The sequence below is a fragment of the Lissotriton vulgaris genome, chromosome 9 (assembly GCF_964263255.1).
Source record: "Lissotriton vulgaris chromosome 9, aLisVul1.2, whole genome shotgun sequence".
Taxonomy (NCBI): domain Eukaryota; kingdom Metazoa; phylum Chordata; class Amphibia; order Caudata; family Salamandridae; genus Lissotriton; species Lissotriton vulgaris.
The window spans coordinates 543,648,426-543,936,783 of NC_141697.1; the positions used below are offsets into that span (position 1 = coordinate 543,648,426).

The window sequence follows — 288,358 nt, forward strand, 5'->3', positions numbered from 1 at the left end:
GGCATTTATATAGCGCACTACTTACCCGTAGGGTCCCAAGGCGCTTCGACCGCTGCGAAACCCTTCCTGGCTTCCCTGAGAGATGGTCCCTTAATGGGTATCTCCAGGGTGAGACCAGGCATCCCCGGCGGTCTGGTGGGGCCGTTAGTGAAGATGAGGCAAGCTAATGCCCAGAGTTGCCGAGTGTGATCGCTGATCAGAGTGGGCACCGAGGCGAGAGAATTATCGAGTCCGCTGACCCTGGTCCAGAAACCTGCCGGGCCGGGAATCGAACCCTGGTCCCGGGCCGTCCTCTGCTCTCGGGTCTGCCGCCTCTAACCAGTGAGCCACACTACTTCACTTACTATACAAGTACAGGGCACAATCGGCTTGCCTTTATGGGGCTGGGTTATGGGGCTACATAACAAAGAATGCCTTTATGGTACAAGAGAATTTGCAGAGATAGCGGGGACAGCTCATGAAAACCGAGACTGTTCGGGCAAATTCTGGGCGCTTGGTCACCCTAGTTATCAGGCTGAAGCACTCCTTGAATCCATCCGAAAGGTGCTATTCTGTTTTCAATTATATATAACCTCCTAAACAGCAACAAGCCTCCGTAGACTTACATCAGGTGACCTTCTTTGCAAACTGCTTTACAGTCCAACGTAAGTTTTTTCTGCATTCACTTTAATGGGTCACCACACTTCTTTCAAACGTATAATCTCAGTTTCTTTCAATGGTCAAATGAAATCATGACGAGCCAGAGAAACAAATATTGGAACAGTTGCGCGTAGGTACGTAAAGAAACCTAAGAAACGTAATTCCCCTTCTCCGATTGGCTGACCAGTAGCGAGGGGGCGTGGCAAACCGAAACCAAAGTCCTTCCTTTGCGCCCAACAACATGGCCCGAGTACAGGAAATAGCCAATGGCAACGCAGTCATCCTGCGCAGTAGGCCAATAGGCGCTACTGAAGCACCCAGATCTCGACGAATTTCTGGGTGTTCCAAAGTGGTGTCGCCACTATAAGGTGGTACCAGGCTATAAAGGGAACGGGCGAAGAGTGACCTAAAGTCACGTGTCTTTGCGCGCAGCGATCGAACGCTGTCACTGGCTAAGGGTGTGCGCGTGCTGACGGCGTCCTCTGCTCAGGTGAAGGGACTCTGCGCGAACTCGCGCATATCCGGCCCCAGAGCGCGGGAAAGAGGGAAGAGCACGGGAGCGCGCGTAGCTTGGGAGGAATGCAGGGAAGAGGGTGGGGGCACGTGCACTCAGGGAGGGGCGAAGAGGAGAGGTATGAAGCAGGGTTCGAGGTTCACAGAGGGTACAGCGGAGGATTTAGGATGGGACACGCACTCCTAGAGTTCATGATTTGGAGGCGAGAGGCCCTGGACTTTTCTTTAGGATATAGCCTACTTGGAGGTAGGGCCTGAAAGCTACGGAGGATATGGCCATGTTGAAGTGGAATAGTGATCGTTTAAAGGGGTCGTAAGGGTCAGCGTGTTGGTCCTGTAAAGCTTCGTTTTAGTAGTTAAGTAACTGGGTATTCTGGAGTATTCAAAGATAGACATCGGCTTAAAGGTGAAAGTGAAACATGAATGTCATGTCTTAGTTCGTTGGGGTAGAGGTGGCACAAGGGCGCTGTGTTGCGTGTAATGCGAGAATGTAGTGGGTTATTTGGTTGCGAAGGTTGTTGGAACCACCCCTTTGTATGTGGATCGTGATAAGAGGACAGCTTGTAAAGTTAAATGGGGACATTTTTAAAGTGAAATGGTCTCTGGGTAAAATGCGGAAATGTTAATCTTTCGTTCCCCTTCATTTCCAATAAACTGGTTTCTTATTTCGTGTCTCGAAATCGCCTGGGTGTTTATATATTTATAATATTGTAACAAATCATTTGTGTGGCTGGAACACTGTTAAATTTCTAAAATGCTGTGAGACCCCCTGAGGTCTTGGTGATATCCCTGTGAACTTTGCACGCTTCTCGGACATCATGCAGTGACCCCGGGATCACTCTTTTGAGTCTGCTGGCCGAATCTTCAGTTTTTCGAGACATTGCTTTCCTGTTTACATCTTATTACTCTTATTTTCCCGCCATTCAATAATCCAGATTTCTTTTATGTAGTGTTTTTTTTAAAAAAAAAGACTTCTTTTTCTTCCACCGTTTTCAGTTAATCACTAGCGTGGCTTTCTTAGTTTCTGCCCTTTTCGTTTAACTTTTAATCTGCCTCTATTTACAACTTGCTTCAGTTTATAAATTGTATTTATTTACCCAGTCATTTGACTTGTTGTTCCCTTTCACTCGTACAAAATTCCATGTTAGTTCTGTTTCCCTTTTTTCGTGCACATTTAATACATCCTCATCCCCTTTACACTGTTTCCACTGTCTGTACCACTAGCCCCAGCCCTCGTTATCTTGTAAATCGTTTTCACTCATTCGTCTTTCTCCTCGACTGTTCTCTCACATGGAGAATGTTTCGAATATCAATGTTTTATTGCATTTTTATTCGTAAATCGCGTCCCTTTTCGCTCACTGCCAATCTTTTTTTTTGTGTTTTTTTTTTGACCCATTTTTTGGCTCAACCGCTTGTTTCTTATCCCTCGCCTGCTTGCCTTCGATCTCGTCCATGTTTGTACCCTGTTTTAACTTTGTGCTGCGGCGAATGGATGCATCAGAAGCAGCGAATGGAATAATACACACTGCAAAGTGGCGGTGTGCCCGATTATTTCTCACCTGTAACTGGGACACGCCTGCTCATCTTGGCCCTTGAGGCACTGTTGCAAAAGGTCCTAACCTATGGCCCTGGTACTTCGGCTCACTTCATGTTTGCGAACGGATTCATGGTCTTTTATTCCCCCAGGCCTATACTAGCAGGTGGTCAGTTGACCTGGAAAACGGTTTACCATTTGGGCAATAGATAATTGGCGGCTTCATGAGTGTCCTTGTGCAGAGTTTTTTAAATGGACCCAAAACGTACTTGGTCATCGTACTATTTTATTTTTACAGTTCTTAATTAACTGCTCTATTACGAGCCCCACATCGGTCTTGGCGGTTGGCATGGAATTTTTGCCATACTCTGTTAGAAGTGCAACATTTGTGATAAATTCTTAAAGAGAACTCCTATTTGTTTTCCTCCAGGAAACACAATTGTGCTGCGTCCACCTTCCCCTAATTGGTGCATAGCAGTAAATTGCCACCCAATGACCCAGCCTAGTGTGCTTGGACGGACCATGACTGCAGTAGAGGCACAAAAGACAAGGTTTTGTGTTAGTGGAATTTATTGTTCGAGGACCCTAACCTTTCGCAACCTCTAAGTGGAATGTAATGAGCACAGGGCAGTCTGCGAAATTATTAAAGGATGTTCTTTTTGTAGCTTGTTAGACTGCATACTTTCTGTATGCATATGGATAGACTTTGGGACAAAGGGTTGAATTAAATGTTAACTGCACTTTTTATCCTGAATCCATTTAAAGTGGTCCTTATTTCTATGGTTCAGAATGAAGACCCATCTGTCATGGAGCATGAGGTTCGTAGTTTGTCGTGCTCTCCAATGCCTGGATGGTGGTGGCTTCATTTGAGGGTTTGACTTGCTTACTGTTTAGTCCTAGGTTGCTCCAATCCCCCCCCCATTAAACGGATTTCGCCTAGTATTCACGCCGGATTGATTAAATCAGTTTGACCCACTTGTAATTACTGTAGGTGCATTCTGTGGTTGGATCATGTGGTGTGCCTTTGCAGCCTGGAACTTGTCAGGCAAATCTGCCTTTGCTCAGTTCAATTAACTGTCCAGTTCATACGTAGCACCTTGCAAATAGAAACCCAACGAGTTAAAGCATTATTGCGCCACATTAGTGAGGTGCAGGTTGAATAACGAGGGTACTGTTTTATCGTGACCTATTTCGGGGCATACCTAATCTACCTCTGAGTTACTTAGGCCTCGCGAAAGTGGATTTAATTATGTGAAACTATGGAGTCCCTTGTAATAGCTCTTGATGCTTTTATATTTAGGAGTACAGGTAAGCCTTTTGTTTACTGATAAACCAGATCTCCACCCATTGAGTCCTTCAAATCTTTCAAGTAGTTTTTGTAAGAAATTGGATTATTTGGGGTGGTTTACTATCCTTCTCAAGGAATAATCATAACCCTTGTGGGGGAAAACCCACAGTCACTAAATTAACCTGCACTCTGCCCCTTGTTAGCTGTGCCACAAAGTAAAAAGACTTCATAGTATTTGAGAACCAAAGCAGCAATAAAGTAAAAATGCAAAAAAAAACGTCAAACCGAAATAGATAAATAAACAAAATAATACCAAATGACAAATCCAATAATGGGGACAGAGGGTGATTTTAAAGATCTAAGTAGGAATAGCAACAAGAATCATAAGTTGCCCATGAGTCAATGGTTGCGGTAGACCAGGCCCTAGGTCCAATATTGAGGCGGACTGCAAAGGTAAATGCTTTAATCAGGTTTTAATGTCTGACTAGTACTTTACGGCCCAATACAGCACAGCAGTACAATTTTAAAGCTCCTCAGGGAGGCACTTGCAGGGTGTCAGGCAGAGGCTTAATGGGTTGTAATCTAGGTTCAGTTGCCGCTGGGCATTTGCAGGAAAAGGCCCTTTGTAACTTAAACAGGACGCCAGCCTTATTACCCTTTGAATCCCACTTCTTTGTCCTGGGAGCAAAAGAGAAGGTCTGGTCCTTTCTTGGTGTTTCTCATCGTGTTCAGTTCTCTGATCTTCCGCAGGTTCAGGAAGTGTCCTGAAGTGATTGCCTGGAGATGCCACATTTCTAACTGACAGGGGCTGGTGGGTGGGAATGACTTCTGGGCACACCTTAACCAATAGGGTAAAAGTTCCTTGGGGGCGAGCCTACCGACTTAAGGCATGGTCAATGTGGTGGTAATCTTGGCTCACACTAAACGTGGGCTCTGAAAGCTGGGGGTGGGTGTGGGGAATGTAGTATAGTAGTCCTAGTGTCCTCCCACATATAACACTAAAATATAGTTTGGGGCAGCTATTGTGCTCCCAATAAACCCCTAAAACAGAACTCTGGTAGAACAAAGCAGGAGTTTCCTGCAGCCTGACAGTGAATGTACTAATTGTTGTGGCATCTGTTTTTTTTACACTTTGACATGAGTCCCAAGTGATATGTAAAACCTGTGCAGGCCAGTCCAGCAGGATTTGGCACTGCAGCAAGTTTTGACATTAATGTCCAAGGATGCTCACACCCCACCCTGCATATTCAGTCTGGTTCAGAGTGGTTCTGTTCCCATTCAGGTCAACCTATTGTTTGCCTCCTAGGAGCCATTTCACACCTATTCAAACGTTAATTACTAGCTGGCAGAAGTGGGAGTGCAAATGGACCTCCAGAGGCTTTAGGTAAGGAAAATGGGCCTCCAAAGACTTCAGGAAAGGAAAATAACTTTTTTAAAGTAACTTTTCATTAATATTTGAATAAATATTAAAATAGGTTTACTTTTCTAGATGTTCCCTAATCGATATTTGCATTATTAAATGTAATAATGTAACCCAGTATTTTCCCATGAAACTGCCTGCTCACCTACAGTGAAAATAAATTTAATTCCTACATGTCATGCCATTTTAAATGGCACATACCTTGCCTTATGGGTAATAAGCAGGGCTGAACTGGGAACAGCAACGGGCCCTTGCAGGTTGCTGCTCCACCGGCCGCAAAGAAGGGGTGGGGGGTTGCTAGCAAGCACCGCTCCCACTTTTTTTTTTTTTTTACAGGGGGCTGATATTGCAGCACTGCTGCAGAACTGGTCTCCTCTAAGAAAAGCTGCGACAAAATGCCCGGTGCCTGCTACAGCCAGTCCCGCCCTGGTAATAAGATCTACATTAGGATGACTTCTAAATATGTAAAAGGATTGTTTTGGCTTGTCAGAATACTCTTACCTAGTCAAGAGATCAGGGCTTGATCCATCACCGGTTTTTAGCTCACTGCACCATCCCAGCTCAGAACCTGGCTATATGCAAATTAGTCTGTTCCTGTCCCAGTTCATGATGGGAACAGGGCAAACCAAACTACCAAGCCAATTCTTATACTGGGAAGGAAACAAGCTTCCGGGGACCGGTTTCTGGCATTTCAGCCGTCGTCGGCCCGGCTTGCTTGAATCCTGATGGTGCAATGAGCAAGGGACTCACGTCTGAGTAAGCCGGGCCGATGACGGCTGAAATGCCAGAAACCGGTCCCCGGTAGCTTGTCTCCTTTCTGGTGAAGAATTGGCTTGGTAGTTTGGTCTGCCCTGTTCCCATCATGCACTGGGACAGGAACAGACTAATTTGCATGTAGCCAGGTTCTGAGCTGGGATGGTGCAGTGAGCTAAAAAACGGTGATGGATCAAGCCCTGATCTCTTAACTGGGTAGGAGTATTCTGCATCATTCAGAAACTCTGTCCATCACCTTTTCCAAAATTGCTGATGTCGCACTGTACTTGACTGATCCGGCTTCGCACCTTGATCCATTACTTAAGGAATTTATCCAGTTTGGTGGCATTTCTCGCATCTCTAACTGGGCTAAATCAGTTATTTTTTCTTTAACAAACGCCACTACCTGGGCTACCTCAGTTTCCCCTTCAATGGACGGCAAACCTGTGAAGTATCTGGGCGTATGGCTCAGTAGAAATGTGCAGGACATATGGGATATGAACTACAGGCGCGCCTTAACATGGTTGGAAGGGAAAGCCACTGAGTGGGCTAAGCTCCCGCTTTCCCTTGCAGGGAAAATAGCATTGGTCAAGATGGTGGATCTGCCGAAATTCCTTTATTTGTCAACATTCCTTTATTTGTCAACATTCCTATTCCCCTCACACAGGCCTTTTTTAAAAATCTCTCAGATCTTGTTGTTCTGGGCTGGAGGGCAGGCACGCATCTCGTTTGATCTATTGACCCCATGTGGCTGTGGAGACAGATGCTGGGGCTGCGTTCCCCTTGTAGGTCGCTTTATATCAGACTTGCAGGCGTCCTAGAGATGGCATAGACACAGTAGAGACCTTGTGGTGGGCGTGGAATAAGTTGCGGAAGAGAGCTGACAGTCTTATTCTCTATGCCCCGTCCATACCCCTGGCACACAACCCTATGCTGCCCAATATGGGCGACTGTATCAGCAAGGAGTTAACACAAAAAATGTGCCTCTGTAATTTTGCAGTCCTCTATCCAGGGGAGACGTTTTGGTCGCCCCCTGCCTCATTGGAGGGTCGGAATGTCTTTTCTGAACTATTCTTGTATTACAAACTTCGAGCTGTGTATAGGTCCCTGCATGCTACTTTCCCGAACTCCCCGCCAATCCTGAACGCATTGGAAAACGTGCTCAAATCGGAGTTACCTCGCAGACTCATTACCCGTATATAGAACCACATGCAAACGTCAGCCCCTCTGACACTGCCATGAGTGCTCCTGGCATGGAATGCAGAACTTTAACCTCCCTTCACGTAGGACCAGTGGGATTATTGCTGCTGCCAACTCATGGCTTTGTCCCCTACCTATAAACTTTGTCTAATTCACTTCAAGTTCTTGCATAGATTTTATAGGACACCCTCCAGTCTACATTGCATGGGGCTGAAAGATGATGAAAGCTGCTGGAGATGCAGTTTGGCTCCCGCTACTTTTTTTACATATGGCATGGAGTTGCCCATGGCTGACATTATACTGGTCGAAACATATTTACTGTGATTCACCAGATCATAGGTACACTTGGGGAACCTGACCCCATACAGGAGTTGCTGGGTTACGTAAGGGATACATCTGTCAAAGTTCATAAACTGCATGCACTGTTACTTCTATTTGCTAAGTGCCTGGTGGCCATCCACTGGGGACGTAAGGGGGTTCCCTCTAAAAATGATTGGTTCATGGAAATAACATTTGGGCATTCACAATTGACCACATTTTGGGAATTGATGCCTTGAGCATCCTGGCCCAGGGACATTTGGGACCCTTTTGTTGTGTGAGCCCAAGAGCATCAGGAGGCTGCTGGACACAACAATGGACTATGGGTCTTTATGAGCTGACACAGGGAGCCTGGGGGAGGTCGGTGACTGGGGGACAGCTGTTTCTTGGGAGGAAATAAGTAGTATTCTGTTGCTGAGTCTAACTGGCTGAGCGCAACCTAGAGGGCCTTGTAGTGGACTCTTTTTTCTTTAACTGCCCTTTGGCTCTTGGCAGCTGTTTCTCACAATAGGATGTATCTACTTTCTTTCATTTACTGAGCAGAGGATCGAACACGCATGTAATGACATTTGTAATTGGCAAGGTAGGCAGATGTAGAGATAACTATGTACCGATTAGTAACTGGCTTGTTTGTAGCATTGTTTTAAAATGTCAATAAATACAATTAAAACAAACTTCTAGGTAAGCCAAACATGACAGTTAGGGGTGTTCCAATTTCACAATGTTGAAAGGGGATTACAGGCACTTTTATCAGTGGTCCGCAGTGGTAAAGTACACAATGTTCTACAGTCAGCAAAATAGAAGATCCAGTGAAAGTAAAAAAATATGCTGTCACCCTGTAAAAAGGGCAAATTCCTTGCAGTTTTATTTTTGAAGGGTTAGTATGGACAACTTCTGCCGCAGCGGTTGTAATGCTAAAGACTGTCTTGAATGTAGCATCAGAAATTCCTTGTGTTTTTTAGGCTATCAGAAACATCTTGTGTAAATGGTTGAGACAGTCACGTTTCCTTTCATAACCATGCTGAATCAAAAAATTGCTAGCATTCGCGACAAGAATTTTCAATTCTATTAAGGACACTGGGGCGAGGATTATGCTTCTCAATCTTTACTGCATAAAACACAGCAGCCAATGAAAATGGATCTTTTCACAAATACAGTAAAGCCAACTTCATTTCACATGAGTATAGGCACGCCCCCATAGTCCATAAGAACCCCTTGCGTGCTCCCATCATCCTCTTTCTTTGAGGCGAAACAAGTCCAACGAATCTTGAACATTCACAACTCCTCCAACGTGGAAGAACATCTGCAGGTCAACATCCTGACATCCGATGTCGGTCAATCCGACTTCTTATCAGATCCTGAAATAAAGGAAATAACACCACCGTAATCACTGAATAATAGGGTGGGCAAGCTTATTACATACTGTACATTAAGCCGGGTGGGATAATCCTCGCCTCCGTGTCCTTAATAGAATTGAAAATTCTTGTCACGAATGCTAGCACATTTTTGATTCTATTACAGTACCGGAGGCTTCAGATTATGCTAGTTTAACGCTGATTAAATACCACTGAAGTAATATCTCCCGGCTTATCATAAAACGTTTTAAACGTTGATTCAGAAGACCAATCTGCACAACGCATTATATCTTGGATAGTTGAACCCAAACCATATGATTTTGACGCCATAGCGCCTCTCACTGAATGAGCACCAAAGATCTGTGCATCAACACCTGCTTCTTTCATAATGAAGCGAAGCCATCTGGCAATAGTGGCAGCCACCACCGGTTTAAAGGGCTTTTGGATCGCAATCAACAACTGAGTACAGCCCTGCGGCCGCAAGGCCTTGGTACATTCCTCGTAAGTCTTCAAACATTGGACCACACATAATTTTCTGGGAAAGAATTGTAAGAAATATGTTGAATGTTTTAGTACGACCTGTAATATGGAAAGAAACCCCTTCCCGGGTAAACACTCTACCTGTTACGTCGAGTGCTCTCACGTCCGAAGATCTTCTGCAAGATGACAAGCAAAGCAACATGGTCAATTTCTCCGACAATTGCTTTCTAGACAGAAGAGCATTGTTCGGCCATTTATTGAATAACAAGATCACTAAAGAAACGTCCCACAACCCGGTATACTTGGGTTTGGGAGGGTTAGCCACCCTGATTCCTTTCAATAACTTGAAAACTACCGGATGCATGCCTACCGGTTTCCTGTCTACCTGAGCATGACCCGCCGAGATAGCGGAACGAAAATTATAGAGCGAACGGTACGCTAAACCATTGGCAGCTTTCTCCGACAGAAAATTCAAAACTTGGGGTAACTCTGCCTCCACGGAATCCAGGTGTCGTCCCACGCACCAATCCACCCAGTTCTTCCAGGCCGCGGAATAACGTTTCCTGATGGAAGGAGCCCATGCCTGCTTGATGAACTCTGCAGTTTCGCTCGAAACTCCCGGCAACTGCCACTGTTCCTGGAAAGCTGCCATGCCATCAGCGATAGCCTGCCCTCCAACAGCAACGGATGCTGTTCCTGACGAGGGCCCTCCAACAACCACTTCGAGTCCGGTAGTAATCGTGGACGATCGCGGCTCCACTGTAACAACGTGGGAAACCACGCCTGCAACGTCCACCACGGAGTCACCATGACTATTTCCGCCCTCTGTCTGATCACTTGAGTCATCACCCTGGGGGATCAACAAGAACGGGGGAAAGGCATATTAAATCCCCTGAGACCATTCCTGCAGGAATGCATCGGTCGCTGTCGCTATCGGATCCGGTCTCCAGCTGAAGAACCGGGGAATCTGATAAGTCAATCTGGAGGCGAACAGGTCCGTCTGTAAGGGACCCCAAATCGCTTGTAGCCAATGAAATACTGGGGAAGCAGCTTCCAGTCGCTGTAATCCCTTAAATGTCTGGAATTCCAGTCTGCTGGCCTGACCTGGAATGTACTCCGCTATTACCGAGATTTGATTCTGGAGGCAATAGTGCCAAAAGTCTTTGGCTATTTGAACTAGGAGATGATCTTGTGCCGCTCAACTTGTTGATATACCTCACTGCGGACACGTTGTCCAAATGGAGGAGGATGCAACAAGTTGTCTGCTTCGGGGATAACGTGCGGATCGCAAACGACCCCACTAGCAGTTCTAAACAGTTTATGTGAAGTTCGAGCTCTTGCGTTGACCCTCTGCCACCTGTGGAAACCTCTCCACAGCGCGCGCCCCAACCCCATCTGCTGGCGTCTGACTCTATTATTACCTCTGGCTGTGATCCGAAGATCTCCCTGCCGTTCTAGGCGTCCACGTGGCCTAGCCACCACTGAAGCTCGGTGCGGACCTCCTCTGAAAGGGGAACAGAGTCCGTGTACGAGAGTCCCCTCTGAAGATGCTTGATCTTCAGTCTCTGGAGGGCCCTGCAATGCAGGGGCCATGGTAATATCGCCTGAATAGACGATGCCAATATCCCCGCTACTCTGGCCAGCGACCTCAGCGTGACCATTTGATTGTCCAGCAACTAAACAATCTCCTTTTTCAAATCCCTCAATTTCGCTTGGGGTAGACACAGTTGCGCTGTCTGGGAGTTGATCGTGAACCCCAGGAATTCTATTACCTGTGTCGGACCAACGCCGATTTCTTTAGATTTATCACAGACCTAAAGTCCTGGAGCAGCGACGTAGTCATGATCAAATGTTGCTGCAGGACGGACTGATCCTGAGCCATGATCAGAATATCGTCTAGATAAATGAACAGTCGCACTCCCCTTTCTCTGAGATAGGCTACCACTGGTTTCATCTCTTTGGTGAAGCACCAGGGAGCCGAGGGGAGACCGAAAGGAAGGGCCAAGTATTTGTAGCATCGGCCGTTCCAGAGAAACTGCAGGAACCTGTGGTGTGGAGGAAAAATCGGTATAGGAAGATATGCATCCTTGAGGTCCAGACGGACCAACCAATCTTTTTCTTGCAACAAATCTGCCAACAAATGAATACCTTCCATTTTGAAATGGTTGTACGTCAGATACTGGTTGAACTCTTTGAGGTTGAGCACTAACCTGTTGCCTCCCCCTTTCTTCTGGACAAGAAAGACATTGCTGGAGAAACCGCGAGGACCTCTTTGACATTGAGCAATCGCGCCCTTCTTCAGCAATTTTGCCACCTCTTCGTCTATGAAATTGAGATCTAGTTGGGGAAAAATGGAGAGGTGGCGGGGGGGGGGGGGACGCCTGCGCCGGGTGAGAGTAAAACTCCAGCTGAAACCCTTGAATGGTCTGCAGCACCCAAGCGTCCTGAGTCAAAGCTTGCCACTGTGGCAGACATTGCTGCGTGCGCCCCCCCCAATGGAAGTAGAGAGATATCTGTTACACTCACCGGAATTTTGGTTCGACTTGAAGATTGCTCTGTACCCCGACTGGAAACAGCCTTTGTTAAACCTCCTTCTGGATGGATAGAAGGTGCCACCGCGGGTGGAGTCCCACTCTCCACGCCCGCGACCAAAGTCTCCTCGTTGGGAGCCTTGCTGAAAACCTCGGCCTGATGAGCGACCCCCGCCTCGCCCGGCCCTGTTGAAAACCCCATGAGTGAGGGCGCGTTTGATTCCACTCTGTGCCTTATCCAAGGTGGTGAATGTCCCCACGTATTTAGTGACTTCTTTGACGAAACGGTCTCCGAACAAAAAGCCCCCGCTAGAGGGCCTGGTTCAGCTTCGGCAAGTTCAGTTAAGTTACTGTCCATCCTGAGCAACAAAGACTTGCTTGCGCCTCTCCGAAGAGATTGCGCAATTCGCATTTCCCACCAGGCAAATAGCGTGCTGAGCCTAGCCTGCCAAGATGTCCGGATCCACAGGAGTTGCCCCTTCCTTGGCCACCAGGGCCATCTCTAGAATTTTCGCCAGGGGCCCCACAACGTCAAGCATTTTATCTTGGCATCCCCGCCAAGCCCGGTCTAACCCCCGTTTGGGAACCTTCGAAAACCTCCTCAAAAAGGTTAACATGCTGGCATCTATCTCCGGAGTGTCCGCCACACCGTCCGGAATATCTGGACGCGACACTCTGACCGCAACCTGTTACGGATCTCTCTATTGAAGCTCTTCCTGAGGTTCTTGTGAAGGTATTCGGAAACTGCCTGCGGCGGGACCCAGTCCGAAGATCGATGGTGTACTATGTCCGAAGGGTCAAAGTTAAAGGTTCTGGCAACCTTGTCCTCTGCCGTTTTGGGTATAACCGTAGCCTTTTTGTGAGGTGGAGGTTGCTCCACCGAGGTGTCAGTGTCCGTGTTGGTATCCGTATTGGTGGTGGTGGTAGCAGTGTCCGTTGGAATCGGCCTTTTATTCTTCGCTTTACCACCAGTATAAGGCTGGTCTAATGCCCCTCTTGCTGGTAGGGAAGCCAAGGATTGTGCATGTGGCCATTGCGTTTGCTCGGCCGAACCTGTGGCTGAAGAAGAGGCTGCTTGCTTTCCTTTTTTCTTCTTATCATATCCGTGGCGTTTCGCAAAACCCTCCAGTTGTTTCCGTAAGGGGCGTAGGGCCACCGCAAGTGCCTGCAGCACTGTCTGAGGGACCTTCGTCTCTATGGCTCAATTCACAGAAGCTTGGACCGAGGCATCCAATGCTTCCACAATGTTGTCCTCCAAGACGGCGAGTGCAGGGTGACAGTGAGTGCAGGGTGACAGTGAGTGCAGGGTGACAGTGAGTGCAGGGTGACAGTGAGTGCAGGGTGACAGTGAGTGCAGGGTGACAGTGAGTGCAGGGTGACAGTGAGTGCAGGGTGACAGTGAGTGCAGGGTGACAGTGAGTGCAGGATGAGGGTGACAGTGAGTGGAGGGTGAGGGTGACAGTGAGTGGAGAGTGACAGCAGAGTGACAGTGAGTGCAGTCACTCAGCACCACCACAGCATCACTCGGCACCACCACAGTATCACTCGGCACCACCACAGCATCACTCGGCACCACCACAGCATCACTCGGCACCACCACAGCATCACTCGGCACCACCACAGCATCACTCGGCACCACCACAGCATCACTCGGCACCACCACAGCATCACTCGGCACCACCACAGCATCACTCGGCACCACCACAGCATCACTCGGCACCACCACAGCATCACTCAGCACCACTACAGCAGCACCACTCAGCACCACCACAGAATCACTCAGCACCACCACAGCACAAATATGTTCTCTCAATGTTTCAAGCTTTATTACAAATGTCACAAAAAGATGTTAATATTTCACTTCTGTTCTTGGATTTCGTTACAATAAAATACACTGAACATAATCTAGCCATTATAAATTACAATCACTTTTATTAAGTATTAAAAAAAATTAAAAGCCATTGTTATTTGTAATATCAATACATCTAAGTCACGTAAATACAAATGTTGCATTACAAATGCTATAGGTGTCACATTTGCGAAAGTTATAACTATTGGCATTGTAAATGACAAAGCTATTAATTTAGCTATTTTCAAAACCAACACATAAATAAAAATATTGTCATTTACAAGACCAATAGCTCAAACTTTAATAATGCGAGACCTATTGCATTGCAAATGCTTGTTTCCTATTGGGAGGAGGGTCCAGACTGATTTGCATATGCTTAGTCCAAACTGGAATGATGTGGTGAGCAAAAACAGATGGATTTAGTCCCAGAATTCTGACTGTGGGTGAGTGTTTGACATTACTCAGCGTTGGGTTCCTTTTTTTGTGTTGAAATACCACCAACATTTAGAAAGGTCACCCAAATTAGGAGTAGTCTTACTAAAAGTAGAAAAAAGGAATCCTAGTATATTCCATTGTTTTATGGAAAGCTGAGAAATGTTCATCCCATCAACTGATAAGCCTAGTTGATGATTTCTCCACTTTTCCCAACAAAATATCCCCATTCGTATTCTATTATGCCTAAGGGAAGATTATGGTGTCGTTATCAAATGACTAGTTATTATTGGATTCAGAAATCTTGAGGTATTTAAATAGGCAAAGAAGTTTTTGGTTTTCTTTTTTACATGGTTATTCATTCACTAGAAGATTACGCTTTTTAGGAACTACTTGCTTGTTGACTCAAATGGGGGTTCTCCATTAACATGATCATGTAACCAATACCATGTTTCGTTAAATAATTTAAAGGGTAAAGAAAGTTTTACTGGTCACACTTTAAAATTTGTTAATGGTGAGAATGTATGGAGAGACTTGGATATGTTTTTTTGACAGCCTTAACTTAGACTATGAAATAAGTTACACGCATGATTTTGATTGTATCTAACCTACACAGGATAGAAATAAAGGTGACCTTTCTCTTAGAAAAAAATGTGAATATTTTGCTCCTAATACAATCTAAAATAAACTGGAGACTATCTGGAACTTTAGCGACATCCCAAATATTTAATTTTAGCACTGTTGCCAACTAGATTAAATCAAACATACGTTTATTGTGGAAGAGGTTTGGAATATTTAAAAAAAAAAATGCTTGGTAACAGGTTGCTGGATTGGAGACATGACTTAATCAGCATTTTCTGAATATTATTTTTCTTGCTCGTTAACTCAAACCTTTATGAACATTATCTTGCCTCAAATTGAGCGATGATAAAGGGCAGCTCTGAAGTGTACCTCCTTGAAGAAGGCAATAAGGGGAAATAATTCAAGTAGCCAACTAGTTTCAGGGTCCATATAATTACCTCAATTCCCTGTGCTTGATGTTAGACTTGAAAATTGTATCTTTATAAATCTTGCACAATTGAAGGTAAGAGTTGTCAAATGTAAAACTGAAATGGTTTTACATTAGCTCGATAAAGAAAATGGGTCATAAAAATGGTTTTATATGTAATTGACTACTAATCATGTACAGCAGTTCAATCACCCTTCTGTGCTTCACAACAGAGGTTTGTGATAACCAACTAAAAGTAACTTGCCTCCCCTTGCCTCGCTGGCTTTTGGTGTGCCCTTAATTGTCCATTGTTACATTACCTGTGATTCATGCACCTAGGGCCTGAGGTATGCATGCTGTGCTTGAGGCTGCTGTGTGGTCACATAGTCCTGTAGACTGAAGGCTGCTGTGAAAGTCCTCTGACAAATGACACAGCAGTCTATTCTGAAGACTTGTGGTGTACTTTCAAGGCAGTTGGCGAGTATTCCAGATCAAAGGTAGTAACGTTTTTCAAATTATCAACATGTTTGGTTATAATTACTTCCTAGCACCTTGTACAAAATCTATCTAGGGAAACTCCATAAGTTAAGGGATGAATTGGTGTAGCAGACCTGAATCCAATTTGGTGTATTTATAGCCATTTGTGCTAGTCTGTGCCTTGTGTTCCTCTATGGATGAATCTGTTTTGCCCGGAGAATGGTGGGGCTTTGGGTTACTCCTTTTTAAATAAAGTTTCTCAAATTTCGTTTGAGTAATAAGGGAATAGTATTTTACTGTAAAGAAAGCCTTTGTTTTACTTACGGAAGTACCAGGTGCGCACATAGCAGGTTGAATTTTGCTGGAAAGTTGAAAAACGTTGATTTAAATTTGGTATTGGCCAAGGGGCTATGTGGTTTGTGAATGGTTGCTTATTTTGAGATGGAGCTAGGGGGCTACCTGCCTCTTGAATGCCAGCCAGCTAGTGCGCTGTGCAGTGTCTTTATAGTGATGGTCTAACGTGGATGTATTGGTGAAGTTACCACAACAGAACTAGTTGAGAGTAGTAGTAGTGGTGGTAGGTCTGGTGGTATTGGGTATGAGAGTATTCAGCTTCGGTTGTGACGATGAATGTCAAAGCGTTATCATTTACCTTGTTTTGCATGAGGTATTCCATCCAAATCTATAGGTGTCATTAAATGAGAATAATAATGACTTGCAAGCCAGCAGTACCGAGGCCCTAAGATTAAGCTTTTATTTCAATCCTGATATAAAACAGAGTTTTTAAAAACTTGCCTAAACTTGCTTAACACATAGTAAAATTGGTTAAAATCATAAATATTTTACTGGTGCAACTCGAACCTTGAACTTTTCAGTTCACTGGACCAATACTTGAATAGTTTACATATCTCACCAGTGATGTGAATCTAGAAGAGTATAACTGCTTAGGTTCTCGAAGTTTGCCCCTTTCAGAGTAAGTCTGGAGTTCAATCACTTAATGACTAGATTTTATCTACTGGTCAGAAGATTTGTCCGTTTATCAGGTCAACAGTGACTGCCTCTCAAGGGTTGTACTGAGTGACAGCTAGGCTTGCCTATGTAAAGGTGGGAGCTTTGGAGTTATTATTCGTTCATACTCTGCTTTAAGCTTGTTCTTTGCCTTTTGTGGACCGACACCATTCTACTTGTAGGTATCAGTTGTTGGATTCTAGTAGTTAAGAATGCTGGTTTAATCACCAAATGACTGGTATCTTGGCCGATTGGTCTAATTTTCTGCTAATTGCAGAGTAGATAAATCGGGGCCCACAAATGCTGTTTCTCGTTTCTTGTGAGTCCTGCTCAGCTTCCTTGTTAACCGTGACACCTAGCGGGTCATAAATGGTTTTGTTTGCCTCATCCTGCCTTGCTTTATGACAGCAGAGCTTTAAAGGGTACTGTGCATGATACTAAAGTATTGTGGACCGTGGTTGGAGTGTCAATTTTCCTTTCATAAATTGGGTCTTCATAGTTGTAAGATGCTGCTTTCAACACTCTTGGCATCAGATGTACTCCTGCAAGCTCGGTATGCCTGTATAATGTATAGAGCCTCATTTTTGAGGTGTGGTAGTTGATGTAAAGTTCAGTTAAGCACGGTTGTTCAGAGGAACATATTTTTCTTACACTAAATGTCCATCTTTGTTAACCTTCACTAACAGTGGGGCATTACGACTTTGTCCCCTTGCATTCCTTCATTATTTCTTCAGGCTTTATAACCCATACTTCAGACCCACAAAACAGCATCCAAAGACTTGGGTTGGCGCTTGGAGTCCAAGGCAGATTCTGTTTTTCTTAACCATCAACTACCTCTTCTCATTCCGCTTCTGTGAAATTTGGAAGTTGTGGCCTGTGGGAAGCCCATTAATATTAATCTGCTTAAGAGGAAAGTCCTCGACAGTTACCAGGTAATGGGCAGTAGCGCTTGTGGGTACTCCATTTACCACTGCTTCCAAGTGCCGCCAATACTGTTGCACTGCATTTGGCTGTCCAATCCAGTACAAGACCCGAAATAATAAAGCGAGACAGTTAACACTCACTATAGTGGAGTGAGATAGTAAAAGATGTGCAGTATGTCCAGTTGAGAAGCAGTGTTGAGTTTAATTTGTGGTCTTTGGCGTAACTTAAGTGGACTTCTTTGCATAGGTGTAAGGAGCAGTTAAAGATAAGATGAACAACTACAAGTTGCTGGTACACTTTGGAACCAACGGTGCTCTACATTTCCGCAACACTGGCGTTATTGGCAGTATTGTCCTATGGATTGTGTTGGTTTGCACTCTAATCTTGGGGGTTAGTTAAGCTTTACCTAGTGCAATAGTGTTTTCTTGCACATGATCAGATCTGTGCTAAAAAATACAGGATTCTGTTACTTGACATATCCTTGAAGCAGTTTGCTTCTGTAAAGGTAACCTGCCCAAAATATGTGGGTTGCTTCAAGTCTCAATCGCCCACAACCCAAAACTGGAGGAGGCTTCCACCCAAAGTTGCTGGGTGCCACTTAGCACTCTGTATTTCTGGATTCCTGTTCACTGGTCACGGTAGCTGTAGTGGACCGGGCTCAGTTCAGAGTCTGGTTGAAGACCCTAACTGTTTAATCGGGCCTTTACATTTCTTGCTGTGGATATTGTTGTAGGCCATTACCCTTTCCACACACTCATCAAGGCCAACCCTTATGCGCTATATTCTTATTTTGTTTGAACACAACGTATTGTTGTGGGCACCTGTTCGTTCAGGTTTACCCATTAGAACTCTTTGACTCCGTGTTTTATAGAGAAACTGGAAAAGGATCCAACTGCAGCAAAACCTACTACGCTTTCATCACCATAAGGATTGTGACATCAAATTGGGTGCCTGGCCATGCAAAGCGCCAAACATCCTAGCTACTCTTGGACTGGGTCCGACTTTCAAAGCATAATGGGTTGGAGAAGGGGAATACTCGCCCAAACTATTGCACATGCTTTGTTATACCTCTAAAACGTAGATTACTTTTTTTGTTGGTCCTTGGTTACCAGGGCCGGCCCTAGGGTTCATGGGGCCCTGGGCAGAATAGGAAAATGCGAGGCCCCTATAATTTGCATACGATTTAACTTAACAGGAAGTGACATCATAGGAAGTCATTTCAATTGGCCATTATTTATATTGATATTGATATTGTTTATAGAGCATGCCAATGTGGCCCTGCCATCTGCAGCTGTAACCATAAAAAAAGCTAAACAGGAATACATTTTGCACTACTGCCACTTGTGATGCATTTTTCCTGCCTTTAATGATGCTTGCACAGTTGTTCCATGTACTGCGCATGCTGTAGTTGAGTGAAGATTGAGCTTGTGCTGTCTGTGTTGAATGTGTTTTTGTGTATGAGGGAAGCACATTCTGCTGCTGCTTGTGTTGCATATGCTCTTTTTTTGTGAACCTTGCACTGCTGCTACCCGTGCTGCACACGCTCTGTATTGGACCTGAAACTTGCACGCCTGTGCCTCCATTGAAAAGGCTCACTGTCTTCCACATGCTTGTCCTGCTGTTGCCTGCGCTAAGCATGCTCTGTGTCTGAGAGAAAGAAGCTTGCCCTGCTGCTGCCTGTGCTGAACATGCTCCTTGTCTGAGAGAAGGACGCCTGCCCTAGTGCTGCCTGTGCTGAACATGATCTGTATCTGAAAGCAGGAAGCTTGCCCTGCTGCTGTCTATGCTGAAGATGCTCTGTATATGAGAGCAGGAAACTTGCACTGCTGCTGCCTGTGCTGAACATGCTCTGTATCTGAGAGCAGGAAGCTTGCCCTGCTGCTGCGTGCACTGAACATGCTCTGTATCTGAGAGCAGGAAGCTTGCACTGCTGCTGCCTGCGCTGAACATGCTCTGTATCTGAGAGCAGGAAACTTGCACTGCTGCTGCATGCAATGAACATGCTCTGTATCTGAGAGCAGGAAGCTTGCCCTGCTGCTGTCTATGCTGAAGATGCTCTGTATATGAGAGCAGGAAGCTTGCACTGCTGCTGCCTGTGCTGAACATGCTCTGTATCTGAGAGCAGGAAGCTTGCCCTGCTGCTGCATGCACTGAACATGCTCTGTATCTGAGAGCAGGAAGCTTGCACTGCTGCTGCCTGCGCTGAACATGCTCTGTATCTGAGAGCAGGAAGCTTGCCCTGCTGCTGTCTATGCTGAAGATGCTCTGTATATGAGAGCAGGAAGCTTGCACTGCTGCTGCCTGCTCTGAACATGTTCGGTATCTGAGAGCAGTAAGCTTGCACTCCTACTTGTATTGCACATGCTGCCCATCTGAGTGAAGCTTGCACTGCTGCCTATTGAGTTGCTTCAATTCATTATCTTCGAGGGATGTTGAGCTGCTGCCTTTAACTGTTTACCTCTAATATAGTCTTACAATGGTGTTCTATTGTTCCACTGGGTCTTCAATTTAGGGAAGCTTGTACTACTTAAGAATGCGCTGCAAATGCTCTATGCCTGATGGAAGCTTACACCGCTACTTCCCGGGTTGCACATGATGGATCTCAGGGAGACACTTACACAATTAATGGCTATGTCAATGTGTATTCTACATTGAGGAAGCTTGCACTTGAGCTCCTAGTGCTGCACATTAGCTGAATCTTGGGGGTAGAGTGGATTGCTAATTCTTTTAAGAGACATGATCAGTGCATTGACGGACGCTTGCACTGCTGGTGCCCATATTGACACGTTCTCTGCTGATGAATGTTTTGTACGTGGTCGGTGTCAGAGTGAATAAGCCTCGCTCCGGTGCTGCTAAGTTGCACTTGCACATAGTCTGGGTCTGAATCTTGCATGTATTTAACTTAATCTGGCTGGAGGGATGCTAGCACTGTTGCTGCCTATAGTGAGCATCTTTTGTTTGAGGGACACACAGCCACTCTCGATATTATTGGACGGTCTCACGGACCACCGGACGGAAGAATGCACTCCGCTGTGCGCTTTTCCCCAGGCAGGCCATCATCATTTCATTTATTATTCCCGCAAGCGGGGCCGGGGGCGGGGCCCCACTGAGTGAGAACACACTCTCGATATTATTGATGGACGGAAGCAGTGCGCAGCGCTTGTCCCCAGGTCATGCAATCGTCCTGTTTATTATTCCCGGGCCGCAACTGCGGGGCCGGCGGCGGGGGCCCCCCTGAGCGCGAGGCCCTGGGCAGCTGCCCATACCGCCCATGGCTAGGACAGGCCCTGTTGGTTACCTTGCGGCACTCCCCACTTTAATTTTATTTTTCCTCTTGAGGCATATGGGTTCATCTAAACCACCTGCTCCCGTCTCGAGGAAAGAGCTCAGCCAACTTGCATCAGAGCCTGTCACACTCCGATGATTTGACCTGTGTTGCAAGATGTTATGATCTACCGTATCTTTGGCAGACTATATCCTTGCATTAACAAATATTTATAAAGACCATGATGAACAGATCAACCTACTGAAGTCGAAGTAGAGTGTTGATCTGAAGAGTTTGTGGGCTAGGTGTGGGTTAAGCGCACTGTTCTCTGTACAGGTTGTGCATCGGGGGAAGGAGAGGTTCCTTGGTGGGGGTGCACGTATTGATGTCTGGGTGGGAGGGGGAGTTTAGTATCCACTAGACACACCCGTTACACTGTCTGCGGCTGATAGAAGTGGGCTAATGCAGCATGCACAGACTGTTGTGGCATTTGTCATGCTTTATAGTATTTAGTGCATTTTTTAGTTCCTTGGGTGATGTGACAATGCTGACGTAAAAACAAAGACCCTTTACTCTGAGAATAGCTGAGAACTTGACACAGTTTCCTGAGACGGAGACTGTCCATGGTAGTATAGCTCTCTGGCATAACAATTATCCTGGTAACCTCCAGAATCTCCCTTTTGCCTCCAGTTCGTTAACGGAAGCAAGAACAGGCAGTGGAAGGTTGCATGGCAACTGAAATCCCGCTCATAGTCCGTACCAGTCTCTTGCAGTCAATGTAAACTTGCCTGAATAACTGGTAACTCTCAAATCCATTGGACAAAGTATGCAAAGTGAGCATGTTCTTTAAAAGTGAGAGATCCTTTCCTCCCCAAATGAATGTGGTTTGAACACCATTTCTACTTTTAAGACTATACATGTTGTCCCTTGGCCTTTTCCCTGCAAATAGTTCTCATCCTTGCTGTGGTCCTGTCCCACTTGACTTCCTGCTATGCTATAAAAAAATTGATTTCCAGAACTACTTAAGAGTCTCTAGTATTTAAAAATTACATGATTATATCACACTGGCTTTGAATTTCCTTCATTGAATACCAGTTATTATGTCATTTATAGAGTGAACTACTATCCTTGATGTAAAGTTCAAAGCGGGAGGAAACTGGTTCTGTGTTATAACAAGTGCAAAAAAAATTGGACCTCTCACCTGGAGTCTTCGAATTTAGGGTAAAATCAATTGGTCAAACTGAAGCCGAAAGCAAGTAAATGAGCTGGTAGTGATCTTTTTGTACACAGGCTGGATTGGTACCATAAATGGCACTGTGACAAAGGCGAGCTCTTCAATTTGACACTTGATTAAAGGGAACCAATTACGTTTAAGTGCTATGAAATAGGTGCTCTTTGTGGAAGTCCTTGTAAGTCTAGGTGTTTTGAATAAGCTAGCTTTTGAGCTGGTTTCGGACCCCACAATAGCATGAGTGGCTATGAAGTGTATGCCAGCAGGAAGACACTAACTTGTCATCCAAGATTAAGGCCAGATTGCCCACTGTGGTCGCAGTAATATGGGAGGAGCATGGGTGAAGTTGACCACCTATCTTGAGACCAAGTTGAGGAGGGACCTCCTCATCTAAACTGAGCTTCGTAGGTATACTTATCCAAAGTTCTCAGCAGACTGGCATGCCCTGAAGTTAGTTTGTGAAGTAAGTCCTCATCCAGTCTCAGAATAATTTGTAATCGGCATACACTTGGACTTTAGAATAAAAGCATCTAATGGGTTTGCTAGTATGAGAACGTAGATGTTGAATAGTGTTTCAAACAGGAAACGAGACCCTGCGAGCAAGATTGTGACCTGTTAAGCTGAAGAGGGGATGACTGCTGCCTGGCCATAACCAAATAAGTATCTAATCTACCCACAGGCCTAACATATGACAAAAGCTTTTAGGTGAGATGGTAGGACCAACTGAAAGATGCTGTAAGAGGAAAGTGGTAACACGCCCATCTCAAATCATGCACAGCTAATCCATGACTTTTAGAAGGGCTGCTTTGGTTCAAGGATGAATGTTAACTTGCCTATATCATCTAATATGGCATTTGATTTACTAAGATACTTGTTCACCTATCAGCTGTTTCTCAATGAGGCAGCAAAGCGAGTGGCTTGACGTTGCTAGGTAAAGTGGCATTGGCTGTTAGTTTCTTGAGCTGAGATCCCCAGGGTTCATTACCAGCACCAGGGACCAGTAGCAGTGGAAAGGAGGCAATGAGAGCTGAAAGTGGCAACAGTTGTGTCAATTGAGTGGATTGTTTTAGTCAGACAAGGATCTAGTGGATAGCCAGACAAGTACCCAATATATCTTTAGCACTGACACGAGTAAATTAATCAAGTGTAGGCATCACATGATCTTTGGAGTCTGAGCCTTCAAGCTGACTAAGTGGCAATGTCTGATAAGAATTGACATGAATCTAATAAATGTTTAAAGACCAAGATGCTAGAATTGCATAACTATGGCAAAGGCGCAGTTTTACTGTTGCCAGATAGGTCTGTTCTTTAACAAACTAAAATATTTCGATGACCTCCTTGTTAGATGTGATACAGGCATATTAAAATTTGGAGCATACATGTTTCAAAGTCTTTCTTTGTTTAATGGCTTTTCTGTAGCTAGCTGAACATGCAAAATGTTAAGTCCCATTGCTAGCTTTTCTGTTATTTGTGTGAGAATTGTATTGCTCTAAGACTGTATACCATGGAGACCATCTCAGACAATTTGACTTAATAGGGCTTTCTGATCAGCGCATCCAATATCCAATATCCAATTGGTATTCATGTCAAAAGGTTTGATCGTCATAATCATAAGTGTTTCCTGTTGAAAATGCAGGAAATAAGATTAGGGAAGTATTTTAGAGTAATTTGTGTTTATGGTATTTTCTCGGATTAACGGACTAAATGGGAAAGTAGGGTGTACAAAGAGATGAGCTGTTCCTCAAGTGGAGGATGTACGTGTCACACTGTCTGGATACTGTTGGTCTCAGTGAGTCCTACAGTTGGGCATCCATTTTGTTCATCTTGAGTGAGGGAGACGAGCAGTCTAGTGCTCCGCCCCGCCCGCCCCTACCTGTATAAAATCGCTGGGCAAACACTTCCCCCGCTGATTGCTAGTGTGTGGATGCTCTTAGTCCTGAGGCGGAAGCCGGGACTTTCTTACTTATTCTCATCCCTATTGCTCCTGCTCTAATTTTAATTAAGAGTGTGTCTTATTGTGTTTTTAAAAAACTTGCCATTTTGCACGAAGCAGGGCTCGAACCCTGTTATACCACCCCTCTGGTCCCGCCATCTTGAGTTAGGGAGACGAGCTGGGCGAGCAGTCTAGTGCTCCGCCCGCCCGCCCCTGCCTGTATAATGACACCCTGGCCTAGGAAGCGCAGCGAACGAGCGCAGCGGGCGCGCACAGGCAAGCCCGTCTGCGCCCGTCCGCGCCGGACCCGCACCTAGGGCCGGAACCCCTGGTCAGATGGTTCTAAAACCCACCCCGCGGCAAGTTTGACTGTAGTACCTTAATGACAATGGGCGGCTACACAGATACAAAAGGCTGTGTCAACCTCCCGATGGAGCATGACCTGCCATTCCTTCCTCATCACTGTATCAACTGTAAGCAGACCCTTCCTAAGGTATTATGGCAACCCTTAACATCCCCCTCGACCTCGCATGCTACAACAGAGGAAACCAAGCCAGCCATTATTAAATGAATGTTACTTAACGCCAGATCTCTGGTAAAATATAGCACCGAATTGGCGGAGCTCATTCAGGACTCCGAGGTTCAGATTGCTTTCATAACCGAATCCTGGACAGACGCAGCGTCAGGCCCAGACATTGTCATTGCCACCCCCGACTATGTCTGTCTCACGCTGAACAGAGAAAGGAAGAAAGGCGGAGGGCTGGCTATTACATACCACAAATCCCTCAGAGGGATGGTGAAGCCTGGGGTAACCAATTTAGATGAAGCGCTTGTCTTCAACTTCATCCTCTCCGATCATCAAACCCTTAGAGGCTGCCTACTCTACAGACCGCCCGGGGCTAAAGCACCTTTCCTCTCTGCCTTGAGTAGTCTGTTAGAAGAAGCTTTTTGTGCAAGCTCCTTCACACTACTAGGGGATTTTAATTTTCATGTAGAGAACGGCTCAGACCCAGACACTCAGGATCTTCTGGAGCTGTTACATGGGGTGGAGCTAAAACAACTGGTCAGAGGCCCGACTCATAATGCAGGGCATACCCTGGATGGGATTTTTTCAAACCACCCCAACCTAGAGGTCACGGCAGTGCAACCGGTCTCTTGGTCGGACCACGCGGCAGTTCATTTTAATATTATTTTAGCCCCCCCTACCAGACCTAGTAAAGCTAGAATTCCCCCCAAAAGAATTAGGAAATGGAAAAACATAGAATGCAAGACTCTGGAGGACCTTCTGAAATCATCTTTAATGCCCACCTCAAGCAATGTGGAAGGAGCAGCTAAAGACTATACGAGCTGGCTAGATGCCGCTTGTCTGCAGCTTGCGCCACCAACCATCTATCATTCCACTCGCACAAGTCCCTCCCCCCCCTGGTTCTCAGAACAAATTAGAAACCATAAAACCTTTCTGTAAAAAATTAGATAGTGTGGCAGGAAAAACGAGGATAAAAAATTACTTAATGCAGAGCTTAGAGCCTATAAGGAAATGATCCGACAGGCTAAATGTGAGTTTTTTTGCTCAACGGATCAAAGAAGCAAATAACTCTTCTAAGGAATTATTCAATACAATTTCCTCTTTGGCTGCCCTCAAACCAGTAGACATAACACCCAGTCGCCAACTGTGTGAAGACCTAGCCAATTTCTTTTTGCGTAAGGTAGAGAAGATCTTCTATCCTCTGGACAGCCAAATCATGGTTAACGCGTCAGTCTCTACTCCTGAAATGCACCATGAGGCCAATAGGAAACCTGATACACTAGAAAATTTCTCCCCCATTAGTGAGGAGGAGGTATCAAATAGGATAATTCAGGCTCCCCTCACGACCCCTGCCCAGCTACGATTGCCAAACTGGCTCCTGCTGCTATTGCCTTGGGACTCACCCCCCTGCTCAATGTCATGCTGGACAGGGGGAATTTCCCCCGTGCTGGAAGCAATCTTCCATCCTGCCCCTGCTAAAAAAGCCCAACTTAGATATAGCCGACATGAACAACTTCCGTCCCATTGCCAGACTCCCCTCCATGATTTTGGCTGGGAGGGGTATACTAAACAAACAGCTTAGTACCTTCCTGGGATCTGGAGAAATGCTGGACTCCTCAACATGGATTCAGGGAGGGAAATAGCACAGAATTGGCGCTTAATAAATCAGCCGAAGACATTCGGAGGGTGCTGGATGCAGGAGGCAGAGCCGACGTGATCCTGCTGGATCTATCGGCAGCCTTCGATACGGTCCACCACAAATTATTGGTGGACCGATTGAGGGCCAGCGGGATTCAGGGAAAGGCAGTCGACATCTTGAAGGCCTTCCTATCTGGCAGGACTCAATCTGTGGCCTTGGGGGACTTCGAATCCGAAACACTTGAGCTCCCCTGCGGAGTCCCACAGGGTTCTTCTTTGAGCCAGACTCTTTTTAATGTTTGTCTCCACCCTGGCGCCAGTGATTAGATTCTTTGGATTTAATCTTTCTTCCTACGCTGATGGCACAGATTGTTGTCGCTGCGTCCGGGAGAACTGGATAGCACATCAGATCGGTTTAGATGCTGCATGCTGGAGGTGAGCAATTGGATGGCAGGAAACTGCCTAAAGCTCAACTCTGCAAAAACAGAAGTGCTGCTGTTTGAGTCAAAAGACAACTTCTGGTCCCCTCGTTGGTGGCCAGAGGAAATGGGGTCTCCCCCCTCCCCGGTGGCTAAGGTAAAAAAATCTAGTTGTCTTGATGGACAACTCTCTGTCCTTTAGGCCACAAATAAATGCCTTGTCCTCTGCTACTCACTATGTGCTTAAAACTATCCGAAAAGTTCTGCCATTTTTGCCGGTGGAACATAAGAAGACAGTAGTGACCGGATTGGTGATATCCAGGATGGACTACTGTAACGCTCTACTACTAATGCCCAGCAGGGACTTTTAGATAAAATCCAAATCCTGCAGAATGTAGCAGCGCGTCTGATTACGGGCACCCCCAAGTTCGCCCCAGTCTCTCAGGATCTGGTAAAGTTGCACTGGCAGCCAGTCCGCAAAAGAATTTTGTTTAACCCCTTCGATGCGGCCGCTTTTTTTACTGTGTGCGGCCGCCGGCCTAACACGGGCGGGCCATGACGAACCCCAGCCGTCATCAGCACACGAGCACCGTAGTGCATGACGGCTGGGGTTCGTCACCAGCATGGAAGGGGTTAAATCTCTCTGCATGACTTTTAAGGCACTGCACGGCCTGGGCCCCCTATGCATGATCCCTCTCTTTCAGTGGTACAAGCCAGTGCGAGCCCTAAGATCAGCCGAGCAGGGACTGGTCGTAGTTCCCAGATTAACCACTAGGCGTTTTCCCGCTGTGTGCTGGAAAATGCCATTTTAGTGGCACCATGACGAGCTCAGCTCGTCATCAGCACACGACCCCCGTGGGTGATGCTGAGCTCGTCATCAGCATTGAAGGGGTTAAGGAAAGTCCGTTGGGGAGGCAGAAGCTTATATCTGGGTGCCGCTAAGGCATGGAGTGCGCTGCCTGCTAGCCTCAGACTGATCCCCGATTTGTTGTTTAGAAAGGCACTCAAAACGTGGCTCTTTACATGTTAACTCCCCTGCTAGCGATCAGTTTAGCGCCAGGACACCTTCGGGTAACAGCGCGCTTTATAAATGTCTGAAATAAATAAATTGGATGTAATGCCCTCACACACCCTTTCAGGTGTCATGCTTCATCATCTGGGCTGCTCCTCGTTGGTTCGGCGGTGCAATACCCAACGGGCACACCTCAAAGAGGGGCACTTTACCGGAGATCTTCTATCCAGCAGCTGTTTTGTGAAGTGCGGTGTGGGGCCAACAGTGCGTAGATGTGCAAGAGAGTTAAAATAAAGCTGGGAGTACCAGTATCCAGTTTATTCTGGGGGTCTCCTGCTCTAGTTAAAATAAGAAAACTAGCCGGTACTCGATGAAATTCAAGGTTTCCTACATGAGTCTCAGTTGGTGTGTGATCGTGATGGTTGACATGTTTCTCGCGTTATTGTTCATTGACTCTCGATTCTTCAGGACCTTTGGAAAAAATCATATATTAGTAACTATCTACGTTAGAGGATCTATAGGAGTATCTGGTGCGCTACTCTAAAATCTCACAAAAAAGAAAATGTGCTTCCTGTGTTGGTGTACCTGTGTTGCGCTGGATCTACCTGGAAGGGAGACAGAAAAGCATGTCATAGCAGGTACTGGTTAGAGAGAATAGTGATGGTGACTTAGTACATTCCTTGAGACACGCTAGACAGTGTGCAGCTAGCGTTCTGATTAAAAACAGATAAAACTAGTGTGGACATATTTCCTCTGTGAGCAAAGGTGGAAAACATGCCCCTGTGGATAAACAGCAATGAAATGGATAATCAGATCAAAGGACTCCCCCATTGTGTTTAGTTTCCAGGCATCAACAGTACCTGGCGGACAGCACAACAGGTTCAAACTTCCATAGAGTATGGCTGTACATGGAGGGAATGTATTACTCAATGGATAGGCGCGAAGTTCGTGGTACTTGCTTAATTAATGCTATATGCTCTGTGGGGAAATCGTGAATCAAAACCCTCATGTATATTCATGGATTTTAAAATTTGCTTAAAAAGATCATTAATAAAGCCATGTTTGACAAGGTAATGTGAGGGTTCTGGCTGGTACATAGGGGTATTGGAACCGGAATGGTTTATACTACATTCGTGGCCCTGTCTTAATATGCGTTTGGTTTTGAAAGTACACAATGAAAAGCAATTGATTGGGCAAATATAAATGAATATTTAGCTATGTCCGAAGGTTTGACTTGACAAAAAAGGTCAACTGTGTCCTGCTTGATGTGTATGAAGATACTCAGTTGTCAGATCAGCTGTATAGCAGAAGTATAAGTAGGACATTTTCTTAGTTGAGGAGGTAGGATTCTCTACTCTGCCATTATCACCTATATTGAGCAGCCTAGAAGCTGAAAGGGCTAATGGTGAGATGAAATGTTAAGGTTGGTCCCACTATTGATCATGGCCATAGAAGGTGAAAAATAAACCGATAACTGGATAGCTGAGTGGGTGTGAAATTAAAAGCAAGAACGTTTTCTTTGCAGAAATCTGCGACACCCTAAAATGTTGATGATGGCCAATAGCGGTCTGTCCTATTTTTCCAGTCAACTTGGAGAAAGAGAAACAAATCGGGAAGGCAGTGGTGATATTTAGTGCACAAATGTTACTGAGTCACCTTTTATCTTGCAAGACTAGTTCTAGTTTAATATCTAGAGGGTCAGCGATTTCATGTGATGCAATGTGTTGTACCCAGACTACAATAGTGATTCAAAATTATTAGTTGGGCCACCACTGACCCCCTCCCCACCCTGACAGTTGTGTATCCATACGTTGAGATTAAATATTCTAATCTAGTGGATACTGTTAAAAATCAAATGTAAAAAACTGACCAACAGAACTGGCTCTAATCTGGTCTGACTGGCTTGCCTTTGGCACACTGCTTGTGTTTGCTGCGTGGACCCAGTGCTGGTCTTGTCAGTCTGCCACATGAGCAGAAAGGATCAGTGGGCTACAACAGAGCAGGCCTCACCAAAATCTGTGTGGTAACAAGTTGGTGTTATGCTGCAGAATACCTACCTCCTTACATCCAACAATGGGAACATTTTGGGCCTCATTACGATGTCTGTCGGGAAGGCTCTGAATGGCATTTCGTTTGACTGAATCCAGTGTCGGAAGCATGTTCCCGACCGACAAGGAAACATGACCGGCTGGGAAACATAACCGACTGATAACGATACAAGGTCGGTCAGTCATTCATAATTCGTTCTGACCGGCATTCGGAGATTCAAAGTCTGTCGGAGCCGAACTGTACATCTCTTCGGGCTGCGTTTCTGACCGGCCTATAACGATGTCTGATTATGACAGACGTTCCAACTTTGTTCTGTCTGACATGGATCAGCTGTCAAACTTACTTTAGGGGCCCGTAGCAGGCCCCCTTCACCCGGAGAGCTCTGGTTGGGATTTGTTAGGGGTACCCATGGGACCCCTCCAACCATGCACAGTGTGGCATGCACCCTGGGGTGCCTGCACAGGTTGCAAAGTATTCCGGAACCACTCCTCCTTTTTTTATTCTTTTAAAGGGAGCCTGTGTTGGTCAAAACACAGGATCTAATTGCAGTCAATGAGAGTCTGACCGAACGGTGTTCGGAACCATGGTAATCTGTCGGTCGGACTCCCCGAACCAGTCTGTCGGAAACCATTCTGGCAAGGAGTCTGTCAGAATGGTTTCTGACTGACCTCGTAATGAGGACCGAAGAGTTTCAGACCAAATGCTAACCGCAATTGGGTGAATGAAATCCCAACCAAATAGGCAAATCGCTCCTTGCCAGGAAGCCTGTAAACAAAACATTTATGACATGAACACAGACCATTTCAAATTAAAAGGATGTTCAGGCAACAGTTAAATTCTGTTAAATACTTTGCTCCAATATGCTAAAGAATACCACTTTAGATGCAGCAAAAGAGATTACATTTTAGTCCTCCTTTCTAGCCATCAGAGGGTCTCCATAACGTCTTAAAAGTGCTGTAGGATTAGGCTTTGTGGTGAAAAAGGTGCCTTTCATTTTAAGCCCAATAACCTTCCATTACCTAGCCATAATCAATGACCTAACATTTCTTCGTTTAGCAGAGATTTTCGCAGGGGTCAAAGGTGCTCTTACAAAGTCTACAACCTTGTGGCGTGTATATCTAGAATTGGTTGAACTAAACCATCTAAATAAAAAATTGAAATGTTTTACCACATTTCTGTTGCACACCATACAGCAGTGTAAATTGGTCACATCGCATTGTCACCCGTTGAGTCCCTATTGAGACTTAGTAAACTGTTTTCCATGCATCCTCCATGGTGATCCTCTCTAATCTGCTTTCACGCCCCACTCATCCTACTTCGACATCTTATAGAATGAGGGTTCCAAACGTGGTAGAGTAATTGCTAGAAAATATGGTTTCCTCCCAACTTGACCTGTACCCTCAACTCTTATTACCCCGGACCTTATTGACTGACTTAGGACAGCCTCTTCCTTATGTACCACCCGTTCATCCTTAATGCACATATTCCTACGTTGTTGCCACATTTTTTTCAGGGTTTGCTGTTGTCCCCACATCCTGGCTATATTATGTGGCAATATTAAATCCCAATGGGCAAAACGGCTCAGTCCTGGGAAGTTCCACGGCACCGGGGTTGCCCAGTATCACCAGTTGGGGGTTGCCAGGTATTTGTCCCCATGTTTGCCTCCATCTCCATACCCCCTCCCCTAGCAAAAACATATTTGCCCACACTAGGAAACTCCAATGATTGTGTAGAAAAATGTGCCCTTGTTGTGAAGTCTGCTCTTACAGTGCGATATACTTTTCTGACTTCGCCTTAGTCTGAATTGGATTACTACTTCTTGTGGGTGAATTAGGGCAGCCTTCCCAGTCTGTCTTCTTGCATTCCCAGGTCCTGTTACCATGTATCGAAGTCTATGGAGGTTGTCCAGTTTATTAGGATTACAGTAGGTCTGTGATGGTTTGTGTTATTTCTTTCAGAAACACCCTACTTTCGAATATACTTTGGTATCTCTGTCCAGTCTATTCTTATGCTACCAGGGCATGTTTAAGTTGCATGACTTTGTTTGGTATACACCAGTTCATATTCCTCCTGCAGTCTTTTCCAATGTTTCAACTCCCGCCAACCATGACTTCGCCCAACCTATGTTGTCCCAATGTTTAAGTGAGTTAATGACTTTTTTCACCCTCCTCGCCAGTATATTTGTTAGAATGTTACATTCCGTATTTAGGAGCGAGAGACCACCTGCAGTGTTTGTTTTTTGTCTTTGTGTATCACCGATATTATTGTTTGTCTAAGATTATTGTGAATTTGCCCCTAGAAGTGAAAGCTCATCCCGCCATATAAATGGTACATCTTCACCATCCTATAAATGTACTCTTGCCATGATAAGAAAATTAGATGGAAGTTAGATGGAATTGTTTTCACCAAACGACTTGCTCTTTTACAAACTTGTGATTTTATGAAAGATATATTTGTTTAATTATTGCTGCTATATCTGCTAAAAAGGATGCCTGCCAAATTTGGAATTATTTTTCAGATGTTTGTTTACTAATCACCGCTAAACAAAACGGATATGACAGACTGATCATGGATGCAGTAGATTAATGCGCTTTGGACTCATTTAGAGTCTGGGATGTCTTAAATACTGGATTTGTCAATAAAAAAAAAAATACCGCATTGCTATAAACAGCAAGTGTTTCAAAAGGAAGAAGTGTACCTTATGTGAAGAATGTAAAAAATCAAATGTACCTAGAAATACAAAAAAATCAAATGTACCTAGAAATACAATAAGTTTACGTATGATGTCCAGAATGGATTAATCATAAATATTTATTAAAACAAAATAAAAACATTGCAGTGGGAAGACTAACTAGTAAATATTTCAAACTCTGGCATATCAATGTGTCAAAAGAACACAATGGTTTGGTCACATACTGAAAGAACCAGTGCTCGCTTATAATAGTGAACCGTTTTTAGCAATTGAGTCAAGGTACCATAGTCGACTTTTTGATCCCCTAGTGAGATATAGGGATCATCATCAGGACATGCAAAGTTATGCCTGAGACAGTATTTGGGTTACACATGTTGTAACCCTATGCCAGCTAGGAGAAATTACAAACGGACAGGAGAGAAAAAAGGAGAATGTACATTAGTTGCCACAATTTAAGCAAGAGTGGTTCTTCCCTACTGCCAACCAAAGAGTCAGTGTCTCGTTCCAACCATACACGTAGCTACACACATTAGAAATCCTGTATTGATTTCTGTCAGAGTGAATCTATAAAAGCATCCTGAAAAGTTCTGATGGCACAAATCTAGAGGAAATTCGAGAATTGTGAGGGGGCAATGATGTGACAAATTGGGTGGAGGAGACTGTAGACTCCAAGGCAGGTGGCAGTGAGCAAAATATGACAAACTGACAATGAAGGAAGCCAATGGTTCAGAGAACGAACGTGCGTGGAATATGCTGAAGCGGGGCACAGTGGTAGCCTTGAGGGATGCGGCTGGTGGGGAGGGGGGTGCTACTTTGGCCCTGTGATGTAAGGAGGAAAATAAAATTGAATTAAGGAGTTGCTGGCGAGTAACTATTTCTGCCGAAAGACCATGCGATTACCTTTAAGTGGAATCTTCACTTAAAAAATTATGTGTAAAGAGATGTGGCGTGGAATTGCTAAAGGAGGGTGGGGGAGGGGGTGGGGGCACAGTGGTGACCTGGACATGGACAACGTCAGCAGGAAGTGGTCTCGGACTTCGTGGATGATGGCCCTGTATCATATGGAAGGAAATAATTAAAATAAAAAAATAAAGGGATTTAGGAAATAAGTTACAGGTGAGTAATAGTTCTGTGCAAAATTATTATATATTCTATTTGACGCAATCAATTAACTTGCTTCTGTCCTTTGGTATAGGTCCATCGTTAGTTCTCCTCGCAGGATTGCCACTCCAGACGTTCTTGTGAATTCGGCCTGTACAAGACAAAGGGATTTGATAAGTGGGATATGATTGGTATCTACCTCATCCAAGATATTTGGGAAAAAGACATTAAAACGTCAACCTCCCTACAGGAACAACATGAGCTGGCCGACTCGTAATATTTTCACTATGGACTAATTCGACATGCCTTAGCCATGGGTCGCCCCCCAGACACCCCCGCCCCCACCCAAGTCCTCTCCACTAGAAAGTAGAATAATAGATGGATACCTCCCCCTGAGAAGACTATCTCCCTGATCTACAATAAATTAATAACATGCACTGCTGCGACAAAAAGGGGTGGCGGACGGCATTGAACTGGACGACGAAGACTGGCTGAAGGCTGTGTCCTCTCCCAGAGTGGTGGCCATCCCAGCAAGTCTGCGACTGGTTCAACTCAAATGCCTACATAGAATATACATGACAGGGCCTAGACAGTGCTGATGGAAGGGCATCCACCGGGGACTGTCGTAGACTGTGTGGCCAGCTGGGCACGTTCCTGCATATCTGGGAATGCTCTCTCATCCGGTCCTACTGGAGGGAGATTCATGGAGTGGTGGGAGTGGTCTTGGGGATTCCCTAACTCCCAGCGGCGCGTAGATGTTTGCTCAACATATGGGAGCCAAAACGCAACCAAACAGTGTACCGCACTTGGATTCATGGTGGCTAAAAGGAACATAGCCCAGGCTTGGGGAATAGCTGCCCCTCCTACTCTGAAAGAATGGAATACCAGCATGGACTGGTGCATGTTTCGTGAAAAATCTGTCTGACTCGTGGCTGCCCAATCAAATGGTCCTGGATATGGGCGCCATGGAATATCTATAGAGGGAACATTTGCACCCCACCGCAACAACTAGCCCTCGATTACGTGCTTTCTCCTTGATTTGTTCTGATAGTGTAAAATGTGCATTATTATTGTCAAATTTGAAGATGCCTGACCATACTGTCTGTAACATATTTGCTGTTGACTGTTAATAAAAAGAATTAAAAAAAAAAATTGGCTTGTACATATCTTCAACTCACTATTGTACATTGCATTTTGAATTAGCTTTAACTTTATCGCTACATAATATTTAGATACTTTGTAACTTTTGAAACTGTGAAAGCTCATCAATCTACTTGAAAAACATATTTGATTTTTTTTATTTTAAATCCAAACGTTTACTGCTTTGTCCATGAGAAACTGTATTGTGCTTATTCGCTATTGGTAATGTCACTGTCTGCATGCATGTTATAAAAAAAAATCCAGCTGTATCTTGATGCTAATCTGTTTTAAGGTAAAAACATGAATTTTTATGATGCATTTTTTCTCGTTTCGTTAGTTTGACGGTTCATGGTGAGAACAGAGGTCAGAATTTAAATCTTGTTGCCTATGGAACTTATCTATTTATTCAGTTAAACAGAATTTGTATGACTAGCTTTACTTGTGTTTTTTTTTTATTTCAATGGACTTTATTATACTTTGTTATACTTTATATCCATACAAAAGAAGAAATGTACAATACACTTCTGAAAGGGAAACCAATCATGTGGCGGGGGAGAGAGAGAACAACTAATCTTGTAATGCAAAATTCCTCATGCATACTAGTATGTAGTGCAGTATGGGGGACACAGATATTTGAAGAATATTCTAGAACATGTTACCTAACTTACATATCCTGAGGCAGGCGAGAATATGCCATGATGGGTTTACTGGTCTGGTATCTCAAACAAAAGTGCACAATGCCAGAAACCCATGAATTGCAAACCGAAAGAGTTACAGGAAAGTTGAGTGAGATTGGTAACCTACTCAGTTAACAAGTGGCGCTCATCATTTTGACAGTCTCAGTCCGTCCCCACCGGGTAACTTGTTTAGATGACCAGCAGTCAGTAACTCTTTAATTTTTGACAACTTTTTGTTTTCGTTAATGGCAAGAGTGGTTTTCAATTATTTACTAAACCAGATACCCAAGTATTTGAGGGCGTCTGGTTGCCATTTCAAGCCCGAATTACCAATCGCTGATGCAGTGTAGGGAACATTGAGTGGGGAAAATGTAAGTTGTCTTGACAGATGACTTGAGACCGATGAATACCTCTCTAACTCATATATGTGTGGTTTGGTCTGACCAGCTTCCTCTGTAAATAGCACATAGGCATAAACAGCCATCCGCTATCTACCAGAGCTAAAAGGGATACCCTCAATGTTTTGATTACACCTGAATGTTTAACAGTGGCGAATGACTAGTGAAAAGAGGAGTGGGATGTGTGTGCAACCCTGACAAGTGCCTTGGGATAACAGAAGTAGGTGGGACAAGTGACAACTCTCTCTTTCGCAATAGGAGAGCACCTTAACCGGGTGAATAAAGTCCCCTGTTGGTATTTGTGAAAGGCTGAATGTAGAAACTTCCAGGAGTCCTCATCTTAGGCCTCCAGACCTGTCTCCTACTCCAAAAGCAAACTGATTGTCATTGAATTTGCCCTAGGAGGAACTTTCGAGACTTGAGGCGCAGTTGCCACAGCTGGCTAAACATGAGATCTGGTTGTGTGTCTGATACTTGCAGGATGGTATTCGGCTGTCAGACTCTAGCTAATGAGCGGCCATCTTGCGGTCCAGCTACGCTCCGCCAAACATCTTCCAGGTTATTCTCACAACATGTTCTCATTTGGGTGTGTGATCTGCTACCCAGGAATTTGTTTCGATATTCGAAGTCCCCATCCACCGGGAGGTTGAAATCTCCATCCAGAATCACTTTTAAGTTGTTGGGCATCTCAGATAGTTTGTCAAGGTTTTTCAACAATTCTACATTTGTCAATCTTTGCATAAATACTCACAATGAAAATTTCCCTATCATGTTTCTTAGCTCCAGTTCTAATCAATCTTTCTTGACGGTCATGTGAGTAAGACAGCACAGGGGTTTCAGATGTTTTAGATGGGCTAGTAATTACCCCATTTTTTTGGTGTCTTGCTGAGAGCATAAGCTCCTCTATCCATAAGCAGTAGAACTTCTCATCTTTGAGGTAGATGAGACTTGTTTCTTGTAGTGAGACATGTTTCTCCTCTATTGCGGCTAAATATAGCCACTGTGTGGTCCTGGGTGACTTTAACATTCACAGGGACAAGTCTTTGTACCCGGACCCCTCGAAACTGTATGAATCTTTGATGTTCTTAACTTGACTCCATTCCTATGTCTTCCCACGCATGACAAAGGGCACATACTGGATCAGGTTTTCTCCTCAAACCAGATTTACATGGATGTCCCACTAGCCTTAACTTGGTCAGACCACCATTTGGTCGAGTTTAAAATTCGTAGAGTTCATGTAAGGCCCCTACTCCTGGACACAGCCAGGGTCAGTTACAGTTTCAGACCATTCCATCTGATGACACCTCAGGCTATTCAGTGCGCTATGCGTCATCCGACTCCCTTAAGCGGATCTCTGGAACAGGATGTGCAGACCATAGAGGGTTGGTTACAGCAACAGGCCATTGAATTGAGCCAATTCCTACAAGCGGCTGAACTGACCTAATGGCCCTCTTTTATGAAATTAAAATGATCCAGGACTCCTTTGTAGTTGTCATTAGACTTGGAGGATGTCGAGGGATCCCCCTTAGCTGTGTGCTCCAGCTCCAGTGCCTCCCTTATGGAGTTCCCGGTGATCACCCTGGCGCTCATGAAATCTTTGAAATCTGGCTTGCCCTCTGATCCTGACTAGCGAAGGTCCTGTCTTCATTAGCGGAAGTGATCAACCCCTGTGTGAATCCTATCTTGAACACTGTTTTGCGGGAAGGGTTAATGCCACAATCTTGGAAACACGCTAAAATTCTCCCGCTACTTCAACCTACGGCAGATCCTGAGACAGCCTGTAATTATAGGCCCATTTCTCTCTTGCCTTTTTTTTTCGAAGGTTGCGGTAAAATTTGTTAATGTGGTCTTAATGAACTAATGACTTGCTGCATCCTAGCCAGTCCGGCTTTAGAGACAATTTCAGCACCGAAACGGCTGTGCTAGTAGTTGCGGAAACCATTAAAGCTACGTTGGAAAGAGGAGGTAATGCCATTCTGGTTTTACTGGACCTGTCTGCAGCCTTCGACACCGTGCCCCATACTAGATTACTGCAAAGACTCCGCAAATGCGGTATTGGTGGCACAGTGTTGAGTTGGTTTGCGTCCTGTCTTGCCAACTGCTCCCAAACCATCTGGTCTCCTCCTTTCTCGGCGGCGATTCCTCTTATGAATGTTGGGGGGCCCCAGGGCTCAATCCGGAGTCCACATTAATTAATTTGTATATGGCCCCTCCCTCAGGTAAATTTGGTGCTAAAATAGTGTCATATGCTTATGACACTCAGTTCTTGTTCACCTGCAAGAAGGGAGTTTAATTCAATGGCAACTTACTTAATACCGGTCTCAAGTCTTATCCTGGTTAAGTTATAACCACCTAAAATGGAAATCTGGGATTATATTCTTTGGCCCCGGGCCGTCGGAAGCTTGGCATGTATGGTGGCCTCAGGACATGTCCCCACCTGTGTCAGCCGTTTCCACTGTGAAAAATTTAGGAGTCAAGTTGGATTCAACCCTCTCCATGAAGGCCCAAGTTCATACGGTAGCTGAGGTCTCCTAAGGGCTGTTAAGAATGTTACAAAATGTTCTCCCCTTGCTCTCTATCCCTTACAGGAAGACAGTGGTTCAGACCTTGATAGTCTCCAGATTGGACTGTTGATTCCTTGTATCTCTGTCTCCCTGAATATCTCCTAGGCCGATTACAAAGTGATCCAGAACGCAGCAGCTAGAGCCATTTTTCTGACTGGACCTAGAACCCATACCACCCAGCTCCTGTCTTCACTATATTGGCTCCCGGTACGGAAAATAATTAAATTTAAAGCCCTGGTTCTGGTTTTTAAAGCCTTCCACAAGATTGGATCTCCTTACCTTTGGGATAGATTCCAACCTTATCTTCCTCAGCGCACCTTGATCTTCATCCCAAATCCTGATCATTACCCCTAAGGTACAATTTTCCCGGATAGGGGTTAGATCTTTTCATGCAGTTGCTTCGTGGCTGTGGAATAGCCTGCCTTTCTCCATTAGACAAACCTGCTTACTTTCAGGAAGAGTCTTAAAACGTGGATCTTCTAGCTATGATCCCGTTAGCAGTGGTTTGCCTTGTTTTTCGTTACATGGCTATATCTTTTTAAAACGCCGGGACACTCCATGGAGTAGCCACGTGCTTTATAAATGAGCTAACATAACAAGATTCTTAATTGGTGTGGTGATCGTGTTAGCTCGGTTATGAAGTTGCTGTGCTGAATAGTCAGCCAGGAATCTGGAAGAAAGCATTCACAGTATTAAAACTTTGCAGCCCAAATGGCTGTATGAGTGTGCATTGACCGGGGATCCAATGGTCCAGTTGATGTCCGGTTTCATGCACGTTGAAGTGATCGCGGTGGAACTACATTGCAACCATGTGGTGCAGAAGATTATCTAATGGGGTTGTATAGTAAAGCAGACTAGTCCTGATCATGTTGGGGAAAAAGGGAAGAATGGAGATAAGAACAGGTAGGGCAAAAAGAGGGGGCATTACTAACCAGCATCGGAAGTGCAAAAAGTAATCCCAAGAACATACCCCACCCGTAAGTGTGGGAATACCACATTTCTCCACCCTTTGTTATAATGGGACTGGGTAAACCATGCTTAGGCCAACCAAACACCATAGGTCCCACCACAACCCTTTAACATAGTGGAAATATATATAGCTCAGACGTGTGAATAGAAAGCATATAAGCAACTCTTGCAAGTCCCTCAAGAGCCTGCTGAGAATCTCCTTGTGTATAAATCCAAGTGAGACCTTTCTCTGAACGTAATGAGGTGTAAGGTAGTTCAAGCCAGGTGGATAGATGTTTGTGGTTTCTAGGACCGTTAACTAAGAGACCTTCCAGTACAAACCGGCTAACAAGTGCTTATCCACAGTTGTATCAATTGTTGAACATACTGTTTAATGTCAGAATTTTTCATGGGTCTCCATCTTTTGGTCACTTGAAGCCTGCACCCGTTGTGAATGATCAACTGAAAAATGCAGAGTACCGAATGCCATTACAAGAGCAGAAAATAGAACGGTTTCTAAAACTATCTCAATCCTCAATTTATCTTTCTTCAGGTTACCATATCTGATGGGGCATAAGTAGAGTGAAAAAATAGTAGGTCCATGGGATTTCTGAAAAGCATTGGTTTACCTTCAAACGCAATACAAAGCTTGGCTAGACCTACAAACGAGAAGGGAATGGATCGGGGTCTCTGTGGTTGACAGTGCTAGAAAACCTTTCCCTGTGGAGACTGTTTTCTTAAAGTAATACTGTGCAATCGTGATCTTGGCACCATTCATATGTGCTGAATTATAATTTTTTATCAATTGACAAAAAACAACCTAGGCAACCTATGCAATATAATCACAGACAAATGGCTACAAAGAGTTAAGAAAATATATGTTGCTTTATTCTCAGGTTATAAAAAGGTGCATAACAATAGACAATGGACATGAATTAAAATTTACTATCACATAAGTAAAGAATTAAACAAATTTATACATTGATAACAAAAATACACAAATTATTGGATTAAAAGAGAAAACATAGAAAGTGGCCGATAGGATAGAATTTTTTATCTTCTTATGAGATTGGATCCGTTCAACGTGATACTGCAGTGGTCTGAAAATAATTTTGTGGCATGTCCAAGGAATGTCAGAGTTGGTCAGCGGATTGACTGGGGCAATTTTGTGCTTTTTCTATTTCAAAGTCTTACTCAAATGTGAGCCCAAAAGAGTGGTAGCCAAGATTCTAGAAATTCAGCACAGTTCACATTCTGTTCCGCATTCTCAAGTAGGCCAAATATTCGCAGATCGCCCCTGCTTTTGCGATCCTCCAGCCCTGACTTCTTTGCAAGCTCCTTTATCTTGGGGGTTGCAGTGTCCCTTAGCTTTCTTTCTGACCTGTTTTGAGTCTTCCAGGTCCAGGACTGAACTTCTGTGATTCTACTTGCTAGCCCTGTAAAATTATGGATTGCCAGAATGTCGTGGTGCATAGCGTTGGTATTTGCGTTAGTTTCTAAGACCAAATCATGGATTGCATTCTGACACTGTATAATATCAATGTTAGAAGTTGTCTCTGTTTTAGGTTTAATCGGGAAATGTGGTAATGGCGGATCCATCTTGAGTCGTTTCATTCTAGCTTTAGCGTCCATGTGGTCTTTGGCATCTTTCCTCCTATGGTCAGCCATAGTAGTATGTCGCAGCTGTCTGTGAGGTAGGGAATTATTAGCGTGAGCCTATAGAGGGAGTACAGCTTTTTCAAGTCTGCGGTGTACTTTGTGTGACTAGGCAAAGGCCCTTTAATATGGCCTCAGCAGTATTCAGTTAATACCAGGGGAAGGAGAGTCCCTTGGAAACATCAAACCTGCTTGAGCTCTTTGCAAGGCTGAAGGTACAACTAATAAGGTGTAACGTTCCGGCAACTTGCTGAGTATTGGGAGTACAACCTGAAGAGGGTTACTCGAGCTGTGCAGCCTCCATGTCTATTGGAAGAGTATGTCCTCTGGTGTCTTAAGATTTGTGTATGTTGGTCTGCGAGTGGGAGTCGAGAACCAATGAGTGTGAAGGCATCTGGATTGGTGCAGTCAGCAGCCCACGCAACAGCAGTAGCTCTCCACTAACCAATTGCTCAGTCCAGGTATCTTTTGTGTAGAACAGTTGCTTGCCCACCAAAAGCTCAAAACCTCCTAGTGTGATCGCTCAGTCGACCCAGCAGGCCCTTCTCTGTCATTCCTTGACAATAGACTTGATGGCAGCTGCCATCCTGCTCCTGCCAGGTGTAAAGGACCAATTAAATATCCACTGGCTTGATGGAACACTGGATAGTGGTGGCAGCACCCTTGCTGAGTACCAGTATCTCTGGCCCCAAAAGCCTCATTTGCCTGCTCAGTTAAGACGTTCTGGGCTGGTGGTGTGAGTGGATGAAGCATGGAGCACTCCACTCACTCCCCACCCCCCCAAACCCTCCAGCTTTACTTGATTTAAGGAGTGTTTCATTACCTCGATATTTGACCATGGCTGTGGAACAATCTTTAAAGTTACTTTGTGCTTTTTTTGTTGGCTTTTTCTGTCTTCCTTAGGCAAGCAGCCACTTTTTAGGTCTCGCCTGACGTAGTGTTGTGCTGGTCGGTGAGACCCCAAATAAAAAGGGCTTCAAAAAAATGCTACCCAAAAAAATCGCTGGATACAGCTTGCAGTGCATGTGCGCTTGAACGCACCCAGTTTCCATCTTCTTTTCCAATTTCATTAAGCCTTCAAGCCGTCATGGCTCATTAGGTGCGTCCCATCCTATCGCAGCCGCTCTCCTGTAATTGTTATGCTTTCCCTCCCAACTCCTCCTCTCCTCTCCCCACTCTTCAACATTCCTTCTCGGTGTGAAGCGGTCATCTATTAACCATTCCTCTTTTCTGTTCCTCCTTATTTGTTTTCATTCTTTGTGTATGTTTATTGCGCGTTTTTCATTCGTTGGACGGAAGAACAGGAGTTATCTTTATTTCACTTCGCATGAGGGGAAATTCCATACTTTGGGGAACCAATGTTATTCTCCAATGATGCATGACATGCTTTGCACTCACTCGCCGGGTATCTGCTATGAAGACTTTCAGCACTTACATTGCATGTTTGTATATTTACTAAAAGAACAAACTGAGCCGTAACCGGAAATCTACAACAAAGAGGGCGTTTATTTACCTCTGGCTCCTTTTCAAAGGTTTCAGTGAGGCGGGGCTTTAACCAATGACTTCCTATCTCCTACTTGCAAATCTCCAAATCTGCACCCTGATCTGCCCTCCATTCTGCTAGAGTTTTTATTCTTTCACTACGCCGCACTTTTGGCTTCGAGGTAGGGTGGCCAGATTCTTAAAACGAAAAAAGCATTGGCATAGCCAGTAGGTCTCGCATTTGGGACCTTATGAGTGTTTAGCCATGCAACAGTTGGTGTTGTTGCACCAAGGATATTTTGCTGCATAACTAAATACTTATAAGGTCCCAAAAGCGAGACCTATTGGCTAAGCCAATGCTTGTTATTACATCTGCTTGATCAAGGACTTTTCTAAGGCTGAACTCCTATGTATTTTTTAATATTGATTATTCATGCATTATATTGTGAATTATTTCATGAATATAGTTAAGATCACCCGCCTAGTCCACATAACACTACTTGGCCATTCGTCAAATTACCTTGTCAGACCTTTTCCCCCATCAGCCAGAATTCTCTGGTTACACACGCTTCTGCAAACTACGCAGCAATAAAATAAATTTGATCTATTTGTGCATAGAGCTCATACTCCAGTACTCTCAGCAGTTCCACTGAAAATTAGGAAAACCCTACCTCTAATTTACAATGTCCTTTAAACCCACCTTCACCCTAGTTTTTGGTTTGTCAAACTATTTGCCTCCACCAGCACAAGCTCAAGCTCTTCAAGAAGTTTCCTGTTTATCGCCCGTACTGGTATTTATTGAGATCTTCAGGTATGGTTGGTTGGAGGTCTGATTTTTTTTTTTTTTTTTCCACCCTTCTCCCCATGTTACTTGAACATGTATATTTTACATTTAGTCCTCTCTGTACATTTATCCCATTCTTTTAACTGCCCATATCAATGACGTTTTTGATAGTGCATTACGTAAAGGTGTAGCAGATGCCATGTTTGAATTGTAGTAGCATACTTTGTTTTGTTACAAACAAAGTGTATTTTTCCTGAAAGATACAAGGACCTGCTGACCATTTTGTTTACTGCTTTCGTTTTTGCTTATGTAGTTAAAGGTATTAGTTTTAATATTTGTCTTACTGAACTTTGCGTTTGTGCAACCTCTAGAGAAAGTCCTATTTTGACTACAGAATGCTAAACTATGGAGTAAGTGATGTAGTTAACCACAAGGATTGTATTTGAGGCTGTAGTACCAGTTGCCCAGGTCTGTGTAGAAAATGCCTACACACAATTGAAGAAACCAGACCGAAATGACTGACCGAAAGACTGTTGCATAAAGGGTCTCATGTTAATTTCATAACATGCACATAACCTAGATGCATAGACGGAACATGCTAGCTGTCTGTTGCGCCAGGGAGTATTTGATTTCTTTCAACTTAACCTGGGCCCATCAATTCGTCCATTTGCTCAATCAGGTTGCCAACATGTGCTAGGAGAAAGTGCTTGGAAAGCTGTCTTTTTGTAATTACTTTATTCCATTAAGTTAAACTGTTTTATTAATCCGATCATCGAGGTACCTTTAAGAGTTTACAAGGAGAGAAGAAATTATCCTCCTAATTCATGCATCACTTAAAACTAGCCGTGCCCAAGAACCACTTGGCTTTCTCACCTGAATACAATGCCCAACCAGTGTTGCCACATAATACTGCGGGGTCTCATTACCTGCATAAACTAGTTCTGAATCTGGCAATGGTACCTCCATCATACATTCGCACACACAAAACTCATGTGCTTCCTGCTACCTGTACAAGGGTAACTTTGCGAAGTCTTCAAGGAGCCTGGTAGTGTTCATGGAAGAGTTTGCAGAGTCAACACATATGCTGGTGTTGGGTTTTGATGCGAACACATCCGATATGTAGATCTTTTTACATGGAATCTGAGGAGATAGGGAAAATTAAAATGCCTCTGTGATACTATGCAAAATATAGAATTGTTGAAAAGTTCAGTGTAACTTCCTTTTTGGCATAAGCTATTTGGAAGAGGTTCAAGCCTTTGCAAAAGAGCAAACTGTGCCTGTGATACTTGCAGGACTTGATCTTCAATCCACCAAGTTAGCAGGTGGAGTGTAATAAAGTGCTACATTGACCTGCTGTTTTTGTGGCTAATGGGTATATGGTCAGTCAATGCATGCTGTCTTCTGAGATCTAAGCCATCGCTTGTGTTGCCAACAGGCCAGTTATGGAGATGGTATGGCTCAACCTAGGTGAATGCATGTGTGGCTCAGTTGTGGACGGCATGGCTCATGGTTGGAGGGGTTGTGGGGGGGGGGGGGGTTATAATTTAAAAACAAAAAAACCTTACATTTAGGCTGGGTACTGCGTCTTCTCTGCTCCTACTCTCCTGCATCTGACAGGAGCAGGCAGCCAGGCTCCTGCCTCGAAGCCAATCACAATGCTGCAATGCAGCATTGTGATTGGTCTGAGCGCTGTGACACGGTGCTCAGCCAGGGGATGAAGGGGTGTGCATGTTGTCTGCAACCTGCATCAAGAAGATGAAAGTGCACATAACTGGTTTAGTGGCCCGAGAGGGCTGACCAAACAGTCATTGTGTACTCTGGAGTTGGCAAACTGCTCCTCCCCTGCTCTGTAATAGAGTAGTACCACTCACCCACAACCGAAACATAACTAAAAGTTATTACCATTTTGTTTTTGCTTCCCACACTGCGAGAAAGCACTTGGACGACGCTCCTCCGCCATAGCAGAGGAGCCACCACTGGTGTGGCTCCTATTCAAGTTGCTCTGTATTAAACTGAAAAATGCAGATGTTGTGCTCCTGGATTAAAAGGCAGGTGTTGTGCTCGTGGATTACCATTCCATGATTCTGTTTGTGGACTGCTGAGTGGGGCTGCATTTTGGGGAGAGGGGATATCTAGGTTTGATGGTGCTGTTTTGCCTGTCTTGCAGCCTCCGGAAGCATTCATTCTCTAAGTGTAGTCTTTTCATTGTATTCTTGTAATGCAGTCTTGGTGGCGAAGGCATGCTAAAGTGTCTTTAGGAAAAATTAATTGTAAATGAAATTATTCATGATGGGGGGGATTTGCAGAATTCACACAGTAGGTAAATGCCACTTGTGGGGGGCCATCAAACACTTAAGGACCTGAAAAGCATTCTCCAAGTTGCAACTTTTTTTTTCTTTGCATATGCTTACATTCCCAATTAGTCCAAATTAGGCATAATAGTCTGAACGCCACTTTTGATCAGATATCTCAGAAATGAATGCAGTTGAATGAAGCATCAAAGTGCCTCCACACTAGGCGAAGGACACAGAACATTTTACCCTTTACGGTTGCTACAGTGGATGATCTTGAATAACAGAGTTGGCCTATTTGTCATCATCTGGCTATGGCCTGTTTCATGGTTTGAAGCTGTGCATGAGCAGCACTGTGGTTAGCAAATCACAGGTTGGCTCTGCGTAATACTTTGGTTCAAAACAGTGCTCCTTTAAGATCTGATTTCTTAAGCTCTTCAAGATGTTGAGGTGGTCATTTTGGAAAGCCTGTGCTGCAGCTAGTTAAAAAGCACTGGTCCAGCTCTGCGAGTATGGTATATTTGCTGGATATCTTGTAGGCTGCAAATTTCTTGTGGTTGGATATCAGGGAACCAGAAGTAAATGTGGATGCCACCACCTTCAGGACTTTTCTGGCAAAAAAAGGTATCCAGGTATCTGAGCTTGTAGGTCCCCTTTGGAAGCAATTAAAACTAGCGGCAGCTTTTTTCTCTGCACAAAATGCACAATTTTTAATATGGCAAAGCTGTTAGACAGCGAACACTCTGCCAACATGTGTGTTGTGCTATGATCACAGAAATACCCCTTGTTGAAAAAAGTTTGGAACTGGAAGAGTAAGTGGTGGATCAAGGCTGGAGGCTAGATAGTCATGCAATATAACAATTATACTTTTATTTGTACTGTTTAGATAGTCATGATCTTGCGAGAAGGACGTTAGAATAGAGTGCTACATTTTAAGAGTATTGTTAGTTGTAGCCCTGAAAGGCTGAATTATCCATTACTGCTTAATGAGGTCCGGTTTATTCCAACCCAGTCCATAAAAGAAGCTACCAGAAATGGTAAGTCCTGTGCCCTGTATCAAAATTAAAGACCTTATTGTAGTCCTAAAATTTCCAAGATTATATGAACGTGTTGATGTAATCAAAGGACCTGTCTCTGTTAATCCCAGGTTGCCTAAATAGGTAAGCAATCACTTTGGAGATTAATGAAACAAAACATGGTACCATCATTGGAAGTAACTTTAGATAAAATTGAATATGGAAAAAGAAATGGAAAGTGCTCTACAGGGACAACTGCATGTGGTCCTTCGGAGTGCAAACACGTAGGAGGTGCCTGATAGAACATGAGGCAAAGATCCTAAAAGTGCAACCATGTTAGCCAAAGGTACAGAGCTGAGGCTTTACTGGTACTGTCACAAAATCAACCTTTAACAGTGAATACAGTGTTAGTGATTAGAGGGATTTTAATGCGGAGAGTACGGCAGAGGCCATCTAGACAACAGAGGTTGCCACTTGTCCATCAACTGCAGAGCATATCCTAAGTGTAGTCTGGGAGGGGGGGGGGGGGGGGGGATAACAGTTGGCCCCATGCAGTAGAACTGTACCATGTCTGCTTCTGCAGGTATACAAATGTGGCTTCATCATTTAGAAAACAACCCTAAAGACTTTATAAGCAGATAACGTATTTGAACAGTATAGAACTTTCGAATGAGTCACATGCCATTGCGTGTTCTGCTAATTGTACTTTATACGGGCTGTTGTTTGAACAATGTAAATCGAAGCGAGATTTAAACCCAAAAGAAAAAACTGTTTTTATAGTAGAGCACTCGCTATGTGGAGCTATTTATTTTAATTATTTTTTTTTTTCTTTGAACTAATAAGTGTCCAATCTGCGGTAATTGTGGATAGGAGCTGTTTTGAACTGGTGTTCTTATTGTTAAAACGACAAAACCTTAGAACTCCTGTTGAACCAATCTGGATATTTACCTGCAAGGAGCTTAGGAAATGCAAGTCACGCCAAGTCATTACGTGTCCAAGTGCAATCTTAACAGAAGGGCATACTGTACTATGCAGATCATGCATGCATCAGTATGCATATCATTGTATTATGTGATTTTTCTGAACTGTACTTAAGGCAAACAAGTTAGGGGAACACATGGTAACCAATATACCACTTGTACACGTCTTAGGAGCAAGCAGGTAAACTTGGTACTTGGTGTGCAAGAGTGCACACAGTATCTTGCTAACAACCCATCATGCTGACAAGACCTTATTCTACACATCATTGTAGTATACGTTTTCTGAACAATACACTTTTAGTGTAGGCAGAAGGTAAGCAAGCATAGGGTAACTGTATTCCATTTGTGCATCTGTACATACTAAGAGCAAGTTAGGGAAAGTGGGCAGATAAGCATACTAATGCACATAGTATCTTGCTGGCAATACATCCAGAAAGACCATTAGCTCTTATAGAATTTCTGAACAATGTGTTGCGTAGTTCAAATAGCATATTGTAACCATATTTTGTTAGCACATAGTTGAATCAAGTAAGGAAAAAGGTATGAGTTATGAATACATTTCAGTTAACAATTGTTTAGTGTGAAGTGGGTCTCAGATTTCTTTAATTGATGGGATGGTAATAAGACTAGTAAGTAAGTATTTTATTAGCACAGTTAATTAAAACCAATGCAATACAAAAGCGGAATATATAAAACAAAGATATAAAATGACATGTATTGAAAAATATAGCATGGACATTGCTGTTCTGTTCATACTGGTAATAAGGTGTATCATCCTTCCATTTTTCACGCAAGAGATACTTTGGCAGTGGCGATAGTTTTTATTTTAAAAGCGGTTAAAAATCGGTTCTGGGCATTTTTTTTCCACTGCCTTTATAAATTTTACCAGGCTGCAGCTCAGCTGGGGATCCTGAGATGAAAAACAGGTGAACTGCATTCCTTCGTGTGCGTATCCCGTATCAGATGAAATGACGCTTCAGCAGGAGCTTCCGCTCGTCTAGCATTTTCTCGCACGAGCATAGCAAGTGTAGCATGTCTTTTTGTGTAACGCCACATAGCCTGCATAGCGTGCCTGCTTTCTCTTTTAACCAATGTGGAAAATGCTGAATGCAGGGTTGCAGACCTAACTGGTACCTTAGGAAGCACATTTTGGTAGTTTTGGCGTAGCCCAAGCCGAGATAGCTCTGAGGAGCTATTGCCGAATACAAGTTTAGAATCATCCAAGCGTGCGTTCTTTTTGAGAAGTCAGCTTTGTCTTGAACCCATGACAGTTGTTTGACTTCTTGACCAGATTTTTGAGCGTTGTATGATTTGTGGGGGTGGTCCAGAGCTGTTTCAACCCAGTGTTTACAAGACTGTTTGCCAGATACTTGGCTGCTGGTGAGGTTGGATGCTGCTCTAGCTCCCACCATAGATAATTGTTCAGTGTTCCTTGTGCAGATTTCCTCACTTTATCCCATGTGCAAATATAGGCCCCCTGTCTTGCCAGGAGCTGTCGTTTGATACCAAACTCCAGCCTAATCTGCAATGGAGATGTTCGCTTGGGAAGACTGAAGATTATTCTATGTGCAGCTGTAATCGTGCGATCAAGTGTTGTTGAGTCTCTGCCTCGCTGCACCTCGCTCCCGTAGGTAATAGTTGGCAACAATTTGGTGCAAATAACTTGTATCAAAGGTTTTAGAGAAGGGCCAGATAGTTTATTGTTAAGTGCTTTTAGAGAGATGGCCAGTGCGAGTCCTTTTCCTCTGATGCTTGATCTTTGCACACTGAATCGACCACCATCCTCAATCTTCACGCCTAGGTATCTGTATGTCGACATATCTTTAATACGAGAGTTGTTCCAGAACCACAAAGTTTCTTTTTACTTTTGCTAATCGTCATCGTTTGGGTTTTCTCAAGGTTTATTGTTAGAACGTTTGACTTGGAGTAGCTCTGCGTCGTATTCACAAGGTTTTGCAGCCCTACCTTGGTCTTGCTTATAAGGACTATGGACATGGTAGTTGCAGCCCTCCTAATTTGGGAGCATGGGAGTTACAGTTGTTCAAGATTGGTATAAGATCACCTAGGTACAGGTTGAACAGAGTGGGGGCCAGGATGCAGCCCTGCTTGAGGCCCTTGTTTGTCTGTATGCGCCTCAACAGCAATGAGCCATCCCCCACCTTTATCTGTACCCAAGTCTCCGTATGCAGATTTAGCAGCAAGTCCAATAATGGTTTTGAGATCCCCCAGCCATTTAGTTTTGACCATAAGATGTTCCGGTTGATGTGGTCAAAAGCAGCTTTGTAATCTATGTAACAGAAGTGTAGGGGCATTTTTTTTGTTTCTGCCTTGTCTATTAGCATGCCCATGGTTAAGATGTTGGTCATCGTGCCCACTGATTTGACAAAGCCTGTCTGATTGCCCGGTATTCAAGATTTCTTTGTGGCCCATGCCTGTAGCTCCTCCAACAATATACCTGCGAAGTACTTTGCCTCATTATCAAATAGGGCTACTAGTCTGTAGTTTTGTGGGTGGGCCCTGTCACCTGCCTTATATATTGGGGAGATGATAGAACCTTTCCAGGAGCCTGGCAAGCTGTTGAGTCCGTTCGGTCCATCACCTGTTTTGTAATTGCCGCCATAAGTGCGCTGGGGATGCCCAGACGTGGGTCCCAGGCACTCCACACCACTGGAGTCAAGCTAGCCGGGCTGATGAGAGGTGTTACCTCGAAACCGGTCCGGTCCTCGGATGCTTGATTCCGTTCTGGGAAGGACATGGCTTTTGTAGTTCGGACTGGACTGTTCCCATGGGGCACAGGGTCAGAGCTGATTTGCATATCGTATTGTCTAACCCAGGGTGGTGTGGAGTGCAAAAAAACGATGGATTTGGGCCCAGATCTTTGGACTGGGGTGAATGTGTGACATTGATCCACATTCGGTCCATCACCTGTTTTGTTGGCAAGCTGTTGAAGTTCCTGATCTCCAGAAAAAGGGGTTCAAGTGCTGCTGCCCAGCTTTCCGCGTCTTGTTTATAAAGGATTGGCGGGATCCCATTAGGTCCCGGGCTCCTTCCCATCTGCCTTTTTTGATTTGGTGTTTGATGTTCTGTTGTAGTTTTGGGGGATTGGTTAGTTCATAACCGTCTTTGATGTTTTTGTGCAGTTGCGTTGGTGGCTTTGTGGTCTGTTGTAGTTTTAATCTTTGATAGGTCCTGATTATTGGGCAAGTCTTGATTGAAATGATTGCCAAGGAAGAATGCCCATGTTTCCTCTGATGTTAGATGAAACCCCGGTATTTGCTGTTCGTGTAAGGGAGTTAATAGTTTTCCAGAACCTTGCCCCGCCGTTCTGTTTGATGTCTGAATTGAGTCTTGCCCACAAATTGTCCTCCATTGTTTTGTTTGCTTCCCATTTCAGGTAGTAAGACTAGCATTCTGCATAAAGAAAGTTACACAATTTGTTGGTCTTAAACTGTGTTTTTACTCATTTCTATGCTGTATCTAGAGAAAGTAGTTTGTTTGCTGAATCTGATAGACATTTAGCCGCAGATTCTTTAACTTAGAATATCCCCAGGCATCAAACGGGGTCTGGAAAACTTTTTCCCCAGCTGTACCTCTGCACACCGGGGGCGGCGTCGCCTGGCTCCGTCTGGACATCTTCCACGGAAGTGACGTCAATGGAGCCATATAAGACCCCCTCGGCATGCTGATATCAGTTTTCTTCAGTGAAACTTTTCTGTGCCACAACCAACACTGGGAGTATAGGAACTGTGTGCCAAAAAAGAGACCAAAACCTTTGAAACAACAATGATAATAAACCATCCCACGTGGAAAACTATGCAACACTTGGATGGGCTGAAGAAAGAACAAGCACGCTCCCCAATAAAAATTCCACCAAGCAAAGAACGTGGAAAAAAGTTTTCAGGATCAAGTCCGACTCCTGGGGATATTCTAAGTTAAGTAATCTGTGGCTAGACTGTAAATCTACCAGATACATAGTTACCTAAGGTAACTGGTTCATATTTGTTATATGTGACCTAGATAACTTGAAAATTGATTTCTGCATCCTGGTTTAGGCCAGTCTTAACTGATTCTGTTTGCAAAGTTCATTGGCTTTCTGTCTGTGTTTAGTATTGGGTTACAACCCCTCCTTGGGTGTGTGGCGAGGTATGCTTATTTCCCAAGAACTTTAAATTATTGTGTTCATGTTCTCTGAATAGGTTCTAGAAGACGTTGTCTAGTATCAGACATATGAATTTTCCTTAGTGTTTTTGTATGCTGGTCTTTAATGCACTTATTGTGTTGCCTATATAACCCTTTTGAAAGGGGCATTTGATTTAATAAATGGTACTGTTGCAATTCAGTACTTGCTTTGAGTAACGACTATTGTCAACTGATCTCTTACCTTGTTCATGCCCAAATTACAAATGGAACAGTCCCTGCTTGTGAAAAAGCCCTATATGGATTCCTCGGTCATTATATCCGGCATTATGTTTATGATGCAAATGTGAGTGCGTAAGGATTTGTTTGAGATTGCATGCCCTCCCAAAGCCCATTCGTGGGTGATTTAGTTATATCTTCTTTAAGGGCAGGATGGCTTTCTAATAGGTGCCAATGTTTTTTGAGAATCTGCCTGATATTGGTATGGTCGTTATGGAAATTGGTTCTAAAGCAAATTGGTTCCTTCCCATTTGTCTTGGTGGTTTGTAGTAGAGTGGCACAATTGATTTTGTCAGATCGGTCATCCATCTCCTGAGGATTGTACCCCTTTTTAAGGCTGTTAATTATTGCCTGGCTGTAGCATTCATTAATACTGCAATTTCTTCGTGCTCTTAGCAGTTAGACTTTATGGATAATCCTAATGATGCTCTGTGTGGCAACTATCTGCACTGAGAATGAAGTTTGCCACTATCTTTCCTGTGCATTCTGGTCTGTATTATACTGCCTATATTGTGATCCAGAATTCAACCTCTAAGTTTGAAATGTTTGTAATTTTAATATTGGAATTAATTTCAGTGACCATTTTCCAATATTTGTCATCGTCCATCCCTGATCGTGAGGATATTATTGATGTAGCGATCACGCATCTGGAGATAGTTAAATTGTTCATTCCACAGCCAGGGTTTTCTACTTCACCAATAAAAATACATGTGCATGATGGAGTATATTTTGTTCACATCACTGCTCCCGGTTTTTAAATGTAGGATTCCTGATTAAAGCAAAAGACAGTGAGACAGAATTCCAACACATTCAAGATCATTTGGTTGTTTTCCAGAAGTGGGCCGGCCTTGTCGATTAATACTTGTCTGGTTGCTTATTTTCAGTTTGTGTTTGATAGATTTTTGTTGGCTAACCACATCCCTTGTGACCAAGGGGTAGTCCTTCAGCAAATCCAGGTGCTGGAATTTCTGAAATATAGTTGTTGTATCTCTGATGTAAGATGGCATGAGTTTCGTTTAGTAATTGTCCCCAAATTCAGCAGGGCCTGATTAGATTGAATTAATACCTGCAATAATAGGATGTCCCTTTGGTGAAAAGCCCTTCTTGTGGATTTTTAGTAGGAGACTGTGTAGCCACGGTAGGATGTGTTTTGTAAAGGGAAGTTTTTTTTCTTCTTCAGGGTACCGGTCTATAAACCAAAACGCAGCTTGCGCTCTGCTCACCTTAATCTGCTCATTATCCCTTCCTTTAAAAGGAAGAAGCAAGGAGGATGCTGTTTTTCCTTTCTGGCGGCTACTCTCTGGAACTCCTTCCCTATCTCACTCAGGAATTGTGACAATCTCTTGACCTTCATAAAGTCCCTCAAGATGTGGCTATTCAAGCAGACCTACGCTTAAGGAATATATCTGGCCACAGACATTAGCGCCATGAAACCTATGGGTGTACGTGCGCTCTATAAATAAATATTAACATAACATAGCAGGGTAGGGAGTCCTTCCTGACGCCCGAAGTTTAGTTTTTTTAGTTTTAGTTTTATCTGGATATTATCCATCAGATTGTTCTTGAGTTTTTCATTGCATTGTGGAAGCCTATCACCAATTAAAGGACCTGGATTGTATCTTCAGAGTGTAGAAACATGGTATTCAAATGCTTGTTAGCCTCAAATAATTATATATGTTGATCTTTTCTCTGTTGTGCTCATGTTTTGAGGTAGCTATTTCGTTTTCTGTGTATACTAGTGAAATTCTGCCTCCAGGTCCAGCGGAACTTCTGTTGAGAAAACGCCCATAGTATTCTTAGGTGGTAATTGTGGTTTTAAAAAAATAAATAAAGTGGTTTTAGGCCTGAACGTGCTTAGTGTCAGAAAATAAATGTATATACCGGTTGCTAACGCTGTGGTCATAATATCGGTCTTTATACTGTGAAGTTCCCTGGATTAGAGGGCTTTTACCTAGTCTGGGAGTATCGATAGCCATCGGATACACTTTGACAGAACTGGGACTTATTGGACATTGGATCAGAGCCAATAGCCCTTTTTTTTTTCTTCTCAGATTTGCCAGCTTGTATGGACCCTGAGCTTTCTTCAAATGTTGCCTAGTATAGGAATGAATGGCTTTGTATTGGTTGCTGCAATTGGGTTTCCCCCCACCCTCTCCTTTCTTCCAGAGTGGGACTGGCTGTAGGTTCTAATGGAAAGACCGGAGTGGCAGTACCTGTTGCCCTTCTTAGCCTGTGGTATAGGGAGTCATGTAAGGGAGAGCATGGCTTATGCCCAGTGAATTTTGAGATAAATTGCTTATTTTCATAGACTCCCCTATGTACTAAATCTTTGTGTGGACATTTGAGAAATCACTTTGGCTCATGCGTTACTGACAGTAGTGAATTTTGATAACCGAGGCTGTGAGGATGAGTTGAGATGCTCTTTGCCCATTTGTTTGCCTAACTCACACCAGGCACTGGAAGTGCATGCAACCGGTACCATCCTAAAAGTGAAGCACTGGGGTTCCAGTTGCCGTTTATAGCTGGCCACATCCACCCCCTCCGCTAGGTGATTTAATGAAGATCAGGTTAAACCAATAATGTGCAAAAATGATTGTGCGTATAGATAATATAGCTCTGGCGCCTCAAATTTCCCCAATTGGGATGGGAATGAGACAGGCCCTTTCAATGCTGCTTTACTATTTCCATGCCCATGTAAATCTAATAAACTGCACAAACCTGATGGGGGAGGCTTTAGGTAATGGTGTTAATATACAGGTAAGGTCAATTTCAGGACCAAAACCGTCTCTATTAGCCTTATTCTTCAAGCCCATGACAAGGGGGAGCTACCCATCTAGAAATCATTTCAGTCATTTTATGCTGGCCCTGTCTATAATCTCTTTTCAGGGCCATACTTCTATTTATCCGAGTACCAAAGTACTTGACCGTCACTACAAAGGAAATTCTGATGTGTATTTGTTGGTGCTGTCAGAGGGAAAGTCACCGACTTCCTCCAATTAATGAAAATTTGTGACACAGCTGAACGCTTATGTTTTCTTTAGCAATCCTATTCAGGCACTCGGTAGGGTCTCTTAAATACAGGGTCACATTGTCTGCTATATTTGAGGTCTACTGATACTGCTAGTCACTTATTCTGAGTAATATTGACAGAGCATCACCAATTAGTGGCTCCAGGACTAATGCAAATAGAATCAGATGGGAGGGGTTGGGCTTACCTCTCTTGTACCTCTGGTCGAAGCAGATCGTGGGTGACAACTAGCCATTTATACAGATTTTCACCGAGGAAGAGTAAACCAATCTATCCCGGTCTATGATGTCTGCGGCAGACCCATTCTTATTAGTGTGGTTAACTCCATACCAGAGAATCAAATGCTCTCGAAGCACTAAGGATTATCGACCACATTAAGATCAGGTTTTAGGTCCTGTATGAGCGTAAAAGTGTGCAGATTATGGGCAGTTGAACAGCTTGTAACTAACCCATACTGATCCGGTAGATCCATGTCCGGTAGTAAGTGACTGAGATGGTTTGCAAACAATTTGGCCAAAACGTTTGCTTCACAATTCAGGGGAGACGATGATGGATATGATTCACAATTAACGAGTTTTCTTGACTTTAACAGGGCAGCTGCTATTGCTTACTGTAGGAGGTAGTATCTGCTGCTGCCTAGTCTCGGTCTCTTGTATACTGAACAGATCTACTACTTTACTTCAATTAAGGACCCTCTAAAGCTGCAAGCCATTACATTATAATTTAGACTGCTTACTTACTAGTCTATTGGTACTAGTAACTTATAGTCATACATCTTGTCTCCTAACTATTAAAAATCCACCAACCTGGCCATGCTTTTCTGCTATGGGATCATACCCCATATGGTTGTTATTGTTTCATCCAGTATTGGTCTGGCAACGATCGAGATTCCTCCAATGTTTGGAGTTAATTTTCTTGTCCAGTCAAGTGCTTACAAAGTAATTTCAGGATACCACTACCTTTAGCTATACATATACCCCTTATTATAGACTTAAAGACCTCCCACACCACCCCCAAAAGACCAATGGTCTGAGCCTTTCCGACAATCATAATCGGCCCCTTAGTGTAAAGCATGCTGATAATGGCTAGATTAGAACTTGATCTCTGTTCAGAGCTCTTTGGGTATAGGAGTTCCAGGGAGCTACACCAATTCTGTAGGAACTGCCCTAGAGTGTCATTGGTTTAACTGGAGGACGTACTTTGCCTCGAGTGCAAGTCATTCAGCTATCCGTCAAGTTATTAAAAATTACACTTTACTGTTTTATCTTTCAATTGATGTCAATTCTCATGTTGTCCGTTTGATAGTTCTGGGATGTTCACAAATGAAAGTTCCCATTCACAGAAGTTTCAAAGCTGGAGCTCTGTGAATGGCCTCTTTGGGCTGGGATTTTTGCCTTCTACATCCAGCTGTACATGAATGGGACCGGTACAGCTTCTGGAATTAAAGGGGCTCTTTTGTTTTCTTATTAGAACATAAATGTCTATTTGCGAAGCGTTCTCAGTCTCTTGGCTATATATTTTAATTGACATACACATTTTTAAAGTAGAAGTACCTTACGAATTTACTACTTTCACTTTGAAACTTGTTATGTGAATCCCCCACTTGCACAGCTAATTTATGGTTTAATAGTATGAACGCATCCATGACATTACTGTCTTATAAGATTTTATAAAAAATGTATTACATGTGGTGAGCGGGTCTGGTGGAGTTGGGATCGGCAGTGGTCCATGTTTTGAGCTGTAGAGTAGAAATGTGTATTCGTATTTGGAGAGAGGATTGGGTTTTATTTTGTATCTGAGTCTCTGAGCAGTTCAAATGTTATCTCCCGATGTTGAAAGACAAATTCTTACATCCCTTTACATCTTTTTAGATCATCCCCAAAGGCTTTGCTGCACACAGCTCCGAATATGAGGCATACCCAGAACAGCATGCGGACACAGTCTGCGGTCCCGAGTGGGGTAAAGCCTGGAATTGTACGGCAGCAACAGCATGCACGGGTTGTTGGAGCGCGGATCTCGCGAATCCCTGAGAGAGGGGATGCCCCAGCTACCAAGCACAAGAGTGTGCGCCACGCCCACTTGAACTTGCAGCCAGAGGAGCGGCAGGCCTTCTTCATGCTCCTGGGTGAGTAATTTGCTTTGGAATTCAGTGTCCTCTTCCTTGCCCACCTGCATTACCTTGGTTGGGGGGTGGGGGCGGGGGGCATGTAAGATGTGTGTGCTGCCCTTTAGTTTAGATTGGATAGCCTGTTGGTAGGGACCTGTGCCTAGGCAGGGCTTTTGGAGCAAAACCGGATTACTTAACCATACCAGCAGGCTGGGATCCTTTGACCTGCTGAATGAAATTTGTTGTTCACTGGACAAGAATATCTGCTCCCTAGTAGTTTGACAAGGCCACTAAGCTCGTAGTGTAGTACACATGTTTTGTTTTATTTTTATAAATAATCGCAGCCCCTGAACGTTGTCCTGGCAGCCATGTGCATGCTTAAGGTGTCTATGAGTAAAACTGGTTGAGCCCAAGACTGATCTCACCAGTAGCAGGAGCTCAAGCGAGCAGTTTGGGGTTAACTACAGTCTAATCAGTGACTTGGTATGTTGGGTAGGATTTTCATAAATATGGGGCTACTGATTGCATTCAAAACTTTGTCTGCTTTGTAGCTCATAATGTGCTGCATGTTTGTGTCTGAAAGTGTTGCTGGCGGTGGGTAAATGATAACACTATAATTGCACCCATGTGACAAAACAACCTCATTGTAAGTAGTGTTCTGTGTCGGGTAACTTGGATTTTGTTTTTCTCCATTGCAGAAAATGACTTGATACAGGAGTTCCTGTCTATGGATGCCTGCCACAAGATTTCTGATAAGGTACTACTTTTTACATACTACGTCCTGTGCTTCTGAATGGATTGCTTTGAATGGTTAGTAACCCAGGAGTGATGCTCCGAATGAGCATGTCTCCTTCTTAATTCATGGTGGGGAGCTGTGAGGTACAGCCCTGCAAGTTTTGTTTGTCCTTAAAGATAAATATCTGGCAAGTGGAATAAGCCCCCTCCTCTTGAGGCACAAATCCTCACATCTTTATCCTGCTTGTTGCCCCTCCCCCGTTCACCAGTAACTAAAGGGTAGAGCAGAGTGGTAGCCACTAGGTAGGACTCTAGACGAGGTTTCATAATTTGGGATTACTTTTCTTGATTCGAATTGAGTGTATTAGAAAAGATTTTGCATATGCCAGTTTAAGAGCTAAAGTAACTGACTACATAAGCACTGACGTGTTCTCGAAGGTTATCCCAAGGGCAAGCTAGAAGGACGTAAGTGTGTGATGTGTTAATGTTCAAAATATTTTATTACATTTTTGATAAAAGAAGCTACAAAAAATCTCCAAAAAGGTACAAACGTTTATTCAATTAAACAATATGCAATTAGATAAACATTACAATGAGCATCAAATATTTTTCGAAGTACCTATTACGCAAAAATCATATCACTATAAAGTTAGATATAGAATTATATTGTCCTTTCCATTTCTTTTACTGAGCTGCGAAGTTAAAGTATTAAGCCTAACCATAGAAAGTTATGTAATGCTAACAACTCAAACCTAAATATTAATCAATTGGTTTCCCAATTTTTTGATAATTTGGAGTATTATGAATGATACCAGATAATGTCAAATTACCACCTCTTCTAGTAGAAATTATCCAAGCCCACCACGCATGAACTGATGAGGAATCTTTCGAATAGGTAGTAGTTGACTTTAAAGCTGCTGCTATTAAGACATCAACAAGTTTGTTGTTCAGCAGAGACATTTTAGTGGAGAGAGAGAGAGAGGGAATAGGATTTACAAATAACTTATCACAGCAAAGGTCTGTTTAGTAATGCTATGAGTGCTGGAGTCTTTTATGCAGACTAATATGTTCTCTCGGTGCAGCTAGTCGCCAACAATCTTGCAGTACTAACAGGTGTCGAACTGCCTTAAATATCCACGGTCCTGCCTGTCTGCATTCCTCACCTCATTGTGCTTGTAATTTTTGCTCACAATTATTACTGCTAGTTTGGAAACCTACTTTTGTAGTCCTGAGGATGGGTGATTGGCCCTTTCTGAAGAACCTTCCTGAATGGCGCCGGCCAGTTAGCAGTACTGATTGCAGGTTGTGTGGCTACCATTCTGAAAGAATGGAACACATAGTCTGTGCATGCCCTGCATTGCTTATGGCCAGACGGTTATTGCTGCGAAACCAATGTATTATGTTGGGAGTGCCAAGCAATAATGGCCGCTCCTAACCCAGACAACACCAACTAAACATTGGGCATACGAAATTCGTCCACAAAGCGTCAAAACTATTGGAATCCACAACCACATCCAAACCCTCCTCCTCTTAGCATGGCAGCAGAGTTAATAGACTCAACAATCAAATTGGAGACTACATCATTAGAAATACAGATCGATGCCCCCCACCAGAACATTATTAGCCCATAATGGTCCCCCTAATTTTTAGTAATTTTAAATCCACAGTTTTTAACATTTATCTTTTGTCATTTTTATCGTCTGATTTAGTCCGGTTTTAAATTGTAAATGTTTTTTTTAAACCAATCAATAGTGTCTTACTACTAGTTTGGGCCAATTGTAACCTACTTGTACTGAGTAGTTCCTACCTTAATGCTGTGGGCACATTCTAAGTTTCAGTGTGTATTTACATAGAGTTGTCTTTTTTCTCGAAGTCTCTGCTGTGCATCCTAGCACAGGTTTCGGGGTATCACCCCTAATCAGACTGGCTATGTCCCAGGATGCTTGTTTCCGGTCCAGGGATGACCTGGCTTGGCAGTTCAGGCTGGAATGTTTCAACAGGGAGCAGGGTCCAGACTGATTTGTTTAAACTAGGGTGGCATGATGAGCAAAAAAATGGATTTAACCCAGATCTGTGACTGGGGGTGGGTTTGATATGTTCAGCATTCCGCACATCTTAGTCTTTGCTTTCTTGGAGTATTCTAGAAAACACAATCACTTGTAGGTTTTCAATTGGAGTTAGCTTGCCATTTATTAACCAGTTTGCTGCCCCATTTACGCATCATGAAAGTGTGTAGACTGGCTCGCTTATGTATATATATACCAATCGAGAAATTGACAACGCCCGGTAACGTTTTCCTTTTGTCACCTGATAGGAAGCAACCTTCAGTACAGGGTGTTGGAGAGTGGGGGGGTGTATGTATGGTTGGGGAAATTACTGTTGCCTTTCTGGGTACTGTCAAACATCTTAAAGCAGCCCATTGCACTTTCAAACTGCTTCATTGTGTGTTCTTTCTGTGACTGGGACTGCAAGGTCAGTTAGAGAATCAAGCTGGTCCCAAAAAATTCAAACCAGAGCAGAGGCACATACCCACACTTTTGTAAGGGGACAGCTGGATACTAGGGAAATCTGCCAACCCCCGGCACTTCTGAACACTTATTGTGAGGACGACCCATTATTCTTACTTGGAATGCTCTGCTCAGTTCAAACATCAGTTAAAAACAATGTCCTCGTTTCTGTGACAAAAGTTCTGAAATGCGTGGGGTACAGAAAATCTCCCCATGTTTCCACATTTCTACCAATTAAAATTGTATCACACACATGGGTGGACCTTTCATAACTGACTGGTAAAGGCCAAATATGAATGTGCGAGACCAATGTGGTCTTCACATGGTAGTTTGTAGCTTTCCTGCCCCATGCAGAAGCCCCAACCATATTTGGGGTGCAGTTCTTATAAGATGTGTTTGCAACAGGCATGTATTTTGCCTTGAATTTTCTGTCAAAAGAAGTTGTGGGTCCTTTATTTTTTTTTTAACCTATCCTTTGACTTTTGCAGAGTATTTTGGGTAATGTGTTTAGGGTCCTGATGCCATATCGCCATGAATCAGCCTTTGTCTCTAGTTTTCAGAAATGTCTGGGGTTGGTAGGTTCCACTGGGTTCTGGATACCCTTGGCACAAATAACTTACCCAAGGAATCTCTTGATTCAGAAGCATTCCTTGGATTCTAGTTTGTTTATCCCTTGTAAAACCATAACATAAGACCTAGGAATGCATATTTGGCTCAAGCCTTTTAATGGGGTGGAGATAGTTACTGTCAGTCTTCCTCACACACATCCTACTATGTTTTTTTTGGGGGGGGGGAAGAGTGTGCAATTCTGAGTAATGTCTTGCTCGGCGCAATGTCCCCGGCCATTCGGGGCCAGTATGGTTTTACCCCAGCAATAGAAGACTTCATGATGGCCAATTATTAAAACCTAATTGGTTGTGCTATACTTTCAGAGTCCACGAGCGATAACTATGCCCTTATAGGATGGGTATCATAAACTGACATTTAATTTGCAGGTGCGTTCCAAAGGCACTCCACTTAATTTATTGCCTGTGTACACCCTGAAACCATAAACCCTTGTCTGGAGCACCCACACTAACCTCAACAACCATGTTTTTTGGGGTGGGGGAGGGTCATCCTTGGCAGGAGGCTGTTCCTACGTAAGGGAAAGTGAAGGAATTGCTATGGGGTGGGAGTTGCTAAAAATAGGACGCATCCTGTTCAGTGTTCTCCAGCCGGAGCTAGGAAGACATGGCTTGCACAAATAGATTCCCTAGCCTGTACATAATTAGGTAGCTAGTATTCTGCTTTGCCTTTACCTAGAGTTTGATCTCCTCAAATGTGATTCACCACAATTTCGCAATCTGGCTCTATTTTAGATAATAGATTGTGCATATTCCATTGCCTTCGAGAAACCATACACCTAATATTGCCAGACTCCCCACTTTCAGAAAGTTAGAGCAAGTTTACTTTGTGGGTAAATGTTTGTGAGCTCCCACTGTGCTTGGAGCTCTTGGGAGAGGATGGGGAACGCATGGTAGAATGCCTCTCCTCATTAACTCCATAGTTTTACAGTTTGACTTGGACCTTTGCTGTTCTCCTTATGAACACCACAGATTATTTTATCCTCATTATGCATTTTTCACATTGCCATCTTTTACCTGCTTGACACTTTGTAGCCGCTTTCTTTTCAGTTTTTTTTTTGCAGTAAATTATATATATTTTAAAAAAAATTGTAACATTCAGTTGTCTTTTGATTTTTAGTAGTTTCCAATTTCCTGAAGTACTCTAAAGGTAGTTTATGAAGCTAATTTGAGTCTTCAGTTTGCCTCCTGGCTGAAGTAGTATCTACGCAGTCTCTCCTACGGTCGCCCCCTCATTTTGTAACCTTGATGACCGTTTCCTGTTCTGGGCTTTCAAGTAGAGACTGAATGCATTCTAGGTGTTGTGTTTTCTGTGGAGTTAGACAGCCACACACAATACTAGTTAGTACCCCAGGACTGGGAACAATGTCCTTAATAATGTGGATTGAGGTGGTCCCCCTAGAGACGCCCTGACTATTCTTCTTGAGGAGATTAAAAAAAATCCATGTGTTACTGATTGCCTTGTGATGGTGCTTCCTCTGATAGAGCAGTTTTCTGTGATTCAAAGTGGGTGGTAATGTCCCTACATCTGGGACAGACTGACTAGATTGGCAAAACAATATTTTAAATGCTATATATTCATTTTGTGTACAGTATCTTCTAGCCATGGTGTTGACTTACTTCAAACGTGCTGCCTTGAGACCTGCTGACTACTCGAGGATGAATTTCTTCCTGGCATTGTAAGTACCTAAAGATTTTTGTATCTTCTTGGGAATTTGGGAACTCCAGGAGTGAGGTAGCAACTTGATAATGTTAACCCCGTGCTTGAAAAGCATAATTTGAATGCCTATCTAAACTGATCTCATAGGTAAGATTGCCTCTTTCCACACGTCCTTACGCAGAACCCTTTCCCCTTCCCCGCAAAGTCCTGGGGCGTACATGCCGTTTGAATGCTTCCACTATCTTGGAGGAACTGGAGCGTCCCAATTATTCAGGATAGGCTAGGTTTCTACTTAGTCTGAAGTTTCCCTGCCTTAACCCAAAATACTTGCTTTAGTTTCGTAATCACCTGTTTCCCATGTGGTAACTCATCCCCCTTCTGTTATCTTAGCTTCAGCTTGTAAAGCCCGCCTCCACTACTGCAACTTAGACATTGAGCCAGTACAATAAAAAGATTTTTGGAAACTGAACTGAGACCAATGATTATGCAACCTTTGAAGTGCTCAGAGGGCAGGTTTTAGTTATCTGGTAAAGCCACATATGATGTGAAGGGCTCAAGACATAAGTGACTGCACACCTAAGTGCCCTGATATCGCAATCTGGCCTTGCTGAGAGAAGTCTTGCAACTATATCCCAGTGATCATTGGAGGCTCAGGAAGATGTTGTGCCAAATTCAAAAAGTGAGATGTTTTTTTGGGAACTGTAGTCAGACTTGACTATTTGTGGAACGTATGGTGTCTTCGTCTGGTTGGGAAATAATTTAAAAAGCTTTAGTTACAAAGTGGCTGTCCATCCCACCGTTGTGTACTTACTTGTTGTGCTGTTCAATGAGCTAGAAACTCCTGTCACCTACCAGGCAGTCACATCTGAGGCCATAGCTCCACAATCTCGTACTCTGCTTCTTGAATAGGAGGTTTTTTTTGAAGGGGGAGGGGAGGATTGTTTCTGAATACTAGTTCAGCTTTTCTATGAAATTTACAAGCCTTTTTGTCAAGCCATAGTTGCTAAAATGAGAAATTGGGCAACAGCAGGAGGCCTGAAAACTGTACCAGCTCATTTAAGATTTTAGTAGTCGTAGAGGTTTTCTTTATTACTTAATGTGTTTGCTTAAAAAAATAGTAGAACTGAATATTTGAAGATGGAGTTCAATATTAAAGCCCTGTGAGTTTAATTCGGTTTTAGGTGAGCTGAAGTAGTTAAAGTTTCAGATTCTTGAAGCACATGCAGTTTAGACCATGGACTTGTCTGGTAGACACTGCGGATGGTCAGGTGTGCCGTGGGCTTTTTAAGGTTCTTTACTTTATGCTGACATAATTATTCCTTAGGTACAACAGTATTGTACTACTGCATGGATAGGCTGTGTAATGCACAAAAATCTTGCATGAATGCTCCACTTTGCTGGAGTCTCTCTGTAGGCTTAGGCATGTTCTAGCAGCCTTTGTTGTCCTGTTGAATCTATCACTAACGTATTTCTGATTATACTATTTCCTTACCTTAGAATATCCCCAGGCATCAGACTGGATCCGGAAAGCTTTCTTCAGCAGTACCCCTGCGCGTCGATGGGTGTCATCGTACGGCTCCACGTATGTCATTGGCGTCTTATTCGCTGAGATGACGTCACTGGAGCTACTTAGACGCACCCACGCGCTCTGATGTCAGTTCTTTCTTTTTCTGGGCCAGCAAGCGCAGATCCGGAAAGAGCGGTACCCTGTCAACTTGTTGATTAAAGTGTTTGTTTGATTAAATTGCAAGTAAATCTTAGTCCTGGTGCATAGGGATGCCCGGTTTCAAGCTTTGCGAGGCCTGTCCGCGCACTGTCGCTGACAGACCCACACCTTTGAGCGTCTCTGTTGGGGCGTGACCATGACACTGAGCCGTGTTCCCACTGCCGAGCCATGGCCCTGAAAACTTTGCGGAAGTGGTCCTGAAAGTGGCTGGAGGCCTGAGTCGGCCCCACGTCATTCCAGGTCCCTCTCTCGTGGGAGGTCGATGGCCCGGTTGCAGAGCAAGCACCATCATTCGAAGTCTTGGCACTCTGAGTCAGGTAAGGCGAAGCACAAAGAGTCAAAGAAGCGTTGTCGCTCGAAGTCCTCTTCTCGCCGGTCGCGGGACGCAGCTGAGGGGGCAGGTGGGCCCCGCCCCTGCGGCTCCGATGGAGCCTGAGCAGTTACCGTTGGCTTACCCATCCTGCACAGGTCCATTAACGTCCCCAGCCGAATTGCAAGAGTTCCTTCCCGCAATGGCACGTATCTTCGGCCCGTGCGACCCAGTCTGATCGCCTTCAGGCCCGCGGGCCCCACTGTTCCGCGACATCTCCGGCCCTCACGTCAAGACCCAGAGGCCTCCATATCTCTGGCCGGGGCTCCCTGTTCTTGCCGGTTGACCTAGTACAGCCCCCACTGGCATCGGCGTCTCCTACAGTGGCGCCGGCGTCTTCGTCTTTTCAGACGTCGGCACGGTGCTGGAGGGATGTCTTCTGACGCAGATCCCAACGCCAATAGGGAACTATTACCCTTTTATTCACCCACATCTTTGTACACTTGTGCAGGAAGGGGAGAATTGGGAAGTGGTTTGAAGACCCTCTCGCAGCATAGTGCTAGTCCGTCCCAGACTGAGAGGCAGAGGCCGATGGGCCGGATTACACTCCGGCGCCTGGTTCACCATTCCCTTCAGCTACTATGGAGGAGAGTGGTTCCTTTTCCATGGTGCTGCGTAGGGCGGCCGAGTTCTTGAACTCTAGCTCCTTACAGTGGCTGTCGGGACCAGCCTACTGACTGAAGTGCTTCGGCCAGCTTCTTCTACAGAACCGCTGTTGCCGTTTGAGGCACTTTCTGATGTACTTTTGGACACTTGGTCCCGGCCCAACACTGGGGCTTCTGTGGATAAGGGTGTGGGTCCACTCCATTGCCCCGCACCGGGTGACGTAGCCTTTCTCACCCAGCACCCCACACCTAAAAGTTTGGTGGCTTAGGCCTCAGTGTCCCCAAGTGCGTTTCCTTCTGCTCCACCAGACATTGAATCCAAGAAATTGGAGCAGTTTGGCAAGATTTATTCTTCAACAAGTTCAGGACTGCAGTCTGTGAACACTGCCTGTCTTTGGGCTGCTATTCCCATTCTGTATGGGATGCGGTTGAGCAGGTGCTACCTCAGTGTCAAGAGGAGGCTCGGATGGTTCTCTCCAGAGCTCTTATGGAGGGGAGAGTTGCGGCCAAGTTCGCTATATGTTGTGGTCTTGATACCGTTGATTCGCTGGGAAGGGTGATTACTACATCTGTGATGTTACGTTGTCATGCCCGGTTGAGGAAGACTGGCTTTTCTGCAGATGTCCAGAATACTTTGATGGACATGGCCTTCAGTGGCACCCGTCTCTTTGGTGATAAGGCGGATTCCACATTGGAGCGTTATAAGGACTACCGGGCCACGGCCAAGTCCTTATGCCTTTCGACTGCATGTACTCCTTCCATTTCCAACTTTCGTTCCTTTAGGCATGCACACATGTTCTTTTCAGAATAAACCTGTGCAACAACAGTACCAGTGCAGCCGCGGACGTGGGGCTCGCAAAGTTGGGTCACGGCGCCCACGTGCGGGTCAGTCCACCAACACCCCTGCGGCCAGTGCCTCCACACCTTCCTAGGTGTTTGAGGCCCACCAGATGCCAGTGGGAGGCAGGATTCGTCATCAGCTCCCCCACTGGCGCACCATTACATCAGACAGGTGGGTTCTGGAGATTGTTCGAAGGGGCTACCACCTCCCCTTAAAGTCTAGCCCCCAGCCATGCCACCGCTGTTCTGCCGCATGTCCGGGAATCATTTGGCACTTCTCCAACAGGAAGTTGCGGCCCTCTTGGCCAAGGGGGCAATCAAGCACATTCCAACGCCAGAAGTAGATCGTGGTTGTTACTCCCACTACTTCTTGGTTTCAAAGGACAAGGGCCTATGTCCTATCTTAGACCTTCGGAACATCAATCACTTCCTCCGAAAGCAGAAGTTCAAGATGCTCTCACTCTGGCTTAGGTCTTGTCTGCTCTTGACCCACAAGACTGGATGATGGCATTGGACCTGCAGGATGCTTATTTTCATATTCCCATCCTGCCAGCCCATCGTCGTTACCTACGAAACACGGTGGGCCAAGAGCATTTTCAGTTCACAGTGCTCCACTTTGGCCTTACCAGTGCCCCTCTGGTGTTATCGAAGGTGATGGTGGTGGTCTCAGCTCATCTGCGCAGATCTGGGGTGTGGGGTTTCAGTCTTCCCTATCTCAACGACTGGTTGTTCAAGGCGGGCTCGCAAGACAATCGTCTCCCACCTCCAGACTACGGCCGAACTCCTGCATTTACTGGGATTTTCCATCAACTTGCTGAAGTCGCACCGGATTCCCTCTCGGAAGCTCCTCTTCATCAGAGCGGTCCTGGACAAGGGGCAGTTTCGGGGTTATCCTCCTGAACAGCGAGTCTAGGACATTTAGGCTTTGATTCGATCTTTCAGCCCTTGTCCTGGGTTTTGGTCAGGAAGACCTTGAGGCTGACGGGACTCATGGCCTCCTGCATCCTGCTGACCACCCATGCCAGGTGGCATAAGCGGGCTCTGCATTGGGACCGGAAGTTTCAGTGTGCGCAGCATCCGGGAAACCTGTCAGATTACATCCAGATCTCAGAGGGCGCTGCACAACAATTGCAGTGGTGGCTCACGAATCGGCATTGGGTCAGCGGCAGATCACTCCCTTCCTTAACCGGAGCACACAGTAGTGACAAATGCGCCTCTCCAGGTTTGGGGAAGCCACATGGGAGAGGCGGAGATCAGAAGCCTCTGGTCTCTGGCAGAGTCCCTGCTCCATATCAACTATCTGGAGCTTCGGGCGATTCTTCTTGCCCTGAAGGCCTCCTCCCCTTTGTCAGGAGGAAGGTAGTGCAGGTGTTCACTGACAACACGAACGCCATGTGGTATTGCAACAAACAGGGTGGGGTGGGGTCGTGGACCCTATGTCAGGAGGCTCTGCGCTTCTGAGCATGGCTGGAACGTAATGGCATTTCCTTGACTGTTCAACACCTGGCAGGTTCTATGAACGCTAGGACGGACAAACTCCGCTGCTTGGTCTGATAGATCGCGAATGGTGTCTTCATTCTGAGGTGGCGCAAGGTCTCTTTCAAAATCTGTGAGAGCCTTGGTTAGATCTATTTGACACCGAAGAGAACACGCAATGTCAGTTCTGCTTGTTGGAATTTCCAAGGTGGCACTTGCTTGGCGACCCTTTTCGTCGCAAGTGGAGTTGCGGTCTGTTGTACGCCTTTTCGCCTATACCACTTTGGCCTGGTTGAGTCTGATCTTCAGAATTCTGGACAGAAGTCATCCTTGTGGCTTTGGACTGGGCTCGAAGAGTTTGGTATTCCAAGTTACTCAGTATGAGCCTGGATCCCCCGATCAGACTGCCTCTGCGGGAGGATCTACTGTCGCAGCAGCAGTGGACGGTTCTCCACCCGAACCTGCCCAGCCTCCACCTACATGCATGGAGATTGAGCGGCGACAGTTTATTCCATTTGATTTACCTTCAGAAGTCTGTGATGTCTTTCTAGCAGCCAAGCGTCCCTCCACTAAATCCGAATACGCCTGCAGGTGGAACAAATTTGTGGAATGGTGCACAGCCGAGACTGTGGATCCCCCTTTCTGTCCTTCTTTCTGAGGTCCTTTTTCTTCCTTCATTCTCTGGCAGGTCTCTGCTCCGGGCATTATCAAGGGCTACCTTTCGACCATTTCAGCCTTGCTGAGGCTACCAGATCAGCTTTCTCTTTTCATATCCCCTGTTGTACAGAGATTATTAAAAGGCATTACGCATATGTTCCCTCCTGTTCCTTTCATAATGCCTCAGCGGGACTTGAATCTTGTTTTGACCTTCCTCATGTGTGCGCCCTTTGAGCCGCTTCACAATTGTCCCTTACGTCTTCGACTTTGAAAACTGCCTTCCTGGTGGCTATCACCTCGGCCAGTGAGTAAGCTTCAGGCTCTTTCTTGTAAGCCTCCTGTTTTGTCGGTTCATCTGGACAAGGTGGTGCATCTTTGTTGGCTACTCGGGCGCAAAGAAAGGCTGGGCTGTTCACAAGAGGACTATCTCCCGCTGGTTCGTCTTGGGTATCAAGGCCTGTTATTCAATGGCTAAGAAGAACCTCTGGTGGCGCTGTGCTCCCATTCTATCGGGGCAACAGCAGCCAATACGGCATTGGAACGTGGTGTCCCCCTGCAGGACCTCCGTCAGGCTGGCACGTGGGCTTCACTGCAAACCTTTACAAAGCATTATTGCCTTGACAGTTCGGATGGACGGCTTTGGCCGTTCTGTTCTCCGTGACTTTCTGGTGTAATCTTATTTGCGGACCCACCACCAGGATTGCTATTGCTGGGATATCTATTCTAAGGTAAGGAATCTATCACGAAGTGTTTCTTTCAGATGCACAAATTACTACTTATGTAACGATATATCTGTAAGAGACATTAGTTAGTAATAGATTCCTTACCGCCCCACCCATTCTCCCATTCTGTGAACTGATTACTGGAGTTAAGGTCATCCTTTCGGGCCCTAGTTTCTGTGCACCAGTGGTCAGTATCTTACACTGCTCTGCCTTCCTGTCGCAGAAAGTTGTGTACAGAACTGACTTCAGCACGCGTCTAAGTAGCTCCATTGACGTCATCTCGGCGAATACGACGCACATGAAGCCATGCGAAGATGCTTATCTACGTGCAGGGGTACTGCTGACGAAAGCTTTCCGGATCCAGTCGGACGCCTGGGGATATTCTACTGTAAGGAAATTATCACAAACTAATGTCTCTTACAGATATATTGTTACACAATGTCCGAGGGAGTCTCCCCTGATCTCTGCTTAGTCATCTTGTTCTGCAGTTTGTCTAAGGATTCAAAACCCTTTTATTGCTTCAGGATATATACAGATTACTCTTTAACTAAATATTCGGTCTGTATTTTTTTACTTTTACTCTCACTTCGTCATGTCCGATAAAGAAAAGGCTCCATTCAGATGACCCTCCTAAGGACTGCATGTATTGCCTTTTATTCAGATCATAAGGCCAAAGAATGTAAGGTATGCCTTACCTTTTTCTAATAAAATCTGCAAGACCATGCGGGCGGCTGCTATTATGGCTACAGAAGCTTAAGGCAAGGAAGGATCCAGTATCTAACGACAGTGGGTAATCATCCTACTCCAGAGTCACATGAGGGGGAGAGCCCCCACCCCCATTCTCCCTCTTTTCTTGAGACCTAAGAAAGCCTCAGAATATACCACTCCTGAGTCTTACAGGTGCAGCCCATCTAAATCTCAGAGAAAGAGAAGGAACAATATACTTCCTCAAGGAACAGTGCAAACTAGGTCTGAGCAGTCTACACCACCCCTTCAAGTTTGGCATTCCTCAAAAACAACAAAAAATTGTTACACATGTAAAACCGCCGATAAGAGACTTGCCGTCAAGGAAAAATCCACAGCCTTGTTGACTGCAACTGTCGCTGGCTTTGTATCATGTGGTCTCTGCCTTCAGCTGGTTCCTCAATGACATTCTTGTCTATGACCCATCTGCCTAAACTGACGCTCAAGGTGATTCCGGCCTGGTCATCGAAGACTGTATCGCCATCTGAGGACGTCGGTGGAAGTGCCAACTTCTACAATTTCGATGTCCCGTATGTCGACTGACACCATTGTTTTGCTGTTGTTACTCACATCCTGGTCGATAGTCTTTTGCGCAGAAAAAGGGCATTTGACCCCTGAGCACACCTCTCCCAGAGAGGTGTTCCCACTGCTTCCATTCCAGCTGTTGGAGGAGGAAGACTCTGCAAAGGTCCTTTTGGGTATTGTTGGACTTGGCCCTTTTTGGCAAGTTTACCCCTTAACTTTTTGCTTTTTCTCTGACATGGTATTGGTGGTTTTAGGCCTCTGAGCACTTTAGTACTGTGGTCCAGTGTAAAGTGTGTGCGCTCTTTGTTACATTAGTCAGGTTGGTCTGCCCTCCCATAGGAATGCTTTGGGGATTCCCTGATCAGTGTGTCTCAGTGGTAGTTCCTGTTAGGAGAGGAGCAGTGCGGCCAAGTCTGGTATGTATGAAATTGTGTGAATAAATGGTGTGCACAGATTTATTGTGGTTATTTTAGAAAGGCCACTTTTAGAAGTTGGTATTACTGTGTGCTATGAGTGTACCTGCCTGATGTGAATTGCATGTCTGGCTTGTGAGGGACAGCAGCTGGGAGGTGTGTCTGGCTTCAGGAGGGGCAGGATGAGTTGGCCCTGGGCTGAATAGGACATCTTGGCTGAGAGTAGTGGGAGGGGTAATCCCCGGACTCTGAATAGGATGGTGCCTGCCCTAGTGAATGCTGGCTCCGCCCCCTGTGGTGTGTATGACCACCTAGCCCCCACCTGACAAAGGGAAAGAGGAGCTTGGTAAACAGTGCTCCAATTTCCCCCTGAACCTGTTGCATCTGGTTACCCCATGCCCTGCACTAACAAAGGATTGTGTGATATAAATATAGGGGCTGTGGCCCCATGCAAATGTTCAGTTCTGGTGTGCTGTTCCTGCTGGGGCATGCTGGTGCCCAGGGAGAGCTGCTATGAGAGCTTACCTCCCTGGGCCCTGCCCTGCATTGCTCCCTTAATCCCCAAGGACTTGATGGGACCAATTTCTTCTTCTTTTAGTAGCGTAGGACCTTCAGGACTTTGGGCAGCATTTGTGCGCACTGGGAGCACGTTATTTTGATTTCCCTTGGGGCGCTGGAGCCTTGCTGCCCTGGGCTGCACAGCGCTGCTCGAGGGAATACCCAGCGTAGGTATTCCCCCGTTATGCTTTAGATGCGGGTGCCCACCCCACTCATACTTATTTAAATGGCTGGAGACCACCCCGCTTTTAGTGTTTAAAAAAAGTGTGTGCCCACTCCGCTTTATATTCTAAATTAGGAGGGAGCCTACCCCTCATTATCAGTTCTTTATTTTTAACTGAGAGTGCCCGCCTCTGGTTCTGTGCCTGAGCCGCGGTCCACCCCGCATTCTATTATTCGGAATCCCTGCCTCGACCCGGGGAAAGCAGGCCGGCCCGGAAGTCAGGAAACTGCCTGACTGGAGGCAGGGCAGGCCGCGTCTCTCCTGGAAGCCGGTGGCGAAGAGGGAGTGCTGGATCAAAGCGGGGCTCCCATGACCTATGGGGAGCCTCGGTGTCAAAGAGGAAGTGCTACTTTCCAGAGCAGAAGTTGCAGCTGCGGCCGCCGATCGCAGGGCTCCCGTGATTGAGGAGAGAGCCCTGCGTCGTACTAGCCGAACCGGGTGAAAAAAAGCACCACTGAGGAGTCCGGTGTCTGGTGTTGGTGGGAAGGAGGTGCCGAGCAAGGCACCGCACCTATATTTGATTTTCCTGAGCGTACTCTCCATTGCCGGCCACTTCAACGCTTTGGGCAATTGTTAATGATGTCAAGTGCCCTGCTAGAAGGCAGCTGCAACGTGTGGGGCATGAGTTTTCTGGGCACAGTCTGTGTCGGTGCCCCCCACTTGAGATTCCGAGCTGCGCAGAAATTAGTGCCAGCTGCAACTTTTAGGCCCTTCTTTCTTTTGGGGGCATTCTTAGGGTGACAGGAGTTAGATTCACCCCTATGCCCCCATACTTTCACAGCTGCGCAGCACTTGGTGCCAGCTGCAACGTTTAGGTCTGCGCAATTGCGCACATGGGTTCTGCTGCCTTGGCAGCACCCTGGCTGCTGGACATGGGGCATTTGAGCCTCCTTTGAGAAGGCCAGGGGGACTGTTGGGTTCATAGGCCACCAGGCCCTAAAGCGATTTATGTGGTGTTAAAAAATTGGATATATGTCGTATGAGTTATGCACCCCGATTTATGCCTCTAGATGTGTTTTTATGATAGAGGTTTTGCATATTGTTATGTTCGAGTTATTCTCTACTGTGGTTTAGGTATGAGATTTGCCTACTATGGTTTATGCTAGTGAGATTATTTCCTAATGTGTGTTATGCTTAGGATGTTATGGTCTAATCTATTAAGGCTTACGAGGTTGGTGCAGAATATATTTCATACCTAATGTGATACTGTGCATAATATGATTAATGTTACAGGATGATGCAGAGTACAGTGTTTGCCAGTAAGTACTGGTTGGTTTCTATGTTAACTGTTCTACGTTTACTATTTTTACAAAGTAATGGTTTGATCAGTGGTCCAAGTGGCCCGGTCATGTGTAATACCCTGTAAATATTGCCCAGTGCAAGTTGGCACCATGTATATTGTGTAATTACTATTCTAATGTGTTTTATGATAATACAAAGGCTATTTTTGATGTAACCTTGGGTGGAGTTCCTTTTGTGGTGTGCCTAGTATGTTGTTGCTGTGTGTTTTGCACAAATGCTTTACGCATTGCCTCCGGGATAAGCCTGACTACTCGTGCAAAGCTACCAAGGGGGTGAGCAGGGGTTACCTTTGGCGTGCAACTCCCTTGTCCTGACTAGAGTGGTGGTCTCTGCCTGGCTTTGTAGCAAGCCTTAGCAAACCAAAGATACCATTTCGAACAGGTATACACACAACCCTTCAGAACACAGTGCCAAGTGAAGGAATAGGAGGGTCAGGATTACTCCCCTCTGGAGCAATATTATCAACAATAGCTGGAGGAAATAGTATTCCTGCCTTCCTCCCTAGTCACAGACTTAAAATGTATTCTTTCAGATTATAGGATGTTCTTTTCTCAAGCCTTCTGCACAGTGCCAGTCTCTCCACCAGGAAAATCTCTACCTATACCCCCATCTATTCTGCTACAAATTCCACTTTTCTTGCCTACTAGAGTTCTCCATATGCCCCAACCTACTCTTCATGAACCTTCAACGTCCGATGACCAGGAAGAGGGCGAGCTCTGTTACCACACCTCCCCCGAGAATGGAATGGTTATCTGATAACCACACCATAGTCACCTTAAACTCCAGTGGGTTCCACACCCGAAGACCTTGGAGGTTTCCATAACTTGCTGGAAAGAGCAGCATAGAGATTTGATTTACCTTTGCCCACCAAGCAGACCAATTTGCCTTCTTTATGATTTTAAAGAACCATTTCGGAAGAGCATAATAGCTAAGCCCATTGAAAGCAACATCTGGGAAGAGGGCTCAAGTCATGAAGACTACAGCCAGAGTAACTGTGTCCTGTTCCTCCCTCCCCAACTTAGAACAGCAAGGCCTGCTGGGTACCACTGTTTCAGCCACCGGGGAGGAGAGAGGGTTGCTTATGACTATTGCAGAGATACCCTTACTACAGAACTGGAGTTAGAGGTAAGAAACTACTCAATCTGTAGTGGGGATCTCTGTGTATAGTCAATCATCTGAAATAGAATAGCAAGCCTATCCCCAAGAAACGAACCCCAGCGGTGGATGAAACAGACAGACCCACTATTGTGCAAATAGATTCCTCAGTGAAGCCTGCCCAACCCAAGCATCTGCCCTGGCATCCGTATCCAGGCAGTAGTGTCTAGTAATGGTATGGACCGACTTCCAAGTGGCAGCCTTACAGATTTCTGCAATAGGGACATTATGGAGTAAAGTCACTGTAGCAGCTTTACCTCTGGTGTAGAGTGAGCCCTAGAAGTGCTCCGGGGTCCACGCACATTGGCGGGACTATTCAGATGATTATGACTATCACAGAGATACCCCTACTACAGAACTGGATTTACAGGTAAGACACCACTACTTACCAACAATATTGCTACTCTGCTTGTACATCTTGCTCACAGCAATCTTGTCCCAGTACTCCCAATACCAGCCACCACCACATTGATCTGCCCCAAGAGATAGAGCTGGGTTTCAAGGCAAGAACATGATCTGTTGCCAGTGACCACCTACAGGCTCCGGCTAGTCCTCCTTCATCAACCAAGTTAGGGAGCAAGATTTCTGCTTACCTCCATCGCCGGCAGGATATAACTACAGACCAATGGGTGCAAAACATTTGGCCATACTCTAGAATGTATTCAAACTCCAGCCTCCCCCCCCCCCCCTCCCCCCCAACACTCTACCGCAACACTGTTCCAAAGCATCCTAAGCTTCTCAAGTTAGAGGTCATTACAATGCTGAACAAAGGAACAATCAAACCAGTTTCCGCATCACAGCGAGGGAGGGGACTCTATTCCCGTTTTTTTTTTTGGTCTGCAAAAAGTTCAGGTCTAAAACGGGTTGCCATTATTTGGACTCTAAACACAGATTTCAAGAAAGTCCTTCCACATGGTGACTTAACAGATATTCTTTTGCTCTTAAATCAAAGGGATTATATGACAACCCTTGACCTTTAGGATGCTGATATCCATATCCCCATCCCATAAAGTTCCTACCATTTACAACACTCCAGTTCGGCGCAGTTCCTTTTTGCTTAAATCTGCCCCTCTCTTATTTACAAAGTGCTTGACACCGGTAGCAGCTTTCCTAAAAAAAAAACCTCAAGTGTTCTGTTGTATTCTCTCCACTTATGTTTTGCCCTTTCTCTTTAAGTTTAACATTCCATTTTCCTGATGTCATTTTCCACTGTGTTCTGCCCAGGCAGTTAGCTCTCTGCTTACTGATGGGATCACCAGCTTTTCTCTGTAGTGCATAATAAATGCCTTATAACCTTTTATTGGCCTCCTAACTTCCTTTACATCACATGGCGACGATGAGCAGGGTGAGCTAAACAACTACAGAGGGAGTGAAACTCTACTGGTGAGAAAGAACCACGCGAATAATTTTTTTTGTGGAGTACTTATTTAAAAGAAAAGTCTACTTGAAAAAGGAACTTAAAGAAATTCTCAAGTGAAGAAAATCACCAGGTAACTAGCGTGAAGATCTACCAAAATTTGATGATGAACAGTTATTAATACTCAAAGTAAAGTGCAACTACTGAAACCCAACCAGTGACTGAACCAAGGTTTACAACAAACCGGTGTGGATCAACTCAACTGAAAATACTAAATGAAATCACCTTATCCTAACAGGCGGTGAGTCAGACTTTTGCTATTTTACTTATTTTTAATGGAAAGACCTATGGGTGAATGATTAACTAACTCGGCGACTATATTTACACTTCGGAACAATCACTTGATTGGCCCTCCAAATCGTTTTCGGACTTGTGTTGCTTAATGCGCTATTTTTGTCCAAAAGCCAAGTTTAATTAACCTGTCGCATCATTCAAAATCAGCACGCATCTTTTGAAACTCTGCGCGAGCTGTCTAAGTGAATAAAAGAAGACTCACTCGAGAACGTCCTTCTCTGCCCGAACGGAGTCAGTCACTCGAAGGTAAACAATTCCATTCAGGAAGACGACTGAGCGTCAGGCAACGTCAGGCGGACATGAGGCAGCGGAAATGAGGTAATGACGTAACGTGAACGCCATCTTTGTTTTGCTCGCGTTACCAAGCAACCCCAGTAACGCGCTCCGACAATCAGAATCTGCAACGTGTGTGGAAAAAACATTGCGAGTTGAAAACAATATCGCGCAGTAAAAGGAATACTGCCTTGTTGGGTGCAAATTCAATATTTAAAAAAGCGAGGCGCAGGTGAAAGGAGCAGTTGCGGAGGAGCAGTTTTGCGCAAGTATTGAAGGACAAATACGGTAAGCTGCTTACACGCTGAACACTACTGTGTGCCACTCGATAGTTTTAAAAAAATTCCTGGTGCAACTAGACAACTAACTTCATTTTTATTGTATTTTTCTGCAAAGAAGCACAATATTTACTTGATGTGAATGATTAAGACATTGCGAAGAAGTGCTCAAATAGATTAGCTTTAAAAAAAAAAGAAAGAGTATCCACATACAGAGGGACAGTGCATATAAGCTATACTATCTTGTTTTCCTGTGAATAAAATGGAGAATCTCAATGTTATCGCACCTCCCATGTTCCTACAAACGACTGGAGATCCACCCATCGAGTGGGATGAATGGATAGACATGTTTGAGAACTATATAGAGGCATTAGATGGAAAGGATTTTAGCGCAACTAGGAAAAAAGCCCTTTTGCTAAGCGCTCTAGGTAAAGAAGGCCAACGTTCCTTTAAATATCTTCCAGTAGGATTGAATCAAGATGGGAGAGCAATTACCAACGTATATACTGAAGCGAAAGCTCGCATGAAGAAGCAGTATGCAAAAGAAGTAAATATTGTTATGGCCAGACATAAATTTTACACTCGACCCCAAAGGAGTGAGGAATCAGTAGACCAATTCGTAGCTAGGTTACGAGAACTGTCCATTAAGTGTAGTTTTGGAGAGATAAGAGACGAAATGATACGTGACCAGTTGATAGTACAATGTCGAAATAAAAAGATGCAGGAAAAATTGTGGGCTGCAAAAAATCCTACATTACAGATGGCCATTGATATAGCAAAAGTAGTTGAAGAATCGAATGCATGTATGAGAGAGATGGAAAAGAGAGATAATGGAAAGGAAAATGTACAAGGGAATGGTGTTTCTTGTGTCGATCAAGATGAAGTTGCTGCTGTGAGCAGGAAAGGCGTAGATTTGAGTGAAAGAGGTCCAAGGAAATTTAACAATGGATTTTCAGGAAGTGACAGGAATAGATTTCAGGGAAGGATGTGCAGTAGATGCGGGAGTACTTTTCATAATGCAGATTTTAGGAGATGCTTTGCTATTGATAAGGTCTGTAGAAAGTGTGGGAGGAAGGGACACTTCTCCAAGATGTGTAGGGGAGGAAATGCAGATAAAGTAGCTGTTGTGGAAAACAGAGAAATAGTGAGAGACATTGTTGGTGTTGAGGGTGCCAACAAAATATTGTGTTTGGGTGAGGATGGGGTCAGTGAAGGTGAGCCCGGTAGAAGGTTCAGGCCCAAAGCTCAATTTCTTATTGATAAGATAGAGACCCAGCTAATGGTCGACCCAGGGTCATTGTGGACGATTATTCCCAAGGATATGTATTTAGAAAATTGGAAAGAGGTGCAACTATTACCTAGTGATATCAGTCCCTGTGGTTACCAAGGTGAGAGCATAGATGTAATTGGGTTCATGGTATGTGTGATATCGTTTAAGGATCGTTCCACCAAAGGGAAGGTGTATATATCTAGATCAGGCCCAGCAATCTTGGGATGGGGGCAACAGTATGACCTTGGTATAATCATTAATCCTAGGGCAGCACAACAGGTGATGGTTGTGGATAGTATAACTACGGACTCTATTGTTGAAGGAATGCAGTGTTTGTTTGATGAGCACATTGGAGAGTTGAGAGGTTATGTGCATAAGATTGTATTGCGTGATGATGCCATGCCTATGCAACACAAGGTGAGGAAGGTCCCATTCATTGCACGGGAGGAAGTGAAAAAGATGTTGAAGGAAATGTTGGACCAGGGAGTGATAGAACAAATCGAAACATCACCCTGGATTTCTCCCGTGGTTATTACAACCAAATCTGATGGAAAATTTCGTTTCTGTGTGGACCTTCGCACCCTGAACCAGAACATTGTAGTAGATAACTTCCCGTTACCCAACATCAACGAGTTGGTCTTGTCATTAAAAGGGGGGAAGTACTTCTCCAAACTGGACCTTCGCAGCGCTTATCATCAGATAAAGTTACACCAAGACTCAAAAGCCTTGACAGCTTTTATAACGACCGAGGGGATTTACCAATTCACACGTATGCCCTTCGGACTTGCCTCTGCAGCCGGTGTGTTCCAGAGAATGATGGGTGCTGTACTGAAGGGAGTGAACAACGTGGTGTATTTCCAAGACGACGTTCTAATATTTGGTGAGACAGTAGAGGAACACAATATGATCTTAAAGACTGTTCTAGAAAGGATGGAACAAGCTGGATTGACTCTTAAGAAAGAGAAATGTAAATTTGCAGTGGAGGAAGTTGAATACCTTGGTTATACCCTATCTGTTGATGGTGTGAAACCCAAACGTGATTTATTAGACTCCATCAGGAATGCACCAGCTCCAAGTGACAAAGATCAGTTGAGGTCGTTTCTCGGCCTCATTGAATATTATGCCAAATTTGTAAGGGACTTTGCAAGGAAGACTGAAAATATTAAAGTGTTGTTGAGGAAAGGATGCAAGTTTGTGTGGGGTGTGGAGCAGGAAGAATGTTTCAGAAAAATCAAAGATGAGATTTGTGATGCAGGTATCCTTACACCATTTGACACCAACCGTAGGTCTGTCTTAACTGTGGATGCCAGTGCTGTGGGTGTTGGTGCTGTTTTGGCTCAAGTACATGAATCTGGAATCAAGACTGTGGCTTTCGCTTCAAGGACGCTCACAACAGCCGAGAGGAATTACTCTATTATTGAGCGTGAAGCTTTGGCTGCGGCGTGGGGTTGCGAGTATTACAGGATGTATTTGTGGGGGTTCAAGTTCACGCTCTTGACAGATCACAAACCCTTGGTTAAAATTTTGTCACCTGGTGGGGCCGGAAAGGGTTCCGCGAGGTTAGCTAGACTTGCTGCTAGGATCCAAGAATATCTGTATACAGTTGAGTACATCCCAGGTTGGAGGAACTGCCAAGCCGATGGTCTCTCTAGACTTCCACTACCTTGGGAGTCTGTAGACAAGTTGGGAGTTGAATCATTCAATTCCGAAGGGTCTGTAGCCGCTGTGGATGAAGTAATAGATATCTGTGCCGGGGCAATTGGCAAAGACCTGTGGAATACCTCCATGGCAAAGGATGTGGTGTTGAGAGAGGTGAAGGATTTGATTGTAAAGGGTCCGAGGAGAGAGAGTTGCCTATCCCCAGCAGTTCGCCCATATTTGAAAGTCCTTGATCAGCTTTCTGTCTTGGACAAAGATGGCTCCTTGATTTTAATGGAAGATAAGTTTATTCCTCCACAAGGCGTCAGGTTTGCTATATTTAAACTAGCCCATGAAGGCCATCTAGGACAGTCTCTCACTAAGAGGAGAGTAAGGGAGAATTTTTGGTGGCCCGGCATGGACTTGGAAATCTCTCAGTGTGTGGAAAAATGTACGGACTGCTTGGAGAGTGAAAAGAGGCTCAAAGTTGGCAGTCATTCCAGTTGCGGATCAATAAGTGACCCGGGGTGTCCATGGCATACTATATGTCTTGATTTCATTGGCCCGTTCCACCAGTTGAGCCAAGACATGAGGTTTGGTTTGGTGATTGTTGACGTTTTCTCTAAGTGGTTAGTGGTTAAGTTCATGAAGGAAATCACTACCAACAACACTATCACTGTGTTGAGTGACATTTTTAGAGTAGAAGGTTTTCCTACTAGGATTATCACCGACAATGGGACCCAGTTGACTTCCTTGGAGATGGCCAATTTCTTAAAAAAATGTGGAATTGCACATTCAAGGACCTCTCTTTACAATCCCCAGGGGAATGGTATAGTCGAGAGGGCGAACAGGATGGTTAAAGGTGCAATTCAGATGGCAATTTCGTCCAGAACAGATGTGAGAGAATTGGTAAACGACCTGGTCTGGGCCTACAGAACCACTGAGAATGGTGTGACTGGAACGATTCCCTTTAACATCATGAGGGGGCGTTCAGCTGGCACTAAGTTGGTTGCATCCTGGATGAAAGAGTTGATAAATGTGGGTCCTGATAATCCCAGCGTTGTGTCTGAACCGGATGGTAGCTGTAAGATTGCGGTGAATGATTGGGTGAAAGTCAAGCCTGGTCGAGTTGGGGTCGGGTTGACCAAGTTCAGAGGACCTTTCAAGGTTAGGTCTGTTCATCGAAGGTTTATAACTTTATTCAACGGCGAGAGTTGGAACTTAAGGCGTGTGGCTCTGTACAAAAAAGGCAGAGTGTAGCCGCGATGTTCCTTCTGAGGAGAACAATGTTGGTAGGGTTCAGAGGGTTAGAAGACCTCCGGGTTACTTGCATGATTTTGTTTGTAAATAAGTTTTCTCTTTGTAATGATGAGCATGTGCTTGTATTTTGTTTTTTTTTCTTCTGCTTCTTCCATACGAAGGGAAGAGGATATGTTGTATTCTCTCCACTTATGTTTTGCCCTTTCTCTTTAAGTTTAACATTCCATTTTCCTGATGTCATTTTCCACTGTGTTCTGCCCAGGCAGTTAGCTCTCTGCTTACTGATGGGATCACCAGCTTTTCTCTGTAGTGCATAATAAATGCCTTATAACCTTTTATTGGCCTCCTAACTTCCTTTACATCATGTTCCTGTATTTGGGCGATTCGGTAGTCCAGTCTCCATCCATTCTCATAGCACCGGCTTGTACAACGCAGTTCAACGACCTGGCCATGAATTCAAAGGTCAGTCTTTAATTCTTCAAAAATTATTGCTAGGAGTGACTTTTCAGACAGTACTCAACAAACATATCCTTCAATGGAGAGAACCTTGAAACTTACTCCCTTAGCACAACTGATGTTGGAAAAAAGGGTTTTCAGTTCACCTTTATGAATCCCTATTGGGATGATGTCATTCTGTATTCCCCATGTTTCATTCTGTATTCCCCATGTTTCATTCTGCCGTCTAAAGGTGCATCCGCTCCAGGAGCAAGTAGACAACCAGTGACTGCAGACAACTGGATCTTTCAGAGATCTACTTACCATCACTACGGCCATGATCATTGCCCTAGCATGGTAAATGCATCGAAAATATCTGTTCGAGGCATATGAGCTGCAGATTGAATACTGCAGATTGCACACTGTGCATAGATCATGTGCATAGATCACCACCTAGTGTTTTGCCCAGATGTTTGCAATTTGTTGTCCTGAAAAGTTCTTTGGAAGTCACGAGATAGGTGACTCCTCCTTAGGACCACATTGCGCATGGGCATCGGCTCCATCCCCAGATTGTTTTTTTTCTGCCATTAGGCTCGGATGTGTTTTATGCGCTCCAGTTTAGAACCGATTTTCCTTCGTCGCGCAATACTCACCCAGTTCGACGGTATTGTTTTGCGCTACATCGACGCGATTCTCTACCACTTCGAAGTCTTCGATTCCGGTCTTCGAAGTCCCTCGGGCCTACCTAGGCCTTGCTTTCTGGCTCATGGAAAGAACACCATTCAAGAAGTATCCTCAATGTGGATCGAACTTTCCCCACACCGACCTACATGAGGTGTGCAACCTTTGCCTTTCACCGAAGCACGAGGCAAAAGACTGTTGGGCGTGTGCCTAATTCCGCTCCAAGAAAACCATTCGGGACAGACTAGCTCGAAGAACTATGGCTCGCTAATCACCTTCGATCCCCGACGACATCTTTGAAGAGGGCGTCGACGTGCCAGAACACCAGCACGCCGAAGAGTATTGGATCCTCAGATGACAAAGACTGTCGAGGTCATCACTCCAGCTCAACGGGTCGTAAGTAAGACCGTCTATCCCAAACCTTCCTCAACACCCTCAAAGGCTTCGGTCACACCCTCACCTCCGGGCCCGGGTGCACACTGAGACACTGCTTCCCTCGCCTCGCCTTCGGGCCCGGCAAAGAAACGCACTAAGCCTTCAGGATGCTCTGGCTCGAGCCAGCTTATTCCCGGTGCCAATCCTATACCGACACCGAAGAAGCCATCTTCTGTAGTAGGGGATCTCTGTGTATAGTCATAATCTAGTGAATAGTCCCGCCAATGTGAGTGGACCCCGGCAATCAAACAATCTCTTAAGTTGTCAAAAGATGCAGAACTGCAAAGACACTTAAGAGAGAATTTAAAGACCAATAATGCAGCCTATATCCACAGTCTACACTGCCAGTACTTGAACTAGAAATCCCACCAAAAAAAACACACACACATCACAGCCTGCCCAGTTTCTTAATACAGAAACTTGCCTCTACCAGTAAAAGCCTCTGGAATGATAGAGAGGAAGGCATGGACAGACAAGCCCCAAAGGCTGCCATTATGTGGCTTCAAATAGGATACTGTGCCTTTAAGAGAACTTTAAAGAACTTCTCCCAGAATGCACAGCAGGTCCCTCTTCCTTATAGTTCTTTTTTACGGCTCCTGCTAACAAGACCCTGGTGCATTGAGCTCTCCCTTTTTCAAGGGTTTATTGGATTTTTGTGAACTTTTTGGTTAAAAGTGTTTTCAGTTGTTATATCTTGGTGTTTTCCTTCACTCCTGTGTATTTGTTCAGGCTTTTTAGGGCTCTAAAATGCCTGCTCTTTTCGACAAGTGCCCAGCATGTGGAAGGAAGAAGTCCAAGACTGATCCACACAACGTCTGCATTATCTGTCTCCCTGAAGCACATGTCCCTGAAGAATGTGACATCTGCCAGAACCTTTCAGCAAGACCCTGAGGGAAAGGCTGAAGATTAGGCTTCAAGGCCTAGAGGAGAGACGACTGCTGGCTGCAGGTGGGTCTGGGGGGAAGGCTCCCTCTGCCTCTGCTGAGGCCTCTGGGGGGCTCCCGAGAGGCAGGAAGACCAGCAAACGGTCCCGGTCTCTGTCGGCATCGATTGCGATGTAGAGGGATGAAGACGGTGTGTTCCCCATCTCCCCGGGTCGAGACGGCGTGAAGGATAGACGTCAAAGGGCCTGGGTAGGCCGCCGTCTAGACAAGTCGACGGCTTAGTCGTCGTCTACATCGACGGCTTCGTCGTCGTCTACATCGACATCGACGTCCGCGTCGCGCTATTGGCGTCTAAGGAGGAGAGACAGGCGTCGGCGCTCGCCGTCGAGGCGACACTGCCGGTCGCCGTCGATAAGACGGTCGGCATCGAGGGGATCCGATGACGACGGTGTGTTCCCCATCTCCCCGGGGCTCCGGGTCGAGACGGCGTGAAGGATCGACGTCGAAGGGCCTGGGTAGGCCGCCGTCTAGACCACCGTCGACTGCTTCGTCGTAGTCGACGTCCGCGTCGAGTTATCGGCGTCTAAGGAGGAGGCGACACCGCAGGTCGCTGTTGAGAAGACGGTCGGCGTCGAGGGGATCCTCGGCGTCTAGGACCTCAAGAAAGCGGTCGGCGTCTGAGTCGTCGTACGCTAATCGTCTAAGACTGAACGTTCGCCCGAGTCGCGGAGGCGACGTTCGACGCCGGAAAAGCAACGCTCCGCGTCGAGAAGAAAGAGATCGGCGTCTCTGAGTTGTTCCAACTCGCCTAAGTGACGCAGAAGGAGTTCTGGCGCCAGAAGTCACGCTGGGTCTGGTGGATGGCTCCGGAGATGGCGATCACCTACTGGAGGGGCTGGTTTGCAGTCCCCTCCCCCGAAGAAGTCACCGGGCTCGGTGTACTCTGTGGTATATACACCACCTCGGCCGAAGTCGTCCCCGCCTCCTGTACCTAAGGAGGATCCTCCCATCAACCCTCCGCTTCCACCACTTCCTCCCTCAGGACAACCACCGCTTCCGCCTCATGGGCCTGCTCCTCAGTCGGAGATACCTCCTGTTCCTCCGCCAAGGTCGGTGTCACTGCCCCCACTTCCTACACCGCCTAAGAGGACGCCGAAACCCCAGGATAGGCCACGGAAGACGCCTCCACGGAAACCTGCGTGGCGCCCACGAACTGGGAGGTCTCGTTCTCGTTCCAGGAGGAAGGAACGATAGCGCAACAGGTCATCCACGCGGTCGAGACTACGCCACAGGAGGCGCAGGTCTCGTTCTCATACGAGGTCCTCGGGGACCAGGGACTACTCTCCGACTTTGTCGGAGTCACTGGAGACAAGGGTTTCACCGGTTGATGATCTGGTGTCCTTTCACAATGTCCTGTTAAGAGGTGCAGCAAAATTGGGCATCTCGTTGATGGTGCCAACGCCCAAGACATAGGTAATCTTCGGGACGCTGCACCAGAAACATCTGTCTCGTCCATTATTGCCACTGGTACCGGGCCTGGAGGATCAGGCCATGGACCTTTTTCTCACCCCGGCGGTGACTAAGGCGGCCCCCTCGAGACTACAGAAAAAATACTGGGCTCCTGATTCTGATCCGGCTTTTCTAAGAGTGGAACCCCCTCCAGACTCTGTGATAGTGACGGCGGCTCGTAAACAGCATGCCACCACTCCGTCATTCACAGTCCCACCAGATAAAGAATCTAGATTCGGCTGGGAGGAAGGTTTGTGGGACGTCTGTGACCTCCATGAAGGCTGCGAGTGCCACAGCCTTGTTGGGGCGCTATGACTGTGCCCTCTGGGAATCACTCCAGCAGTTTGTGGAACACCTGCCTCGTGACAAGAGAAGATTTCCAGGAGGTGGTAAATGAGGGGATGTTGGTGGCGAATCAGTGCTGCAGCCGATTCTTCCCTCCTGGCGGCGCATTGATTCTCTAATAAAAGAGAGGGACCCCACACCAAAGGGATAGGGTACCAGAACTGACTATGTCAAAAGGAAATTCCCTTTGGGTTATTCAGTGAAAGGACAACAATTCTTACATACTACTAAACATATGTCATTCATTCATCGGGACCTACCAATTGGAGCAATGCAAAATACAACAAAACAGTTCTGTAAAAACAAATAGATTCAGTATGCACAGTTTATTCATATATATATGTATGTGTGTGTGTGTGTGTGTGTAAAACAGAAGTTAAAATTAAATAAAATTTGGGAACACAGACAATATAACAACGGAACAGTTCATATACACAATCTAAACCTAAGTAGTTCCTAAGACTAATAAGGGAGGTGCAAAATGAAGGTAAAGATTCCACAACAGTCAGAATAATCCTTGCTCAATGTATATTGCACTTCTCCCTTTGATTCAACGCGTTTCAACGGACATTTAAAATATAGCCTCCTTCCTCAGGAATATATTAGCTGTCTTCCCAAAATTAATTTCTTAAGAGGGCCACCCTTCTTTCAATAATAGTCAGTTGCAAGTAAGTCAATTGCAATTATGTGAATAGAGGCATCTTAATATCATTGCTTATCAGCAATATACAAAGGGCCGTCCTTCTTGCAGTAATAAACAGCAAGTAAGTCAGCCGCAGTTGGATGGATAAAGGAGTATCTAAATGTCCTTTGCTTATCAGCAATATGGATCCAATAATAGTGAAGATGTTTGACCAATGCTTACCGATAAAAATAGGACTTTTAAAGAACATAAAAATGTTTCTGCACGCGGTACATAAATAGCCACCCTTCCATCAGTTTAAAAAATCGTACTTCAATATATGGGTGCTTCATCCACTTTCCAACTTGTATGTTATTTGTGACTTCAGCTTCTTTAATGTAGCAGCATGAAGCATCCCACGTGCCGTCCCAAACGTCTTCAAAAGAGAAACCATGGGATTAACCAGCGACGACACGCCTGGCTCCGCCTCACATCGCTAAAACCTGACGCACAACAAAGGGTTGCCAATCTACCATTATCTGGCGAAACCCTATTTGGGAAACATCTGGATGACAAAATGGCCCGCATGAAGGTTGAGAATCTCCTCAGAGGGGTTCCATTCCACAAGGACATTCCCACGCAGACTGTCGTGACGGATGCTTCTCTACACCGTTGGGGGCGCACTCTGGAGACTTACAGATTCAAGGGATGTGGTCCCCGATGGAGGCCACGTATCGCATCAATTTCCTGGAACTCAGAGCTGTTCAATTGGCACTGAAGGCCTTTCATCCGTCCTTTCAGACCAACTCTCTGCTTGTACAGATGGACAATACAACCACAATGTATTACCTCAACAAGCAGGGGGGTTCGAGATCGCGCACTCTGTCGCAGGAGGCGCAGGCGATCTGGCACTGGCTTCTGGCCAGAGGACTGACGATAACTGCTACCCATCTGCCAGATGTGCAGAATGTGCAGGCGGATGCACTGAGCAGACGGATTCAGGAAAACCACGAATGGGTCATAAACGACGAAGTACTAGGAGAAGTCTTCGCAAGGTGGGGGACTCCAGACGTAGATCTGTTCGCCACCGCCGAAAACAGCAAATGCCGAAACTTCGCCTTCTAGGTACTACCAGCAGGGGACGCTGGGGAATGTGCTATCGACCAACTGGTCGAACAGCTTTCTGTACGCTTTTCCGCCCATTCCCCTGATTCAGGCGGTACTCATCAAACAGTTGTTTTACCTAAAAGCTAATAAGACCTTAGGGGATAAACCTAAGGCTCATTCCACCAGGGGCAAAGCTGCCACGACTGCTTTGCTCCGTAACGTTCCAATTGCAGAAATCTGCAAGGCGGCCACTTGGAAGTCGGTCCATACCTTTGCTTAGCATTACTGTCTGGACACTGATGCCAGGGCAGACGCTCAGGTTGGGCAGGCTTCGCTGCGAAATCTGTTCGCACAGTAGTGGTGTTAATTTTCTTCTCTCCACCGCCGCTTTGGTGTGGGGATGGGCTTGCCATTCTATTCACTAGATTATGACTATACACAGAGATCCCCTACTACAGAAGGAGTAGTTTCTGTCCTGTAACTCCAGTTCTGTAGTAGGGGTATCTCTGTTATAGTCATAAGCGCCCGCCCTCCTGGTGGAGAAAGATATTCATTTAAGGAATGCTACAGGTCTGGCGTGTTACACCTTCAAAAAGAACTGAAAGTAAGAGGGACCTGCTGTGCATTCTGGGATACTGGGAGAAGTTCTGGAAAGTTCTCTTAAAGGCACAGTATCCTATTTGAAGCCACATAATGGCAGCCTATGGGGCTTGTCTGTCCATGCCTTCCTCTCTATCATTCCAGAGGCTTTGGCTGGTAGAGGCAAGTTTCTCTATGAAGAAACTGGGCAGGCTGTGATGTGTGGTTTTTTTTTGGTCGAATTTCTAGTTGAAGTACTGGACAGTGTAGCCTGTGGATATAGGCTGCATTATTTGTCTTTAAATTCTCTCTTAAGTGTCTTTGCAGTTCTGCATTTTTTGACAATTTAAGAGATTATTTTTGATTGCCGGGGTCCACGCACATGGGCGGGACTAGCCGCCAACATCAACATCAATGGAGACCAGGAGCACAGCAGCCAGGGGGAGACGAGTCTGATTGTCAACTTGTCAAAGAAGATCCTTTCACCAACGGAAAAAAGAGTCCTAGAGAAAAGCCTTGGGTTCGTCCCCACCCCGACTCCAGACAGTTTCCAAGAAACTATTGAACTGAAACAATTCTTCAGGAAAATACGTCTTCGGGCGTTTTTTGAAAATCGACCTGAACTTCCCAGTTCAGACACTGGTCTGAAAAAACCATCTACCTTTACCCCAAATGACGGGATGGTCCCTCCGGAAGTCCTAACCTTCGAACGGGCAGTGCTGACTAGCATGCAAAATAAACCAAAGGTGAAACCCTTCCACAATTTAACAGCTGCAGAAAGAAAAGCATCCATCGACCTGGGCAGGGACGACTCTATTGTTATTAAACAAGCAGATAAAGGGGGAGCCACTGTTATACAAAATTTTGAGGACTATGACCGTGAATGCAGACGACAACTGTCAAATACTACTCATTACAGACCACTGATGGAGGATCCCACTAAACGGCTAATGACAACCATCACTAGCCTTGTCATTGAAGCCGAGACCAACGAATGGATCCGCAAGAAAGAAGCTGAATTCTTAGTAACAACGGACCCGGTGACTCCTTATTTCTACACCCTCCCCAAGATTCATAAGGGTACCACTCCTGTCCCGGGGAGACCGATTGTCTCTGGCATCGGATCACTGTTGGAACCTCTGTCCCAATTCTGTGACGCCTTCTTCCAACCATTGGTGAAGAAGATCCCGTCGTATTTACAAGATACTAGAGACGCCCTACGTTTGATCAATGACATCGATGGAAGGGAAGACATTGATCTACTCCTGACCTTAGACGTAGAGGCGTTATACACGAACATTCCGCAACAAGCCACACTAGAGGCTGTGGACTCACTGATGCGACAGGAAGAATGGATCTCCCCCCAGTCCCATTGCCTTCATCATGGAGCTTGCCCACATAGCCCTGACCGAGAACTTTTTTCAATACGAATCACAACTGTATCACCAGGTCAGCGGGACCTCGATGGGTTCGACTTTTGCCCCAAGCCTGGCCTGTATCTACATGGCCTCTTTTGAAAAGAACTACATCTATCCTCCAGAACAAAACCCCTTTCGAGATAACCTTACACTCTGGTGTCGATATATCGATGACCTTTTGATTTTCTGGAAAGGTGACCGCCCTAGCTGCGAGGCCTTTTGCCTATGGATCAACCAGCAGGACCCATTCTTAAAATTTACGGGCACTATCTCGGAGACATCTATACCCTTCCTAGACCTGACGATTCAATTGGATCCATCAACGATCAGCACTACCCTGTTCAAGAAGAAGACAGATAGAAACAGCCTGCTCCTGTATAATAGTCATCACACGAGAGCACTGAGGGATAACTTGCCCTTCGGGCAATTCCTCCGTATACGGAGAAATTGCAGTTCTGTTCAAGACTACAAACATGAAGCAAGCATCCTGCAACATAAGCTCCAAGATAGGGGATACCCTACACGACTCCTTAAGACATCATGCAAACGAGCACTTAACAACAACAGAGAGTCGCTGCTCGAAGTCCACACAAAAGAAAAGGATGATACGATCACATGTGTCACGTCCTACACAAAGCACTCGACGTTCATAAAAAAGATTGTGAATTCGCACTGGGGGATTCTCAATACAGCTGGCATGGAATTACCTCGCCCGCGATTTGCATTCAAGAGGACAGCGAATCTTAAAGACACCCTTATTCACACTCGCCCGAAAAAATCAAGCACCCGACCGGTCAATACTTTATGGGACCTTCCACCGGTCGTTGGACACTACCGATGTGGATCATGTGTAGTCTGCCCCCAAACAATCCAGGGCAAAACTATTGAACTGCCCAGGGACTTTACTTGGAACATCAATAGACACACCAATTGCAATAGCTCAAGGTGTATTTATGTCCTCATATGCCCCTGCAAGATGATCTACATTGGGATGACGATGCGCCCTGTGAAACTACGCATCATGGAGCACAATAGCAATATCCGATGTCAAAAGACCCACACAAGGCTGTATGAGCACTGCAGAGAACGTAATCACGTGGCTGAGAACTTGCTATGGACTGTCCTGGAATGCCATCCCTCAATAAATCAACAGGCCCTCTTCAAAATGGAACAAAGATGGGTACATCGCTTACACACTGATGAATATGGCCTGAATGATGCTGTGCCCTGGACTATGCTGTCCAGATAATACATTCCAGGGGTTCATCTTCCATTACCAGCTAAGCCCTAACTATTAACATTGTCTTACTTAAATCCCAACCTGTTCCAAGATGGCGCCCATTGTTACAAGCCAATACTAGCGTGGTTATCTTCGCTTTCCATGCCCCAGCGCGCCGCGTGTCCTAGCAACACCCGCTAGACACGCCCCCTCACGGCGCGCGCGCAACCCGCTATGTTTAGCGGCTGGTGCACGGACCGCTTGTACCGGCTTTCCTGCGGCTACACCGATGTGGGCGGGGTAGGTGACTACACGCTTGTACCAGGAACAAGTCCGGTAAGGCGCGTTTATCCTACGTGCAACTCACCCGAGGCATTGGATTGACGATCGTCATGAGTTTTTGGCGATTGGAACTCCATCTGATGGTAAGCTTTACCGCCCTTCAACCTTATGACGAGCGGTGATTCACTTTCTTTTCAGGTGCTAACCACGCAGCACTGACCCCACCAGGTCAGCCGGGGGGATCACCGACCAGGGACTGCGGGTAAGCTCCGCATATCCGCTAGAAACCCCTTGTTCACTGTTTACTATTCACTACCTACCTGGTTCATTCACTACGAGCGTCATCACTGAATGAGCGGTAGCTATGCCTTTCTGTAAATAATTAGTGCGTTTTAGTGGTACTTTTTCATAGTTTTATTGTTGGTGTGTAGACACACACCTACTGATGCCTGCATGACGCACACGTGTTACCCAGCATGGTGTTGCACACGATCTAGATGTGATCAAATACAATGCATGCCAAATGTGGATTTCCAATGGCATTTTCTGGCAGGACATATTTCATTTCATTCTGCCTTGTACCTCTCCTCACCCTCTCTGATTGTTATCGTTTCACAGGGGTTGTGACCCCCTCCAATACACAATCACTTGCATGCCATTATTTCATGCAACTACGTCTTTAGTAACAAATACACTATTGACTGTACCCTTCTTTTGTCTCCTCCTCTAGTCCCAGGGAGGGCCTCAATGAAGGGTTGATCCTGCGACACAAGTCAGGTCGTATACCCGATTCCTTAATTATTGAGGAATCCCATAGCAATTTTATGAGCATTTCTGGTCCTGATGAATTGCCTTTCCAGGCATGAAACATGTCGACCACACTTGGACTGAGGGTTGAATGAGGCTTGATTACCCTTATTGTCACGCCTTAATACCCCTCATCTTTTCACACATTTTAATGAGGCAGTGAGCCATGTTATTAAAGTTTTCCCTATTGGACTTTACTGACCTTTTTTTAAACCTCACTCACGCTCACTATTGCACTTCCTAGGTCCCTCACACACATGCACCCATTGGCAAAAGGAATAAAAGATCTCCGCTAAAGTGCAGCACCTTGTGCTGCCCGACGGGCATTGCATCGCCAGCCTGCCGTAGGAGCAGGAAGCCAATGATGACACTGGACATTCATCGGGTGGGATGACAACAGTCATCCAACCTTTGACTTGTGTGAGGCATCCTTGATTCCGAAAAGGGATTACCACATTCCCTGCTCTGTCACACCCCTTAAGAGAGAGGTTCGATTGAGTTACTTTAGTTAATCCCGTGGGGGAACTTTGTACTACTTTTGTTGTTTTCCACGTCATAGGACATGTACATTGGACCCCGGTAAAAATTGTCCACCCCCTGTTCCCCCTTTTTGATATAATAAATAATAGCTCCTCAGGGCAGACCATACCAAGCTGGCGGAGAAGGTCACTGAGCACAAGATAGCACTGGACGACCTCATCCCGCAACAAACGGCCAACTCCACGAAACTTGAAAATATGGAGCAGCAGATCAAAATGCTATGGGACAAAATGGACGATGCAAAAGGGCGGGCATGCCGCAACAACGTGCGCATCTTAGGTATTCCGGAACGGAGTGTGGGGAAGATCCCCACACAATTCGTGGAGGACTGGCTGAAAAAGATCGTCGGCCCCCAGAATCTCACTCCGATGTACAGTGTGGAGATAGCACACCGGATGCCGGCGAGACCACCAAGACCAGGGGCGCAGCAGCGCCCACTGATCGTGCGCCTACTGCATTATAAAGACCGAGACTCTGTACTGAGAGTGGCGAGAGAAAAAGCCCCACTGCGCTATAAAGACAAAAATCATCTTGGTGTACCCGGACTTCACCCCTGCGGTACAGAGAGCTAGATAATCATTCCTGGGGGTGAAACGCAAACTGCAGGACAGGAACCTGAAATTCGCTCTACTGTTTCCGGCCCGGCTTAAAATTTTATACGAAAACAAGTCCTACTTCTTTGACACGCCTGAGGAAGCAGCGGAGTGGATGGAGATAACCCTGATGCCCCCAAATACGCAGGACCCCTTTGAAGAAGATCAGGGAGAGGGACCTTCTCACCAGGAAGAGCGGAGCCAGACTGGAGAGACTGAGGAACGTGCGAATAGACCTACAGCCCCAGGAGGGTCACCACCGGCCCGATCTGGGAGGACGACTGGAATTGGTCAACTGACGACGGCCGCCCTGGTAGAGCACGATGCTCGGGATCACACAGCCACAGATAGCCGCTCCACGCTTACGGAGGTGTCGGGCTCGGCTGACAGCCTCCAACTGTTCCCTAAGATCACAGCACAAGAAGCGAATGAATACAGCAATGGAAGACTTCAGGTGGTAACGTATGAACTATATGTAAGGGGGGTGGGGGGTCTCATTTGCCGAGGGCACTTGTTGGGCAGTAATGTTTGGATCTGGAAGGGTTTTACTCTGGGACCTTGTAGTTGTCGGGTTGTTTTGGCACGGGATTCATGGTTGATTATGTGCACACACTCCATAGTGCAATTCTCACTGACTTTACCTGCTACTGACTGGAATGGGGACCCTTAAAGATTACAAAATGTGCACCTGGAGCGTTCGCGGTATGGGGTCTGTCCACAAAAGGCACAGAATATTAGCTCCACTCAACCGAAGGAATGTCAAAATTTGCCTGCCTTCAAGAGACCCATTTGACGAACGCAGAAAGTGGGAAGTTGCTCGAAAAATGGAAGGGACAATTGTTCGCTACCTCTTATTCAGCATTCTCGAGAGGGACAGCTGTATGGCTGAGGAACTCAGTCTCCTTTAAACTAGTGGAGCTGAGGTCGGATACGGAAGGCAGATATGTATTCATCCAAGGGTTGTTAAATGGCTCCCCTGTGGTGATAGGCAGTGTATATGTGCCGAACTCTGGCCAATCGGCCTTTCTAGTCAATATTAATGGAGTGCTAGCTGACTGGGCAGAATTTCATTGGCTAATAGGTGGGGACTTTAATGCAGTGCTGGATATCTCCTTAGACAGGTCCCACCCGCCCTTACAAGCAACCGAGAGCAGAAGACGGGCTGAAGCGCTGGCGCAGTGGGTAGAGGGATGGAACCTAGTAGATGCATGGCGAGGTAAACACCTCTTGGACAGGGAGTACACATGCTACTCACCACCCCATAAATTACATACCAGAATTGATCATGTTTTTTGCACTACAACACTGCTGGGGGCGGTAACGACAGCGGAGCACATGGGCAAGACTTTCTCGGACCACAATCCGGTGGAAGTCTCTGTCCAATGGGGTAGGATTCCAACACCCATACCAACATGGCGCCTCACACCAGACCTACTAGAGGATACGACCTTTCGCACTTGCAGATGCCATCACATCTTACTTTGCTGTGAATGATAAGTCTGCGAGCTCCCGTCAAATAGAATGGGACGCTTTTAAAGTATCGATTTAGGGGAGAGGCGATGAGCACGCGGGTGGGTATGAGACACAATGTGATGGATAGACTCCGGGAAGTGGAGGGGCGACTGGCCATGCGCGAAAGTGAGGCTGCCGGCACGAATGTGCCCTTTACACCACTGCAGGAAGCACACATCCAACACGCAGAACTGCTAGAGGAGTTGTGCATACTGGATTACAGAGAATACACAAGCCGTCAGCATGCACAGGCAGATAGGGCGGGACCCTTGCTGGCCCGATTGGTGAAGGATGAACCGGTACAACTGCCAATACTGGAGGTACTTGAACAAGGGGGGTCACTGGCAACGACACAGATAGGTGTTAACACAGCCTTTAGGGATTATTATGGAACGTTATATGGCCCACACACTTGAGGAATTCATGGAGGGATTAGAGATACCTAGACTAGCGGACCGACAAAAGAGCTAGCACGACCAATTATGTTGGCGGAATGCCAAGCCATACGAGTACTCCTGCGGAACAAGGCCCCGGGCACAGACTGCCTTTCTGTGGAATTCTATGGAGCCTTCATAGCCTTAGCTCCTCGAGGTGTACCGGGAGGCACTGAAGACACGGGACCTTCTGCAGTCCACACTTCAGGCCCTAATAGTGTCACTGTTGAAGCCGGGCAGGGACGGCTTGCATATGGCGAATTACAGGCCGCTGTCGCTCCTAAACACAGACTACAAAATATTAAGTAAAATCCATGCGACGAGACTGTCCCAATATATTCCGACGCTAATACACCCAGACCAATGCGGCTTCGTGCCGGGCAGGAGCACTGCCATGAACCTACGACGGCTCGGCCAACTTATGCTAGGAGACCCGGGACGGTTGAGCGCGGAGGGATGCATCTCACTAGATGTAAAACAGGCGTTTGACTTCATTAAATGGGACTACATGCTTGCAGCGCTTGAATACTTTGGAATACTGCCAGAGTATATTGACTGGGTACGGCTGCTTTACACCTGCCCAACGGCACGGGTCCGCACGAATAGGTGCATCTCTACGCAATTGGACATAGCGAAGGGTACAAGACGGGGATGCCCATTATCCCCGTTATTATTTGCGCTGGAGCCATTGCTATGCTAACTTCGCGGGTCCGCACAACACAGGGGCATACAGAGAGGCGGGGTGACCCATGTGGTGTCAGCGTATGCGGATGACATCATCCTCTACTTCGGAGACTTAGGGGGGGATTTGAGCCCTGTACCTAACATATTTGACCGCTTCCGCGCCATGTCGGGTTTTACGATTAGTGAACCCAAATCGTACGTGTAGGAGAGTAGGGTCTGCAATCCTATGGTCACCCCTGATTTTTGCTTTTTGCTTCACTGGTTTACGACTTCCCTGGCTGTGGGCCTGCTAATCAGACCCACAGCCTAGCTGTGCTCTCTAAAATTGACAACCATGTATCTTAGGTGCATAACCAATTGGATACTGAGTCACCTTATCAGTGCCTGTACAGTGTACCTTAGGTACCCAGGGTATAGGTGCACCCACGGCCTACCAGGGGCTGCAGCATGTATTATGCCACCCCTGGCTGGCCATCCAAATCTGACACAACTGGCTGATCAATCAGCTGGGGCAAGGTGGTGTAATCACCCTTTGCTTTGGATATAGTATCCCTATATCTAACCCTAAAATGGACACATATCCTCCTATCAGTCACTCCTATGGCAGGCCTTCTCAATCCTGAAGGCAGAGTGCTTGGAATTGTGTGAGATGGTGCTCTAGCATGAGCTGAGCCTGTCTGCAGCTTTCGGAACCATGCCCTTTAGCGGTTTCCATGATAACGCTATACCATATACTCTTAAGTGCATTATAATCCTCGCGGTTATTGCCAACTTTGGTATAACATTATCAAAACATGTCGAGTAAGGTGCCATACGAATTGGAATACTACCCCCTCGCCAGTTCTGGCGACGGGGGTAGCATTCCACCCTTCTAGAGAGAGACGACATGTATGTAACTGTGAACCCCGGTTAAAGTTAACTCGAGCCTCAACATCACAAAATGGATGCTGCCACCACAGACACAAGTCTGACCTCCTGCTGCTGGGAGTCCTTCCAGCGAGGGAGGCTTGGACAAAGGGTTTCCTGCCTTGGGAGGTGCTAGCACCACCCCAGACAGGATTTTGTGTATTCGGTAGGACAGGGCTGAAAGGAATGAGACATGCCTCGGGCACACAAGGTGTCCCTGTGCATACTCCGGTCTAAACCAGTTCCTGGGGCACTCCAGCCCCAGAGCTGGCGCAAGACCGGACAAAGGATAGGGGGTGTAAACACCCCCCCCTTCCTGGTCCCACCCAGAGGAGGGACCTAGTCGTAGTACAGCCCCCTTTAGCTGGATAAAGGTAGGAGCTGGTCCCATTCCAAATTGAATTATCCTGAACAACTTTACAAGAAGAAACTCTGAACTTCGACGTTCTGCTCCACAGAAGACTGAAGAAATCTCCCTTGTGGGCAAGGAGTGTCCACCCTGCACAAGCAGGCACCATCAGCGTCCAGCGGCTTCACTTTATCGTCTTCCTTCCTGGATCCAGACTTCAGAGCCCGACGAGACCCGGATTCCCAGTCCTCTCCGACCTCTACCTACATCTGCAGCTCAGATAAGATCCGTGGGTGCGACGAGACACGTGGGACCGGCCATCTTGAAAGAAGCAGCACTTCGCTCCAGCACGACTTCTGAGGTAACCTCGTCCAAGTGCTTTGGGGACTGAGAAGCCCCGACCCCGAGCAGCTCCTGCACCGAAGACCAGCCCTCCAGCATCCATGAGATCTGCGTGGGGCCCTTCTTCCTGTTTGCTGCTCGACGAGTTATCTGGTCACTTGCCGGCAGGCTAGTGACCTACTAGACAACGAAACCCGACTACTTCACTGCTGGTCTTGTTGCTCCAGACTGGCCATTGCTCCCTTCCAAAAGAGGAGTACCCCGGACCCTCCTGGTCCACTCCAGATGCCATTTCCACTCACCGCGTGGGTTGCCTTTGCGAAGGTTTGTTGACTCCGAATCCGAAGCCGACACCGCCGACAGCGAGAGCATGCGTGGGACAGCTCGTGCCTCCATCCTGGTCGTCGAAGACACCACCTGGCTGCAGAGACAAGCATCCACCTTCACCTGATCGCGACAACTACATCTGGTTCCACTCCTGGTTCCACTCCAGTCACTGGCTAGTGACTTTAAACATTGTCCCCTCTGCTTTCAGGTTCTTCTCTTCACTGATCCACCCTAGGATCACACCGGACATCTTCCTCCTGACCGCCTGCAGCATCTTTTCCTCCAGGCCCCATAGACTTCAACGCCGGAATCCGACACGACTTGGCACCTATGCACCCGCAGCCTGTGGGTGAGGTAACGCGAGCATTTCGGTGCTCAAGGGTAGCTTGACTCTCCTAGTGTCCAGTTCCACAGTCGTTTTAGTCCTACCTAGTCAGGGACGTCCGTATTCACCTTTTTCTTAAACTGTATTGTCCATAGACGTTGGTACGCATCTCGCGTATGAGTTCACACTCTGCACACGCGTTCCGTGGGACTCCTATTACCTACCTCAAGTTAGTATAGCGTGGTCCCAGCGATCCTACAGCCTCTGAACAGCTCCATTCCTATTATCGACTTTCACATTCCACTTACTTTGTATATGGTTTGTCGTGCCCCTAGGGCACCATTGTAATTTGTGCAACTTAAACGTATTTTTCCTAAGAGTTTGTCATGTGCTTAGCCCTCTGATCTCATAAAGAGTTCAGAGGTGTATGTTAGTTAATAAATACTTGTTTATTTTCATAACAACCTGTGTGGTGTCCTTTCACTTAGTATTCAAGGGGTTATATGTGGTAAAACAGCTGGCTTCACATGCCAAAAGAGTTTAGCCTAAGACTGCTTTGTCCATGCTACCATTAGGATAGCTGGTCTGTAAGATTGACTTACAACCAATCACCATAAGGGTTGTTTGGACTGATACAAGGTGATCACTAGAACTAGTGAACATCATAGATCAGGCCAACTTCTCACAGTACGGGTTTTTCTTCTCTGCCGCTAGAGCTGAAACCCATCTGCCCTTTGCACCTCACTCTTCAAGTGGCGGAGACCACCTTCCGCTATCTGGGAATACAGATTTACAGAGAGGCGAGGGATCTGTTGGATGGCAACCTGGGGAGGGCACTAACTGCGCTGAGGTCACAAGTGCAATTCTGGACTACGTTGCCGCTTTCGGTGGCGGGCAGGGTGACCATTTCCAAGATGGTGGTTCTGCCCCACCTTTTATACTACTTTACTGGATTGCCATTGTTGGTCCCTGCCTCCATATTCAAAACACTTAACACACTGTTGACAGAACTGATTTGGGGCTCCGGGAGGCGACTTATTAGATTAAATAATTTGCAGCTCCCCATGGACGCGGGCGGTATGCGGGTCCCAGACCTCCGGGCATATAACTTTGCCTGCCAATTGCAATGGCTGGCTTACTGGCTGGCAGGGCGCAACCTACATGAAATTGGCACGTCGGAAATGGAATGGAACAGGGGAGGTGTCCACACCCTGCTGCTCCCCAGGGCGGAAGTCCCGAGGTCAACGCCCCCTCTGCTCCGAATAGCGATCGATTACTGGAAAAGGGCGGCGAAATAGAAGTCTAGCACGTCAACCTATGCCCCTACGATACTACTACTAGGACTCCCAGTAGGACTGAGAACACTTTCGACTCCAATGCCACGGAATGGCATGATTCGGGCGTGACACGTGGGGGACCTATTTACAGATGGCAGGATTATGGCGTTCGAAGACTTCCGAAGTACGCACCACACGTCCGGAGGATCATTCCTACTGCACGCAGGGGTGAAACGCTATGTCACTCAGGTGTGGACTCAGGACAGGATAGAGCCACCCACAAACCCACTACTCACAATGCAGTACCTGATGGGGTCAGGAGGCCACTTGACCAGATGGATAACACACGGTATAAGGGAGGGCAGGGCTATCTCCTTACAACCTTTACGAGATAAGTGGGAACATATTGGGAGGCCGATCAGGGACAAGGAGTGGGACCGGATTCTAAAATACCCTAAGGTGTCGAGAAACCAGAAATTCAAATTCATACAGCTCATGATCTTACACAGGGCATACCTGACACCCCACCGCTTGCACACAATGTTACCCGACACATCTGATGCATGTCCCAGAAGTGGTGCGGAGGTTGCACGTATAGTACACATGTTATGGACCTGCCCCAAAATAGGGTTATTCTGGACTACAGTACTAGATGACCTGGCCAGGCTGGTCCCCACCAAACCGTACACCACACTGGAATACACCATACTAGGGTTGGGCCCTACAGACCGAAAAAAGAGCGTAGGCACACGATTCACTGGCTTAGCCCTGATCCTAGCGAAACGTACTATAACCATGAAGTGGAAGTCACCTAGGCCACCAGATCCCGAGGTATGGAGGTCGGAGGTGATGAGATGGGGGGGAAGGCTGAAAGCACTGCATTGCAATGCGAAAAACATAGGGGGCTTAGAAGAACCCCATATCCCTGGATTGGAACGAGTTATTGGGATCATTTGAGACAGGAGACGACATAGTCAGAACACACAATAGATATAATACAACAGGAGTGATGACCTACACAAGGTCTACGGTGCTCCTCAATGGATTTGGCCCGACCAAGATATGACCATTACAAGTAATTCCGGGTGCACGAGATGTGTCCAGTATAAGTGAAGAATTATGTATAACTCTAGTACGGTTGTAGCAGGGTCACGCTAAGCAATGTCCGTGAATAGAAGGAGCTCACAGCCATGGGTGAACAAAATGTAACCTATGTCAGTGCCATGGGGGGGGGAGGGGGGAGTTATGTTTGGAACGTTCCTAAATATAAAAATGAAAATGATTGCATCCTAAATACCACGACGATTATATGTGAATAGTACAATGCATGTAAAATACGAATATACTAAGCTGTCGACCATGACTCGAAATTATCCTGTTAATATAGATATTTTCAAAAAAAAAATCACGTCAATGGAACCAGGCTCAAGGTCACTTAAATGACCTAGTGTTGGTAGACGGTTGGACTCATCACTCTCTGCCGTGGTGGAACACCAAAAACCTTTCCAAGGGACGACCGTTCCTAGAGCCAGTTCCTCAGATAATCTTGACTGCGGACGAATCGCTCTCTGGCTGGGGAGCCCACCTACTGCAACACACCATGCAAGGCAGGTGAACACCGCAAAAAAAATTACTCCAAATCAATCCTCTGGAGTTACTAGCAATATTCCTAGCACTAAAAGCTTTCCAGAAGCAAGTAGCAAACAAAGCCGTTAGTCCGCACAGACAACATGACAGCAATGTACTACATACAGAAGCAGGGAGGCACACACTCCCCGCAACTCAACTAGCACAGGACATATGGAGGTGGGCTATACCTCAAAACCTATTCCTCCTAGCCCAGCATGTTCCAAGAGTACAAAATACTATAGAGGATCTGTTAAGTCGTCAAACGCAACATACCCACGAGTGGGAACTTCATATGCAAGTTATTCAACCATTCTTTCAGATGTGGGGACAACCTCAAATAGACTTATTTGCCACCCACGAAAAACGCATAATGCCCAAGCTTCGCCGCCAGATATCCACACCCACTGTCAAAAGGCAATGCGATATGGATGAATTGGTTAAACAGATTTCCGTACGCTTTTCCACCTCTACCACTCATGCCACTAGTAGTACGCAAACTACAGCAGCATTCTCTGACCTTCATCCTAGTTGCTCCAACGTGGGCCAGACAACCGTGGTACACCACACTGCTACAACTGTCTGTAGTACCGCACCAAAAACTGCACCTGTCTCCACACCTCTTAACACAGAACCGTGGAGAGAACAGACACCCAGACCCAGCTCAGCTCAACCTTGCGCTCTGGCTCCTGAAGTCCTAGAATTTGGATATCTGAACCTTCCTCCAGACTGCATGAACGTACTTAAAGAAGCTAGACGTCCAACCACTAGGGCATGTTACGTGGCCAAGTGGAAACTATTTGTGATATATTGTCACAACAATATTGATCCCCTAAATGTGTCTATTCAACACATCATAGGATACTTACTGCATCTCCAAAGATGTAACTTAGCTTATATGTCTATTAGACTACATCTTGCTGCAATAGCGGCATATTTGGAAGACAGACATCTATCTCTGTTCAGAGTGCCTGCCATTCAAGTCTTTATGGAAGGCCTTAAAAGAATAATTCCTCCCAGAGTACCACCTTCGCTTGTGTGGAATTAACATTGTTTTCACACGGTTAATGGGACCTCCCTTTGAACCTTTACACAGATGTGAATTACAATTTTTAACATGAAAAGTTTCTTTCCTAGTAGCTATTACTTCTCGGCGGAGAGTTGGGGAACTACAAGCACTAACCATCCAAGAACTCTTCTTGCAAATGCATCAAAATAAGGTAGTTCTACGTACTAATCCAAAATTCCTGCCCAAAGTAATTTCTCCATTTCATCTCAATCAATCTGTGGAACTGCCCGTTTTCTTTTTGCAACCACAGTCCGTAGCAGAAAGAGCTCTTCACACATTAGATGTCAAAAGAGCATTGCTATACTACACCTCACCACCACACAAAGGTAATCCCATTTCAAAATCTGGAATAGCTAGATGGACTGTCAAATGCATACAGATTTGTTACCACAAAGCTAAACGTACGTTATCTGTTCCTCCTAAAGCCCACTCTACAAGAAAAATAGGGGCTTCAATGGCATTTTTAGGGAATGTTCCCCTAGATGACATCTGCAGAGCAGCTACATGGGCTACACTGCACACATTCACAAAACACTTTTGTGTAGATGTGCAAACAAAACAACAAACGAACGTGGCCAGGCTGTTCTCAAAACATTATTCCAAACTACTGCAACAGATAGGGGTGGTTGCCGCTAAGAGTGGGTACTGCTTTACAATCTATGCACAGTTGCAATCTGCAGCTCATATGCCTCGAGAGCGGAGAAGGTATACTCGGGAAGGAAAATGCTACTTGCCAGTATGCATCTGTTCTTGGCATGTAGAGCTGCAGAGTTACACACGCCCACCCTCCTCCCCGGCTACCCTTGTCTGTTCCGGTATTATCTTAATTAGATACAAATTACATGGGCATCCTTCCTTTTTCTTGCAAAGCTCCATTTCCCTAATGGCGAAAAACAATCTGGGGATGGAGCCGATGCCCATGCGCAATGTGGTCCTAAGGAGGTGTCTCCTATCTCGTGACTTCCAAAGAATTTTTCAGGACACCAACAAACTGCAAACATACGGGCCCAACACTGGGTGGCGATCTATGCACAGTGTGCAACTCTGCAGCTCTACATGCCAAGAACAGATGCATACTGGTAAGTAGCATTTTCCTTCCTGAGTATACCTTCTCTGCTGGTCATAACTACAGACTCCTCCCTGGAAGGATGGAGAGCATACCTTCAAGACCTGCAGGTGGCAAAAGCCTAATCTCCATATCCATTTGTTGGCGCTCAGGGCAGTACATCTAGCATTACAGACTTTCCTTCCAAGAATAAGAAACTCTGCCATACTCCTCCGAATGGACCATAAAACCTTGATATGCTACATCAACAAGCAAGGCGGCAAAAGTGCATCTGAAAGAGACACGTTAGTGATAGATTCCTTACCTTAGAATATCCCCAGGCGTCAGACTGGATCCGGAAAGTTTTGCGTAGCAGTACCCTTGCGCGTCGGCAGGCGTCGTCTGCGGCTCCGCGTCCGTCGTGGGCGCCGTGATGACGTCGTCGGAGTACTTAGACGCCGCCTCCGCCTGCTGATGTCAGTTCTTCTTTTTTCCGCGCCAGCCAGCGCAGATCTGGAAAGAGCAGTTCCCTAGTCACTTTTTAACTAAACTTTTTGATCTTTTTGATCCATTCGAAGGCTTTACGACTCCGGTGCCGTTAGGGATGCCCGGCTTCAAGCATTGCGATGAGTGCGACCGTACCATGTCGGTCACGGATCCCCACCGCTTGTGCCTGATGAGTTTGGGCGTCGACCATGACGACGAGGCCTGCTCCGACTGTCGGGCCCTCTCGAGGAAGGCCAGGCGGGAGCGGTCTCGCAGGCGACTCGATCAGTCAGTCGGCCCCGCGCCGTGTGAGGTCCCGGTCACACGGGAGGTCGAGGGACTGGTCGTGGGGACGGAGCCGTCAGAGCTCAGGGAGTCGGCGCCACTCCTCTGGGTCCAAGTCGTCAGGTAAGAAGCATAAGAAGTCGAAGAGACATCATCGCTCTTCTGACTCCCCCCCCCCCCCCCCCCCCCCCCGACGCTTGCGCGACGCGTCCGGGGGTTCGGGTGACACCGCCCACGCGGCTCCTCGCGAGTCGCCGGCGCCGCGTTCGGCCCCATACCCCCTGGTCCCTGGGCTGAACACGACGCCGGAGGATATCGAGCGCTTCCTCATGGCCATGAGGTCCCTTTCTCCTACGGGTTCCGCGGCGCCTTCGGGCCCAGTGAACCCATCTGGGGGCCCTAGTGGGTCGGGGGCTACGACCCCGACGCTGTCGGGTGCTTCGGCCTCGACTCCGCCGGCGCCTTCGGGCCCGGCGCCGCAGGGCTCCACGATCCCGACGCTGCCCTCGGGCTCGGCGCCACAGGGTACAGCGGCCCCGGCGTCGTCGATGCCTCCGGGCCCGGCGCCGCTGGGCCCTCGTCGGGCGATGGATCGTCACCGGTGGACCTTTCGACCCCTACCCCCCACCCCCCCCGCTCCGGCGTCGGTCCGTGTGGTGTCCCCTCCGGCGCCGTCCGCGGGCGGCGCCGTCCCCGATGCCTCCTCTCACTGGGTTCAGACGTCGGGTCGACGCCTGCTGGCGCCGCTCTCGACGCCGTTCGGAGAATTTCAATTCTATGAACCCATCCCATTCGCTTATGACCCTGAATCTCAGGAGGTGGGGGACGAGGAGAATTGGGAGGGGTCTGAGGACCCTCTGACATGGGAATGTCAGTCTAACATGGACTGGACAGGAGACCTTGGGGAGGCCAGTGGCCTGGACACCTCTCCAGACACTGGATTCGTCTCTCCTCCTACTGTGGCTTCGGAGGAGGGCGAGACATATAGTGTGGTGTTGATGAGGGCTGCTAAGGCCTTGGGCCTTGAGCTCCCCGTCGCGGCCGTGAGGACTAACCTCCTCACTGAGGTCCTTAAGCCGCAGTCATGCTCCATGGAGTCTCTGCTGCCGTTTAATGAGGCCTTGACGGACGTTCTTTTGGGCACTTGGTCCAGGCCCGCTACAGGTTCGCCTGTAGATGGGAACGTGGCCGGACGCCACCGCCCGGCTCCGGGCGACCCATGTTTCCTGTCCATCCACCCCACCCCCGAGAGTCTGGTTATCCAGGCCTCTAACTCCCAGACCGCCTTCCCGACGGCTCCCCCCGATCGGGAATCAAAGAGGTACCAGGCCTATGGCAAGAAGGTTTTCTCGTCCCTTAGCTGTTGACTGCGGTCTTCCAACACCGCATGCCCCTTGGGCCGTTACACCCACTCTCTGTGGGAAACGGTGGCGGAGGTGCTGCCAGAGTGTCCGTTGGAGGTACGGGCCAAACTCGGCCAAGCCCTACTGGAAGGCCGGGACGCTGCGAAGTATTCAATCAGGTGTGGACTGGATACTACTGACTCGCTGGGCAGAGCGATGGCTACGACGGTGGCGATATGACGCCACGCCTGGCTGAGATTCGCCAACTTCTCGGCAGACGTCCAGAATACACTCATGGACATGCCGTTCGATGGCCGTCGCCTCTTTGGCGACCAGGCAGACCACGCGCTTGAGCGTTTTAAGGACTCCAGGTCTGCGGCCAAGTCCTTGGGCCTCTCGGCCCCGCGCCAGCAGGTGGGTGCCTTTCGCCCCTTTCGGGGCCAAGGAAGGGGCGTCCCCACACGTGCCGCCAGCCACTCGCCGCAAGCTGTCGTCCAGCGCGGCGGTGGCCGTGGGAACCGCCGTGGAGGCGGTCGGGGGAACAAGCGGATCCAGTCCACACCTGCCCCCGCAGCATCCGCCTCTAAACCCTCCTAGTCCGTGCTTTTCGGCCCATGTGACGGCAGTGGGAGGCAGGGTTCGCCATCACCACTCTCACTGGCGCACTGTCACTTCGGACAGGTGGGTGCTGCAGATCGTCCGGAGGGGCTACTCCCTCCCCTTCGAGACGACTCCTCAAGCCATGCCACCGCAACACCACCGCGTATCGGGGGATCACTTGCGGCTCCTGCAGGAGGAAGTTTCGGCTCTCTTGGCCAAGGGGGCCATCGAGCGCGTTCCTGGGCCAGAAGTAGGTCGTGGTTGCTACTCCCACTACTTCCTGGTACCCAAGAAGGGCAAAGGGGGCCTACGCCCTATCTTGGATCTGAGGAACGTCAACGGCTTCCTCCGGAAGGAGAAGTTCAAAATGCTGACCTTGGCTCAGGTCTTGGCTGCCCTAGACCCGGGAGAGTGGATGGTAGCGTTGGACTTGCAGGACGCATATTTCCACATCCCCGTCCTGCCGGCCCACCGGCGTTACCTGCGGTTCACGGTAGGCCACGAGCACTTTCAGTTTACCGTGCTCCCCTTCGGCCTTACCAGCGCCCCACGGGTGTTCAGGAAGGTGATGGCGGTGGTCGCAGCTCACCTGCACAGGTTAGGGGTGTCAGTCTTCCCCTACCTAGACGACTGGTTGTTGAAGGCGGGCTCGCCCCAGGCAGTCGTCAGCCACCTCCAGACTACGGCGGATCTCCTGCACCAGCTGGGATTTTCCATCAATGTGCCGAAGTGTCACCTGTGTCTCTCTCAGAAGCTCCTTTTCATCGGAGCGGTTCTCGACTCGGCGCAGTTTCGGGTTTACCCGCCCGAACAGCGGGTCTGGGATATACAGGCTCTGATTCCGCTCTTTCGGTCGTTATCCCGGGTTTCGGTCAGGTTGACGCTGCGGCTTCTGGGGCTGATGGCCTCCTGCATCCTTCTGGTGCATCACGCACGGTGGCGGATGCGGGCTCTGCAGTGGGACCGGAAGTTTCAGTGGGCCCAGCACCGGGGCAACCTGTCCGACCATGTCCTGATCTCGGAGGGCACTGCGAGACAGCTGCAGTGGTGGCTCACGGACCGCGATTGGGTCAACGCAGATCCCTCTCCCTTCCCCAACCGGAGCACGTAGTTGTGACGGACGCGTCCCTCCAGGGCTGGGGAGGCCACTTGGGAGAGGCGGAGATCAGAGGACTCTGGTCTCCGGCGGAGTCCCGGCTCCATATCAACCTGTTGGAGCTGCAGGCGATTCGTCTGGCACTGAAGGCATTCCTCCCGTCTGTCCGAGGGAGTGCAGTGCAGGTGTTCACAGACAACACTACCGCCATGTGGTACTGCAACAAACAGGGCGGAGTGGGGTCATGGACCCTTTGCCAGGAGGCTCTGCGTCTCTGGCAATGGCTGGAACATCAGGGCGTGACTCTGGTGGTTCAACATCTGGCCGGTTCTCTGAACGCCAGGGCGGACGAACTCAGCCGTCGGTGCTCGATGGATCACGAATGGCGTCTGAACTCGGACGTGGCGCAAGGCCTCTTTCTGCGATGGGGAGAGCCTTGGTTAGATCTATTCGCCTCCGAAGAGAACGCGCAATGTCATCAGTTCTGCGCGTTGGAATTTCCAAGGCGGCGCTCGCTCGGAGACGCTGCAGTCTGTTGTACGCCTTTCCGCCTATACCTCTTCTGCCCAGAGTGCTGAAGAAGATCAAGCGCGACCGGACACAAGTCATCCTTGTGGCTCCGGACTGGGCTCGAAGGTACTGGTATCCCGAGCTACTCAGCATGTCAGTCGATCCCCCGATTCGTCTGCCTCTTCAGGAGGACCTTCTGTCGCAGCAACAGGGGACGGTCCTCCACCCGAACCTATCTAGTCTCCACCTCCATGCTTGGAGATTGAGCGGCAACAGTTGAGGCCATTTGACTTGTCTCCTGAAGTTTGCAACATCATTCTGGCAGCCAGGCGTCCCTCCACAAAGACGGTATACGCCTGCAGGTGGAACAGATTTGTGGCATGGTGCACAGCAAAGGCTGTGGATCCCCTCAATGCCCCTCTCTCTGAGGTTCTTCTCTTCCTTCTTTCTCTTGCCCAGCAGGGCTCTGCTCTGGGCACTATCAAGGGCTATCTTTCGGCTCTTTCAGCCTTTCTGAGGCTGCCTGACCAACCTTCTTTGTTCAAGTCCCCTATTGTTAACAGATTCCTGAAAGACATCACTCATACCTTTCCTCCTGTTCCTTTCGTGATGCCTCAGTGGGACTTGAACCTGGTTCTAACCTTTCTGATGTGCGCTCCCTTTGAGCCACTTCATAACTGTCCACTTCGCCTTCTTTCTTTGAAGACTGCCTTCCTGGTAGCCATCACCTCTGCCAGGAGAGTGAGTGAGCTCCAGGCCCTCTCTTGTAAGCCTCCTTTCCTGTCAGTCCATCCGGACAAGGTTGTTTTGAGGACTAGGCCCTCCTTCTTGCCAAAGGTGGTCACGGCCTTCCACATTGGGCAGTCCATCACATTGCCCACCTTCTTTCCGCCTCCGCACCCCTCGAGAGAGGAGGAGAGGCTACACCGTCTGGACCCAAAACGTCGCTCTCGTTCTATCTGGATCGCACACGCCAGTTCCGGGTGGATGATCAACTCTGTTGGGTACGCGGGCGCTAAGAAAGGGAAAGCGGTGCACAAGAGGACCATCTCTCGATGGATTATCATGTGCATTCAGGCGTGTTACTCCTTGGCTAAGAAGGAACCACCTGTTGGGCTGCGGGCTCATTCCACTCGAGCCACGGGCACTACAACTGCCTTGGGCCGAGGTGTGCCCTTGCAGGACATTTGCCTGGCAGCTACGTGGGCCTCGTTGCACACGTTTGCTAGGCACTACTGCCTGGACAGTCAAGTCCGGAGGGACGGCTACTTTGGCCGCTCCGTTCTCCAGGACTTTCTGGTGTAAATATTGGTTCGCAGACCCACCGTCACGGGGATGGTATTGCTGGGGTATCTATTCTAAGGTAAGGAATCTATCACTAACGTGTCTCTTTCAGATGCACAAGTTACTACTTGTGTAACGATATATCTGTAAGACATTAGTTAGTGATAGATTCCTTACCGACCCACCCATCCTCCCCGTTCTGCGAACCGATATCTAGGGTTAAGGTCACCCCCTTTCAGGGCCCTAGATTCTTGGCACCAGTGTCGGTTTTTGTCATGGCTCTGCGCTTCTGGCGCGGAAAAGCTGTGGCTAAGAACTGATTTCAGCACGCGAAGGCGGCGTCTAAGTACTCCGACGACGTCATCACGGCGCTCACGGTGCCTACGACGGACGCGGAGCCGCAGACGACGCCTGCCGACGCGCAAGGGTACTGCTATGCAAAACTTTCCGGATCCAGTCTGACGCCTGGGGATATTCTAAGGTAAGAAATCTATCACTAACTAATGTCTCTTACAGATATATCGTTACACAAGTAGTACCTTGTGCATCTGGGAGTGGACAATTGTCAACAGACTGTCCATTACGAGCATTAATGTCCTGGGAAAGCAAAGCACAATAGCATACACACAATGGTCATCTTGTCACAAATGGCAACTGGATCAGGAAACTCAACCGCATTTTTCTTCAGTAGGGCAAGCAATTTCTTCGGTAGTTGGAAACTCCTTCAGAGATCATGTGGGAATGCGTTTTTTATGGCATTGTCAGGCATCTTTGTCTATGCCTGTCCTACCATTCCTCTCCTCCTAAGAGTCCTCATGAAGATGAAGGCCATATTATGCAGGATGATCCTCCAAGCCCTGTCCTGGCCACGCCATCACTAGATTACGGAGCTCCTTCTCGTGGAGAACCTCACATCCCTTCAAAACCGAAATCCTCTCTTAATGTCATGGAGCAATGTGATGCATTCCGATCCCAAATCCTCATTTTTTTGGGCCTGGCTCCTGAGCATAATGAGTTTGCCCATCTGTACTTTTCTTCAGACTGCAGGGACTACTAGCCAGTGCAGAAAATACCAACAAAACCTTTTGCCTTGGGTAGATTTTTGCATTCAGTGCCAGCAAGCTAAAGTGCATCTGCTCTCTACTTTGCCTCAAGAGCGTATCCCTCATCTCCTGCACTTAACAAGATCAGGAAGGGCTCAGGCATCCATCAATGTCCTATCTCCCTCTTTAGATCTACCTTGCCATTCTTATGGTCCACTAGAATTGCTAAGCAATTTCTCAAAGAGCTGTTTATGGTTTTTTCACCAGTAAGATCTCCTCCACCTCTCTGGCAGCCCAATATTGTCCTCTCTCCGGTTCAGCTATGTGAATGGGTTCAAGCAGATGCTTCATAAGCGAAGTTTATTTCTTGGAAAGTTGCCCACATCATAACTTTAACCTCTGCCATGGGAGTTAATGACATTCAAGTCCTCCCCATTCAGGAACCTTTCCTGCAATTTCCGGACGATATTGTGGTTCTTCGCGCAAACCCTATTCTTATTCCTAAAGTCCCTTCAGACTCATTTACATGAGCCTCTCATCCTCGGAACTTTGTGTTCGAGGCATATGGGCTTCAGATGGTACATTATGATTAATCGCTATCTGGTGTTTGGCTCGGATGATTGCACTTGTTGTTCTCTTTGAGAAGTCTTTTGTAGTCACGAGGCCGGTGACTCCTCCCTTGGGTGATAGTGCGCATGGGCATCGGCTCCATCCTTAGATTGTTTTTTTCCGCCATCGGGTTCGGATGAGGATCGAATCGCTCCGTATCTACTTCGAGAGTTATATTTCGGTGCGTATTCCCTTTCGAATTTGCCGGTATTGTTTATCGAGCGCGAGTTCATTCCCATTTCGACGCGCTTCGACGTCAAAACCGAAGATTACTAACTCAACGTCTACGGGACTGGGAGGCCTATTTCTACGTAGTCCAGTCCGAGTCCATGGAAAGGACTCCATTCAAGAAATGTCCAATGTGTGGTGCTAAATTCCTACACGAGGTGTGCAACCTCTGCCACCTGACCACGAATCCAGGGATTGTGAAGCCTGTGCGGCTTTCTCCTCCAAGTCGACGATTAGACCGTCAAGCCCGAAGACACGAGATATCGAGGATGGAGTCCAAGGCAATCCCAGAACTGTTCCAGGTCGAACACTCCGAGAAAGAAGATGAAGACTGGTCAGGGTTGGAGGCGGACGAGTCTGATGTCGAAGAAGTCTACGTTCATCAAACCGTGAGTGACGACGTCCCTTTGCCAAAAAACCGACCCAGATTGGTGTCGACCCCCGCCTTCGAGTCCGGTCAGACAACCGAAAAAAGTTTCAGACGCCCCGCCTTCTCGCTCGGCAACGAAACCGAAACACTCGGTCCCTCACTATGTCAGATCCGAGAAACGGTAGACATCGACATTGACACGGAAGCTCCATACCAAAGAGCTCGAAGTTTCGACATTCCATGTCGAAACCGAAACATGCTTTGACGTCTTAGACTCCCTCGACACAGAAAAAATCGGACTCGAGCAAACTCTCGGTGCCGAAAACACAACACCGAGACGCAAAAGCAACTATCTGACCCAAAGGCTTCGGTACCGACACAGGAGCAGGAGATAGATCCAAAACAAAAGACTTTGTTCATTGATCCACAAACTGGCAAGGTGGTGGCAAAACCACCTAAAAGGAGGAAGACTCAACCATTGAAGGGGAAAGCTCCTCCTCCTAAGAAGAGAACAAAGGGGACAAATACAACTCCTCCCCTTTCTCCACAGCCTATGGACACACCCTCTTCTCCTCTTCCTCATACTCTGCCAGCTATCCCTCGACCTTTTACACCATGCCCATCTACACCTCAAACAGATGTAGAAGGTGACACAGGGGATGGGGACCGTCCTTGGGATGATAACAATACTATCCCAAAGATTATGATGCAGTGACATATGAGAATGACCCTGATCTGTATCCCTCAACCCCCCCCGCGACCCCCCCTACCCTGATGATAGTTCGGGTTTTTAGAAACACTACAAGCTGCACAAAAATGTGCTAACTACTATTTAATCTGATTAAAGCATGTGAATCTATGAAAGATTCCATTATTCGCGAAATACAGTTACAGGTAAGTGACTTATTTTCTTACGCCAGTATTTGAACTTTCATACTTACCTATAACTGTAGTTCTCCAGTATTGGTAGCTTTCATAGATTCACATGTGACCCATCCTCCTCCCCTGGAAAGCTCATCTTCTTTTTCTGGGTGTATCTCATACACTCATGCTTTGAAAATCTGAGGAATTGGAGCTTCTCACAGGAGTGTTCTTGAGGGAAAAGCTATCTGATTGGTTGAAACCTGTTTTTTATTTAAAGGACTATGCTATGTTATAAAAGAAAGGATAGGACCTTTGTAGTCTTATTGCATTGCTGTTTTAATTTATTTATTTATTTTTAACACTTGTAAAGCGCTACTTATACCCTTGGGCGTCAAGGCGCTGAAACCATTATTGAAGAAAGTAGGGAATGAGAATAAACAGATTTGACGGATGAGAAAGGGTTACTGAGAGAAAAGCCAGGTTTTCAGGAGTTTGCGGAAATGAAACAGAGTAGTGCTTTGTCTGATGTTAAGAGGCAAGGTGTTCCAGAGTCTGGGGGCCGCCACCAAAAAGCGACGGTCACCCCAGGACACTGTTTTGGTGCGAGGGACAACCAGTTGGTTAAGAGTGGCTGAACGTAAAGCTCTTGTAGGTTTGTAAAGTTGAAGTTTGTCTCTGAGAAAATATGGTCCTTGATTGTTGACTGATTTGAAGACTATACAGAGGGCTTTGAAGTGGATTCTTTTTTGTACAGTCAGCCAATGAAGATCTTTTATGTTTTTGGAAATGGGTTCGAACTTTGTTTTGCCGGTAATGAGACGGGCTGCTGCATTTTGTATGGTTTGAAGTTTTGTAGTCACTCGGGTTTGCGCATTGAGGAATAAACCATTACAATAATCCAGGGATGAGAGGACAAGAGCAGAAACCAGTGTCTTAATAGCAGATTCGGGAAGAAAAGGACGTATTTTGCAAATCATTTTTAGCTTTAAGTGCGCTGTGGATACTGTCTTGTTGGCGTGATCCATTAAGTTAAGTCCATCATCGAAGATAACCCCCAAATTCCTGACCTTCGAGGTCGGCATGGGAGGAGTACCGAAGGTCTCTGGCCACCAACAGGTGGACCAGGCTGGGGATAATGGACCGAAGAATGTACTGTGAGACTCCCATCTTGACGACAGGGAATGATTGAAGCATGTGAATCTATGAAAGATTCCAGTACTGAAGAACTCTGTTGCAGGTAAGTAACTTCATTTTCAATGTGGTAGAAGAGCCATGCTTCTTTTGGCGTCCAGGCTAATGGTAAGTGGTCTAAATATTCTCCTGTGCCATTAATTTGCTCTTGGCTTAGTTCATACATTGGAAGATCTTTAAATCTGACTTCTTTGTAATGTCCCTAAATGCTGGGTTATTTTCTAGCTGCAACTGTAGTTGTAGTTTTGAGAAACCCGTTTCTGAACTTTTAATCCATTATACTAATAACCTGGTACTGTCGTGGATGAACACTGGCCAGGGACAGCTCCTTCGTTATAGTAGAGGAGCGTCATCCCAAATCTGGAACCAGCAGACACATGTAAAATAGAATAATAAAGCTGCTTTATTTTATTTTGCTCTACGGCCGCTGCCAAATATTGTGGGCAGGCCATTGGGAGCCGAAGGGGTGGGCTCAGGGCACTGCCAGTGCGCACACAAGTTTGGTCCACTGTCCCAGGGTGGCCGAACCGTCATGCACACTTGTATATCTCCAGGCTATATCAGCTTGGCTCAGTAGCACAGGCCCCGCTGAAGCATTGAATCTGCCCATTCCGCCCAATCCCTACACTTTTTTCATGCTGGGTAATACCATCATGAGTAGAGTCTGAATTGTTGCACGGGGACTATATAGACAGAATATCCGTTCAACTTCTTGATCAATGAAATTCTATCCCTGCAATGCGAACCTGCATGAGTTTTAAAAAAGATGGTGAAGTTTATCTGTTAAAATGTCTCTGTAAATTGCTCATTTTGTTATTTGTTTGTGCAATTAATGACTGTATAAAAGTATCTACAAGTTGAAGTCTCCAATCTGTGTTCTGTCCCTTATCTGCAGTTTTAAATATTTTTTTCAGGTTATAATTAACTAATTAGTGAAAATCCCAATTTCCTATGCTTCAATATATTCCTTTTCCATCTCCGTATACTGTGGTTTGAGAGGAGTTGGATGACTTCCAGTGCAAGTACCTATTGACCATTCTGTTGCTGTTTTCAGGAATATTAGTTTAAATTCAGTGCTAGGTCAATCTATTTCAAACGGGGGCCATCTCAGTAGAACCCCTATTGAGGCAGGTAGTAGAACTTTACTAAACCAGTTACTCCTTTGTTTGGTTATGCCAAAAAGACTTTGCTGGGGACAAGCCCAAGCCTTATGCAGTCACTCTCCAAAGAATCACTTTGGCATCTTGGGCATGGTGTTTCACCTGTAGATGCCTTCTTTTCTTTACAAAACAAAAGAAATTGGTGGATTAGTGTGTCCACTTGACAGAAATGTATGTGGCAGACGTTGGATTCTGCAATCATTGAAAGTTGAGGCATTAGAATTTTTATATACTCAGATTACTATCACGTCTTAATGATCCATTTTTTAAGTAATTTGTGGGAAAAAAATTCTGTATACCAATTCATAACCCATCATACTTATCAATGTGTTGTCATTGTTTGGTCTGTTTGGTCTCTTAAAGCGGACCTACAATTCACAAACTCCACAAAATAGCCTAGGTTGATATTACGTAGATCAAACCCCAATAACCTTTGGAAGACACATGTTGCTAAATACTACCTTGGGATGCATATTCCTAACAGTTTAGCAGTGGGCAGTCTACTAGAAAAAATAGGAACAAGGTAAAGTGGGGAAATTGGAAAATTAAGGTAATAGTGTCTGCATATTACTGGAATGTTTTTATTAATCATTCAAGTACAAGGAGCTGCATTCCTGAGTTGTGAAGCACTGCAGTGACAAACTGTCTGACTTTTCAGTCCTGGAGGCAACTAAAATAGTATGGTTGGATGATGTTCTTTGCAGTTAGATCCTTATTCGTAGGGTATCTGCTACTCTTTGTCCAAGCTACTAGTTTCTTTGGTACTGTATACCAGCTTAACGTTGAAATTGATCTGGGTGTATTAAAGCCTTGACTAAATCTCAGCTGCATCTTGGTGGTTGGATACCTCTGGTACCTCAAAGGTGGAAAATGGTCTAAAACAAAGCCCATACAGTATACTAATTTTATGCACATCTTGACACTCCTTTTTCTCATGTTCTAGTACTCGTCTTTGTTCTATTCTGGACTTGTGGATCTATTCTACTGGTTTTGCTAGTGTGTTGGTATAATTCACAAGGTCTGAAAGTTTATGCTCCTTAGAATGTTCAAAACACATTTTACAACTCTAAACCATACCCTAAACTTCCAGTTCCCCCATGGCTGATTGTGACCTGGAGCATTACTGCTAAACTCTAGATCTTGTATAGTTTCAGCGGCTCAAGATTCAGTCAAACTCTTTGCATTCAGTGTTTTATTCCCTTTTGCATTTTGATTCCCTCTTAATATTCTTTCACTGCATAACTGACCTCTATCTTGTATCTCTTGTTTCTCCTAGGTACCTGGCTAATGACATGGAGGAGGATGAGGAAGAGTACAAGTATGAGATCTTTCCATGGGCACTTGGTGAGAACTGGCGGGAGCTCTTCCCTCAATTCCTGAGGTTGAGAGATAGTTTTTGGGCTAAACTGAACTATCGAGCTGTGGTCAGCAGGAGGTGCTGTGAAGAGGTAATCATCTGTTTGATGGTGGGTCTGATTCAGCCCGGTTCCCACAGTATCAGTATTTATTGCAATCCATATTTAGTCTGAACTCTTATCACTAAACTGCTCTTGCCTCTGAAAGCAAAGGAGATCTAAGCAAGAATGGTCTAACCGTTCTGTCCATATTAGTTGGTTAATGGGCTGCTTGCTGAATTTTGATTCGAGCTAACTTTTCCAACTGGCCTCTGCTCACACTTTTTGGCCTGCAGTTCCTACTGGGGCGTTCTGCATCTGTCTAGAAAATTAAAGTTTAACAGATGAATAAAGTATACATCAGAAAGCAAAATTGAAAGTTTTAAAATTATCTGAAATTAAATATGCATCTTTAGTTTGATTCATGTGCGCAGTAAAAGTGCAGCAAACTCTTATCTAGTGTGGGAAATTGACGGCTTCAGAAGAAGCACTGGTATGTTTCTTTAAAAAAAAGTAGGCATTGTGTGCAAAATTAACCTTCAAAACATTCTTTGATTCTAGCATATCACTCCATGGGTATAAAATATTAAAACCCCAACTTTCCCAATAAATTAGTTTTTTGTTTGTAAATTAAATATGCCAAATGTATTAGTTTGATGGATTCTTTTTTGTGAATTGTTTAAAGGTTCGTTGTTAAATTAGAGCCCTGGCACCTCGGCTTCCAGTAATGATTCAGTGGTAGGGGTGTCGGTGGGTGGGTCTACAGAATTCAAAAGGTTAACTGCTTCTGTAGGGGACCTTTGAGTTCCGAGCTAGTTTGTGTTGATTTGCTGGCTCCTTGCACTATATGGGAGGGCAGCAAGGAGTTCATGATCTGGCAGATTAGTGTTGGGATTGTCTCTCTTAAACAGTGGTTGAATTTCTTGTAGAAGCAGTCCTACTTATTGTAGCAAGCAGTTTTATAGTTTTTGTTTGTGTTTCAGTTCTGGTTCAGTTTGGCCATATTTATAAAAGAAACCAAAAAAACCCCAGATGGACCTCCATCTAAACAGATTCCGGAAATGTACTTATGACTCCTGTTTACAGTAATGGCTTGAGAAACACTTTTACCAAAAAGTACTATGCAGATTAAGAGTATTTTACACAATTTACAACAGACCCAGATCTATTTAGCCGAACTTCAGACTCTAACTTATAGACTAACACACAACTCAGTACTAGGTTTCGAAATGTTACCTGATTGCATGGGACTAGTGGGTTATTTCATGATGCTGCAGAGCTGTGACTTATGCTATTTAGAATTTGTTGGCTCTTAATGTGGCCAAGTTCCAGTTCAGCTATTTACTGCATAGTGCTCTTTTATTACTTTATAATCTTTATTTTTTATGGTGGCGGGGCAGAGCTTGCCTAGCTCCAAGATGGCCACAGACTAGCTGAGCTCCATGAGCCATATCATTATTCTGACGTAATCTTACAGCCCCACAGCGTCCCAGCACTCTGAAAGCTACTGGGATACTTACTCCCTGTACTTGGAAAACGCAAACTCTGGATTCGCGGGCCCCAGGCTAACCCTGCAAGCAGCGAACCGCACCCAGACTCGTCTGGTCTACTGTTAATACCAGGGCGACATCCTGGGCCGTGCTCCTGCCAGTTCCTTGCAGTTTTCGCACCACGCGGCTAATCTCAGAACCCCACCCCCTCCCGGGGATGCTCACGCCCACTTAGCGGACACTGCGCAGAGCCTGGTGGGACCATTTATACAGCTAGTGAAGACCTGCTTCACTGATTGCCTCTGCAGATCTGCGGCCTCCTATGCACAGACAAGGCCTCAAGTTCCAAGGAAGTAAAGGCTCCCCTCAGGTAAAAGGCCAGCGGATCTACTGGAGAATCACCCGGTACCTCTTGCTCTTCCCAACACCACCCAGGGGGGCACTAGATGCCCAGCTACAAGGTGAGCTGTCTTCCCGGTCTCCGGGCCTCCTTCGTGGGTGCTGTGTGTCGGCAGGGGACAGGTCGGACAGTACCTGGCCTGCTGTCTCCCCGGAGGCAACATCCGCGGCTGTGACACTGCCGGCGTACTGTGCCAGTCGCGTTGCTCAGCCCCAAGAAGGTCTCCCCTCCCTGTCGGCTCACATAGCAGATGCCATATTGAGCCTGGTGGGGCTGGTGAGAAGGGCCTGCTCTGCTGATGACAGCATCTCTGTGACTTGGCCTGTCCAAGCAAGGCATCAATCCAGGGGATAAAAGAAAAAAGCTGTAGATATTCTTCACTCACCAAGAGCACACCATACATCAAGTTTGAGGGTGGGCTGGGTACTTCCGGCCTCTCACTTGCTGCCCAGTCACAATTTCGACTGAGGCACAACAGTAAGGGACTCTGAACAAACACCTGTCTACATCACCACCCCCTTTTCTGAATCGATTTTGGCCACTATAGGTGTGGCAGGGTATACTCAGAAGAGTCCCTTTCTCACTGCTCCATCAGGATTCAAGCAAGCCGGGCCGAAGACAGCTGAAATGCCAGAAACCGGTCCCCGGTAGCTTGTTTCCTTTCTGGTGAAGAATTGGCTTGGTAGTTTAGTCTGCCCTGTTCCCATGATGCACTGGGCCAGGGACAGACTGATTTGCATATAGCCAGGTTCTGAGCTGGGATGGGGCAGTGAGATAAATAACGGTGATGGATCAAGCCCTGATCTTTGGACTGGGTAAGAGTGGTCTGCTCAATTCAGACACTCTGTTCATCACCACCCCCTTTTCTGAATCTACTTCCTACCAGTGACATTGTGCCTTCTTTCTTCTCGATCCATCTGACCGCTCGGAAGCATGCTACATGGCATAGTCTTATATTATGCCACGTTAATACCAAGTAGGAACCCTGCTTCAAACCGCAAACACAGCAGTGTCACCTGAGAACGTGTAGGCTATTTCAGAATCCCCAACATTGTGCTCTTCGCACTGCTGTGCATCACTATAAACCATGGGCAACGCTGATAAATCAAAGTCCAAGCTATTTTTTGAGCCCCACAAGACAGACATAGACTCTGATGCTGCCAAGTCTGGCTCTGAGTCTTAACTACCTCCCTGTGGATCAAGGTTTAACACAAATGCTGATAGTAATGCAACATAGCCTAAACAAAATTGATTGTAATATAGATGCCCTAACTTACAGAATGAACTGCATGACAAAGAATCTTGACAAGCATACTGAGAGACTGGATGCCATTGAAAAGAGTCTCTGATGCAGAAGACACTGTGATCGTGAATGCAACGGCCCACACTAAGCTAGACAAAACTCCCAGCGCCCTTCTAGTCCAGGTCGAAGACTTAAAAGCTCTTTGAAGGCGGAACAGTATTCGCATAATTGGTGTAGCGGAATGAACTAATATTGATGTGGAATGCTTTGTGGAGCAACTACTAGTGATAGCCCTTAGGAGAGATCTTCTTGGAAGTCTTCGTGGTCTAAAAAGTACACCGTGCTCTTATGCCAAGACCCATCCCTGTCTCTAGTCTGTGCCCTATTATTGGCAATCTAATGAACTACAGAGACTGAGAAGCTGCTCTACAAAAAGCTAGAGAGCTGAAGGTGCTACGTTACGAGGGCATGGACTTGTTGCTCTACCTAGACATCAGGCAACAAGTACAAGAAGCCAGTCTACTATTTATCCAAGTAAAATAGAAGCCACAAGAACTGAACTTTGAATATAGCGTGCTTTATCCAGCCAAGCTCTGTTTTTTTTCTCTCCGAAGGAAACCGCTCTTTTTTACTGATCGAAGGCAGGTACTCCAGTTCATCAAGTCATAACAGTCCAGTCCCGGCGGAAGCTCTCCTGGGATTTGTCTTCAAGACATTGATATGCTGCATTGAGATGATTGTTTACTTGTTAAAGTGCTGGTTTTTGCTCAGGTGCCTTATGTAACTGGGTCTGGATCCCTGCAGTTCCCCACTGTTCGTGTTTGGTCTCGACAAGGTTAAGCCCGTTCTTGCTACATATAACAATGTTTTGAAAATAAACTTTGGCTTAATTCAAGGGGGGAATCTGGCAACCATTTCAATGGTTACAGGTACTTTTCAAACAAGTGGGTTTTCAGTGTTTTCTTAAGAGTTTCTTTTTTTTCTACGTCGGGGAGTATGTCCTTTTTCTGTTTAGAGACGAGATTTTCTGAAAGTGTTGTAACTCTCAACCGGCTTAACTTGGATCTCAATTCTGGTAATATGCGCCCCCATGTGTGTCCCACAAGACTTTGTTAATCCTTTAGCAGACGTTCCAGCTGACAGTGGTCGGAACATCCCTCGCAGGGTGTCCAACTTGAGACCAAGAAGGGCTTCTACATTCTCACACTTCAGGTAATGGGGTTCGACTAAATCCTAGAGGGATTCTTCGCTTCACACCTACTCATGCTAGGTACACGTAGGTACAGCTAGATAGGCATTGTAGGAGTATGCACACATTTATCATGCATTTGTTCATGCTTATTGCAAGATGGTAGAACTGTAGTATCATTTTATATTCACTGTACTGTTAAATCATATATCTCTGCTACTGTCTAATGGTTGTTGCAGCTCATAAATTTTACATGAGAATACATGTTCAATAAAACCTTATTGAAATGCCCAGACTGTTTATTCTGTGTACCTCTGAGGTAAACTAACTGAGAGTGAGTGAAAGGTAGTACATTGTTTCCACGATCTTGAGGGATCAGGGTTGTCATGTTCTAAAGGTTTCCAGAAACTAATCTCTCCCCGATAAGGAGACACTAGTGGCACTGTGAGCTAGCTAAATGCAAATAGGCTAACATTTCTCTTGAGGGTGTACAGAACCAGTCTGCCACATACCCACAGTTTATTCAAACGTGCAGGTCCTGCATGGGTACTATAGGAACTACACGACAGACAGGCCTATCTGCATATCCATAGCATCACTAATCTATACGTACATCACAAGGCTGCTTTCTATTATAAAAGATGAGCATCCCTATAGATTAGTTAAGGAGGTACTTCCACTTAAACGGAGGGCCCTTGCATGCTGAGAAATCACCAAGCGGCAACCTGATCTCACGTGAGGGGTGTCCAGTTTGTGACCAAGACTGGCTCCTTCACTCTATCACTTTATACTATCGGTAATGGGGTTGGATGGTGTCTTGGCGGGCGTTTTTTGCTCTACACCTACACACACTTTAGGTAAACTTAAGCTTTTGCCTTTTAAGAGTAAGCTAGATTACTGCCTTGTTAATATGCCCGCGTATATACAGTTGTTCAGAACCTTAGTAGAACTAAATCTACTCTTTACGCTGTTGGTGCTTGTAATCATGTTTATCTGCTTCTGTTTACTAATTATTGCAACACACTTATTTTATGCAAGAATAACGTTAGTTCATTAAATATTATTGAAAACTTCCTACTGTGTATTCTCTGTATATTTCTCTGAGAATCTGTGAGCACGAATGACTAGGCGAAAGGCTCTGTACTGTTTCCAAAAATTCCTGAGGGGGCAAGTCTTGTCATGGTCCGAGATTGCTCGAAACTATTCGCTTCCTGGTAGGTTGGGGTTACAGTGGCGTTGTGAGCTAGCTTATCTTTAGGCCAACATATCCTGCGGGGGGTGTCTAGAATCAGTCTTTAAACCAAGCCCTTAGTTTGTTGTGCAGACAATGCACTGGTCCTACAGATTGGTAGGAAACAACACTAGCAAGAAAAGAACCATGCAGAAACTTCAACATGAGCAAATTCGATACTAGATGGTCTTTCTTGTTTGCTTTCATATGCACACTGGAGGGCAATATTCACCACAAACTGTGGCGGAAGGAAGAGCTAGTCCTGAACTGCTCTCTGTAGCCACCAAAAACAATCTCCAAAACATGTCTCACCCAATTTGTGGATGGGCAAAGGGAACTTGAAATAACAGATGATGCAGGAGGGGGATTAATGACCGGGAAATACCCCCAAAAACAAGGGTGCTGTTATGTTGAGGAACTGCTGCTACACACTCTGTGGGTTGAGCCTGATCTGTAAGCAACATTTTTGCAAAATATGATAAACAATAAAAGGGAGAGAACGGCTGCCCTAAGTGTTGTGTGATGTGGAATTCCTTTTAATCTCAAACAGGGTAATTTTACTGGGCATCACTTTTGTTGGTTGGGCAGGGATGGGAGTGCAGAATTATTGGCAAACAAAACTGACCAGGAGCCCTCACTTGTTTTGCTACAGAGATGAGGCTCCACACCTACACCCAGTTATCACTTTAGCAGAGGCTTTATCAAACCTGAAGAGTGTTACGCAGGGCACAAGTCCTAAATCAAGAAGTGGGGGGACTCTGAGTTAGGTAGTATCACAGGAAGTGACAGCACGGGGCGCAACATCACAGGCCTGCAGTCTCAGCGGAGAGGCCAATGATTGCAGGGGCAGAGCGCCTGCAAAACATGCTTTGACTGGCTCTCCCACTACCTAAATCTCTTGCTTGGTCCAGCTCGGTGATGCCCTCTGTCAGATACAAAGTGGAACTCCACCTTTTCTTCCAAAAGGTTAATCAGTCTTCCCCCTTACACTCCAACTTGCATAATATTTTCTGCTTCGAGTCACTCAACCCCTCTACTACGGTTGCTCTTAGTCTCTGTAAGCTTCTTTTCCTCGATCCTCTTCACCCCACTCACCAAGAATCAACCCAAAACCAATCCTGAGGCGCATTGGTAGAGCAGAAGTACTGTGCTGGGAGGGAGTTGATGGGGAAATCGAGAGAGGCAAAGGTGAGGGAGGTGTGGCTGGTGACAGAAAAGCAGGGATATGAAGAGACATCTAGACTGGAGTTGAGATGGACCGTAACCAGCAGTCCGAGAAATATCCAGATGCAGCCGGAATCACCTGGAAACGCATATCTGATAGACTAGCTGCAGATTCCTTAACGTAGAATTATCCCCAGGTGTGAGACTGGATCTGGAAATGTTTTCCCTGCGTGCCGGGGATGGCATCACGTGACTCCGCCCAGGCGTCCGCGTACGTGACATCAGCAAGGGCACATAAGTCCCACCCCGGCACGCTTATGTCAGTTTATTCCTTTTCCCCGTGTAACGCAGATCCGGTTCGTGCTCCGGGCTGCGTTTTGGCTTTTTCCTTTCGCTATTATGCGTGTTGTGGGAACAGTGTGCAGATGCCTTTGGGCTTTAAAACATGCTCGTCTTGTGGACGTCTGATGTTGGTGACGGACCCTCACCTCATTTGTATGTGGTGTTGGAGGATCACGGCTCCACTGATTGCGAGGCGTGCCAACAGTTGAAGCCGAAGTCTCGGCGGGAGCGCCGGATGAAACTTCTCTCGGTTCGCATGTCCAGTCAGGCTTTGTCTCCTCTATCTGCTTCTGCTGAAGGTTTTTGACATATCCGTTGTCGCTATCAAACACTGGGAGGGGACCTGCCCGCAGTAATTTTAGTAAATGGCCTCGGAGAGGTCCTTTGTATTATAAAAATTGCCCTGAACCCAAGCAAATCATATAACAACTTGGATATTATCAAAATTTATTTTTTTATTTTTTTATTTTTATGAATTCATTTTCATTATGTATGGATATAAATAGTTTAGCATCATGATAAATAAATAAGCACCTTAGCAACAATTAAATAGTGGTTCTGACTCCATACTTGCATACCATTGACACTCATACAAAAAACATTCACACCTCATACATCATAAAACACTAGGCAGAGATGATTTTAGCCTAGTGTTGTATGATGTATGAGGTGTGAATGTTTTTTGTATGAGTGTCAATGGTATGCAAGTATGGAGTCAGAACCACTATTTAATTGTTGCTAAGGTGCTTATTTATTTATCATGATGCTAAACTATTTATATCCATACATAATGAAAATGAATTCATAAAAATAAAAAAATAAAAAAATAAATTTTGATAATATCCAAGTTGTTATATGATTTGCTTGGGTTCAGGGCAATTTTTATAATACAAAGGACCTCTCCGAGGCCATTTACTAAAATTACTGCGGGCAGGTCCCCTCCCAGTGTTTGATTGTTGCTTTCCCCATCGACCTGCCTAAATTGATGTGGGGTCCCCCTCCGATTTGAAATATCCGTTGTCGCTGTCATTCTCATCCTTCTTTTAAGCCACCAGAGCATCGCTTCCCGGTCGGTAACTGTTGCAGTTTGTCCCCGAAGGCTGGTTTCCGGCCTGTTGAGGGCATGGGCTCTCTGCAGGTGATGCGGCCCTGCGGATCATCCCCCTGTCCACCATTTCCCGGTGAGGGGGCGTCAAGAGCCCAGATGGAGACATATGTGGCAGCTCTGCAGGCCTTGCTGGCTTCTCCTCCTCCTCCCCCTAACCCCTCCTGGGATGTTGGCGGATCCCTTGTGCAGTGCGGGGCCCTCCCCGGCATTACCAGGGGCTCCAGCCTCGACTGGTTCGGAGGATGTGGTGCCGGCTGGGGATTCCTTGTTGTTCCCCGGGTCCCTCTGGTCCCGTCACATAGGCGGCTGCCTCGTCGGAGGTAGAGTCTGCGCCGTCCTTTAGCTGCTCTGGCCCATCCCCGGTCTCCTGCGCCATGTGGTGTGGAGGAGGCCTGTCCGGCAGCGTCTTTGACCCTGGGCAGCAATGACGTCCTGCCTCAGATTGCGGACTCTAGGGCAACGGACAGGTGTCGGATCGTGGACTCTTCCTTGGGCGCCCCGTTTTCCCCGAGAGGTTGGGTGCCTCCTGGTGTCCTCCTTGCCAGAGACGGGCTGCAGCGTCATGGCTTTTTCCTAGACGTCATCAAAGGGCAGCTTCTCGCCGGCACTGCGGCAGTGGTTTTCGCCAGAGGAGACACAGGTTCCCCACTCCTCTGTCCCTCCTTCTCCTTTCCGGACCTGGCCCTTGCCCACTCTGATCCACCTTAGTTTGCATCCATCACCTAAGGACGAGCTCCTTCCCTTGGACATCTGAGGTGCTGGGCCTGGCCATGGCTTACTCTCTGTAACCATGTTTGGCTTCTGGATGGAGTATTCCCTGAGAATATTCGGGAGCGACTCATTGACCTGTTTGATGGCAGCCTGTTTCATGCCCCGTCTGACTCTGCCATCTAGAGGCTCTTAGCAGGGCTCTGTCCTCCTCCGCCTTATTCTCCTCCGTCCCCTCCTCAGTGACTCCTGAGTCTGGTTGATTTTGGGCCTTAGGCCGGTTGTTCTGGCTGTGGAGTTTTTTCTGGTCATTTGCTTCCTTCCTTGGGCTTTTGGCATTGTTGGCTGCCGGAAGACCCTTTTGTTGAAGTGTGTGTCTGTGTTGGAATTGCTGCGCAGACTTGGCCCTGAGATTAGGCCTTCTGCTTGCTTGGGCTGCTTGTCGAGCCTTTCGAGGCGTTTTTGTTTTTCCCTCTGCTGCGGACATTCTACCAAAGAGGGTTCCCATATTTGGGACTTATCGTACCCTAGGTGGAGTAGTGGTAGCTGTTGTATGGCTTGTACTCGGCTGGTGGGTTCTGGTTGCCTTCTGGTGCCTGTTCTCCATGGCATTTGTGTAGGTTGCTTTTGCTCCTTGAGGTTGTGTGCGCAGCCTCCCGTAGTGGTGTTCCTGGGCATCTCCTCCTCTCCCTGCTCCTGCACTGAGGTCTGGGATGATCCTATGTTCTTCCTTGCCAGGCGCTGCCTACTCTGCCTTCCTGGGGCCTCTGGCTGTTCTTCTTTCTTCTGGCGGCTTTTGCCTGCCAGCGTTGTTCTGGCTGGCAGGTTGTTCTCAATGCAGATAGAAAAGAAGAACACCCTGCCTTGGGATATACAGGCCCTAACAATAGGGTCCAACAAATATGTGTAAAGGGGTGATTAGCCTAGGGGTTGACACAACACATAACAATCACATGGTCAAATCAAGAATGAACAATACAATTCATATTTGGAAATATATGTTTTTTTTATTTTTAAGGATAACAATGATATAAATATAGGGTTTTTAGGTATCACATGTATAAATAGATCATCAATAAAATAGACATGGATAAGCAAACAACATAGTAAGGAAGATTCTATCCTGCCCAGTAACGGCCACACTACATACACTCTAACTCACTCACTTCAATCTATACCCACTCTTTCCTATTTGATCTCATTCACCATTCATGCTACATTCATTCATCTAATCCTGGCGCATACAACACAAGGGTGGTTTCACGTGTTGTATAGATCGGTGTGTTTAGTCCAGGGAGATGGTTTTGACTACAGGTCCTGATGTAAAAAGGACAATAGCCATTTTCCAGGGGACATAAGCCGACGCGCGTTTCGGTGGAAGGCCAATGGGGCCACACCTTCGTCAGGGCAAAGGGCGGTATACTGGGAGGGGGCACAGGAGAGAGAACAATCTGAAAGATAGAGAACGAAAACAAATTTAATTTCACTTATACCTAAATATACAAATTTTTCAGAGAGTACAGTTTAATATGCGGTAAAACATGCAGTAAAACATCTTAGACATATAAGATCACTTAGATTCAAGAAACTTGATTTTAGTCAACTGATAGACTTTGGAGCAAAGCTCCTACATTTGGCCGGTGGTTGCTGTGCAATGTCAAACCCTCTAGAAACACTCCCTAGGAAAGATTCCCTATCACGTGGAATCTATAAAGGCATCATGATGGCCTTAACCAAATGGACCGTAGAGCACAATTTACCACAACACTCACTCTTCATTTTCAGACAGATATTAAAAAACCTTTTTTTTGGGTATCAACCACATTCACATAGTTCATGGTACATACCAGAACTATTTTCTTTTTTTGTACACACATGATCCTATAAATGAGGACAGAAGCCTGGTCCTCGAGGGGCAGATAGACAAGCTAGTCCTGGTTCAGTCAATGACGATCTTAATTAGAGGCTAAACCAAAATTTACTATCTCTTTTTTTTTCTCAATATTTTTACCTGTAGGTGTGTCTTATTCAGCTATTCAAGAGATGTCAGAGCGCAGTTGGAGCTAGTTTTTAGTGGACAAAACTTCAGGTCGGTTCAGGTCCTGTAAGGGGGATAAATTAATGTCATCCTAGTTCAGACAGCTCGGATATTTCTATTTAGGCCATAAATTCAATCGGTGACCCATATCCCTACAGAACTTGAGTGCTACAGTTGTATAAAAAAACCTTTTAAACCTCCCTCTTGTTTTTTCTTTTAAAAAATGAAGACAGGGCGCCTACATATGATCCAATAAGCGGGAGTTAGTCTTTAACAAGCTGGGGATAATATAGCGCTTTCATGTTTCAGGATACCTACTGTTATCACCAGCACTTCAGCGTAATGTTTTTCTCTTTCAGGGCTCAACCTGGAGTGGGTATGCCGCCTTTTCCCTCGCTTACTTGGGCTTTCTAGGCTTCTTCTTCTTCCTCCCTTCCTGTCTTGGCTCTGGGTGGAAACTGTGTTGCCTTGTGGGGCAGTGGGGTGCTTCGGCCTCCCCGCTTTGCCCTTGGCTCCTCTTCAGCCTTCTTCTCCCTCCTACATCCTTTGCGGTCGGTGGCGGGGGGGGGGGGGGGGCGGGGGTCTGCTGGTTCCCCTTGCCTGGCAGGGACCAGGTTCTACCTAGTTCACAGATCTGTTTCTCTGTGGGCCCTCTGTTCTGTATTGGCTGATGGGGTCCATTTGCAGACCCTCCTTCCCAGGGGGTATTGCTAGGGTATCTATTCTACGTGAAGGAATCTGCGGATAGTAGTCTCTATCAGATGTACAAATTACTTGTATCTGGTAAAGACTATTCTAGCCGCAGATTCCTTCACGGCACGCCCTTCCTCCCCTATTCTGCGAGGACCCTTAGGTTGGTCTTTGGTACTCTCCTCCCGGTGGGGGCTGTATCTCCTGTGAGTGCCTTCTTGTTCTTGACAGGTGGCTGTCTGGGAGCGGTTCATTCCTCCTTTGGTTCTTCGGAGGATGGGGTCCCGGTGCCCTGCAGATCTGGCTACTCCAAGTTTTGTGGGGATTGCTTTTTATCCCTGTCCTCCCTCCCCTCCTTCCATTGTTATCCTCTGATTGGGATCTATGATGTTACAACGCGTTATTTTACAACGCATGCTGTAACATCGCAACTTTTACAAAGCAGGTTCCATTACAACGGATGTCATTACAACGCAGGATATTACATAGCAGATGGTATTACAACGCATACCATTACATCGTAAGTATAGGTAAGTATAATTTTTTTTAAAAAATGAAATTAAGTTAATTTTATTAATTTTATTTTTCTAATATAATTAAAATAATTGTAAAAATGTAATTAATATAATTTATTTAAATAAGTTTAATTTAATTTTAAATAGGAATTAATGTAATTTAATTAAATTAATATAATTTTATTAATTTAATTTAATAAATTTAATAGTAATTATTTTATTTAATTAATTTAATTAATATAATTGTATTAATCTTAAAATTGTAATTAATTTCATTTAATAAATTTAATTATTTTAATTTAATTAAAGTCGTACTTTAAAAAAAATAAACCCTAAAAATACCCCTGAACCCCAAAACCCAAACCCAGCCCTAAAACCTAAAAATACCCCTGTACCCCAAAACCTAAACCCAGCCCTGAAACCTAAAAACACCCCTGTACCCCAAAACCCAAACCCTGCCCTAAAACCTAAAAACACCCCTGTACCCCAAAACCCAACCCCTGCCCTGAAACCTAAAAACACCCCTGTACCCCAAAACCCAACCCCTGCCCTAAAACCTAAAAATACCCCTGTACCCCAAAACCCAAACCCAGCCCTAAAACCTAAAAATACCCAAACACCCCAAAACATATACCTCAGTACCCAAAACATATACTCCTATACTCATACTTATTTTAAAGATTACTTAAATTAATATATTTAATTTATAATATTAAAAAACATAAATAAATATATTTATTTATAATTAATATTAATTAAATTAATTAAATAAAATTAAATAAAATAAAAAAAAATTAAATACTTACCAATACTTACGATTTAATGGTATGCGTTGTAATCGCATCTGCTATGTAATATCCTGCGTTGTAATAGCATCCGTTGTAATGGAACCAGCGTTGTAAAAGCTGCGTTGTAACAGCATTACGACGTAAAAGTTGCTTTGTAACAGTAACGCACCTCTGATTGTCATCTGGCCATGTCTTGCCCTTGTCCCTTGTTGGTGGGTGCCCTTTATTTTGGGGTGTCTTGGAGGTTTGTTGTCCCTCTCCGTGTTGGGACTGGTTTTATGTGACCTTGCTGATGTCACGTGTGCGGACGACGCCTGGGCGGAGTCGTGTGATGGTGTCCCGCCCCCAAGGCGCAGGGATGCTGTGGCAAAAAAGTTTCCGGATCCAGTCTCACGCCTGGGAGTAATTCTACCTAAAGGAATCTGCGGCTAGAATCTGCTCTACCAGATAAATACTTACCAAAGGTAAGTAACTCGTATGACATGTCACACCCAGGATTCTTCAGGACTGCATTCCACGTTGTGCTTTTGGAAGATCGAAGTCAAGTAATAGAAACAATTTAAAAGTCGTGGCTGGATCAGATCTCTTTTGTAAATGGCTCAAGGGAAAACGGCCACTCACGTCCCCAAATTTCTGTGTAAACAGAGTATACAATGAAAATATATTGTTCCCGAGCACAGTATAACAGTTGCTAGCAAATCCTAAGAGAAAAGAAGAAACCAGTCCAATTCTTTCTTATTCAAAGTTCAATAACTCAGTTCCTTTTTATTTTTTATTTTCTCTTCACACATCATAAATTCAATCTTCATAATTCGTTGAAATCCTACAGAGTAGCCAACAGAGCAAAACTAATGCCAACACGTGTTTCGTCAAGGGAAAATGATCACCCACTGACTTCTTCAGGGCTACAATTTTTTTTTTTTATAAAAACAAACAATATAAACAAATTCTTCATTTTTCTTAACATGAACAGTACTATACCATCACCAATAAAAGCACAGCCATCACCACCATAGAGAGTAAAGGAGTGCGAAGAAGTGAGAGAAGGTCACACAAACACCAACCAATTATTAAGTGAATATGTAAAGTTAAGAAAAGACCTACAGTGTCCACCACTACACCTGTAACCACATAATGGAGCATAGGCGGAGAGTAAAAACCAACAATCACATAAAAAGTCAAGTAATAGTTTTTGAATTGTGCCATCTTCCAAGCAGTCGTAGATGTGTTTGGTGGCAGGCAGTTTGAGTGTTTTGGTTGCGTTGTGATACAAGTTTATTAGAAGTAGTGGAACGTTTTTTATGTTTGAGATCCTGAATATTAGACCTGCTTGCCAGGCTGGGAAGTTTTGGTGGAGGGGTACGGCCTTAATCTTGCTCGAGTGTTTGTTAGAAATTGAAAGGCCCCCCCCTCATGGGCACCCAAAGAGGTTGGTCCGTTTTGTTGGTTTAAAGAGCTCGTAGTAACTGTATAGAACCGTTGGAGTTTGAGCCCAGGTCTCCTGGAGGTAGATGTTGCTTTTAGTCAGGTAGGTCACCACTTTTGCATGGGAGTATTGACCTCCGCACTGCCACGTTCCAGAAAGTGATTGTGAGTTTGGGACTCCCTCGTTAAGACTCTTGACTGTCAATGCAGTCTTCATGTGATTAAAGTGAAGTCTGTTTTGAACTGTTTTCAAATCTGCAAATTGAGTTTGTAAATAAATGAACATGCATATACACTCCTATCCGGCAATCTCATGGCAAATTATTTGTATATTATTCTCCATTATTCTTTCCACATGTACACACTACCATAAGGGAGTCATTGGCCTAGAGAAGATGAAGCAAAGTTCTTGGTTTCACTCTAGGGCAATTGCCGGTAATGAAGTGTTTCTGACTAGCTTGGTCCTTATGACCTATTCACTGCACTTTAAACCGCTCCTTCACGGAGGGAGTAGTTCCCTTGCCAGTTGTAACCGAAAGTTCTAAAACTCAACTATATTGAGTAACTTGCAAATATTTGTCATACTGAAGCACAAACTAGTTTCTAAAACTTTCCCATTGGTGTTTATTAATTAGGTCATATCCATGGACCCAACTCACTGGGCCTGGCTGCGCGAGCGTCCTCCACACCACAGCGGAGCAATCCGCAGCTACCTAAAGAACGACGAGGATTCGTTCCCCCGAGGACCTGGCTTTACCCCAGTTAGCTGCCAGCTCTGCAGGCGGGCCGGGAGCTGCAGTGCCGAGGATACTGTAAATACTACCTCCCCAGAGAGTGATCCTTTCCAGTTTTCAGACAAATGGCCCCAAGACCTTCTCATTCTACCGCCAGACATTGTTTTGGATCCAGGAGCAACCTACAATATACACAGTGAGTACTGCCTATTTTGCATATCTATACCGTACCTTGATTTTCAATGTATTGCTTTCTTTTGCATGGTTTGATAGAATTAAATCCACCAGAATGACTTTTGACTTCAAAGTTGGGATTTTAAAGTGTTTAAACCAAGCTTTGCTGTGTACTTGTTGTAACTGCTGCTACTCATTCCCAGTTGATTAGATGCTCCAGAGTTGGAACCAGAGCAGGAAATGGAGAAAAAAACGTGTTTACTAGGTCCTGTGTAGAGCTCCAGCCCCTTTAGCCATATGGTGCCCAACCTTCACCACACACCCAAGCGTTACACATTTTTCCTACCACATGCCTTTTCTCTGCTTCAGGGAAGATAGAATACACAGACACCTTGTCCCTTCCAGTTAAAGTGGTTCCTTTGCATTTGTTTCTGGGCCCTCTTTCTGGAATGGGCAGCATTCTTTATTCACATTCTTATTGGATTTGTCTTCCCTGTTAGGGAGTAACCCAAGATTTGTACTAAGTCATTGACTTTGTAAGTCTGTGACCATAAAATTGGATAGAGGCTGCAGCTCTTTTTTTTTTTTTTTTACCTAATTTATTGATTTTATATAGTTACACCTAGTTTCATCTGCAGTTGGTACATAACTCTAATAACATGGGTACCGTGGACTTGAGTACGATCTTATTAATCTTTCACATTCAAGTAATAGTCCATCTGGGTTGTTTGACTTTTTTAGGATCGACCAGCGGCATCAGCTGTTTAATTTTATATTGTCCGACAAAATCGGCTAAAACAGAACATTTCTAAACTACCGCCCTCCCCGTCCCTCTGATCTGGCTCACCCCCAGCTGAGATTGTTCAGACCTGGGATTCTGCCTTATTCTCCTATGGGCGTCATGTGGTGGTCGCTGTCCAAGTGATGCTGCTCAGATGACAGGCCCAGCGTCAGACAGGAATAGGTGAGGAAGGATATCCTTCTCATGCTGGGGACTGAGTGGGAGGGGGGACATACTACACTATGTGCGGTGTGGCGTAAGGGGATCTGTGGCTTTAAAGGTCTCCAACATCCGGTCCCATTCCATGGAAATAGGTGTTTTTCACAACCCCCAGTATTCCTCCCGTCTAATAAGAGGCTGCAGCTCTTTGCAGAACTGAATTACTGCTTGTTAATGAGTTTCCCAACCCGTTTATTAAATACCATTTGCTGTCGGTTGAGTAGGTGATGCCTTCAATGCACCACCTTAGAGTAGTTCTTACTGCAGAGAAATGTTGGGCCATTCATGTGCACTAGTATGTTCTTTTGTACCAGGCTCCGCCTTGGATATCCTACTTTTCTTGGACACTCCTAATTGTTGCGACCCCTATTTTTAGCTGACCCTGTATTTATAACTTTGTGCTCAGTGAACAGAGCTTTTAATGTGCTGTATAGATCTGAAGACTGGGCCTAACTTAACAGGCACCTCATGCAAATAATTACTTTATAAGGGTGACTGCAACTTCTCCCTTTTCCGTAAATAATTTTCTAGGTCTGGAGCCTCATGTTGAATCTGGGTCAGAAAGTCTTGGTTATGAAGTTTGGGCTTATCTTGCCTTTCTTGTGACCTTTGTCTGCATCATGAATTGGATGCAGCTTCTTATGTTGAAATCTAGGGCCATTCCTGCTGCTAAGACATGGATATCTGAATAAAGAATGAATTTTTTCCACTAAAGACCTTCCCACTCAATACTTTCTGATTAGCCCATTGTCGGTTGATTGCCCAACTTTTAATAGGAGCACAACCTACTCATGGACGAGCAGGCATGCACACATAAAAAACCATCAAAACTGTATTCTCTGTAAGGCTGTCCTGCAGTATAATAAGTAAATGAAGAGAAAATTCCTAAACTACTTGGCCAACGATTCCAGCATTGACCAGTATGATTAAGTTGATCTTTCTTCCGAAAGGTGCAGCTTTTGTTCAGAAAGTGCATGCTTTTCTTGAATGCTTGGCAGGTGTAGGAAGGTGGAGTGTTGTGGTGGTGCTGGGTAGGCTTCACTATGCAATGCTTTCCATACCCCATAGATGATCCTTGGATTCACAATGATAAATGCTTAGCTCCAGTCCTGGTAGAGTGGCGAAGAGCGGTCCGTCTTTACTAGAGAAACATGGGTTAAGCATTTCAGAGTACCAACAGGCATGATAAGTAAATGACACGACTCAAAAGAAATACACTGCCAATTTATACAAATAAAGCAGTTTTTGATATAGATTTAGACACCCAAAAGTTCATTCTAGAAGTATAACCAGAGTTACAGATTTTAAAAGCAAATAAATCTGTGCAAAACAATACTGCAAAACTAAATCATTGCGTTCAATGGGTAAAAAGCACTTGTGAAAATCGGTCACTTGCAAGTAGCATTGCGAGAAACCTGAGAAGGGTAAAGGTGATGCAGGTCCCAGGTCCAAGCCACAACAGTTCGATTGTACCTGCCTCGAAGCCTGGGTGCGGAGTTGTCCTGGATGTCCTTTGTACTGAAGTGGGAGCCATGGTGAAGCTGGTAAGGAAACTGGTGCACACAGTCCAGTAGGTCACTGCTGTTGTCAGATGAAGGTGTTGTGGTGGTCCCTCAATTTGCAGCTCCGAGTGAAGGTGGTGGTTGCCAGATCAGCCACCAACAAGCCTTGGCAGTTGTAAGCTCAGCATAAAGTTATCCCGACATCTGGGGGAAATACGGTAGCTGCCTGAAACTTGCTGAAGGTCCGGACTAAGTTTTGCAAAGTGTACCAGTGTACTGGACCATCTTCTTTTGGGCAATTTCCTTGGAGGGCCCAATGGGCAGCAGTTTGTTTTTTTGGTTCTGGAGTTCTGGTATGTTTTTACCTGCAGTGTGCATGGGACAAGTGCCACTAGTCCAATTGAGTCTGGTGTTGCCTTTGGCTCTCCAAGGGGTCCCTCTGTCTGGGGGAAACAATGTTTGTATTTGTGGCAACCTTCTTCGAATTGCATGACTGAGATTCATCCCGGAACAGAGTATCAAGCCTTTGTTTTTTGTTTTTTTGCTCCTGTTGTCGCAAACTCTTGTTTCTTCTGTGTCCTTTGTTGCAAATCGGAACTGAGGCTCTGGTGTCAGGGGTAGCCCTTACATTCTAGATTTTTGGGCATTGGGTGTATAGTTGCAAGTGGCCAATGGGCTACTAGCCCCAGTGGCTAATCCGCCCCTGAGGTGAGCACATCTGAGGCTGCGGTCCCCTTTTCTACCCAGAACCCTCTATTCTGCCACTTTAAAAAAATGGCAGAAACCTTTAACTGTACAGACCAGGTAGCTGACCCGAGAGGTGTCGCTAGCCTTCTGAGGGTGTGCACCATCTAAATACCCAATTTTCTCGCTTACCCAGGTAAAAATGGGGCAGGGGAAGGCGGTTTCCTCCTTTTGGAGGCATCCTGATTGCATGTCAATCAGTAAAGGTTATGAAGCTCAGGCTTGATGTCTCACTTCACTGGCAATCCTTTCTGGGAGGGTGGTGGGACCTCCTTCCCATCCAGGCCATTGTTTGACTCCAGGGAGAGTTCACACTTCCTGGCAGGGTGCCAGATTCCTTTATTTGTGCAGCAGTTGCGGGCTAGCAGCCAGAGCACAGAAAAAGGCCGGGGCAACCAGTTGGACTAAGGTAGCTTCCAAGTTGCATGCCACATCGTCCGAAACACGAGATTTGTGTAAGGGGTGATGAGGCACATTGTTTAATACCAAACATGACGCATTACGTTGGTACCATGATGGAGCTGGTAACCTAGAGTTAGATGAGCAGTCCATAGAATAACATGGGCTGGCACCCGGGCACTCGTAGCGTTAATAGAAAAGGCCACTATAGGTACATATAAGCTTGTACTTATGCCCTCATCTTTAATATAATTCACACTGCCTCCTGGGTTTTGGCGGGAGGGGGGGCTTCCTTTGGGGTGGCTGGCATATCAAAAATAGTGCATTGAATTTGCCACACATGGTGAGCCTAAAGTAGACTTCAAGCAGTGTGCAATGCTCCTGCAGTCTGGAATGGCAGAACTGCTGTCATCTGCTTACTTAGGTCACTTAGGGTGGCGCAAACAGTGCTTCATGCCCTGGTGACCCTTTTAACACCCACGCCCCGAGTACCACTGGTACCTCGTATTAGGGACTTGTAAGGAGCATAACATCCCATCCCATTCACATGTATCTGTTTTAGGGAGAAAGCACTGGGGCCTGGGCAGCAGACTTCAGTGTACTTTCAGAATCGAATGTCGGCACGGGAGCAAAATGTTAGTGTGCGCGGGGGGGGTTGGGGTGACCATACGAAAAGGACACTTATCTACAGAAGGCAGATGCTTTTTATGACTGAAGTCTGAATCCTGGTTAGTTGTATAGAATGGACAGCAGAATAATAGGTAAAGAAAATATCACATTTGTACTGATACTTTTATCTAAACCATGCTGTGTTCCACAATACATACCTTATCCCCACGTAATCATGAAGTATAGTCTCCATTCCCAGTTATAAAAAATACTTCAATTACCCTGAAGGTAGTAATTAGTTTGATATGAGATTTAGAAAGCGTACAAATTCTCCCAGGAGTGTCTTGCTGCTGGATTAGAGGCTACCTACAAAACACATTGTATTGTTAAACTTGTTGAAAGTCATGTTTTTAATTTTTTCTTAAAGATGAATTGTTCAGCTGTGGTACATGGCTCCAGAGAAAGTTTGTTCCTAGCTATCAGTCCAAGATGGGTAAAGGACCTGCCACAGGTTCTAGCCTGGCAGATTTTTGGAGCGCTAGCCATTTGATCGAACGAGGACTGTAGGTTTCTGGGAGAACATAATCACAAAATACTTTCTTTGATAGCCAGCGGCACTTAAAGTCTGAGAATATAATCTCCAAGACCAAAGTATATTGCACTTCCTTGGATCACTGTTTTCTTAGCTTTAACAGACAAAGGAAGACATTTATTTTGAAGTGCGAAGCAGCCCAAAACAAGAATTGGACGGTGCCTGGATTTGTTTTGGGAAGGAAAGTGCTCGGTCTAGTTTAATTCCCTAATTGGTTGGAGAGCCAGTGAAACACCTTAGAGACAGTTTTTCATGGCCTCTCTGACAACCTCTTCTCACTTTCCACAGGTGAAAAGCTGGGTGTTGTCAGCATAGATTACTTTAGCCCTCCGGTCTCCGCTAATACACCTAAAGGCATGAACATTGAATAAGGTGGGGCTGAGTGCCGACCCCTGGGGCACTCCAACTGTTAGCTCACAAACTGTGGAGGAGAAACGAGTCATCCACACTTCTTGACTTTTTCATCCAAGAAAGAAGTGAACCACTTCAGGGCTGGGCCAACAATCCCAATAGATTAGACACTGCAAGGAGTTTCAAGTAGGGTGACAGTATCGCAGGCCGCTGATAGATCCACCATGATAAAGACTGCCTTCCCTCCTTTGTGTAGGGTGCCCTTGATCTGATCTAGCAAACTATCAACAGGGCCGCCTCAGTGTTCAATTCAGTGTAAATCCAGACTGACTGGTGCAGATCATTCTTCTCCAAATACTGTGAGTTGTGAATTCACAAGTTTGTCTTAAACCTTCGAAAAAGCAGGGAGAAGGGAAATAGGCCTATCATTTTCTGTAACTTTGCAATCAGCCATTGGCTTTTTGAACAAAGGTAGAATTTTGGCTCTTTTCCATTGCACTTGGTACAGTGCCTGATGACGGAGATATTCAAAATGTTGTTGGAAAGGGGATTGATGACTTGTACTGCTTTGGTAAAGTATGTTGGGAAAGAATAGGCCAGAGGGAGACCTTGATTTAAGGTTCTTAATGGCCGCCAATGATTCCTCCAAATAAGTGGGTAAGAAGTGGCGTCCGGGAAAGGTCTTACTAGAATTTGCTATGTGACGGATGTCATCTGACAGTAAGTCAACAAGCCGATTGCTTGAATACTTGAAATTTTCTAACGAAAATATGATGCCATCAGTTTGCGCTGTTCGGCTTAGGCCTCTAGTGACTATGTCGGGATTCATAAAGGTTTTTATCATGTAAAAAATTTCTTTGAATGTATAGCCTCGCTCAGCTATTCTTACCTCAAAATAAGCTTTTTTGGCTAAGCAGATCTCCAAGTGATACTTTTTTTGTTGATAATTTATAGGTAATTTTGCCAACTAACAGCTTTTCCACCATTTCCGCGCAAGGTCCTAATGTCTTCGTTTAACCTACTGGGCCAAAAGTTTCGTTCTGTGAGATCAGTGTGTGGAGGCTGAGGCGAAGTCATTGATGCTGTTAAGAACCCAGTCATCCATGCACTCATGTTATGTTGGTAGGCACGTTTTCAAGATGACGTATCAGAGAGGTAATGAGGATTAAAGATGGATTTAGTTGAAATGTCCTTATTTTGTCCTCCTTTCTAGTGAATGGTCATTGTTTTCCATCCCTATCCATAGTAACAAATGCATCATTATTAATTAGCATGTTCACTTCAGTCCGCTGCTTCGGCACAAATCCATTGCTGCACCTAATTCTGATGTTCTAATCATGAAGTGTGCTTACTGAGGCAACACATCCATCTCAAGCCACGGATTGGAGAATCTTGCTATCCTCCCTGAACTCCAACCCTTGCATGGCCCGCTTCTAGACTGTTTAAATTTCTAAACCGCCACTTCGGAGTTGTGTTCACTTTGTCTACACGTTTTTCATAGAAGTATGCCTGATGAGCATTCTTTTTTGCTTCTGACTAAAACTATACATTTTGACAGAAAGCATTGATTTATGCTGCTGGGTTTCTTTTTATTAATAAACTCATTTACCCTTAGCGTGTGAGTAAACAATGGAAGGGGGGGTGGAAACATGTGGTGGTGCTGGCTGGAGGCAATGCTGAAGTTGGAATATGCTTGTAAAGTACCTCGGGCTATATTACACATAGCGCCTCTGGTGCGCAATGAGTGTTTTCGCCTGCTTTTTGCGCCCCTGTGGCACTTTGGTAATAAAGAAGGGGGCGCAGATGCTTGTGAGACCCAGTCTGTAAAACCGATAGCCATGCAAATGAGTGAATCCCTTTGCCTGTGCTCCCACGCCGTGTTACAGATGCTGCCACTGAGGCAAAGATGCTCTCTGGAGGCGCACTGAAGGTGGCGCACTGTCGGTGCACTCTTTGAGAGCAGCCTTCTGGAGGGGTGGGAAATGGGGTCCCACAGACCCTCTTAATCCCCGCCCCCCCACTCCCAGACATCCCTCTTCCTGCGGGTGCAGTCACTAACTTCACCCGCCTGCAAGGGGATCTCTAAACTCCAATCTCCTTCAAAGTTCAGGCGGGTTGCTGCCTCCACTGTGAAAACACGGAGGGGCTTCAAAGCAGCCGCTCAGTTTCTTCACATGAATGCACTGCCCTGGGGGCAGCATGAGTTCGCGGCTGTCCTGGGGCAGCGCATTCATCATAATGCAGTGTGTTTTGCTTCATTGTGCTGTGCACACCTTTTTAAAAGATGTGCCCAGCACCATGAAGGAAGATTCACTGCATGTATAATGCTGCCATAGGTGTCTCCTGTCCAAAGGTGAACACTTGAATGATGAGTTTTGCTTTTATTTCATAAATATATTTTCTTTTTTGTAGTACTTCAAGAACCATTGGTTGGACTAGAACCTGGAGGCACAGCCGTAGAGTGGCCCCTGTAGGAAGGACCTGCAAAAACCTGAGATTCTGGCGGAGGTGCCATGCTTCATGCTGCAGCGCAAGGTGGCACAGACCTTGCACACGTTCACAGCTCACGAGAACCAGGATTGAAAGCACTTTACATAGTTTTGAAGCCCTTGGATGGAAGGGCGACATGGAAATTGTATAAAGCTATTTAAGTTATTGTTTAAATATTTAAAATTGTTTACTGATGTCATATGTTTGCTTCCTGTATATAGATGTATATTTGATATTGTATTGGATGGCAAGATTGTGAATAAAACATCCAGGAACATAATTGTGTGGTTCAGTATGCAAACTGAAAGGTAATTTCTAGACCAAACTGGCCAGGCGAACTGCAGCTCATGTACCACTTGCCCCTTTCTTTTTAGTCCTAGCAATTCAAGCTTGGGTAAATTCTTATCACCAAATTTTTCATCGAGCCTTGTTTTAAATTATTTATTCCCAGTCGTGTATGCTTGGTAGAAATGTTATCCCGCAGTTTTAGAATGGAATGATAGTATAGTACTGTGTGCAACTTAATTGTAGCTACTGGACAACCATTTTGTTGCTGGTTTAGTGCACCAGAAACCAGCATTATGATTTAATGGTGCAGGGGGAAATCTGAGCTCTGATCCTTCCAACAAAGAATTAATTTGCTTATGACGATTTCGTTTTCAGCAACTGACGTCTTCCCTACCGCAAAAAAACATTTGCTGTCACAGGAACCTTTACGAACTGCCTACTCTCGTGGCTTAAAGGTCACCGCTGTGCCCGTCTTCTGGGTAGAGGGACCATGCGAAAGCTAAACATTTCATTGCCCTTGCCAACCAAGTTCAAGCCCCGTACTAATGCAGTCACTTTCATATCCTGGCAGGAGATAAACATATTTGCGTTCGTCTCCTGCTTGCACTGCACTTATTGCACCCTGCTCATCTAGTCAAAGGATTCTTTTAAAATAGTGAAAGTCTAATTGCGCAGAGCTGGCTCTCAAAAGGTTTGTTTAGAACTATTCATCCAAAAATGCTAAAAAAACAACCTTTTTTTTCTATTTTAATAATTATGAATTTTCAACCTTTTGTAACCAAAAATCCAGCCCACCCAACCCCTCCCTCCGGAAAGAAGATGGAATAAAACGCGCAGTAATAAAGCACAATTATTAGACAACAAACCGTTATTTAAAGTGCACGTGCGAAATAAATAAGTGCTGACAGTAATAATTGGCTGAGTTCAAACCTGCGGTGTTGAGACACCAACGTATACAGCCGACCATTGTTCAAAGTGCAATTTGCAAAATATAAATTGAATAGTAAAGCTAACAATATTCAATATTAACAATATTCAAACTTTGCGCCTTACTTTACCCTAGACGTCATGACAGGGAAACTGCTCATATACACTATACCTTAAAGAATGCAAAGATTAACATCAGTCCGTAATTTAAAGTTTAAGGTGCAGATAAAGAAAGGAGAGCTAAAGCAATCCCTCCTATAAATTCAAACCCCCTCAATTTTCTAATCTGAATAGAGGCGCCCATATTAGCATTACTTTTGTCTTTGTTTTAGCTCCCTTTCTGATGTAAATTGCCTTCTCCAAACTGGAAATAACTAATAAGAGGGTAAGCCCCAATGTTTAAGCTGAGGGGGTTGTAGATCGAACCATGCTGTAGCTAATACTGATCTAAAAATTGTCATAGCGACCACCATAAAATAATCGATCTCCGGGGTTGACTTCATATATTACCCCTAGTAAGATTACCTTTGGACTCAATACAACATTGATATCCAGTTTATGAAAAAAAAATTGTAGTTCATTTAAAAAAAAATTGAAAGATGGACATGTTGAAAACATATGAATGATGTTGGCACTAAACGTGGAGCAATGCAGGCACTTAGTACCTTGCCCCGAGCTCCACTATGCAATTCTTGAAGGTGTATAATATAGCCTGCCTTAGCGGTTTATACCGGCCATTAAAGGCCTACAGGCCCGAGCCGAAAGCGAGGGACTTTAACAAGGGACAGGACTTTAATAGCCGGTATAGCCCTGCTACTAAGGGCTATAAGGCTATTAGAACATTCTGCCACTAGAGAGCAGAATGCTCTAACAAATAAAACAAAGGCTTCTCGAAGCTCAAGGGGTTTTAAACCCACTCTAACTCCAAGAGGCCTTTGCAAAACATTGGAATGTTGCACTATGGGCCTTTACCGGCTGTTTAGAAGCAGGGAGCACTCAATTGTCTTCAGTGGAGCTCCCAACATTCCAATGTTCTAATAATGCATTAGGTTTTCAAAAACTGCACTTGCAAATTGGCAGACATTAATATGGTGTGGCATAAATTGAGGGCTTTCGCAAATTCATGATCAGTAATCAGCAGCTTATCCTACCATATCATTGATGGTTTGTCGATCATCTTTCATTTCACAATTCAGCATCTGATAAATTGACCCAATGCGAAGTGACCTCTGCCATTAGCTGATCCACCAGAACATTCTTATCAAAGCCGCTCTGGCCCCTACTTACTGCTGAAGGTAATCTCTTACTTGCAGGTACTTTAAACTCTTTATTGTTCATGCCAAATTTTATTTTTAACTCTTCAAACGAGACCAGTCCCGCCGGGGAGAAAAAAGTGCCCAATTTATCTAAATCTACCCCAAACCATACCTGCATATAGCAATCATTGAAAATTCCAGGTAGGTTTGGGTTATTTAAAATCGGGGTATAAAAATTGTCTCCCTGAACCCAGCGTCTTCCTATTGCTATCTAGGCCTTCGCCGTGCCCAGAAGGCATTTGAATATATATTTTTTTTTATAGTAGCTGTATTAGAGTTGCCTTTCCTCATGCCTCATCCCCAAGCAATAGTTCGTATAGAGAAGGTGTAGTGTTGGGTGCTACTGCTTATGGTGATTCCCTCAGTAATATCCAGCTATTTTGCAAAATTAAAGCCCAGTAGTACAATCTGAGGTTTGGGAGAGCCCCCCCCCTTTCTCTTGGAAGTGAGGGATACTTCAGTGCATTCCTTGGCTTGGAGCAGGCCCATTAAAATCTAGTGAATGCGGCATAGAAGATTTTAAAACATTCCCTGGGGAATTCTAATGGAATTGCTCTGAAAGTACAAGATTTGAGGACCATAAATCATTATCAAATTGCAACGGCCTATCCTAGTGAGGTGTAAATTATTAAATCTAGCCAAACCTTTCTTAGTTTCATGTGCCAAAGGATCTAGATTAATTTTGACAGATGATTCAACTTTTGAGGAAATCTTAGACACTCCAATATAATGCTTTATCCACCACTCTATTATCAGTCAGTGCAATCTTTTCATTGATTGTAGACTGTTATCCTTGTTTAGCGAAAACCAGACATACCCCCAAACACAGCGGCTTCTGATTCGATTTCCTTAACCGCAACCTCAGGAGTAGAGGTTAAGACTACCACATCGTTTGCATAAGCCAAGATCTTAGTCTCATGGCATGCATACTTATTGGTGGAATAACAATGCTTTGCGCTATTTTTCTTTAAAATAAAAAAAGGAACAGTGTACAACGCAAATGAGGGGAAAGCAAGGGCACCCCTGTAGAGTCCCCCGAGTGATCATCACTTCTCATGTCAGGCAACCTGAAATCCATACCTTATTCGTAGGGTTGGAATACAAGGCTTTGACTCCTCGCACAACTTTGGCCAAAGTCCCTTGCATACATTGCCTGCCAAAGGAACTGCCAGTAGACCCGATCTAATGCTTTTTCGGCATCAAACAGAATCTGAGCCATAGGGTCACCTGACGCGTCCGCTGCATCAAAAAGTAATATCACTCATCGAATATGGTCAGTGGTGTCCCTGCCTGAGATGAGTGTCGCTGAACGCCAATTTTTTTTTATTGACCTGGGCTAATCGTACTGCCAGAACCTTGGAATAGATCTTTAAATCGCCATTTAGTAATGTAATTTACCTAGAAGAGCCAAGCTCGGCTGATGGTTTATCCTTCTTCAGAAAGGCGACTATTTTTGCTGCCGACCAGGAATCGGGGGGAAATAAATCCATTAAATATGATTGAAAAGTGCCACTATCTGATCTTTCAGCTGGGGGGCAAAGATTTTATAAAGTTCTGAAGTAATTGCGTCCACACCGGCTGCTTTGCCCGGAGGTGCAAGATGAGTGATAGCTAGCAGTATATTATCCCACGTTAGCTCTTCTAGAGATTCGCGCTCTTCTATGAATAATTTGTTAAACTGTACTGCTTCCAGAAACTCGTTAATTTGTTCAGGAGAAACACTATTTCCCTCCTTGTACAGGTTTTGATAAAACCCTCGAAATGGCCCTCTGATGTCATTAGTATCTGTGACCACCCCAAAAGTAGGATTGCGTGTTTCTCTAATATCACTATCCGTACACCTCTGCCATGCTCTTACTGCCAGATGGTGCCCTACCTGGTCACTGCACTCATTAGATCTTTCCTCCAGGCCATATACTTAGCTGCTGCCCTGTCTGCAAAAATTGCATCCAGGTCTGACCTGGCGAGAACTACCTTAGTTCGTGCTTCACTTGTATCCCCCGCGTGCTGTATAGTCTTCACTAGAATCTCCTCAGCTACTGTTAAATTATCTTCTTTCGCTTGGATCATCAGCCTGTCCTGCTTTCCTGTATTCAGTGAGAATTTTAGGGTTACCCCCACCTTAGGCAGGCCTTAAAGGTATCCCACACCATGCTTACAGAGGCACTTGCATTATTGTCCTTTAAGAAAGTTGGGATCCAACTACTGATATACTCCCAGTACTCCTTGTTGGTTAGAAGTGCATGTTCAAAACTCCTTTAAGTGACTGCTACCCTATATTCCTGCAGCCCCAAGACTAAAGGATTATGGTCTGAGAGGAACCGGGGGTATCGTTCAATTAGACCTGTTGTGTTCAGCTTGTTATACACACCAAAAATAATCGAGGCGGGCATGTGTGCCATGTGGAGCTGAAAAATATGTATGACATCCGCCATGAGGTTCTTATTATGCCCCACATCGACCAAGCCATGATCCTTACATACCCCTTTGAGGGTCTGAAACAACTTTGGCTTCCTCCAGGTCTACCATAACTGACCACCTACATTAAAGCTCCTTTGGAGGTTAAGATTAAAATCCCCACATAAAACCACAGGTAGGGGATTGTATGTTAACTCCTTAGATACCTGAATTAAAGTGGAGGAATCGTCAAGCACACTGCCATACACTGAACACAACGTGAACTTGCCTCCACAGGGTGAGTGACAGACCACTGCTACCCATCTCATATTTGAGAGAACTTAAGCAAAATTCCTCAGGCTAAAACAGCCACACCAGCAGTACGTGCACCTTGTAAGGTACCGCCTACCAATCTATAGCCCACAGAGTTAAGCATATCTCTCTGAAGCTTGAATATGTGTCTCCTGGAGGCAGACCATGTCTTCCCTCAGGAGTCTTCAACCCAAGGCAGTCCTAGCTTTTCTTTGGATCATTTAGGCCACATATGTTAAACACAATACGGCTCATTGGCTGGTTATACATTGGCTAATTTTTTGCCCAATATCCTCAGAAGCACCTCCGTGAGCCACCGCCCCATCTCCATTCCTCCTTCCATACATACTTCTTTCATACTGGGGTGTATGGTCTGTCTTCTTTTTTTTCCCATCAAAGGGGAGAGTCGGGGGAGACGCCGTGCACCCGCTTCTGTGACAGCCCAGCGCGTGACCTTGGGAGCTGTGCTGAAGCGGGTGGGCTCGGTCGTCTGTGCCAGTGGGGGGGGTGGGAGGGGGGCACGTTTTCTACAGTGATGGCGAGCAGGAATCTTAAAGCCTCCAAGGCTAAAGCAACCAAAATGGCAACAGCCACTACTGGCCTGGTCAGGACTTCAAAGATCAGCATGCACCAGGGGGGTCCTAAGGAGAATGAAACCGATGTAAGGAATAAAAATATAGGGGATGAGACCAGCGATGCCAACAAGCCTGGCAATACAAGTAGAAGGGCTACCCGAGGGAGCAATATGTTGGTGGTAACGGAATGTCAGCCCATGATCTCGGACCTTTTTCCTTTGTAGTATTCCAGATTAGCGAAAAAACAGGACTCTGTTATGACTCCTCCTCTAGCAGCAGCGTCTGTGCACCTGTTATTACTCAAGTGCAGGATATGGTGCCTGAGATCACTACAGAGGGAGATGATACCGGAAGCTCAAACAAAAGGAGAGTTGCGCAGGCACCCTCATGGAAGGAGTGGGAGAAACGCGGCAGAGAGAGCAGAATCTTTCGTGGGAGGAATGTTTGGAGAGCAATCCTGGTGATGTGGGGGGGGAGGGGGTTCGGCTGAATTGATTTAAGCTGATCCTACCTTCTTTGATTCTGACTGTCTAGGGGTTCCTGGACTGGCGGCCTCACCCGATCGGACTGGGGGCTATGAGCATTTCTTTTACCCAAACTGAGGACTCTGATTATTCAATGCCTGATCTAGGGTTATCAACATCTTCACAATCCGTATCTAGCAGTAGCTCACAGGGTGGATCAGTCATTTCTGCAGGATGGAAAAAGATCAGGCAGATCAAGGGGCAGAAAAGTCTTGCAGCCTAGACAAGAAGCAACCGTTAAGTAATGTTTAAGCTGGCAAGGTCCGGAAGGAGTCCTCAAAGAAAGGGTCCCCTAGGCTTGGGTAGGATTATTCTGCGGTCCAACTGTTAGAAAAGCCTGCTCAGAGCCTGGAAGGTGTGACCGCCGGATGCCCAGCAGCACAGGAACCTCCACCGTCTCTAATTCTTGCGACGATTAAGCAGATGCAAGCTAAAGTGTTGACGGATAATCGACGGACATGTCAGGCCTCTAAAAAAAAATCCAAGGCGCGGTCAGGAAAATGAGCAAAACTTGTACTGAAATCTCCGACCGGATGACCAGTATAGAGGCCAAAACAGATACCCTCGAACAGGAGATCTCAGTCAGTAAGCTCTTTCCAGGACCCTAAACTCTCAGATGAGGCAGAAGATGGAAGACTATGAAAATAGGCACAGAAGGAACAATCTCGGGGAACGTGGGAGGGGACCCTGTAGACTATGTTGTTAAACTTACTCCAGTATTGGAACTTTTACAGATCCCACAGCTTGTATCATTCCCCGTCGTCAGAATGGGAGTCTCGGTAAACAAAATAACATAGCAGTAGGTAGAAAAAAGAGAAGGAAAAAGGCCTAGGCATCATTCCCTTTTGTAGCCTATCAACCTCTTTTTTCAAAAGAGACCTAAGTAAAGCAACATCCAATCAGATTAGCCCCACCCCATAGAACCCTCCTGAGAGAACCTTAGAGTCTCAGATTTTCTATGCACATTGTGCTAAGGGAGTCTCCTCTGAGCTCTGCTCCCTTCAACTCTAGTTGACTATTTTTCAGCATTTTTTCTTCAGAATTGTTTTGTATTTCATCAAGGAGAAGAAAGCCCTTTTCAAGGCTTGTTCCACATGTGCCAAAAAGAGACTGTGGCGGACAGGCATAAGGACTGCATTTATTGCCTGTACCCTGATCACAAGGCAGCGGACTGCAAGATCTGCCGCACCTTCTCTACAAACACTCTCGGGGACTGCGAGGGTCTCCTCCTCACTTGGCTCCAGAAGCTGAAGTCGAGGAAGGAAACTGTCAAGTGACAGTGAGGATTCATCACCTGCCACCTCATCTAGAAGGTCAGTTAAAAGGGGTAGAGCCTCCCATTCACCATCCTCAGAATGTCCTGTTGAGGCCTCAAAAATGACCCCCGTGAGTCTGAGAGCCGGAGTCCTGGTAAATCTCACCATGGTGCAAAGTAGAAGGAAGGACTATCTTCAGCTACAGCAGTGGTGGAGTCTGCAAAAGCTTTTAAAAAGCCCTCTTCGCTAACATCTGAGAAGTCTGAGAGATTCCAGATCGCTGACGACGCTGCAGAAGACTCAGTCGACGAAGGCTTCCAAATCCCAGGTGAAAAGTTGCATCATTGACAGTACCTTCTAGTTTCCAAATATCAACGTCTGCGTCGACGGGAGCGACTGACGAGAGTGTCCAAGAGAGTGTCTGACGGTAGTGACGACGACTGTGTCGTCTATGACGATTCAACAGTCTACCGTCGACTACCTTGTCGACTATGGTTTCTCTGGCAACCCCATCTCCGACTGTACCGTCGACAACATCTTCGTCGACATGGGATCACTATTTCCTTGAAGAGGATACGCCGGACATGACTTTTCCAAGGAGGGTTACCCCCTTGCCTCCCGCACTGTTACTCAAAGAAGAGGGTTCTGACTTGGATGATCGGGATTCTTTTGGCTATGCCCATAGCCCCTCACAATTGTTGGTAAAATGTCAAGACACTGATTCTGAGGGCGAATACCTTCATGAGTGCTCATACCAGCAATCCTATCGTCTACAGGAAGGCGCAGGCTAGGAGATGGTTTCAGTTCCTTCTTCCCTCTTGGCAGATCTTCAGGGCATGTTGCCGGATTATAAGAGGTTTCTCAAGCTACTCCACCTCCTGCTTCGTTTTGCTCTGCAGTACATGCTGTGCCTGCACCATCAGCTTCTGCAGTGGTTTCTCTGGGAGCAACATCCCAGATGGTTTCACAGCTGCAAGTACCCGGACCAGGTATACCTCCAGTGGTCCAAGACGATTCCTTGGACGAGGATCAGGAAGATGGCAACCGGTCTAACCTGGGTTTAGAGTGGGATGATTGTGATCCTGGACCCAGCTTCACCTACTCCGGCTCCAGTGGACTCCTCCGGCAGACATAGGGGGATTTCACAAACTGATGTAAAGAACCTTCAATAGATTTAACTTCCTATGCCTTCTGTTCAAATGGAGTGCTTCCTTTATTATTTTAAGGAGCCCTACAGGAAAGTGGTCCGGCCCATTGTCAGCCATGTCTGGGACGAGGGTTTAAAGGCAATGAAAAACCCGGCTACAGTCATTCCAGTTTTACCATGTCTGGAGAAGAAGTACAAGGCCCCTGAGGATAGTCTAGCGTCCTTGATTGGTCAGCTGTAGCCGGATTTTGTAATATTGCAGGCGGCGCAGAGAAAGTCACGCAATCCTTCTGCACCCTTGACAACTCTTCCTGATAGAGGGCAGACGCCTTGATAATGTGGGGAAAAGGTTTTCCTCTATAGCAAGTCTTTTGGTACGGGCAGTGAATGCATTGGTGATCTTTGGCAGATACAATCGTCAATTGTGGTGTGATCTCACCATATTTGGACCACCTACCTCAGGAGGTCAAGGTGGAGGCCAAGAAGATCCTACAGGAGGGAGAGGCTACATAAGTGGAAGTGATGGACTCCGCCATGGATATTGCCGCGACTGATTTCCGTTCGCTGGCATGCGTGGCTGTTCTTCGTCGCCAAGGCTTGCTCAGGGCGACATGGTTCCGGCTGGAGGTCCAGAACAAAATCCTGGACCTTCCGATTGATGGTGAGGCATTATTTGGCAAACATATAGACTATCCCCTCCAGGACATAAAAAAGGATACGGCGACTGCAAGATACTCTTCAGTATCGGAAGGTTCCTTTCCGGGGGGCCAGAGGGAAGAGTACCACATCCTACAGAGGTTTATACCAACAACAACGCTACACTCCTTACGGTTCAACGCCTCACTCTTATCGACCATCATACCAACAAAGACAAGGCCAGACCCCTTCTTTCTCTAGGTCCAACACTAGAGGAAAACAGAACCGTCCGGGGCATGACCCTTCCAAGTGGCAATAGCGGCGTACTGGCTCTGCCTGCTGTACCCACCTCCCCATCAACATCTTTGGGAGGCAGGGTGTCTCAATACCTCCACAACTGGAAATGGATAACATCAGACCGTTGGGTGCTTAACATCATTCAAGATGGCTGTACGCTGGAGTTTATGCATATGCCACCTTACAAGCCCCCTGCTGCCATGCCTTCAAAACATCTGCGTCTCTTGCGGCTCGAAGTTCATCAGATGCTCCTCACGGGAGCTGTAGAGCTGGTTCCCCTTTCTCAAAAAGGGGAAGGGTTCTATTCCAGTTTTTTTCTGGTCAAGACGCTGGAGAAATGGTGCCCCATTTTAGATCTCAGAGAGCTAAACACCTATCTTATTAGTCAATACTTTTGGATGGTCCCTCTCCAGGATTTCTTGCGTCTCCTCAACCCGGGACATTTCATGGCCACTCTCGATCATGAAGATGCGTATTTTCACATACCCATTCATCCAGCCGACAGGAGGTTTCTTCGTTTCACAGTACCTACGAGCAGCTTACAATTCAGAGTTTTACCCTTTGGACTTCGCTCTGTCCTGAGGATCTTTACCAAGGTGCTGGCAACGGTGGCAGCTTTCCAAAGGAAACCGCATTTTCAAATCTTCCCATACCTGGACGACTGGTTGCTGAAGGCCACATCCGGGCGGGCAGCGGAGGAGACAGTCTAGGCATACACAACTCTGTTCAGCATCCTGGGCCTGACTCAACAGGGAGAAGTCTTCTCTCTACCCTTCCAAGAAAGTTCTATTCCTGGGGGCTATCCTGGACACATCTCTCAGCAAGGCTTTTCTATCCTTCGAAAGGCAAGAAAAACTGAGGTCCATGGCTCATTTGTTGAGAAAAAGAAAGTGTCTTTCAGCTCCCTTCTAGGAGTGATTTCTTCATGCATCCCTCTGATACCCCACTGCTGGTTGCGGATGCGATCTCTTTAGGAGCAACTAGACATGCAATGGCAACAGGTTCATGGCTCATTCGACGACAAGTTGTTGAGAAGTGTGGCTCAATGGTTAGAGCTGTGTACAAAAAAATTGCCAACTTCACCTTACTTGACACCTCACAATTGAGGAAAACAAACCAGTGTTACTATATGGTCTGTTTGGTATATTTACATAATACCTTTTTGCTTTTTATTTCATTATATTCAAAAAAGTTAAGGTACAAAAAAGACACTTAAATACATGTAACAATTCCAACATAAATTACATTCCACATTGCATATATAAACACCACATAAATTATATTACATATATAGACACCATATTCATTTTGATCAACAATTAGACTCGCATAAATGATATCTAACTAAACAAAGGACAAAGTGAAAATTTAGATACTATTATTCAACAAGTAGCAAATTAGTGCATATTAAATTTGTCAAAGTCATTAAATGCACTGCAAATTAATGCATTCCTTATTCAAAAGCTGACGCGTTTCGAACCCATTCCTGTCACTTTATGGGTTCTCATCAAGTGTCAAGTAGGCAATTTTTTGTACACATTTAATTGATGGTCCAGCTGACTTCATGGTTAAGGACCTAACTCCTTAGTGTCAGAAATCAATGGTTAGAGCGGCAGACCCTGATGCAGAGGTCTGGCCCAGGACCAGGGCTCAATTCTCGCCTTCGGCGGGTCTTGGGCTCAATTTCCCCAGACCTGATAATTCTCGTCTCGGTGCCTATTCTAATCATGGGTCCCACTCTGCAACTCTGGGCAATAGCTTGCTTAATCTCCACAAGGGCCCCAACAGCGCTGGGATCTGTGGCTTCACCTTGGGGGTGCCCAGGAGTGGACATTTCACAGGGAAAAGCCAGGAAGGGTTCCTCAGCGGTATGATTACAGTGCCAGGACGCCCCGTTGCTGGGGCAGCAGTGCGCTTTTACAAGTACAAATTCATTTCATTTCATTAGCGCGGCAATGAGAAAAGAAGCCTTGTGGTGGACAAAAGACCATTTATCCCAAGGTCTATCCTTTGTAAGCCATTCAGCTCCTCAAGTTGTAACAGATGTCTCGCTGGAGTGCAGTGCATCAAGACTTACATGTAAGCGGGCCTTGGTTGCCCCCGCACCGCCTTCTTCACATCAACCTCCTGGAGCTCAGAGCTATCTGTCTCGCACTGCAAGCATTTCTTCCACGATTGCAGGGTGCAGCGGTTCTCGTCCGCTTGGACAACACGGCCATGCACTAGATAAAGGGGGTATCAGATCTCTTCTGTTGTCGCAGGAGAATTTGGGAGTGGGCGATCCGACACGGAATATAGCTACAAGTAGAACACCTATCAGGAGTGCTAAACGAAAAGGCGGACAGGCTCAGCATGCTTTCGTCAGTCAGCCACGAATGGGAACTAAACCAGACTGTCGTGGAGATTTTTCCACCTTTGGGGCAAACCCTTAATATATCTTTGCCACCCTGGTGAACAGAAAATTCTGGTTTTACGCAAGCAAACTACACCATCGAGGATGGCTGTGGAATGTGTCAAGAGCATTTGCTTTTCCCCCCATTTCATTAATTCTGAAACTACTCTGGAAGATCAAGATGGAACCGTGCAGGATGATCCTGATAGCTCCAGCTTGGCTGAGGCAGTTTTGGTTCTCGGAGCTTCACCTCCTTTCTCTGGCCCCTCCACGTCCTTTATGGGTGACCCCGGATCTTCTCACGATGTCCCAGGGCCAGATCTGAGATCTGGCATCCGGATCCTTTCCTTACACCGGTCAGCATGGCTCCTGAGAAATAAGAGTTGTTCTCCCTCAGGCTAGAGCTCCTTCCACTAACAAGACTTACTGTTTGAAATGGACTATTTTGCATCTGGTGCCAGCAGAAAGGTGTTGACCCTTTCTCGTCTCAACCTAATCAGGTTGTTCCTTATTTCCTGTCCTTGGATAAGGCAGGGCTGGATCATTCATCCATAAAAGTTTACTTAGCGGCAGTTTCTCGCTACAGACGCACTGCATCTGGACAGTCTCTGGTCATCCAGAATTGCAAGCTCTCACAATACAGGAACCATTTCTCCAATTCAAAAGAAATACAGTAATTCTAAGGACTAATCCAAGGTTCATACCAAAGGTGCCTTTGGACTTTCATTTAAATAAGCCAGCGATTCTAGAGGCTTTCTTTCCTCAGCCTTCTACGCCGGCGGAAAGGACACATCATTCACTGGATGTGCAGCGGTGCTTGAAATTTTATGTGGACCGCACTAAAGAATTTCGAAAATCTTCTTAATTATTCATCGCATTTAGATCTCCCCCCAAAGGTTTACTCCTGTCTAAGCAGGGTATCGCTCGATGGATCTCCAATGCCTTACAGTACAGTATATCTGCCGCGGGCAAGCCTCTAGAAGGCAGCGTTAGAGCACACTCGACAAGGTCCATGGCTTCCTCTACAGCTCTTTGCTGGAGTTCAGATTAAAGACCTTTGCAGGGCTGCAACTTGGAGCAGCACACACACCTTCACTAGACATTACTTCCTGGAGACCTCGGCACAAGAAGACATGGCTGTAGGCAAGGCAGTCCTGAGGAACCTCTTCCATTGAGTGGTGAGCTTTCCTTTCTTCCCTCCTTTTGCACATTTTGCTGTGTGTTCTTTATGTGATTGCACTGTTGATTAAGGTTTGCTTTTAAAAAAAATTAAATAATGGAGTAAGGGATGTCAATGAGGACGTAAAGTTTGCTTTCTGACTGCAAGCTATGGGAATCTATGAAAGTTCCAATACTAGAGTAAGAAAACAAGTTACGTACCTGTAACTTTTGTTCTCCAGTATTGGTAACTTTCATAGATTCCCATGCACCCACCCTCCTCCCCTGGGAAAGCTCTGCCCTAAGCAAGTTTTACTGTTGCACAACAGCTACAAGAATTTGAGGTTCTCTCAGGAGGATTCTATGGGGTGAGTCTAATCTGATTAGTTGTTGCTTTACTTTAATCTCTTTTGCAAAAAGAGGTGGATATGCTACAAAAGGGAATGAGGCCTAGGCCTTTTTCTTTCTCTTTTGCACCTACTGCTGTTATTTTGTTTACCGAGACTCCCATTCCGACGACGGGGAATGATTCAAGCTATGGGAATCTATGAAAGTTACCAATACTGGAGAACCAAAGTTACAGGTAAGTAACTTGTTTTCTTCTAAAGGGTGCATTCTCAGAACTCATGGTATGGGAGTGGGCAAGAGAAATTCAGAGGGCACATCTATTCCCCCTAATGCTCCAGAAACAAGGGGTGGATGGAAATGCATATCCAAGGGCTATGCTGGTTTACTTTAGGAATTTTCTTTTGAGACAAAGTATTTTTTATTTGGCTAGCCCTAATGCTAGCAGAGATTTGAGGGATTTACCTTCTTTGCACAGCCAGACTTCACTCACACTACAGTGGAGCAAACATGGTGACTAAGGCAGATGTTTGCCCCCCTCCAAAAATTTGATGCCAAATCGTACCTACAAAATTCTGCAAAATTGAAGGTATTCCTGAAGGGTCGTACCTGTACTTTCTTCTCGGCAATTCAGGTTTAAAAATTCCTCATGGAACAGGAAGGGGACTGATCCAGTGGGAAATATCTTAAAGTATGTCTCAAGAATATTGGGTGAAATTGAAAAATAAGAAATATAGTGAAAGTGCTAAATAACGCTTAAGATAGAACGTAGATGACAAGATAAAAGGCCTCCAGATTCTGCCCTCTACAGGAGCAAAAGTTGGTGAGTATAAGACTTTCATTACTCCCTGTGAATTTTCTGATTGCTTTGTCGGATGGCCAAGACCACCAATTCCACTCTAGTTATCCAGGGCACTGTAAACTAGGCTACCTAACTTGTTTGTTTTGGTATTTTTAGCCACCCTTGTTGGGATCTTTTCTGTTGGGTAGGAGGATTGAAGTGGGCATGCCGGAGTTACTGGGGTTCAGATGTGGACATGGGGGCTGTTTGCAACATATGGCCTGTTCTGCTATGGTGCTGCACATTTTCTCAAGTATTCCCACTACTGCACTTCTAGGTCTCGATAGGGGGGTGGGTTGTATAGACTTTGAACTCAACAGTTGCTCAGGTGGCACAGTAAGTGATTGTCCACCCTGGTGCCTTTCTATTTTTAATTGCTGAAAAAAAGTACTTTAAATACAAAACTATTTTGTGTGCAAATAAAAATAGTAGTAGGACTACGGGTATGAACTTTACAGGTTTTACTACACAGTAAAAGTTCTCACTGGGGTGCAGGCTCACTGCACCTAAAGTGGAGCGGCCTTTCTGTAGACTGATCTGTTGATCGGTCCTTGACCTATAGAACAGTCTTTACCCGTACCTAGCCAATTGTAGTACACACTTCAGATATTACTCAAAGTGCTGTCAAGTAGTTCTGTTTAACTAGTTAATTTGATGTTTATAAGGTGCTTGTCACATGATTGTTGGTGTGGGCTTGGGTCATCCAAGTGGTAGTATGCAGTGTGCTCTGCAAGGGCATGAGAAGTTGCGCACTCGATGAAAGGTACTTATCTTGGCAGCCCCATCAACTGCTGGTGGGTGACCTGTACAGCAACTTGGCAAAGGACCAGGCTCCAGCACTGGCAATGAGTCATGATTTTCCTCTGGTCTGGGTGCTGAGATGCAGTCCTCTGCTACAGAAAATGTGGTCCGCACAGATGCTCAGTTTTCACTGTGGTGGTTGCAGAAGCCGATACTGAGGAGAATGTTTGATTATATTAGTTCTTGGTTGAGCAGGAACTTTGGGACTTCTTTTGGTCCACAGAGGTTGCGTCTGGGATAACTTGCTTGTGCAAAATGCTTTTTCTGGGTCCCTCCTCTGTCACTGCAGCTGAGACTTCTCCTCCTCTTGTAGACCTCTCCTGGGGGATGAGGCGTTTACCTTCTCCCCTCTTGTTAGGCAGGTTCCCAGGTGTCCGCCAGACACAGCCTCTCCAAGATATGCAGATTTCTGTGGTGTCACTTTTCCCTCTGGTTGGCTATCGATTATAATCTTCTCACAGCTGCTACTGTAGTACTTTGTGGTGTACACTGTTCTGTGAATCAAATCGTGACCCAAACTTGCCCAGTTGTTTCTGGTTCATTGAGGTTGCAGACTGGGGATGTGAATAAACTGTCTATATCAGGGACCTGCTTGTAGAATTAAGTAATGAGAAGAAACTGCCCCCGAGTCTACACGGCTTTGTGCAAGGTGACTTCATACCTCAGGGTAGTAAGCTCTACATATTAGCAAGCAAACCCTTTACACCATGCAGCTCTGGAACCCGTGGTTAGACTAGTGTTATTGGTTATTGTTGGTGATGGACTGAGCCCTCTGTGCAAGGTCACCCCAGATTTGTGCCTGCCTTTGCTGAACCAGTTTCTGTAGACCTTTAGGACTCTATCACTGATGAGTAGTTAAGTGCACAAAGTGTGTGTGCGCTCTCCAGTCTAAATATGGTCAAATTGGAGTATACCTGATTGGTATATTTAATTTACATAAGTTGCTGGTAAATAGGACTATGTATGCCCAGGACCTATACATTTACTACTACTAGAGTGCTGCGGCACTCATTGTGTTCACATCAAAGAAGCCCTGTGAAGCCTGTCACTGCAGCCGATACTGCAGTTTAAACTACCATTCTGAGCTGGCAAGTTGAACTTTTGCAGAGGCCTAACCAAACCTTCTTGTTCCAGGCATGATGGCTGCTAAATTCATATCTTAGCATAGATTGCCGCCCAGTGTTTGGTCCGGATGTTTGCACCTTGTTGTCTTCGAAGTATCACGAGATAGGTGACTCCTCCCCTGGACTACAGTGCACATGGGCATCTGCTCCATCTTCAGATTGTTTTTCTCCGCCATTGGCTTCGGATGCACTTCGACAACTCCAACTTGGGGACCAAAGTTTTTCAACCTTCTAAGGACAAGAACTTTATATTTTCGACAGTATTGTTTCCGTTTGGTACCCCTCAACTCGACAACTCTTTCCATCTATATCAGGTAGTCGACGCGGGCCGTTGGGCCTTTTCAATGCCACGTGGGCCTCCTGCTGATGGAAAGGACCCCATTCAAAAGATGCCCCCAATGTCGATCCAAGTTTCCACATAGTGATAAGCATACAGTATGCAACAGGTGCCTATCTCCGGAGCTCAACGAAGAAAACTGTCCAGCTTGTGCTCCGTTCCGGTCGAAGAAAACCATCTGGAACCGAAGAGCTGCTCGACAAGAGATGCAGCGACGGGCACCTGAACCAGAAAACCTTTTCGACGACCAACATGAACTCCCAGAGGCAGCGGACTCCAACCTAGAGCTAGTCACAGTAGAAGACCACTCGGACTCTGATGATGACATCCCACCGAGGCAAACCGTGAGTACCAAAGCCCCTACCCTGCCTCCACCTCCAGACAAGGCTCAGGTCAACATCGCCCAAAAGCCTTAGCTGCGACCGAAACATCGCTTCAGAAGCCCTGCCTTCTGGCCCGACTTTGAAGAACATATCCAAGCCTTCCGGTACCCAGGGACCGACCAAAACACTTCCCAAGAAGGCTGTTGAGTCAAAATCGACCACGGAGGCGAAACAGGGTGCCAACACTAAAAGAGTCGTCGATCCGAGAAAGGCCGCTGAGCCAAAGAAGGTTGTCGATCCGAAAAAGACGGTCGACCCAAAGAGGGTCGTTGACCCAAAGAAAGTAGTCGACCCGAAAAAGGGAATCGACCCAAAGAAAGTAGTCGATCCGTAGACTGCTGCCGAGCCGAAGGCCATCAAACCGAAAAAGGCAATCGAACCGAAAAGTGTCGTCTAGCTGAAAAAGACCATCAAACCAAACAAGGTCGTCGAGCCGAAAAAAGTTCAACAGAAAAATAAAAACAAACAAGTGACCGATCCAAAACCACCGGAGCCAAAGGCACGGACAGATGTACTTTTTCATTCTGATCCACTGAGCCCAAAACAAAATAGACTGTATATAGACCCTGATACAGGACACATCAGTTTATAATAAGAACAAGATAAGACTGAACATTGAAGCTCCGTCTCCTGTTCCTCCTAAGAAAAAGGACTTTGGGACAAGTTCTTTCACACCTCCTCCTTTCACTCCTGAAATGCTTATGTTCCATATTCTCCTACACCCCCATATTTTGATGAGGGAGAAGACATGGGTGCAGATCCTCAACAGGATTTTATAGACCCTGATGATCAAGGAAACTAAGATCACACATGGGACGATCAGAATGACCCTGATACACAACCCATACCCGATCCCTCGCCATACCCCACAAAGCCATCCCCTACTGACAACACTGTCACTTTTAACCAGCTACTTGACTTCAGCTCAGTATCATAGTGTACAAATGCACACTGACCCTGACTTGACTTGACCCTGACTTGACTCACTAGTTGTATCCAATGCCAGGAAAAGGGCAAATTCGCAAACGGGTAATGCGCCTCCTCCTGACAAGGAGTCCAAAATTTTAGAAGCCTCAGGTAAAAGAGTGGATTCTAAGGCAGCAAATACTTGGAGAATTGCAAATACACAAGCTCTCCTAGCACTCTATGATAGAGCACACTATAATGAAATGGAGGGATTACTACAACACCTACCAGAACCCTTTAAGGCAAAAGCAAATGACCTAATACAGGAAGGGAAATTCATCACTAATGCATCTATAAAATGCGCCCTTGATGCAGGTGATACAGCCGCTAGGTCTGTCAACACTAGTCTGTTGCTACGCCGGCATGGCTGGCTCCGCATCTTGGGTTTTAAAAATGAGGTGCAATCTACCATACTCAATCAACTCATTAACCAGGATTTCTTGTTTGGCTCTGCTGTTGATAGCATCTTAGAAAAGATGAAAAAAAGATACTGACACCGCTAAGTCCATGGGTGTACTTCAATTCCAACAGTCCAGGAGCTCCTTTTGTCGGTCTCTCAGGCGAGGCAACACATCCCAAACCTCTTCATCATTTAAAAGTACTACACAAGGAACCTTTAATAGAGGCGCCAATAGAGGAGGTTATAGAGGGAACAATAACAAGGGCAGAGGACGCGGTGGTAATAACACCAGAGCCTCCACCGCCAACAAACAGTGACTTGTTCACACTCTCTCCAGACCACTTAACACCAGTCGGGGGCAGAATAACACAATTCCTACCAGTCTGGAACGCCATTACGACAGACAGGTGGGTGAGACAAATTATCCAGTATGGTTATTGCCTGGAACTCACTTCTACTCCACCCAACATACTGCCCAAACACTGTCCAATGAACACATCACGCTGTTACAACAAGAGGTGCTATCTATGCTGGAAAAGGGTGCCATAGAGCCATTCCCATTCCAACATCAAGAAACCGGAGTATACTCTCGATACTGCCTCATTCCCAAAAAAGACGGATCCCTTAGACCAATATTGAACCTCAGACCTCTGAACCAATACATACTCTCAGAGCAGTTCCATATAATCACTCTACAACAAGTACTCCCACTACTCCAGCAAGGTGACTTCCTTGCTACATTAGACCTCAAAGATGCATACTTTCACATCCCTATACATCCAGCTCACAGGAAATACCTCAGGTTCACAATAGAGGGTCACCACTTTCAATTCAAAGTTCTCTCCTTCAGGGTAACTACAGCACCAAGGGCTTTTACAAAATGCCTATCGGTGATAGAGCAACACCTCAGAAGGCAACACATCTATGTGTCCCCCCTACCTCGACGTTTGGCTCATAAAAGCCAACTCATACGCACAGTGTGCAAGCCATACGTCTCAAACAATCCAGCTACTGCACAGTCTAGGATTTTCCATTAACTACCCCAAATCACATCTGCAACCCTCCCACATACAACAATATCTGGGAGCAACAATAGATACCTCCGTATACATACACAGAAAATGGGTTTGCTTACATTGAACCGCACATCTCAGTGTCATGCCAATTAAAATGAAAAAGATCAGTCACTCAAAAAGCAACTAAGGCCGGGGTGCTCTAAAGGTGTTTGACACCTACCCACCAAAGTGTCAATCAGTCCCAGGAATCTGCCGAACCTAGGTCATACAAGCAAACTCAAAACACCTTAGCACACCAATCTCATTATTTCTAAGAAGGCGGACGTTATAGGTAGTTCTCCAAACAGTCCAATAATATTTCAACGCCCTATGCATTCTAGATCCACAATATCATAGAAAAGAAAGGAGAAAAAAAGGAGAAAATCAAGTAGTCCAATCAGATCTTCTTTTGTTGAGGTCTGTATTTAATTTCCACAATTCACAAGAAGTACACATCAGCCGACGCGCGTTTCGCCCACAGGGCTTTCTCAAGGCTCGTTAGTAATGACTCCAAGGTCTGAGATTGTGCAATTAACATACAGTTCGTTTCTCTTGCATATAGATAGTAGCCCAAATATTAGCGAGCACGATCGCAGTTCAATAATAAAAGATCCCACTCTTCATGTCATTCATCATCATAGTAGTTCTGGCCCCAATCAGTCAATAGAGAATTTGTTCGGACATTTTCCCTCCAATCTTAATGTCCAAGCATCATCATTTATGTCGTGTTGTTTATAGTCTGATCGTGATAAATCCCAACGTCTTATATCGTTTTGAGAGCGCTGCCAGTTGTGTCAACTGGTATTTTTTCGTCCAGCACGAAAAAATACCAGTTGAGGGATCTTTTATTATTGAACTGCGAGCCTTGAGAAAGCCCTGTGGGTGAAATGCGTGTCGGCTGATGTGTACTCTTGTGAATTGTGGAAATAGATACCTCAGTGACGAAGGCATATCCAAATCCAACCAGGATAGCCAACATAGTCTCTCATTCAAAGATTTCAAATCCAACACTCCCTACCAGCTCGAATGTTCATGCAGCTTATAGGCATGATGACCTCCTGCATATTGATTGCCCCTCATACTCTGCTTCAAATGCGTCCCTTACAGGAATGCCTAGCACGGCAGTGGAACCAGGCTCAAGGACAACTAAAAGACCTAGTGTTGGTAGACAGTCGCACTTACAACTCTCTGCAGTGGTGGAACCCACAAAACCTTTCTAAGGGGTGACTGTTCCAAGAGCCAGTTCCACAAGTAGTATTGACAGCGGACACATCACTGACAGGTTGGGGAGCCCATCTCCTTCAATATACAGTCCACGGTCTCTGGACAGTCAAGCAAAAGACACTACATATAAACCACTTAGAGTTATTAGCAGTATTTCTAGCAATGAAAGCCTTTCAGAAATACTTGTGCAACAAGGCTGTCTTAATCCGGACAGACAACATGACAGCCATGTACTACATCCAAAAACGGGGAGGGACACACTCTCTGCAGCTATCTCACCGAGCATATGGAAATGGGCGATACCCAAAAACATTTTTCTCCTGGCAGAACACTTCCCAGGAATAGACCATCAGATAGCAGATCTACTAAGCCGAGACAGCCAACAGATTCACAAATAGGAGATTCACCCTCAAGTTCCCAAACCATTCTTCCAAAGGTGGGTACATCCAGAAATAGATCAGTTTGCCACAAACGAAAACTCAAAATGTCTGTCCTTTGCCGCCAGGTTCCCACACCCGTTGTCACAAGGCAATGCGATATGGATGAACTGGTCATGTAGATTTGCGTACGCTTTTCCACCAACCCCACTGATTCCATTAGTGGCACGCAGACTAAGGCAACAGTCCCTCACAATGATCCTGGTTGCTCCCACATTGGCAAGACAGCCATGGTACACGATGCTCCTAGAACTCTCAGTAGTTCCTCACCAAAGGCTGCACTTTTCGCCACAATTGCTAACACAGAACCATGCAGAAATCAGGCACCCAGATCCCAATCAGATGAACCTAGCGATCTGGCTCCTGAGGTCTTAGAGTTCGGATATCTTAACTTGCCTCCAGACTGCATGAACATTATCAAAGAAGCAAGGCGCCCCACTACCAGAGCATGCTAAGCAGCTAAATGGAGAAGATTTGTAATGTATTGTAATAATAACCAAATCAATCCATTAGATGCCTCCATACAAAACATAATCTGTTACCTGCTACATCTTCTAAGATGTAATGTAGCATACTCCTCTATAAGGCTACACCTTGCAGCTATAGCAGCCTATCTTCAAAACAATTTAGAAAAGGGGGTGGTGATGAACAGAGTGTCTGAGTTAAACAGACCACTCTTACCCAGTCCAAAGATCAGGGCTTGATCCATCACCGTTATTTATCTCACTGCCCCATCCCAGCTCAGAACCTGGCTATATGCAAATCAGTCTGTCCCTGGCCCAGTGCATCATGGGAACAGGGCAGACTAAACTACCAAGCCAATTCTTCACCAGAAAGGAGACAAGCTACCGGGGACCGGTTTCCGGCATTTCAGCCTTCTTCGGCCCGGCTTGCTTGAATCCTGATGGAGCAGTGAGAAAGCCCTGATCTCTTGACTGGGTGAGAGCTTTCTGCTTAATTCAGAGACTCTGTTCCTCACCACCCCTTGTTGTAAATATTTTTGTCCACCCTAAGCGTGGAAGGGTATTCTCAGATGTGAGACCCTTGCTCATTGCACCATCAGGATTCAAGCAAACCGGGCCGAAGACGGCTGTAATGCCAGAAACCGGTCCCCAGGAGCTTGTTTCCTTCCCAGTGTAAGAATTGGCTTTTGTAGTTTGGTTTGCCCTGTTCCCATCATGCACTGGGACAGGAACAGACTAATTTGCATACAGCCAGGTTCTGAAACTGGGATGGTGCAGTGAGCTAAAAAACTGTGTTGGATCTAGCCCTGATCTCTTGACTGGGTGAGAGCTTTCTGCTTAATTCAGAGACTCTGTTCCTCACCACCCCTTGTTGTAAATATTTTTGTCCACCCTAAGCGTGGAAGGGTATTCTCAGATGTGAGACCCTTGCTCATTGCACCATCAGGATTCAAGCAAACCGGGCCGAAGACGGCTGTAATGCCAGAAACCGGTCCCCGGGAGCTTGTTTCCTTCCCAGTGTAAGAATTGGCTTTTGTAGTTTGGTTTGCCCTGTTCCCATCATGCACTGGGACAGGAACAGACTAATTTGCATACAGCCAGGTTCTGAAACTGGGATGGTGCAATGAGCTAAAAAACGGTGTTGGATCTAGCCCTGATCTCTTGACTGGGTGAGAGCTTTCTGCTTAATTCAGAGACTCTGTTCCTCACCACCCCTTGTTGTAAATAGTTTTGTCCACCCTAAGCGTGGAAGGGTATTCTCAGATGTGAGACCCTTGCTCATTGCACCATCAGGATTCAAGCAAACCGGGCCGAAGACGGCTGTAATGCCAGAAACCGGTCCCCGGGAGCTTGTTTCCTTCCCAGTGTAAGAATTGGCTTTTGTAGTTTGGTTTGCCCTGTTCCCATCATGCACTGGGACAGGAACAGACTAATTTGCATACAGCCAGGTTCTGAAACTGGGATGGTGCAGTGAGCTAAAAAACGGTGTTGGATCTAGCCCTGATCTCTTGACTGGGTGAGAGCTTTCTGCTTAATTCAGAGACTCTGTTCCTCACCACCCCTTGTTGTAAATATCTTCAAAACAGACAACCTGTGTCCCTGTTCAGAATACCTTAAAAAAGGAAAAACAGTCCCTACGTTTAAGGATATCCCTTATGTCGAGGCGTCCCTTGTCTTAACTAATCCAGTGAGACACAACCCGACTCAAAGAACAACCCTATGGTCAAAAGACAGCAATAAGATTCAGCTGACCAATAGCTGAGCAACAGTTTTGTTGGATACTAAATGTCATATATAAGTCCTGTAGCATTACAAAAAACAATCCTATGTGCATATGTCATAAAAACAATGGTTTATTAAAAAGAATTTTTCATTACAGTACATAGAATTCAATATTGCACCAACATACAAACAATTACATTAAAAACCAAAAGGTCGACGCGGCGTTTCGGTGTCTTGAAAGGATAGGTACACCTTCAGGACGGTTTTTAAAATCACTCAAGTTATGAGCGAATCGGATAGTAGCGAGCTATCTTTAATACCAGCTATTTCTTATTCCTTTAGATGCATATTTTCAGCACAGTTGGTTATTACAAATTATTTCCACCTGGATCCAAGTGTTTATATAAACTGGATAGGTTCGCTGTACCAGGGATGACCACCGTATGGATAATGTAATCGCATACACCCTTGCTTAAAGCAAGATTCTTAGGGCCCCCTCATGGGGTCTGGAGGAGCTATATATCTGTTCTCCTATTACCGGCTGAAAGCGTCTTGCTTCGTGCTTCCTTATGTCGGTTTATCTAATTAAAAACCAGCAACCTCCCTGTCATCTCCCAGGAAGAGAAAAGCAAATTTCCCCAGTGTCCATGGACAAATTATTGTGAATGGCTCACATGTGGTGGTTTCTGTATTCGTTCGAGACATGGGGCCAGGGTGTAGAGACAGACAGACAGACACACACACGCGCACCCCCCCCCCCCGAGTATATGAGGGAATGCCTTCCACACAAATGCTGGCATTTAATTATAAAATTGGCACCTTCAGAACCTCTCAAAAGAACACTACTAGACCCGTGGAAGATTCAAAAGGACTGCTGTGCTGTCTGAAAGAAGCCTGGACCTGCTTGCCTTGAGCCCGGGCTCCGCAGAAGTGACCAACTGTCAGTTGGCTTACCTCCTGTTTTGAGTAATAGGACACAACAAGCTTCCAGAGGCCTTCCATGCAACTGCCCAGCTGACTGCATCAACTGGACCGGCCTGTGTCGTGCTGCTGGCCTCTAGAGTGAGTCCCGATCCTAAAGAGGTGCCACCCCCCCGGACCCTTGGCTGGCATCATTGTACTGTCTCACCCTCACCCTGAACCAGGTTAAAGATGAGAATCCGTAAGTTTAGTGTACTTAAACTCTAGCAGGCTCCTCGTGTCCGCAACGTTCATGGTGTCTCAATGTGAAGTACTTACAGCAGCCTCCTCTTTGCCAGAAACGGTGACTCCCTAATTCACTTGTCAACATGAAGTTCTAGCGGTGACTGCTACTTACACCAACAACTAACTCCTTGCAGCCATATGAAGCTCCTGCGGAGGCTGCTCATGTCAGCTTTGAGTTTGAGAAGGTAAAACAGTCACTAGAAAAAAATCTGGTCCCCTGTATCTGACCCACACTCCTTTGAGGTTGGCTTGAACTTTGACCCGTTCGAACGTGACCAGATAACTGCGACTGACACTTCTTTTTTAATTTTATTTTTTCATCTACATTTTTTTTATTATTAATGCCGCTTCTACTCATTGGATTTGTCACTTTGGTGCCATTTTATTACATTTTGCTCTTTTTTTTTTTTCTTGTGTTTTTGCTTTAATACTCTGAGTGCAGCATCAATATTTACATTGTCTCGAAGTTAAGCCAGACCGACTTTGTTCCAAGTTACTTGAGGGTTAAGTACAGGTTTATTTAGTGATTTATATTGTAATTTATTTTTGAGTGATTTAGTCAGACAATGAATGTTGATTTGAAAAGAGTTCTCCACCCCCCCCCCCTCCCCCCCAACTAATATCTCAACTTCTTGCAGTTGGTTATTTTGGATTAGTTGTGTGTGCTCCAGCATACACTGTCACCCTGTTTCTCTGCAATAGAATGCATATTTCCCCCATTAATGAGCACACCTAACACTCATTACGTTTATATAATGTATCTGAAAGAAACAGGTTGTATTAGATTCCTTACCTTAGAATAGCCCCAGGTGTCAGACTGGATCTGGAAAATTTTGCGTAGCCGTACCCCTGCGCGTCAGTAGGCGTCGTCTGCGGCTCTGTGTCCATCGTAGGCGTACTTGGACAACGCCTTCGTGCGCTGACGTCAGTTTGTTTTTTTCCCCGCCAGCAAGCGCAGGTCCGGGGGAAAGTGGTACCCGTAAGTAATTTTTTGACTAAACTTTTTCAATCCTTTTTGGATCAGTTTCGAGTCATACGACCCCATCGGTGCCGTTAGGGATGACCGGGTTCAAGCCCTGTGCTGACTGCTGCCGACTGATGTCGGTTACCGACCCCCTTCGCCAGTGCCTACATTGCCTGGGGCAAGACCATGATGACAAGTCATGCCCGACTGTCGGGCATTGACGTCAAAGGCTAGGTGGGAGCGGTCTCGTAAGTGCCTCGAGCTTTGGCAGTCGGCCCTGCGCCGTTCGAGGTCCCGGTCCGGAAGGAGGTCGAGGAACAGGTCGCGGGCCGGAATCCTCACAGCTCGGCGAGTCGACGCGACTCGTCGGGCTCAAAGTCCTCTGGTAAGAGGCACAAGAAGTTGAAGCGGCGTTGTTGCTCTTCTGACTCCCCCAGACGCTTGTGCGACATGGCCAAGGGTTTGGGTGACACCGCCCACGCGGCTCTGCCGGAGCCGAAGGTTTCGCGGCCTGCTCCATACCCGCCGGTCCCTGGACAGAACGCAACACCGGAGGAAATCGAAGCCTTCCTCATGGCCATGAGGTCGCTATCTCCTCAGTCGGGTTCCGCGGCGCCTTCGGGACAAGCAGCCCTGACTGGGAGTCCAAGTGGGCTGGGTGCTTCGGCGCCATCGTGTGCTTCGGCCCTGGTGCCGTCGGCAACTTCGGTCCCGGCGCCGCAAGGCCCCGCTGGATCCGGTTCTGGATCCGGGTAGCTGCTGCGACCTTACGACCCCGTTGGCGTCAGCCCCTAGGGTGTCCTCCCCGCGTCGTCCCCGTCTCTGGTCCACCCCTCGGTCTGGATCAGGCGTCAGAGCAGTGTCCCTCAACGAGGAATTCTTAGAGGATCTGGGTCCATCCTTCACTCCTGACTTTCAGGACATGGACGACGAGGGAGACTGGGGGGGGGGGTCTGAGGACCCTCTGGCACATGAGTGCCAGTCATATCAGGACTGGACACAGGAACTAGGGGAAGCCAGTGGCCTGAATACCTCCCCAGACACTGGTTTTGCCTCCCCTCCTACCGTGGCTACGGAGGAGGGAGCTGCTTCTAGTGTGGTGCTGATGAGGGCGGCCAAGGCCTTAGCTCTTGAGCTCCCCGTCACAAAGGTGATGTCTAACATCCTCACAGAGGTCCTTAAACCGCAGGTAAGCTCCCCAGAGCCTCTACTGCTGTTTAATGAGGCTCTCACGGACGTTCTGTTGGGCACCTGGTCCAGGCACGCTACAGGTTCCCCTGTAGATAGGAACTTCGCTAGGCACCACTGCCCTGCTCCGGGCGACCCTAGTTTCCTGTCCACCCACCCCACCCCCGAGAGCCTGGTTATCCAGGCCTCTACTTCCCAGTCCGCATTCCCGACTGCACCACCAGATCGGGAATCCAAGAGGTATGAACAATTCGGCAAGAAGATGTTCTCCTCCCTTAGTTTGAGATTGAGGTCAGTTAACACCGCCTGCCTCTTGGGCTGTTACACCCACTCTCTGTGGGATGCGGAAGTGCTGCCTGAGTCCCCGGAGGGAGCCCGGGTGAAGCTCACTCAAGCTCTCACGGAGGGAAAAGATGCAGCGCGGTGTTCAATACGATGTGGAATGGACACCACAGACTCGCTAGGAAGAGCGATTTCCACGTCTGTGGCGGTTCGCCGCCACGCCTGGCTGAGGTCCACAAACTTCTCGGCCGATGTCCAGAACACCCTTATGGACATGCCGTTCGATGGCAGCCACCTCTTCGGTGGCAAGGCGGATAGTGCGTTGGAACGCTTTAAGGACTCCAGGGCTACGGCCAAGTCCTTGGGCCTGTCGGCCCCGCGCAAGCATACTTCTGCCCAGCGCTCCTTTCGTGGCCATGGAAGGGGAGCCCCCCAACGTCCTGCCAGCCATGTGCTGCAGACAGCGCGGTGGCGGTGGGCGTGGTTACCGTTGTGGTGGTAACAGGGGACAACGGCGCAGCCAGTCCACATCTACCCCCGCAGCATCCGCCTCAAAGACTTCCTAGTCTGATCTTTCAGGCCCATTTGACGCCAGTGGGGGGCAGGGTTTGCCATCACCTCCTCCACTGGCGCTCCATCACGTCGGACAGGTAGGTGCTGTAAATCGTCCGAAGGGGCTACTCCCTCCCCTTCGAGGCGACCCCCTCCAGCCATGCCACCGCAGTACCACCGCGTGTCGGGGGATCACTTGCAACTTCTACAAGAGGAAGTTACGGACGTCTTGGCCAAGGGGGCCATCAAGCTCGTTCCTGAGCCAGAAGTAGGGTGTGGTTGTTACTCCCACTACTTTCTGGTTCCCAAATAGGGCAAATGGGACCTACGCCCTATCTTTGACCTGCGGAACGTCAATGGCTTCCTCCGGAAGGAGAGGTTCAAGATGCTGACTTTGGCGCAGGTCTTAGCTGCCCTAGACCCGTGAAACTGGATGGTAGCATTGGACTTGCAGGACGCTTATTTTCACATTTCCCGTCCTGCCGGTGCTACCTGCAGTTCACGGTAGGCCACGAGCACTTTCAGTTTACCGTGCTCCCCTTCAGCCTTACCAGCGCCCCACGGGTGTTCACGAAAGTGATGGTGGTGGTTGCAGCGCATCTGCGCAGGTTAGGTGTTTCAGTCTTCCCCTACCTCGACGACTGGTTGTTGAAGGCGGGCTCGCCCCAGACAGTCGTCAGCCACCTCCAGACTACGGCCAACCTGCTGGGGTTCTCCATCAATGTGCTGAAGTCGCACCTGTGTCCCTCTCAGAAGCTCCTTTTCATCGGAGCGGTTCTAGACTCGGTGCAGTTTTGGGTTTATCCTCCCGAACAGTGGGTTCGGGATATTCAGGCTCTGATTCCGATCTTTCAGCCTTTATCCCTCGTCTCGGTCAGGTTGATGCTGATGCTTCTGGGGCTGATGGCCTCCTGCATCACACCAGGTGGCAGATGCGGGATCTGCAGTGGGACCTGAAGTTTCAGTGGCCCCAGCATCAGGGCAACTTGTCCTACCATGTCTTTATTTGGGAGGGCACTGCAAGACAGTTGCAGTGGTGGCTCGCAGACCCCGATTGGGTCAGCTGCAGATCACTCTCCCTACCCCAACCGGAGCACGTGGTTGTGATGGACGCGTCCCTCCAGGGCTGGGGGCCACATAGGAGAGGCCTCTGGTCTCCGGCGGAGTCCCTGCTCCACATCACCCTTCTGGAGCTGCGGGCGATCCGGCTTGCACTGAAGGCATTCCTCCCCTCTGTCCAGGGGAGTGTAGTGCAGGTGTTCACAGACCACACCACCGCCATGTGGTACTCCAACAAACAGTGCCTGTTGGGGTCGTGGACCCTATGCTAGGAGGCTTTGTGCCTCTGGCAGTGGCTGGAGTATCAGGGCGTGACCCTGGTGGTTCAACACCTGGCAGGTTCCCTGAACGCCAGGATGGACGAACTCAGCTGTCGTGCATGATGGATCAAGAATGGCGTCTGGACTTGGATGTGGCGCAAGGTCTCTTTCAGCAGTGGGGAGAGCCTTGGTTAGATCTATTCGCCACCGAAGAGAACACGCAATGTCATCCATTCTGCACGTTGGGAATTTCCAAGGCAGCACTCGCACGGAGACACTTTTCGTCGCGAGTGGTGTTGTGGTCTGTTGTTCGCCTTTCCGCCTATATCACTTCTGCCCAGAGTGCTGAAGATCAGGCGCGACCGGGCACAAGTCATCCTTGTGGCTCCGGACTGGGCACGAAGATACTGGTATCCCGAGCTACTCAGCATGTCAGTCGATCCCCTGATTTGTCTGCCTCTTCAGGAGGACCTTCTGTCGCAGCAGTAGGGAACGGTCCTCCACCCGAACCGGTCCAGTCTCCACCTCCATGCGTGGAGATTGAGCGGCGACAGTTGAGGCCATTTGACTTTCCTCCTGAAGTTTGTGATTTTATTTTATCAGCCAGGTGTCCCTCCACAAAATTGGTATACGCCTGCAGGTGGAACAAATTTGTGGCATGGTGCACAGCAAAGGCTGTGGATCCACTCTCTGCCCCTCTTTCTGAGGTTCTTCTCTTTATTCTTTCTCTTGCCCAGCAGGGCTCTGCTCTGGGCACTATCAAGGGTTACATCTCTGCCATTTCTGCCTTCTTAAGGCTCCCCGATCAGCCCTCTTTGTTCAAGTCGTTGTAAATAGGTTCTTGAAGGGCATCACTCGTATGTTCCCATCCCCTGTTCCTTTCGTGATGCCTCAGTGAGTCTTGAACCTTGTTTTGACTTATTTGATGTGCGCTCCCTTTGAGCCACTTCATAACTGTCCTCTTTGTCTTCTTACCCTTAAGACTGCATTCCTTATTGCCATCACCTCTGCCAGGAGAGTGAGTGAGCTCCAGACCATTTCTTCTCAACCTCCTTTCCTTTCTGTCCATGCGGACAAAGTTGTGTTGTGGACGTGACCCTCTTTCCTGCCCAAGGTAGTCACAGTCTTCCACATCAGTTTGTCCATCACCTTGCCGACCTTCTTTCCGCCTCCGCATCCCTTGAAAGAGGAAGAGATGCACCACCGTCTGGACCCAAAACGTGCGCTTTTATACTATCTGGATTGCACACGCCAGTTCCGGGTGGATGACCAACTCTGTGTTGGTTACGTGGGCGCTAAGAAGGGTCTGGCGGTGCATAAACGGACCATTTCCCGATGGGTCGTCTTGTGCATCAAGGCTTGTTATTCACTGGCAAAAAAGGAGCCTCCTGTAGGGCTACGTGCCCATTCCACTCGGGCCATGGTGGCTACCACTGCCCTGGGTCGGGGAGTCCCCTTGCAGGACATCTGTCAGGCAGCTACGTGGGCCTCGCTGCACACGATCACAAGACACTACTGCCTGGACAGCCAAGTCCGGAGAGATGGCTTTTTTGGCTGTTCCGTTCTCCAGGACTTTCTGGTGTGATCATTGGTTCGCAGGCCCACCACTGGGGTTGGTATTGCTGGGGTATCTATTCTAAGGTAAGGAATCTAATGCTAACCTGTTTCTTTCAGATGCACAAGTTACTTACCTTCAGTAACGATATATCTGTAAGAATCAGTAGTTGGTATTAGATTCCTTACCGCCCCACCCCCTCCTCCCCCTTCTGCGAACCAATATCTAGGGTTAAGGTCATCCCCTTTCAGGGCCATAGTTTCATGGCACTATTGTTGGTTTTTATCATGGCTCTGTGTTTCTGGCACGGAAAAGCGGTGTATAAGAACTGACGGCAGCGGGAGAGCGGTGTTTAAGTACTCAGACGACGTCTAAGTACTCAGTCGTCATCCCGGCGCCAACGACTGATGCGCAGCCGCAGACGACGCCTACTGACGTGCAGGGGTACACAAAATTTTCCAGATCCAGTCTGACGCCTGGGGATATTTTAAGGTAAGGAATCTAATACTAACTACTGTTTCTTACAGATATATCGTTACCGAAGGTAAGTAACTTGTGTTTTATCGGGTTAATAGAGGAGCGGGTGAGGATGAGGTAGTGTTGGGTTGTGGTGGTGTCACTTTCCCAAAAAAGGAAGGGCTGTTATCTTAGAAATTAGTTATGGGGAAGTTGTTAGAATACATTAATAGAGATGAAGGCAAACATTATGTTGCGAAGAGAAGATTATTCTTAGAAAAGAAGCATGCGGAGTACTTAAAGCCTCTGATGGTTACCTCCCCTTTCTCCTTTTTAAAGATGCTTTCTACTAACTTTTCAGTCAAGATCAGTTTTCTGGGCCAGGTTTTAGGAGCAGATAGTACATATTTGAGAGCATGCAAGATTGTGGAAAAACATTATATGCTAAATATAGTGCTGTATTGGGTAAAGCAAACAGTCCACAGTTGGGCTTCCACAAGACTGATTCAGCAGGGAGAGCAGATCTTGGATGGTGCAGTTGTGAAGAAACGGCCGAATGCAAACTTTGAAAGGAGAGTCTGTTGTGCAAGGCCCATTCTATTGTCTTTCTCGTTCTTTGTTTGGGTGTTGCTGATGACCCAGGAGTGCTGAAACCTCACACCTTTGTGGCCTGGAGCACCCACAACAAAGGCACAGACTACCCAGCTGTGAGGGGCATTGTTAAACAAAGACTGGAGAGGATCTTGGCAAGGACATTTGAACGAAAAACTACCTAAACAGGTTCTGCAGCATATACTTTATAGAATTATTCCGATAGATGCTTCTTACCAGATTCTTCACCTTGTGAATATACAGACACCAGAATGGGTCTGGAGATTCTTCTCATCATTCCCCCTGTGCACCAGCAGGTGGCATTGTGCTCCTCTGTGACTGCTTTATCGCCCTATAGGGTGACATTTTAGCCACATAAAAGCACCCCCCCACCCTGTGTATTAACAGGTTCTATCTTGCTGCACTTTGTGATTGAGTGCCAGACCAGTGCCCCAAAGAATCCTCCTCTTTGACAAGCATCTTCTAAAAAATGTTTTCCAGTATACAGGGGACATGTCCCTGCTGAACAACAGTGTTTCAACCTTGTTGGGACTGCCTCAAACAGATGTCTGCCAGACAGGTTGTCATGTGAACACTGCACCCAGGGGAATCCGAAGGCGATCTGGTTCCACAAAGCCAAACTGTACGACTTGGAAAATGATGCTGGCTCTGATGCAAACCTTGGAGGAAGAGTCCAGAATCTTGTCTAACTCAGGCAAAGCACTACCAATTCCAAGGACTCCCCTTCAACCACTCTGTATCCAAGATGATGTGGATGATGACAAGTGGGATGATGGTTCTCCATACTATGGCATTCTTGTGTTGACGTTCAAGAGGCCAGTGGCTTGAATTCATCCCTGGAGACTGGGTAGTAAACCCCTCCCTTCTCTCACATGCTCTGTCACAGTCACTCACACTTGTGCTCTCTCACTCACACTTGCTCGCGCTAGCTTTCACACTTCCTCTCACACACTTGCTTGCACACACTCGCTCGCACTGTCTCACGTGCACTCTCATGCGGTCCTAGGGGTGCTCTCGCAGGCACGCACAGTCGCGAGTGCGCGCTCGCTCAATTTCTCTCTCGCGCACTCTTTCTCTCTCGCGCACTCTTTCTCTCTCGCGCAATTTCTTTCTCTCTCGCGCACTCTTTCTCTCTCGCACACTCTTTCTCTCTCGCACACTCTTTCTCTCTCGCACACTCTTTCTCTCGCACACTCTCTTTCTCTCTCGCACACTCTTCCTTATAAAGAGCAAATTTAAGATTCTCACATTGGCTCAGGTTCTATCTACCCTGGTTTCATGAGACTGGATGCCAGAGCTGGACCTGCTATGATTCAAGATGGTCCAAAAAGTGATTTCAGTTTTCTGTCCTCCTTTTTCGGCTCACCAGAGTTCCTCGAGTGTTCACAAAAGGGACTGCAGCACCCTTGCAAAGGTTTTGGGTGTACTAGTCTTCGTCAACGATTGGCTATTGAAGGTGAGCTTGCCACAATCTGGTTTAAGCCACCTCTAGATGATGGCAAACCACTTAACGTGTGAGGCTTTTTATCAACCTGATGTCACACAGTGACTGCTTTGCAGAGTTGCCCATTCATCTCAGGCGTTCTGGATATGGTGTAGTTTTGACCTTCCTCCAACATTCTGGCTATGATTCTGTTGTGGTAGGTTTAGTCCTGGGTCTCAATGAGAGTGGCTTGGAAATGTGTTAGTTTCTTGCTTTCTTAATGTGGACAGTGTCAGATGGCACGTGAGATTTGTACTCTCAGTGGACTCTGCACCAATGAAACTACCAGTTCCATCCAGGTTTTGGCGGAGACTTCAGAAGACCTGCAGTGATTGCTGTTCAACCATAACTGTCTGGAGACGAATTTGCATCCCCCACCCCCCTGATGATCCACCCAGAGCTGACTGACTGGTGATAGATGCATCACTTCTGGGTTGAGGAGGCCACCTGGGAGAGGTTTAGATCAGAGGACTGTTCTCTAGTAGAAACCAGCCCCACACCAACTTTTTGGATTTATGGGCCATTTAATTGGTATAGAAGGATTTCCTACCGACTTTCTAAGCAAGGATTTCATGTTCTCATGGACAACACCACTGGTATGTGGTGCTGCAACAAGCAGGGCTATGTGGGGTACTGTGTTATGTGCCAGGAGACTCTGTAAATGGGTGGGCCATAGGGCTGTTCCCTGGCTGAGAACTGCCTGGTGGGATCTTTGAATTCATGGCTGAAGAGCTTGTCTGGTGAACCTAACAGCTTATGAATTACAGTTACACCCTGAGGAGGTGCAGGGTGTCTTCCAGCAGTGGGGAGAACCCCTGCTCAGTCTTCGCTAATGCCGATAATTTGTGATATCAGCACTTTGTTGGATTCGAGTTCCTAAGGTGGCTCTCGGAGACTCCTTCTGTCTAATGTAGAGCCTGGGACTCCTGTATGCCTTCCTGCCTCTAGTTGTTTGGGATTTTGAAAGACTAGGCTTAAGTTATCCTTCTGGCTCTGGATTGGGCCAGGGACGTGTGATGCTGGAACATCTGGGCATGAGCATCTGTCCTCCAATCAGGCTGCGCTTCAGGATGATATCCTGTCACAGCAGCAGGGTTCTGCACTGGGTCTGTGCAATCTCGACCTTGCTGCATGGAGATCGCACAGCAGCAGTTAAATGATTTCTACCTCCCTCACAAAGGTGTGGATATTCTCCTAGCAGACAGGCTCACAGCTACAAAATGTGTTTATGCAGGACCCTTAGCATGGCTTCCAATCCCTGCATACATAGCTCATTGGTAGTAAGCCTGTGCTGCTGGAATCAACATCCAGCAGCTTAAATTTGGTTGCTTACTTAGTTTATTCTATTTTAAATAGAATTAACTGCCCTTTAATTTGATATCATTAGTTAGCTCTGTGAACCAGAGGTAGGCTGATCTCAAACTCTTGTAGCACGCACCTGATATAAAGGGTGTTGCATAAACCGTAATTTCTGGTATACCAACCCATTGCAAACATAGTAGTTTAATGTTTTGCTTTTTATGCTGTTTTTATCCTGCCAAGTACTTCCACCAAGCTTGTTTAGTGTGAGGGCATTTTGCAGTTGCTGAACCAGCCGCTCTTGTTTAAATCACCAGTAGTGATGAGATTTGGGAATTAGATCAATTGTTCCTCACTCCCGCTTCCCCCTCCCAAACAAGTCTTCCTGTGAAGTGGCATTGGAACCTCAATTTGGTTCTCGCATTCTTGATGTGTACTCCATTTGGGCTGATGCACAGTTGTCCTTTGTTTCCCGACTCTTGAAAGTCTTTCTGAGTGTGATAACTTGAGCATATCTTGTAAGTGAATTAATTGCAAGGTTTGTCTGTTCAGCTGCACTACACCACCCCCCCCCCCTTGGACCTTGGAAAACTGGTGTTCTGGACGACAGCAGCATATCTGACAGAAGGTTTGACTCATTTACTTGTTGTCCAATCCATCTCTAAGTATTCCTTGCGCCTCACTCCTTGAAAGAGTGGGAGATACGTTATTGCTTGGACCCCAAAAGAGCCTTAAGTTTTTACAATAAGTGCACAGACGCCCATTGAGCAGGCTAGCTTTAATCCAGTAGTGTAGCGAGCACAGGACCCAGGTCTGGGCGTACCCTGCCCACTTAGGGCGACATATGCAAAAGAAACCATTGATGGACAGAATGCTGCACAATGCAAGCATTCACCGCCCTGTCACAAGAATCTGGGTTAAATCTATCATTATTTTGCTCACCACCCCAGCCTGGACCCAGCCATATACAAATCAGTCTTTACGCCGTTCCTTGAATTGTCCAGCATTCCATCCATCAATTGTTTCTTTTGCATTGTGTACCTCACAAGCGGAGTCCACTGTGCAGGCAGCGGCATCTGGGATACCAGCGTGATAGTGTGATGCGAGGTACGGTGCAAGTAGCAAGCAGCTCAGTGACTGTGTTGGTGAGACCAGGGTTGCATTGTGAAGTAGGGTGATGTTCCGGCTGTGCCTTCAGGTCACTGGATCTGCAGCGGTGGCGTTTTTCTTCTGTTGCAGAACAGAACTCACATTTCCTGGTGCAGTTGGCAGATGAACCGGTCGTCTGATATTCCTGATACTTCCAACAGGAGGCAAGCTCTACTTCAAGCCCTTGGAGAAACTCCAGAAATAAGTTGCAAAAAGTTCAGGCCAGTCCTTTCACTGGCCAAGGCCGAAGCAGCAACTGCAGGCCAACCCAACCGAGCAACACAGCAGAGTGGTAGTTCCTTCTGACAGCTTCTCCAGCTCTTCTTGGCAGGTTCCTTAGTCCAGTAGAGTTCTAACGTTCTGGAGTCAGGGCCCCGTTATTTATACTACTGTTCTCTTTGAAGTAGCAGAATGACCTGGCTGTCTCTACAATTGACTTTATCTTGTTGTGAATAATTTTCTTTGGTTTACTGGGACCCCTCTTTCTCAGCAATCTATATACCCAGGTCCCAGTGACTACATTGGGTCAACCCCCGTTTTTGCAACTTTGAAGTCTTAAGCAGAAAGTCCCTCTTGCTAAGTGAAAACCAGTTCTGTCCTCCCTGGTCCAGCTCCAAGTGGAGATAGCATTGTACAGAGCAGCCACAGCCTATTCAGGTGTCAGTGACCACTCCTCCCACCACTCTATCCTAGGATGGCCCATCATCATATGCATTGCACACCTCCGCTCCCTTTGTGTGTCTGGAGTAAATGATCAAGCAGCCCCTGCTGGTCTTAAAACCAGACGGTGAATTCACAAATAGGCACAGGTACACTGTATGGACAAGCAAGAAAGTGTCTGCTTTCTACAAGTTGCACTTTCAAACATACAATTTAATAACCACCTTTACTTAAATGTGTTATTATGTTCTGAGAGCGAGAAACCCTAAATCCTCCATTTCTCTATCTTTTCCCAGTTGGAAGTTACACGTGTAAAATGTTACAAGGCAGCTCCAATGATGACCTAAGGGAAAGTATGCCTTTCAATAGTGAAAAACGAAATGCATAGTAATTCATTATCAGGACATGTAAAACACACCAGCACTTGTCCTATCTTTCACATACAGTGCACCCTGCCTATGGAGCTACCTTGGGCCTACTGTAGAGATGCCTTACATGTAAGAAAAGGGAAGGTTGGGGCCTGGCAAATAGGTGCACTTGCTGGGTCGACATGGCAGTTAAAATTGCCACAGACACTGCAGTGGCAGGTCTGTGATGCTGTTTGAAAGGCTACATGTGTTCGTGGCACAACCAGTGCTGCATGCCCACTAATAGCATTTGATTTACAGGCCCTGGGCGCACACAGTGCCCTGTTCTAGGTAGGTACTAGTAATTCATATGCCAATCATGGAAAGCTAATCATAACACAATTTGCAGTAGGAGCACTTGCACTAAAGAGCAGTGAAAACGTGGACAGAGACACTAAACCAGCAAAAACAAAGTCCAGCGTACCATCTAAAACAGGTGCTCCGAAAGTAAAAGGATAGGAAACACGCCACAAGATGCCACGTCTAACATCCGGTATCCCTTCACAAAGTCACCAGTGAAGTTAATGGCCAAAGGTTCAGGGGCACATAGCTTGGTGTTTTTTTAGTCCCTTGGGCATGATTTATGAGATCTCTGGCTTACCTTGCAAAGCATTGGAGGCTGTCTTTAATTTGTTGGGAGAAGAGGATCCAAATAACGGGCTTAATCAGGGGACAACTTCAGTGGAGGCTGAAATTGGAATCCATAAGTAGGGTAGGTCCTCTAAACTCCCCTTCAGAGATTATCATAGGAAAGAATGCCACTTCAGTGGGTTGGGGTGCAATGTTTGGTAACAAAGCGGCTCAGGAAATAGGGTCAGCAAAAGGCAAGAACGTCGAACTGGAAGGAGCTATCAGGAATTTTCCAGACTATATTGTATTTCAGGAGGGGGGATTCTGAATCTCCATGCCCTAATCAGGATGGAAGAGACCTGGTTGGATGGCGGACTTGTAGGGTGTGCTATCTGCCCCCTCCACTAACCCACTGCTGTAGAAAACCTCTACCGCTGTGCCGAGGACTTGGAGTGGGGGCTACTGAGACTGGATCCAGCCAAAGAAACCTCTGGTGTCGTTTGGGATGGTGTGAAATCTCACTGCCTGCGAGCAAAGTCCCTTGGCTACTGAGACCTCCAACTGTATTTAGCGAGATGGCAGCTGTGAGACTGTAATGTGCAGACTGGGGAGCAACAGGGGCCCGGACCCACCTGAATGGTTTGGGATGACCCTAGATTAAGACGTTTGGTTCAAACTAACTCAACCATTTGTATGTCTTTTTCTTGCACTATTGTTTTTACTATAGTTAGAACTACCCCCACATTAAATTTCTGATTGGGGAATAGTCAATACTCTTTTTAACATGCACTTTCCTTTTGCTACGTAGTCTTTTCACGTACTTCTCATAAAGGACCCAATGAAGACAACTGGCAACCGACTTTAGTTGGTGCCTGAGGGTTCTTTTTTCTGTCCACTGAATTGGTTTAACTCACTTCATTTCCTTACTTTCTTGCTCATTATTAAACATTTGGTGGTGGCTACTGTGAGTTCACCTCTTTTTTTGTTGATTATTGTATTATAAAGGTACTCTTCTGTTGTTTTTGACATATTAGAAATAAGGGGTACAAGAGTTGCCTACTGACCCTTTCCCTCCTGTTGTTTATATTTGGTTTGGGATGCAGCCACATTGGAGGCTGGAGGTGAGCTGCATGCTTCTGCACCACATGCCTGAAGCTTGGCAGAGGCCAAGTGAGGTGGTGTGGTGGAGTTGGCAGAGCCTCAGCTGCTCATAGGCAGCTCTGGGGTCTGTGTGCCAGTGTGCTAGTGCTGCGACAAGCAGAGAGCGGTGACGTTCCCAGAAGGCATGCAAACCCCTCTGCAGTCCTTAGGTTTGCTGTAGCCCACCAGGGGATGTCAAGACGAGTCAGCCACCCTGAAATGATTGTTTGAGTCCACGTGATCTACCTGGGGACATCACACTGAAAAAGCATACCAGACAGCCCACCAGCCCAAGCGGGTACAGATACTAAGTCTAATCGACTGGCCGTGCAATCAGCCCACCCTTTGTCCGTAAAGGTGCCAGGCAATTTTTCTTTACCCCATCGACCACTGGGTGCCTTCTCTATTCCATGCCAGTCTGAGCAGCCCAACTGAACGACTGACCCCTATCCGCGCAGGAGCTGGGCCCATTAGTTAGTGAGAAGCCCTGTGACGCACAGCTGACCCACATGAGCAACAACAGAGCTCCGTATTAGAAACTAGAGGTCCTTGTGGTTCAAGGACAACACCTGCTGGCTGCCCCTTGGTGTACGTCACCTAGGGAACTGTCATGGAATTTGCTAAGGGGGGTGGGGCATTGCTCGCTGGAAGACACTCAGCTGGAGTCCCGGTCGAAGAGGACTTGCAGCTTCAGAGAGCGATCTCATCCACAGACAGGGGAGGAGGCAGATGGGAAAACCCTTGTACGAGGTCCTTTATGGAGGCGCTCTTTGCATCAATGCGTGAAAAAATCCAAGCAGTGTAACAGGAGCTTGGACAGGATCTTAAGGCGGTCAGGCGAGACCTAAAGGACATGGGCAACAGTGTCCACACTCGAGAACAATGAGTCTGAGTGAGTTGAGGAGATTGAGCACCTATAGCGATTAAGTTCTATGACTGCGAGAACAGCAGGTTGCCCTACAAGCCCAAGCCGAAGAGACCTTAAACTGTTCCCGCAAGAACAACATATGCATGCTCCGGACACTGGAAAGGGCTGAGTGCATGGTGATTGTGGCCTATGTGATGGCTCTCTTCCTTCAGATACTGGGCTCACAAGCAGAAGTTGAGGTGCAGATGGACAGCGTTCACCTAGTAGCCCTCACATGGCAGAAGGAGGCTTACTAACTGACATCCTTGCCCGTGTCCTTGACTTTGAACTAAAAGAGTCCATACTGAATAAGACAAGAGTTGCCCAGCCGTACAGTTCCGTGGACACAAGTTGGCATTATAGCAGGAATTGCCTGCTTTGACACTTCCGTAACACAGAGTTGCCCGACCCATTAAGACCTTCTTCAGGAGGAAAGCTATTTCTTACAATCGGGGCCACCTGTTCTGATTCATTTTATGTTGGGACAACAGACTTCAGCAAAATAAATCCCTGGTGGAGGCCTTCTGACTCCTGAGCATTCCTGAGTAGAACTCACCGTGTGGACACTACAAGCGCAAGGATAAGCGGCGCACTCAATGAAATAGAGTACTGACCTAGCCCATAGGCCTTTGATCTAACCCTGCAACCATAGCCTTCGAAAGAAAGGCCATCATTAACAGTCTTTCTGGTGACCCAGAGTGACGAGAATCAACCTGAAACCCTTCTGGACTTGTGGCTAACATGGCCTCCTTACCAAGCTGGTTAGGTCCCATATGGCTCTTGGGGGGGTAGGGGCGATGGATGAATTCACCTCATAACATTGGAGGTGGCCTTTGCAGACCCCCACCCAGGAGCACCCTCACAACTTATCTGGCTACCACAAAAGACATAGTGGATTTCTTGTGTACGGTTTCGTTCAGCTTATGGTTGGGGTTTCTGCTGATTGGGTACTCCCGCTGTTCTTGTTAGACAGCTGGGTGACCCCTCTTATAATCGGACTGCTAGCCCCGTGTAGTGCTCATGAGTGATGTCCCACACTTCCATCCTTGGTCCTGCAGAAATGTATTAGCCATACCAAACCTTCCCCCAAGATGACTTAAAGATCATCACTTTTAATGTGAAAAGGCTCGACAGCTGGGTCACACGCATGGCGTTCTTGTCCTACCTGGAGCAAGCCAGCCTTGTGCGATGTCTGACTCTTACAGAAGACTCATTTAACATCCGGTGGCAGGCACTGGCTAGATTTGTGGCCCTTCCCATGACAGTCCTTCTCCTCTAACTCCACCAAGACCGGAAGAGTTGCCATCCTTTTCTCCCGCTTCTTCAGAGGCACAGTGGTGTGCAAACTTGTAGAGCTACGAAGGTGACTGTTAGCATACCAGATACACATTGGAGATCGGACCCTCACCTTGGTTTTCATGGGTCCCTGATGACCACAAAGAGCAATTTCTATATTGGGCCCTACCCAAGGATATGGCATCCCAGACCAGACGCTGTTGCTTGGAGGAGACTTTAACCTAGTGATGAGTTACAACGTAGACGGGTCAGGAAAGCACTATGGCCAAGCTGGAGCACTTTCATATGAAGGACTGAGCTGGCTTGTGGAGATGTGTTGGAGCGATCTATGGTGGGTTGCACTCCCACTAAAGAGAAACTACACCTTCTAATCCCTAGCACATAAAATTTACTCTCCTCTTGATTATTTCCTGGGCACGAGAAGAGTTAAAACTCAGATTGCGGATGTCAAGATTGAACCTAGGAATGTATCTGCTCACACCTCCATGACCCTCACCCTTTGAGTGCACCCTTTATTTCAGCCCTCTCGCCCATGGCAGCTTAGGGAAACTTTGCTAGAACAGTCAGTCACATCATGCAAGCGATTACTGACCTAGAAGTTAACGACATGGCGAACACTTCCATAAGCCACTCTATGGGAGGCATTGAAGGCAGTGGTACAGGTAGAGCTCATAGCTCTCTCCGCAGCTGAAAATAAACTATACAAAGAGAAAGGGGTGGAACTAGAGGGAAACCTGAATGAATTGGAGACCAACCATAAAAGGATGGAGGCCCCTCTGATCTGGTGGCTACTGGAGACTGCACAGGCGCAGCTCTGCAGTTTAGTTTTGGATAGGGCTGAATATGCAGTGCTCCACCTAGAGCACTCCTACATAAGAGGGAAGGGGGATAAATGTATCTGGCTATTTGCCAATAAGTTATCAGATAGAAGGCAGGCTGAGAAAGTGAAAGCTATCCTTCATTTGGACGGTAGTGAAGTTACCAGGGGTGTACCCTTAGCAGCAACTTTTCGGGATTACCATATGTCGTTATGCAAGGCACAAGAATCCAATCTGGTGCACACCCCGGCTGACACCCCAACAGGCTGACTCCTTAGATCAGCCCGTTTACATAGATGAATTCATTGAGGCCATTGCAAGCCAAATACTTCAGCCCGTATGGTTTCCCTGCCCTTTTCTATTTTTATGTTTTTAATGAAACGCTCTGTCAGACTCTAGCTCCTATCCTTACCAGGCTCTTTAACTCTCTTGCGGATGGAGGGACTCTCCCAACCTCCATGCTCGAGGCTCACTGGTAAAGTCAAACCTGGGAAAGATAAGCAGCTATGTGTGTTCGCATCGGCTCATCTCACTCCTATATTTGGACAACAAGCTGTTCACCACATTTTAGTGGTGCATTGGGGCCCCATTCGTTGGGCATGGTGGATCCCGATAAGTCAGGCTTTGTCCCCAATCGCCAGATTGGGGATGACACTAAGCAAATCCTCCACTTGGTGCATAAAGCAAAGCTCTTGTGGAGGGAAATAATGCTCCTTGCCATCAATGCTGAAACAACGTTGATTGGCCCAACTTGGAGGTAATTTTGATCCATTTTATCACTGGAGACTGGTTCCTTGCCTAGATCCTTAGCCTCTACAACAAATACAACGAAATGGCTTATGCCCCCATTCCCATTGGTAGGGGAACAAACAGGGTTGCCTCTTGTCACTTTTAGTATTTGGTCTATATATGGAGTTGATGGCGCAGAGGGTGCGAGATGACCCGTGCATTACTGGTGTGCGATTTGAGGGTTAGGGTGAAGAGGAGGAGCATACCATTAGCCTCAATAGAGATAATGTTATAGTAAAGTTCAAGGCCTCGCTGAGGGCCCTGCATATGAGGAGGAATCCGGGTAAGTGCTGAGTTCGCGGACTGCTCTGCACTCTGGCCACGTTGCTTAAGCATTACTGGTCCCTCGCGCATGCGCGATTGGGCACCCACAATGGAAACAGGATTGCGGATGCTGTGAAAGAACACTAGCTCATCTTCAGTCTCCTCACTCCTGCTGCATACAAGGCTTCATGCTCTACGCCGGCCCCTTCTGGCGAGCCGGTTGTGTAGGGGGACTAGATTTGGAGACTCAAAAACTGGACAGGTCCGATATAAAAATAGGACTACAGCCTCGTCTTACTGCTATATCTGGCCTGTTTTTTTGCGTAGGCTTCTAAATGGGTGTGATACACACACATACGCTAGGCTTGTAAATGTGTATATGTGTGTGTGTATATATATATATATTATTTGAATTTTATTGATGGAGCACCCACCGGCTGTGACACTGGACACAAATTAAGTATTTTGATGGTAGGGCCACGATCATAGGCCCGCCTCTACTTGGAGAGTGAACTTTGCAGCAGCCAGGGTCTGCAAAAGAGATTTCCCTATTCACTACGCACTCGAGGTCATCAGCTGTAAGGCAAGTGAAAAACTGTAAATAACTTGGTGGTAGCCTGACTTTCTTTTGAGTGACTGTGCCTGTGTATGGATCTTTCCTTGTGAAGCAATGTTTGCGAGAGGCGCACAGTGAAACAAAGGTGGTTTTGCCAAAATCCAACATTGAATGCCATTAAGGAAATAAAGCGGCAGTTGCATAGAATTATGGGAGTTGTGATCCTTCAACATAGAAGAAAACGATTCACTAATGTTCCAGCAAAGGGAAACACAGATTAAATGAACACTGTTGTTCTAAGGATTTCACCTGATGAAAAATGAAAACTTGTACTCACCTTTGCTACACAAAAACGAACTTGGAGATAAAGAACTAACTGCCTCTTTAAAAATTGGAAAGGAATGGACTTTGTCCTTTTTCAATGTTGATAGTTATGTTTTCAAAAATGCTAACGAACCCACCAGTACAAAGTGGCTTATGATGAAGACTCAGCCGAGTGAAAACACATAATGCCTGCATGCCTATCTTTGCCTCAAATAAAATTGCTGAGCACGTTTGGAGTGGCCTGTTTTCATGCTGCAAGGGCAGTGTGGTTTCGTTTGGAATATATATATATATATATATATATATATATATATATATATATATATATATATATATATATATATATATATATATATATATATTTATTTATTTTTGCTATGCGATTATGGACAAAAGGGGTTTCTCAAACTGCCTAACAGAATATCATGCACTACTTATGGGTTGGAAGGAGGAGGGTATGCTAAATAAACACGAATATGATTATTTGTTTTGTGAGCATCCAATCATTCCCACATTTTACCACCTCCCAAAGGTGCATAAGGACACAAAACCCCCGGGCAGGCCTATTGTCTCCTCTATAGGAAGCCTACTGGAGAACACATCGAGATTCATCAATAGTTATTTGTCCCCCTTTGTCAGAGACTTACCTTCCTATGTCAGGGATACCCAAGACTTTATACGACGGATTTATGGCATTGGGTGGGAAGAGGACATGCTTTTCATCACCCTAGATGCAACCAGTCTACACATGTATAGAACATCAAAATGGGATCTCTGCAATTAAGTGGTTTTTAGGAAAGAAAAATTTGCAATACCATCAGCATAACAAAATGATACTGAGGATGATCGAATTCTGCCTGTACAATAACATTTTTCTTTTTGCAGGCAACATGTATCGACAACTGAGAGGGACCGCGATGGGCACGTGCTTCGCCCCCAGCTACGCAAATTTATTCGTGGGCTGGTGGGAGAAGCACGTGGCCTGGGGAGGTCCGAATGAGAAATGGCTGGATCATATAATGGTCTGGTCGAGATACATCGATGACTTGTTTGTCATTTGGCACGGCAACGTATCCTCGGCTGAGGAATATGTGGCGGTGCTAAATGATAACGAGTTGAACTTGAGATTTACAAGCACAATAAGTAAAACATCTGTACATTATCTCGACCTAGAGGTCTTTGTCAAAGATAGTTCCCTACAAACCAGACTTTACCGCAAGCCCACGGCTGGCGACACCGTGTTACACGCGGCGAGCCACCATCCGAGGAGCATGATTAAAAACATCCCGTTTGGGGAGCTATTGCGCCTGAAAAGAAATTGCTCAGATTCCACTGATTTCTCACAGGCCCGGGATGAAGCGGTAACGAGGTTTAAAAATAGAGGGTACTCCAGATCACTCCTCACAGAAGCAGCAAAAAGAGTAGATCTAATAGACCGAAGAGAACCCAGTAAGACCAACACGAGGGAGACTGAGGAGGACAGTACAGTGAGGATGATTACCAGTTTCAGCATGAGATCTAGCGAACTGGTACAGATATTCAATCGAAATTGGCACATCTTAGGAACTGATCCAACTATGAAAAAGGTATTACCAACGAAACCGTCTATTACCTATAGACATTGCCAATCTCTCAGTGACCATCTCATTAAGAGCCACTATGAGGAACCACCCAGAACATTAAAATCTAAGCCCATCAATGGTTTCTTTCCGTGCATGGAATGCAAAGCATGCAAGTACAGCAAGAAACAAACTAAATACGAGGGGAGACAAAATGATCCACGGCCCATGAGAGAGATCACAAAATTCCTAAATTGCAACTCTGAGTTTGTAATTTATTGCCTGGTATGTCCGTGTTCCAAAAGATACATTGGGAGCACAATCAACCCAGCTAAAAAACGCATCTTGGAGCATATGCGTGCCATCACAAATAAAGACAAGAACTACCCTGTGGCACGCCACTTCGAGACCCACCACAAAAGCAATAGGGACCTATTGTCTTTCTACCTAATAGACCAACTGGATAGAAAAGAACGAGGTGGGGATAGGGTGAGATCGCTAAGAGTGATGGAGTCCAGGTATATAATTGATCTCCAAAGTATGCAACCTAACGGGCTTAATAATGACAAGGAACTTTGGGTTCATTTGGAATACCAGTAGTTCACCCCCTAAGCTGTCACCAAAATACAGACAAAACCTGCAATCAGGCAAACCCACGTATTAACCATCCATATGGGGCGTCTTTCCAGCCGCTAGAAACTGATCTGGGATGAATATAAAATTATTGAATAGATTATGCCCATACAGGGCGGTATGTCTAAAATGAAACAGGGCTGGCATTATTAGTTAATTTAGCCCATACAGGACGTAATACTGTATATAAATGAAATACTCTAAAATGCATACAATCTGTATAGAGAAAGACACTAAAGCATTATGGTTTGCAGCACTACAACACTTTCATGTAAAAGTATGTATATGTGTAAATAACTGACAATTCAATGGTTAAACCCTGTTTCTTGCTTTTTAAATTCTGCACAAGCACTTTTTGAATCACCGTTTTTTCCCTTGTATATGATGTCTAAATGTGTATATAGGACTTGTTGATTTGCACATTCTAAGATGGCCGCCGTTAACATCGAGGCGAGCACTAGTCCACTCTTTTTGTTGTGAGAAGTGGTTGGGAATAAAACGGTGTATCGCACGAGTAATGGCTGACACTGACGAAGCCTAAAAGGTGAAACGCGTTTGTCGAGGGGGCAGGGAGGGTCTGCCAAATAAACCATCTTGGTAGAAACGCCGACTTGGAGTGCCGTCTTTTTTGTACATCCAAACATCCTGGAAGTATGTGGCAATATATATATATATATATATATATATATATATCACACTAGTACCTCCTCCCTCGAGAAAGATCACCACGGACACCTCACATGGATTGCAGAAATTTTAATCATCCAACTGCACAGCAACGCGTTTCGACTTAACGTCTTGATCACGCTAAAGAAGCTACACAGTGACCATACTTAAATATACTGTAGTGAAAACAACATGGAAGAGGGACTATCACCATAGTGAAAAAAGTGAAACATAGTACACAGTAGATCCGCCATCTTTGCCTAGTGAAATATATACAAATAATTCAATGATCTGTACACAAATGATATCGCTAAGGTATTATCAAATGCTACCATAATGCGAAATCGCGCAAAATAAATGCTGTCCTCATAACGTACAGAAAGGAAGGTCTTGCCCCAGTGGGCAAGTTGTTGCAACTCATATTCTTACTATACAAGTGGACAATCACTAGAACATTCGATCACACGGAATGCTCTAGACATAGGCATATTTGTTTGACACCTTTACGAAAGAATATATATGTATATGTCCATACAGTTAGCAGCATTGGACGGTCTCGCCCAAGTGGGCAAATAGTTGCAACTAGAGACGTCAAAAGATTCTCATTGAGGCAAAGTCCGAATCAAATTCCACAAAAAGTATGTGCCACCACCTGAAACATGAATAAACAAAACATAGCTATAATCTTCACTCTTGAATATATACAGTTATAAAAACAGGCTAAACGGCAGCAGATAAAACAATACAGTCTCAGTTATTCACATCCTATTACATATTAAACACATCATGTCAAGTGTGTACTAATGCAGATGAATTGACAATTCTTCACTGGAATTCAGACCTTGCGGCATCATAGTTTCGAGATCTATGATATATTTAGATTCCAGTTTACGCAGTGCTAGCTTGCGATTGCCCCCCCGGATGTTATTGGGGACATCATCAATCACAACCATCCTCAGCAATTTCTCATTCTGGAAGTGCTGCTGTCACTGTGTAGCTTCTTTAGCGTGATCAAGACGTTAAGTCGAAACGCGTTGCTGTGCAGTTGGATGATTAAAATTTCTGCAATCCATGTGAGGTGTCCGTGGTGATCTTTCTCGAGGGAGGAGGTACTAGTGTGATAGTTTTCAGGGCTTCCGGTGCCCTGACCACGGACCGCCCGTCAGACGGCTTCTTCCATACCGGAGCTGTGTTGCTGAATTGAACTTAATTGGAATTGAAGCTGACCGCGTTGTGCCTAGGTCGCTGGTTTCCGCAGGAGGGGAAGTGTTCGGGACTCCGCAACAGGACCGCTGTCTGTTTACCTACAAGTCGGCGGAATTACCAGGCATACATGGACATTCTGTTGCCGGTGGGCAGCCGTGTGGAGATATCTGTGTGAGTACTCGGGTCCGATACGGAGCTGACGCTTGCCCTCGGGGGGGTCGGAAGCACGTGGCGTTCCCAGTTGCTCCCAGACTTTTTCCTCGGTAATTGCCGTGCCGGCTTGGCACCAACGCGAAGGGAGCCACTATTGCATTCTGGACGACGTAGTCCTGTTAGTGGCATCACATGGTAAAATTGCACCAAAAAGGAAATTGAATGATGGCTGCAGCTTTAGAAGCTAAAAGGAAAACGGCAGCAGATAAACTGTTTTTTGCGCAAGGAGGCACCCCTGCCGAGAACATCACGGCAGAGAGTACGAATAAGAACATCGCGGATGAAATTAAGATCCAGGAGCTGTTCGGAAGACTAGAGAAACTCCACCGTAAGGAACTCGCTAAATGGTGGGAAGCGGAATCCCTTCAACGTTATATTGAGGCATCACGAGTACCAAGGGGATTGAGAATCTTTACGATCCCTACCTACGAGGATCCGGATCCTGAGATGTTGGACGACTGGTCCAAAAATTCGAATGCATGCTCAATGACAATGATGAAAATACTTGTGAAGTACGCCCTGAAAGATCGCAAAAAACTTCTCGCAACAATTGACGAAGTGATGAGTGAATTGGAGAAAAACACAACCAAGGAAGCTATTGAAAGTTTTATGGCATCACTGTTCAAACGACTGGAGACTCTGGAAACAGAAATAACAGCGAAGAAACAGAGAAAGTTCATGAGAGATTATCGAGATTACGAATCAGGGCGCACACTGACATTTCACAAGAAGTACGATCATTTGTTTGACAAGGACGGAGGAGGCTTGAAAAAACCTATCTGTAAGGATAACAGCATCACCATTTCGGAAAGTGATATTTCTGATGGGAATATGTCGGATGGGTCTGCTAAATCAACATCTGTAGCTCCAAAACAAAAGAAGCTGCCTAATTTTTTAGACCAATTCCAAATGATTTACCAGGGAAGGACAGAACAATACTCCCAACAACAGGGTCAAAGCTCCCAGAGAGGGGGCGGACGCGGAGGCAGAGGCAAAGGCAGAGGAACAAGCAAGCCAAAAAACGATGCAAGAAAAGACGCAACCCCAGTGGGAATGGTAACAAGGGGCAAGAGAGCTCAAACATGACTGTCATGAACCTATCCAAGCGGACCCTGTCGGAGGAAGAAGTTGGACTACTGGGACTAGGTTTGTCGTTTTGCCCTACCTCCAATTTTAATTTTGCACAAACTCGTATTGATTTGTTTTACTTTTCCCGTAAATTGAAACTCAAAAAATGGTTTGACACCAAACATCATTCTAACGTGGTTAAAGATACTAGGACACAAAGTAATTTAAACTTGAATGATGTAGAATTGCTTAACATTTTGACATCACAAGAAAATCCTGACACAGACATTGATCTTTTACAGTATGATCTAAGTGGTAACAATAATTCTCAGAGTGGTTTTAAACCCAAGTCTATATTTCTGCCATTAGTGGAGTGTGATGCTATCGATGTATTTGAGCGAGGAGTTTTGAAGGATCTAAAAAAGATGAGGTACTGCCAAATACCCAAGGGAAGTAGAAATCTAACGCGTGAACAGTGGGAAGCACTAGAGAATTTGAAAACTGATGCATCCATTGTCATACGTCCTTCTGATAAAGGAGGGAACGTGGTGGTTCTCGATAAAGAGGCATACCTTGAAGAGGGGTTGAGACAATTGTCAGACGGGAACTGTTACGCTAAATCAGACAAGTCCTGCTTAGTGGCATCTCAAAGAAAGTATGGTGAAATGTTGTGTGAATGGCAAGCACATGGACTACTTGAGTGGGAAGAACTTAACTATCTGAAATGCCCGTACCCACGAATCCCTGTCTTATACCTGCTGCCAAAAGTACACAAGTCTCCCACTAGTCCACCAGGGAGACCGATTGTATCATCTATCGGGTCTTTACTAGAAACAACCTCAAAATTCATTGACCACTACTTGAGACCGTTTGTCATGAGTTTGCCCTCTTATCTTAAAGACACTACGCATTTCCTGACCATCATAGACGGTATCCATTGGGAACCCAGCTATATCATGATCACATTAGACGTGTGTAGTTTATACACGTCCATAAGACATGATCTTGGGCTTAGGGCGGTTGAACACTACCTCAAAAGACGTTCCATTTCGTTTTTGTCCCATTCCAATATGATTTTGAGTATGATTAAATTTTGTTTGGAAAATAATTTTTTTCTGTTTGATGACGTCGTCTACCACCAGCTACAGGGCACAGCGATGGGCACCTGCTTTGCCCCCAGCTATGCCAATCTGGTGATGGGCTGGTGGGAGGAGCAGGTGGCCGCCCAGATTGAACATCATGATCGCTGTGTCCTGTGGCTCAGGTACATAGACGATATCTTTTTGATTTGGGATGGGGACGTGGACTCTGCCAGAAGTTTTATTAAACTTCTTAACACCAATGAGCATAATCTAAGCTTCACTGAGCATCTAAGTAAAGACAAGATAGAGTTTCTTGATGTCTTGGTAGAGATTGTGAATAACACCATGCAAACGAAACTGTACCGCAAGAACACTGCGGGTAACAGTATCCTTAATGCTGCCAGTTCTCACCCCAGACAATTAATTCACAGTATTCCCTATGGCGAGCTCCTGCGTGCCAGGCGCAATTGTAGCTCTAATGAGAACTACCAAATGGAAAGACAGACCATGATTGAACGTTTCAGAGAGAGGGGGTACAATAACAAAACGATTAGCGAAGCATGTGCCAAAGTAGATGCGGTGGACAGAAATAAACTACTGTACCCCAGCATCGATATGCCAGAAGAGAAAAACACCCTTCGTTTTATTACGAGATTCTCTGGACAGGCCACCCAAGTTCGCAAGGTACTCCAAAAACACTGGCATGTGTTACTCACTGACACACATCTCGAGAAACATCTGAATCAGACACCTCAGGTCACCTTTCAGAAATGCAGTTCTCTTAGGGACGAACTCAGTCCAAGCTTCATCACATCCAAAGAAAAAGGAAACACATCTTTTAAAGGTGGATACACGAGATGCAGAAATTGCAAAGCCTGCAGTAACAGTACTGACTGCAAAGTCTTACGTATGGCTGGCACGAAAAAAGAACTAACCATAAAAAAGAAACTTAATTGCAACACTATGTATTGTGTGTATGCTTTGTTATGTCCATGCGACAAGGCATACATAGGAAGTACCATTCATTGTGCCAAGAAACGCGTCCTGGAACATATCAGGGCAATTAGGCACAACAACAAGCAATACCCGGTTGCTAGGCATTTCTTTGAACAGCACTTCCAGAATGAGAAATTGCTGAGGATGGTTGTGATTGATGATGTCCCCAATAACATCCGGGGGGCAATCGCAAGCTAGCACTGCGTAAACTGGAATCTAAATATATCATAGATCTCGAAACTATGATGCCGCAAGGTCTGAATTCCAGTGAAGAATTGTCAATTCATCTGCATTAGTACACACTTGACATGATGTGTTTAATATGTAATAGGATGTGAATAACTGAGACTGTATTGTTTTATCTGCTGCCGTTTAGCCTGTTTTTATAACTGTATATATTCAATAGTGAAGATTATAGCTATGTTTTGTTTATTCATGTTTCAGGTGGTGGCACATACTTTTTGTGGAATTTGATTCGGACTTTGCCTCAATGAGAATCTTTTGACGTCTCTAGTTGCAACTATTTGCCCACTTGGGCGAGACCGTCCAATGCTGCTAACTGTATGGACATATACATATATATTCTTTCGTAAAGGTGTCAAACAAATATGCCTATGTCTAGAGCATTCCGTGTGATCGAATGTTCTAGTGATTGTCCACTTGTATAGTAAGAATATGAGTTGCAACAACTTGCCCACTGGGGCAAGACCTTCCTTTCTGTACGTTATGAGGACAGCATTTATTTTGCGCGATTTCGCATTATGGTAGCATTTGATAATACCTTAGCGATATCATTTGTGTACAGATCATTGAATTATTTGTATATATTTCACTAGGCAAAGATGGCGGATCTACTGTGTACTATGTTTCACTTTTTTCACTATGGTGATAGTCCCTCTTCCATGTTGTTTTCACTACAGTATATTTAAGTATGGTCACTGTGTAGCTTCTTTAGCGTGATCAAGACGTTAAGTCGAAACGCGTTGCTGTGCAGTTGGATGATTAAAATTTCTGCAATCCATGTGAGGTGTCCGTGGTGATCTTTCTCGAGGGAGGAGGTACTAGTGTGATAGTTTTCAGGGCTTCCGGTGCCCTGACCACGGACCGCCCGTCAGACGGCTTATTCCATACCGGAGCTGTGTTGCTGAATATATATATATATATATATATATATATATGTATATATATATATATATATATATATATATATATAGAGAACCAATGCTGACCTCTTTAGAAATCAGCGAGACACATGCTCCGGGCTCAAATGAAGGATTTATTTGGCAAACATGCAGTCGCTTCCTGAAGTCTGTGAAACGCCATGGCAGACGCGTTTCTGGCCCCATTGGCCGTCATCAGTGCCAGTCCCACAAGAAAACAAAATTTCAAGCGCTCCAGAGACCACTTCAATATCAGCAGTCCCTTGGCTCCTCCTCCTCCAGGTGAGTGTAATAACAGCGTTGCACCTCCCAGGAGCACTGCCTGATGGAAACTGCAGTCCACGAGGTCCCGTATACCAGTGTATGGGACAACAGACTCACATTCGTGCCCCCAATTGCTTGGCGCTTCCTGCATTCCATCACAGGGGTCCTGGGCATATTATTCCGGCCATTACCTTCGAATGAGCCCTTGTCAGGCAGCGCAATGCCGCCTCCTCTCTCCCCTTCGCGCAGACACACACCAGCTGGTTAGTACCTCTGCTAGGGGGGGCGCCATGTTGTGCTTCTCACACTCCACCACAGTTTTTGCTGATCACACGGAGCTCCAGAACGAGAGGGCGTGCCCCTTGCCGGTATCAGCAGAGACCCGGCTACACATAGAGAACCAATGCTGACCTCTTTAGAAATCAGCGAGACACATGCTCCGGGCTCAAATGAAGGATTTATTTGGCAAACATGCAGTCGCTTCCTGAAGTCTGTGAAACGCCATGGCAGACGCGTTTCTGGCCCCATTGGCCGTCATCAGTGCCAGTCCCACAAGAAAACAAAATTTCAAGCGCTCCAGAGACCACTTCAATATCAGCAGTCCCTTGGCTCCTCCTCCTCCAGGTGAGTGTAATAACAGCGTTGCACCTCCCAGGAGCACTGCCTGATGGAAACTGCAGTCCACGAGGTCCCGTATACCAGTGTATGGGACAACAGACTCACTTTCGTGCCCCCAATTGCTTGGCGCTTCCTGCATTCCATCACAGGGGTCCTGGGCATATTATTCCGGCCATTACCTTCGAATGAGCCCTTGTCAGGCAGCGCAATGCCGCCTCCTCTCTCCCCTTCGCGCAGACACACACCAGCTGGTTAGTACCTCTGCTAGGGGGGGCGCCGTGTTGTGCTTCTCACACTCCACCACAGTTTTTGCTGATCACAAATTCCTGTGCGTCGCTCCTTTCTCCTCAGGAACATAAAGTGAGGCGCACACAAGGAGGTGATTTCAAATATTTATGTCGCAACACAAATAGCCCGACAGACGCGTTTCGGCTACACGTCTTTGTCAATGTTGGGGAGGTAGTGATTCAAAACATTTTTATATACAAATAAAGTTCATTGCGTGAAAAAAATCTCACATGTTAGAATTCATTGAAACAGATGGGGGACACTTAGGTCGAGCTTCCAAATTCTAACTATGGGGCCATCTTGTAGTGTGTAGGGAGTTCAATTTGATTCAATGTTGCTCCACATCAAATCCATGTTTTAAAATACATATGTACAAATATATACAGTTTATTACACCAAAACCAAACACATTAGAGGTTCTATGATGTTGGTGGCTCGACAAACTATTGCAATTTTCAACACCTGTCAAGATCTTATATGCATCGTGAGCCCCTGCATGCAGGGTCTTGTTATCACTGATTACTCTTCGAGCCCTGGATGGGCATCTAACCTAACCACTGTATAGACGACAAGGCAAGCCTTCCCTACTCAACGTGGGTAGCATATGTGTCTCTGCTCCTCTACTCCTAGTTGCCCCTTATGTGTGTGCAAACCCCACAGTTCTTCCTCATTGTTAAGTCCAGTGGGACTCATTGACTGCATCTCTATTATATACCTGGACTCTAGTTGCCGTAATTTCTAAGTCTGTCGCCCCCTCTCTCATCTTTCGGGATGCAATCTATACAAAAATACTTTAAGAGTTTCGAATTAGATTTGTGGAATTCTTGAAAGTGGCGTGCCACAGGATACACCATATCACGGTTAGTTATAGCCCTCATATGTTCGAGCACCCTCTTTTTTGAGGGGTGGATCGTACTCCCAATGTAGTTAAGTCCACATGGGCAAATCAGGCCGTAAACTGCAAAATCAGTGTTGCAGTTCATCAGTTTGTTGATTTTCTGTTTGGTTTTCCTGCCTGGAATGCTGAACTCCTTTATTTTTTGCCCGTTCCTGCATGCTTTAAAATTCATGCAAGGAAAGTATCCTGTGATTACATCCTTTCTTTTCGGGTTTTTCGGAAAGTGACTCCTAACTAGGTGGGTGCTGAGTGTGGGCCCTCTTCTATATGTCATTAGTGGTGCTTCTGGTAGATCGCTTCCTATGATGTTGTCTAGTCTGAGAACTCTCCAGTTTTTACGGAAGATTTGGTGGATTTCTGCGGACTGGGCTGAATAGTCCGAGATCATTCTAGTATCCTTATCATCTTTGCATTCCTTTATCTTGGCTTCTCCCATAACCAAATGTGTCCTTTCTAGCCGTTCAACTTTCAATTCAATTCAGCAGCTCTTAAAGTACCCCCTCTCTCGTAATCTTTGGAAAGATTCCCCTTTGGCCATTTGAAATTCCCTTTCTACTGTGCAGTTCCTTTTTGTTCGGACAAGTTCACCAAAGGGAATTCCCTTGATGACATTATCGGGATGAAAGCTGGACGCATGTAGCGTGCTGTTTCCAGCTGTGGGTTTTCGGTACAGGGCTATATTTATATTGCCTTCCTCTATATATACTCTTAAGTCCAAGTATGCAACTTCTTTTTGATTTACTCAGTCAGTGAATTCCAAATTATAGTCATTGTTATTAAGGGCCGCTACATAGGACTTTACATCCTTCATCGATCCCTTCCAAATAATGAAGAGATCGTCTATGTAGCGAGCCCACAGCACAATGTTTTCTAGCCACCTTTCGTGTTCCCCCGCCTATATATATATATATATATATATAAATATATATATATATATATACACACACAGATTTACGTGGCTACACACCAGGCTCACAACGCCCATTGGACTCAAATGGCTTCGGGCCCCCTGACTTCCTCCCCCCCTCCCGTTGTGTGTGTCAGCCCGGGCTGAGACTACTGAGACTGAGACTACTTCCCGGGTACTCACTGACCATTTTTTAGCTTATCGCAGGCGCTTCGGAACTTCAGGTTTTCACTGTTGTGGGCGATGTAGCTCATGGAGGTGGGCTACTAAGAAAATTATAACATTTAATTACAATGATACAGGGATATATAAGATAAATTCATTTATCAATTGTTACACGACCTTTGAATTTCTGATCTACAAAAGGTTAAAAAATATTAATAGGACACCAAAGAAAGTGTTATACGGCTGGACTGTTCTTATGCGTTGTTTATTTTGGGTTTGCAGCCCTGATGAAGTCAAGGATGCTGTAAATTAGCATGACGAAACATGTGTTGGCTGCATTGAAAATTGGTCATATATGAAGAATTACCCTTCTGGATGTTTGAATATGTGGAAATAAGAATCTGTGCTGTATTAACAGAATAACTTTTTCTGAGTACGTAATACTTGGAGTCAAGATTCTGTGCTGTACCAACAGAGGAACTTTTGGATTCTGAAGAATACGGAATAAATTACCGACCATTGAACTTTGCATACTTGAAATCTTTATTAATAGGATGCTCAGGGAGGATTTGAGTGTTATTTACTGCTGTACTCATATGTGTGGGTACAAGTGGGGTTTTAAGGGTTACCAAGCCCTCCCCCCTTTTGAGCACTGTCATTTATTAGGGCTCGACCTCTGCAATGCGCAAGCATTGCAGATGTCGAGACTTATTGGGACTTATCCAGAGCTTACCCAAAGGGGCGATTTGTTGCTGTGCCCGTGAAAAAGCGCGTGCACAGCATCAAAGCCACCAGCCTCCCTCCCACAAGCTGTCCCCAGCGTGCGCTCTGCCATTTCTCCTCCCCTAATTATTCACTGCCCACGGCCGGCCGGCACATCAAAGGCTGCTGCTCCCCTGCGTATCGTCACCCTTACTCTCACCTAATGCTTCCATTCGCCCCTCCTTTTGCTAGTGTTCTAAAACTACCAGTAGTATTCATTACAGAGGTAGTTCTATATGTAGTAGAAAAACATAAGTCGACTGCCAGTTTAGAAAGTGCAATATGTAGCTCAGATCGAGTTAATCAGTTTTTCCTTTTGGCACACATCATTTTGGGGAATGAGGATTGTGTTGCCTGAGTTGGGACGCCAAGCTGAGTGTTAAAGAAAATGTGTCGCAAATTTGAAAACAAAGTAATTCATGCTTTTTATTCTGCCATGCACTCAGTTGTTAGTGTATAATAGAAGCTATTTCTTCTTTGTGTCTGCCTTTGGTTATTTTCCTCGCGGTGACTAGTAAGTAGGATTATTGTGTGGCCTTCCTCCAGTCTGAAGCCATCACACGCTTAGGACCGTGTGAACAGCTGTCTGTCCCAATCAGTGGCACAGAACATTCTAGGCATGAAAGTGCCTTGCTATCTTAAATGTTTCGTTGAATTAAATAGCTTTTCTTTGGCCTAAATTTAATCGTCCACGTGATGCACTTCACCCTGTGTTATAAAATGTTCTTATTTACCTGTTGTTTTATCATGACGGATTTTTGCAAGAATCCTAGTTAAGGGACAAGTCAAACAGATCGAAGCACAAGCTTCAGTTAATAACGGCAACACGTTAATGGCACAGACATCACAATCACTTGCATTACAGAAACAGCTTGAGCGAATGAAAAACTATGAATACCCATGACTGAAGGGCGCTGAACTAGTGTGGAAGCCGCGCAATCTCTGATTCTGTAGCACCATTTGGAGGCAACATAATGTAATAAGCACAAAGCCCCCCCACCCATGCAAACTTTGCCCACCCGTTCACGGACCAACTTTTCACAGTGCCATTTTCCCACCCACCCACCCTTTCGCTGACCCACCCACCGTCCCTTTTGCAGACCCACCCTCCCTTTCGCGGACCCACCCTAGCATCTTTTCACCCACCCACGCATCTTTTAACCCTCCCATGCTTCTTTTCACCCACCCCGAATCCATCCATCCATTATCATTTCATCTATCCAAGCAACCTTTCATCCATCCATCCAAACATCCTTTCATCCATCCATCCAAACATCCTTTCATCCATCCAAGCATCCTTTCATCCATCCAAGCATCCTTTCATCCATCCAAGCATCTTTTCATCCATCCAAGCATCCTTTCATCCATGCACCCATGCATTCTTTATCCAATCCACCCATTAACTCGTTCTTTCTCCCAGCCACCAATCCTTGCACCCATCCTTCCTGGTAATCGTTCATCTTTCTTTCCCTTTTCTGTCATTCCATCTCTCTTTATGCGGTTTTATCTCGTGAGTTGCGGACAGAAGACGCTGTTAGAGCCGCGCCCCTGCGGTAGCTGCTAAAGCGGGAGGTTTCAGCACGCCCCAGGACAGATTTGCCTGTTACCAGTGGTTTATCACATGTACTTGTTGCCTCTGCCTGGTTTGGCAGCTCAGCTGCGTTGTTTTCATCAGAAGGGTGCAGCACGCTGGGTCTTTACTCTTTTCGAACACAACGCTGAAGTTTGACTGCAGCAAGACCATCTATCCAACGCTGAGTAAATGTTGGTGTTTCTTTTTTTTTTTTTTTTTCTTTTTTTTTTTGATTACAAGTTAATATATATCTTATTTTACCACATGTATTTATTTGAAATTTTGAAAAACATATATTTCTTTTTGGTGTAATTTTAATTAAGAGTATTTTTTTTCAAAATATCATTTTATTTGAGTAGTCATGTTAAATATACCCCCATTAAAGTCCAACACTTTCCCCACTCTAGCTTATATTGGGGACAGAATCATAGGTTTATCCCCCTCAACACCTAAGAGCTTCCCAAATGTAATTTAGTTTAGCTTGGGAACAGTAAATCTAAACCCTTCAGAGTGGATATCTTTTCAAGGGTCTTTGTGCCAGGTTGGCGGTGCTGTCTTCATAGTTGACCTTGTTGCCCTCTGGCCAAATCAAGCCCTCCCAAATACTGTGTGGAATAGTAGTGCTGTTTGGCGTGCATTAAGCACTACCTCCATTGTTGGGAACATTATGGGGAAGAACCAGTGTCTTATTTTGGGGGCTGTTTACCTGTTGAGAGTCGGGTTAGTTGGGGAGTCTCTAGTTATGTTGCTCTGCAAGAGAACAAGACACATGTTCAGTCAGACACACCAGATGATACCATTTCTGTTTGATGGTGGCAAGAAGTGCTGCACTAAAGCAGTAACTGCGTACAAACCAAAGTGCCACTCTCAGTCACTACAAAATGGCAGAATTATAGGGTCAATAATTAATATTACATGGACTTTTGGACAGTGGGTGGGCCTACCTGGTAAACACATAAGCCCCCAGTAAAGATAATAAGACCTTACTTGAAATCATATGTCAACTAGTACTCCCCTATATTGATCCGAGGTTGATTTGGACTGGTTATTTTAATTGTGTCTTCAACGGGGGCATGGATTGGGACCTCCATACCCACCATACAAAGCCAGAGATGACAGATACACTGTCTACAGTTATGGAGAACTTGGACTGTCTGTCTGAATGGGTTGTGGGCCATGCACCCAAAGGTGAAACACTACTCTTGCTACTCACTTACACATGATACCCATAGCCAACAAGACCTCATTTTGATGACTAGAATGTTGCCCCCCCCCATACTGGATGCATAATATCAAACTAACTTGTCAAACTACCTTGAGGGGATTTATGTGCATCTGGGACCACCTGTCTTGGAACAAATTGAAGAATTCTTGACCCACCTCAACCTTCCACAGTTGTCTGACGATGAGGTTCAATTATTGGATCAGGAAATAATCAAAGAAGAATGTATTGCCTGGTTTGGCAGCTCAGCTGCGTTGTTTTCATCAGAAGGGTGCAGCACGCTGGGTCTTTACTCTTTTCGAACACAACGCTGAAGTTTGACTGCAGCAAGACCATCTATCCAACGCTGAGTAAATGTTGGTGTTTCTTACACATGCTCCGCCATTGCTAATTACGCATCAAAGCCACCAGCCTCCCTCCCACAAGCTGTCCCCAGCGTGCGCTCTGGCATTTCTCCTCCCCTAATTATTCACTGCCCACGGCCCGCCGGCACATCAAAGGCTGCTGCTCCCCGTGCGTCTTGTCACCCTTACTCTCACCTAATGCTCCCATTCGCCCCTCCTTTTGCTAGTGTTCTAAAACTACCAGTAGTATTCATTACAGAGGTAGTTCCATATGTAGTAGAATCACATAAGTCGACTGCCAGTTTAGAAAGTGCAATATGTAGCTCAGATCGTGTTAATCAGTTATTCCTTTTGGCACACATCATTTTGGGGAATGAGGATTGTGTTGCCTGAGTTGGGACGCCAAGCTGAATGTTAAAGAAAATGTGTCGTAAATTTGAAAACAAAGTAATTCATGCTTTTTATTGTGCCATGCACTCAGTTGTTAGTGTATAATAGAAGCTATTTCTTCTTTGTGTCTGCCTTTGGTTATTTTCACCCACCACCCAGCTCCACGATGCACCCACCACACAGCTCCACAGATGCACCCACCACCCAACTCCACCGATGCACCCACCACACAGCTCCACTGATGCACCCACCACCCAGCTCCACCGATACACCCACCACACAGCTCCACCACACAGCTCCACCGACACAGCTCCACCGATGCACCCACCACCCAGCTCCACTGATGCACCCACCACAGAGCTCCACCGATGCACCCACCACAGAGCTCCACCGATGCACCCACCACAGAGCTCCATCGATGCACCCACCACAGAGCTCCATCGATGCACCCACCACAGAGCTCCACCGATGCGCCCACCACAGAGCTCCACCGATGCACCCACAGAGCTCCACCGATGCACCCACCACAGAGCTCCACCGATGCACCCACCACAGAGCTCCACCTATGTCCCCACCACGCAGCTCCACCGATGCCCCCACCACACAGCTCCACCGATGCCCCCACCACACAGCTCCACCGATGCCCCCACCACACAGCTCCACTGATGCCCCCACCACACAGCTCCACCGATGCCCCCACCACACAGCTCCACCGATGCCCCCACCACACAGCTCCACCGATGCTCCCACCACGGAGCTCTACCGATGACCCCACCACACAGCTCCACCGATGCCCCCACCACACAGCTCCACCGATGCCCCCACCACACAGCTCCACCGATACCCCCACCACACAGCTCCACTGATGCCCCCACCACACAGCTCTACTGATGCACCCACCACACAGCTCTACCGATGCACCCACCACACAGCTCCACCTATGCCCCCACCACACAGCTCCACCGATGCCCCCACCACACAGCTCCACCGATGCTCCCACCACGGAGCTCCACCGATGCCCCCACCACACAGCTCCACCTATGCCCCCACCACACAGCTCCACCGATACCCCCACCACACAGCTCCACTGATGCCCCCACCACACAGCTCTACCGATGCACCCACCACACAGCTCTACCGATGCACCCACCACACAGCTCCACCAATGAACCAACTAAGCTCCACCGATGCACCCACCACACAGCTCCACCAATGCACCCACTAAGCTCCACCGATGCACCCACCACACAGCTCCACCGATGCACCAACTAAGCTCCACCGATGCACCCACCACACAGCTCCACCAATGCACCCACTAAGCTCCACCGATGCACCCACCACACAGCTCCACCGATGCCCCCACCACATAGCTCCACCGATGCCCCCACCACACAGCTCCACCGATGCCCCCACCACACAGCTCCACCGAGGCACCTACCACACAGCTCCACCGAGGCACCTACCACACAGCTCCACCGAGGCACCTACCACACAGCTCCACCTATGCACCCACCACACAGCTCCACAGAGGCACCCACCACGCAGCTCCACCGATGCACCCACCACGCAGCTTTACCGATGCACCCACCACGCAGCTTTACTGATGCACCCACCACGCAGCTTTACTGATGCACCCACCACGCAGCTTTACTGATGCACCCACCACGCAGCTTTACCGATGCACCCACCACACAGCTCCGCCGAGGCACCCACCACACAGCTCCGCCGAGGCACCCACCACACAGCTCCACCGAGGCACCCACCACACAGCTCAACAGATGCACCCACCACACAGCTCTACCGATGCACCCACCACACAGCTCCACCGATGCACCAACTAAGCTCCACCGATGCATCCGCCACACAGCTCCACCAATGCACCCACCACACAGCTCCACCAATGCACCCACTAAGCTCCCCCGATGCACCCACCACACAGCTCCACCGATGCACCCACCACACAGCTCCACCGATGCACCCACCACACAGCTCCACCGATGCACCCACCACCCAGCTCCACTGATGCACCCACCACCCAGCTCCACTGATGCACCCACCACCCAGGTCCACCGATGCACCCACCACACAGCTCCACCTAACCAGCTCCACCGATGCACCCACCACCCAGCTCCACCGATGCACCCACCACCCAGCTCCACCGATGCACCCACCACCCAGCTCCACCGACACAGCTCCACCGATGCCCCACCACACAGCTCCACCGATGCTCCCACCACGGAGCTCCACCGATGCTCCCACCACGGAGCTCCACCGATGCCCCCACCACACAGCTCCACCGATGCCCCCACCACACAGCTCCACCGATACCCCCACCACACAGCTCCACTGATGCCCCCACCACACAGCTCTACCGATGCACCCACCAACCAGCTCTACCGATGCACCCACCACACAGCTCCACCAATGCACCAACTAAGCTCCACCGATGAACCCACCACACAGCTCCACCAATGCACCCACTGAGCTCCACCGATGCACCCACCACACAGCTCCACCGATGCACCAACTAAGCTCCACCGATGCACCCACCACACAGCTCCACCAATGCACCCACCACACTTCTCCACCGATGCCCCCACCACACAGCTCCACCGAGGCACCTACCACACAGCTCCACCGAGGCACCTACCACACAGCTCCACCGAGGCACCTACCACACAGCTCCACCGAGGCACCTACCACACAGCTCCACCGAGGCACCTACCACACAGCTCCACCGAGGCACCTACCACACAGCTCCACCGATGCACCCACCACACAGCTCCACAGAGGCACCCACCACGCAGCTCCACCGATGAACCCACCACGCAGCTTTACTGATGCACCCATCACGCAGCTTTACTGATGCACCCACCACGCAGCTTTACCGATGCACCCACCACGCAGCTCCGCCGAGGCACCCACCACACAGCTCCGCCGAGGCACCCACCACACAGCTCCGCCGAGGCACCCACCACACAGCTCAACCGATGCACCCACCACACAGCTCCACCAATGCACCCACCACACAGCTCCACCAATGCACCCACTAAGCTCCACCGATGCACCCACCACACAGCTCCACCGATGCACCCACCACATAGCTCCACTTATGCACCCACCACCCAGCTCCACCGATGCACCCACCACCCAGCTCCACGATGCACCCACCACACAGCTCCACCTAACCAGCTCCACCGATGCACCCACCACCCAGCTCCACCGATGCACCCACCACCCAGCTCCACCGATGCATCCACCACCCAGCTCCACTGACACAGCTCCACCGATGCACCCACCACACAGCTCCACCGATGCACCCACCACACAGCTCCACCGATGCACCCACCACACAGCTCCACCGATGCACCCACCACACAGCTCCACCGATGCACCCACCACACAGCTCCACCGATGCACACACCACTCAGCGCAACCACAGCTTCACTCAGCGCCACCACAGCATCCCTCCGCGCCACCACAGCATCCCTCAGTGCCACCACAGCATCACTCAGCGCAACCACAGCATCACTCAGCGCAACCACAGCATCACTCAGCGCAACCACAGCATCACTCAGCGCAACCACAGCATCACTCAGCGCAACCCAGCATCACTGGTTCAAATATGTTCTTTCAATGTTTCAAGCTGTTTACTAGCTTTCATGTTTTATTACAAATCACAAAAAAAATTTAATATTTCACTTCTGTTCTTGGATTTTCATCACAATAAAAAACCCTGAACATAATCTTCACAAAAGTTATTTACAAAAGTTTAAGCTATTGCCATTACAAATGAAATAAATTATTTAACTATTAATTATTTAAAAAAATTAAAAGCCATTATTTGTAATATCAATACAACTAAGTCACGTAAATACAAAACATGTTGCATTACAAATGCTATAGTTGTCACATTTGCGAAAGTTATAACTATTGCCATTGTAAATGACAAAGCTATTAATTTAGCTATTTTAAAAAATAACACATAAATTAAAAAAAAATCATTTATAAGACCAATAGCTCAAACTTTCCTAATGCGAGCCCTATTGCATTTCCAATGCTTGTTTACTTGTGGGATTAGTTACTCAACTCCAAATTGGAAGTAGGGCGCCCTGTCTTGAAGCTGGTTTCCTTTCATGCTGTTGTTTACCACAGAGAAGAACACTTATCTTAGGGTTGCTGGAGCAGCAAAGAAGGAGGGAAGCCAGGACAATGAGACCTAGGGTCTTATAGACAGACCTTCCTCAGCCGTGGTTGAAGGATAGATGATGTCATGGGAATATTAAGTTTTTGTACTTTATTGTAATATGCTTGGATGCTGTGTTTTTGCGGTCAAGTAAGAGAAGCACAATCTGCAGCCTCTGGCCCTGACATTAAACTCGAGCTCAGCTTTCTTTCTTTTCCACTCGGATCGCTCGGTTTATGGCATGTGCATTTTCTTGGGTAGGGCTGCCACCTAGTGTTCAAATAGCAGATACATAGCCGAATAAAAATTAAACCCTGTTGTCACTGTCAAGGCGAACCAATGGAAGTGTAAAGCATGTTCAATTGTTCCTCAACCTCCCCTGCTTATGCTTTGGCGGCAGTTTTTAAATTTAAATTCTAAATTCTATTCATGTGTGTTCATGAATGTTTGTACCTTTGTGTAATTGCGCGCGTGTGTGTTCATTTCGGCCTTTTATCTGTTCGCTTTTGTTTCTCTGTGTGTGGTCTTATGTTTGTGTGTTAACACAGATACATCATTTCTAACAAAGTTTCCGGGTTTGGATCCCATTGGTTCATAATTTTTCTTCCCAAAGTAGAAGGGGGTATATAAAGAAGTAATACCAGGTCTGCCTTCACTGAGCTATGATTGGTGGCAGTTAAAGCATCGACTGTGCAAGAGCTAGCCTACATCAATTACAGCCTGCAACCCAATCATCACAATGCTGAAAATCTTTTCAAGCTGGTTAACTTTGTATACTTGGGGGCATATTTACAAAGAAGTGGCGGATTGTGTCGTTAACCTCCTTGGTGCAACAAGACGCCCCACCTGTTCTGAAACGCAGGGCTGCACCATATTTACAAGAATATGGTGCAGCCCTGCATTTTCCCCTGCGCTGGCGCTAAATTTATCTGCCTTACACCAACGTAGGCACCCTTGTACATAGTGCAAGGGTGTCTGCGTTCAGGGGAAGATAGTTTATGTGCAGGACGGTCCTCCTTCCTGCACATAAACAACCTTTGAAAGGCCAAATTGTAACTTTTATGTGTTGTGCTTTATGTAGCACATACAGACGTTGCAAAATGGCATTTAAAAAAAATTCTTGTTTATGTGCAGGAAGAGTGACCTTCCTGTACATAAAAAATCATTGGCCTTTTGCTGTTTTTATGTGTGCTGCACAACGCAGCACACATGAAAACAGCAAAAACGAGGAGAAATGAAACATTTCTCCTCGTTGCACCAGGGTAACACCAGGTTTTTCCTGGTCTTTATTCTGGTGTTGCCTCCTATTTATGCCTCCCTTGTAAATGCAAGGCTGCATCAGAATCAAGGGGTGTTGCGGCGGAACGCCCACAGTAACACCCATTGCCCTCCCCTTTCACACCAAGCATAGCGCGAAAGGGGCCCTTATTTACAAGGCAGCGTTAAGTGGCTTAACTCTGCCTTGCAAATAAGGCATGGCCCCTATCTCCATCACAATGTCACTAAAAGTGACGTTGTGATGGCTATTGGGGCTTGTAAATATGCCCCCTAGTGTGTAACCCATTTATGAACCAGTGCCAAGAAGCCCTTGTTAGTGACAGCTGGGCACTGTACAAACAAGAACAAACAATATGGTATGTTAATCAGCTCTGTATGGACATGGTTGGCTGTTTTCATATATTAAATTATGTCAGATAAGGCTCTGGAGACATTAAAAGCAGATACAGGACTTGGACATAAGCAAAATCATTAACAAAGCATGCATTGAATTCAGTATGTTAAGTTATGTTATGTTAGGCCGACTTGTATAGCCCAACAGCTGCCTCAGCAAAGAGGTGTCCCAGCGCTTACTACAGGCAGACCAAAAAACACTAAAGCCTAAACCGCAGGGAAGAGATTAGTTTTTATAGCCTTCCTAAACGTCAGATAATTCTCCAGGCTGTGGATGTGCATGGGGAGGAAATTCCACAGCTTGGCCGCCAAACAGCGGAAAAAACGTCCCCCAGCACGCATGTGTTTTACCTGTGGAACAACAGCAAGGCATGACCCCAAAGAGCACAAGTGTCGCGTAGGTGTGTATGGTACCAGTACATTGGTCAGAATACATGGGGAAGAAAGTTTTAAGATTTTAAAAGCCAGGCAAAGAGCTTTAAATTCTAAATGCCTGGCTACAGGTAGCCAATGTAGGTGCCGGATTGCACCTGAAATGAGGCGTCTTCACAGTAGTCCTAACAGGGTTCTGGCCACCGCATTTTGGACCCTTTGTAGGTGCATGATCTCTGCTTTATTTGCCCCCCAAAAAAGCGAGTTGGCATAATCAAGCCTAGACAAAATGGCAGCCTGAACAATCAGTTGTCTAGTAGAGGGATCAAAATAACCTAAAAGGGGTTTCAGTCCTCGTAATAGACCGAAGCAGGTGCCAGAAATTTTCTTGGTATGGCCCCGAAAACTGAGGGTTGAATCCATCCATACCCCTAGGTTCTTCACCACCACCTTGGTGGAAGGAGCACTCCCACGGGTGTAGGGCCACCAGTTTTAACTCCAGAGTTTGATGTTTTTACCAACCAACAACATCTCCGATTTATTTGCATTAAGCTGGAAGCAGTTGGCGGTCATCCACTCCGCTACCGCCACCAGCCCACTTCTAAATTTAGGGGCATCCTGCGTAGAATTGTCAAAGAGAACCACCACCAACTGCATGTCGTCGGCGCAAGAAACAATGGAGAGGCCCCTGTCCCTAGCTATCACGGCCAGAAGTTGAACGTACAGTTTAAAAAGAAAAAAGATCTGAACCATTTCAAGGCAGAACCACCGATACCGACTTCCTCCAGGCGATTTAGAAGAATCGGGTGGGATACAGTATCAAATGCGGCACGAAGGTCTAGCAGAATCAGTGCCGCAGTATTGCCCTCATCAAGAGCAGTTCGCAGATGTTCAGTCACAGCAAGGAGAGCTGTCTCCGTGCTGTGCCCTGGGTGGAAGCCGTTCTGCGTGGGATCCAGGATGCCATTGATGTTTACAAATGTAGTGAGGTAGGTGTTAATATGTGCCTCAGTGATTTTAGCTGCCCACAGTAGCAGAGAAATTGGGCAAACATTCTCTAGTTTTGCTGGATCCAATGACGGCTTTTTGAGGAGGGGAACCACCATAGCCTGTTTTTACTGCCTCAGACCCGTTGCCATGGACAGAGAGGTATTAATCAAGTGGCACAGACGCGCCAAGTTCACAGGCAGGGATTTTAAAAACTGATCCGGCTTAAGAGGGTCTGCCGGGGAGCCAGATTTAATTTTACTGCAGAGCAGCCGAAGCTCATCCTGATCTACACGAGGAAAGGCCATAACAGCATGGGCTGTGGGGGATCTGGATACAGGACTGGGATAAACAGGGGCCGGCGGGAAGGACTTATATATGGTCTATACTTTTTTTTTACAAAAAAGGGGGCCAGATCCTCACAATGCTGGTTAGACGTAATAACAGAGGCTGCCGGAATTTTCCTAAGTTTAAAATCATTAAGTATTTTAAAAATACATTTAGAGGGATTACTACTAGATCGAATCTCTTTAGCAAAGTAGGCAGCCCGCTCAACCTGTATGGCCTGATGATATCCTTTAATGGCCATCTGATAGCATCTCTTAGCAGGCATAGCATAGTCCCTTCTCCACGCCCGTTCTAGCTTTTTACAGGCTGTATGCATAGCAGCCAAGCGATCGGAAAACTAATGTTTGGCATGAGAAATATGACACTTGGACCAGTTGGCCGGGATAAGAGAGTCCAGTACTTGAAGAACCCAGTCGCAGAAGATTTTATAAGCCGCATCTGGATCTGTAGGTAACTTGGGAAATTTTAAGGCAAGAAGCACGTGGAATTGCTTGGTATTCAATTTACGCCAAGGGCCTTTATATAGGGATTTCTGGGTGCGAGTAGTCAGAGGTACCGGAACCAAAAGGGACACAGAGATCAAAAAATGATCAGACCAGCAGACTGGGCCAGCGGGGCTAACAATCAAGGAAGGAATGTTAGAAAAAACGGGGTCTAGTAAATGACCCGCATTATGAGTGGGGCCAGAGACTAGTTTATTTAATTGACAGGCTGCAAGGTCTGCCAGCAGGCTGCTGATGTCAGTCTCTGTAAGATCGTCAAAATGTAGATTCAGGTCCCCAAAATGGTGAAGTTGGCGGATGTCATAGCCATAGCACTAGTGACCTCAATAAGGGTAGATTTAAACTCCTTAGAGGGACCCGGAGGGCGGTAAATCAACAGCCCAGATAGAGTGTAGTTCGCATCAAAGGAGATCGCAAAGCGAGCACATTCACATCCAGCCACAGGCTATTTAACAAACTTGCAGCCATAACCAGCTTTAAAAATGACCGCAATGCCTCCTCCTCTAGATATAATACTGTAACCAGGTGGGAGTGCTAATCCTTGCTCCGCAACAATGTCTTCGGAGAGCCAGGTTTCAGTAAAAAAAAGACATCAGGCAGTTCATCCTGTGTAAGATCATACACATTCAAATAGTGTTTGCCAAAGACCGGCAGTTGAGACTCAAATTTTTAATGGCATTATTGGGTGACGGCACGGGATATAAGGGAGAGGTTTGATAAAAGAATTAAAACCACAACAGATACAGCAAAAAGGTCCTTCTAAAAAGGTTAACTGCTGACGACATGGGCTTACCCCAGTGTTGACAGCCCAAAGCTGTTCCCTAGAATATGTGTGCACACCCCTAGCGACACCAGCAACATCTCTGGCGTCTCGCGATGTCCAGGCACGGACTGGTGCAGGCGGGCTTGCCTTTGGCGCTCCTCAGCCCCATAAATAGGTAGGCTCGTAGGGCAATTTCAAAAGCTAGAACGCCACCCGACCCAAAATGGTGCTTACCAATGGCCTAATGGGAACCAGGAAGTGAGGAAAATCGCGTGAGCAGCTTACGACCCGGACTGGCCCCTTCCACGCTAATAGCACAACAGCTGCAGTGGACCGAGGAGCGCCGGTACCAAAGAGCAAGTTGAAACATGAGCGTCAGATAAAAACAAGTACAACAGAAAAATATGGTAAAGATAAAAAATGATGTAGCTCTAGAGTCACACACACCCAAGTAGCTAATGCACAATAAGCCCCAGGACAACAAAATATTAGGGGATTAATGCATACTAAAGGAGCATGACAGCATCTCAACCTCAGAGCAGGCACTAGATGAATGTCCGCTGCACGTCAGCGCCATCAGCCCCAGAAATAGGCAGTCAGTATATTACATTTACTTACTTAATGGGAGAAAAATTCACCAGTTCACTTTGTTTATGGATGGGACGGTTTCCCATTGGAAGTGCATCCTTGTATCAGGTCAAAGTGGATGGGGTCGTCTAATTGGAATAGTTCAGGGTTGGTTTTTCAGAACAACATGAGAAGTGGTGTTTGTAGTGAAGGTTGCAATTGAGGTACATAACAATCCTGTTTTGAGTCTGTGGGTTCCCTTCCTTCAGGCCATAAGGTTGGCAGCTGGTGGTGCTTAATGTGTAAACTACATAACTACTAACCATCACACTCCTACAAGTGTGACAATCAGACTATTTCAAGCCTCCAAGGCTATAAGCTTGGATTGAGTGCAGGCAAAAGTCATTCATAATTTATATTCAATTAATAAATAACTGTTGTGCTCATCCCTAAATTAGCCATACAGTGCCACCTTGTGGCAGACTTTCACATGCCACAGTGTTGACAATTAAGAGCCAGAACCGAGCACCAGAAGCCCTGGCTCAAATGAAGCACTGTCTGTCGCATAGATTGAGTCAAGATTATTTTGTAGTAAAAAGGGCTTCAGTATAAATCTGCCTTCATATACTCATGATAGCATGTCACTCAGTGTGTCACAGGGAAGGCATTGAAGTGTCACACAAATGGACAAAGGAAATATGGAAGTGTCACACACACCTAAACAGAAAACATGGCAGCTATGCATGGTCGCTTTTAGTTGCACATTCACTGCAGGTTTTGAGGAAAAATTTAGATCACTTAATTGTACGGTTCCTGACTTCAGAATGTCACAGAACTTTAAAAGGATTTCATTATTACTGGTCATTATTCCCTTGTTGTTATGAACTACATTGAAAGCATGTGTAGCAGTAACAATCTAGTCCCACGGGATAGTGTGTGTTCCATCTTATGTATAAAACACTGTCTGTCGAATACTACCTCAGCAAGAAATTTGCAAGTTATGAAGTATGATTGCCCCAGTATTGGAACTTTCATAGATTTCCATGCTTTGTATCATTCCCCGTCGTCGGAATGGGAGCCTCGGTAAATAGAAAATACCTTAGTAGTAAGCACAAAGTGAAAAAATAGGCCTAGGCCTCATCTCATTTTGTAGCTTATCCACCTCTTTTTGTAAAAGAGACAAAATTCTTGTAGTAGCCAATCAGAGCAGCCTCACCCCATAGAACCTTCCTGAGAGAGCCTCAGAGCCTCAGATTTTCTACCGCACGTTGTGCAAGGGAGTCTCCACTGAGCTCTGCTCACTTTTCTTCAATTCTTAGTATATTTTCTTCAACTTGTGTCTATTTTTTCGTCATGTCTGACAAGGAGAAGAAAGCACTTTTCAGAGCCTGTGCTACTTGCTCAAAAAAGAGGTTGTTTGTTGAGGACAAACATGAGGACTGCATATATTGCTTATATCCGTATCATAAGGCCACGGACTGCAAGATTTGCAGAACCTTCTCCACCAAGACCTTGAGGGAAAGAGAGGGACGTCTCCTCACTTGGCTACAGAAAATGAAAGACCGCAAAGAACTTATGTCTTCTGACAGTGAGGGATCCTCTTCGATGGTGTCATCAAGAAGGTCGAAAAAGAGGGGTAGGTCTCCCACTACTACTTCTGACGAGCCCCTTGTCAAGGCTGTGCCAGGGACCTCTGATAGGTCTGATAGGCCTGCTTCCCAAAAATCTCCTCACCACGGTGAAAAGGAGAGGCAGGGAAAGTTTGAGGAGTCACAACCTTCAAAAAAGACGAAGAAGATCATCCCTGTGACTTCACTTCCCTCTGATAAGGATAGAGGGGTGAAAAAGCCTTCTACTACGACTCAGGAGGTCGTTTCAGACAAGAAACAGCGTTCGTTGACGGTGAAAACCACAGGTACGCCGACGATTCCTATTAAGAAAGACTTGTCTGTGAAATTAGACTCGTCGACGGGCTTGTCGACGACGGCTGCGACGACGGCACCTGCGCCGTCGACGATGTTTAAGACGCCTGATGCCTGTTCGTCGTCGACGAAAATGACTTTCTCCACGTCGACGACGATGACAACGAGAGTTGCTTCGACGACTACGAGGATGACGACGACCATGTTGACGACCATGTCGACGACACCGGTGACCTTGCTGCTGACGAGTTCGTCGACGATCCCGTCGATGATCCAACCTTTGTCGACGATGACCATCTCCTCGTCGACGACTCAATCCTCGACGACGAGCGCAGTTTCTTCGTCGGCGCCTCCGTCGACGAAACGATCTATGAAGGCACTACCGTCGACGACGACTCCGTCGACAACGTCGTCGACGACTGAAAAAAAATTGTTTTCACGCAGAAGGAGGCAAATAACACCGGAAATGACATCTCCACGGCAAGTCCAGAAGTTTCCTCCTAACCTATTGCTGGATGAGGATTCTGAAGAAGAGGCTTATAGCGATTTTGGCCAGGCTTATAGCCCTTTTGATTTACAAGTAAAAATTCAGGACATCAGTTCTGAGGAAGGGGAAATGAAACAACAACAATATGTTCCACAGGATTTTTATGAACAACAGGAAATGCCAAGCATGCAGGTTCCTTTACAGAAACCGTCACGTCAATCTCGGCAGGAGATGGTGGCGATGCCATCCACTCTCATCTCTGATCTACAACTAATGTTGCAGGACTATCGGAGGCAATTTCCTACTCCTCAAGAGGTTCAACAGGTGCGCCCTCCTACACCTCCGCCTCAGTTATTACAGCCTGTGGCAGGACACTCTTTGCCTTCAAGAGGGCGTGACACAGAGCCCGTAGAGCATCCACAAGAGGTGGTTCCCATTCAGGACGATACAGATGATGATAATGCCTCATCGGGTGTAGATCAGCAAGTGGACCCTGACCAAGACCAGAATGTAGACTGGAATCAGGGTGACCCTCGAGATCCAGACGTCACAGGGCCTGATAACGCAATCTCTCCTCCAGCAGATGTCTGAGGCTTTCACAACTTGATGGAACGGGCTTCCAAGAGATTTGGTCTTCCGGTTACCACGGTTCAGTCCGAATGTTTTTTGTACGATTTCAAAGAACCATTCCGGAAATCCGTACGTTCAATCCCCATCATTGAACATGTTTGGTCTGAAGGCCTAGAAGCTATGCAGAATCCGGCCACGGTCCTTCCGGTGCTCCCCAGATTGGAGAAAAAATATAAGGCGCCAGATGGCAGTCCGGCATGTCTACTAGGTCAGCCAAAACCGGACTCTGTCATTTCCCAGGCCCACAGAGTAAATCTAAAAACCCATCCACGCCGCTAATGACGCCACCGGATAAAGAGGACAGGCGTTTGGACAATGTTGGAAAAAGATTCTCCGCAATGGCCAGCCTCCTCGTTAGGGCGGCTAATGCTTTGGCGATTCTGGGGAGATACGATCGCCAGATGTGGTGTGACCTCTCCCCGTTCGTGGAAGAACTTCAGGATGCATCTAAGGATGAGGTCAAAAAGATCTTACTGGAAGGAGAGCGGGCATCTTCTGAGGTAATCGACTGCGCTATGGATATAGCAAATACGGCATTCCGAGCGCTAGCTGGCTCGGCAGTTCTGAGACGCCAGGGTTGGTTGAGAGCCACGTGGTTCAGACAGGAGGTGCAAAATAAAATTCTAGATCTGCCATACGATGGAGAGATGTTATTTGGCAAACATGTGGATGAGGCCCTACAGGGCATAAAGAAAGATATGGATACGGCCAAGTCCTTAGGAACTTTACAATACTGCAAAGTGCCCTTCAAAGGAGCAAGAGGAAGAGGATTCTCCTCCTATAGAGGCGGCAATCAGCACTGCTACTCTTCCAGCTCACAACCTGGCCAAACATACAAACCCCAGTATTCTCAGAGGGGTTCTTTCTCTCGCCAGCCGCCGAGAGGACGACCAGGGCAGCAGAGGAGGGACAATACCAAACGACAATAGCGGCCAGGTGGCTCTTACTACTGTTCCTGTGACCTCATTAACGCCAGTGGGGGGCAGGATTGGCCATTGCCTCAACAACTAGATGGTCATAACAACAGACCAGTGGGTCCTAAACATCATCAAGAAAGGACACACTTTGGAGTTCCAAGATCTTCCTCCAACGAGAGCTCCAGACGCCTTTACACCCAAACAACTGAAACTCCTTCATCTCGAGGCCCACCAACTCTTCACCAAGGGGGCAATAGAACCTGTACCTCTCTCCCAAAAGGGGAAAGGGTTCTATTCCAGGTTCTTCCTTGTTCGGAAGACGAAGGACAAGTGGCGTCCGATCTTAGATCTACCGTAGCTCAACACTTATCTCATCAAGTTGTCCTTCAGGATGATCACTCTTCAGGACATCCTCCGACTTCTCAATCCAGGGGACTACTACCTTCGAATGAGCCCTTGTCAGGCAGCGCAATGCCGCCTCCTCTCTCCCCTTCGCGCAGACACACACCAGCTGGTTAGTACCTCTGCTAGGGGGGGCGCCGTGTTGTGCTTCTCACACTCCACCACAGTTTTTGCTGATCACAAATTCCTGTGCGTCGCTCCTTTCTCCTCAGGAACATAAAGTGAGGCGCACACAAGGAGGTGATTTCAAATATTTATGTCGCAACACAAATAGCCCGACAGACGCGTTTCGGCTACACGTCTTTGTCAATGTTGGGGAGGTAGTGATTCAAAACATTTTTATATACAAATAAAGTTCATTGCGTGAAAAAAATCTCACATGTTAGAATTCATTGAAACAGATGGGGGACACTTAGGTCGAGCTTCCAAATTCTAACTATGGGGCCATCTTGTAGTGTGTAGGGAGTTCAATTTGATTCAATGTTGCTCCACATCAAATCCATGTTTTAAAATACATATGTACAAATATATACAGTTTATTACACCAAAACCAAACACATTAGAGGTTCTATGATGTTGGTGGCTCGACAAACTATTGCAATTTTCAACACCTGTCAAGATCTTATATGCATCATGAGCCCCTGCATGCAGGGTCTTGTTATCACTGATTACTCTTCGAGCCCTGGATGGGCATCTAACCTAACCACTGTATAGACGACAAGGCAAGCCTTCCCTACTCAACGTGGGTAGCATATGTGTCTCTGCTCCTCTACTCCTAGTTGCCCCTTATGTGTGTGCAAACCCCACAGTTCTTCCTCATTGTTAAGTCCAGTGGGACTCATTGACTGCATCTCTATTATATACCTGGACTCTAGTTGCCGTAATTTCTAAGTCTGTCGCCCCCTCTCTCATCTTTCGGGATGCAATCTATACAAAAATACTTTAAGAGTTTCGAATTAGATTTGTGGAATTCTTGAAAGTGGCGTGCCACAGGATACACCATATCACGGTTAGTTATAGCCCTCATATGTTCGAGCACCCTCTTTTTTGAGGGGTGGATCGTACTCCCAATGTAGTTAAGTCCACATGGGCAAATCAGGCCGTAAACTGCAAAATCAGTGTTGCAGTTCATCAGTTTGTTGATTTTCTGTTTGGTTTTCCTGCCTGGAATGCTGAACTCCTTTATTTTTTGCCCGTTCCTGCATGCTTTAAAATTCATGCAAGGAAAGTATCCTGTGATTACATCCTTTCTTTTCGGGTTTTTCGGAAAGTGACTCCTAACTAGGTGGGTGCTGAGTGTGGGCCCTCTTCTATATGTCATTAGTGGTGCTTCTGGTAGATCGCTTCCTATGATGTTGTCTAGTCTGAGAACTCTCCAGTTTTTACGGAAGATTTGGTGGATTTCTGCGGACTGGGCTGAATAGTCCGAGATCATTCTAGTATCCTTATCATCTTTGCATTCCTTTATCTTGGCTTCTCCCATAACCAAATGTGTCCTTTCTAGCCGTTCAACTTTCAATTCAATTCAGCAGCTCTTAAAGTACCCCCTCTCTCGTAATCTTTGGAAAGATTCCCCTTTGGCCATTTGAAATTCCCTTTCTACTGTGCAGTTCCTTTTTGTTCGGACAAGTTCACCAAAGGGAATTCCCTTGATGACATTATCGGGATGAAAGCTGGACGCATGTAGCGTGCTGTTTCCAGCTGTGGGTTTTCGGTACAGGGCTATATTTATATTGCCTTCCTCTATATATACTCTTAAGTCCAAGTATGCAACTTCTTTTTGATTTACTCAGTCAGTGAATTCCAAATTATAGTCATTGTTATTAAGGGCCGCTACATAGGACTTTACATCCTTCATCGATCCCTTCCAAATAATGAAGAGATCGTCTATGTAGCGAGCCCACAGCACAATGTTTTCTAGCCACCTTTCGTGTTCCCCCGCCTATATATATATATATATATATATAAATATATATATATATATATACACACACAGATTTACGTGGCTACACACCAGGCTCACAACGCCCATTGGACTCAAATGGCTTCGGGCCCCCTGACTTCCTCCCCCCCTCCCGTTGTGTGTGTCAGCCCGGGCTGAGACTACTGAGACTGAGACTACTTCCCGGGTACTCACTGACCATTTTTTAGCTTATCGCAGGCGCTTCGGAACTTCAGGTTTTCACTGTTGTGGGCGATGTAGCTCATGGAGGTGGGCTACTAAGAAAATTATAACATTTAATTACAATGATACAGGGATATATAAGATAAATTCATTTATCAATTGTTACACGACCTTTGAATTTCTGATCTACAAAAGGTTAAAAAATATTAATAGGACACCAAAGAAAGTGTTATACGGCTGGACTGTTCTTATGCGTTGTTTATTTTGGGTTTGCAGCCCTGATGAAGTCAAGGATGCTGTAAATTAGCATGACGAAACATGTGTTGGCTGCATTGAAAATTGGTCATATATGAAGAATTACCCTTCTGGATGTTTGAATATGTGGAAATAAGAATCTGTGCTGTATTAACAGAATAACTTTTTCTGAGTACGTAATACTTGGAGTCAAGATTCTGTGCTGTACCAACAGAGGAACTTTTGGATTCTGAAGAATACGGAATAAATTACCGACCATTGAACTTTGCATACTTGAAATCTTTATTAATAGGATGCTCAGGGAGGATTTGAGTGTTATTTACTGCTGTACTCATATGTGTGGGTACAAGTGGGGTTTTAAGGGTTACCAAGCCCTCCCCCCTTTTGAGCACTGTCATTTATTAGGGCTCGACCTCTGCAATGCGCAAGCATTGCAGATGTCGAGACTTATTGGGACTTATCCAGAGCTTACCCAAAGGGGCGATTTGTTGCTGTGCCCGTGAAAAAGCGCGTGCACAGCATCAAAGCCACCAGCCTCCCTCCCACAAGCTGTCCCCAGCGTGCGCTCTGCCATTTCTCCTCCCCTAATTATTCACTGCCCACGGCCGGCCGGCACATCAAAGGCTGCTGCTCCCCTGCGTATCGTCACCCTTACTCTCACCTAATGCTTCCATTCGCCCCTCCTTTTGCTAGTGTTCTAAAACTACCAGTAGTATTCATTACAGAGGTAGTTCTATATGTAGTAGAAAAACATAAGTCGACTGCCAGTTTAGAAAGTGCAATATGTAGCTCAGATCGAGTTAATCAGTTTTTCCTTTTGGCACACATCATTTTGGGGAATGAGGATTGTGTTGCCTGAGTTGGGACGCCAAGCTGAGTGTTAAAGAAAATGTGTCGCAAATTTGAAAACAAAGTAATTCATGCTTTTTATTCTGCCATGCACTCAGTTGTTAGTGTATAATAGAAGCTATTTCTTCTTTGTGTCTGCCTTTGGTTATTTTCCTCGCGGTGACTAGTAAGTAGGATTATTGTGTGGCCTTCCTCCAGTCTGAAGCCATCACACGCTTAGGACCGTGTGAACAGCTGTCTGTCCCAATCAGTGGCACAGAACATTCTAGGCATGAAAGTGCCTTGCTATCTTAAATGTTTCGTTGAATTAAATAGCTTTTCTTTGGCCTAAATTTAATCGTCCACGTGATGCACTTCACCCTGTGTTATAAAATGTTCTTATTTACCTGTTGTTTTATCATGACGGATTTTTGCAAGAATCCTAGTTAAGGGACAAGTCAAACAGATCGAAGCACAAGCTTCAGTTAATAACGGCAACACGTTAATGGCACAGACATCACAATCACTTGCATTACAGAAACAGCTTGAGCGAATGAAAAACTATGAATACCCATGACTGAAGGGCGCTGAACTAGTGTGGAAGCCGCGCAATCTCTGATTCTGTAGCACCATTTGGAGGCAACATAATGTAATAAGCACAAAGCCCCCCCACCCATGCAAACTTTGCCCACCCGTTCACGGACCAACTTTTCACAGTGCCATTTTCCCACCCACCCACCCTTTCGCTGACCCACCCACCGTCCCTTTTGCAGACCCACCCTCCCTTTCGCGGACCCACCCTAGCATCTTTTCACCCACCCACGCATCTTTTAACCCTCCCATGCTTCTTTTCACCCACCCCGAATCCATCCATCCATTATCATTTCATCTATCCAAGCAACCTTTCATCCATCCATCCAAACATCCTTTCATCCATCCATCCAAACATCCTTTCATCCATCCAAGCATCCTTTCATCCATCCAAGCATCCTTTCATCCATCCAAGCATCTTTTCATCCATCCAAGCATCCTTTCATCCATGCACCCATGCATTCTTTATCCAATCCACCCATTAACTCGTTCTTTCTCCCAGCCACCAATCCTTGCACCCATCCTTCCTGGTAATCGTTCATCTTTCTTTCCCTTTTCTGTCATTCCATCTCTCTTTATGCGGTTTTATCTCGTGAGTTGCGGACAGAAGACGCTGTTAGAGCCGCGCCCCTGCGGTAGCTGCTAAAGCGGGAGGTTTCAGCACGCCCCAGGACAGATTTGCCTGTTACCAGTGGTTTATCACATGTACTTGTTGCCTCTGCCTGGTTTGGCAGCTCAGCTGCGTTGTTTTCATCAGAAGGGTGCAGCACGCTGGGTCTTTACTCTTTTCGAACACAACGCTGAAGTTTGACTGCAGCAAGACCATCTATCCAACGCTGAGTAAATGTTGGTGTTTCTTTTTTTTTTTTTTTTTCTTTTTTTTTTTGATTACAAGTTAATATATATCTTATTTTACCACATGTATTTATTTGAAATTTTGAAAAACATATATTTCTTTTTGGTGTAATTTTAATTAAGAGTATTTTTTTTCAAAATATCATTTTATTTGAGTAGTCATGTTAAATATACCCCCATTAAAGTCCAACACTTTCCCCACTCTAGCTTATATTGGGGACAGAATCATAGGTTTATCCCCCTCAACACCTAAGAGCTTCCCAAATGTAATTTAGTTTAGCTTGGGAACAGTAAATCTAAACCCTTCAGAGTGGATATCTTTTCAAGGGTCTTTGTGCCAGGTTGGCGGTGCTGTCTTCATAGTTGACCTTGTTGCCCTCTGGCCAAATCAAGCCCTCCCAAATACTGTGTGGAATAGTAGTGCTGTTTGGCGTGCATTAAGCACTACCTCCATTGTTGGGAACATTATGGGGAAGAACCAGTGTCTTATTTTGGGGGCTGTTTACCTGTTGAGAGTCGGGTTAGTTGGGGAGTCTCTAGTTATGTTGCTCTGCAAGAGAACAAGACACATGTTCAGTCAGACACACCAGATGATACCATTTCTGTTTGATGGTGGCAAGAAGTGCTGCACTAAAGCAGTAACTGCGTACAAACCAAAGTGCCACTCTCAGTCACTACAAAATGGCAGAATTATAGGGTCAATAATTAATATTACATGGACTTTTGGACAGTGGGTGGGCCTACCTGGTAAACACATAAGCCCCCAGTAAAGATAATAAGACCTTACTTGAAATCATATGTCAACTAGTACTCCCCTATATTGATCCGAGGTTGATTTGGACTGGTTATTTTAATTGTGTCTTCAACGGGGGCATGGATTGGGACCTCCATACCCACCATACAAAGCCAGAGATGACAGATACACTGTCTACAGTTATGGAGAACTTGGACTGTCTGTCTGAATGGGTTGTGGGCCATGCACCCAAAGGTGAAACACTACTCTTGCTACTCACTTACACATGATACCCATAGCCAACAAGACCTCATTTTGATGACTAGAATGTTGCCCCCCCCATACTGGATGCATAATATCAAACTAACTTGTCAAACTACCTTGAGGGGATTTATGTGCATCTGGGACCACCTGTCTTGGAACAAATTGAAGAATTCTTGACCCACCTCAACCTTCCACAGTTGTCTGACGATGAGGTTCAATTATTGGATCAGGAAATAATCAAAGAAGAATGTATTGCCTGGTTTGGCAGCTCAGCTGCGTTGTTTTCATCAGAAGGGTGCAGCACGCTGGGTCTTTACTCTTTTCGAACACAACGCTGAAGTTTGACTGCAGCAAGACCATCTATCCAACGCTGAGTAAATGTTGGTGTTTCTTACACATGCTCCGCCATTGCTAATTACGCATCAAAGCCACCAGCCTCCCTCCCACAAGCTGTCCCCAGCGTGCGCTCTGGCATTTCTCCTCCCCTAATTATTCACTGCCCACGGCCCGCCGGCACATCAAAGGCTGCTGCTCCCCGTGCGTCTTGTCACCCTTACTCTCACCTAATGCTCCCATTCGCCCCTCCTTTTGCTAGTGTTCTAAAACTACCAGTAGTATTCATTACAGAGGTAGTTCCATATGTAGTAGAATCACATAAGTCGACTGCCAGTTTAGAAAGTGCAATATGTAGCTCAGATCGTGTTAATCAGTTATTCCTTTTGGCACACATCATTTTGGGGAATGAGGATTGTGTTGCCTGAGTTGGGACGCCAAGCTGAATGTTAAAGAAAATGTGTCGTAAATTTGAAAACAAAGTAATTCATGCTTTTTATTGTGCCATGCACTCAGTTGTTAGTGTATAATAGAAGCTATTTCTTCTTTGTGTCTGCCTTTGGTTATTTTCACCCACCACCCAGCTCCACGATGCACCCACCACACAGCTCCACAGATGCACCCACCACCCAACTCCACCGATGCACCCACCACACAGCTCCACTGATGCACCCACCACCCAGCTCCACCGATACACCCACCACACAGCTCCACCACACAGCTCCACCGACACAGCTCCACCGATGCACCCACCACCCAGCTCCACTGATGCACCCACCACAGAGCTCCACCGATGCACCCACCACAGAGCTCCACCGATGCACCCACCACAGAGCTCCATCGATGCACCCACCACAGAGCTCCATCGATGCACCCACCACAGAGCTCCACCGATGCGCCCACCACAGAGCTCCACCGATGCACCCACAGAGCTCCACCGATGCACCCACCACAGAGCTCCACCGATGCACCCACCACAGAGCTCCAGCTATGTCCCCACCACGCAGCTCCACCGATGCCCCCACCACACAGCTCCACCGATGCCCCCACCACACAGCTCCACCGATGCCCCCACCACACAGCTCCACTGATGCCCCCACCACACAGCTCCACCGATGCCCCCACCACACAGCTCCACCGATGCCCCCACCACACAGCTCCACCGATGCTCCCACCACGGAGCTCTACCGATGACCCCACCACACAGCTCCACCGATGCCCCCACCACACAGCTCCACCGATGCCCCCACCACACAGCTCCACCGATACCCCCACCACACAGCTCCACTGATGCCCCCACCACACAGCTCTACTGATGCACCCACCACACAGCTCTACCGATGCACCCACCACACAGCTCCACCTATGCCCCCACCACACAGCTCCACCGATGCCCCCACCACACAGCTCCACCGATGCTCCCACCACGGAGCTCCACCGATGCCCCCACCACACAGCTCCACCTATGCCCCCACCACACAGCTCCACCGATACCCCCACCACACAGCTCCACTGATGCCCCCACCACACAGCTCTACCGATGCACCCACCACACAGCTCTACCGATGCACCCACCACACAGCTCCACCAATGAACCAACTAAGCTCCACCGATGCACCCACCACACAGCTCCACCAATGCACCCACTAAGCTCCACCGATGCACCCACCACACAGCTCCACCGATGCACCAACTAAGCTCCACCGATGCACCCACCACACAGCTCCACCAATGCACCCACTAAGCTCCACCGATGCACCCACCACACAGCTCCACCGATGCCCCCACCACATAGCTCCACCGATGCCCCCACCACACAGCTCCACCGATGCCCCCACCACACAGCTCCACCGAGGCACCTACCACACAGCTCCACCGAGGCACCTACCACACAGCTCCACCGAGGCACCTACCACACAGCTCCACCTATGCACCCACCACACAGCTCCACAGAGGCACCCACCACGCAGCTCCACCGATGCACCCACCACGCAGCTTTACCGATGCACCCACCACGCAGCTTTACTGATGCACCCACCACGCAGCTTTACTGATGCACCCACCACGCAGCTTTACTGATGCACCCACCACGCAGCTTTACCGATGCACCCACCACACAGCTCCGCCGAGGCACCCACCACACAGCTCCGCCGAGGCACCCACCACACAGCTCCACCGAGGCACCCACCACACAGCTCAACAGATGCACCCACCACACAGCTCTACCGATGCACCCACCACACAGCTCCACCGATGCACCAACTAAGCTCCACCGATGCATCCGCCACACAGCTCCACCAATGCACCCACCACACAGCTCCACCAATGCACCCACTAAGCTCCCCCGATGCACCCACCACACAGCTCCACTGATGCACCCACCACACAGCTCCACCGATGCACCCACCACACAGCTCCACCGATGCACCCACCACCCAGCTCCACTGATGCACCCACCACCCAGCTCCACTGATGCACCCACCACCCAGGTCCACCGATGCACCCACCACACAGCTCCACCTAACCAGCTCCACCGATGCACCCACCACCCAGCTCCACCGATGCACCCACCACCCAGCTCCACCGATGCACCCACCACCCAGCTCCACCGACACAGCTCCACCGATGCCCCCACCACACAGCTCCACCGATGCTCCCACCACGGAGCTCCACCGATGCTCCCACCACGGAGCTCCACCGATGCCCCCACCACACAGCTCCACCGATGCCCCCACCACACAGCTCCACCGATACCCCCACCACACAGCTCCACTGATGCCCCCACCACACAGCTCTACCGATGCACCCACCAACCAGCTCTACCGATGCACCCACCACACAGCTCCACCAATGCACCAACTAAGCTCCACCGATGAACCCACCACACAGCTCCACCAATGCACCCACTGAGCTCCACCGATGCACCCACCACACAGCTCCACCGATGCACCAACTAAGCTCCACCGATGCACCCACCACACAGCTCCACCAATGCACCCACCACACTTCTCCACCGATGCCCCCACCACACAGCTCCACCGAGGAACCTACCACACAGCTCCACCGAGGCACCTACCACACAGCTCCACCGAGGCACCTACCACACAGCTCCACCGAGGCACCTACCACACAGCTCCACCGAGGCACCTACCACACAGCTCCACCGAGGCACCTACCACACAGCTCCACCGAGGCACCTACCACACAGCTCCACCGATGCACCCACCACACAGCTCCACAGAGGCACCCACCACGCAGCTCCACCGATGAACCCACCACGCAGCTTTACTGATGCACCCATCACGCAGCTTTACTGATGCACCCACCACGCAGCTTTACCGATGCACCCACCACGCAGCTCCGCCGAGGCACCCACCACACAGCTCCGCCGAGGCACCCACCACACAGCTCCGCCGAGGCACCCACCACACAGCTCAACCGATGCACCCACCACACAGCTCCACCAATGCACCCACCACACAGCTCCACCAATGCACCCACTAAGCTCCACCGATGCACCCACCACACAGCTCCACCGATGCACCCACCACATAGCTCCACTTATGCACCCACCACCCAGCTCCACCGATGCACCCACCACCCAGCTCCACGATGCACCCACCACACATCTCCACCTAACCAGCTCCACCGATGCACCCACCACCCAGCTCCACCGATGCACCCACCACCCAGCTCCACCGATGCATCCACCACCCAGCTCCACTGACACAGCTCCACCGATGCACCCACCACACAGCTCCACCGATGCACCCACCACACAGCTCCACCGATGCACCCACCACACAGCTCCACCGATGCACCCACCACACAGCTCCACCGATGCACCCACCACACAGCTCCACCGATGCACACACCACTCAGCGCAACCACAGCTTCACTCAGCGCCACCACAGCATCCCTCAGCGCCACCACAGCATCCCTCAGTGCCACCACAGCATCACTCAGCGCAACCACAGCATCACTCAGCGCAACCACAGCATCACTCAGCGCAACCACAGCATCACTCAGCGCAACCACAGCATCACTCAGCGCAACCCAGCATCACTGGTTCAAATATGTTCTTTCAATGTTTCAAGCTGTTTACTAGCTTTCATGTTTTATTACAAATCACAAAAAAAATTTAATATTTCACTTCTGTTCTTGGATTTTCATCACAATAAAAAACCCTGAACATAATCTTCACAAAAGTTATTTACAAAAGTTTAAGCTATTGCCATTACAAATGAAATAAATTATTTAACTATTAATTATTTAAAAAAATTAAAAGCCATTATTTGTAATATCAATACAACTAAGTCACGTAAATACAAAACATGTTGCATTACAAATGCTATAGTTGTCACATTTGCGAAAGTTATAACTATTGCCATTGTAAATGACAAAGCTATTAATTTAGCTATTTTAAAAAATAACACATAAATTAAAAAAAAATCATTTATAAGACCAATAGCTCAAACTTTCCTAATGCGAGCCCTATTGCATTTCCAATGCTTGTTTACTTGTGGGATTAGTTACTCAACTCCAAATTGGAAGTAGGGCGCCCTGTCTTGAAGCTGGTTTCCTTTCATGCTGTTGTTTACCACAGAGAAGAACACTTATCTTAGGGTTGCTGGAGCAGCAAAGAAGGAGGGAAGCCAGGACAATGAGACCTAGGGTCTTATAGACAGACCTTCCTCAGCCGTGGTTGAAGGATAGATGATGTCATGGGAATATTAAGTTTTTGTACTTTATTGTAATATGCTTGGATGCTGTGTTTTTGCGGTCAAGTAAGAGAAGCACAATCTGCAGCCTCTGGCCCTGACATTAAACTCGAGCTCAGCTTTCTTTCTTTTCCACTCGGATCGCTCGGTTTATGGCATGTGCATTTTCTTGGGTAGGGCTGCCACCTAGTGTTCAAATAGCAGATACATAGCCGAATAAAAATTAAACCCTGTTGTCACTGTCAAGGCGAACCAATGGAAGTGTAAAGCATGTTCAATTGTTCCTCAACCTCCCCTGCTTATGCTTTGGCGGCAGTTTTTAAATTTAAATTCTAAATTCTATTCATGTGTGTTCATGAATGTTTGTACCTTTGTGTAATTGCGCGCGTGTGTGTTCATTTCGGCCTTTTATCTGTTCGCTTTTGTTTCTCTGTGTGTGGTCTTATGTTTGTGTGTTAACACAGATACATCATTTCTAACAAAGTTTCCGGGTTTGGATCCCATTGGTTCATAATTTTTCTTCCCAAAGTAGAAGGGGGTATATAAAGAAGTAATACCAGGTCTGCCTTCACTGAGCTATGATTGGTGGCAGTTAAAGCATCGACTGTGCAAGAGCTAGCCTACATCAATTACAGCCTGCAACCCAATCATCACAATGCTGAAAATCTTTTCAAGCTGGTTAACTTTGTATACTTGGGGGCATATTTACAAAGAAGTGGCGGATTGTGTCGTTAACCTCCTTGGTGCAACAAGACGCCCCACCTGTTCTGAAACGCAGGGCTGCACCATATTTACAAGAATATGGTGCAGCCCTGCATTTTCCCCTGCGCTGGCGCTAAATTTATCTGCCTTACACCAACGTAGGCACCCTTGTACATAGTGCAAGGGTGTCTGCGTTCAGGGGAAGATAGTTTATGTGCAGGACGGTCCTCCTTCCTGCACATAAACAACCTTTGAAAGGCCAAATTGTAACTTTTATGTGTTGTGCTTTATGTAGCACATACAGACGTTGCAAAATGGCATTTAAAAAAAATTCTTGTTTATGTGCAGGAAGAGTGACCTTCCTGTACATAAAAAATCATTGGCCTTTTGCTGTTTTTATGTGTGCTGCACAACGCAGCACACATGAAAACAGCAAAAACGAGGAGAAATGAAACATTTCTCCTCGTTGCACCAGGGTAACACCAGGTTTTTCCTGGTCTTTATTCTGGTGTTGCCTCCTATTTATGCCTCCCTTGTAAATGCAAGGCTGCATCAGAATCAAGGGGTGTTGCGGCGGAACGCCCACAGTAACACCCATTGCCCTCCCCTTTCACACCAAGCATAGCGCGAAAGGGGCCCTTATTTACAAGGCAGCGTTAAGTGGCTTAACTCTGCCTTGCAAATAAGGCATGGCCTCTATCTCCATCACAATGTCACTAAAAGTGACGTTGTGATGGCTATTGGGGCTTGTAAATATGCCCCCTAGTGTGTAACCCATTTATGAACCAGTGCCAAGAAGCCCTTGTTAGTGACAGCTGGGCACTGTACAAACAAGAACAAACAATATGGTATGTTAATCAGCTCTGTATGGACATGGTTGGCTGTTTTCATATATTAAATTATGTCAGATAAGGCTCTGGAGACATTAAAAGCAGATACAGGACTTGGACATAAGCAAAATCATTAACAAAGCATGCATTGAATTCAGTATGTTAAGTTATGTTATGTTAGGCCGACTTGTATAGCCCAACAGCTGCCTCAGCAAAGAGGTGTCCCAGCGCTTACTACAGGCAGACCAAAAAACACTAAAGCCTAAACCGCAGGGAAGAGATTAGTTTTTATAGCCTTCCTAAACGTCAGATAATTCTCCAGGCTGTGGATGTGCATGGGGAGGAAATTCCACAGCTTGGCCGCCAAACAGCGGAAAAAACGTCCCCCAGCACGCATGTGTTTTACCTGTGGAACAACAGCAAGGCATGACCCCAAAGAGCACAAGTGTCGCGTAGGTGTGTATGGTACCAGTACATTGGTCAGAATACATGGGGAAGAAAGTTTTAAGATTTTAAAAGCCAGGCAAAGAGCTTTAAATTCTAAATGCCTGGCTACAGGTAGCCAATGTAGGTGCCGGATTGCACCTGAAATGAGGCGTCTTCACAGTAGTCCTAACAGGGTTCTGGCCACCGCATTTTGGACCCTTTGTAGGTGCATGATCTCTGCTTTATTTGCCCCCCAAAAAAGCGAGTTGGCATAATCAAGCCTAGACAAAATGGCAGCCTGAACAATCAGTTGTCTAGTAGAGGGATCAAAATAACCTAAAAGGGGTTTCAGTCCTCGTAATAGACCGAAGCAGGTGCCAGAAATTTTCTTGGTATGGCCCCGAAAACTGAGGGTTGAATCCATCCATACCCCTAGGTTCTTCACCACCACCTTGGTGGAAGGAGCACTCCCACGGGTGTAGGGCCACCAGTTTTAACTCCAGAGTTTGATGTTTTTACCAACCAACAACATCTCCGATTTATTTGCATTAAGCTGGAAGCAGTTGGCGGTCATCCACTCCGCTACCGCCACCAGCCCACTTCTAAATTTAGGGGCATCCTGCGTAGAATTGTCAAAGAGAACCACCACCAACTGCATGTCGTCGGCGCAAGAAACAATGGAGAGGCCCCTGTCCCTAGCTATCACGGCCAGAAGTTGAACGTACAGTTTAAAAAGAAAAAAGATCTGAACCATTTCAAGGCAGAACCACCGATACCGACTTCCTCCAGGCGATTTAGAAGAATCGGGTGGGATACAGTATCAAATGCGGCACGAAGGTCTAGCAGAATCAGTGCCGCAGTATTGCCCTCATCAAGAGCAGTTCGCAGATGTTCAGTCACAGCAAGGAGAGCTGTCTCCGTGCTGTGCCCTGGGTGGAAGCCGTTCTGCGTGGGATCCAGGATGCCATTGATGTTTACAAATGTAGTGAGGTAGGTGTTAATATGTGCCTCAGTGATTTTAGCTGCCCACAGTAGCAGAGAAATTGGGCAAACATTCTCTAGTTTTGCTGGATCCAATGACGGCTTTTTGAGGAGGGGAACCACCATAGCCTGTTTTTACTGCCTCAGACCCGTTGCCATGGACAGAGAGGTATTAATCAAGTGGCACAGACGCGCCAAGTTCACAGGCAGGGATTTTAAAAACTGATCCGGCTTAAGAGGGTCTGCCGGGGAGCCAGATTTAATTTTACTGCAGAGCAGCCGAAGCTCATCCTGATCTACACGAGGAAAGGCCATAACAGCATGGGCTGTGGGGGATCTGGATACAGGACTGGGATAAACAGGGGCCGGCGGGAAGGACTTATATATGGTCTATACTTTTTTTTTACAAAAAAGGGGGCCAGATCCTCACAATGCTGGTTAGACGTAATAACAGAGGCTGCCGGAATTTTCCTAAGTTTAAAATCATTAAGTATTTTAAAAATACATTTAGAGGGATTACTACTAGATCGAATCTCTTTAGCAAAGTAGGCAGCCCGCTCAACCTGTATGGCCTGATGATATCCTTTAATGGCCATCTGATAGCATCTCTTAGCAGGCATAGCATAGTCCCTTCTCCACGCCCGTTCTAGCTTTTTACAGGCTGTATGCATAGCAGCCAAGCGATCGGAAAACTAATGTTTGGCATGAGAAATATGACACTTGGACCAGTTGGCCGGGATAAGAGAGTCCAGTACTTGAAGAACCCAGTCGCAGAAGATTTTATAAGCCGCATCTGGATCTGTAGGTAACTTGGGAAATTTTAAGGCAAGAAGCACGTGGAATTGCTTGGTATTCAATTTACGCCAAGGGCCTTTATATAGGGATTTCTGGGTGCGAGTAGTCAGAGGTACCGGAACCAAAAGGGACACAGAGATCAAAAAATGATCAGACCAGCAGACTGGGCCAGCGGGGCTAACAATCAAGGAAGGAATGTTAGAAAAAACGGGGTCTAGTAAATGACCCGCATTATGAGTGGGGCCAGAGACTAGTTTATTTAATTGACAGGATGCAAGGTCTGCCAGCAGGCTGCTGATGTCAGTCTCTGTAAGATCGTCAAAATGTAGATTCAGGTCCCCAAAATGGTGAAGTTGGCGGATGTCATAGCCATAGCACTAGTGACCTCAATAAGGGTAGATTTAAACTCCTTAGAGGGACCCGGAGGGCGGTAAATCAACAGCCCAGATAGAGTGTAGTTCGCATCAAAGGAGATCGCAAAGCGAGCACATTCACATCCAGCCACAGGCTATTTATCAAACTTGCAGCCATAACCAGCTTTAAAAATGACCGCAATGCCTCCTCCTCTAGATATAATACTGTAACCAGGTGGGAGTGCTAATCCTTGCTCCGCAACAATGTCTTCGGAGAGCCAGGTTTCAGTAAAAAAAAGACATCAGGCAGTTCATCCTGTGTAAGATCATACACATTCAAATAGTGTTTGCCAAAGACCGGCAGTTGAGACTCAAATTTTTAATGGCATTATTGGGTGACGGCACGGGATATAAGGGAGAGGTTTGATAAAAGAATTAAAACCACAACAGATACAGCAAAAAGGTCCTTCTAAAAAGGTTAACTGCTGACGACATGGGCTTACCCCAGTGTTGACAGCCCAAAGCTGTTCCCTAGAATATGTGTGCACACCCCTAGCGACACCAGCAACATCTCTGGCGTCTCGCGATGTCCAGGCACGGACTGGTGCAGGCGGGCTTGCCTTTGGCGCTCCTCAGCCCCATAAATAGGTAGGCTCGTAGGGCAATTTCAAAAGCTAGAACGCCACCCGACCCAAAATGGTGCTTACCAATGGCCTAATGGGAACCAGGAAGTGAGGAAAATCGCGTGAGCAGCTTACGACCCGGACTGGCCCCTTCCACGCTAATAGCACAACAGCTGCAGTGGACCGAGGAGCGCCGGTACCAAAGAGCAAGTTGAAACATGAGCGTCAGATAAAAACAAGTACAACAGAAAAATATGGTAAAGATAAAAAATGATGTAGCTCTAGAGTCACACACACCCAAGTAGCTAATGCACAATAAGCCCCAGGACAACAAAATATTAGGGGATTAATGCATACTAAAGGAGCATGACAGCATCTCAACCTCAGAGCAGGCACTAGATGAATGTCCGCTGCACGTCAGCGCCATCAGCCCCAGAAATAGGCAGTCAGTATATTACATTTACTTACTTAATGGGAGAAAAATTCACCAGTTCACTTTGTTTATGGATGGGACGGTTTCCCATTGGAAGTGCATCCTTGTATCAGGTCAAAGTGGATGGGGTCGTCTAATTGGAATAGTTCAGGGTTGGTTTTTCAGAACAACATGAGAAGTGGTGTTTGTAGTGAAGGTTGCAATTGAGGTACATAACAATCCTGTTTTGAGTCTGTGGGTTCCCTTCCTTCAGGCCATAAGGTTGGCAGCTGGTGGTGCTTAATGTGTAAACTACATAACTACTAACCATCACACTCCTACAAGTGTGACAATCAGACTATTTCAAGCCTCCAAGGCTATAAGCTTGGATTGAGTGCAGGCAAAAGTCATTCATAATTTATATTCAATTAATAAATAACTGTTGTGCTCATCCCTAAATTAGCCATACAGTGCCACCTTGTGGCAGACTTTCACATGCCACAGTGTTGACAATTAAGAGCCAGAACCGAGCACCAGAAGCCCTGGCTCAAATGAAGCACTGTCTGTCGCATAGATTGAGTCAAGATTATTTTGTAGTAAAAAGGGCTTCAGTATAAATCTGCCTTCATATACTCATGATAGCATGTCACTCAGTGTGTCACAGGGAAGGCATTGAAGTGTCACACAAATGGACAAAGGAAATATGGAAGTGTCACACACACCTAAACAGAAAACATGGCAGCTATGCATGGTCGCTTTTAGTTGCACATTCACTGCAGGTTTTGAGGAAAAATTTAGATCACTTAATTGTACGGTTCCTGACTTCAGAATGTCACAGAACTTTAAAAGGATTTCATTATTACTGGTCATTATTCCCTTGTTGTTATGAACTACATTGAAAGCATGTGTAGCAGTAACAATCTAGTCCCACGGGATAGTGTGTGTTCCATCTTATGTATAAAACACTGTCTGTCGAATACTACCTCAGCAAGAAATTTGCAAGTTATGAAGTATGATTGCCCCAGTATTGGAACTTTCATAGATTTCCATGCTTTGTATCATTCCCCGTCGTCGGAATGGGAGCCTCGGTAAATAGAAAATACCTTAGTAGTAAGCACAAAGTGAAAAAATAGGCCTAGGCCTCATCTCATTTTGTAGCTTATCCACCTCTTTTTGTAAAAGAGACAAAATTCTTGTAGTAGCCAATCAGAGCAGCCTCACCCCATAGAACCTTCCTGAGAGAGCCTCAGAGCCTCAGATTTTCTACCGCACGTTGTGCAAGGGAGTCTCCACTGAGCTCTGCTCACTTTTCTTCAATTCTTAGTATATTTTCTTCAACTTGTGTCTATTTTTTCGTCATGTCTGACAAGGAGAAGAAAGCACTTTTCAGAGCCTGTGCTACTTGCTCAAAAAAGAGGTTGTTTGTTGAGGACAAACATGAGGACTGCATATATTGCTTATATCCGTATCATAAGGCCACGGACTGCAAGATTTGCAGAACCTTCTCCACCAAGACCTTGAGGGAAAGAGAGGGACGTCTCCTCACTTGGCTACAGAAAATGAAAGACCGCAAAGAACTTATGTCTTCTGACAGTGAGGGATCCTCTTCGATGGTGTCATCAAGAAGGTCGAAAAAGAGGGGTAGGTCTCCCACTACTACTTCTGACGAGCCCCTTGTCAAGGCTGTGCCAGGGACCTCTGATAGGTCTGATAGGCCTGCTTCCCAAAAATCTCCTCACCACGGTGAAAAGGAGAGGCAGGGAAAGTTTGAGGAGTCACAACCTTCAAAAAAGACGAAGAAGATCATCCCTGTGACTTCACTTCCCTCTGATAAGGATAGAGGGGTGAAAAAGCCTTCTACTACGACTCAGGAGGTCGTTTCAGACAAGAAACAGCGTTCGTTGACGGTGAAAACCACAGGTACGCCGACGATTCCTATTAAGAAAGACTTGTCTGTGAAATTAGACTCGTCGACGGGCTTGTCGACGACGGCTGCGACGACGGCACCTGCGCCGTCGACGATGTTTAAGACGCCTGATGCCTGTTCGTCGTCGACGAAAATGACTTTCTCCACGTCGACGACGATGACAACGAGAGTTGCTTCGACGACTACGAGGATGACGACGACCATGTTGACGACCATGTCGACGACACCGGTGACCTTGCTGCTGACGAGTTCGTCGACGATCCCGTCGATGATCCAACCTTTGTCGACGATGACCATCTCCTCGTCGACGACTCAATCCTCGACGACGAGCGCAGTTTCTTCGTCGGCGCCTCCGTCGACGAAACGATCTATGAAGGCACTACCGTCGACGACGACTCCGTCGACAACGTCGTCGACGACTGAAAAAAAATTGTTTTCACGCAGAAGGAGGCAAATAACACCGGAAATGACATCTCCACGGCAAGTCCAGAAGTTTCCTCCTAACCTATTGCTGGATGAGGATTCTGAAGAAGAGGCTTATAGCGATTTTGGCCAGGCTTATAGCCCTTTTGATTTACAAGTAAAAATTCAGGACATCAGTTCTGAGGAAGGGGAAATGAAACAACAACAATATGTTCCACAGGATTTTTATGAACAACAGGAAATGCCAAGCATGCAGGTTCCTTTACAGAAACCGTCACGTCAATCTCGGCAGGAGATGGTGGCGATGCCATCCACTCTCATCTCTGATCTACAACTAATGTTGCAGGACTATCGGAGGCAATTTCCTACTCCTCAAGAGGTTCAACAGGTGCGCCCTCCTACACCTCCGCCTCAGTTATTACAGCCTGTGGCAGGACACTCTTTGCCTTCAAGAGGGCGTGACACAGAGCCCGTAGAGCATCCACAAGAGGTGGTTCCCATTCAGGACGATACAGATGATGATAATGCCTCATCGGGTGTAGATCAGCAAGTGGACCCTGACCAAGACCAGAATGTAGACTGGAATCAGGGTGACCCTCGAGATCCAGACGTCACAGGGCCTGATAACGCAATCTCTCCTCCAGCAGATGTCTGAGGCTTTCACAACTTGATGGAACGGGCTTCCAAGAGATTTGGTCTTCCGGTTACCACGGTTCAGTCCGAATGTTTTTTGTACGATTTCAAAGAACCATTCCGGAAATCCGTACGTTCAATCCCCATCATTGAACATGTTTGGTCTGAAGGCCTAGAAGCTATGCAGAATCCGGCCACGGTCCTTCCGGTGCTCCCCAGATTGGAGAAAAAATATAAGGCGCCAGATGGCAGTCCGGCATGTCTACTAGGTCAGCCAAAACCGGACTCTGTCATTTCCCAGGCCCACAGAGTAAATCTAAAAACCCATCCACGCCGCTAATGACGCCACCGGATAAAGAGGACAGGCGTTTGGACAATGTTGGAAAAAGATTCTCCGCAATGGCCAGCCTCCTCGTTAGGGCGGCTAATGCTTTGGCGATTCTGGGGAGATACGATCGCCAGATGTGGTGTGACCTCTCCCCGTTCGTGGAAGAACTTCAGGATGCATCTAAGGATGAGGTCAAAAAGATCTTACTGGAAGGAGAGCGGGCATCTTCTGAGGTAATCGACTGCGCTATGGATATAGCAAATACGGCATTCCGAGCGCTAGCTGGCTCGGCAGTTCTGAGACGCCAGGGTTGGTTGAGAGCCACGTGGTTCAGACAGGAGGTGCAAAATAAAATTCTAGATCTGCCATACGATGGAGAGATGTTATTTGGCAAACATGTGGATGAGGCCCTACAGGGCATAAAGAAAGATATGGATACGGCCAAGTCCTTAGGAACTTTACAATACTGCAAAGTGCCCTTCAAAGGAGCAAGAGGAAGAGGATTCTCCTCCTATAGAGGCGGCAATCAGCACTGCTACTCTTCCAGCTCACAACCTGGCCAAACATACAAACCCCAGTATTCTCAGAGGGGTTCTTTCTCTCGCCAGCCGCCGAGAGGACGACCAGGGCAGCAGAGGAGGGACAATACCAAACGACAATAGCGGCCAGGTGGCTCTTACTACTGTTCCTGTGACCTCATTAACGCCAGTGGGGGGCAGGATTGGCCATTGCCTCAACAACTAGATGGTCATAACAACAGACCAGTGGGTCCTAAACATCATCAAGAAAGGACACACTTTGGAGTTCCAAGATCTTCCTCCAACGAGAGCTCCAGACGCCTTTACACCCAAACAACTGAAACTCCTTCATCTCGAGGCCCACCAACTCTTCACCAAGGGGGCAATAGAACCTGTACCTCTCTCCCAAAAGGGGAAAGGGTTCTATTCCAGGTTCTTCCTTGTTCGGAAGACGAAGGACAAGTGGCGTCCGATCTTAGATCTACCGTAGCTCAACACTTATCTCATCAAGTTGTCCTTCAGGATGATCACTCTTCAGGACATCCTCCGACTTCTCAATCCAGGGGACTACATGGCAACCCTAGATTTGGAAGACGCTTACTTCCATGTACCCATTCATCCAGCTCACAGGCAATATCTTTGATTTACAGTAGGCAAGAGCCATTTTCAATTCAAAGTACTGCCTTTTGGTCTCCGGTCCACTCCGCGGATCTTTACAAAGGTACTGGCTCCGTTGGTAGCCTTTCTCAGAAAGCAGTCTTTCGAAGTCTTCCCATATCTGGACGATTGGCTGCTAAAGGCTCCTTCGTTCCAAGAGGTGTCCAGGGCAGTCACGAGCTGCAGACAGCTGTTCGAGCAACTGGGCCTTCGGCTCAACAAAGAAAAATCGATTTTGCGTCCCTCCAAAACAGCGAAGTTTTTGGGTGCGATCCTAGACACGGAGTGCTGCCGGGCTTTTCCTTCGGAAGAGCGCCAAACCAAGCTAATTCTTTCAGCTCGCCTTCTACAGACACGGAAGTTTCTGTCAGTTCGCAAATACAAATCGCTTCTCGGATGGATATCATCCTGCATACCATTGGTAAATGTAAATGTATTTGAGCTTATATAGCGCACAGCTACCCACAAAGGGTTTCCCGGCGCTTGCTTAGGGAACCCGTCCTGGTATTCCCCTGTAAGATAACCCCGGCAGGGTATCCACAAGGTGAAAGCCAGGCATCCCGCCGCGAGGGGCCGTTGTGGAGATTAAGCAAGCTATTGCCCAGAGTCGCAGAGTGTGAACCCGTGAGTCGAGAAGGCACAGGAGCGAGAATTATCGAGTCCATGGAATTTTTGAGCCCAAGACCCGCCGAGGCGGGGAATTGAACCCTGGTCCAGGGCCGATCTCAGCTTACGGGTCTGCCGCCTCTAACCCCTGAGCCACACTTCTCCACACTGCATGCTGCGAATGCGTCCACTGCAGGAACAGTTGGACAAACAATGGCGTCAGGTGACAGGCTCCTTCGACGACAGGATTGTCATCACTCCGGAAATGCGGAAAGCAAGCAGCTGGTGGTTGCTAAAAGACAATCTTTCAATAGGTTTACCATTCCAACTGCTGCCATCTCCCATGGTATTGACAACAGATTCTTCCATGGAGGGATGGGGGGCGGTCCTCCAAGAACTAAAGGTCAGTGGTCATTGGAGCCCAGTCCAAGTCAAGTTCCACATCAATCTACTGGAACTTATGGCCATTCGTCTAGCCTTACAGGCTTTCCTTCCAAGGATCCTCAACCGTTCAGTGCTGGTTCGTACAGAAAACACCACAGCCATGCACTACATAAACAAGCAAGGCGGAACGAGATCTTGCACCCTTTCGAAGGAAGCACAGAGGCTTTGGAATTGGGTGATCCAACACAACATCACCCTTTCAGCGGAACATCTGGCGGGAACACTCAATGCCACAGCGGACGCTTTAAGTCGCAAAAAGACTATCAGCCACGAATGGGAACTGGATCAGACCATTCTAGAGGAACTGTTTGCACGTTGGGGGACCCCAACCATCGATCTGTTTGCAACTCCCCAAAATGCCAAATGCCAGTCCTACACAAGCAGGGTTCACCATCGGGAATCCTTGGGGAATGCGCTTTTGATTGCCTGGTACGGCGCATTTGTTTACGCTTTTCCTCCTATTCCGCTGATCCCGAGACTGATCGCACCAGCATGGCCCAGGCAGTTTTGGTACACAGAACGTCTTCTCCTCCCCCAAGATCAACCAATTCTCCTGCGTCCTGTTCCGTCACTGTTGACAATGGCTCACGGACAGGTTCTGCATCCAGACCTGAAGTCACTACGATTGACAGCGTGGCTCCTGAGTTCAGAGAGTTCCAGGGTTTAAATCTTTCAGGAGAATGTAAAGACATTTTGGCCCAGGCCCGAGCGCCTAGTACGAACAAAACCTATCGGGCTAAGTGGAAGAGATTCTGCCTTTGGTGTCGGAGAAAAGGTCTACATCCATATACTTCTGCACCGCACCGACTCTTGCCTTACATCCTTTCTCTTGCGAAATCTGGATTGGCTCCTTCTTCTGTATTGGTACATCTAGCGGCCATTTCTAGACTTAGACGATCATCATCAGGTCCTTCCCTTTGGTCTGCAAGGATCATTAAACAATTCCTGAAGGGTTTATTCAGGGTTTTTCCACCAGTCCGGCCTCCATCACCAGCCTGGCATCTTAATTTGGTCCTGTCACATCTAATGAGGGCCCCATTTGAACCTATTCATAGGGCCGACCTGAAGTTTCTCTCATGGAAACTGGCTCTTCTCTTGGCCCTGACATCGGCTAGAAGAGTTGCGAGCTCCAGGCTTTCAGAATTGAGGAACCTTGTCTACAATTCAAAAATGATGTTCTCATCCTAAGGACAAATCCTAAATTTATTCCGAAGGTACCCTCAGAATTTCATCTGAATGAGCCGGTGGTCTTGAAATCCTTCTTCCCGCGGCCCTCCACGCCAGCTGAAAGGGCTTTGCACTCTTTGGACATTCACAGATGTCTCAAGTTCTACTTGGAGCGAACAAGACTATTCAGAAAATCTTCCCAGCTTTTTGTTTCATGCAGTGCTCCTCGGAAAGGGTGTCCAGTTTCTAAACCCTGCATTTCCCGCTGGATATCCAGTGCAATACACTTTTGCCATCAAGCAGCGGGGAAACCACTTCAACGAGCAGTTCGTGCTCATTCTACGAGATCAATGGCTTCATCGGTGGCTCTATTCTCAGGTGTCCCAATCAAGGACATATGTAGAGCGGCGACATGGAGCAGTGTCCACACCTTCACTCGCCACTACTGCTTGGATTCTTCTGTGAAAGAGGATGCAGCAGTGGGCCAGGCGGTTTTGAGGAACCTTTTCCAATAAGTCGGTGAGCTTTCCTTACTATCCCGCCTTCCTGTTTGCATATTTTGTATTTCTTATTATTATTTTGCTTTGTGATGTAAATGTGTATCTGGTTTTCTTATCAGAATTATGTATGACATTTTCAGGTACACATATTACAAAATATGCTTTTCTCTTTACTGCTTGCTATTCTGATACAAAGCATGGGAATCTATGAAAGTTCCAATACTGGGGCAAGAAAACAAGTTACTTACCTGTAACTTTGGTTCCCCAGTATTGGTAACTTTCATAGATTCCCATGCGCCCACCCTCCTCCCCTGGGAAAGCTCAGCCTTATTGTCCTATGATGTTGCTGTTCACAACGGCTACGAAAATCTGAGGCTCTGAGGCTCTCTCAGGAAGGTTCTATGGGGTGAGGCTGCTCTGATTGGCTACTACAAGAATTTGGTCTCTTTTACAAAAAGAAGTGGATAAGCTACAAAATGAGATGAGGCCTAGGCCTATTTTTTCACTTTGTGCTTACTACTAAGGTATTTTCTATTTACCGAGGCTCCCATTCCGACGACTGGGAATGATACAAAGCATGGGAATCTATGAAAGTTACCAATACTGGGGAACCAAAGTTACAGGTAAGTAACTTGTTTTCATCATTGTCCCATAAGTGGCAGAACGTTCGCGTTAGCCAAGACCTTTTGATTTTACTAAAATAATAAGTACAATATGCTTACTTGAAAGGGCTTTCAGCTATCTCTCTTTATCCGTTCGTATTTTGATGTGTTATTCACATTTTGCTTCTGCACACTACAGCATACATCAAGGGGCAATGGGTCAGCTTATTTTGGCCACTGGTTAGCTTTACCTGAGTGACTGCATTTTGCTTTCACAAGGAGCACATCTGCACACAAGCTAGTTCCCTTCAGTGCCAGTGTATTTGTTTTTACGTTATAATTACTTTAGTGTTGCCTTTGTGTTTAAAGCTCAATGTGATAGCAGGGCGCTTTTGATGTGAGCACAGGACACATTCCAGCTTTAGCAGATCCTGTCTTCTGCCAATGCTGTGGTAAATTCCTTTTGTAGAGACCTTTGTTTAGCTGACTGCTGCTATTTCACAGCATACTATAATGTATCCATATAAAACTGTTCAGGATTGATATCCTCTTTTACTATGCACGTAGTGAAGTATACTTATATCTATTCTAATATGATTCACAAAACAAAAGCTTTAATGTTATAGGATGTGGCTATTATGAAATATATGTTATTTTTCTTCTACTCACTCCAGAATGCTTTCAGGGCCAATACATCAGTCCACTCCAGCTAATGGCTGAGTTTACTACAAGTTACATCAGGCTTCCCTTTCTCAAGGGGCACATCCGCACACATAGTAGTTCCTACAGAGCTAGGAAGTAATATGGTAATGTGTGCTTTTTGAGATTAAAAACTTTTTTTTGCCTTTAGCCAATTTTTTTTTTTTTATTGATTAGCATCAGCAATTTCCTAAACAATAAAGTTTAGCAAAAACTATGACAACACAAAACAAGAATTGCCAAAAGAATGGCGGCCAATAGCAGACGTATTGGCTTTGCCATAACTTTTTCATAGGGGAGATCTGGTTCTTCTTATCCCATTTTGCAACATGTCTATATATTTAAGAACTAATAACCTCTTTCAACAGTAAAAATTATTATATGATATATCTGGAATAGGCACTGAACCGGGTGCGTTCAAGAGTTAATACTTAGGGTCTGATTCCCACCTAGGGCCAGATTTGAATGCGGTTAGGAAGGCCTCCTAATGGCATTTGCTACTTCCAAATCAGATCGGGAACATGTCTTCCTGACCGAGGACCCAATTATGATGCGGTTAGGAACATAGGCTCCCATTGAAGTCCATGGGAGTCCAACCAAATCGTATCTGGAAGCATGCGGATGCATCGTACTTGGTCGGTCAGACTCTCCAGATCCGAGTGGGTCGGAAAGCATTTCCAAACCGATTCGGTCAGGAAGCTTTCCAAACCGCATCAGAATCAGGCCCTTAGTGTTATTGTGCGGGAATACACACGTGGTTTGTGAAATGTTCAGGACTGTACAAATGAGCATTATTTGATGGAAAATACACAAATCCAGTGCTTAATTTGTGCCGGTGGGCCCCAAAGCTCATTTTTGGAGACAAAGATGTCTTTTTCATAATCGGATTTTAACTCTGAGCAAGTAAGTGAGAGGCATAATTAGAAAAAAAAGAGGAGGAAATGAAGGCTAGGAAAGCTGTAAAAAAGCTGAAGAGTGGGGTGAAAAAGACCCTGCAAGTGAGATTAAAGGACAAGAAGTCTTGTGTTGTTGGGAAAAGGGGCCTGAGGTGGGATCAAGACTAGACAGCCTTGGTATTCGCCACCACGTGGCGGGTCCCAGGAAAAACTTTTGGCCCCTGTACTTATTTTTTTTATTGATTCATATAGTTTCTAAATTAAATACGGTTGAAGCATTACCTAAAGGAGACATTTGGCACAACTAGGTCTCTGTACTGTGCATTGCAAGTACTGTTCCACATACTGCCTCGTGAAACTCACTTCCTGCCGCTCATGCGGTTACAGGAATCACCTGTAGAGAGTTGTCAAGTAATGCCGACAATGGGGTCACGAGTCAAAGCATAAAAGAAGACCTGCAATCTGCATGAACCAGTGCTGTAAAAATGCATCATTTCTAGAGCGAATACGAAAACGAAGCAAAGTGCTTGTTGGCACAGCGCCACGAATTAAAACAGAACATCCGGCTAAATTGGTATAACTGTACCCAGATGGAGATGCGACATCCTTGCAACCTTCCCAGAGATATTTTAATTTTGTTTCCAGAGATGGTCGGGCTATGACATAATTACTTTACGCAAACGCCAGGCGTCTTTGAAAGGTTTGTGGCCTAGTTTAGGAAAAGTCAAATGTTGCTAAGCCTGGTATGTGACTGACTCTGCCCACACCCCACCAGCCCTTCAGAGCCATCATACCTGCCAGGGAATCTCCCAGGCAGGTGAAAAATGTGCAGTGGAGGACTTATACCATTCGAGCAGTTTGTCAGCGGGTCCCCTTGGCTGGGAGTATCCAATAAAGGGGAACTTTGGGCTTTTTTCCTTAATAACTGCCCATATGGCCCACTATGGACAATATATCTAAGTACTATGCAGTGCTTAATTTGTCAAATAATATATACCAGGCCCAAACTTTTGCTCAGAAGCTGCCCTTGCTGCATAAGTTCGTGTTGCCAAGTCCCAAGTCTACAGAGTCTTCACTCCACCTCTCACCATTCACTCCCTGTTGCTACATCTCAGTCCTGTCCATTCTTTTTCATCCCTTCTTTTTCATTTGTCACAGTTTTTCCATCATTTTCTTTCTTTTTTCTTCAACATTTTTCACCCTTTTGTGTTTTTCTCTCTCTTGTTGTGGGTCAACGTCCGATGAGGCAAAATAAGTGTTGGTGCCTGCACATTTGTTTCACAAACGAATGCTATCTATTTCTTGCACTCTTTGCTTGCTTCCATGGACTCAACTAGATTAACACACTAGGTTAAACGAATTTATGGAAGCAAATTCCAAAAATAAAAGCATCTTCATAACACAGAACAATATGACCACCCTACTGAACTGTGAGCATGTGACTTGGAGGATATTCTCAGATCTCTGCAGCAGATGCTTTGACCTGATGTGCTTTTGTTGGATGCTCATGAATTATGAAGCTACATGGTCCCTCACTTTGCTAACAAATAAAGTATTGGCTTAGCCCAATCTGTTAAATCTTTTAGGGGTCTGATGGTTTGACCAGGCATTGAGATCGGGGGTCAATTGCTGACGGGGATTGGAAAAGTGAGAAAGTGTGAATACAGACAATAGACTGTAGCACTGAAGATATTAAAATTCTAGGAAGGTGTAATCACTAGTCTGAGGGATTTCCTCCAGGAAAGTAATACTATTTGTGTCTTTCCCTGCCAATTAGGGTATAGATGGGTCTCTGTTTAGCATGTGAAAATGTGAGGGGTCTGTTGCCATTTTATGTCCCTCGTGCCATAAAGTAAATTTGAACACCTTGATATCCGTGATCAAGCATGGCTGTAAATCAAATGCCGATTCATCCTTGGATGAGCCTTTGGTCTGGTCATCACCATGCCCACTTGTCCCAGCTGTGATAGTTTGTTTCTTTTCTTTTTGTCCGCATACTTTTTAATTCCCTGAATTGTTCCTGAACCCTACATGCCTCATTTCAATTTATATCACAGTGTTATGTTACAGGCTTTTATATAGCGCTCAATCACCCGTCAGGTTTCATGGAGCTGGGTGGTAGAGAAAGATTTCTTTCTAAGATCAGGATCCTCACTTAACTTCCAAATAACAGTTTAGTGGGGGACTTGCCAGCGGTACCATTTTGTGTGACTCACTAGTCTCATCGTTTAGAATGTACTTAAGAAACTGGCTTTTGTTTGAAGGCGGCATTCATTGGTTGCGGCCACAACCGTGTAGTCTTCCTAGGATGTAAACTGTATAGTGATCAAGATTCTATACTTCTTTCTGTAGAATAGAGAGCCATTGTCAGACTTTATCATCTCAGGTATGCTTCTGTTGAGGTATTTGAAGTGGTGCAAAGAAGGTGGATGAAGGTTTACATGGGCACAACAGGAATCAATATATTTTGAAAAGATTACATGAGAGGGAGGTACTGTAGGCACGGTTGAGGGGAGAGTGATGGTGACTGCAGAGTGAAGGGGTAAGTGGAAAGTGAAGATGGTGAGGAGAGAGTGAGGTGATGAGGGAAGAGTTGAGGGTAGAAGGAGGAGTGAGAAGATTAGGGGAGAGTGACAGAGTATTGAAGTAGTGGCGTAACAAAACTTGAGGGGACCCTCCTGCAAAGCACATGGAGCCCCCCCCTCCCCCAGCAGCCCAGACCACCACCTAAAACATGTGCCCCACCAACCAAAAATCTGCCATATTTTGATTTGAAACATCCCAACATTTAAATAAAATGCCTCTATATTGTCTTTCTCAAAGTTCTAATGAGAAAGTGGGAAACCCTTTTAACATATAAGCTACGCCATTTGTAACAAGAATGTCAAAAGCAGATTATTTAACAGAGGCAGCAATCAGAACAATGCCAAGAAGCAATCCTATTTTCTCAGGAACTACCTCTGGCTGAAGAACAACTATACTTGAAACTTTGAAAGACAAACCCAAACCTGCCATTCCATAAAAACGTGATTGACAATATACACCTGTGCCCATTCACGGATTGGCTTGCCCCTTGCTTCCCCAGTGGCCATCACCGACCTATGCCTCAGATAACAAATCAGAGAAGCGAGAACAAAAGTTCTTAGTTGGCTGGGCTATTGAAACTAGGGGCGCAACTAGACCCGAACTTCAGGGGGGCTATCATACCCAGCCAGGACTTGCCCTAGCACTGGTCGCACATGGTGCAGCCGTCTTTTTTGGGCTCCCCCTCCCCCATTTCCTCCTTTTTGCATGAATTCCCTCACTATCACTCACCAACAATGCACCTCATCCTCTATCGCACCTTTCTGACAAACATTTCATGTTTTTATAGTGGTACTCATAGTTTATTCACACTCAGTTCTGTGGTCTGCATGATACACGTTCTTTGTAGCAGACACATTAACCTTCTGTGCTTTGTGGGTGGTAGGAGTGCCTATGTGAGTGCACAGTGAGTGATGCAACATTGTGAGAGTAGGGTAAGAGGAGTGACTGCAGGGTGAGTGAGGTGACCATATGAATTTCGGTGAGGATGTAAGTGCAGAGTGGGACGAAAGAATACAAGGTTAGTGATGGGCTTGTTTGAGTGAGATTGCATATTGAGCAGGGAGGGGGACAGGTGAGTGAAGTGTGACATGAGTGTAGAGTGAGTAGTGTGCTCTTGTGACTGCAGGGTGTTGTACAGGATGAACAGCACCAGTGCATTGTGAGTGCAGAGTGATCACTCTGAGTTCAGAGTGAGCGGGTGAATGGTGGGAGTACATGGTGATCAATGTGACTGCATTGTGATTGCTGTGAGTGCAGGGTGAGCATAAAAGTGAGGGGTGAGAATAAGGAGTGAGTTGTCTGAATGCAGGGTACATTCCCAGACACTAGAAGTAACTCAGCACGTTAGGATGGCAGTGTACGAATTTCAGATATAAGTTAAACCCAGTGGTCGAAGTGGGGGTAAAATGTAGGGGAACTGTGGGCAGAGAATCAGAGGGCCGGAATACCACGTGGATTGGGTCAGTGGGCGGAGTCAGAGGTGTGACACAAAGAGCAAAATATCCAATATTTTTGTATTTGTTTCCCATTTCACTAACCGGTTACAGCTTATTACGTTTTTTAATTCAATCAATGGCTACACATGTTTATTTAAGGTTTAATATAAGTTATTGACATTAAAATAAATTCACAAAGTTGGATACGTTTCCAATCACAGAATGTCCCAAATATCCTTAAAAATGTAATCACAAGCCATTTGTCCCCCTACCATGGAGTTTCTGCCATCAACACTTCTCCTCTCTTTTTCCACAAGAGCAGTTCAAACATGAATGGCAAAATATCCTTGTTTGCGCAAATGTTTTCCACATATTTATGGCTCTGCTGCATAATCTGACGATTTTAACTAATAAATTGTTTATAGCACAAACGGATCAAAACGTGTGATTTGTGCTGCTGTGAAGTGGAGGGCCCTTTGCAAAGGTTGACTGGTCCCCTTTCTCACTGCAGCACTTGTATGTTCCACTGATACTAATAAGGCAAAATCTTTGCAGAGACTGTTAGCATGTGTAAAAAGTATCAGAAAATGTACAGCACCACTAATACCAGTGTAGGGTATCAGAGCACTTTAAACCAAACATGACACAGAGACTATCAATTATACGTGTGTAAATCACTGTATAGGAAATGTTACATAAGACAAATAACTACCTCCCTTTTAGAAGACTGGTGAAGACATGGCTATTCACCCAAATCAAATTTTTCTTAGGTGCTGTTGTATCTCTTGATGCTCATCTTAGCGCTGGGTTCAACCATGCGCTCTACAAATATTTTTAACATTAACTGAAAGGTGTAGGAGTCACATGACAACCATACTAGTAGACAGCATAGTTTAATAGTGATTGGTCTGGAGAAACACAAACTCCGAATTTAAAATGTAGTACCATGGTTGGGGGTTCTCTTTAATAATCAGAAGTGATTTCTACCCAAATGAACCCTTGTTTGCAACATTAGGATAAACAAAGACTGGGGAAAAAAGCATAACGCTCTAATTTATACCTTGCAGTTTGCATGCAGATCTTACATAACAATTAAATTAACTCCCTAGCACACGTCAAATCAAAACAAAGGTCTCCCAGTTCTCACAGCAGCAAACAGAAATTATTACGTTATACAGTGAAATTAACATAAATGCGTTGTGTTCTCTTTTTTCTAGATTTATTCATGTGGACTTCTTAATCAGCTTTCAACAGCCAACACGTGTTTTGTTGTGTTTGGGGTGTTATCCCGCAACTTCCTCAAGGCTATATAGTTCACATTGTTATTCCTTTGTTTTGTGGTGATACTTCCGGACCACAAAGGGTTTCTGTGTTCAATGATTTTTATCCAATGCAAAACTGTAACAGTTTCTCCCTATCCATCTATTTAATATTCCAGGTTTCCTCCGTATCTAAACTTCAGACGATCATTAGTTCCTCCGTGATGGTGCATGGTTATATTTATTTGTATATAGTTAGTGATTTTTTAGGTCTAACACACCAATCATGGGCACGCTCTCTCTCCCTGTCCCTCTCCCTCTCCCTCTCCCTATCTCTCCCTCTCTCCCTTTCCCTCTCTCTCCAGCTCTCTCTCTCTTTCTCTCTTTCTCTTTCTCTCTTTCTCTCTTTCTCTTTCTCTTTCTCTTTCTCTCCCTCACCCTCTCCCTCTCCCCCTACCTCCCTCCCTCCCTCCCGGCCATGTCTGTGGGGCGCTCAGTTTTGGACTCTTTTATTGAGCACATAAAACGCCTCTCATTGAGCGGCCCGCGTCTCTGCCGCCCTGTTGTGTTGAGCATTTTGCCATTTAAAGTGTTCACATTACATAAGGCACACATTGCAACTGGAGGTCGGCATACTTTATAGAAATTATGTACATAGACCAACTTTATGTTCAATTGTGTCATCAGGATATCCTTGATATCATAATAAATTAGCATATTTCTATCGTTTCCTCCGCCATAATCAATCTGGGTTGGTTGGGGTAGTTTATCCAATTGTACCAGGAATCCTCACTTTGTAGCAAAAAGAGAAATACAACTGTAATCAGCAATTGAATAAACAGTAACTGGGAACAAACAACCTCAAACATCATTCTCACTAAAGTAGTGAAATTATAGTCAGAGAGCAGGACCATGATTGCTAAAGAAACAAGCATTGGCATAGCCAATAGGTCTCGCCTTTGGGACCTTATAAGTGTTTGTCCATGCAACAGTTGATATTATTGCACCAAGGATATTGTGCTGCATAACTAAATATCTATAAGGTCCCAAAGGCGAGACCTATTGACTATGCCAATGCTTGTTCTGTTTTCCGAATGTAGTTGAAGGCAGGGGCATAACACAGGCCCCCGCAGCCTCCGCAGCCCCCGCATTGCGGAGGCCCCCGCGATCCAGGGGGCCCCTCAGCAGAGCCAGCAAGTGCAGCAATTGAAGATTATGGTTCCGCCATGATCAAACCCAGTGGAAGTGGCCAGCTCCAAAAGTGCTCACTTTGCTCAAATGTGAGTAGTGCCTTGTGTAGCTCATGGCAAGAGTGATTTGGCATTTCCCAGCTCTTCCACTTTCTGACACATATATTTATGTATGTTGATATATACATAGCGCTAACCTAGCTGAAAGGCAGTGGAACGCTCACAGACATAGCTTGTTCCACATTGCTGAATGCACAGTTCATTGGAAAAAGGAACTCCCTGCAGAGGAAGCACTGCCTCGCTGCCTGCTCCGTTGCATTACTGAAGGGATTTGAAATGATGATACAGGGAGGCTGCCTGAGCTGATGATACAGGGAGGCTGCCTGAGCTGCCACACAGCCTAGAGAGTAACATCACATGCAGAGTGAGAAGGACATGGAAGCAAGGGCCGGCAAAGATTGTCGGCCTGGTGTCTGTGTATCTTTGGGGCCAGGGATTTTACGTGCAACCTCTTCAATACAAGCACTGTGTGTTACTCCCTTTGTCGCATTTATATGGACAGCTTTAACTAGAAAATTATGCCTGCTTCCACCATGCCTGCTGGTGTTGTCATACCCTAACAAGCATTTGCAATGCAATAGGTCTCGCATTTATGCAAGTTTAAGCTATTTGCTTTGTAAATGACAATGGCTTTTATTTATGTTTTAAAAATCAAAACCTAAATAAAAGGCATTGTTGTTTACAATGCCAATAGCTCTAATTCGTGTAAATACAAGAACGACTGTATTGCAAATGCTTGTTCTTTAGTCCGGCTACATATGGCAGAACTCAGCAACTGGTGATATCAGTGCTTGATAGAGACAGCCGTACCCTTGTAAAATGGCACTGTAGTCGGCCTGGTCTTTATATATTTTGTTAAGTTAGCCTAGGACGCATGCAACACCCAACATGTTATGTCATTTGCACCGGAAACAATGATGTACCCAGCTACATTCTCAATCATTTCACTGTTTCTAGGTTGCCCAGGTTATTTTGAAATTGGCAACACAGGCACAGCTGGACTTGCCATAAACTGTCACTCACAGTGTCACACATAAAGCAATGAAATTTTACATATAAGCACATTTCAACCATTGAAATGTAACACAAGCAAACTGGAATCTGACGAAAGGGAAGAGGAGGAAGGAAGAGGGGAGATAGGTAGAGGACATAAGAGAGAAGTGGAGACTGGAATGGGTGACAGACCTGGGTGAGGAGGCAAACGAGAGGAAAGGAAATGCAGACAAAGTGACAATGGATGAGTTGAGATACGCAGATGGCATGGAAAGGGAAAACATTTTGCAAGGAGATATGGAATTTGAACGAGCGTCAGAAGCAAAAAATAAAAAATAAAAGAAGCTGCGAGGTAAAGAGAGAAAGGGGCGCGGGCAGATAGAGAAAAGAAGAAACAAGTAAAAAGGGAAAGAGAACAACATCAAGCAAAGCAGTAAACTGAAAAATTATTGAAATCTGCAGTCTCTCACTCTGCTTCTCCACTCAGGCTCAGTCCCGGTGAGGTGCCTTAGTTCATGGTCTTGAGGGCATGGACGCCGTGATTGTCCGCAGCGTGTCAGAAATCCGTGGAGCAGCGGAAAAAGGTGACAGGTTCCTCCAGTAAAGCAGAGGCCCCTGTCTGCAGTCCGGAGATAGTAATAAAAAAACTCTATGAGCAAAGCTCAGCCAACACAACACAAGCCCTCGGACAAAGCGAGGATCAGAAGACACCATTAAACGCCCTGAGGCAGAACAAACATCACCTGGCAGGCAGACCTTTAGCACCGGCTCTTGAGGGGCAGAGGCGCCTTACCGAGCTCCCACACAGTAAAGAAAGTAGTAGAGTGCTGCACGGCATGTGTGACATATTTGAAAACAACGCCACTGGTGAGATGCAGCTAAATAAGAAAGCAAAACTGATACATATCGCACATAATCAACGAAGCCCTGGCGAGTCCGTGAAAGCGCGCTGTGCAAGCCTTCTGTTTAGACGCTGTAATTGCAACAAAGCAGCGCGCATGGCAAATAAGAAAGTGAAACTGATACATATCACACATAATCAACGAAGCCCTGGCGAGTCCGTGAAAGCGCGCTGTGTGCGCGTTCTGCTAAGACGGTGTAATTGCAACAAAGCAGTGCCCGTGCTCGCACAGCATACGCTTGCATATCTTTTGTCCGGGCGTGTGCACATGTCCTGTCCGGGCAGGCCGAACGAAGACAGGGCAGGAACCAAACATGCTTCCCTCTCACTAAAAAGCATGGATTTTGAAGGCGCGCCAGTAAGAAGCATGTGTGGAGCTTCCACCCTCGCTTCGCAAGTAAAACAACGACAATAGATCTTGCCAGGAGCGAGCAACGCATGCGCTGTGTCGCTAGGCGACATTTAAAAAGGATGTGCAGACACTGGCTGTCAACAGCATGACACTGATGTCCTTGTTCCACTGCTGCCTGGTGGGAGTAGTGCTATGCAGTGGCCTCCAGGTCTTGGGGAAACCATGTGATTACCTTGACTGAGCAGTGAATTCAAGGCATGCAGTGGAACCCAGGGTTTAGTCAGGTACCACCATTCACATGGCCTTCTGGTAATCCCAACAAAGCCAGCATGTCAGAATAGAGGCGTGGAGGCTCAGAACTGAGACGACTGTCCTGCAGAAGAGCCTAGACGAGAGAAGGGAGAATGACCATCTTGGTGGCTATATATAGGGTCTTGGGACAAGGAGGATCCTTGAGTCCTGCTGGGGCTGTGCACCTTCCATGCTGAGGGTGTGTACGTGTCCTCCTAGACATTCGACTGCTCAGGCTCATACAAGGGTGGACGTTTGCTACCGTATTAATTGCCATCCATTCTTTTCAGAAAGTGTCTCTACAGGGTACCCCTGAAGATGTCCTGCAGGCTGGAAAAAGCTGGTAAGCCTGACCCAGGTTGGCAGTGGTGAGCTTTGACGCAATGATCCTGGCCTGCTCCCACATCTGCTTAGGGCAGTGCAGGGCTCTGGTCTATACTTTTCTTACAGGAAATGACAGTCAACAATCTGTGCACTGGTCTTGGAAACTGGTCACCATGGAGTCAATGAGGAGCTGGGCATGTCTGGGGCCAGAGAGAAGATGGGAATGCAGAGTGCTGCACTGGTCAGGGGAACTGGTCACCCTAGAGAAATTGTGTCATGGGGAAGCTCCTGGATCCCCAAATCCTGAATGTCCACAGCCCTGTGACACTTTTATAGTTACCCGGATATCCTGAAGCCACCCTAGTTTCTGGGCCTTGCCCTCTTCCCCAAGAAGCAAGTGAGGGAGTACCTGTCTTCCAGTAGTTTGCAAAGGTGCTCCCTGGCCATGTTCACATTAGGCATCCCATTTCTGCCCTCCCCGACCTACTATATGACTCTGGGTGTTGATTTACTGAACATGCAAGTTGTATCGCACAATCACCTTAATGATACTGCATGCATGTGCAGTTATGAAATTGAATCTCCATAATTCCCCTGCTCTGTCCATGCACGAAGTTCCCCAATGATTCCCTTGCTGTGACCATGCATGACGTTCCCCAATAATTCCCTTGCTGTGACCATGCATGAAGTTCCCCAATGATTACCTGCTGTGACCATGCATGAAGTTCTCCAATGATTACCTTGCTGCGATCAGGCATGACGTTCCTCAATGATTACCTTGCTGCGCCCATGCATGAAGTTCCCCAATGATTACCTTGCTGCGCCCATGCATGAAGTTCCCCAATGATTACCTTGCTGCGCCCATGCATGAAGTTCCCCAATGATTCCCTTGCTGTGACCATGCATGAAGTTCCTCAATGATTACCTTGCTGTGCCCATGCATGACGTTCCCCAATAATTCCCTTGCTGTGACCATGCATGAAGTTCTCCAATGATTACCTTGCTGCGATCAGGCATGACGTTCCTCAATGATTACCTTGCTGCGCCCATGCATGAAGTTCCCCAATGATTACCTTGCTGCGCCCATGCATGAAGTTCCCCAATGATTACCTTGCTGCGCCCATGCATGAAGTTCCCCAATGATTACCTTGCTGCGCCCATGCATGAAGTTCCCCAATGATTACCTTGCTGTGACTTTCGATAAAGTGCGGTGTAGATGTTGAAAAGGCTGGGGGCCAACACGCAGCCTTGTTTTAGGCCATTCAAAGTTATGAATTTCTTTGTTAAACATCGGCCGTCTCCTTTTTTATTTGAACCCTGGTGTGCGAGTATAGCTCTATAATTGCTCCCAGTAGCTTTGGCGGCACGCCCCAGGCTTTCATTTTGGCCCAAATTTTGGATCTGCAGATATGGAAGGGTGATGGTGGCAATGTTTGGGCTGGAGGCAACCTTCCTGCACTTTTCTTTCTAGTACTTGTACTCACCTCCCAACAGTCTGATGTACTCACCCCCATAATCCCATCCATTCACATCCACAATCTCATGGGCTCCCTCATGCAGTCCCTTTCTCTTCCCATACAGTCTGCTCCACTACCGTCCCATTGCACTACATACATTAAGCTTTAACGTTGCGTTCAATATCAACCACAAGCTGGCTCCAACACATGGCGATCATGAGGTTAGTGGTAGCTGGGCAGCAGTGAGGAGCATGACCCCGTACCATGTTTGCTGGCGGTATTACTGCTATCATGCAACCAACCAACCTGACCTGAAGCTTAATGGCATGTAGTCTTTTCACTGTGCTCCGGCCGCTGGTATAGCTGTACCTTTCACTGGGTAAAGCCTGGTGCAAGACCAGGGTGGAAGAGAGTACTTGAAGCTTGGGAACAGCGAGGGAGGGTGAATGAGTGCTCCAGTGGTAGGGCAAGTGGGTTAGGAAGAGAGGGTGAGTAGCTGCTAGGCAACAGAGAGTGTGTGCAACTGAGTGAAATGGCGGGTGCTGCCCCCTTTCAGCATTGCCCATCCAGCGTAGCCCTCAAGGGAAGGGTGGAAGATCCAAAAGATCTAGCCTCCAAGAGTGGACAGTGTTTGAGGCCAGATAATGGTGAGCAGCGCAATGACAGCAACCTCAGCAGCAGCCACCAGACAGAGAGCGCCAGACACATCCAGGGAGACAGGAAGTGGCACGGAACTAGGGCAGGACAAGTGATGGGTGCACAACTAGAGCGGATCGGTACCCCCAGGAGACTCATCTAAGGAACAGTCTCGGAACGAAGGGCATAGGAAAGCCCCTAACAATATAAAGGTGATGAACTTAGAGATTGGGGAACGATAGGAAACTAAGGCACCCCCAACTAATGATGTTAACAGTGGCGAGGATGAGGGCATCCCAGATAGGACACTCCAAGCCTTGGGACGTTGCTTGTGAGGGGTTGGAGGTGGGACCAGCAGGAGGTGCATTGCGCTTGATCCCCAGGAGATAAACCAGGAACTTGCCACTAGCAGAGACGGGATCACTGAAATCATTATGGCCTCAGACAGTGTTAATAGGGAAGGTACCCTCAAGAAACTACTACAGCATATCCTTGGTGAGAAGTTGGAAGGCCCATCCCGACCCACCAAAAGACGGGGGAGACCTCCTAGTTTCAGAGGACACAAACCTAGAGGATGACAAGAGACTCACGAAAAGTTTCATGACACAATTTCTCACGGAGAAAGCCAAGATAGGAACCATCCAGACTTTAAAATAAAATGCGTCAAAGTTGAGAAACGTGTATGGTCTGGAAAGCAGGGTCAACTGTATGGAAGCCAGACTGATCATTTTTATGAAGAGCTCATCACCCTCCAAGATAATAGGAGGATTTGGGGGATCACTCTCAGAGATGTAACCTGCGCATGCAAGGAGTTCCACAAGGAAAAGAGGGAAAGGCAATAATTTGCCAAAGACCTTCTTGAAGCAATCCTTGAAGAAAACTGATAGAGCACACTCGATCAATTCTGCAAGAAAAATGTATACTTTATGGGATGACTCTTCTACAAATGGATATGGGGCTTATCCAGGAAACCCAGTTATTGTGAGAAGACCAACACCGCCAGGGATCCAGTGAGTTTCCCATTTAGTACCTTTCCTCTGAGGGGAAAAAGCAGCAGGGGTAGGGATTTTGGTTAATTGGAAATGTCCCAAGAAGGCTTGACACTGCCCATACCAGAAAAAAATGTGAGTGGATTTTGACTCGACATTGCAAGGACCCAGAGACCATTATTTCCACATATAAAGTATAAATAATGCATTAAAACATATAACAAATATTGTAAGCTACCAAACTTTACTCATGGCAATAAAGCATTACCATATTCAATTTCTTGAGGAATCTCCTAGAGAAAGGTGCAAGGAGGGACCAACAGGTTTACAGGAAAGCAGAGTCAGGCATGTGGAGCAGGGACGGACCTCAGTCTAAGTTTTAAACGCCTTGTCTGAATTTAAAACTAATTTCAATAAATAGGAATTAAGAAGCATTGCCTAGAGAGAAAAATAACACTCATTCAAAACTACAAAAGCATCAACAAACATAATAAGCACAGAACCATCACTCTGGAAGCACAACCAGATTACCTAACCACAATGTGTTAAAAATCGCACAGAAGAATATGACTCAACTAAGAGAGAGAAAGAGTCACTGTGAGAAAGAGAAGTATCCGAGAGTAAGTGGAAGGTACAATACCAGGCAGTACCAGCCTTAACACCCAGCTGTAGGACAAAACAAGAGACAAAAAGAAGAGCAGAGCTAAATCCAGTGTGGTAGACATTGACGCCCAAAATACCACTTGAGACAGGGTCTTAACCTTCACACAGAGGGATGTATGTCAAAATATTGACTACAAAAATGTCGACCTCCAATATTGATACATTATCACATGAATCCTGATGAATGTTTTTATACCAGGGCGCTTCTTGGCATGAAAGGCAAGAGGATGGTTGCCTACTCACTAAAAGACAATTTTTGATGTAACCAGAAAAGACAAGTTACTAAAGAAAATATATGATGACGTTTAACTGTCAGTGAGCTTCTGAAAAACAAAAAGCATGTTTTAGGTAAGTGGGACAATGTGAGCAAAACTACCCACTGAGACAACTAGAGCCCTGGCAAAACCTGCGCACAAATCATTACATGGATCTTTATTCTGTTAAAAAAAACAAAAAGGAAACATACAATTCATTGTAACAATTCCATTAAAATTGCGATAAAAAATGTCCAAATGTTAAAATACAGTTTTATTAGAAACATAGTATGACCACATGGCGATCTTATTGTATTTTGTCTGTTTTTTACTCTCCCTCCGCTTTTCATGATTGCTTCTCTAAATCAGCTCAAAACCAACTTCAGGTTTGCATGGTGGTGGTCCCTGTGGCACCTCGCATGAGGCTTCATCGTGTCTACGTTTAGCTCTTAATGAGCAGTTAGCAATGCTCAAAACAAAAGGAATAAAAACTAAGAACAGTTGGACTGAGAAAAAGGAGATGAGCAGAACAGACATAAAAAAAGCTTTCGGGGCTGCGCGTCTAAATGTTCACACTGCCAATCAGAACACAATCTATGGGTGGTAATTCTACTAGCCCTTGCAATTTAACATTCGATGATGTTCATAAATCTGTTAAGCAGATTATTCTAACACATGCACTTCTCTGCTTCAATTAAGATACACCTTTCTTGTATTTTTCAAAAAAGTCTAATCACTGTTGTTGACAGAATGTCATCTCTCTGCATAAGTGGCGTGTCCAAGACCTGCACTCCTTAATATTGGGAGATAACACTCGTTATCAAGAAAGTGTGGTACAAGAATATCTTAGAACATCAAATAAATATTGTGCCCAAAATATCACCCCCACTCTCCCGTGTGACAACTTCTCAAGCATCCCCCAGTGAAAACTGAGAAAAAGTTACCTTTTAAGCATAGTTTTCTGAGTAAGAAAATGAGTAGTGATCCATGCATGTGACACCTCCCTGAACTCTCATAGGTCTCTAGATTTCAGAAATGTCCAGAGTTTGGTAGGGTTCTGTGGTGCTGGATGACCCTAGGCTCAAACAATGCAGCCGCTCCCCCTTTCTGCAGTCAAATACTAACTTCACATATGCACCTTTTTGGTATCACATAACAGCGCTACCCATACGAATAAGATGCTTTTTCCATTCACTTGAATGGCGTGATTGTTCTTTTGCTACTTAAGAATACAAAGAGTGATGGATAGAATGGCCGGATGAATCTCCGCCATTGGTAATTACTCGAGGCTGCATCCCAGTTAATCGTTACTTTGCAAACCATTCCACTTCATTTGCACCCTACCATATGCAAATTAGTTTTGACCGTGCTCCAGTGGAAACATTCCAGCTCAAACTGCCAGGCCAGGCCAGGCCTGCCCTGAACCAGAATACAAGCAACCGAGGGCCGGTTTTGTGCTTATTAGGGCTCATTATTCAGGTAGAGCTAGAATTCAGTGGCACTGTGTACACTGTACCCACGTCTGAGCATACCTGCCCCACTAAGGGTGACACACTGAAGTATACAAAAAAAGTGTAAATTCAGGTGTTTCCAGCAACAGCTGTTGCTGTAAACACCTGAATAAACCGTGACAAGAAAATCAAAAAAGAAATTCTGTATATTTGTCATCACATTATTGTATATGTTTGTTAATAATAGGGAAACCTTGTCATAATTTAAAAACGTGTGCTTAGGAGTAGAATTTATGTTTTAAAGAGTTCTCCACACCTTTAAGCACGTCAACCCAATTTTGAAAAGATATACTATTAGTGTAATCCAACCAATAGGCGCCGAAATCCCTATACGCTTAACCATGTCGTCTATATCTATACAAAAAAAGTGATGGGTAAAACGCTTGAAGTATTCTCCGCCTTTGGTAATTACTCAAGGCGCATCCCAGTCCATCGTTACTTTGCACGCCACCTCAGTTTGGACCCAGCCATATGCAAATCAGTCTTGACCCTGCTTTATTGGGAACATTCCAGTCCAAACCTCCAGGTCAGGTCCTCCCTAAACTGGAATACATACACCTGAGGACTGATTTCATGCTTAATAGGGCTCAGCTGCCAGGTAGACCTTAATTCCAGGGCCACAGTGTGCATGAAACCCACGCCTGGGCATACCCATCCCACTTAGGGTAACACACTGAATCATACAAAAAAGTGATGGATGGAATGCTTGAACTAATCTCAGCAAAAAACAACAGGTGATGGACAGAATGCAGAACAATGTCATACATTCACCCCAGAACAGAGATCTGGGCCTAAATCCATTGTTTTTTTTGCTCACCATGCCATTCCAGTTTGAACCCAGCCATATGCAAATCAGTCTCGACCCTGTGCCCCATGGGAATAGTCCAGCCCGAACTGCCAAGCCAGGTCCTCCCTGGACTGGAAACAAGCATCCAAGGACCGGTTTCGGGCTTTCATCCCTCATCAGCCTGGATAGCTTGATTCCAGTGGCATGGAGAGCACGGGACTCACGTCTGAGCATACCGTCTCACTCGGGATGACGAATGCAAAAAACAACAGGTGATGGACAGAATGCAGAACAATGTCATACATTCAACCCAGTACAGAGATCTGGGCCTAAATCCATCGTTTTTTTGCTCACCATGCCATTCCAGTTTGAACCCAGCCATATGCAAATCAGTCTTGACCCTGTGCCCCATGGGAACAGTCCAGACCGAACTTCCAAGCCAGGTACTCCCTGGACTGGAAACAAGCATCCAAGAACCGGTTTTGGGCTTTCAGCCCTCATCAGCCTGGATAGCTTGATTCCAGTGGCATGGAGAGCACAGGACTCACGTCTGAGCATACGCGTCTCACTCGGGGTGACAAATGCAAAAAACAACAGGTGATGGACAGAATGCAGAACAATGTCATACATTCACCCCTGTACAGAGATCTGGGCCTAAATCCATCATTTTTTTGCTCACCATGCCATTCCAGTTTGAACCCAGCCATATGCAAATCAGCCTTGACCCTGTGCCCCATGGGAACAGTCCAGCCTAAACTGCCAAGCCAGGTCCTCCCTGGACTGGAAACAAGCATCCAAGGACTGGTTTCGGGCTTCCAGCCCTCATCAGCCTGGATAGCTTGATTACAGTGGCATGGAGAATACAGGACTCACGTCTGAGCATACCTGTCTCACTCGGGGTGACAAATGCAAAAAACAACAGGTTATGGACAGAATGCAGAACATTGTCATACATTTACCCCAGTACAGAGATCTGGGCCTAAATCCATCGTTTGTTTGCTCACCATGCCATTCCAGTTTGAACCCAGCCATATGCAAATCAACCTTGACCCTGTGCCCCATGGGAACAGTACAGCCTGAACTGTCAAGCCAGGTCCTCCCTGGACTGGAAACAAGCATCCATGGACCGGTTTCGGGCTTTGGATGGATTTAGGCCCAGATCTCTGTACTGGGGTGAATGCATGACATTGTTCTGCATTCTGTCCATCAACTGTGGTTTTTGCATTTGTCACCCAGAGTGGGATGGGTATGCTCAGACGTGAGTCCCATGCTCTCCACACCACTGGATCCAAGCAAGCCGGGCTGAAGATGGCTGGAATGCCAGAAACCGGTCCTCGGAAGCTTGATTCCGGTCCAGGAAAGGCATGGCTTGGCAGTTCGGGCTGGACTGTTCCCATGAGGCACAGGGTCAGACTGATTTGCATATGGCCATGTCTGAACTGGGGTGGTGTGGAGTGCAAAAAAACGATGGATTTAGGCCCAGATCTCTGTACTGGGGTGAATGTATGACATTGTTCTGCATTCTGTCCATCAACTGTGGTTTTTGCATTTGAACTAATCTCAGCATCCTGTCCTGGCAGCGAAAAACTCCTTATACCGTTTTTCACTGCTGTAAGGTCTACCTCTCCAATTGACTAATGGTGAGTTACCGTAACACATTCAATTAGTGCTAACTTTGGACTTCACTCAAATTAATTGTAATTTAAAATCCTTTTGAATGATAAAGTTGAATTTTAAGTCACAAGTATGAACATACCACTTTTAGAAAGGTGCATTTCATTGTCCCAGCCATTTGTGCCTTCTACCAGTGTCCTAAGTCACATGACTGTGAATGGCTCTGCTGTTGGGGTTTGCGTATTGCCTCCAGACAAGTAACACAAAGTGGGCTTAAGTGTGGACAGAATGGGTCATCCAAGCAGGATGACTGGGGAGGAGCTGTACCCAGCCCCACTTACACTTCAAAGGGCTTTGCTTCCTGCACATACAAAGGAACCTGACACCAGGCCTGCCCTGCGTTTTGTCAGCTCTGGACAGTCTGAAGCCTTAACAGTGGAAGAAGAAGTACTTTCCAGAACCAGTTGTAGGTGTAGGGCAGGGATTTCCTCCACAAAGGCCAGTGGTGGCTGGTATTTATTGGCAGGGGGTGGGTTGGAGAGAGTGAAAATAAAAATACACTTACCTGTCTGCCGCCGCTACTGCTGCCGCCTCCTCCTCTAAGTCCTCTTCTTTGTCCACTTCCAGGGCAGAAAGCAGGAAGCACCCAGCTCCCAGCCTTCTGATAGCCAATCACAATGGTGCAATGCAGCGTTCTGATTGTTATGAGTGCCGTGGATCAGCGCTCAGCCAGATGATGGGAGGCTGGGTATGTTCTTTATGCAGGCTGTAATGCAGCCTGCATGGAGAGCACACAAACTGCTCATGATGGGTTGGCAAAAGCATCATGAGCACCAGGAGTGGGCAAACCACTCCACCCCTGCGCTGCCCCATCTGAGCAAGGACGCAAAAATAAAATGATAATAACAAAGATTTATTATCATTTTATTTTTACGTTTTTGACCTTCGCAGTGGGGCGACGCTCCTCCGCCTTAGCAGAGGAGCCACCACTGACAAAGCCTGGCACCAGGAATAAATACTGGACCTGAAGAGCCACTCATCAGAACACTCCTGGGCCTATGGAAGATATAAAAGTAGGCCTGCCCTGCTGCCAGAGGAATGCCCTGCTGCTTGAGGCCCTGCCTTGCTGTCTGAGAAAGAAGGCTGGACCTGCTTGCCTTCATCACAGGCTAACCAAAGTGACTCCACGGGTTTGTTGACTGACCTCCTTTGTGAGCTACAGAGTTCTCTTTGCAAATGTCCAGCTGACCTGCTCTGTTACTGAACTTGCCTGGACCTGCAACTGGACCTACTTGAGCCCTGCAGGCCTCTGCTGGGGTGGGCTCCGGAGCCCCAAGAAGTGCCTCCTCATGTCTTAGAACCTTGGATGGCATCGGAGTGCACTACTTCTGAAACAAAAGCTAAAGAAAACTGAATTTCGGGCTGTTCGGGACCACACGGCTAACTTGTGCCAAATTTGCCGCCCGCAATGACCGCATAATTACGGTAAGAGTTGCTCTTCTCCCTGCCAGTGACTACCAGCAACGACTGTCAACATGAAACCTGCACTTCAGGCTACAGCTATGACAGCCAGCAACCAACAATGCGAACCTACAGAAAAAAACGTCTGTGACACCTGATCGGCACATCGGGTTACAGCTACGACCATCAGCAACGCTTAGCCAAAATCGCACGGCTACCTCCACCGTGAACGGAACTCATCGCACCAGACTTAGAAGGTCATTTTTTCAGTGGGACTAGCTTGGCCCCTCTACCAGACCCACACTCTATCCCAGTTGGTCTGAACGTCTGACTTTCCACCGGTCTAGTGCAACTAGATGACCGTGAGTGGCGCTTTGTGATTATAGTTGCTATTTTTACTGAAAGATTTTAAATTGCCTATCCCTGGTTCTACTGATTGAATTTTTGTCCTTCTGGTAACATTTTAGTTATTAAAATGCACTCTTGTTTTGATAAATTGGTTTGTATTTTTTCTTGTGCTGTGCTTTCACTTTATTAGTTTGTGTACTGCATAAATACTTTACACATTGCCTCTAAATTAAGTCTGTCTGCTTTTGTTTGGGTTAATTTAATTACTTTTGTGGTTCATCCTGACAAGGTTTGTGGTTGTTGCCTGGGTCGGGCTTCCAACCCCCTCAATCAAATAACTACATTTCTTACAAATGTCAAAGCTGCTTAGCCGAGTAAGCTCAGCTGGTAGTTGAACAAACCATTGTATTCCTGTATCTCATAAGCATGAGTTCATAGTCTTAATTAATCATGTACAGCTCTAACGAAAAAAATACTTTAGGAAGATGAGCCAGACCTCTAGCTGATTTTTTGTTTCCACACCTTTGAATTTAGTTGCTCTCCCCTAGGAGTTCTTTTGGCTTTTCTTTGGAAGACAGACCTTATGTCAGCCTGTTGTGAATTTACTTGATGTACTAACTTTACTTCCTGTAATTAAACTATATTTTGAATAAATCCACGAGGTTGAGATCTTCAGAATTTTGCTCTTTGCAGTTTTATTGCAAGCCTGGGACTAAGCCTATGAGAGACTCAGATAGTCCAGTTCCTGCTTAGCAACCCACTTGATTTATGTATTAGCAGCAAATTAATTTGGGGTCTGCCTGAAGGTGGAATTTCGTTAGACAGAATAAAGTCTTCCTCCAATAGTTGGTCTTTGAAGTACGATTTGAATATTTGAAAATAGGAGGCATTTTTAATGTGAAAAAGTCGTTCCTTGCATAATCTTAGGTTGTTGTTGGAAAAGGTGCTGTGAAGTGTGGATTTTTTTCTGAAATAAGGATTGGTAAGAGATCTACGGCCACATGCATCAATGTTCCCGTTTGCGAAGGAATCGCAATAAAGAATTCGCAAACGGCTATGCATTAAGAAATCGCAATTTATTTTGCGATTTCTTAATTTTCCTTAATTGCGATTCACAATTTGCGAATCGCAATTAAGGAATCCCTTTCCATTGATTCCTATGGGCCTAGAGGCCCATAGGAATGAATGTGAAGGCATTCTCATTTTGCGATTCGCAATTAAGGAATCGCAAAATGAGAATGCAATTTCAAGGGTGCAGGGTGGGGTCCAAAGGACCCCCCCCTGCACCCCTGAAATGTACCTTTAAGTACTTTTTTCACACACACATGCCCCAAGGGCATGTATGTGTAAAATGAAACTTTCAAAAATGCACTTTTGTGCATTTTTGAAAGTTTTTGCAAATTACCATGAAGGTTAACTTCATGGTAATTTACCACTTCCTATTTGCGATTTCGCAATTTAAAAAAAATCATGCATTGCATTTAAGAAATCGCAAATAATTTGCAATTTCTTAAATGCAATCGCAATTTAAGAAATCGCAAATAAGTTGCGATTTCTTAAATTTCGAAAAAAGCAAAAACCTTAATGCATCCCAAAAAAGGATTTGCATTCGCAAACAGCCAAATTTTGCGATTTGCACTGTTTGCGAAAGCAAAAACCCTTGATGCATGTGCCCGAATCTGTCTGTCTATGCAGTGGAGATAGCAGAGCCTCCAGTAAAGGGAATTTCTGGATGAAATATGTTGAAGTTTGGATGGTGAATACTTTCGAGATAATGCATGTAGTTCTTATTGTGTGGCCATACACAATTAGGAGTAATTTAAAATGGACAAGCATGAGGGGAATGTGTTCCCATTTTTTGGTCTTATCTACTAGTCAGTGCTTGAGTACAGTGGGCTTAAATTATGAATCTTGCTGCTTCATTGTCACTCATTTGCTTGCTTCTTATTCGTTAGCATGTTCACTTTCCTTTTTCTTGTGTTTGTCTCTCCCCTGGAGCATGAACTCATTATCCGGTCCTTACACTTCTCAATTTTTCTGGCGCTACTGTTTTCTTTTTGTTTAAGCACTCTACAAGAGTGTATGTGTTTTCAACTTGCTTATAGTGTGTTTGTCTTCCCATTTCCATGCTGCTCTCTCTCACTCATGTGATTCTACACCCTCCCAGGTCCAAATGCTCTCACTCTCTCGCCCATTTGCTTTTCGACCCTACTCTATGGGATAAATGTTGCTCTTCCTCTTGTCTTTTCCCCCATGCCCTTCATGTTGCTTCCCCCACCTGTGCCCTCAATGTTGTTTACATACCCTCCTGTTGCTTCAGCCCCATGTTGCTACCACACCCCCACTCATGTTGTTCCCCCCACCAGCTTTGCCCCTGGTTGCTTCCATGGCACCCTGCACATGTTACTTCCTCCTATCCATTTTGCCACGAAAACATTATTGGGTGTATTTTTCTTTTTACTTGTTGATCTGAGTCGCGAAGGCTAATGAAGTGGGAAAAGAAGCGACTGCATCATTTTGGGTGTGTGTGCTGTATGGTGTGGATGGCTACATATCATGCAATAGGCTTCCTTGTTTAATTTAGCCATACTGCACAGCATCACAAATGCTGTACAGTATAGCTAAAAAACATTGACAAAAATAAAAGGTCCATAAGACAAGACAGATGCGATTGCCAATGATTGTTTAGTATTTATGAGGAACCCGGCCAAAGCATTGAGCACTGTTCTGAGAGGGACTGGTCAATTGTTTGGTAGACAAGCATTGGTGTAGCCAATAGGAGTGCGAGAGGTGGTATTGCACCCCCATAAAGCTTGAAAGAGCTTAGTTGGCAAATGAACATTAAGAGTGTCCTTAAAATATATATTTTATTCTTGGAAGTATTTCCTGTGTTTTCAAAACAAACTGTTACATATTTGCTTTGCCTTAGCCTAGCTGCTGCTGAAAGAGTTCGAGTTCCTCCACCACCCGCAGGCTACCATTTGCACCTCATCCCTGGTGGCCAGTGGTAGGCCGTAGGTTTGTCTTTTGCTCTAATTGTAGTGGCTTTGCTGTATTTGTCTATTTGTTCTTCCCCCCTTGTTCCCTGCTTATTTTCTTTGCCCTGTGCCCTTTTGCCTTCTGTCTCCTCTCGCAGTCCCTGCTCCCGTTTTCACCGTAATTGTATTGCCTCTGTAGTATTGTTTATTTGTTCCTTTTTATTTGTTCTTCCCCCTTGTTCCCTGCTTATTTTCTGTGCCCTGTGCCCTTTTGCCTTCTGTCTCCTCTCGCAGTCCCTGCTCCCGTTTTCACCGTAATTGTATTGCCTCTGTAGTATTGTTTATTTGTTCCTTTTTATTTGTTCTTCCCCCTTGTTCCCTGCTTATTTTCTGTGCCCTGTGCCCTTTTGCCTTCTGTCTCCTCTCGCCGTCCCTGCCCCCGTTTTCGCCATAATTGTATTGCCTCTATAGTATTGTTTATTGTTCCTGTTTATTTGTTCTCCCCCCTTGTTCCCTGCTTATTTTAGGTGCCCTTTTGCCTTCTGTCTCGCCTCACCGTCCCTGCCCCCGTTTTCACAGTAATTGTATTACCTCTGTAATATTGTTTATTTGTTCCTGTTTATTTGCTCTTCCCCCTTGTTCCCTGCTTATTTTCTGTGCCCTGAGCCCCTTTTGCTTTCTGTTTCCTTTCACCGTTCCTGCCCCTGTTTTTCCCGCTGCTGCGTCCCCTGCAGCCCTGCCCCCCGCTCGCCCATTTGTCCGCCCCCTCCTACCAGCTGCCTCCTCCCTCCCACCTCCTCTTCTTATGGCCACCTAAGGCAAGCCCGTCTGCGCCCGTCCACGCCTGGACCGCACCCAGCACCAGACCCCTGGCCCCTGCGAACGCCACTTCACCCATCTCCTCTACAACTCAAGCACCCTCCACGCACTCAACGCCGGATGATCATACGCCTGCTGCCTGGCCGCCCCGAAGCGCACCCAAGGACCCTTCTCCTGCCGAACTACAGCTTCACCAGCATCTGGCCCGCAACACACCCACAGTGAAAGAACACAACCACCTCAGATGCATTCTTCTTAACACCCGCTCCGCCCGCAAACACACCGTTGAACTCTGAGACTTACTCGACTCAACCTCCCCAGACATTGCCTTCCTGACGGAGACCTGGCTGAACCCCTCTTCGGCACCCAACATCGCAATAGCCAATCCGGAAGACTACAAGATCACCAGCAGGGACCGCACCAATGGATAATTGCCATCGTCCACAGGAACACTCTCAGAGTCTCTACCAACACCAACGTCCCCCTCAGCACCGCCGAACACCTGCACTTCCAGATCCACACCGACCCCAACACTACCCTTAGCGGAACCCTCGTCTACAGACCTCCCCGGGGCCTCCACCACAGTTCAGCGACTCCATCACCGACTTTGTCAGTACACACGCCCTCGCCTCCACAGACTACATCCTCCTTGGGGACCTAAACTTGGCCTCGAGAACAACAACAACACCAACTCCAACACCCTGATCAACAACCTTGACAACCTCGAACTCAGACAACTCGTCACAACACCCACCCACTCTGCGGGCCACACGCTTGACCCCATCTTCTCCTCAAGTACCCATGTCTACTTCAACCACACCACCGAACTCCACTGGACCGACCATCGCTGCATCCACTTCACCTTCCAGAAACACACCACGCACCACCGCACCCAACAGATCCCCCGCCGCTGCTGGAGCAAAGTCACCGAAGACCAGCTAACCACCACCTTCGCCCGAAGCCCCCCCACTACCCCACCGACCCCGACACCGCCGCCCGCAACCTCAGGCAGTGGATAAACGACTGTGCCAACACCCTCGCCCCGTTCAAGAAACCCTCCAACAGCCACACTAGCAAGAAAGCCGGCTGGTTCACTGAAGACCTCCAGGCTTCCAAGAAAACCTGCTGAAAGCTAGAGAAGAACTGGCACCCTGAACGAACACCAGACAGCTACGCAGACCACAAGAACGCCACCCGCAGACACCATCACCTCATAAGATCCCCCAAAAGGGCCTCCTTCAAAGACCGTCTAGACAACACCACACACAACAGCAAAGAGCTCTTCAACATCGTGAAGGAACTCTCCAACCCCATCTCCAACACTAACGACATCCCACCTTCGCAAGACCTGTGCGACTCGCTTGCCACCTTCTTCCATCGCAAGATCAAAGACATCCACGACAGCTTCAATGCCACGAACGCCCCAACAACCACTGAGACCTCCGCCCCCACAACCACCATCCGCACCGACCGCCTGCTCTCCTGGACCAACATAAACAACGACAACACCATCAAAATCATGAACACCATCCACTCCGGATCTCCGTCAGACCCATGCCAACACCACATCTTCAACAAAGCCAGCACCGCCATCGCACCCCATCTCCGGAGAGCCATCAACATTTCCTTTGAGACAGCAACCTTCCCGGAGAGCTGGAAGGATGTCAAGACAAACGCCTTACTCAAGAAACCAAAGGCGGACCCCAAGGGCCTCAACAACATCCGGCCCATCTCCCTGCTCCCCTTGCCGGCAAAGGTCATCGAGAAGACTGTCAACAAACAACTGACCCGCTACCTCGAGGAGAACAGCATCCTGGACCCGTCCCAGTCCGAGTTCCGCAACAACCACAGCACCGAAACTGCCCTCATCGCCGCCACCGATGACATCACAGCTCTGCTAGACAATGGAGAAACCGCGGCCCTCATCCTCCTTGACTTGTTAGCCGCCTTCGACACGGTCTGCCACTGCACACTATGCACATGCCTCTACGACGCTGGGATCCAAGAGAAGGCCCTGGACTGGACCACCTCCTTCCTCTCTGGCAGAACACAGAGCGTCCGCCTCCCCCTTCCACTCCGAAGCCACCGAGATCATTTGCAGCATACCCCGGGGCTCATCCTTCAGCCCAACGCTGTTTATCATCTACATGGCTCCGCTTCCCCTCGTCACCCGACTGCATGACCTCAACATCATCTCTTACGCCGATGACACCCAGCTGATCCTCTCCCTCACCAAGGACCCCCACACCCCCAAAACCAACTTCCACGAAGGAATGAAAGTTGTCGCCGAGTGGATGAAGAAGAGCCGACTGAAGCTGAACTCGAACAAGACGGAGGTACTCATCCTCGGATCCACCCCGTCAGCCTGGGACGACTCCTGGTGGCCGACCGCACTGGGAACAGCCTCAACACCCACCGACCACGCATGCAACCTAGGGGTCATCCTTGACTCTACCCTCTACATGACAAAGTAGGTCAATGCAGTCTCCTCCGCCTGCTTCAATATCTTCCTCATGCTCTGCAAGATCTACAAGTGGATCCCCACCGAAACAAGAAGAACGGGCACCCAGGCCCTTGTCAGCAGCAGGTTGGACTATGGAAACGCCCTCTACGCAGGAGCCTCGGCCAAACTCCTGAAATGACTTCGACGCATCCAGAACGCCTGATCCTTGACATGCCCCACTGCAGCCACATCACACCCACCTGAGAGACCTGCACTGGCTCCCTGTCAACAAGAGGATAACCTTCAAGGTCCTCACCCACGCACACAAGGCACTCCACAACACTGTACTAGCGTACCTCAACAAATGACTCAGCTTCTACACCCCCACCCGCAGATTCGCTCTGCCGACCTCGCCCTCGCCACAGTCCCCCACATCCAAAGAGGGACCTCTGGCGGCAGATTGTTCTCCCACCTCGCCCCGAGACCTGGAACACCCTCCCCATCCACCTACGGCAGCCCCAAGACCTGCTGACCTTCAGAAGACTCCTCAAGACCTGGCATTTTAAGCAGTAGCAGCATTCACCGCCCCCCAGCGCCTTGAGATCCTCATGGGTAAGTAGTGCGCTTTACAAATGCTATAATTGATTGATTGATTGCCTTTAGTGGAGTGATGTTATTGTTCCAACACTACTGTAAGCAAGTGAGAACGGAGTCATAGTCCACCGGGGAGATTACTATAGTCTCCACTGCCAGCTTCAGATACTGGTAGTAGAAAAAAATCCTAATCTTCTTTCGTGAAGATGGAGCCTGGCAAATTTAGCCATGGCTTGGATGTTTCTGTTTTTGTTTGTTTCACCAAAAACGATCCTTAACATCCTGGGGCATTTTGAGTCCCCAAAGATGGCTGGTGTGGGTATTGCATTAGGCAGAGTGAAACCCCGAAAATGTATGCAAGGTGGGCCTTATGGGGAGAGAACTCTGCCCACACCCATTTGAGTTAATGGAAACCCCATACCGGCTAAAAGTAATGTGACCAATGTGGCCAAATATTGCATTGTATGCCAACCTCAAACGAAAACAGGTCAAGCAATGGACAAAGGTTGGGGTGACCACCATAAATGCTTTTTCAATGTGTAATTCATGTAACAACTACATTTACAAATAATATTTGAATTACCCCAGGGCGGTTGTTTGGGCGGAAATAATTGTACTCGAGGTTATGTGTTGGGTGCAACATTCATGCAAGGAACCAGTTAATATCACTTTGAACCATGACGTAATGCTACTTTCCTACATTGAGTCCTACTCCTTCCAGAAAGGGATGGAGAAAGATCGGATTGTCACCAAAGTGGAGGAAGGTTGGGGAGTTTGGGAGAAACAGTTTGAGTCTAGAGGTGAATTTGAACTTTGGACTCTGTGGAGAAGAGAAGCATTTGTCAAGGAGACGAGAGCAGTGAATTTATAGTCGAGGAGCATTACATTTCTCATTGGCTAAGTTGGCTTTTTGCCTATGTATTGTTGGTTGGAGTGCTATCCACCCCTAAAACTACCATGTCATACAAGAATGTTAAAATGTGATTTTCAAAATATGTAGACAATCTATCTAGTATTCTTACTACGTATATGTGACTCTTTTCCTATGTAAGGTAGAGAATTTGGCCTTTTTACAGTAGATAATATGCATTGAGGGTTCCAGTGGTAAACAGTTCCTAAAAAGATTAGATCACAATGCTGCTGTAAGCAGAGAGTTGAGGCACAATTCCAGTCCCTAAGTTGGAAATGTGTGACGCCAAGCCCAACGAGTTTAGAAGTCTATATTCCAAAATTTTCTTTACATTTATTTGTTCTTTATCGAGCTTCCCCGAGTGCTGTAGGTATGTCCTGTTCAAAGTGCAAAACGTCTCCATGGGCACCTCACTAATGATATTTCTCAGACCATTACTTTCTCTTCTCTTCGGTCTGTGGATGTTGTATTAGTTGCTAGAGAGGTAAGAGAGAGTTAACATCACTTTCAATTACCATAACACAGGAACAAAGGTAGTCATGCAATATTGTCAGGACTAGTAGATGAAGTTAAAGGGCTTTATTACAAACTCAGAAGCAAACTGATTTAGATGAGTCTCAGAATCATGTTATAAAAATATAGTATCGCAAGAATGAATCTGAATCTCCTGAGGAAATTTAGCTTAAACAATAAAAAACACACCAGAAACTCAGTGGCGGCTATGCAAATGATGAAGAAGAGTATCTGAAGATTAAACTGCAGTATTCGATCCTCCTGCCTAGTCATTAGTAGATCTAAAGAATTCTAACGTATTTTACTATATACTAAAATAGGAAAATCCTGTTCAATCTAGGGTAAGCAAGGAACAGGTGTCAGCATTATGGAGCATTTTGTAAAGTATTCCAAGTCTATAGAATGCACAGCATGAAGCAAGACAGTGACAGGAATAGCAAAAGAGGTCTGCACCTTGTGAAATCCTAAGGGTCTCTGTTCTCTAACTAACAATAGAACACCTATTAACACACAGAGTATTAAAGGTAACCACCGTTGCCAACATTTAGCTCTTCACTCACACCTTCAAATGGGTACACCCGATCAACCTTGAGCATCCTTTCTCCACCATGAGAACTTGTCTCCAACGTTGTTAGCGCATCTTCTTCTGGTCAAAAGTTTTCTCCCGTCCCTTACTATCGCTACAAACAAACAACGCCTTTTCAGTAACTAACGAAGCCTTGTATCTGCACCTGCTGAGGCGAGGTCATGAAAGCAAAAATATTCTCACGTGAAAGTTAAACATTGAAACTAAGAAACTTAAGGCCTCTAATTATGCTAAATTAGCAGGGTAGTTAAAGTGCACTTGACATTTGAATATAGGTGCACGCACATTCACAATTAGTACATATAATGAATCTTATATGCAATAATATCAATATTACATATGTGTTACATCTTTAGACATTTGTGTAGTTATGTACAAGAATAACATGACTATGGAAAACATTCAAAATTAGTTTGCACACATTAAATGATTCTATTATGGTTCTATTGTGGAACATTTTAGAAATATATTTGACACGTCATTCATTATTGGAAATGTTAGACCACACTGAATATAGAAAGCGCCAATCTTCACAAATCAACATAAATACGTGACGTGTAAGAGTGGAGCCAAAATTATGGTGCTCCAATAGCTACAAACATGTCTATACAAAAAGTATGTGCAAATATTACCTACCCAAAACACTTGAATGTATAACGTTACAACACATACATTTACAACGCATGCACTTACAACGCAGTTTTTACATCACAACATTCTCTACAACGTATTCCATTACATCGCATGACACTACATCGCATTTAAAAAAACTACCTTTACAACGCATTCCATTACATCGCATACTACCTTTACAGCACATACCGTTACAACGCATACTATTACATTGCATTTAAGGTAAGCATTGGATAGTATAGGGGTAAAAATTACTATTCTAACTCCAGGGGGTGCAACAGTAGGGGTAAGTGTTGGATAGTGTAGGGGTACTATGCGTTGTAATGCTATGAGTTGTAATGGGATGCGCTGTAATGGTATGCGTTGTAATGCCTGCGTTGTAGTGGCATGTGATGTAGTGTCATGCATTGTAATGGTATGCATTGTAATGCCTGCGTTGTAGTGACATGCGTTGTAAAGGATGTTGCGATGTAATGACTGCGTTGTAAGTGTAGTGCGATGTAATGACTTCGTTGGAAAGGTTGTATCCCAAACAAACTGCTTAAAAAAGTCAAAAATACATAAATCAAAAAAGAAATTATGCTAATTAATAAGCGGAATAAAAACAAACAAAAAATATATGGGTATGCATCTCTAGATCTATGTTTTTATACTTACGAGAAAAATATTATTATATTTTTAAAAAACAAAGAAATAAAAAATGTGAAAAATATTATATAAATACGTATAAATGTATCATTATATCCATACATAAGTAGATTGTATTGTATTGTTATTGCATTTATTTAGCGCTTACTACCCATGACGAGGCGTCAAAGCGCTTTTTCGGCGCGTAGCACGCTACTCCGGAACCCAAAGAGTGTTGAATTAGTATAGTGAAACATGCGAGTAAATTTTAAGTGGTGGATAGGTTAGTCAGTTATTTGGATTTGGAAGGATAGCAGAAAGACAGCAGAGGAAAAAAAGGTTTGTATTTCTATAGCGCTTGTTACCCCTGATGGGGTGTTGAAGCACGCGACTCGAAAACCCCAAAAGAATTAGTGGTGAATTAGTATAGTGAAATATTAAAGTAATTTAAGTGGTGGATATTAGTCAGTTATTTGGAGTGAGAAGGATAGCGGAGGGATAGAAGGGGAAGAAAGGTTTGCATTCATATAGCACTTGTTACCCCTGATGGGTTTTGAAGCGCTCTTCTGGCGAGTAGCACACTACTCCGGAACCCATAAAGGATTAGTGTTAGTGTACACACAGTCTATCACATACATTAAAAACGCACACACACACACCTGTAAACACACACTCAGCCTTTAACACCTGCACACAGACACACACCACTACATACAAACACATACCAAATACACACCTGTACAAACAGCCTCTCAAATACACTCACACCTGCGCACACACCAGTACAAACAAACACACACCTGCTCGCGCCCAGCATCTCACATACATTCACACAGATGGACACTAGTACATACACACACATGTAAACACACCCTCAGCCTTTCACCTTCATTCACACCTGCACACAGACGCACACCAGTACATACAAACACACACCTAATAGACACAGCCTCTCTAATACACTTACACCTGCGCACACACCATTACATACAGACACACACCTGCTCGCGCCCAGCATCTCACAAACATCTCAAATACATCAGTAACATATAAGGTGATGAGTGCATTCCTATAGGTTTATTTTCCTATAGTAACACATATATGTCACAATGGGTAAATATGAATATAGCAATTGTATCTATAAGTGTTTCACTACTGAAATATTGGGGAACGAATATGAATTAAAAAAGCATAATAATTTTTTTAAAACTTATAAACATACGTTACAGCTAAATGGAACGCCTGAGTTTGCAAATATTTAGCCATGCATGTACATATGGGGCTTTACTAGTACAATTTTATATCCCCTGATTATTTTCCAAATGCATATCACGTTAAAATCCCTTTTATGTATACCTCTTATGTGTGGTTATGTATCAACATATTTATATATCTTCCTCCCACTGCAGGGGAAAAAAAGGTTAGCTAATCTCCCCAAACCTCACCAAACCAAACCTCGGTGACTCATCCTATTCCTCTTCAAAATATCCTCTACCTCTACCCTCTGTCTCATCCCATGATCTTTTACTAGGTACCCCCAGAATAGTCATTTTGAAACTCTTTTCTCCTCAATCCATCCTTTATCCAACTAACAGACTCACATGTTTACCACTTCCAATAATAATTTATATTTTTCTCTCCTAATCCACCACTAACCCACCGTTAGGTTCCAGAGAAGAGTGCTACTCACCAAAAGGCGTTTCAACACCTTGCCAGAGGTTGTTATTTTTTTATTGTATTTCAAAGTGTTTTATTAGAAGATAATTTTAAATACAGTACAGTACTGATACATGAGGGTAATACCGGTAAGTTACAGACGCCGTTGTGGTTACAGTGGGAGTATCAACAAGCGTGGCTGCGCGGGAGACATTCTGATCAGCAGTCGGCGGTTGGCGTGTCTTGGTTCGGCTACCCGCTGTATTACCCTCGTGAAATGGGAAGAGGAAGCGTGAAGGTAGAGGAGTGAAAGAAGACTAGAGACGTGGGGGTGGGGCAGTGCAGGTCTGGTGACTGTTTATATGTCTAGCCTCCAGCGCCCGAGACCAAGGTGCTCATCTAGGGAGGCCCGCATCTCGCCTCTTTCTGTGTGGTTGGTTGCGCTCCTTGCTGTGATGTTGTCCGCCCCTCTGAGAAAGGTGACCCAATTGACCCAGCTTTTGAATGTTGCTTTCCCTGTGTCCTTCGAGTCCGCTAGTATTGTTTTGACAGCTGCTGTGAGTAGGAGGTCGATCAGGTCACTGTCTCCCTTGGAATCTATGTCCGGGGCCATGAAAGCGGTGGCTAGGCTCACGAAGTCTGGCTGTATGCTGTGACCCACTATCCTATTTATGAGGTCTATCACTTTGTTCCAGAATGTCGTGACTTTGGTGCAGTGAAAGATAAGGTGTGCGAGGTCACCTTTTTGCTGGCTCACTGACAAGTTGTATCTTTCCTAGTAAGGTGATGTTGTGCTATGTGTGAAACGTATATATGCTTTGCCCTGTTTGTATGTAGTCAGTCTCCTCTGCGCACCTCCGAGGGTCGTGTAGACTGAGGCTCCCCTGTCAAGGCCTGTATCTGCAGAATAAACGATTGAAACTTCTCCATTGCCGACTGACTTATTATTTATGACTAAGGTATATGGGCTATTGGTGATTATAGTCCATTAGTATAATGTTTTGGTTCCTTCAGTTGGCGACTCCGCCGGGACTCCGCGATAGGGTCGTCCCCTCCTGTAAACAGGAGTAGAAGGGGCAGGGAGGAGTTCTGGCCGAGTGGGTGGACGGAAAGAGGATCCTGATTTGAAACACCCGTTTGTGGTACGAAACCAAGAAATTCCACTCTCGAGCCCAGTATCCCTCCCAGCTGCTGAAGACCCTACGCCGGAGTCCTACGGGCTTAACCCGAGAGAAGAACAGACTGTGTTGGTCTGTCTAGGAGTCGGCAGTGGAGAATTCGCAATCGACCTGAGTGCACCAGGTGAGTGAATCTCTGATTGTATTGGATGAGAAACACTTGGCAGAAGTGTCTCCTCGGTAGCGGTTAACTGCATTCTGAAGGTGGCCGGGGAAGCCGGACCACAAGGGAATCTGAGGGTCTGACGTTGCGGCGCAGTGGCTGCACGGGTGGATACCTCGCGGACTTGTTTGGTGAAAACGTGAGACAACACCTGGTGCCTTAGCGGTGTACTGAGTTACTCGCTCGGCCGAATCTTCTTCGGGAAAGCCCTGGGAGCAACTGGGTAAGCTAGGGTTCTGGAGCTGCGCGCCAAGACGCCCGGCCCAACCAGAACAGGACCATGGGATGGCCTGTAAGAGGGTTCGTGGTTCGCCTACCAGGTGATCTCAGAACAGTCTAGCGACTGTTCCTTTTGTTGTTGAATTTTGTTGGTCTGGAATTCTGTTGAATCGGTTCCCCGAACAAGAGTCGACGGGCTCTGTTCGTTCTGAAGACATGTCATTTGCATAGAACAAGTAACCAGTACTGGAAAAAGTTATTGCCTTGCAATGCTTTACAGCACTTTATTGCGAGAAAATAGACTAATATGAGAGTGTGAGTGGTGAAGAGGACGCGTCCGAATGTGAATGGTTTTTGGAGTATATGAGTAGAATTGCGTGAACATTACAATAATGTCTTGTTTTAGTAAAATATGTTTCGGGTGCTGCTGTCAGCGAAATAAACGGTTTTGATATGTATGTGAAACGCGGTCTTACACCGATTTTGTTTAACACAATTTGGAATACGTATACTAAAGATAATTCCGATTTGCAATGGCCTCTAACAGTGTTGTTTGATGAGAAAAAGATTAATTGCATCCAAAACAAACTGTTCATGAAGAAAAGCCGCCAGTCGATGTTTGACTCCTTGAACCTATGGTTGAAGGAGGCAAAACGACGACGGATAAGAGAAGAGAAATTGGGAAAGCTTAAATCAGGACAGACAGTCACTCAGAAAGCTATAGCTTATGATAAAGGGAAGGTGGAAGAGAATATCGCAAAAATGGATAGGCAGTTCCGTTTAGAGACGGACAAAAGTTAGATGTCTCGACCGGTGACAGGATATGAAATAGAGGATTTATTAGAAGCCCGACCACCCCCTCCTTATGCCCCACAAGGATTGTACCCAGCTGTGCCTTTGTTACGGGCGGGCCAAATTGGAGCAGCATCGGCAGCGGGAGCACCGGTAACGGCTGCCACGGCCCCTGCTGACGGATCAGTACGAAGTGTGTTACTTCCCCCTCCCACTCTCCGACCAACTACCTCACCCTTGATATCCCTACAGCCGGACGCGGCTGTCCCCTCACCTTTGCACCCTGTATTTCTCTCCCCTCCGACTCAAGCCGCTATAGATCCTGATACACGGCTTGTCTAGATACCACACCCAAATGCCTTAGACCGGACTTGAGTGATCAGTGAGTCTGTACTAGGTCGTCATTGGGTATGGAAGAAAGGAAAGCCATAGTGATTCAGGCATCCCAGTGGATGCGGAACGCCATTTACACCTTGGAGGATATCTGGAGCACTATGAAAGACTTTGAACCAGTTGTGCAGCAACTGGCTTTGGAGAACATGGCAATCCAATTAATTTCACTATGGCAACAGTGTTTTGAGGAAGGAATACCTCCTCAAATACTGCGTGATATAAGAGATCGAGCTTTTAAATTCCAATTACAGGCTGATGAAGTATATCAGAACGTAGCAACTCTGGTGCATTATCGCGAACTAATGCACCGAAAGTGCGCCGATTGGGTAGTGCAGCACCCCATGAGAGAGGTGCATTACCTCTTCTATCCTGAATTACCTGAGTTAAGGGATGGCGCTGGCCAAGTAACTAGGGCCCGCGTGGACGCTAGGCTTCAGGAACAATGGGTTTATACCCCTTGGAAACGAAGCAAGGTCCTTACACTAAAAGCTCAGCTCCCCGACCCCCGTAAAAATCCCACTGCTTACTAAAAGGAATTGACTGAGGCCGCCAATTCCGCTATCATGACAATACCCGATATCGAGCTGTTCTTTGGCCTTTTGATCCCTGTAGACAAATACATGACTAAGCGTGGGCGGAAAATCCGTTCCGCTCGCGGATTTTGCGGATTTTCGGGAAATCCGCAATCCGCGAGATTTGCGGATTTCCCGCAAAATCCGCAAATTCGCACGCAGCGGATTTTTTTGGCGGCGCGCGGCGTTGGTGATACAATTTTTGCGGCGCGCGGCGTTTATCATCGTTTGCCGAGTTGTTTTTTTCGATAGTTTGCGAGTGCTGCGCCATTTTGGATCTTGCTGTGTGATCCCGCGGGAATTGGCGAGCGCGATTACGTCATCGCGGCTTGCCAGCGAGAGTTTGTCAACGCGAGTACGGCGAGATCACGTCTCGCGGTACTTCGCAAATTGCGAGATTTGAGATGCGGCGCGCGAAAATATAAATTTGCAATTCTGCACAAGAAATCCACCAGCAAGCAGCATAAACCTTCTAGAAATGATGATTTTTATGTGAATAACTCCTTAGTTTGACATTTGCCTGCACTTTTTTAGCGAGGAGTCCATTTTGGGGAGGGGGGCAGGGGGGTGGGAGGAAGGAAGTGCCCCATAGTCTTCAACTTCCTGTTCCTGTTCAGCAGGCTCCTCCCAGTGCTTTGTCCATCTCCTGGTCACTTTTCATTCGGATGTGGACCTGGAAGGATTACCTTTTGTGGATGCTGCTGGATCTTTGGATTTGAGGCCTTTTTGACTTTCTTTGGATCACTGTTGGATTAGAAATTTTACAAGTAAGTTTGTTTGGGGCATTACAGTTGCTGCAACTAAAATTTTGGGATTTTCGATTTTTTTGCTGTTTTGGGGCCTTTTCCCAGGGGTACTCAGTGGTGGGTGGACTGATTCTTTCTGTGGGTTGTCTTGAATTTAAACATCATGGAGGCCATAGATGAATTGGGATTGTGCTGATTTTTCTGTGTTTTTCGATTTTTTTTTTTTGTAAAATTTTGTGTTTTTCGATTTTTGACCTGTTGTTGGGGCCTTGACCAGGGGTAGTGAGTGGTGCATGGGGCCTAGTCTTTCTGTGGGCTGTCTTGAATTTAAACATCATGGATGGAATGGGATTGTGCAGATTTTGCAGTGTTTTTCGATTTTTGGGGGTGTTCATGGGGAGGGACATGCCATGTGGCTGGTGGCCATTTTGAGTGCAGCTACAGGCACTGGCCATGTGCTGGCAGGCAAGTGGCCATTTTGAATGCAGGCTTTGTTGTTAGGCCTCCAACCATTTTGCCTACTTTTCAACCTTTATTTATGCCAGGGGTAGTGAGTCTTGCATGGGCCTAGTATTTCTGTGGGTTGTCTTGAATTTAAACATCATGGAGGCCATAGATGAATTGGGATTGTGCTGATTTTTCTGTGTTTTTCGATTTTTTTTTTTTGTAAAATTTTGTGTTTTTCGATTTTTGACCTGTTGTTGGGGCCTTGACCAGGGGTAGTGAGTGGTGCATGGGGCCTAGTCTTTCTGTGGGCTGTCTTGAATTTAAACATCATGGATGGAATGGGATTGTGCTGATTTTGCAGTGTTTTTCGATTTTTGGGGGTGTTCATGGGGAGGGACATGCCATGTGGCTGGTGGCCATTTTGAGTGCAGCTACAGGCACTTGCCATGTGCTGGCAGGCAAGTGGCCATTTTGAATGCAGGCTTTGTTGTTAGGCCTCCAACCATTTTGCCTACTTTTCAACCTTTATTTATGCCAGGGGTAGTGAGTCTTGCATGGGCCTAGTATTTCTGTGGGTTGTCTTGAATTTAAACATCATGGAGGCCATAGATGAATTGGGATTGTGCTGATTTTTCTGTGTTTTTCGATTTTTTTTTGTTGTAAAATTTTGTGTTTTTCGATTTTTGACCTGTTGTTGGGGCCTTGACCAGGGGTAGTGAGTGGTGCATGGGGCCTAGTCTTTCTGTGGGCTGTCTTGAATTTAAACATCATGGATGGAATGGGATTGTGCTGATTTTGCAGTGTTTTTCGATTTTTGGGGGTGTTCATGGGGAGGGACATGCCATGTGGCTGGTGGCCATTTTGAGTGCAGCTACAGGCACTGGCCATGTGCTGGCAGGCAAGTGGCCATTTTGAATGCAGGCTTTGTTGTTAGGCCTCCAACCATTTTGCCTACTTTTCAACCTTTATTTATGCCAGGGGTAGTGAGTCTTGCATGGGCCTAGTATTTCTGTGGGTTGTCTTGAATTTAAACATCATGGAGGCCATAGATGAATTGGGATTGTGCTGATTTTTCTGTGTTTTTCGATTTTTTTTTTTGTAAAATTTTGTGTTTTTCGATTTTTGACCTGTTGTTGGGGCCTTGACCAGGGGTAGTGAGTGGTGCATGGGGCCTAGTCTTTCTGTGGGCTGTCTTGAATTTAAACATCATGGATGGAATGGGATTGTGCTGATTTTGCAGTGTTTTTCGATTTTTGGGGGTGTTCATGGGGAGGGACATGCCATGTGGCTGGTGGCCATTTTGAGTGCAGCTACAGGCACTGGCCATGTGCTGGCAGGCAAGTGGCCATTTTGAATGCAGGCTTTGTTGTTAGGCCTCCAACCATTTTGCCTACTTTTCAACCTTTATTTATGCCAGGGGTAGTGAGTCTTGCATGGGCCTAGTATTTCTGTGGGTTGTCTTGAATTTAAACATCATGGAGGCCATAGATGAATTGGGATTGTGCTGATTTTTCTGTGTTTTTCGATTTTTTTTTTTTGTAAAATTTTGTGTTTTTCGATTTTTGACCTGTTGTTGGGGCCTTGACCAGGGGTAGTGAGTGGTGCATGGGGCCTAGTCTTTCTGTGGGCTGTCTTGAATTTAAACATCATGGATGGAATGGGATTGTGCAGATTTTGCAGTGTTTTTCGATTTTTGGGGGTGTTCATGGGGAGGGACATGCCATGTGGCTGGTGGCCATTTTGAGTGCAGCTACAGGCACTGGCCATGTGCTGGCAGGCAAGTGGCCATTTTGAATGCAGGCTTTGTTGTTAGGCCTCCAACCATTTTGCCTACTTTTCAACCTTTATTTATGCCAGGGGTAGTGAGTCTTGCATGGGCCTAGTATTTCTGTGGGTTGTCTTGAATTTAAACATCATGGAGGCCATAGATGAATTGGGATTGTGCTGATTTTTCTGTGTTTTTCGATTTTTTTTTTTTGTACAATTTTGTGTTTTTCGATTTTTGACCTGTTGTTGGGGCCTTTTCACCAGGGGTATTTGAGTCTAGCATGGGCCTAGTCTTTCTGTGGGCTGTCTTGAATTTAAACATCATGGAGGCCATGGATGGAATAGGATTGTGCTGATTTTGCAGTGTTTTTCGATTTTTGGGGGTGTTCATGGGGAGGGACATGCCATGTGGCTGGTGGCCATTTTGAGTGCAGCTACAGGCACTGGCCATGTGCTTGGCAGGCAAGTGGCCATTTTGAATGCAGGCTTTGTTGTTAGGCCTCCAACCATTTTGCCTACTTTTCAACCTTTATTTATGCCCAGGGGTAGTGAGTCTTGCATGGGCCTAGTCTTTCTGTGGGTTGTCTTGAATTTAAACATTATGGAGGGCATGGATGGATTGGGATTGTGCTGATTTTGCAGTGTTTTTCGATTTTTTTGTGCTCTATAACTGAACTGATGTTCCTCTGTCTTCCATTTTTTTTAGGTGCACAAGACTCAAGAGAACCACCAGTGCCAGGAAGAAGTCCTGCAGCGGTGTGTGTGTGCAGCATAACGTCACGCGACGTCACGTCTGGCCTCAGACAACTCTACAATTCGTGCAACTGCGGCCTGCTGTCTGACCTGCTCTGAAGAAGATGGCCCCAAAGAAAGTTCTCCGTAGCTCCTCTAGCAAGAAAGTTGCTAGTAAGGAGCAGAAGAAGCAAGTTACCAAGGAGGCTGGTGTGTCACCCGCCACTTTTTTTGGGAGCAAAAGAAAAAGTACGCCTGCAGCAGCAGGATCTGCTGGGGACCAACCTGAGAGCAGCACCCCTGCTCCATTGGGTTCAGTGCCTCCACCACCACGCCAACTTAAGTCAAAGCCCTTGAGTGCTTCAGAGGCAGTCAGTGTACTTCTCCAATCACCATCGACCAGTGATGTTGGCTCATCGCAAGAAAGTAGCAGCAATGTCCCTGAATCAACACAGGTTGTTGTAACTCATCTGACAAGTGTTGAACAACCACAGCCGCAACAACAACACCATGTGCAAGTACACGCCCAAGTACATGTGGAAGGAGAGGCAGCAAAAGGAGATGCGCAAGCAAAGGTGCATGGACGTTCACAAGTGCCCACAATAGTTGTTCCTCCCGAAGTAGGGGCACATTTGGAAATCGACAATGAAGCTGAGGTATCATTGGAAGCCACTCCTCCTGATGATCATTCATTGTCTTCCACATCCCTAGCAAGGAAAAGATCAAGGGGGGTGTCTACATCTTCTTCAAGCCCACCTCGTTCTGGTGCAAGTGATCTGTCTTGGGAACCACGACAACTGCGGTCTGACAGTGAGGCAGAGGCACACCATGATCTGCCACCGGTACCTAAGCGTAAAAGGAAGGTCGTCCAAAAACTCAAACCTATGGAGTGTGATGAGGCTCAACAAGAAGTGACAGATACTGCTGGTGATGAAGCCTCTCACGATGACGACGAGCCAGTCATCACAAAGGTCACTGCAGCCCCACCGGGCATGCAGCAAAGAGACATTTTGACCCTATCCCGAGAAGCTGCTGAGCGTGATGATGATGTCGGCGAGGAGGCAATGGAAATGGAATCATTAGATTTGGAGTTAAGTAGTACACCAAAACCTACCGCTTCCATATTTCTTCCTCGCAAGAAGGTACCCACCTCGTCCTCGACCTCAATTCGTGGTGGTGAAAGTGCAAAACGTACTGAAGTTCGGCAATCCACATCCTCCACTTCATCTGTCATTAGCAGCAGGACCACCACCACCAGTATCGACGCCTCCTCCGGCGGCGGCCCCCGAAGACATTTCAAGTCTCCAGTTTGGGACTTCTTTAGTGTTTGCCCAAAAAAGGAAAACGTAGCCATTTGTAGCCTTTGTAAGCTTCGATATAGTCGTGGTAAGCTTGGTTCTAACTATGGTACCGGAGGCCAGAGAGGTCATCTTGAGAGAAGGCACCCTGTCGAATGGTTTCCGCACCTAGAGGCGGTCAAGAAAGCCGGAATTGCACGTAATGAAAACGTTGATTTGTCATCTGCTGATGACGAGGAGGTAGAAGAAGACGATCCAAACACTTCACTTACACCCAGTTCCCATGTCAGCAGCACACCCCATGGGAGCCACACTAAGAGTGTGGGAGAGAGTGAGACATCAATGCGGAAAAGTTCATCAGCGAGCGTAACTGGGTCGAAGAGATCATCATCCCGTAAATCATTGGTCCAGGGCAACATTAAAAAGATGTTGTTTACAGAAGCGCAATATGAACGCAACCACCCAATGACCCGTCTGTATAACACTAAGCTGGCTAAAATGCTAGCTCTGGACCTTCTCCCTTTTTCTTTTGTCGAAGGGGTTGGTTTTCTAGAATTAGTGGCAGTGCTCTGCCCTAAATGGAAGGTTCCTAGCCGGTTCTATTTTGCCCGAGTTGCGGTTCCAGCACTACATGAAGATGTTCTGAAGGCGATTGGGGCAGCTTTGCAGAAGAGTGCTGTTCACACTATACATCTGACAACAGACATGTGGACCAGTGGCGCAGGCGCTGATTACATGTGCATCACTGCACACTGGGTCTCTTTTTCAGGGGCTAAAGCAAAGCTAAACTCAGGTGTTGACACTAACATTGTTTTTAAAGGTGCTCGGAAACATGCAACACTAGCCATGTTTGGTTTGGAGAAACGTCACACAGCAGAAAACATTTTGGATGTCTTTAACACAAAGGTCCTTAACTGTCTGTCCCCACTAAAACGCAAGGTTGGTTATGTTTCCACGGACAATGGCTCCAATATAGTTAAGGCCATGAGGGACGGTTACTATTTCAGAGTGCCGTGTTTGGCGCACTGTATAAACCTGGTTGTCCAAAAATTCTTGGGTAATAAACTCAGTGCAGCGTACAGTGTATTGGAGAACTGCCGAAAAATTTGCAAGCATTTCAGGCATTCTTTTAAGGCCCGCAAGCAGCTGAGGAGCATGCTATATCAATGTCAAATGCCAGTGAAAGCACTCATCCAGGAGGTGGTAACACGTTGGAACTCAACCTTCTACATGCTTGAGCGTCTGTATGAGCAGTATACGCAACTCGATCAATATTTCTTGAAAGAGGGTATAGAGGAGCTGAGGATGGGTGGGCCGCAATGGAACATAGTTGAAAGCCTAACACGCATGCTTCGTCCTTTTGAGGTCTTCACGCGTGCAGTCAGCAAGGAGGACTCTAATTTGGGAAAAGCTATCCCATTGTTGTACATGCTGGAGGACCAACTGAAGGAGGTGTGTTCTGTGTTTCGAAAAGATGACAAAAAGAAAGGCTCTTCTTTGCTTCTGGCTGAGCAATTATTAGAGCTCCTACAAGGTGATGAACGTCTTCAAAAGATCCACTCAGAACAGCATTACATTTGTGCTACTATTCTGGATCCACGCTACAAAAAGGCGCTGGCAGGCAGAGCATTCTTTGCTTTTGCTGATGAAGATGTTACAAAGTACAAACGTTGGCTAGCCTTGTCAGCCAAGAAGTTTGAAACAGAACGGCTGGAAATTGAAGGAAATGGCAGTACATCAGCAGGCCATCCCCAGTCAAAACAATCCACTTCTGCACCTGTGGCTGTGGCACAAGTGACCTCTCAGCCGTTAAAGACACCGGCAACCGCATCATCTGCACGAAAGACAGCAGAAACATTGGAGGCTGAAGAGGATTGGCTAGCTCTGCGTGGGTTTGGTTCTCAAAAGGCCAGAGGCACAGCAAGAGCTACGCAAAGTGGAGGAACCTTGGAGGAGGACCTTGAGTCGATGGTGAAGGACTATCTGAATGACTCCACAGAGGTCTATGTTAATTCTGACCCATTGGCGTATTGGCATGGGAAAAAAGAATTGTGGCCACAGCTCACCAACCTGGCTTTAAACTACTTGTCTTGCCCACTCGCAAGTGTGTCTTCTGAACGGGTTTTCAGTGCGGCTGGTGGGATTGTAACTCCCAAACGGAGCCGCCTCTCGCCCAAAAATGTGGAGAGGTTAACAATGATCAAGATGAATCAGCACCTCATACCACCAGATATAAGAGTACGAGAGAGCGTGCCGGATGAAGAGGAGGTGGCCAGCACCATAGATGAGGGAATTTCTACTCTGTCAGGTGGCACTGACCTCACCCGGGCTGAATTCGCAGAGTATGATGACGAAGCCTTATTCTTATTCCTGGACCGTGATTCCGACTTCGAGCCCTGAAAATGAGACAACGAATCAATAACTTTCTTTTTCATCCTTATTCACTTTTATTCCTGTGTGTCTGTCTTTCTTTGTTGTGCACAGTTAATATAATTCAAACTTTAATCAGATTATCACAAAGACAAGCCCATCAGCAGAACTGTCTTCACTTGTTTGCTAATTTATTTGAAGGTGCCGCAGTCTGCATTCCTCAGGTTCACAAGTTCAGAAGAACATGCTCCTCTATCCTCCTCCTCCAGACTCCTATTTCCATCAAAGCAGAGGGCTGGTTTACGCCCAATGAAGAAAGACTCAGCACTTGTGGGGGTGTTGTTCTACCTCTTTGCAGGTGAGTTGACGGGTCTGGGGCCATTGCTGGGAAGCACTAAAAGTGGTTTGTGCCAAATCCGAGGCGGAAATTTTTTTGTGTTTTTGATGACTTGCTTGCCTTTGAGGTGCTCTTAGGGGGGGTTCCGTCTGTTTGTGGGTGAGTTTCATGGTCTGAGAGCATTGCTGGGACACTCTAATCTTGATTGCATTTGCTTTTCAGGAAATCCGTCGTGCCAACCCCGACTTATGGCCTAGCTACGCAGCGCGTTTGGACCGAAGGCCCAGAAATATTGCAAGTATGAGATTTTGCTTTTGGCCTGTTTGGGGGTGTTATGCTTCTTGGCGGGTGGGTTGCCGGGTCTTGGGGCATTCCTGGGAAGGTCTAATACCGGGTAGAAGTGGTTGGGACAAAATCCAGGCCGATTTTTTTTGGGCTATTTCAGACATTTTGCTCTATGTAGCGTTTTCGGGGGCCTGTTTGGGGGGCTTCCTGGTGTTTGCGGGTGAGTTTCGTGGTCTGGGAGCACTGCTGGGACACTCTAATCTTGATTGCATTTGCTTTTCAGGAAATCCGTCGTGCCAACCCCGACTTATGGCCTAGCTACGCAGCGCGTTTGGACCGAAGGCCCAGAAATATTGCAAGTATGAGATTTTGCTTTTGGCCTGTTTGGGGGTGTTATGCTTCTTGGCGGGTGGGTTGCCGGGTCTTGGGGCATTCCTGGGAAGGTCTAATACCGGGTAGAAGTGGTTGGGACAAAATCCAGGCCGATTTTTTTTTGGGCTATTTCAGACATTTTGCTCTATGTAGCGTTTTCGGGGGCCTGTTTGGGGGGCTTGCTGGTGTTTGCGGGTGAGTTTCGTGGTCTGGGAGCACTGCTGGGACACTCTAATCTTGATTGCATTTGCTTTTCAGGAAATCCGTCGTGCCAACCCCGACTTATGGCCTAGCTACGCAGCGCGTTTGGACCGAAGGCCCAGAAATATTGCAAGTATGAGATTTTGCTTTTGGCCTGTTTGGGGGTGTTATGCTTCTTGGCGGGTGGGTTGCCGGGTCTTGGGGCATTCCTGGGAAGGTCTAATACCGGGTAGAAGTGGTTGGGACAAAATCCAGGCCGATTTTTTTTGGGGCTATTTCTGACATTTTGCTCTATGTAGCGTTTTCGGGGGCCTGTTTGGGGGGCTTCCTGGTGTTTGCGGGTGAGTTTCGTGGTGTGGGAGCACTGCTGGCTATATATACTTTACTTTGCAAGAGGTTTGAAGCAAATCCATGGTGGCTGAGGGGACTTAGGGCCTAGCTGCAGAGCGCGCGCGGAGTGATTTGGGAAATTTGTGAAAAAGTGACTAAGTCCCCATTTTTGTACTTTTGCTCTTTGGCTGTTTGGGGGTCTTCTACTCGTTTTCTCCTGGGTTGACGGCTCTGGGGCCATTGCTGGGAAGCTCTAATACCGGATAAAAGTGTTTTGGACCAAATCCCAGGCGGAATTTTTTTTGTGTTTTTGATGACTTGCTTGCCTTTGAGGTGCTCTTAGGGGGGCTTCCTGGTGTTTGCGGGTGAGTTTCGTGGTCTGGGAGCACTGCTGGGACACTCTAATCTTGATTGCATTTGCTTTTCAGGAAATCCGTCGTGCCAACCCCGACTTATGGCCTAGCTACGCAGCGCGTTTGGACCGAAGGCCCAGAAATATTGCAAGTATGAGATTTTGCTTTTGGCCTGTTTGGGGGTGTTATGCTTCTTGGCGGGTGGGTTGCCGGGTCTTGGGGCATTCCTGGGAAGGTCTAATACCGGGTAGAAGTGGTTGGGACAAAATCCGCGCGGAAAAGCCTTTAGTTTTGGCACTTTTTGTAACTTAGGGTTCGTTAGGGTTAGCCCTAGCAGCAGGATTGCATGTGTATCGGGGTGTTCTAGATTTTTCAAACTGAGTTCTGGGGTCTTAGAGCACTCGTGAGAATGTGTAATTTTGGTTGCAAGTCATTTGAAGAAAATCCATGGTGGGAAAGGGGGGATTTGGCATAGTTAAAGAAAGCCTTTGCCACTATTCTTAACTTAGGGTTCGTTAGGGTTAGCAGTATTTCTATTGCATGTGTTTGAGTGGGGGGGATTTCGAGTCTTGGAGCGATGCTGGCTATGGCTACTTTTGCTTGGTTGCTTGCAAGTGGTTTGAATACAATCCACGGGGGGTAATGGGTAATTAGGGTACTTCGGCCTACTTTTACTTTCAAAGTAAGTTTTGTCTCCAGTTTTCTGCTAGGCCTCGTTTTTTGGGTGGGAGCACTGCTAGGAAGATCTATTTTTGTTCTAAAACACAGTTTACAGTACACCTAGCTTGAGGGGCAAGATCCGCTACATTAATTTGCCCATACTTACTTATCCTTCAAAAGGTGACTCAGAGTACGCACTTTCAAAAACATTGTACTGTCTGTCTACTAGGAAAAACAAATTGTGACTTTTTGCACTCCACAGCCTACATACCTTATATTTATTTATCAGTGGTGTTGTAATATTATATCACTTCCTGTTTTTCGTTGAATAATTACAGGCCGGGTTTCAGTCTCTGCAATGGGGAAAAAAGGATGGAGTCAGGCTTCACAGTAGCGAGCCACAATTCAGCATCAGGCAGGCAGTGGACAGGGTGTCTTCTGGTGACCAACATCGGTGGACGAAGCGTCGGCTGCAATGGAGGAGTGCCGCTAATAGGAGGATTTTTTTTCTGCGGGCAACTTACTTACCACTTCCAACAGGACCACTACAACCACATAGATACAGTATCCCTTGCCTTTTTCTCTGACTGTGACTGCATTTCTTTGCTCTCTCTCGGCTTCTACATTGATCCCTTAACACATCACTTAGTCCACTCCACTATCTGCACCACACATAGTCATTTGTAAGTGCTCCTACGTAATTCGCAAGTCGCAGCACGCCCCAGGCCGTAGAGGACTGGGATGGCCCCAATGATGAAGCATGTCACCAAGGGGCAACCCTGGTGAGTGAGGGGACACCTAGAAAAAAAGCAATTTCTCCTTTTCTATCTACTATACCTTCTGTCAGGTTACGCAGCCCCTAAGCGCCTACCGTACTATGAAACTACATTTCCCATGAGTAGGCGGGAGACTTGCAGACTATTTAGTGAGACTATATGAGAGTACCCTTGTATGTTAGGACATCACTTCACTGATGCCTGTCTTGTCTTCTCTTACAGGTATCCTTTCCCTGCTGACCCTACCTTTACCCATCCCACATTTTTTATTTTAGTTTGTTATTTTTCTCCCTCGCCTAATGCCTCGAACACCCTGTGTTTACACTTCTGGGTGTTGGTGACATTTGGAGGTGGAACCATATTTGCATCGACTGGATCACGGGGAGTAAACGTGACACCTTCCAGACCAACCCCATTGAGTGTTGTTGTGAATGGATTTATAGTGACCAGCAAGGCTCTCGGGTATCTGGCTACAGAGACCTTATGTTGAATATAGTTATCAATAATTCCACACAGGCCCTGTACTGTCGCATTCTTTCTTTCCACAGTTGTCGATGATATATTCTTACTCTGCTTGACAAAGAACCATTGCTAATGTGAAAGAACTTCAACCGAATTAGTAGTTATACTTTACCATTTGTTAGGCTACAATGTGGCACTGCTCTACTGTACTTCTGTCACCTGCTATATTCTCAGTTGTACCGTTGAATTGCTCAGGAGGACAAACCAGATTTCATTTTCTTTTTTTTCATAGGCATGCAACTGCCACTGTGTCACACCACTACTACCACCGCTATGAGGAAATTTTATCCGACCAAGATTGCCAACGTTATTCGGTGTTTCCCGTGGAGCCAGCCCTGGGCCTAGCCCTACTTTCAAACACAAATTACAGGTAAGATAAGCGTTTGGTGGTTTGGGGGTATAATGGAGTATTAGTACGAGAGACGAGAGCCTGAAGGTAGTACTACTAAAGTCCTAGGACTCTTGGATTCACTTCACTTAGTCTGTGAGAGGCACTTAGTGTTGAAAACATTTGGGCATTTACACTTAAAGGAAGAAAATGGAACTAAACTTTCAGGAAAACAGTCAACGTTAAACCCCCACCCACCAGGCAAGCAGTAAAAAACAGGTATGCTCAGATAAAGTTTGAAAAAGTATATTTATATCCCTAACAAAATAATCTCCCGCAAGACCCTCCCTAACCCCAACGATTGTCCTTCAAAAGTCCCCAAAAACCCAACTCCCAATTCCCACCCCCCAAAAGTCTCTAAAAAAGGGGCAAGGGACACTATGGGTGGATGCTGTTCACTTTTTGGGCCAGGGCATCATGCTCCTCGCGGAGCAAGGCGAGCTCCTGCTGAAGGCGGGACACCATCAGGGTGGTGCGGCGCAGGCGTGCCTTCACTGCCTTGCAGGTGCAAGGCCTGTGAGAAGCAGCTGTTGGCCTTGCTGCTCGGCGGTGGCGTTTGCCTTTGGCAGCCCGGCTCAGTCTCGGTGGACCACTGTGCTGGGTCACGGTGGCAGCCGGTGAGGCCACGGAGGACGACGTTGTCGTTGTTGTCGACCGCACACTTTCCACGTCCTCCAGGGCCACCAGCCGCCGATATTCCGCAACAGTGGCCTCGATTCTCCGTTGCCGGGCCGCTCTAGCCAGCTCCTTCCTCCTTGTTCGTTTGGAAGGAGAACCTATATGAAGAAAGAAAGACATAGTCTGTAACCAATGCTCTTTAAGATTAACTCAATCATTCAGCAGAAATGTGTGCTGCAGTACAACTAGCAACTTGCAAGCGCATTACATAACTATTGAGGCCAGTATCTATCTAACCTCACACTTCTTCATCCTTGCTCTAACATTAGTGGGAGTTTAAGGAACAAATTCTATGAGCACTGTGGACTTCCATTGGAGTCGACTATGAAAGTACACCAGTCTTATTCTTCTTCTTGTCTCTTGTTTTGGAAAATTGGTACGTTATTTTCTGCAAGCCGGCATAATGCCAGCGCGGTAAACTTGCACCCGAGAAAAAGAGACGCACGCCATGAGGAGTGACCTAGACTTGCGTTGCCGTTGCGTTACTGTACCCGTCCAGTACATGCAGGTGGTGAATCTCTTACTTTTCTATTACGGGTGGCACTGAGAATACTCTGTTACAACTCAAGGGCTACTGCTTAATTAATTTAACTTTCACCCTACAGTGGAAATGAGTACTAGAAATGGAAAATTGAAGAAGATAAATAATCTGATTATCTATCACTTCACATGGGATGTTTTTGCTTATATATGGGATGACTTTAGGTGCTTTGCTTTTTATTGAGTGACAGGCAGTGATACATCCACACATGAATGACTGAGTACTACTAAACTTATTAAGAGAGGTAGGGAGTGGCCACCATAATAACCGGATCTATGCAGTGCTTGCAATACAAACTACTGCTACTATTTATGGTAGTATTTGGACAAAATTAAAAGTTCTTTTCCTTGCCTTTCCTACACTGGAACGGACGTGCGGGTGCAGTGTTAGTGTTACATGCTCTTCAAAGTTACACTTAGTTCATCCACTGACCGTCTACTCTCTCTAGATCATGGGTACTCACAAACTTTCTCTCAGGGGCTACATTTACAGTGTAGTTTGGGGCCGAGGGCCGCACTGGTGGGGGCGGAGTCAGAGGGGGCGGGGCTAAAGCAAAACGATAACTTGTGACCATGAGGTTGCACACAGGTCCCTGCAGCAGATGCCCTCATCCACTGAGCCACCAGACCCAGCATTTACATACATCTCTCTCCCTCCTGCTGTCCCTCCTGCCCTCCCTCCATCTCTCTCTCCCTCCTGCCCTCCCTCTCCCTCTGTCATCTCACTGTGTGTGTGTCTATCTGTGTCAGCCTTCAGCCCGGGTTGAGACCGCTTCCTCAACGCGCACACACAGACAACAACACCAAAGTACTTAACAGGTCTTTAAAAGACCATTAACATATTATTGAGGCTTTGTTTGTTTTAGCGCCCCTGCTTCTCCACCCTGACAATCACTGCTTGCCCGGCCCCACAGAGCAGAGGCTTAGTTCTATTTCACCTCTTTGTGGCCTTGCATCTCCACTCTGCTCTGTGGGGGCCGGGGGAGCAGTGATTGTCAGAGTGGAGATGCAGGGGCGCTAACAGGTGAAATACAAAAAAGCCTCTGCTCTGTGGGGGCCGGGGGAGCAGTGATTGTCTGCAAGGTCAGCGCACCGCCAACGAAGGCTTGCCGGGCCACCACCGGCCCGCGGGCCGTACTAGGAGTACCCCTGCTCTAGATACACATATGCTATCTAAGAGTCAGATAGTAGCATGATCCAGGTATATGGACACATACAGTTTCTGTGTCACCCACCCAGGCTGTTGTCCTTCCACCCATCATTGCTTCATCATTCACCCAGCCATGCATCTCATATTCTTGCCTTCCCAGCTAGTCTTCAATCTCAATAAGTAAGGAATATATAAGAGCTTACCTCTGGCCGCCACCACCACCGTCTCAACTCTCACAGCTGCCGCCGCCGCCTCCTCCCCTGAAGCATCGCCCGATTCGCCCTCCGCCTCGGTGTCGAGCACCACCACCTCCACACTGGCCCCGCCACCAGATGTTCCACCTACAAAGTACATTTAAGAATGTTAGAATAAAGCAGTCACTAGTATTTGGTCTAGGAATGAAGACATGTGAAAACAATGTAATTTGTGACTGTCGTTAAAGTTAAAAAAAAATGTCCCTTTTTCCAGGGAAGGTTGTCTTGCTGCACTTTTTGGCACAACTGATGAAGGCTGTTTTTTTAACACGCACCATTTTTCTCCACACAGACAGAAGATGGACTTCTAACAACAAGATCAAGTTGAAACCAGGTGAGAGCTCGGCTCGACCACAAGAAATGTCTTCAATTAATCGTCAGCACTAACCACTTTTCCATTATCAGTTAAACGTTTAGTTTTATTATGACTTCATTTTAATAAATGTGTTTACTTTTAATAAAGCTTTTAAACTTAAATACAATCTGTGTTTTTTGGTCCAGACTAGAGTGACTGAGCGAAAGGTTTTGCAATTTTTGCAAGCATGAGTCCAGATAGAACACTTCAAAAGACATTATGGACAATCCCAGAGGACTGCACTAAGTTGATAGAGCTATTGCTGACTAGAATCATGGGAGTTTCGCCAACCGTGCAATCTTAGTTAGCTACACAGACAGACTAATAAGAATAATCTAGTAATACCACAGGGAGTCATAGTAGAGGCAGGATAAGAATTTAGATACAGTCTACAAGAAGAGCAAAGACAATTTTGAAAAAAGTCAAATGAGGAACGCTAGGAAAAATAGGTACTAGTCTAAAATGAAAACTTACTGGGGCCAGCAGAGGAGCCCTCGCCTGCCCGATCCTGGCCCTGTTGATGAACAGCATCCGCCGCCTGCTGCTCCTGTGTCCTCCTCTCGCCCCTGGGGGGAGCTGACGTACAACATGAAAGAAAGAACAGAAAACATGGATGATTGTTGCTTGTCAATGTCAACCAAATCAAACATTTCAAAAGAACAATAACAAAATATTTCTGCGAAATTATATTGATTATGGTTACTTTTCATTTATATGCGGACCTGTGACTTCGAAAGTCACGTAACTCACTAAACAAAGTACTGAAACGTTCACCTAGGACTGGCAGGCAGCAGTCCGCAGGCAAGACGCAAAGTGACAGACAAACTCCATTGTGATTTCAGTCAGATCAGTGACAACACTAACAGTTGCCTGCTACATTACCAGTCATTTAAATAGTCAAACTATCAATCCACCGCCACTATTTTTCTTATTGTCAGGGTTACAAAGGAAGGGGCAGATTTAAGCCCTTGCGGCTCTTTTGCGCCGTTCTTGCGTGACTTTTGTGACGCAGCAGCTAAACAAAAAAGGGCGCCATGGTGCGGCGTATAATATTATAACAACGTGACGCATTTGGGAGATGCATCCCGTTATAAAGCCCTGCGCCATCAGGGGGCGTTCCGGCGCAAGGGAGGGCATTCCTGCGCTGGAACACATCCTAATAGTGGCTGAGGGAAATCTACAAAATATCAATCAGTCACCTTTAGGACAATGATGCGTCACACAAACCCTGCACCTGCTTGAAGCAGACGTACGGCTTGACCCAGCATTGGGGAGATAGGGTACCCCAGAGCATTGATGGAGCTGCGCCATCGTTGCGACGCAACTCCAGCAGTAAAGCTTCGGTGACGTTTTGGGCCCATGGGGCGCCGCATTGCAAATACGGCGCACCATGTTTGGTGGTGGTAGCGGGCCGCACAATTAATGGCGCATCCCTGCTACTTTGCAGGGATGCGACGGTAATTGCAATTCTGCCCCTTAGGGGCATACTTACTTACGCGTTCTGGCGCATCTCCAGAGATGCGCCAGATCAAATGCGTCACGCAAAACTACCCTTGCGACACGGCAGATGTGCCTCATTTACAATGCGGCGCGCCCTGGCGCAAGGGTAGGCACTTGCGTGACGCATCTCGTCACGTAAGAGCGGCGCATCGCTGGAGTCACGTCGCCAACGCAATGCAACTCCAGTAATGCTCAGGGCCACCCAATACTTTACATGCTGTGTCAGTCCTTTCGCCTGCTTCGAGCAGACATAAGGAATTGAATTGACGTAGCAGCGTCGCAGAAGTGCCTGCGTTAAATCTTGTAGATTTCACGCAGGCAATTTTGCGAGGCGCACAGCCGCTGGACCGCCCACCCTGCGTACTAGGAACGCACCCATTGTGGTGCAGGCCCATGGCTTTATAACGTGACGCATCTCCCTAGATGCGTCATGCTGTAAATGACTTGCAGGGATGCGGCACGTTTACGCCGCTGTTGCGTCACGCAAGGCAACGTAAACGTGGCGCAAGGGGCTTGTAAATGTAATCTGCCCCCTAGTGTCTAGCATTACGCAGTTCTGTTAAGTACACTCATACATAATAGTTACTCAGGCCAATGAGACCACGAAATAGAAAACAAATAAGCATAGTAGCAACCCCACTGAGAAGGAGAGCAGTGCACCTGAAATGCACAGAAGATTTTGAAATATAATTTAACTACAATGTAATCGTCATCAGCGGCATTATTGGCTTGCTCCATGTAAAAAACAAATATTTGCAATACAACAACACAGAGCAGGAGAAAACATCATAGTAGTGAGTGATTAAATGCCAATGGCTACTACTACTCACCAAGGCCGGGGATCTCCAAGCCGAGCTGGTCCAGCAGGTCGCGCTCGCGGTCCAGGAGGTCCGTCCAGCGATGGGTGACCTGGCTGTAGGTGCGCTGGACCCCGTAGAGGTGGGATATGGCCCAGCACACCTTCTCCCACCGCTTCCGGCGCTCCCGCATGTTATAGCCGCCGGCCGCGATCCTGCCGCCTCCCGCGATGGTCCTGGGCAGGCGGCGCTGGACGAAGTAGACCAGCGCGCCCACTTCCTCCGGGCTGAATATCTCCCGGCGCGTCACCTGCTCCCCCCTCGATCTCACGCCTGCTGTCCTGCCACTGGGTCCAGCACTACTCCCCGCCGCCGCTGCGGCCCTCAAGTGCCTGGGCAGCTTCACGGCGCCTGGCTTGACCATGGTCTGGGCAGGTAAGGTAGGAAGAAGTAGAAAATTAAGAAAGAATAGGATAGGGAAGAAGAAAAGAAAAGAGTTTACAAAAGTAGTTTAAAAGTAAAGAAAAATAGCAGAAAAGACAAAAATATACAGCTAGGAAAAGAGAGGGATAGATAAGAAGCAAAATCGTAAAAAAAAAACTGAAAACAAGCAAAGGATGGGAAAGATATCAAGAGGATTAAACACCATGCCCAGACACAGGAAATGAATGAAAAACAAGATGGCCGGCGCCCGTTTCCGAGCGCGAAAGTCAGTTCGCGCGAGATTTTCCTCGCGATCTCGTGCGAACCTCTAGATTTCCCGCGCGATCTCGTGCGAACCTCTACTCGCAATGCGCTTACTGCGCGAGATTATACATAGCGGGCGGAAACGGAAATACGTCACGCAAACAAAATGGCCGCGCCCGTACTCGACCTTGGGGTAAATTCGCGTGTTGCGCTGCAAGCGGCTCGCGAATACTGCAAAAAAACTCGCGAAACAACAAGCCGCAAAAAAATAAAATGCTCATTCGCACGAATTGGCGGCTTCCGCGGTCGGTTTCGCACGACGCCGCGCCCCGCGAATAGCGCGAAAAAAACCGCAAAACGATTTCAGCAAAAGCAAAAGCAATGAGCAGGTGCAAAAGGTCAACCTCATGATTTGTAACGATTCTTTGTATTGCTTCCTGAGGGGGCCCTCCAGAATTCGGTTGCCTGCTTGCAACTATTGTGTGACCCTGCTCTGACCTTAACTGTATGCCACAAAGGTCCTGATTTACAGCTAAAGGAGCAGACAAGCAGGTGCCAGGCTGGAACTTTAAATTCTTTCAGTGACACATTAATTAGCCCCTAATTCATTATTGTCAGTTGGGGCAGGGCAGGTGTTGTAACTAATTTTGCAACAATGAAAGCACTTAGCAAGTGCAAAAGATCACTAATCAGGGCGCACTAAGGAAGCAGGTGCCAGCTAAAAAAATATTCTGTGACACATTAATCAGCCCCAAATTAATTCAGGTCACTTGAGGCAGGGAAGGTGTGCTTTGCTTTGCCGAAAATAATGTACACTGGACAACCAGAGGGTGTGGTGATGAAACAGAGGGTGGCATGGGTGGGCCAGAGGGTGGCATGAGTAGTCAGAGAGTGGCAGTGGTGACAGAGAGTGGCAGTGATGAAGAAGAGTGTCCCAAACAGGCTGGACACGTAGAAACAACAAGTTCGCAAAACTTGCGACCCGACAGGTAAGTTCGCAAATTGCGAAATTGTAAAAACCCTCGCGAACTGGCAGAAACACGGGCGAACACAAAAAAAAAAAAAATCCGCAAATTCGCGGGAATTCGCGGATTTTGCGGATTGCGAATCCGCAAATCCGCAAAATTCGCGAACGCGAGATCCGCAAAATTCGCCCATGGTTATACATGACACGGACCATGCCCCCGAGTTGGGAGGGACATGGAACCAATTAAAAACGTAGGACAAATGAATGAAAGCCTGGAGAGAAACCTAGAGACGAGGTACTAGCAGTACCGGCTAAGATTATTACATATATGCAAACTCTCCTCCCTCCTAGAAAAGTTGATTGGGACAAACTGACAGCCTGTAGACAGAAGAAGGATGAAAGTGTGTCAGATTTCTTTACCAGGTTTGAGAAAGTCTTTATAAACTTTAGTGGACAAGACCTATCCAC

General features: G+C 46.2%; 1 protein-coding gene across 3 annotated transcripts; it reads left to right on the forward strand.

Annotated features, from left to right (window-relative positions):
- Positions 1-965: 965 nt before the first annotated feature.
- On the forward strand, positions 966-137,998 carry SPDYC (speedy/RINGO cell cycle regulator family member C). 3 transcript variants are annotated; one of them, XM_086936678.1, is made up of 7 exons: positions 966-1,129; positions 56,827-57,080; positions 57,761-57,819; positions 62,521-62,606; positions 114,031-114,202; positions 129,115-129,409; positions 136,997-137,998. In XM_086936678.1, exons 2-7 carry the CDS (start codon positions 56,864-56,866, stop codon positions 137,056-137,058), a joined length of 891 nt encoding a protein of 296 aa, XP_086792804.1. In that variant the 5' UTR covers positions 966-1,129; positions 56,827-56,863; the 3' UTR covers positions 137,059-137,998. The 3 variants fall into 3 exon arrangements, with proteins under 3 accessions (XP_086792804.1, XP_086792805.1, XP_086792806.1); XM_086936679.1 differs by lacking the exon at positions 966-1,129 and adding an exon at positions 1,254-1,399 and having other exon boundaries at positions 136,997-137,484; XM_086936680.1 differs by lacking the exon at positions 966-1,129 and adding an exon at positions 1,254-1,271 and having other exon boundaries at positions 136,997-137,484.
- The last annotated feature ends 150,360 nt before the right edge of the window (positions 137,999-288,358 follow it).

Excerpts from the sequence above, each read along its gene's own strand:
- SPDYC (XM_086936678.1), top strand. The coding sequence starts at position 56,864 with ATGAGGCATACCCAGAACAGCATGCGGACACAGTCTGCGGTCCCGAGT. Across the intron at positions 57,081-57,760 it reads GGCCTTCTTCATGCTCCTGG|AAAATGACTTGATACAGGAG; the intron begins GTGAGTAATTTG and ends TCTCCATTGCAG. Across the intron at positions 129,410-136,996 it reads AGCAACCTACAATATACACA|TACTTCAAGAACCATTGGTT; the intron begins GTGAGTACTGCC and ends TCTTTTTTGTAG.